Raw genomic sequence first — 236,046 nt, forward strand, 5'->3', positions numbered from 1 at the left:
CTCCTTAATTTCCAAGCCGATGATTTCTTTTGTTTTCTCTCATTTCCGTCCATCGCGCTTGCAAAATATATGCCCTGAGCCGCAGGCGTTGATTTTTTTTTGGGGGGGTTGTTTTATCCATTCCTAAAATAGAATCAGTTTTTGTCATATTTTATCGAAAAAAAAAGTGCAAAAAGAAAATCTGCGTATGTAGGTGCCCTCATATAATAAGTGTAAGGCCAGAATATCCGTCACTTTTTAATGTACCAGGCTGATCCTTGTTCGAATGTCCGTCCAATTTTTTTAAGACCGTTGATGAAGTTCCCATTTGTGGTAGATTTGTCACCTTATAAATATTTCTCTGTGGTCCGTGCCCTAAGTTTCCAAGTAGTTCTCCCCCTCCTCCAGACAACTTGTCTACAATTATACCACCGCAAGTTTGAGCACGGGTTTAGGTAGTTACCGTCCAGCCTGCTCTATATTATTACCCTCAGAATATTCAGTCTTCCTTCAGTTTACTTTTCCTCGTTAACTTCATCAGCATCACACTTTCAATGATATTAATCCGCCGACGTGTTTCTTAATAAAGCACTCATTCCTACTACCGTTGTGACGGTGTCTTTTCTTCCTCTCTGTTTGGCCTCGCGCTTAATTTCTCATCAGATCCGCATGTTACATTTTTTGCAAGCACGTAATAATGATTGATGTATTGTATCTTAGAATGGATTCACAATAATTCTTAGAAAAATCACAATTAGATCAGGAAAAGCTAAAACATTGTTGTGGCTGACGTTAATGCTATATATTTCCTGAAGACAATGCTGATTAGTCGCGAAGCTATTTCTGATTACATTTGATTTTTAAAAAAAGGAAAAGAGTTTTCTTCAACAACCCAATCTTAATGAAAACACAAAGAAAGAATCCACGAAAAAGGACAACAGAATCAAGGCCTGGTACCTATGGCATATACTGTGCAAGCACGGGCCGGGGGAAGGAAACGAAAGAAAACAGTAAAGGCGCCCTCTATAAACATCATGAAGTAAAGGGCTACAGCACACGACGCGTCGCGTCGTGCGTTGTGTCTTGCGTCGCGTCGTGCTTCAGGCGACGCGATGCACGACACGACGTACGACGCGACGCACGACGCGACGGGCCGACGGGAGGGGCGACGTTAATTTAGGCAGAGAAAAATGCAACAAGGAAAGGACCTAAGACAGCAGGATGCGACGGGCGACGGCACGACACGACGCACAACGCGACGCATCGTGTGTGTACAAACGAAATGGCAAGAAGGCGACGGTTCGACCTGACGGCACGACTCAAGGGAGCCGTCGTGCCGTCGCGTCGTCTGGTTGCGTCGCCTGGAAGGAGGCTAAAGAGAGAGAAATGTTTGTCGTGAATAGTACACCATACGTGCGCGTTTATACTGACATTTTAGACCTTTTCCGCTATGTTTGACGCTGCTCTAGGATGACTGCTCCATGACTTAGACGCGTACAAATTCAACACAGGGCTTCTTTTTCACTTTTAACACTACCCTATTCTAGTATGGCGAACCAGTGATGTGTCGATGTCGAAACATGAGAGTACATGGCCATGGGATTCCTGATATTTCATTCAAAGCAATTTAAATTTTGGCTCCACAGAGTACGTGTCGGCTTCGACTTGCGATACCTGTGATGTACAGTTAACAACAAGCCCCAACCCCCTCCGTGCGTGCATAATTGGGGCGGCCCCTTAATTCAGTGATAACAGGGCATAACTGAGGGAGAAGATCATCAAACGTGTTACTTTCGATTTTTTTGACCATTGGATAAACTTATTTCCACTTTATCCAGGAAGCATATGATACACCTTTTTTCATTGGATTCCCCCCCCCCCATTTGGCATGCAGGAGTTCCTGATGTCGGTAACGAGAACCTTTTTACCAAGGACAATTTCCACCTCGTCTTCGGCATCAACTACTTTGGCCACTTTCTCCTCACCAACCTCCTCCTGGACCTGCTGAAGAAGAGCGCCCCCAGCAGGGTGATCACTGTGGCCTCTATCGCGCACAGCTGGGAGACTGTTCCCCTGGACTTGACCCGTGAGGACCTGTCCTACAAAGCGGGAGACACGACCGTGGACGTTGGGCGACGGCCCGGGGCAAGCCAAGACAGAGCCCGTGTCCTGTATCCGCACCTGCGCACCTACGGGCAGAGCAAGCTGGCCGGTATCCTCTTCAGTCGGGAGCTGGCCAGGCGTCTAGAATCCACTGGCGTCACCTCGGTCACTGTACACCCAGGGTTTGTCAACACCCCAATCTGGCAATACTTCAAATGCAACCTGTCCATGGCAGTGCTGTATTACACGATGTGGCCGATTATGTGGTGGGTAGATTCGGTAAATTAAAAAAAAATATTCCCGCCACAAATTGTTTTGCTTCGTGTATTAAGGGTCAGGGGCGGAGCGAGGGTTGGGGGAACTTTCATTGCAACACATTTATGCGACTATTTTATCAGTATATTTGCTTGTCTAAAGTATCTATTAGACGAAGGCGAGTTTTAAATGATGCACACTAGTTACATTGACATACATGTACATGTAAATCAACGCACATGGAATATCCTCGATTAACTTAAAGTATACCAACTTACTGTAAAAATCAACTGATTGAAAGTGGCAGGATAACCAGCATGTTCCAAACATTTGTACTTCACTTGGACTGAACATGTTTGATTGGAATTGCTAAGACCCCACCAATGCTTTGAAACTATTCCTTGTCGGTTAGGGGTCAGCAAGCACATCTACATGTACATAATCGTAACAATTATGAAAACAGCGCAAATGTTCAGATTGATCATGATATGGAAAAGGAGTGGTTGTTACAGTCAAAGTGTTTGAAAACTTGTAACCGCAACTGTGAAAGTCGTAGTCGTATTGTTTTCGATGCCATTGGCCAGCTTATTGATTCTCGGGGGTAGTTTTTCACTTAGTTACACAGACTGTTTTTTGTTTGTTGGACTCCCAGGTTTCTCATGATAGACGAGGAGGCGGGTGCCCAGACCACTCTCCACTGCGCCCTGGACGAGACGGTGGCTAAGCTGCCCGGCCGATTTTTCGCCAACTGCGCCGTCGCCCAGACGAGTGAGCTGGCCCGGGACGACGAGCAAGCGCAGCGACTCTGGGACATAAGCTGTCAGGCCACAGGGATCGAAGAAAGGTCAAACTGATTAAAGGTTACGGCCGAATCTGAAATATCCAGAGCTAGGATCGCAGACAAGTGTAAAACAGGCTAAAAAAATACCTCTGCTGGTTTCCCGAATCATAATTTGTAAGCTCTCAAATTCCCTGTTGTTCGAACGTTTTGTGGTCCATGAACCATGACTTTTTAACAAGGAAATGTGAAAGCCATCAGAAGGACTACCAGCTTGTATCGGTACAAAACTTATAAAATCAGACCGTAAAAAGTGCAATTATGTACAATCAGGACATGCATTGCTTTTCAAAATGACGATTGTCTGCACGATTAAGGGTTGACCATTTTTGGGGTAACTTGCCCAAGAAGCCATCGAATTATCTCTGAAAATGAACAGAAAATGAAAACCAGGAAATAGACCGTAACTCAATTTTGGTCGTAGACACCTTGGATATTTGTATCTTCCTGATTTTTGTTGAGTGAGTGCATCATCGTCGTCGAGCACGAGGTTCAATTTACCTCTCTACAACCCCACACGTCGCGGTCTCCGCCAGTTGAAAATGCAGTTCAAGATTAAGCTACAGGAGACGACTGAATAACTGAGATAGAGGTCCCCCGTGACTCGAGTAAGGTTGGAATATTTCTCAACACAGTTTATTGGTAGTGTTTGGGGGTTCCCATTGGATATTTGCAAAATAAGAACCCAGTTTTACCTACCTGAGATTTCCCGTTCAGTTTTAGTCATGTAAAGCATCATTCCAGAGATTTGTTCTTTAGATATTGCACTGTTTATTGGTGCATATTCTGCCGCCGGATTATGAAGACGGGAGGTCATGTCGCAAGTAGCAGTGCGTGCCTTCTCAGAAATATGAAATGGCAAAAGATAATGGATAGTCATAAACAGACGCTCACATTTTTTGTCAGATGAAAAAATCTTGCATATGGTACACAATGAGTTTGGTGTGTTGTAATAAAAACAAAAACCCGAATTTAGTTTCCTTCCAAATCTCTGCTTGCCATGAATGTTCTTCAGTTCCTTCGTACAGTGCACAGCAATTCGTATTCAGTTCATTAAGTTTATAAAGTGACTTTACAGAATTCAGGGTCTATTTTCATTGTATTATCATGCCACGTCAAGTTAGTTCGTGATGAAAAAATTCAAGAGAACGAAGGGGAGCGTGTCAGCTTTACTGCCAGAAAGTCGACACAATTTCGTTGACCGCTCACGAAGTAGACACCCCTGCCCGTCTGAACGGACCGTTCGTGGAATCTTGTCGATGTCTTTAACCGAACGTGGCCTTGATGAGATGATTCATTTGTCACCTGTTTTCCAATAAATGTTGGGGAAAATCTTGGCTAACATCCAGATGGAGATATCCTATCAGCCCTATGAAAAGGCCCTTCTCACACTAAAGACGCCAAGTCACCATACTATAAGTACATTGGAAATTATTGCCTCCATCCCCCGTTTAGGATCGGTCGAGTCACCTCCAACTTCAAGGGAGTAGCGTAAATCACGTGAATGGGGTAAATCTTTTGGAGGGGCCAAACTGAAGGATTTCTTTATTGGCTTTATCCGAGGTGAGGCTAAGTTTCGGGGCTTTTTGCACGCTCTTGGGATGGGGAGAAATAACATCCCGTCCCCAACATTGCACCTTTCATTATAACTATTAAGCCTAATGGGTCCCAGACACCCCCTTCAAAAATGGCTCATTGTTTTACATGGTGACCCACCCACCTCCTGGATAAGAGAGCAAGCACATAATGATACTAACAGAACTTCAATATCTCAAGCCGGTCTGTGCTCCGATTGCAGATTCACATGATCCGACTGTGAATTCCCCGGAAGTCTAGCAGGAAATCCTGGCAGTTTCCCCCGAAAAGGAAGCCGCAGCTGCTGCCCTTTTTGACGGGTCGCCAAAACGACAACTAAAATACATGATTGATAATGCAGGTTGTGATATCAGTCGTAACAGGACAGAAGGGAATGCGGAAAATGATTTCCCACCCCCCAAATCCCTCTGGATGGCTCTCGTATTTATATCTTGATTTTCTTCTCCACCCGAGGGTCAGTTCGTCTTGGATTTCCCGTCAGTTCACCCCTTGATGGTCCCTGTGGTGTCAAATTCCTGGATTTTAGATCAGTGATTTGAAAGCAACACGCACGGCCACCTCCCCTTGAAGTGCCGGCGGACAACGCACTTGGATGCATGCGGCATCGGTTGGGCACACGAGTGCGTGACGGTTCCATCCCGTAAACGCACAAAATGTGGGTCTTTTTCATCCCTCGCATTAAAACCTAACCAGTTTAGTTTGGCCCGGTGCTCGAGCGGGAAAGTTCAGCATGGAGCTTTCGATGTCTTATTTAGTTCTCCTATGTTTCGCCATCCTGGCGGCTCTGTATGTCCTGCACTATTGGAAAAACATCGCCTGCCGGAGGTCATGCAAGAGCGAGGTCAATCTGACGGGGAAAACGGTCATTGTGACAGGTAGGACAGTTTCTCCTCTTCGCGGTTACCTGCTGTATCACTTCAAAGTTTGTACTGGGTGTCCTATGACAGACTATACAGCTAAATTGATTGGCAAGAAGCTCCGACAGGCTGGCTGCATGGCTGGTTTGCCGGGTAACGCGTCGGGTGGCTCCAGGCAGGGGCGTATCAAGGGTCCAACTTGTGGGGAGGGGGTGGAATTTTTAAGAGGGGGACTTGCAGGCGTTTGGTTATTGTTTCAATCAGTCCAAAGCTTTGCTCTCTCCTGCAGTGGGGTTCGGGTATGAACAACAGAGGGTTCTCCGGTACCTAGCAACGACTTCCCGTCAGGCTAACACCGCAGTTCATAGTTGGGGAGAGCCGTCACGGTGGTACGGTGTATATTCAGCAGTATAGGGGAGGCTGACCGCGGATTTTTTTTTTTTTTACGAAACGGTACTACCACCTGTCTTGGAAGGGGGTGGTCGTTAGGATTCTTTTAGGGAAGAAAAATCTGGATCGTCGTTTTTTGAAAAAAAAAATCCTTTTAACCTCCCCCCCTTACTCAAAACCTGGAAAAAAGTAAGGCCACATAAGGAAGAACAATACAGTACTTTTCCCAGGTCTTCGCTGTTGAAAATGATATCATATCCATACACACTGAGGACATCATTTCTAATCGTCTAATCGCATGAGCCTCTACACGGGTCTTTACCTGCTCAGCCAAACAGTCCTGCCAATCAAGGTCAAAAACAAGGCACTCTGAAAATAGTTTGGGTGGTATACAAAACAAGGCTTGTGCTTCAAGGACTTTAGCAGGTGACTAGCATGTTAACCAATCGCGAACAAACAAGTCTGCCTTTAATGGCGGGTGTGCCTCCCATCCGATGCTTGTGCCCCAGTTGCCCCGCCCCCTGATATACATGTATTCACCCCAGTTGCGTCATTGCATTGTGTTATTTAGCGTACAAATATTTAATAACATACGGGTGTTAAGCCACAAGTGACTCAGTAGCCCAACAAGAATAAGGAACAGTTCCAGACGGGGTGGCTGTTTTCATTAAACTCATACTACCTGCGGGAGCGTCATCCGTCACTCTGTCAGAGAATGATGTTCCCAGTCGGTGTTAGGCTCAGTTCATAATAACGAATGACAGGATCCAGACGGCGTGAACAACTCCCTATCGTAAGTTGTCAATGGTACATGATACATACAGTAGGCCTATACATCCAACGGTGTGTGCTGTCACCTAACCTCGGGTCCGTCGTCTGCTTATTCATCGCTAACTCATTTCGAAAACTTGCTACAGGCACTCAATCCATCCTTTCATCTCTGACAAATTTCGCGTTTACCTCAGGGGCCAACTCCGGCATCGGCAAAGTGACCGCCCAGGACTTGGCTCGGCGAGGCGCCCGGGTCATCCTGGCCTGTCGCAATCTCCGGAAGGCCCAGGATGCCGCTGAGGAGATCAAGGCGCGCACGGGCAACTCGGAGGTAGTGGTGGGCCACCTGGATCTAGCCAGCCTGCAGTCCGTCCGGGAATTCGCAAAAGAGATCATCGAAGGCGAAGACAGACTGGATATTCTAATCAACAATGCGGGTAGGTAAAGCCCAGGTCTGCTGTGCTGCTGTTTTTGTCACTCTGCGCCTTGTAATTTTTATCTGATACAATTTACACATGTATGAACTAACTTGCCACAATAGGTCAGCTATAATGGATTTAATCACTTTTATGTGGAAAACAGGTATAGCCGTTGTGTCTGGTGAGCCTCTAACGGAAGACGGTTTCCCCGCGTTGTTCGGTGTCAACCACTTCGGCCACTTCCTCCTCACCAACCTCCTCCTGGACCTGCTCAGGAAGAGCGCCCCCAGCAGGGTGGTCACTGTGTCGTCAAACTACCACCGAAGCGTTTGGAGTCCGCTAGACCTGACCCCGGCTGTGAACGACGGCGGCATCCCCGGTGGGAACGGGGACGGTGGGGCGCTGTACCCGCGCCTGAACGCTTACAATCACAGCAAGCTGGCTAACATCCTCTTCAGCCGCGAGCTGGCCCGCCGCCTGGCTTTAACCGGGGTCGTTTCCGTCTCCCTTCACCCGGGTGTCATTTTCACGCCGATCTGGAGGAACGTGTGGAGTCGAATCTGGATCCTGACCCCGCTGTACTACATCCTAGGCCCGCTGATGTGGTACGTTGAGTTTGCATGCATAAAATCCGGTAGACAATCATCATAACGGGGGATGAAGCCCCGAGAAAAGTAAGCTCTACCCACCAGCAAAATCCTCCAAAATCGTGATTCAGAAAAAAGCAGGATGGGCAAGCTTGCCCAGATAAGAGATACTGTGGCCGTTGTACGTCCAGACATATTTTATCAAATGGACCATACCATGCCATTCCTGATGAAACATCTTTTTGGTAGCTCAGTCCATCTTGTATGGTTCCTTGACTCCAATACACTCTTTTTTTTTCATCGACTCCCCTAAATTTCGTCACAGGCTGGTCTTGATTGACGAAGAGGCAGGTGCCCAGACCATTCTCCACTGCACCCTGGACGAGTCCATCGTTAACCTTTCGGGCCAGTATTTCAGCAACTGCGTGGTCAGTGAACCGTCCACGATGGCCCAGGATGATGAACTAGCTACGCGACTGTGGGCGGTCAGCTGCCAAGCCACAGGGCTCGCGGAAGAGTAAATGGAAGCTCAAAATCGTGTACAATTTGGACAGTAACTTAGTTCCAGAGTGATGTATATGATAGATTATAGTTCAAAGATGAGTACTCAAAACCGTTTAACAAATACTTTATTTTCAAATAGCTGAGAGCATGTGATCAATTCTTTAAAATACTTGATTGATAAGAATACGATTGCAGTGCAGACATCTTGAATTACTGTGGATAACAAGGCACTCTAAACAAATATTGATAACACTGATTACCAAACTTGTAAGTGTCGAGAAGAGGTTTCATTGTCTTTGCATTGAAAAACTTTTGTAAACGGCACTTCTAGTTTAAAAGAAAAAGCTCCCAGAAAAAAAAAACGTTTCACAGGAAGTGCGTGGTGTAATGATGAAGATTATATACAAATTAACAAATAATGCTCAGCATCTATGTGTATCATGAAACTTGCAACAGACTGCATTCGCGGCGTCCCAATTTCAGTCGTATTCCTGAACGTACAATAAAAGTTTTAAACACGTAATGGGATGGTACCAGGTGATTTGGGGGGTTGGAATGAAATCGTCATATGCAGCAAGGTATGAGACGGAGAGAACCCCCCCCTGCTTTGTGTTGGTCATTGTCTGGCAGGAATCTGGGGAATTCTTTTCAGACATCTTGGGGGATGTGTTAAGTAACAATAGTCTGGAATGTGTATAGGGATTGGACATGTTGGGGGGTACCCCTCGGTCTCATTTCTTGCTGGGTATAGAAATCGTAGAATATAGTCAGGTTCTTTGAGTTCAGCGTTTTCCAATAAATACACTACGCTGGGGAATATGACTGAAGTTGGGGACGCCGCGAATACGGTCTATTACATGTATAGAGGCTACTGAGGCAGCCCAGTGCATAAAAACTGTTCCCGATATCAGGGCTTCCAAATGAACAGTTGTAATGACTTGCTGTAAATAAAAATTGGTCATGAATTTCTGTAACTAACAAGATGTCATGACTTTCTGTAAATAACCCACTCCCTCTTTTTCAAATGCTGAAAGGAGCGATGTGGTTGGCCAAGATTACTGATGTGAATACCAATGGCTGGAAGTTTAGCTATATGGGAAGTTTTTTGTTCGTGTGAAACTTGGGACAAGCAGTCCCTCAGGCTGAGCTTGCTGCGGGTTGCTAGGAAGAGAATCCAGAGTGTTGTTACTTTTTCACGACAATATCTTCTACAATATTTAACCACAGCCAATTTTCTAAAAAATGGGACTTTTGATCTTATTCTAGGGAAAACTTTTGCATTATCGGGAGCAAGGAACTGGTAAGTATGTCAGGTAATTTCTATTCGATCATCCCCAAACTATGAAGCAGTATTAGCAATATCCCAGTCGTGTCATTGGCTGTTTCTATGGCAACTGAAATGTAGCGCTGACTAACAGGTACTAATCAATTAATAATGATTCTTGTTACCGCATCAAAATCCTTGTCTTTTAACCTAATATTCATGTGCAGGGCAGTTCACTGCACCATGCTTATTTTACACCCACTTCAATGTAATGACTTGATCACAAGTCCACGTCCTGCCAGATTTGGGACCAGCATTTTCCAACGCAACACCTTGGTAGACGCAATTGTAAAACAAATGGACCTGCAGTTGTCTTCAAATTCCGGAGTGGGGCCCCACGTGTTCCCAATTAGAGGAGTTAACATTCCCACTGAAAAAATCCCAGACTTCTGAAATTTCTAGCACTCCCTTACTTTGTACAACAAGGACCTGTTTCCACCTCAAGTTCACCAGAGAGTTTTCAGCAATACACTTTGAACGACCCTATAAAAGCAACCGAAGAAATAATTGGGCCAACAAACAAGCCCTTTGTAAAATCGGCTCGAGTAAACCTGACCCAACAAAAGTATCAGTAACATAACTTATCAAACATAAATAAACAAATTTTTACAAGTGGTACCACACAGTCCCAGGACTTGCTCCCTCGCTTACAGCACTTTGACCTGCCTGCAGTGGATTCCAATTACAACCATTCATTTTGTGTCATGCACGCTTTACGCCTGCCGTTGGCTTCTGCATTTTTTTTTAGCATCTTCCAAAGATGGATTATAAGGGGGTGACATATCACTGCAGTGACCACAGTTGGTTGGGAACCAGTCTATACGAAGTGGGCTTGGTTTACATTGGAAGGGTTACCAGACCAGATTTTAGGGAGCCGTGGTCACAGGCTAGAGAGGGCTGCAAGGATCTCCGCTGGGGGGGGTGGGGGCATGCCTTCCCCCCATAGCTGTGCCACTGCAGCCAAAGCTTTAAGGCTTAACAATTCTCAAACCATACAGACGTTTTTATAAGTGGGAGGGCTTAACAACCCAAATTTGGAATAGAAAAACACAAATTTGAAACCTTCCCAACGGCCTACCTCCAGAGATTGTCTTTCATTATGTATCTTGGAATGTGCTAGTTGTATGAGATGCACCTCAGCTGCTTGCATCGGAAAAGGTAGCCAAACACGTCGCGAGCTGTGAGTCAAGCAACGTTTTTTATCTTGGTAATCTCTGGCAAGCAGAACGATGACAATCATTGTGTTGATTAAAATTGAAAAAGGAAAATCAAGAAAAGTTCTTCTCTTTTTTTGTTCAAATAAGACACAACAAATGTTTTTATCTTGGCGACATCAAATGAATGACACCCGGTACATTATAAAACTGATTTGACATATTGGATTAGATTTGCTGATTATTTATGGAGAATGCCAAACTGCTCCTCCCCAAGTATGCATTATGCTAATGTAGCTAGCGCTGTTGCCCTTTAAGGTCCAAAAGTTCCGGCTAATATTCTGTGATCTCGATTTGAAGCAATTCGTTTTTGGTCTCACAGTTTGGCCCACGTTCAGTGTCTTTTTAAGAGGCCAGTTCATACTTCATGAGAACTAAATGTAAAATGCAAAGGAAGTGTTGCTCAATGGCTCCAAGACGCACCCGCAAGGATCATACTATTACTTACTTAAGCCCGTGCCAAGCATCTATTATGTGCCCTTCTCCTCTGGAGTCACCATGGTCAGGCATGCATCGGCAAACTCAACAAACAGTGGTTCCCGCATGTACTTGTCCACCACAGCAGCCTTGTTGTCCGTCCGGTCCACCTCCAACAGCAACTGCCGGAGATGTCTGTTGCGGAGCAGCGCTTTCAGATTGCTTGATTCAGCTGTATGGTGCAACACACAACCCTATAAAAAGTGAGGGGGGGTCACGAGTCCCTGTTTTCAGGGGGTGGCAGGTTGCCCTTTCAAAGTGGACCAATGTGCCTGTATCATCCCCCCCAAGTTAAAAGATGAACTTGGGGGGGATGGCATGTAGTCAGGGATGGGAGAGCACAGTTCTTATTCCACAATCTGCCTTGAGCACAAGCATCCCTCAAAAGAGCCATGTTGGTGACGGGTGTTTAATCTAGTGCCATAAAATAGCCCATTTTTATAACCGTTCATGAACCAGTGAAGTGCCGCCCCCATCAAAACAGCCGCTACCACTTGGAAAATTGCGCCCTCTCTTGGTCATACTTGGGAAGGATTAATATACGTGTACATGTAGAAGAATCCAGTGATATAGCCACAGAACATTCAGCATGGCCCCCATCCAATGGTGGAAAATACTGCACTGGGTATAGTTCCTTACGACTGTCACGGAACACCTGCTATGCCCAACAGTTATGGCATATGCATATTGCATATGGCATAACTATGGGTTTGTCCATTGTATTTGTGTGTGCACTAACAACAAATGTAAACGTACATGTACATGGGTCACTCAAGCTCACATCACTCCCTAATTCACAGCTGATTTGATACTGAACCGACATCATTGGGCAGAATGTAGTTTCCTTTCCATTCCCTCTTTCCAGGCTGACACTTTCTTTTCTATTTTCATTGGTTGATAAATTTGCCGTGTATTTTGATTTCTTACTGACATACATCTAATTATAAAGGCAGGGTTAAACCTCTTAGTTGAAGCTCTTTACATTAGAAACAAAAATATCTTCAAACAGACGATAATCTGAACATCTGTCCGTCATCTTGGATAAATCTGCTGTGGCTTTAAAAGAACAAGGGGCACTCCTCCATTAAAGAAAAAACCCCAAGAAAACACTGATTTTTTTTTAATTGGCCCTGTGGTGTTTAAAGGCACTTTTTCACATCCTGAAGTTATGCCACCATTCCTAGGTTTAGTGTCCTGCCTTCCCCTGACACCCCCCCCAAATTAACAGGCTTACCAAGTTTTTCTAAACAGTCCTGTGGGATTCTATCATCATCCTCGTCCACAGCCTGGAATCCATCCTTGCCGGATTTTGAATCCATCTAGCCTCTTCTGTACACTAAAAAGACCAAAGACAAAAAATATTCATTCAAAAAGTCAAAACCCAGAATATCTTTTGCAGAGGCAAACTACTGATTGACAAATGGTCACTGATCGGACTTGGTCGTACTTTACTAAGGGTCTTGTGATTGTGACTGCCGTGTTTGTGTACAGCCAAAAAGATTTTGTTTAGCACAGCAGGCAACATGAATCAAGTTATGGATCAAGAAAGGATTGCGAATGCAACCAGTCATGTTCATGTAGATCTTGAGACTGGTCTCGAGACCAATTTTTGAAGGTCTCGACAATTTCAAGGTCTTGACTCAGAGAGCTCAGTCTCAAAACAAGTCTCCAGATCTTTTGGCATCTCGAGTGTATGAGACCTTACTATTCTATTGGAAAAGAAGAACCAAATAAATTTTCATGATTTAAACTTTTGATAGTCTCAGTAAAGATATTATCAATTCTGATATTATTGATTCAATAAAATCAAATATTCTGATACCCACATGTCATTGCATTTAACGAAAACCCCTCTATGGTACTTGGGTACAATACACGTCACCACATGCGCTGCGTGCATCGAGACCTGTGCAGATATGCCGATTTTGCAAATGAGCAAACTCACAGAGAGGGCTGGCAATGGGACAAATGTCAATTTTGAATGAATTAGAGGTAAAATCGAAAGCCAACCAAAAAGGTGATACTTCTGCAAACTTTGGCTTTGTGCTTTGATACAATAACATCTGAGATCTAAAGAAAACATTTTTGGGTGTCTTCTAATTTCCTTTCAAACAGTCTGATAAACGGTTTAATTTAAAATTCAAAGTGGGCAATACAGTGACAGCATTTAAATTAATTCAGTATAAATTTATAAAAACCGTTTACATTATGCTGGGAGGGGGGGTTAAATGTACAGGTATATGTATTTCTCATTTTTATATACTACTTAGTTTAACTAAGACCTCTGTTTCAGTCTTGGTCTCACCCATGGTCTTGGTCTCAACTTTGCACCCTGTAGTTTCAGTCTACAGGTCTTGGTCTCGAGCTTTAAGGTCTTGACTACATCACTGAGTGCAACTGAACTGCCCGTTTAGTAGTTTGTCTTTGGCATGTAGTGAAGTCATAGCCAACATCAGGAGATTTACAAGCTTTTTGTCGATGCTTTATCATTTGGGGCATTTTGGGGGGGGGGCTGGGTGCAAGGTACATGTAAATAACATGGTCAAGGGAAGTCAATGCACCGGACAAGCCCTTCGCTTCTGAATTATGCATTACACAGCACCGAGTGCCTTGACTTCCCAAGTACAATGAGCCACCATTGTTGGGAGACATCAGGGCATTACTTTTAAAACAGCAACGTCCACGGCCAGCATACCTATGTGTACATCACAGGTCGGGTTTTCAAGATGCAATAACATGAGAAAATGTAGGGTTTGGGTGAGCTTACAGGTGATAGTATGAAAATCCAAACATGCCAAACTCTAGAGAATGTATCGGTGTGAGTAAAAGTGTGCTGTCGTTCATCTTCCTGAAGATATTTGGAGTCAAATTTGGGACAAATCTGCGTTAACGTCCTGCACTGAAGTAGGGCACTAGGGCTAGGATGGCAAAAGTATAAAGACAAAATTCCAAAGTGAGTCATTTACAGCCCTACGTACATGTGGGGCAGATGGAAACGGAGGAAAGGAGAACACATACAACGACATGCATCACATGCATAGGCCTCCTGCTCAGAAAGAGTACAGTACGTAATTTATGCATCCTGCGCATGATTAATAGTCACATGACGTAACTAATAATATCACTTTTATCATGTCCTCCTTTACCGTCTACCAACATGTGGGGCTAGTGTTAGCCCCACTAGTGTGGCACGGACTCTCACTTCCGATCCATAAGGATGGATCGGGAGTGAGAGTCCGTGCCACACTAGTGGGGCTAGGCTAGTGTCAGGTCATGCAGGTCAGTCATGACTGTCAGACCATGACCATGGAGGTGGTCAGACTGTCGTTGGCAGTTGGTCATGACCGGTGACAAACTGCTTGACGCAACTGAGCATGCTGAGAAACGTTAGTATTGCCATGCTGGGCCCGGGGTAATGGTAGCCTACTAAAATGGCTAATGATGATGGTTAGGTTGACGTAAACCTTGTTTTTTACATGTTTTAAACTTTCAAAAAGATTACTAACTTCCCAGGTAGGCCTAACTCCTCGCCGTTTTCCAGATACAGTGGCCAGATACCTATTTGAAATTCTAAAAAATCAGACTTTTTTTTCTCCGTTCCAAACTTACACACCGCGTCCAACTAGAACTCGCCTCATTCCTGCCATGTGGCTGTTACGAATAGAAGTGCGCCCTCCGGTGACACGATCAATTAAACAAGGTTGACGCACCCATCTCACGGTCTTCGTACCTCGTTTGTGAAGGCGGGTTGCTGGGTCAGAGATGAGCTAAAGGTGATGAAATAATTACCAGGTCAGAACGATTAAACATTCATAAACGAAACCTACCACATTTTTAAGCCTCTAGTCCCATTAAATATTTAAGCTAATTTTTTTTTGTAAAGCTTTTTATCAGAGATTAGTTTCAGTGTTATCTTCGGTTTGTGTGCCATGCAGCTGTCGCATTCCCGCGAGTTTTTACTGACCTGATATCAGTTTATCGTCTTTGGCTTTGTGGTGAAAAAGATGACAACCCCTTGCTAGTGGTAGAAAGGGAGAAATGATGAAGTTCTTACATCACAATTTCCCGTAAATATGATCAAATGGTTCAGGCTGTTATGTGTGTCTCGTGTTCAACTTGTCCAACTCTGGATGATACATGATATTATTCCGGAAAGACTACATTCGTGCTCTGTCAGTGACAGCTGTCATTTTCACTCTCGACCGATTAAACTGAAGAAAATTCTTGCCATTGTAGTCAGGGAGCAGGACCACGAAATTTCCTCAGACGCATGCCGATTACGTGAATACCCTGGTGTTTCATAGGTACCTGTTTGCTGGATGGTGGATTAAGTATACTTTCGAGGGCAGATCCAGAACCATATTTCTAGGGGAGGCCTCTTTTCCACAGAAGCCAAAATGGGACTTTCTTTGGCTAACTTTTCAGGGACTTTTAAGGACTGACGGTTGAGATGATAGTTTTGGAGCTTTTACTCTTTTGAAAGGGAAATGAAAGAAAGGTTCCGGCTTTTCTTTCGTTTAAAAACGGATCAAAAAGTTTTCTTTTGGGTGGGTATACGCCCCGCGTATCCAGTGTGACGGTAAGGAAATATATATCAAACTCACTTTGTTTTCGTAGACTGTTTTCCCCATCTGCATCATTTCAGGTTTTTCCATTACCAAATAACAGATAATTTACGCAACACTATAAATACACAGTCATAATGGTAATCTCTTTCGATAAGCTTCGTTTTGCAAAGTTGTTTGGAAAAAAAACAAAGCATAATACAAATTAATCAATTTCTATGAAGCGCAGTCCAGAGGTGATACATCAGTCAATTTCTGTAGAACAGAACCTTATTCCGCTAAGATCAATTAGCATCAGCCCTAACTATAGTCTTGGTTTCAAGACGTTAGTGCTTGATAGCGGACACTGTGCATAGTGCGCCCCAACGACTCTAAATTAGACGTGCGCCAGCTCGTGGGAGTAAGTAAAAACTAGTTGTGCGAGGGAGCTCTTTAACAGAAATAAAACAACATTCGATCACTGACGTCTTGGGCCAAGACTATCCTAACTACGACTTCTGTAATGGCTTTCTGTGATTGGTCAGTTGTGGAGAGCACATATCCTCACTAAGACTCAATTGGGCAGCAAAGGTCAACGGATGAGGTCGGGCGACGCCCATTTGTCAACCCCTGGCCAATTTTACCTGTTACTCGAATAAATGTTTCGTGCGCAGTTTCCAGCAAAAATCTACAAGCGGTAGACAAAATCACGGTTGTCACTGGATCTTCCACCTATATAATGAGCCCGCCGTGGGCCGCGACTCACAGTACGCGCATGTTGACAGAAAAGCCCAGTCGTGCCACCACACCGCGTAGCAATTCAACTGGGAGTCACGATGAGGGTTCTCTTTATTCTAGCGGTCGTCGTTGTTGTGACCGGGGTGAAAAGATACGATGGGTATGGTCGTATTTATTTGGTTTTAATTTATATAAAAAAGCGGAAACAAAAAGTATGAAAATCTTTGTCTAAGAAACAGGAATATTATGACTTAGATGAGTTTTGGGGATGCGGGCGAACAGCAAAGTGAATCTGACGGCATGGAATCTGCCCTGCATAGCCAAACTTGCTTGAGTTGAAAAGAGTTCAACTTTGGAGAACTCACAGCGCGAATATTTGAACCTGCAATACAAGAATGTCTTCGGCGTCGCTTTTGCACTAAGTCTGAACCAGCCTTTAAATTAAACAACATGGCCAACACAATGATCATTCCCCTGCACCCTGCTTGGTTAATTTGGTAAACAGGCTTGTAGATATTAAACACCCAGGCAGCTCCATTCAAAAGAAGATTATGCATGCTTTTTGATAGGAATTTGACAAAAAGTAAACAGTCTGCGAAAAGTCAAAGTTTCAGAATTAAAATTCATGTTTCAAATTTATGAGCGATCCCCAGCTTTGAGCTAAACCAATCTCTGCCAGGAAACCCACACGCCTATTATATTACGAGCTTTTGCCTCTTTTTCCCTTTTAGAAATGATCAACACCCACGAACGCCTTGTTTAAAACTTACGGTGCCACTGTTCTGCCAGTAAAATACCTGATTGAAAGTACGGTGGCCTTAGCCTTAAAATAGAAAATAACCCATCTGTGCACATTCCGAACACATTCTGACGACAGACGTAGCCGTAGCCCAAGAGGCCGTTTTGGAATAGTCAGAATATTTTAATATTGGAACTAGACTTGTAACAGAGAGTGGACTATCGTGTCTTCTTCCGTTAGGTTCAAGGTTCTGCGAGTCACACCGAAAGACGAATCCGATGTGGCATGGATACGAAAGCTTGAGCTTCAGTCCTTGGTAAGGGTAAAAACACAAAGGATGCAAAAGGGATTTTCAGGAAATAAACATTTGTTTTTGATTCCCTCTTTTTCCTCTCTTCGTCACTTCATTTTGAAACTGAGTGGAATAACTGGACTGATTTAATCGTCGAACAAAGCCACACAATGGCAACCCTTAAAAACAAGCATTACAAAACAATGCTTCGGGGTGAACAAAGGGAGTACTGTCCCACTCCGTCAACGCTCCGATGGCTTCCAGTTGTTACTTTTGCTGCAGCTGGCGCTATTGTTTGTGATTATTTTCGTTTCATTTGGAAAAATGTCACACCTCACAATCGACAACGCTTTCCCCTCTTTAAGGAGCGTCACTTTTTTTTTTTATCTTATCTGCAACCCAGTTAGACCCGAAACCGGCATAGGTGTCCTTTTTGAAAGTAACTTCTGTTCCGTTGGTGATCTTTACACCCGCCAGGTCGAGATATGGAACTCCCTGCGCAGGTCCAACCATCCCGTGGACGTCATGGTGACACCGGCCAACCAGGTGCAAGTCACCGGGTTGTTAGCAGACAGAGGCCTGGACTATACCCTCATGATCGCCGATGTCCAGGCTCAGCTTGATCGCCAGGCCGTGGCCCCCGATACACCCCCGGGCGCCTCAACTGCCGCCCTGGCGGACTTCCAGTATGACATATACCACACGCATGACCAGGTTTGTTGTAACCTCTCCGCACTTCTACAAAAAGTTTCACTTTCACTTACACATTAACTCACTGGTGAAGACAAGAACGAAAAAAAGAGAGATCAGAAGCCGTTTTTCAAACAAACTAATAACCAGATAGATACGCTTCATTCGTACAATATGGACAAAAATCCATTTGCATACATAGAAGGGAGTCCTGCTAATATTTTATTTATTTATTTATTTTACACCTTTAAACATAAATTACAGAGCGAATTAAAAATGGAAACCGGGGCTGTCAAGGTCAAACAAAAGTATAAAAACTGTCATCAGAAGATGTGTTAGACCAAACCCCGGTTCCAAAACACGAAAAAAGGAGGGAAATCCCGGGAATAGAGAAAATTAAACACCAGAGTTCCAGAACAAGGATACTGAATTAAAACGAAAAATATACAAGTATGAAACACAATACATAAAGAAACTGTATAAAAGAAAAATTAACCAAGCAGATTTTCGGAAAAAGAATTACCTGATGAGATAGGGCAGACCACAAAAAAGGTAAACATGCGGAAAGAACAACAGCCAGAATAAAAATTGAAAAGGGCCTTTAACAAGTCTAGATAAAATTCCAAAAATATAATGCTGAAATTATACATGAAGTTGATAAAAAAACGGGGATAAAAATCACAGTACAAAAATATTCTGTGTTAATTTAAAAAACAAACCAAGAAACATTTAGGATAGAATCATGAGGTGAGAATGAGGTGAAAATTCAACTGACATTGAGTAGATCCTCCCTTGAATGTGAACGAAACCTCCCCACGCCCTCTAAAATCAAACTGTTCCTGGTATCCATATCAGGTTCAGAAAAATCTTGGAAAAACGAACAATTGCACTATATTTGTAAGCATCAGTCCTTGGCTTTAAGTGAAGAAAAGTGAGTTTGTCATTGTGCCTTACATTAACCAGTAACAAGTTGAGAAAGTCAACCATAAAATTTACCCTCTGAGACATAAGAAGCTTGGCAAGAAAACTGGTTTTTAAGAAAATTCTTCTGTTAAAAGGGGTGATGAAACCGAGGGTGTGCAATCTGTCGTTGTAACTCTGCTTCGGATAGTTCTGTTGCTATATCATTCGACTTGCTCTGCGATGGACAGATTCAACTGAGTCGATGTGCTTTTTACCACGAATCCACCACACAGGTGAACAATAGTCTAATATCGGCAAGACGATGGTCTTGTAAAGATGTAGAGACTTACTGTAGTGACAGTTGCCCGATACCAGACGAATCGGGCCAATTAATCTGTTACACTTGGAGATAATATTGCTTTTGATCAGGCAACCAAGAAGCTTCAGGGAACTCACACACTCCAGTTCAGAAACTCCAAGGAAGTAAGTTGGTTTGGGGAGCTGGCGCCAAGTCAAACGCATCACTTCACATTTTTCAGCATTCACACGCAGGCAGTTGACATCAGCCCACTCCGATATAATATTCAGATCATTTTGAAGAATTTGATCGCGATGGTCACTATGAACATTTCTAAATACAAATGTGTCATCCGCATATTGAACAATATTAGACGAGATGTGAAGTTGTAAATCGTTGGCGTGAAGAACATACAACCAAGGCCCAAGCACCGAGCCTTGTGGAACTCCTGACGAAACTGGCAACCAGTCAGATGTAACGCCTTTGTATACGACTCGCTGCCTACGACTTGTAAGGAAAGACTCAATCCAGTCTCTGTCGATCTCGTGCGCTCGTGACAAACGGAATTATTGAAATCTTTATTTTGTACCCAAAATGGGCTTTATTATGAAAGTTATGATGATTTTAGATATTTTTCGAAGAAAAAAAATCTACCAAAATCTGAGGGAAAATATTGAATTGCCTTCTTCTCTCCACCCCCTGTGATTGAATAAAGCGTTATTTGTACACTCAAAACCGCTTCTTTGAATTAAATCTATTTTAGATTCAGCAGTGGGTTAGTGACATGGCTACCGAGCACAGCATCGTGTCAAAGTTCACCTTGACGCAGTCTTACGAAGGTCGCGATATCAACGGTATCAAGGTAATTACGAGACCAGTTTCTTGTTTACTGTCACATAATGTTATTTCTTTTAATTAAGTGTTACTGACACTGTTATGTTACTGACAGTGAAACTCTCAATGCTGCAGAAGCGCTTCTCCCGCTTAGAGTGGCAGAACCATCCACTTTGTTCAATTTCATTCAGTGAGATTTCACATAACCGTGATTACAACAGCAACTTAAAAATCAGTATTGTGAATGCAAATGTGTGAGGATATAAGAAGATATATTGAGCAAGGAAACATTTTCTTGACATAAAACATTACCCATTCAGTCAAATAGCGCTGTAAAGTTCCGTCGTCCCTAACTACTTTTTTAGATTTCGACGGGTGTTGGCGATCCAAATAAACCCATCGTTTGGTTTGAGGGTGGCATCCACGCACGTGAATGGATATCACCAGCTACGGTCATGTTCATTTCCAAATCGGTAAGCCTCTTAAAGTATGGGATAGGCCTATGATTAATATCTGAAAATTGTATGAATTGTCATAATAGGAAAGGTATCAACTTACAACTTTCCCTATTTTTTAAACTCTGGATCTGCTTAGAAAAGGGAACTCCGTCGTGGCTTTCTCTATCGAAACGTTTCTTTAGGAAAGATGTAGAGCGCAATAAAGACAAATAGCAAACGTCTTGGTGAAAATATTGGCAGAAATTGTCTTGCATGTATACGGAAGGTGTCAACTGGTCACTGATCTTACAGAAGTGTTTCCTTAATTTTAAGAATATAAAAATCAACTCTTAGTTAATAAGCCAATTGAGCCTGGTTTTCGCTGGAATATTTCTGTTGCATGTGTTTGAAGTGTTTATCAGTCAGTCAGTTCGGGGAAGCTTAATATCGAGACTCCAAATAACTCACTTTGATTCATATACTTTCGCAGCAAAAATTCTTTGGATCAATAGCATTACTATCCCTGTGGGTGCAGTCAAATAAAAGTTCGTACCTTTAGGGCATGGTGATCAATGCTAATTGCGACAGTCTTAACATTGGCGTCTATTCAAGAGTGCAGTATTTCTCCATACGAACTGGCACTCAGTGGTGGAATTCCGCGCGATACAAATATCACGCGTGATAATTTCCTGCTGGATCGTTCCCATGATAGCGGGCAAACCGCGTTGCAAGACGATAAATCACTGCGTTTAGAAACCCTTCTTAAGGGATTGCGCATACACACGCCAATCGGCGTTTTCATTTTTAATGACGTCATGGGCATTGCCACGAAACTGTTTGAGTGACAGTGATAGTGGGCATAATTCGTTGTGTTGTTTCGATTTTTCCTTTGATCTGTCATTTGCGGAGGGTCACACATTCCACAAAAACCTGTCCAAAAATGACAGGTTTCCGCCTTGTGTCCAAATGTAAAATACCAAGCGACATACAGTTTCCGAGGACCTTTCATGTTTATGTTTATGATTTATGGTTTTGTTTCAAACCACACAATCTTTGCGTCAGCTGGTGGAAGACTACTATAACGGGGTCACCAACGTGGTCAACATTTTGGACGGGTTTGATATCCACATCGTTCCTTCCCTGAACGTCGATGGCTATGTGTACTCGCACACGGATGTAAGTATACGCCGGACGGTATAACAGGGCTCTGTGTGAAAATGCCTTCACCCATGTGCAGTGGTCAAAAAGTCGAGTTATCAACCGGCCCATTAAGTGGTGCAGAACCCAGATCGCTTAAATTAAAAGTATACCGTACCAAGTCCAGCAACAAGAATTCTGGTCTGAATCTGGGCAGCGAGCTATTCCAATGAACTGCAATAAAAGCATCCTTTACCATTTGACTTCTGTAAATCATTGTAGTCTGTTATTTTTCACTGGTTTTGTGTCTGGTCTTGTGATGGTCTCGACCATAGAGCTTCAGATAACCAGTCAACTAAGCCCCACGAGGAAGTGCATGCCTAGTCTAGGTGCTAGACGTTATCGTTTGGATGCGCGATAATCCCTGCACACGATCCGCTAACCGCCTAGCCACGCACGCACGCACGCAGGTACCCACGCACACACGCACGACTTGACTTCGTCGATAACAACGTCTAGGTTATCTCCGAAGGGGGGGGGGAATTAGTGCACGTGCGCGACAAAATGTTTTTCACGCACGCGCACACACGCCACGAAATTGTACAATAGCCTGGTAGCTGCCTAGTCACGCTACTGGCTGGAAGTTTCAGACTAGTTTATACACTCTAGCACTGTTGCAATTTTGCGCAAAATAATGCTGGTGGAGCAGCTATAGTAGGCACGGCGGGCGGTGCAGTACATGTACTGTACATGTTTATACGGTGAGGCTCGACTTCGTCGGCAAACCACTAGCATGACGACTGACTTCATCGTTACTGCCACGAGTGTCACCATTCTTTTTTGGCATTCAGGAAATCTACGATTATAGGTGTTGCTTGGAAGATAATGCTCTTCCCAAACCTAGTTGACAGGTTGACGAAAACGTCGTGGCCTCCAACTATCTGACGAAGAGCGGCTATTTGGTGATCTCTCAGTTTTGCTAAACCCAACGTTTTTTGCTGCGAATTTGACAGCCTCATAGAAAGATGACTGTTCGGCCATTTCCATGACTGTAATGTACAATGTAAATGTACATGTACACAATACTGTACCATGCAGTGCTGTGATTCAACATCTGTGTACTGTACGTGCATGTCATGCAGCGCGGTAAGTCCGGGGATCAGACATATGAATATGCAAAGTTTGAATAATTATGCAAGATATACGCGCATTCAGCATTATATTAGGCAGAGTAGGTGCGTGCGCATAAGGGAAATATTCGGAGATCTCTTAGGGGTGCAGACCACTAATTCAAGTGAGAATTTCTGACCAGCTCATTAGCATTAAAAGTGCCCCCTTCCACAGTATCTTTTGAAAAAGGAGATTGTTTGGCCCCCAAAATGGTGAGATTGTGTAAATCGTTGCCAGGATCAACTTCCTGGGTCTTTGAGCTTTCATATGAGGGCAGAAGGGCTGAAAACTACGGTTGAAAAATGGTCCTAAGTGTCCGAGAAAGTTGAGGGTTGCCACTTGAAAAATGGCTGCGATCAGACTTCGGAAAAATCACTTTTTGGGGGGTGATTTTGTTTTGTGGGAATAATTAAAAATGTAATTGGTTAACCCACAAAAAATTGAAAAGAAATTGAAAGATAAGTGACCAGAAAAGAATTTCATTTGTGTTTCAGAAATCTCAGGGATGTCGGCGTGCATGCTATTGGGCCCTGAACGGTGCTGATTTTACACTGTTTTCAATGGGGCTTGAATTAGTGGACTGGACCCTTAGACGTTGTTATCGAAGTCAAGTCCGACGTGCATGCGTACGCGGGCGTGGTTTGCGGATCGTGTGTAGGGATTATCGCGCATCAAACGTCTAGCACCTAGACTAGTGCATGCCAAACCTATGGGTTGGGTAAAGTGTTCCATGGGACGTCAGACCCTGTAGCCTGGTACCAGAGTGCCATCCTATGAGCACCAGCGCCAACTTCCTAACAATGTCATTGTATAGCATTGGAGCCTCGCATTTCATGCTGATGCTAAGCTGTACTATTGGAAGTTTTTCACGTGACGCAACATGACGGGCATGAAGCGTACCAAATTCGTGCATTTTCAATACTGCAGTGTATTTCTATTGGCAGTTTCATGCACGCCAAAATGTTGAAAGACTTCGAAGGCACCCACGTTTCCGTGCACATCTGTGTAATTTGAACGCTGACCGTCAAAAATCACGTGACTAAAAATCCTGTATAAGCTACGTACTTGCTAGTTTTAAATTTTTCCACAGAGTGACGTGGTATTTCGTAGGCCCTCAGATTTTTTGTGTAGGTCCCAAAATTTTCGTATACGTACGATGCTTTTTGCGCCCGTTGGAAAAACTGGCCTTAATGGTAAAATCTAAGTGTCCATAGCTAACAAGCAAACTCCTGTCAATCCCTTGTAACTTGTGTACACTGCCATACAAAAAAGTAAGCAGAAAAAGTCATCCTGTACATTTGAGAAGATCCATGTCTCTCACAGGGTCTCTATCGCTGCAAGTGACGAAATTTGACCAAGTCGACAGACGCGCACGCAGACGCAATTAATGGTGTCCTTTTGCAGGATCGTTTGTGGAGAAAGACCCGCAGTGATCTACTGCCAGAGTTTGGGTGCATCGGAGCAGATCCAAACAGGAACTGGCCCTACGAATGGGGAGGTGAGTTACTCTTATCAAACCGACTTAGTATTTTGCAATAACCACACGTATATCTTTCTCTGTCTTATTGATTTCTTAATTTAAAGCATTGTCATCTGCATGTTATCGGCGAAATTGCTCGCCAAATAATTTGCCAGTAAATTTTACCTATCACTTTTTCTTGTTCCACAGTTGATAAATTTAGGATACAATTTTCGTAATGGTTTTGCAGTTTAGCATTGAGTGGATCTGATATACGGTATCCGTTTGACCAACAAAAGGGAAATTCGACGTGGCTTTCACGCCAGAGTTTCTTTGCTTTGTATATACGTGTACAGGCAGAGGTGCGACCCCTTGGCCCTGTTCACTTACTTTCCGGGGCCGTGAGCCTCTGTCTGAGGTCGAGATCAGAGCGGTTGTGGATTACCTCACGGCGCTGAGAGACTCGGGACGTGAAATCAAAATGTTCATCGACTGGCACAGCTACTCGCAACTATGGATGGCTCCCTGGTCGTATTCTGCCGAAGCTCCTCTACCTCCAGACGCCGATGATCAGGTACGGTTTCTTTCTAAGTCAGCAAAGTTCAAATCATGGACGTAAATCCCGAAGGAATGGGGCATAATATCCCCCCCCCAATTTCTGAGGTGGGATGGGCTATTAAATCATCCCCAAACTTTTTTCGGGTGAGCAAAATTTAAAGCGGACTGTAAAGAATTTTTCAGAATTCCCAAAATTAAAATGTATTCAATATCACTAAAAAAGAAAAAAAGAATTTAAAAAGCTTTAAATATTTGTTTCTGGATACATATTACAAATGTACATAAATATCATGAACATCAACCTCTAAATAGAGTCATATAGTGTCCCCCCCCTTTTCAAATTTTCACGTCAAGGCAAGTCACTTTCCCCCAACTTCCCGTATCCAGCCAATTTCCTATACACATTTACGCCACTGATTCAAATGCAATGTAGGAGCTCGCGGATGCGCCACGCAGAGAGCTTTACCTTTTTTAACAGAAAGATGCATAGTGTTTAAAAGGCCCTGCAGAGTCAGAACTCGACGTTTCGACCAGGATGCTTGGTCGTCTTCAAGAGAGTGGTGCTGGACGGGCACAGATGGCTGTCTTATAAACTGTTTGGAGATGGTCGATGTGTGGCATCTAGGATGCGGAAGGCGGGTCGCTGGAGCGTGGAAGCCGGGATGCATGCATAAGACTAGGCCCACTAGTGTGAAAGAGTGGATACCATATACCGGTTGCAGAAGAGTGCATGGAGAACAGGACTTCCGGGTTTTGCTTGATGTAAGCTTTACAGGAATGGCGCCCAATGTCACTGAGCTGGAACCCGGTGTCTTGGGGAGCAGTTTCATGTCAGTAGATCTAGATGGCTTCCTAGATCCTTCTTGCCGGGAAGCCAGTTCTTATGGCCGATGAGGAAATTACGATAAGTCTGGCATTGTCAAACATACCCCACACCACGGACAACCTCATCAGTTGGGATTCTGCCAAAGTCATTGCCACCGTCAGGAACTGTTCTTTTAAGAGCCACACCTCTTTTAAAATGAGATGATTTCGCATACACTTTCCACCCTTAAGCCTCCTACAGTTGAGCCACCGCCGTGCTAGGCTTCAAATCTTACTGCAGGTTTGAATTCCAGTGCCCCTAAGCAAGACAACTTACGAAACTATGATTATGTTTGGCCTGGAAAGATGAACTGTTTTCCATGGAACCGTCAAGTTACACAATGTGACGATTACTTGAGAACAAAAAAAGATTTCACGGTACACATCATGAGACGCAATTGACGAAATTTTATAGTATGCCGATTAGGGGTAAAATAGAACACTCTGGTCCCATGAAAACAATGCCTTTCTCACATGCATCGGCTAAGTTTCACAAGAGGTCCAACAGCTGATTTTGCCAACGTATCTGTATGAAACACGAGTCTACATCGCGATTAGGTTGAGGACAATGACGCTAACGCTTTTCCAACTTGTTACTGTTACAGGACTTACTTGCTGGTGCAGCCATTACCGCTCTAGAGAGCAAGCACGGAACAAAATATGACAAAGGAGGATCGGCTCGACTTCTGTGTAAGTGGTGGAAGCTTTCTTTCGGCGATTCTTGATAGCAATTGTTGGTATTGGGCCAAGGGGTGGAAGAAAATATCAGCAACTGCAACCAATTCTCCTTTTTCTCGCACTCATGGTGATGCTCGTTTCGACTTCATGTAACAAATTATTTTCTTCAGTGGGAGATTATGAGACGCTGCTGTAAGGCAGCAGGCACACCGATCCTTTTCATAGTATTGCACACGCTCAGAACCGTGCGCGCACGCTCATAACAACGTGCGCATGCTCAGAACTGGTAAAAAGGACAGGTATGTTAGCCGCTATACCAGTCGTCTCAAAGTACCCCATTGCGCATTTGTCCGAGAGGGCAAGTCTGGATGCCAGCGGTTGCCAGACGATTGTGAAAAACGTAAACAGCAAACGTTCACTCATGGCAGGTTAACGAAATCATAACGCATTTGAACTCGGTTCAAATATTTGGCCACCGCATTAATCGTGACGCAAGAACTGGTTTTGATAAGGGCGGATCTGGTATTTTTTCGGGGGGGGGTGTTAATCCATTATATTGTCATCGGTGTACAATTAGTAATAAATGTTGTTGGATGTGTTGTCTTTGCTTTTACCACTGCTGCAGCAATCTTTGTTGCATTATCTATTCTTCGTATGCGTGCGTCAGTGCGGGGGGGGGTTGACCCCCATCATCTGCTTCCTTGCCCGCTTTGCGCTTACATTTCGTAAAGAACTGACCACCTTCGTCTCATTGAAAAATTACACGGGACACCCTTTATCTGCTGAAGTCTGCATGGATTATGTCTTCCGCTTTTTGGATCCAACCAATTTGGTCCTCTTTTTTTTTCTTTTTTTTTTTGCTATACCCATTCGATTACAGATGAAGCGGCTGGGGCGAGCTGCGACTGGGCCTACGCCACGCTGGGAGCCAAATACTCCTACGTGGTGGAGCTGAGGGACACCGGGAAGTTTGGCTTCGTATTACCCCCCGAACAAATCCTGCCCACCGGGGAGGAATCCTACGCGGGGATCGTAGCCGGATTGGAGTATGCCTTGACACATTAACAAAATATTATGGCGCAGTGGCACAACAGTGGGGATCAAACTCAACAGTTTTCTTTTTTTAAATTCCCGGATTTTGATGGTGCTGAACAACTGTAGCCCTGTAGACGAATCCACTGACATTTTAGTGGACATTCCTGGTGGCATTTTGAATGGCGGTAAGCAATGGCTCCTGTACATTACATTTCACAATGCTTATCGCCATTAATGGGGGCCACTCCAAATAACCAGCGAAGACCATGGTGACATGCAAGTCACCAAAAATGTGTGTACTAAAGAAAGGGCATGGCCCTGCTCCAATTCTAACGCCACTGCAACGACAATGAACATAAATAAAAGTGAACTTGATAGTTACGGGTAAAGGAGGGATAAGGTTGACAATCATGAAGATTTGTTCGAGATGATAAACAATTAATGGAGAGCAGATAACTGATGAAGATGATACCGAACTTGACAAGGCTGAGGAAATACGATGAGGGTCCATGGATATATGCAAGCCTTATGACGATAATGGCACTTTTCAGATTTCAAACATCTTGGTTTGTGACGAGTTTGTTACCATGACGATGATTACATTGGAAATTGGATTACATTAGATTTAGGTGTAAAATGGATGTTGCTGACACATGGTGTTGGCAAAAGGGATGGAGGGTGTAAAAGTTTTTTTAATGTGACATTTGGTGGCCTTTCTTTGGGGACGGAAAAAAATTTACTTGCTTTTGAAAGAAAGAGAAATGGATTTGACAAAGAAACGCCTTTCTCTCGTTATTTAAAACAAATTGGCCCCTTTTGAGCAGCGGGGACCATAGTTCCCGTTGGACCCATGGATTTGCCCTGTCAAGCGGTGCATAGACACTAGTATACATTTAACATCTTTGTAATGATTCTCGGACGGATTCATTATAGCAGTACACTTGTGCTCCATTAATTTCATTCTTATCTATTCAAAATCAGAAATAACAATAGAACACACACTGAAAAATAGTCTTGTAAACAGTTTAAGATCATGTGAACGTTTATGTAGATTTTCCTAATGCACAAATTTTGTTTTCTGTTTTTGATGTTCTTTAAAGTATAGTTCTCACTATCTTTCGATCTATTTCTCTCCTTAGACCCGAAAGCAGATTTCTTCAAATGCATCAGAAGCCTCCTCCAAATATAATTAGGTTATATATCTCAATAACATGCATTTTTAAACATCCACTGCTTTTCCATGAACTATCTTTGTAACGTCAAACCTAGCAAATAGTGCAGGAGAATGTAGATCTAATGTGAGAGTCATGGACGTAAAAAAAAGAAAGCGAATTGTGAAGAATGTTTGACACTTCCCAACGACTTAAATACTTTCAATATTACTCAAAAACGACTAAAAGCCATGAATAGTCGTAGATATCCATTCTGATGTAAGATTCGGCATGGGTGTATGTATCGCCCAAATATCAGGTATAATGGTGTCTCCCGCTTTTCAAACTTCCATGGCCGGGTGGTCATCCCCCCCCACCTTTCCACATCCCGTATCCCCCAATTTCTGGCACAAACTTACGCCAAACGGCTTAGGTATACCTCCTGGTCAAAGAAAGCTGCATACTTGCAATATCTTTCGAAAATAATGGGGGATGCAATAGAAATGCATTCAATCCAAATTTTACGAGGATTACTTTCCTGAGATCATGCCTGTAGACTTCTTTGAGAAAACAATAGCATTTCAACTATTCTTAGGCAAACTTTGGAAGGTCACCATGGGTCAGTGCCTGATCTGGAAAACAACGAGATACTTTGGTGACACTTCGATAGGGCATATAGTTGACGCCCGTGGTATGCACACCTTTGGTGTGTAGGGGGCGTTGGGTGCGAGAAATGAACTGGTGAAATGGCTGCTTCATGAAAACAGCAAAACATCCTCGAACAAAGCCTGTATTCAAGCGTCCATTAAGGGCGCTGCATTGAAAATAACGTATTCCTAAGCTTTCCATCACAGATTAGTTTCAGTGTTATCTTCGGTTTGTGTGCCATGCAGCTGTCGCATTCCCGCAAGTTTTACTGGCCTGATATCAGTTTATCGTCTTTGGCTTTGTGGTGAAAAAGATGACAACCCCTTGCTAGTGGTATAAAGGGAGAAATGATGAAGTTCTTACATCACAATTTCCAGTAAATGTGGTCAAATGGTTCAGGCTGTCATGCGTGTCTCTTGTGTAGCGTCCTCTGGTTTAAATGTACGAGCTTAATCCCAAGGTGCAATAATATTATGTGCTATTGTTCCATGAAATGTTCGCTCTTGCTTAAGTTGACCGCATGGAGTTGTCGGGGTGAAGTGAATGCCGTGTGTTTAAAGTTATAATTGCAATGGAATTTTTTTTAATACAATCCTCCAAAATGCACCTTTGTGTATCAGTTAACATGACTTTTAATCTTTGTTTTTCTATTTCCAAGAGCTTGTTGCTGCCTTTGGGGTTTTCATTCTAATTAGTAATTTCCATAGTCACGAGCAAAACTGTGAGGTCATGCCAGGAAACTTTAATGTTATATTAGTTTGTGCACAAAAATCTTCCGCAGGTTTTAAAGATGTTGCTGGTCTAAATTAACTCTTCTTCAGGGATTTGTTGTGTAAGCAAGCAATCACTCCTTCTTCATATATGTGGATTAATTATAGGTTCACAATTTAAACAGAAAATCCTGTTCCTACCCAGATGACATTGCAGCTACAGCGGCATTAGAAAGTATGGATAATTGTAAATGCTAAAAAGTGCATAATTTTTTCAATGCATTTAACCTAAAATTTGTAATTTTGCAGAACAATTGTGTCTAAGCGAAATTCGTTGCAGCTACATTTTAAAGAGTAGGATTGTATAATTATAGACACAAGATATTATTTTCCACAGTTATTTACTGCTGGGTTATAGCAGAAATTGCGTGGATATACGGTGTTTAAGAAAGTACATGTTCGTTGGCCTAGTAATCGAAATCGTAGATTATCACACATTCGAGAGCGGATCTAGAATTAAATTTACAGCTGGGGGGATTTTTTCTGAGAAGCCATAACCAATGGAATTTTGTTAAAGATACCTCTTATGTTCATGAATACAGTATGCAACTTAGTAAGGATATTGTTATTGGACCCCACATTTTTCAAAGAGCCCTCTTTCCCCAAATAATTATGGTGGATCAATTTCAGGTTTTGTTTTATGTTTTGTCCCCTTTTGTAACAGACAGCTGTACACATCACTGTAAAGTGAACTTACAATCATAATTAGTATCCCTTTCGATAAGTAACAATTTGCAATATGACCACCCAGTCAAGACGTGATAGTTCAATTAGTCATTGTAATTCATAATAAATATTAATTGTAAAGAACACGGTCCGCCCAATCAGGATCAGCCGTGATTATGACGTTGTGAAATTACTTTCTTTGACTGGTCAGTTGTGAAAAATACCAACAGCAACTGGTGGCAAGGGCAAGCGATGATCATTTATCAACCGCTGGTTGATTTTTTGCCTGGTAGTCAGGATCCATATTTTGTACACACGTTACCAGGGAAAATCGACGAGTGCTCGAAAAAAAAGGTAATTCCTTCATCTTGAACTTCTATAATGCGCTTACCCGACGCTTCAGAGCTCACAGTCCGTGGTGAGGGGATGCTCTAGTGGGGTCGGTTCACCATTCTTCGGACCAATTGAATTGGAAGTTCGCAACAAGTCACGATGAGGGTTCTTCTTCTTCTGGCTGTTGTCGCCGCTGTGACCGCGATGAAGAGATACGATGGGTGAGATTATGTTTTTTGCATACCGGTATACTGTCAAGCACAAACAATCACGTTAAAACTTGGCTCACAAAAGAATATGCAAAGGCGTCTTTTGGACATACAAAGGGAAGCGAATTTTACCGCGAAACCTTTCCAGCGAACTCGCTTGGTTTGAAACTTGTGTTCCATTTCGACGGGTTCGCGGTGCAAATATGAATCTGTGATACAACAACGCGTTCGTCCTATGCGAAAAGGATACTGGCGTTGGGGCGGCAGCGCCCGCTGGAATCTAAACCGGGGAAACCCTGGTCCGAGAAGGCCAAATCAACAGGCAGTGCTGGACTGCGTCGTGCGAAGGCGATGGTCAATATACCGGTTGGATCGCTCCTCCGGGCCACCCAGGGCCCTTGAATGTGAAGCGGGTCGAGACGTACCGGGCCCATTTATAACGCTTTCTAATGAGAACATTTCGACATTAACCCCCACTTCCTGGTTTGCTTATATATGGGGGGGGTATGTCTCTGAAGGATCCTCGGACGCATTACGGAAAAAATATAGCGTTGGCAAAATTCCCCCAACCTGGGGTAGCAGGGCCCCACTGCCCACCCACGGGGGACGAGAGCTGTGGTGCGACTCGGGCGCGGCTAGGGCTCGGGCATCCGTGAGACAAGCGAAGGGTGTGGCAGAGAGCGTCCGCCTGACCCGGGCGGGGCGCTGGAAACGGTGAGCCAAGCGGGCCTTGGCCAAAGAGAAAGTGGTAAGCCTGCGCCATCTTTGAACCAGCCTTTTTAATTAAACAACACGACCAACATAAATGCCACGTCCTTACCGGCACGCTGATTAACAAATTTGGTAAACAAGTCTCGGCTAAATAAGCGCTAGGGAGAGAATTCCATACAGGGCCTACAGACGCCACTTTACACCCTGTGCACACACAATGCTAGAGTGGTTTGAAAAAACTCAAGTGTTTTTTTTAAGTAAACACCTCAAAATTTTCACTCCTCAATTTGGCAGAAAGTGCACCTGCCTTGACTCTACAATTTTCCCAGGGCTGACGGTAATTTTGATAAGCTGACATGAAAGATATAGATTCTACGAAGCTGTGCGTTATCGTCGTTGATACCGTTTGTAGAGCTTTGTTTGCCCCACAAAAGTGATAAGGTGACACGGAAAGTTTGGCCGTACCTTCCTTTGATGGTTCTGCAAGGACATGATTTTTTATTCATTTTTGACTGGGTAGCTCAACCCTTTCTTCAAATACATTGTGTGAAAATACCATGACGAAAAAGTCACTTTATGAGGTGTGCATGTCCCCTCAGAGGCACCGTAGCCACTACAAGAACGCAGCAGATTTTTAGATAGGCTCATTCTGCCTTGGCCTGTCACATTTATGAATATTATGAAATAATACTAGAGTTTTATACATTTACGGGAAATACATTTGGTATCTTTGTGCTCAGAATGGTGATTGAAGAATCCTATATACCTCAAAAAGATTTGGTTCATTAAATTAACTATTATGAAGCGCAAATTAGCTGCTTAGAAAACGCCTGTTTTAGGTTCCAAGGCGGGCAAAGCCCTGAATTTCTTACCGCTCATAGACGTAATTCAATGCTGAGGCGTCTTGCATGCCATTCACTGCGTCGCCACTAGTCTTGGGTTCTTTTGCTCCCTCCTTCAGAATTTACCATGGTGAGAACTGAACCAGTACTTCGCCTCGAACACAGTTCATGTGATAGTGCACGTGTGAGTGTAGTGCAATCAAGGTCCCCAGCGCTATGCAAAACAAACTGAGTACTGTTGTGAGATAAAAGGAAGCGGCGAAAGGGTGACTTAAATATTTTGAAACAAAAAAACAAGGTTAACGAAAATATCTGAATCTGGTGTCCATCGTTGAATGTAGAATTTGTTATATATTGCAAAACGGGCATGGGCATATAAAGAGACGTTGACAGAGCTACAGAAGTCCGTTTAGTCTTGTCAAAAACAGTCTAAATACCTTGATGGGTAGTCAGGTTGGCGTATTGGTTCTTTCCTCGTCTCCACCTCTGCGGTCGGGGATCGATTCCCAGCTCGGTGCGCATGTGGATGTGGTTTTCAGTCTCATACCTGATTTCGAGGGTTTTACCGAGAATATCCCTCTGGGGTTTTCCTCCCACCTCTTAAACTGGAACTTCTCACTGTCTCCTCTCTCTCTACAAGCTTCTTCAGGCTTGCGAGCTACAATGCAATACATAGGTCACTTTTGAGAAATCCTTGGTGTCATTACCAGACATAATTAAACATAGTGATATTTATGATCTTAGAGGCCTAACAAGCAAAGACTCTATAGATATTCGTTGTTGATCTCTCTTGCATTAGGTTCAAGGTTCTGCGGGTCATACCGAAGGACGAATCCGATGTGGCATGGATACAAAATCTGGAGCTTCATTCCTTGGTAAGGCTTGAAAACACAAAGGGTGAATTGAGCAGATTTTCAAGAAATACATGCATTCGTTTTGTTTCCTTTGTTTTCTTTCCCTTTTTCTGTCCGTCGTTTCATTTTAAAAGCTAAGTATAGGATAAAACTCAATGAACTTACGCATACTTCATCAAATAAGCCTCCCCATTTTGGAATGGCAATCCTTACAAGTTGTATAACACATAAAACAACGCCTGTGATCACTTTTTTGTTAGGCCTATTGTTTTCGTTTCGGCTAACAAAAAGTCAGTAGCCCACTATTGATACTATATAGTTCAAAGAGTATTTCCCCCTTTTAAAGGCGATGTCAGTTTCTTACAAAATATATTCACACGTTTTTCACACCCAGTTAGATCCGAAACCTACATGAGCGTCCCTTTATGGAAGTAACGCTGTAGTTCTGTTGGTCGTTTCTACACTCGCTAGGTCGAGATATGGAACTCCCTGCACAGGTCCAACCATCCCGTGGACGTCATGGTGACACCGGCCAACGAGGTGCAAGTCACCGGGTTGTTAGCAGACAGAGGCCTGGACTATACCGTCATGATCGCCGATGTCCAGGCTCAGCTTGATAGCCAGGCCGTGGCCTCTGATACACCCCCGGGCGCATCAACTGCCGCCTTGGCGGACTTCCAGTATGACATATACCACACATATGACCAGGTTTGTTGTAACCGCACCGCCTTTCAATAAGACAGCCACGCGCAGAAAACAAAAACAAAAACAAGATAGACCGCAAAGAGGAAGCCTTTTCAAATGAGATCGACACACTGCATGCACTGCTCATAATATATAATTATGTATGAATGGCACAAACAATTTGAATAATTGAATAATTATAATAGGCAAGGTTGGCGGTGCATTTCAAAATGCCCATTTCCCTGTTCCATTTCAAACGACCACCCGTCATTGTCATTGGTCCCTTTCTACTTCAACCTCATTCATTTTTCTCCCTGGCATTTACGATTAACAAGCCTTCCTTATTATTATTTATTTTTGAAACTGAGGTTGCGGCGTCTTGCATAAAGCTTTCGTGCTTGCTTGCCCGTCAATCTGTGTCTATTCGAAAACCCTCCTTCCACCTGGGACCATAGCATTTTAACTGCCCTCTTTCTGTCAACCCTGTGAGTAATAAAGCGTTTTTACAACTAAATAATTATCTTTAGATTCAGCAGTGGGTTAGTGACATGGCTACCGAGCACAACAGCATCGTGTCAAAGTTCAACTTGGCGAAGTCTTACGAAGGTCGCGATATCAACGGTATCAAGGTATAATTTTTATACGAAACGATTTTTTAAGAGGTTACCATTGCTTCATGATGGAGTTGACGTAAGTGTCACTGATACCGTTTTGTTCTTGAAAAGCTAAACTCAGGCATCTTACATCAACATTTCTCCAGTTAGGAGGGATCGAGCAATCCACATTCTACAATTTCGTTCGAGGAGATATCATTTCTTTTGTTTTTTAAAACAGAAATTTAAAATTCAGTATTATAAATGCAACCGAGTAAAGAAGAAGATATTTTTAATACATAGAACATTCCCATCCAGTTTTATAAAAACTTTGTATGAATGTTTACCCCCCCAAAAAAATCCTAATTTTTGCTCTTTGTCTATGTCTCATCCGTAAACAATGCAAAACGTTTTATTACAATTATGAAGATTATTTGGTGGTGATGGCATTCACGTGATGAAGTTCTCTCGTCTCCAACTACTTTTTTTAGATTTCGACGGGTGTTGGCGATCCAAATAAACCCATCGTGTGGTTTGAGGGTGGCATCCACGCACGCGAATGGATATCACCAGCTACGGTCATGTTCATTTCCAAATCGGTAAGACACGGATGTTGTCAACGAAGAGCGTTGTATAACATCAGCTATTATATTTCAATATTTTTAGGCATTTGGTTTGTATACAAATAGGGAAAGTATCGACTCCAACTTTAAACAGATGCCAGGTATTCACTCAGTGTTGGAACTCCGATTTTATTTCTCTAGAGGGAATCGTTGGCTATAATAATTCATTGCAAGGTTTGTTTACGAAAAGATGTAAAAGCTTGACAACACAACTGGCAAACGTCTTTGCAAAATTATTTGCGATAATTATATTCCGCTTGTACAAGATGTAGGCTGGTCACTAATTTATGAAACGTTAGCAAGATCGCACTTAATTGTTTTCAATGGCTTTTGCCATTTAAAAAAAATTACTGAGTACTTTTTTAATTGGGCAAAAAGTTTCGCTTCGATAGTTTCAACAATTTTCTACGTCTATTCGATAGTGCAATCCCACTTTCCACGAACGGGTAGCGGAATTCCCTGTGATAAACAATATCGATCACAGTGGTGACACTAACATCCGATAAATATAGCGTCACAGGGCGATAAACCGCTGCATTTCCAAAGCCTTTTAAAGGAACCAGGTTGAGACTGCGCATTAGTACTAAGCCAATCAGCGATCTTGTGTGATACCAGGGATTGACCTGGCAGAAGACTCTTGTCTGATCTTCCTATGGGCCGATATTGCCGTTGTGGAAGGTTGTGTGTAAATTGTGCAAAACCACTGCTTTCCGACAACGCTCTCCTGTGTGAAAAGGCTCCAAAGTTGTGAGTCGAAGACAAAGGTTTCTTTGCTCAAAACTGCAAATCTTTATCTCTACCTCTAGCTGGTGGAAGACTACAATAACGGGGTCACCAACGTGGTCAACATTTTGGACGGGTTTGATTTCCACATCATTCCTTCCCTGAACGTCGATGGTTTTGTGTACACACACACGAATGTAAGTACATGGGCAACAGTTAGCAGCACTCAGTTTGGAAAACAACCACGCCCACTTTGCAGTGGTTCAAACTGTGAGTTATCAACCGGCTTGCCCACAGACTGGCAACTGTCAGCATTATTTTTAGTGACGTGTAGTTGAGATCTCTTAAGCTCAGTAGTAACCAGGACCAGGACTGGAGTAAGTGGTTCGTAGCCTCTTTGGGCATCACAATATACCTGTCCTCTAATACGCAGCGGTTTTAACTTCTTAGTCATGGTACAACGAGCCTTGCATATCACATCGATGTCAAGCTGTACTCATAAGCTATAGCGAGTTTTAAACTTGTCGAAGATTCGGAAGAACGAAGCGCACCATGGGATATTCGTTGGCCCACAGAATTCTCCCTTGGCTACCGATTTTTTCGAAGGCTCCGATGAGCAAAGTGCATATACTCTGCCTGGTTTCAAATCCAGCCGTGGTGGTACATACATTGATTTCAAGTATCCACGTCTACCATGCAAACTCCTGCAGAATCCTTACTCGCTCCACGTGGCCGCAGACGTGTGCAGATAAAACCCCATCCCATCCCGTGACAAATCTCTGTGTCTACCTCAGTGGTGTTGACCACCGCAAGTGACGAAAATGACCACAGAGAGAGAGAGCAATAATGTTCAGACGCAATTAATAAATGTCCTTTATGGCAGGACCGTTTGTGGAGAAAGACCCGCAGTGATCTACTGCCAGAGTTTGGGTGCATCGGAGCAGATCCAAACAGGAACTGGCCCTACGAATGGGGAGGTGAGTTACTTCTTATCAAAGCTACACGTAGGCCTACTTATTTTACAATTTCTACCTTCCTCTGTCTTGACGAATTGATTTACATGCAACATCAGTGACATTGTTTATGAAATCAATGTTAATTCTTCTACAAATGGGGTGTGATTTCTTTTAAATCTCCGGTATTGTTATTGTTTCAGTTAAGCAGACGTCTGATCTGAGCCCCATTTTGGTTCACAGTGGGTAATTCGATACGTTTTACGGTAGTGCTGACTTTGTTCTCGTATTTCTAGGCAGCGGTTCGAGCCCATGGCCCTGTACAAACATTTTCCGGGGCCGTGAGCCTCTGTCTGAGGTCGAGATCAGAGCGGTTGTGGATTACCTCACGGCGCTGAGAGACTCGGGACGTGAAATCAAAATGTTCATTGACTGGCACAGCTACTCGCAACTATGGATGGCTCCCTGGTCGTTTTCTTCTGCGGAACCTCTACCGCCAGATGCCGATGACCAGGTAAAGTTTCTTTCCAAGTCAGCAAAGGTCAAATGCCTGTGTCTCTAAGCAAGGCAGGTTTACGAAAATATATTCATACTTACTCTGGAAAGGTTAATTTCTTCCACGGGGCTGGCATGTTATTTAAAAAAAAACATAGTACATATCATTCTTCACATCATTTAAATGTACAACAGTTTCAGATGAACCATTGGTGTGCAGGTAAGCTCTGAAGTAGATTACTTTTATTCTACGAAAGATGTATTAATTTACATCGACAAAGCTTCACAAGAAATCCAGCAAAGCTGATTTTGCCAAAGTGGGCGTGAGCATAACACGCCTTTACAACGTGATTGAGTTCAGGATAATGAATTTAATAGGGCAGTTTCCGCTCATTGCCAACACAGGACAATCTGGGCGCTGCCGCCGTTGCTGCAATAGAGAAAAAGCACGGAACAAAATATGTCCATGGAGCATCGGCCAGACTCCTCTGTAAGTATAATCGAGAGCTTTCAGCAATGTTTTCCCCTGGTATTCAACTCCTAGCCTGAAGGCGGCAGGCCTATTTTAGAGGAATAAAAGGACTGCTGACGTTGCACGGGGAGTTGTGTACTGTGTGGCCCACATTTAGGGCTGCGGCTGTCCAGTAACACGTGAACCCATATAAAAACGCTTGCTAGCGACTGCGACTGTTGGAGTGCTGTATAGCTTCTCCGAGACGCACCTCAGACGCATCGGCTTCTATTCGCCCTTTTTCTCGCACTCTTTTCGATTATCAAATCCATGACTTTGGAATATACTCGAGCAATCATGACTTGATGCAATTGCGATTATGTAACTTGTAAACGACAAAAATGTTGAATTCACAGCAGGTTAACAAAATCATGACGTCAAAATCGCACACTGGACATGACGCCCTTTATGCAGCTATGCAATACTGCGTGAAGTTCACGAACACCGTCTTCCACTTTTTGGATCCAACTATTGTGGCTTCTTTTTTGCTATACCCATTCGATTACAGATGAAGCGGCTGGGGCGAGCTGCGACTGGGCCTACGCCACGCTGGGAGCCAAATACTCCTACGTGGTGGAGCTGAGGGACACCGGGAAGTTTGGCTTCGTATTACCCCCCGAACAAATCCTGCCCACCGCGGAGGAATCCTACGCGGGGATCGTAGCCGGGTTGGAGTATGCCTTGACACATTAAAAAAATAATGGTGCAGTGTCGCGTGTATGGTATGCGCCCTGGGAGAAATGGACCTATAGAGCACAGGGGGGATGTGATCCTGCTCCCACCCCTTCTTTCTCCACTGCAGCACCGGTGGAAATAAGCAAGGGTGATTCGTGAACGTTTCGTTTGTAGTTAGCGGGTGGGGTGGTGGGATAAGGTTGGCAGACACGGGGATGACTTGTTTATGATAAAAAGACAGAAGCAATCGTTCAAAGTGAATATTAGACAAATGGCTAATGATGATGACACCGTGAAACTCGACAACGGACCGCGACATAGAAGCATGGACGTGCATTATACGACCATTATAAAGATAATAACATTTTGCTGAATGAAAACCTTGATTTGTGACGAGTTTGTTACCGTGACGATGAATGACTACTTTGGGGCCATTATATTGGTGTTAAATGGATGTTGGGGCACATGCTGGTGGCAAAAGGGATGGAGGTTGTAGTAGGTGGTTACCATAGTCGTAGATTAATTGTAACTGGTGTGGTTAAAGGCGGCTTACACAATTCGTCCATGCGTTTCACTTTCGCAGACACAAAAATCGACCCATTAACATAACACACGTGTGCGTTGTGTTTGGCCGTTGAAATCGCTCCCGTCGTCCGTGAAAGTGAAACGCGTGAACGCACGGTGTTCGCAACGCACCATTGGCCCCTACGTCATGCGCCATTCTGTGTGAAAAAGATTGCGCCGGAACTAGCGCATGTTGGCTTTATACACATAATAACTGTGCTCGTAGGATATTCACTTCGGCATTACTTGCACACTTAAATTACAGTTCGCGTCACTGGCGAATTGAAGGGTAGGAGCCTAGGCCAAAGGGGGTTGAATATAGGCCCTAATACTTGTAATGACATATCTGGGGGGAGGAGTCTGTGATACGTAATCTACATGTACCTGGAAATGTAAGAAACTGAAGATCGATTTGGACATGATTTTTTAACATATTTCCGACTTCACGCGCCCTTTTCTCAGAACATAGTTGGGGAATCATTCCTCATTTAGCCTAGGTGTATAGATTTCATATTCTAGTCGTAGTATACCCGTAGATTAGTGATTAGGCCTAAACTATAGAATTCTTCCTACGACGAACCCCATAGATTTACGGGTAATTCTGTAGAAAAAAAAGTTTTGATTTGGTGGTGTGCATGGTGTAACAATTTTACTTACGTTTTCTGTTTAAGTTATTTTCTGATCCTGGTGAGGGATTCTGTCTATTTTCTTCTGCAGGATTAATTGTTTTGGCACTGGTAAATGTTGAATCTTTTCAAATCAGCTTTTCTCTTTGTCATCGCTCATGTCGCCTAAAACTCAGTGACATGCAGTCAACCTGGGACTTCAAGTAATAAAACATAGTATTTTCGTAGTTTTAGTAGTATTAGTGAAATGTGGTGCGTATAGTGGTTTTGCTTGTGAAAAGGGTTCAAGTTACGTTTAGTTAAAGATTTTGGAATTTAAAAATGTCTCTTCATAAATGATTAAAGACTGACGAATCAACGGTTGTGAGTTAAGTCTTGCTTCATTCTGAGTGGTATAGTCCTGAATGTGGCACGTTCTTGTTTCAAACACATTTAAATATGAACCTTGAAAAGCTGTTTCTGGTTGAAATTGAACAGAGTTGACAAATTCTCAGTGGAAACGTTCTCAACAGAACACCTGTGATCTCCGCAGGTTAACAGGCTCGAAATTGGCGCACTCCGAGTCGGGGCGTTGGTCTATCAATAGGTCAAAGAATGGAAGAAGGATATGGTCGAAGTTATCTCTCTGAGCAATTTTAGAGGAATGACGTATGGTGCCTTCTCTATCAGATTGAGTGTTGCCGCACGAAAGCTTTACATCTTCAATAAATGAAGTACTTTCGAACTTCGTTGTAAAGAGATATATTTTCCAAAGCTTAATTCTGTGACATCTCTTTATTGAAACATTTGAAAATATGAAATATATTTGATAATTTGTTTTTTGACAACTTTATCTTGAAAAAGAAAATTATTTAAATTATTCCCAGCTACATTTTCTTCAAGAGTTAATTTGAATTGACGGCTTTCACTGTGAGTGTAAGTGTGGCAGGCAAAGATTCCCCCCCCCATTTAGTTTATACAGTGGTAGGCTCTTTAGTTTCCCTCAAATATAAACATTGCCAGGTACTCTGGCAGTTGAGCCTAAGGGCATTGCATAGCCGCTGGCTGAAACAAAGCTAGTCTTATCAGTTTGCCCACAGCCTGTGTACAAAATTGCAGACGGGCATCCATCAGTGCAGACTGCACTAACTTTCTCTCCGTATAATGTGCTAGCCCAGAAAAGTTTGTCTGCCCCACTATATTGGATGCTACCATGCTAGTCAGATTGCGCTCTAGGTGATCCTCTTTTGGTGCTGTGTTGGGTTTCTTTTCTTGTTTTTTTTTTGTCCTTTTTGGTTTTTGATTTGTATGCTTTTTCGTTGCTTTCTTGGTTTTTCTCCGATTGATCAATGTCCTTTTCTCATTTTTTTTTTGCTCGTCAATTTCAATTAGCAGTCTCAAGTTTGGTGAATGATCTGAGGTTCCCAGAATTTAGTCTGCGTTTTCGTTCTCTGTTAATCCATTTTCTTACATTCTTGGGAATCGAAATAAAAACTTATAGTTCGCGACTTGTCTTTAAATCCGGTGTGCCTTGGTTTTTTTGCTGATTCTTACTTGTGCCAAATTTCCAGGTAACATAAGGCCAGCAGGTGAGTCGTTTATACGACGAGACGGAGGGATCTTAAAAATCTCACAAAACAAGTTTTTGGAAAATAAATCTCGTAAACATGAACTTGAAAATGTGATTTTGTGAAAATGAACTTTTCGAAATCTATATGGGAAAAAACAAGCTTGGGGACACATCTTATAAAATGAACCGTTCTAGAAAACTCACTTTTTTATAGATAAATGTATAGGCCTATTGTGTCACTGCTCTGACGGCTGCCGTGGTTTTCGTAGTGTCGCAAACAGCTTCCTCAGTGGAAATGTGTTTTTGTTACACGTGCCTTATGCCGCCAATACGAAAATGGGAGAATTAATTAATTAACACCTGTTTAAACTTAGAGATATAATTCAACGTCTATCTCCTCCCCATGATATAGTCGGCTTACAGTAGAAGCCAAAAAAGAAGAAGCCACCCCCCCCCGAAATCCTGATTGGAACATGGGGTTACATCAGGGTGACATTCAGTTTAAAGGGATTAAAGCATCTCGTTATTGTAACGCTGGACACTTTCCTGTCTCCGGGTCCGAACCTGCCATCAAACGGTGTGGTACTCCCAGCCGCTCAGTTCAGCTGAGACTGATTTGCTGAGTTCCTGAGTGGGCTCAGTGTTCGCAATTTCCAACTGATTTTCGCCCTTTCTTTTCATTGCTCTATAGTTGAAGTGAATACAGGCTGCATCCTAATTTGTTGTCTAGAACTGGGTTTGGCCTGAGGTTTTCACACAGAGACGAGCAGAAAATAGACCTCATAGTGACCCAGCCGTAGCTCTAGGAGCCTGTTTCAGACACTGAAGGACCCGACAACACATTTTTTTTGGGGGGGGAGGTTTGTTCGTTTGTTTGTTTTTGTTAAGGCCTCAGGGATTCGGTTGCCCGCACTGGGGTCCGAATCTTTTTGATTTTAAACTCTTTTCAATGAGGCTAGTGAATAAGTGCAGTGAATTACCCATCATCGATCCTGCGCAGGCACGTACCGCGCGGGCCGGCCGCGCCGTGACCGCTCACTGCACTCATGGCAATCAATTTGGGAAACCCGCCTCGCGCCTGCGCATTCAGTACTTCTTGGTCTTATAACGGACTCTTGTGTATGTAACGAAATGATGTGCCTTTTGAATGCATTCAGGAACGTGAACCAGACTGAGGTTGAGCTTGGCGTACTCAGTGAAGATGTCGTCCAACGTTGATTCACGTGAGTATTTTATGTTCCGATATTTATCGTCATACAATGTTTGGGGACCTGCAATGTCTCCCAAAGTCATGTATAATCTTTATGGAAGTTTCTGGTGTAAAACACCCTCTAAGAATTATCATATCTACTGATTTTGGAAAAGGTAAAAAATTGTCACGTTAGCGTCCCGAAACGGATTCGCGTGACTGGTACTATGCACGTACGTATTGTGTAAGCAGAGAGTATGAGTGGGACCAGCTCGGTTGTGGCGTGCTCATTGATAAAGACTGGATATTAGCACATCGTGCTTTGTTAGTGCACAAAATGCGCGGCCCGTTTCAGGAGGGTAATGTAATGCTGCACGCTGTCAATGTCGTATGTACTAGCTGTGCATTAAGTCAAAATTGATTAGGCCTATGGAGAAAACCTTTTTCTTATGGGACTGTGGCTAAGCCCTCAGCCTCCCTCTGGAAAACAAGAAAATAATAAACAAAATTCAAGAATATCATTTCCATAACTGGCCTAACCCCACTACTGTGGCACGGATTCTCACTCTCGATCCATCCTTAGCCACACATCCATATACGCAATTTCGTGTCGGCATATTGAACATTTCCGCGTACCCACTTGTCATTGTGGGCGCAATTTCTTTTGCACGCAGAGATGATCCTTAGCATCCCCGCTTTCTTAGCGCCATTTATTGAATGATTCACTCCCGCGTTCTGGTATTTTCCAGTTTTTTTGCCTTCACCCATTCAATCTCACGGGCTCGCTCTCACAGTCGCCATCTTTAAAATAAGGTCGTTGAACATTATGTCAATTGACCGTTCATCGTCTTGACGGCTGTTTCAAGTCCAGACATCTAATCTGCTGCCCAAGTCTTGGAAAAGCCCATTGGTACATGTAGTATCTTATCACTGTATTAGATATTCTAAACAGAGTTTGTTTCATTGCTTGGACTTTGAATTTTCTTGTTGTTTACTTCATTCAACGGAAACGTCAGCTCTCAGCCTCTCACTTTGGTTTCATCTCTTCCCTGAAGAAGAATTCTGTCACTCATATTACATCATCTGTCATGTGATTTTGGTTCAATGCGTCTGCAGATCTCACAGCCACAAATTATGGCTTTCGTGGATATTTTTTCAATAAAATCTGGGGAAATAAACGACAAATCAATCCATCAGCCTTTTTGAAACCACTTTTGCCTATATGTAATATTTCAGACGGTCCCACATCCAAACAGCCCCCTCACTCATTAATGCACGCCCTATAGTTTGAGTAACTTGCACTCTTAGTGGGCCTATGATATGCCTTTTTTATCATTTGGATTTGGTCGGCGATAGTAGAGTCCAAATAACATTCATAGGTTTTCCGTTCCCATTAATTCATTTCACTATAAATAGCTTATACCCAGAGTCAGAATCCTTAGAATTCACCTCCCTCCCTACCAGTCTTGAGACTGTCTAATGCGCCCACTTCAGAATTCAGTGGGAATCAAAGATTCCGATAGACTGGTGGTAAGGTTTACTCGTATATGGGATGAAAAGAGAAATTTTTCGTTGAAATTGGAAATGCTCATCAGCCGAGCTTTAAGTTGCAATCTTCGTTTAGCAATTCAAATTGTATGTGAACATACCTTGAGACGACATCATGATGCGCCAGCCATGAGGCGGACCATTCTTAATAAGCATACAGTGTCTACACGTGCAAGCCAACAACTATTTCCTGAGTGACACATTGGCCGGCATACAACTAGATGTGGTCACAGCTACCATGAGTACCAGTTCATAATTCAAAGTGCTCTACCTTGACATTTAGATGAATGGGGCTTGTATTGACATTCCATTTGACAAATCTAAATTTCTCAACTAAATATGAATGTTTTCCTTTCCACCTCACAGAATACGGTGCTTATGGCACTCAGCAGGCCCAAGGGTGAGCTCTCGTTACTTTGCTGTTGATTTCAAATTTAAATTCCACGCTTGGCATCCACTTGATCCTGAAATGACTTAACGCCCACACATGCCAAAGAATTATGCTAACTAAAATTGTGCTGAAAGTCTTTCCCTAGTTGTGCTTTTTACTCGGTTTCCCCTATAGGTATAGCTATGGCAGTAGCCAGGGCTATCAACAACCAGCAGCAGGTACAGCACCTCCGGCCCAGCAGTCCACAGCTAGCTATGGCCAGGCCCAGCAGGGAGCGTATGGCCAGGTAACACCTACATGTACATGTAGTACACTCATTGGCTTCGCTCAGAGGCCCTCTTTGTGATTTGTTTGACAGGACAGCCGAAATGGCAAACTGAGTCACCAGAGATGCCAACTTGTACGTGTACGATTTAGATTTAGACAATTTAAATTTAGACGATTTAGACAATGGATGCTCCTTGTTAGTGCACTGTGTTTCTTTTGTTAGATGTTCGTAGTGTCATTGCATTGAGCATTGCACAAGTCTTTTCCACCACTGCGATAGCGAAATGCAAAGGGAACTTCATAAAAATGGAAGTTTCTTTTTAAAAGTTGTGGATGTAAGCAGGAAAACATTTCCATACATGTGTTTTGACGTGTAAAGAAGTTGCTGAGAGGCGTCTTGTGAAGAAAGACAAGATAACGGGATATTTTCTGATAGGCCTATTTTTTCTTTTTTTTTTTAACTTGCCCAAAAAATTGTAAGGGCCGTATAATTAGGGTTAGTTAGGAAACCGGAAGTAGAACTATTTTCGGGGGCCTTGGCTATCATTACTATTGCATTAAACTTCAACTCGAAGGGTTTGAATGTGTTTCTTTTGAGAAGTACATGTATAATAGGTCGTGTGATAGGATTACACTTTGCATTTTGAAAAGTTGGCATCTCTGTGTCTCTGTTTGTAAACCTGCCAGTATGTTTGAAAATAATGACTGAGGCCTCTTCTTTGGATGAGTAAAGGAAGACTTTTGGCTAGGCTACATCTCAATCCTTCAAAATCTCCCAATTGCCACCATGAAAAATTTGGATACAGCCTCAGTCCTCCAAAATCTAGCAATATTTCTTGCATATGTTTTGGGGAGGGGTGCCCACTACCTCTATCTTTCAAAATCCTGGAGCAGTATGGAGGATTTCACAGAACATGCGGGCAGGAAGTTATGCATGGCTAAACATAACACAAGGTCCAACCCACAACCTTGTGACAATGCATCCTTCGCAATCAGCAGTGCAATTTTGCCATGCAGCCTCAATCCCCCAAAGATTTTGAAAGACTGATGGTTAAGGTTGAAGTTTCCTTGCGCGGTAATGTGAGCTTGCATTCTTGTCTTACAGTATGTTAAAAGTAAAAGCATGAATGGGTACTTGAGCCGTTGTGTGCAAGAGTTGGGCAAAACTACTCCACAGTTGCATATTGAATACTTCATAACAATGCAATACTGTTTGAATTCATCAAAGACGCAGACAGGCTACGGTGCACAGCCGGCGGCTACTGGCTATGACTACAGCCAACAGTCACAGCAAGGCGGGTATGCTCAGCCCACAGCCGGAACGGCGGCAAGCGGCTACCAGCAGAGTACTGGATCTTACACCACGCCGGTATCCACATACGGGCAGTCACAACCCACTTATGGCCAGTCTGGTAGGTGAAGTGTAGTCCCTAGTCCCTCCAAATGGCCACTATGAGCCATTTATGCAGATCTTGTCTAATTACATGTAGCCTGGAACATAATTGTATTATTGTTTTGAACCCTTGCTGAAAAAATTCACCCAAAACAATGCGGCCACAAATTCAAAGAATGTCTTACTAATTTGCCGGTAAGAAAATTGCATCCTTAAACGCTCTCTGAATATGCATCAACGAGACATTTTATTAGACCTAATAGAAGATGGTCTTGGAATATCCAACACAGTGGTCATAGAAATGTTGTGTTTTAGCTCAGATATATTGAATGTTGCAGCCTCAGACTGTGTTTGGTACTTTGCTTATGGTAGCAGGCCAGACGGGCTATCCCAGCCAGAGCACAGCAGGCACCACACCCGCTGTGACGGGCTACAGCCAGACCTCAGCCCAGGGAGGGTACGCCCAGTCTACCCCCCAGGGGGGTTACAGCCAGCCTAGCACGGTTGGCTACTCAAGTGGCACCAGCACGGGGAGTGGAGGCGGAGGTGGGGGCCAGTCCTACCAGCAGAGTGTGCCTCAGTCACAGAGTAGCGGGTACAGCCACCAGGGTGGCCAGGGGTCCTACAGTGCCCCAGAACCGCCCAAGCCAAGTAAGATTTGTTTTCATTGTCAGTCTTTGTATTTTTCATGTACGTTTTCAGTAGTTTTTGGATTTTAAAAAGCAAGCTTGACTGTCATTGACGAACATGGTATTCAAGTTGTAATTTTATGCATTTTGCATTCATTCGTAACTGTGTCCCCAAAATGGCCAACAAAGTAGACGACATACCCAGATACCTCTCTATCTGAAACCTTCAAATTGAGTGCTTGGTCATACTACCCAAAGTTGGCCTGTGTACAGATGGAGGAGTTTAAGTAAGGAAGTTCAAAAGAAACAGTTTAGTTGAGTTAAAGTTCCTCATGTGATACAATGTTGGGGTGACAGACCCTCCAATGTGACAGAGTACTCCTGGCCAGTGTCGCTTTGGCCCTCTGTAACCATTCTGTCTTTGCTAATGGTCGGCCAGCTGACTAGTGTTCATGTTTCTGTGGTGCAGGTGGTGGATATGGCCAACAGTCAACAGGTTCTTCCGGGGGGTACGGTGGAGGGCAAGGTACGTCAGTGGTTCTGTGCTTGGATGCTTTGACTGACTGTGATGGTCCAGGAATGATATTGACTTCTTGATTGTGGCACATGGCATGTGATTAGAACTTTGAGCTGGTCAGAAAGAAGTGATTGTTGCATGAGAAAACAGAAAGGAAACCATGTAGAGGTTGTCTCCATCGTGTTTCAGAGGCTGTTTTGTTATTTTGCTTTAGTTCGAAGGAATGCACAAAAGGTTTAGTTGAACATATCCCAGTGTTTCACACTCTTTGCCCTCTGAGGACGCGTGAACACATAGTCTCTATTGGAGTATCGCAGCTTTGATCACTCACCCATTTCGCCAGCAGCCAACCAAATCAACAATACCAGGTTTGCAAGAGTGCTGGCATTTACGCTGTCAAACAGAAAAGATCAAGTCCCAGTGGAAATTGGCTCCTGTTCCGTGGGGAGGGATACCTTATATGAACGGTTGTGTGTGGTTATTTCAACACCCCTTCCATTGCCTTCCCAGCAGGTGGACCTCCTAGTGGGGGAGGTGGCAGCTACGGAGGGGACTCAGGTGGTGGATATCGCGGTAGCCGCGGCGCTGGAGGTGGTGGTGGTGGAGGATACGGGTAAGTTGCAGTCCAGATAGACGGTTTAGACATTAGTTTCGGCCATAAGGGTCTGGAGGTTTTTTTTAGTGTCGCCTTTTAAGCCAGACGGTCTGCATTCCTGCAATCCACAAAAGCTGCGTTTCGGGGTTTTTTTGTAGACATAGGTGGGTTACTTAGTGAGAAGTGCCTAACTTATTGGGCGCATGTACCCGTTTCAGCTAGTTGTGGATTGTTCACAGCTGTGTGGTACTGGTGTTGTGATACAAATTGCTCATGATGTTTTTCCATGCGTTGGTGGGTTATTTGTTATGGAAATGTAAAACTGGTCAAGATTGTGCATAAAATGCACCACAATTTATTGGGGAATAGTTGTTGGTGTTTTTTTTTTTGTTTTTGTTTTTTCTTTTTCATTTTACCCCGTCCTGTGCTGCATAGAAAAATACTAGACTTGGGGGAATTTTTTTTAATGAAACAATTCACAATGACACTTCTTCAACATGCTCTTGAAATGTGTCGTGTGATTGTCTGTTTTTTGTTAACCAGCATCTAGGTGCTGTTACTCTCTCCGCAGATCCGAAACTTCCACAGGTTTTGTTCAATGAAACCTATTACATGACAAATAAAGAAGTTTCCTTTGTTAGTATTGATAATTTTGTAACATGTTCACATGAACAAATAACGTCTTTAAGAGCGTAATGTGTTTTCGTGTAAAATGTTTCGGTAAATCAGCTTATTGCAGTATATACTGACATTTGGGTAGTAGTATTGTTTTTTCTTTAAAAAGTATTACATAGAAGAAATTGTATTGAGACATTTTGTTAAGTGGTGTTAACAGTATTGAAACGGTGTAACGTATGTCTTACGGGTGTTTGAATTTTGTACTTCTGGTGTACAAAATGTCATGTAATATATGTATGGCATCGTGTAAGAAAATCCAGTTTCATGCAGCAAGTGGTAAATATGTTCAATAGTTTTAAGTGGGAAAATGAAATTGTATGTTAATTTTTTTCGTCACATTTGGCAAACTAATTCACAGGATATATAATTTTTGTAACTAGCGTCCGTATCAGTCATGTCCCATTTTTGTTACCCATTTTTATGATTTAAATTGTGGTTAATATTTAATATTTAAATTAGAACTAGTCATTTCAATCTCTTGTATGCCTCCACTCCTTGCATGTTTGTTGATCCCAAGCTCACAGCAGGTACATACAAATGCAAATTTGCTAGAAATGCGCTGTCACACTTGAGCAGTGATGACACAGATTGGGTATCAGAGTTTTCATACCAATTTTTCAAGTATTACCGAGTGTACATTTTGGAGAGACTTTCCATGTACAGTTCGTGCAGCAAGTGGATTTGGCGTACAAAAAAACTTTTTGAAGCTTGAGACTTGTACTTTATACTTGAATATTTTCTTTTCAAATTATGTGTCCTGTAGATTAATTTCTTTCTCATGTCCATGGAAAAATAATGAGGAACAGGTCCTGAGGTTTGAAGAAAGGTTGAACGATTTCAGCAGCAGAAAAAGATCGCAGCCACTGCCAGTACGGGAATGTCACACTGCGTTTTCATTCAGCACACCTGATGCCCATTCTCCGTCCTCCAATTTACTCCAATTTGAAGTTTGTATGAATGCTTCTAAACACTGAAGGAAACTGTCACCACTTGAGTAGTTTTGTCCCTGTCTCCAGAGTGTGGCATCACCCACATTTATCGAGACAGACAGTTTTAGTTGTTTTTTTTAACTCGGCTGCAAAACTTTGACCCCTTTCCCTAAACCAGGAATGTTGAGATTACTTTGTTTGTGCACAAGATATGTGTATACCAATATGGTGGCTTGTTTGTCGAGTGAAACAAACTGAATCCAGTAGAGCTAAGTGCACTTCATTGGCTGCCGTGATTCTACAACATCCGTTTACTGGTCAAAGCAGATATCAGTGTTGCAGCTTTATGTACATGCATCCGTGTTGATTGCTGGCTGTCTGTGGTCCGTGATGTCAAATGGTACAGCTAAAGTCCATCATTTTTTACTAATTAGCAATATTTCACATCAGTAACTCTGCCACTGTTCTAGTTGGAATTCATACTGTGAAATTCACACTTGCCCCGGCCTCATGATATCGTCAATGTGGTAGACATGGAGTGTGTTTCTTGACAAGAGAACTGCTGTTCGTGGATGTACTGAAAATTCTGTGAATGTGCAATTATTCAGGCATATCTGGCTTCTGTGTGAGTAGAAATATGCAAAAGATAGTCTGCTCTTTGCTTCGATGTCACAAGTGGCAAACGCGTGATGAAGACTGCGGAATGAGAGCTCGGCATGTAAAAAGCTGACACGAGATATTTTCTCCACACCATAGACTTCCCTTCATTAGAATCAGGAATTCCAAAACCAAGACTGAAAACAGAATGCAAGTGTCCAAGGACTGGAAAATTTCAAGGTTGGAGCACTTCCATCACCGGTAAGGAGTCATGCCACTGAAGAATGGATGTGCAACTGCAGAAAAATGCCTCCTTAACATTTTTCACAGGTGCCTGCAAGCCCATCAAAGCCGCAGCTGCAATCGTGCCACTGAATTTGAGGAGTGTGATTTCTTTGGTTTTCCCCAGATTTCAGGATTGTTGGAAGCTAAATAATAATTTTTGGGGGCTATGATTCTTTGTTCTTTGTACAAAACTCAAGTGCTATTTTCACATGGAATCCTCGTCTTGAACTCATATCCTGTAAGCTATCAACAGCCTTGAAAAACTGGTATGTTAAAGAAAATGCCAGTGCTCGACAGTTTTGCTCATCCCACAGTGTCTACCCCTGGTCAGTTGACTGGAGTTGAGTCTGGTTTTCTTACCGTTTGAAGGATTTTCTTCAGAGCTTCACATGAGAACCGATCAAAGATAACCAGAGGGAGACGTTTAATGCTGCTGGACCTAGTTGCGCAAGGAGCATGCACTCAAGCCATTGGGATAGTGTTGAACAGACAGAAATATTGAAGGATGTTCCATCCCTAGCAAGATTGGCACTTGTATCTGCCATGTGCATGTATCTCTCAACTTCCAATTTTCATTCCAGAATACATGTGAGTGAAGGTTGAGTGGGTAAGTATGCAGCATCAAGCCCTTCATCAAGAACACAGTGAAAATGATTTGTCAGAATTTTGATAATATATGATACAGACCTAGGCTCATGGACCTTGGATCAGTGGAGTCCATTTTACTTGAATGTCGACAATTCTCTTACAGGTGGGGAAAACAATGTTCAAATAAGTACATTGGTGTATGGCAACATACATGTAAATGCTTTTTTTAGGTGTAATATGAAAGGTAGTCTGAACGTGTGTTAAAGTAACTTGGCCCTTGGTGTTAACTCCAAAATATCTTTCTTGTTGTATGGTAGTTATTTATGACAGCATGTTTGGTGATTTGTAATATTTGGAAGTGTGCATTTGTAATGTTCAGTTGATTATTGCAAACCAGAGTTAATGTAATCAGTAATTTCTCGTCGTTAAAGAAATTCTGAAATATTGTATGTTTTTGTATTTATTGAGATACATGTATGTAGATTGATCTGAGGCAACCAAATTTTTAGTCCCAATGAAGATTGCGTCCTATGTTGGAACTCAGTTCAGAGTTGTCTTTTTTTAGAGCATGAGCCATTTCTTTCTCCAAAAATCCTTGGTTTTTCAAATTGCATTTGTGATCACGTGACTGGGGTAAGTCACGTGATTGGTTGCCTGTGTCAGGATCAGTCTATTTTAGTGTGTATTGATTTGTCAGTAGCGTTTGCTCAAAATGACACAGTCATGTGACTCAGAGAAATCACGTGATTGGTCACTAGTAGTCCGTGATGGAGGATTGGTCTGTTGCAATTGTTGTAGAAATTCATGGGATAGATGCAATAGTTGAGTAGATTCTGTAAGATAAATGTAAATGTATGGAAAATGCAAAACCAATCTTCCTTTAAAGTGAACCTGATCATTCAACCCTGGAGCTTACAGTGATCCAGGGGACTTCGGAGACTTGGGGTAGAACCTGGGTCTGGTCCCCTGCCTCCTAAGCATTAACAAACCCTACCATGTATCTCCTGCAAATTCCTTCTCAGTGGTGACCGAAGCGGCGGAGGCGCCAGCCGAGGGGGATTCAATAAGTTTGGTGGTAAGTTGGGTGTTGATTTTGTGCCTCTTTGTTAATTTTTTGGGGGGTTGGTTTTTCATCAGTGTTGGTAATACATGAAAACTGAGGCACTGGAAATACATGTAATTTATGGTAAACAAGTTTTTTTTTGGGGGGGGGATTTTTGTTTTTTCTTTCTCAATATTGGAGATGGAAAAAGTACAATCATTGTGTCAAAAAGATGTTTTTTTTACAATGTGCAAGCAAACATTGTAGATAGATGGTCTCATGACATCCTCAAGAATTTTTACATTGAATGATTGTTTTCATGAATTGTTCAAGCACCGCAAGTTTTCAGCATAGCCGGTGAGTGGTACTTTTTCAAAGTGCATGAAAATGCAAAAAGTTAATTTGTGGAGAACTTGTAACCATTTGTCCAACACTTGACATTTGTTTGCTCCTTTGGTAACGAATTGAACAAAAGAGGAATCAGTTTAGTGAAGAGGGGTCTAGAAATGAAATTGGTGTTTCACTGCCTTATCCAGGGGTGTGAAGTCTCTGCTTTTTACTAGACTTCCGCTTTTTGTTGAGTGTGCCGAATTTCATTTTCCACTTTTTTGCCATATTTTTTTCTTTGCGCAAGCGCCAATTTTTCCATTTTTCTTTTTCTACGGACGTGACGCGACAGTCGGACCAAACTTTGCACGTCCTCCTTCCGACACAGAGCAGTACTGTTACACTGTAATGCATGTGACTTACTCTTCTGTATATGTACATTTACGGACATACAGTGTATAGCGCAAGTCTTGCGTGTTAACAGCATACTGGGACCATCTGGTCATTGTGTTGTGATTGGCTGCAATTGAAATATCAATATTCATATAGTGTCAGTGGGACTCGCAGTAGCACACATTTCACTGGAAATTTGTGGCTGGAAATTTGTGACAACTGCTTCGTAACAACTGGCGCAGGTAGCGCCAAGGTTTTGTGTCATGCATTATGGCACGGTTCTTGCGTGCTCTGTGTGCATCGTTTTGTACGAGCTTTATTTTTGGACATAAACTCATTGTAATATCAGTGTAACACAAAATGTATAATAATCCAAAGAGGCTCTGACTTGGATACAACCTTTGACAAGACTGATCTTCAAGCTACAAAGCTGGGAAAATGGACGTGGATGGAATACACTGTAGTAGATGGACAGGCAAACACAGTCTGTGCCTGCTAAATCCAAAAGCCTGCGGTGTGCATTCTGTGTAACAAAGAATTGAAATCTTGAAAATTGAGTCGGATCAGGTGTGAAAAAGGGCCAACTCACTCTACAAACCTCAATCTTCACAACTTTGGTACGTGTATACCTGTTCATACTGGTTCATTTTAACCTTCAGGAATTTCAGACGGATACGAAGACAAAGTTAAATAAAAATATGCGTAGCCTAAATTGCAACAAACAATTCAGTGGGTGCACTAGGAGGCTGTAAAATGCACCACAGAACATCTACACGTAAAGACTGTCCTTGCCGTATATGCTTTGCACTTCCAATTTCAGGTACCTTCAGCTAATTTTGGTAGTGGTCCACTCGAACCCTTGCTTATCAGACACATTTCTGTACTTGGTACATAAAGAGTGTTATCATTGTTGGTTTCCAGTTTAATCAAAGGAAAGCAAGAGGTGATTGATGGATTTAACGGAAGTCTGAAACTCTAAATAATTGCAACATAGACTTGAGAATTTGGTCAGTAAGATTTGTTCCCATCGCTATTTTGAGACAGGTATTTTCTTTTGGATGGGGGGGTCACTTCTGGTGAAACTAAAATACAAATGGTCTAGATTGATAGGACTCTGGCCTAAAACATGTCTGCTTGAATATTAGCTTTCAAGCATCAGGTGTAGCTTTATGATTCCCAGAGTAAGAGTTTTGGAAGGTGGAAGAACTTGATCAGGGGAATTCTAGTAGCAAAAGATATTTCCAAGAGTAAGTTTGGGTGAGTTGGTATCGTTATGTATCGGTCAAGATCAAGAAACTACATTTGACAAAGGGATTGTAATGCAGCTGATATAAATGTACATGGACATGTATTTGACAACCACCCTCCTCTTTCTCATGGATGTATATGGACTCTGTAGGATATCTTGCCACTGTTGGAACGATATCAAGAGAAGAGATTGGAACATTGAGCAGAAGTGTATACAACACATGCAGGGGTGAACGTGTATATACGGAAAAAAATATGCATGTGACTTCACATGAATATGTGCTCACATGCTCCTGTGCACCAAAGAAAGCTGGACGTGTGATTTGCATAGAACAGAATATAAGAGTTTCCTGTGCAAATGAAATGCAATGACAGGCTTGTTTTCAGCCAAAGTAACTGGCACATTTTTGTGTTGGGTACTGTCTCCTAAAATGCGAGCTTAAGGTTATATGGAGGAGAAAATAATATTTTAATATTTTCTAGAAAAACTGTAGGTATGTTTGTGCTCAGCTCCAGTTAGCTGGTATGTGTTTCCCGATTAAAAACATGGGTGGCAGTCTCCCCGAGTGCTAACCCTAGTCCAAGAGAACAGACGAATCATTACAATTTTTTCCATGGGAGTAGTGTAGAGAACATGTTAGAGAACACGGTTAGTTTTTTTTTTCCCATTGTTGACTTGAGTTCAGTGGAAACTGAAGCAGTTGGGAATGTGTTGTACATGTACACCTGATGTACGTGTGTCTGATAATTTGTTAATGTGACTGGGTCTGAAGCACTTCCCGTCAAGAAATGCTTAATCCTTGGTCTTAATCGGGTGTGTGTGTGTTTGTTTTTCCCATGAGGCCAGGTATTGGCTTATTCAGTAAAGGTCTTTTTATTTTATGGATTTTTTTTATTTCTGAGAATTTGTTATGAAGCTTTGGCATCAAAACAGGTATCAATGAATTGTTCGGGTTGTGATTTTTTTTTTCCTTTTTGAATTAAGTACGTAGAAATGAAAAAGTGTTCAGTGTCGGGAGTAAATTTTGGGTAGCAAAGCAGTTTGCTAATTACTTAAGCAGCAGTGTGCGTATGCTCACTGCATTTGCTGTCGTAGTTTTTAATATAGACTGTGCTGTAAAGAATGACTAAATAAGGTGTTCCTATTTTTGAAAAAAAAAATTATTTAAACTTTGGTTTTGTTTCATCTTTGGTGATGCAAATTGAAATATAAAAAACCTTAACCTGGGATGTTTGGGCTAATGTTGGAGTGTTGTGTAATTCAAGCGACCCAGCAGCGCACTGCATCCAACTTGTCAAACATTCCTCACTGGGAACATGGTTTAATAACCTAATGTGATGGATAGACAGCATGCAACTACAGGTTTAATGCCCAGTTCGGTTTTTCAGGTTTCGCAACGCATAATAGCCATCTATAAAAAAATTTTTTCAACATGTGTGAAGAGTTAACGCATGCAAAGCGGTACATTCTTCTGTAAGTTTGGCCTGAGAAGTACACTGAGATGCTGTAAGTAAAAGTGTGCCTTGGAAATCACACACCGACAGGTGTAATTTGTCGGCTCATTGAACCCAGTGTGAAAGGACCCAATCAACACGAAGGTTGAAATGCTCCTTCCGTTCACTAGATTTCGCTTAGTCAAAGTGCCGATTTTGTAAAATTGTTTTGCGTCATACAGAGTAACTCTTACGGAGCGGGACATCCTCTTGAGGACAAGTTTGTCCTGGGAAAATCCAGAAAGGAGTAAACTAAGATGCTTTTCAGTTTTGCTTTTAGAAGAGGGTGATACCAGATATCAGCCTTTGCTGTTCAAGAAATCGTATATCAGCCCCAATTAATTCACATTCTGTTATTTTCTGGAGGGGAGGGGGTGTTAACAAGGTATTATCAGTAGCGTTCACTTTTCAATGTGTCTCATGACTTACTTGATACTGGAAATGATTGCAGCCTACACAGTGTACATGGAGATCATAAAATAACCTAAACTGTAAAGTAGAGATCTGATTACAAGAGCTAGGGAATTTTTCAAACTCCACGTGTAAGTACATTGAAGCCATCGGGTCAAAGTGAAACTATGACAAGGTAAAAATTGACCTGTTCTGCATTGCAAGTTGTAAATGCTATGCCATGGGTTCGATCAGGGTATCCTTTGCCCAAAGTACTGTTGAAGAGGAAACAGTGTTGCTGTTTGTGTGCTGTCCATGAGTTATAAACAAAGTCCACTGACTTTCTCGAGACAGAAGGCGGACAGAATGCCCCAGAAAACTAAGGACAGCACAGAATTCTGTCTTGTTTGCCAAAATGATGCCTTTTGGGAAATTTTCTGTAGAATATTAATGTTACATATGTAAAAGGGAGCAACAGGTCTCATAACACTTTCATTTTTCTTATCACCAAGCGTACACATTGTCTTGTACCTGATGCAATCGCTGGCCAAATGCCTGTAGATATAGCTGTAATAGCAGCATCTCTAGTGACCCAGCAACACTGCAGGGGTTTATTTTTCATCTGGACACGGACCCAGAGTTTGTGTCAAAATATAGACCATGTAGACTGCTGCCGAGGGCTCGTCCATTCGATTTCAAGATGCCAACGTAATGTGAAGTGCAAAATGAGTCCGGGTAGCCTGCATTGCAATGAGTGGATGGATTGTTGCGCAGGCAAGCCATTTGTCAGGAGTAACGCGTCGTGGTAAAAAGAAAACCTTTTAGTTTGAAGAGAACAAAATTGTGATTTCAGAAAAAAACTGGAAATTGTAAGGCATTAGATAAACAGTGGTGGCATCTGTTGCGTTAGCCTTACACCTGTTACACAAGGTCCCTGCCTACCAGTACATTGCAGTGTAATGAAAATAATCTTAAGGTGATGGCAGACCATGTAAAGGAGGTGCTCATTTTCTTCTATTATTTTTCAATTTATTTTATTTTGCTTCGGTCCCATTTCACACCCAACTCATCGGTAAACAGAAACAAAGGTGAATGAGTAGGCCCCGGCCAAGGTTTGTGTATTCATGTTTGGTGAACGGTAAATCTATGGCTGCATCCGAATCTGTTGTCTGGAGCTAGGTCTAGGTCTTCACTCCATTGGAAATGCATGGAGACGCATAGACATTAGACCTAGCCGTAGCTCTGGAAGCCCGTTTCGGACACGGCCTTATCCTGTGGTACCTGGTTTTCATGGTAGCTGTATATCAGCTTGCCCATGCCCTGTGTGTACCTTGTAGTTCCAACTCCAAATACCAAGATACATGCTGAAGCCTGTGAGGAAAGATGTGGAGGTTCATAGGGAGGCTCATTTCAATTGATAAAAGACAGGTGTAAAGCTTCTACCAAGTGGTTGTGAACTTGAATTTGAGTTCACTTTCCATAAGCACACTTAGCATGTGTTCTAGTGGCTCATTACAGGTGTAGTACATTGGATTTGTATGCTTGAAGGGTGGAGTTTCAAGGAGTGTTAAAAATTAATACATGTAGGTTCTGAGGAGATACCAGAAACCAGTCCTTCGCAAGCTACAGAGAGTGTAATGCATGATTTTTATTACAAAGTGATATGCTGCAGATTTTTTTTCTCATCCAAACGTAACGTTTCTTCAAAAGCAATGGGGTAAACATTGCAACAGATTGGGATGTTTTGGGTAGTTGACTCCAGGATACATGTATTCATAAATGGCCTCAAGGCACCAATGGGGAAATACCTATCGCAATGAATTTTAGAGATTGATTCCAGCAGAAGACTGTGCCAAGGTTGACTGTTATTAATCAGATAACTGTCTACTCAGATCATATGTTCAAATGCGAGCTGCGCTTGTCAACTTACACGTTTGGCACGTGTGTGTCAGTTCCAATCAACCAGCTGGTGATACTCTTGAATATATTTTCAGTCATGGATAGGAAAGGGCACAGCATAAACATGCTAAGTTCTGTGAGTGAAGTGCAAGAAAAAACATTAGAACATGAAGTTAGCTGCTTCCAAAAGGTTGACGTTTGTACCTGCAGACTTGGTTGGTAGTAAGCTTTAATTCCATGTGGTGACATGGATAAACAGAGTAAATATGCATTGGTATTTTGGAACCAGCTTTTTTCCCTCCTATAGATGGGGTTAAGATCCAGGTGTGTGTGTGCCATCAGCAAACTTGCTTTCTCTCATTTTCTTTTTTTTTCTTTTGTTTGGTTTTTCAAGAGAGTGCCTATTTTTGATGGGGAAAATTTACTAGATTCAATGAAATTTCTTCAGAAATGCATCTTTATATCCGTTGTCGCTTTGGGATCTTTTCCCATTTGATGTTGCATCCAGAGTTGAGATTTTTTTCCTGATTTCCGGATATTTTATCAGGGTTTTCCAGACCTCGGGGTTTTTCAAACAGTCTCTTTTAAAATCTAGAAAACCTGAGTTTACCGTTATTATGTTTGTATGTATAACAGTTGATATAGAACACAATAGATTGGTACTTGAAGGGGTGCCTATAGGCAAACGCAGATGTATATGTATACATAGACCTGACACTTCTGTGGGCCCCTCAAATCCTCTGGTGATTATTTCCTGGATTTTTCAATTTCCTCCGACACTCCTGTGCATCATCTCGGGTTTTTTTTGTTTTGTTTTTTAGCCCAGCCTTATGTGGTCAACCATTCTTGGTTGGCCAGTTTCACTGGTTTACTCTGAATTAAGGAGAAATTGTAGTCACATTGTTTTTAATACACGATTGACAAGAACTGAATTGCATGGTATCTTGTATGGACTCGTTGCTACTTGGTAGATTAAATCTTTTCTAGGCAGCCATGGGCATGTTGTCTAACATGCAAGGGTATGTCAGACTAAAGCTCTGTGGGATTTTCCTTCATCATATGTCCATAGCTTTGACCAAACATGGATGTTATTAACATGCTACTATTGTACACTCACTAGAAGTGTACTTGTTTAGTGGATTGTATGGGCTGTAAATACCAAATTCAATGTGTCACCAAGGTGCTTAAGGAACTATATGAATGTGGCATTTTCACTTGAAAGCGTTCTGCACTTGTCACCTGTGTTGTTGAGATTGGCATTCCATGGAATATGCGCGCACCCACGTGTGCACTGGTGCGACTTGTACAATCCTTAGTGTCGGTATGATTCACGAGGGAGCAGGAGTTGGCTGTTTTCGTAAGGATCGTAACACGGTTTATGAAATGAGCTGAGACTATGTAGGGCGTATTTGTGCCCAAGTGTAAACCCGTCGGGTCGTCGTAAGCTTGTTAACTTACAGGTGGGTTTTGTTTTCCTATTGTGACAGATTCTGGCCGTGGTGGTGGTGGCGGCGGTGCTGGAGGGGGCAGTGGCGGCTTTGGTGGGGGCAGTTCCTATGGTGGGGGTAAGTTGCTTGGTATTCTCTCTTCAGATCTTTGACATTTTAGTTTCCTGTGGGGCATTGGATTTTGCTACTCGTTAAGCAGCTTCATCGACCACGCAGAATAAAGTGCGCTACGTTGAGGATACCATAGGCCAAAGCTAAGTCGCTTGAAGTGCATAGCCTCAAACACTGTTGCTCTGTTGCATATGGTCCAACAGGTGAGCCCAGGAATGACCTTTCTACGGATACGGTCTTTATTAGTGGACTTGGCGAGACCACAGAAGACAAGATAGCGGACTACTTCGGCAAGATCGGTGTCATCAAGGTACGCTAGACAGCAAACAAGGTGTTTTCTTAACACGGCCTAGCTTTGTGGACTTTTTTATTTGACGAATTCTGAAGTGGAAATGCTTGAGGGGATAAACTGGTTGCCTTGGGAAAATGTAAATTCCCTGGAAGATGTTGGGTTTTTAAAGAGAATCCTTGAACTAAAAAGAAGGGCTTGTTTCAGGGAGAGGGAGATTGTAAATTGTGAAAACCTCACAAGAAAATTCTGGGCTGATGGTCCCTGGTTCAGAGGGAATTTTGCTTTGTGTCAGTACAGGCAACTGCATTTTTTTAATAGTGCAACATGTCTCTTAGTGGGGTAAACTCAGAATGGTGATCAAAGTCTTAATATAAGTTGGCCCGGTCATGAGTTAAAACAAACCTGCAAAAGGTCCAAGGCTTTCTTGAGGTGATTTTTCGTGGATATTTTTGGCTCAAACCCAGATTGACAAGAAGCTGGGCAAACCCAAGGTGTGGATCTACAGGAACAAGCAGACCCAACGGCCGACTGGGGAGGCTACGGTGACGTACGATGACCCTCCCTCTGCCAAGGCAGCAATTGATTGGTTCAACGGTAAGTCGCTGAAGAAAATACCCTTTGGCTTGCAGCGTAGTAGGCCGAGTCACCAAAGAGCTGGCAAGCCAACAATTAGCTTAGCTCCCACTCCAGTATTGAAGTTTGAGATAGGTCGAGGGTTTTGCCATGTGCACGTGACAAAATTTTGCAATCCCACCTGCCCCCGTTGTTTTGTCTGCTTTGACCGAAAAATTCTTTTGCGGTCCTCCAGGCAAAGACTTCTACGGTAATACCATCAAGGTCGAGTTTGCCACATCTCGCCCCAGCTTTGGGGGCAACTTCAGAGGCCGAGGCGGCGGAGGATTTGGTAAGAGAGAGGGTTATTCGTTCTTCTTGAAATGCAGTGGCCTTGCCGCCAATCCACTGGATGAAGCCGTCAATTTATGGATACTCTTTGTGCCTCACGGCCAGCAGGATTTTGAATGTTTAAATGGAGATTCCTACAGAACTTGTGTAAGGTTGAGAAGGGAACATTTCACAGCATAGATATGGGTATTTTTTTGAAATCATTCTGTGTCACTGTACATGTATAAGTATTACCAAGAAGGTGAAGGATAAACAGATGCTGGAATTTCAAACTGAAGGGCTAAAGACATGCAACACTTTGCCAGAAGCCCAAAACTAATACCCCCCTTTAGGCTTCAGCGTAGGAAAATTTGGTTCCAATCATTTCCCAAGTTCTCCAAGCAAATTTTCCCCCCTCCCTTCAAAAGGTGGCGGTGGTTTCCGTGGTCGTGGTGGAGGCCGTGATGGTGATGGCGGCGGCTTCCGTGGAGGTCGGGGTGGTGACCGGGGTCCCGGCGGCGGCGGTGGTGGCATGGGCGGTGGAGCCCGTCAGGGAGATTGGATCTGCACTGAGAAGTAAGTCCCCATACATTCCTCTCTCTGCCAGTGCCTGGTATCCTTCAGAAATGGCATTTTATTAACTTGTGGGGATTTCATGATTTTTGACCCCCAAATTCTGGTGGTGATTTTGTTGTGTTTGTGAGTTTGTCTCTGAATTCAGTTGGGGACCCTGAATAATAGAGGACAATAAGGTCCCCGATTGACAGAGGGTCCCCGATTGACAACTGTGTACAAAACATATGGGTGGTCTCGTAAAAAAGTTAAAGTACAAACAAAAGAGGAACAATAGGGGGTCCCCAGTTGCAGGCAAATACACACTTGTGTGTGTGTGTCGAGGTAAAACGAGCCATAATCCTGGACAAATCTCGTGAGGCTTCCACCCCCCCCACCCCCTTTCAGTGTATGGTTTATGCGTGCGGTCTGCGCTCTGGCTGAACATGACTTGAACGTTATTTTCTACTTGTACAGGAAAACGCACAACTTGCCAAGCCATTTGGACAGCAAAGTTAGGCCTAGCTAAAGAGCTCCCAAAAGCCCTGTCAAGTCAATACTTTATTGTCACCCATTGTTACAGGGCCTGTTTCATATTTCCTTTTTACAACCCCCTTCTCTTGTGGATTTCACTGTATCCCCACCTATCTCGCCCCAGAAACCCTGAGAAACGTGGGGATTTGTCGGTTTTCTCCCCTGAATTTTTCAAGCGATAAATGGGGATCAAATTACAACAGGTATACCAATGTAGACAGAGAAAAGATACAAGGTCACCGTGTATTTTAGTACTCAGATTCAGTGCTCGTAATTACTGTTACATTGAGCTGGTGGAAACGACGGATGATGTTTCATTTGCTGTATTCCTTTGTTTTCATTTTCAGTGGTTGCAATAATCATAATTTTGCCCGTCGTGAGAAGTGCAACATGTGTGGAGCTCCCAGACCTGCTGATGGTAAGCTACTTAAACAATGTTGATTTTTTAGACTCTTTGTTGAGTCTATCAACTCTCAAGTCTCCAGATTCTCAATCTACAAAATCAACCACCAAGTAGAATTGTTTCCTGAATGATGTTTTGGTCAGCACTTCCTGGAGCATTCACCTTTCCCTTGTGTATTTCCAAGCAAGAGTTTATGCGGATTGGAAGGTCCCGTATCAGGGGACAAATTTCTCAGGATGTTTCTGTATTCCTGAAGGTTTTATAGTCCTTCGGGTTTTGTTTATACTTTTAGGAATGTATAAAAAATAACTTTCCAAGACTGATAAAATACTAGACTTTTCAGAGAAAACTTGTGCCTAGTATTAGCTAGAAAAAGGGAGGAGAATCTCAGTATTTTATTACGATATGTACAACTCTTTATGTTTAATGTTTTGTAGATTTTCCTTCATCCCTGTATGCTCTTTCCTTTGGCTTCCAGTTGCACATCGATCCTGTCAGTCTCCCAGAAATCTACAGGAAGACCGCATTGTTGACTGGTTTTCTTCCAATTGCTTTCATTCCACAGGTGGCATGCCTGCCCCGAGTGGCGGTCCGGGCTTCGGTGATCGTGGTGGACGTGGTGGCGGCGGTGGTGGTTTCCGTGGGCGTGGTGGGATGGACCGGGGGCGCGGTGGTGGCTCCGGCTTTGGTGACCGCGGCGGTCGGGGAGGTGGCGGCGGTGGTGGCTTTTCGCCCCGTGGGCGAGGTGGGGCAGACAGAGGAGGGCGTGGTGGCTTTGGCCCCCGCGGTAGGGGTGGTCCCCCAGACAGTCGCCGGGGAGGGGAGAGGTTCCGTCCGTACTAAAAGTGACGAGGCAAGAAACTGGTGAAGTTCTCTTTTTTTCTGTGTACGAAGTATCAGTCCAGTTTCTTATGCTGTAGTTAAGTATTTCTAAAAAGATCTGTACATATTAGGTAGGGCGGCAGAGGTTTAAAACTGCACTCCACCAAAATTGGGTCAAGCTTCACAAACGTAATTCTTTATAAAAAAGAAATCGCCGAGTTCATCTGAACAGAACTTAATGGACTTTACTGTATTCAGAATGTCAGTCCCGTTGTTTTGTCTTGCCAAGTTTTGAAAGTGTGCACTGTACTGCGTGTTGGGCAATGTAGGCACAGCAGATAAGACATCGGTTAGTCTGGTTCAAGGACAGGTGTGTCAGACCAGTGATAGTGCCAGCACCAGATGGAGGACTTAAACTTTGTTTTGTTATTTGGATGTAAATTTGGGGATGTCAAGTTGACGTGAATAGGTTTGATGAGGTGGAAGAAACTCTGGAAGCAGCTGGAGTGAGAAAGAGACACGTCATTTTTTACACAAATTTGAAAGAGGCGGACTTTGATGGCTTATTCATGTACATCACAAGTTGGTAATGTAGAAGCGATTTTTTTCATGCTCAGTGAATTAATCTTGCTGTTTGAAAAGACCCTCCACTCGTGACGGAGGTTTTGTAACTTAATGAAAATAACTATTTTTAAGTGACTGACGTTCCTTTTTGGTTTTGTCGTTACTTTTGTCAATTGTAATTTTTAGAGAAATATTCCACTCTGCATCACACCCACTGGCATTTTAATATTAATGTCATTTGTTAAAACAATTAGTACTTGCTATTTAGTTTTCATTAAGACTTGGCAGTAAACTTTAATGACACTGTCATTTCATTGATGTTTATTTCACATAAAAAACTGTTCCATGTAGTGCTACACATCCTAAAATACATTTTAAAAGGCTCTGTAACTACTGAGATTTTTTTGTGAAGTATGGCAGACACAATGATAGGGCGCTATTTGAAGTGGTTAAATTTGGAGTTGAACACAAAGGATTTGACCCAAACCAAATAGCGCCCTCCTATTGTGTCCACCATACCTCATAATAGGCTAATCCGTTTGTTGGCTGCATATGCCTTTTCCATTTCAGTTGAAGACTATGAGGGAAACTGGTTTTTAAAAAACAGGTTTTTTAGATACAAGGTCTCAGTGTTCCTGTGTTAATAAATTGTCTTTTTGTGCTTGTAGAACTCAGGAATGTGTCTTCGGTGATTTTTTTCTTCATAGGGAGTTTTCATGAAAGGTGTGCAAGAATAGACGAAAGTGTCTCAACAGACCTTTTTACTAATAAATTCATAATTATGCGCGCATGTGCACAAATGGTCTTGGTGGTAAGCAGTATGAGCAGGCCATTGAAAATGTACAGGGGTGCGATTGGATCTTTTTCTCTCAGGTTTTCTGTCTTTGCTCAGTTTTTTTCTTCAGAAAAGGTTTTTCTTCAGGATTGCTAAAGAGGTTCAACTGAACTGGCCCAAGGCTTCCTAGTTTGGGCCACCTGTAGCAACTTGCATGCGAGACGGTCTTGGCATCAAATGCACTGAAGTTTTGGTTACTCAATTTTAGTACATGTACAATACATGCATATGTGCTCGACATGCATCAAATCTTGCAATTCGGTGTCGTCGATTTGCCGAGAGCATTTTGCACACGGCTCCATGACCAGATAGGTCGACAAGCTCGCCTGCAGGGATATTTGCAACTCCCAGGAAACTGTGCTTTCAACTGACCTGTTGCAGTAGCATCACGTCAATACACCTTGTGAAATATTGTCCAATTTTTTGCATGCAGGATGTGCAAAATCTGTGACAAAAATCAGTTTAAAATGTTCCAAGGGGTTGTTTGAAGGGCTTGGCTACATGTATTAACTTTACATAGTGACAAGTCCCTGGCTTTCTTTTTTTAATACAGGCATTTGAGAAATCATACCATCAACTTAATAAAAACCTTGCTGGCTAAGCAAGAGAACTGCACTTAAAGCCATCTTAGTCGTGGGTCTGAACGTATGCCTATGCCAGCCAGAGTAGTGATAAGGTGGCCTCACTGTAAGCAGCGTTGGCTACCTGCGCATGATGCGTAGGGATAGGTAAACGTCACACTGGAAGGCACTCATCATGTCCTGCTCAGCCTCCCGCGCTATCTTGCCAATGTTTCTTTTTAAAAGTTTCTGTAAAAAATTAAAATCCATTTCAGTTGACATTGAAAAGATTTTACCAGAAATTGATGCAATGCAAAACTGTATGAAGTAGTGTCTGGAAAACAGGCTGTGTGTGTCCACTAGTTATCGACCATCACCATTGTGCAAACCACTGCAAATGGGTTTGAAAAAAAAACTTGAACAAAACTTGGAATTGGCTAACGTCATGAGACCGTTACAGCTTCCAGACCTATAGAGTCTCTCAATTAGTTGGAATCTTTAGGTCTAGTAACCAGACTGGCCATACTCACCACGTGTGACTTCTTGTGGCAGATTATCATCTGTACAATCCGTAATCTCCCACTCTCCTCTGTGGCCCAAAGCTCATTTTTCTACCATTAAAAAAAAGAAACGAACAGCAGAAAAAATTGAATTTATAAACAATCTAATTGCTATCTTTTCCAAGGCCACTGCTTTGCCTGAGGCTAATTATCTCATATCTGCCAAAATCCCCTTTCGCACAATTTTGAGGGCATTTGTGCAATGGGGCAGAGCCAACAATTTAAAATAAGACACATGATGTCTTCATTTATAAAATTCCTTGTACGCAAAGAATGTGCCACTGGTAGACTGATTCCGTAGAAAATCCTTACCCCTATCCCCTACCTTTCAAAATTTGGAAAATGGGCAACAAATGTTAACTTGATACTTCCATTAAACGCGATGATCACTTACTACCAGGGGAAAGCAACCCAGATTACACATTTCTGGAGTGATGTTGAAAAATTATGATAGCCCATGTCATTACAAAAACTAAAAAGGCAAATTCAGAACCTGCCTAATTTTACAAGGCCTGTGGGGAGTCTCACCTGTGAGATGTTGTACGGCACTTCTTGAGGGAGGTACTCCAAGAGCTTCTCCCGGACAGCTTCCTGGACGATCTCGTCTGGTGACAGGTTGGTGACGACATTCCGATGATACTCCCAGTTGCCGGGTGATGCCTTGCTCAGCAAGTATTCCTATTAGGTCGCAGACAAACACTATGCATCACAATACTGATTATTGAAGCCAAAACCACTTGGGACTCGGTCATTCTGACGAAAGGGGCTCACATACTAGTGCATGTGCAAAAGACTTGAAGGACAAGAACACAGCTGCAGCCAGACTCTACTGCCGTACCCAGGCCAGGCTTCTGTAGTCCAGGGTCCGGCTTCTGTGCTTCTTCAAGCACAGGTGTGGGGGGCTAAGCTACATGAATTTTAAAACATCAAGTTACATGTACGTGATGCATCTGACATTTGGACTAACTGATGTGAAGGAAAGATGCATATTTTGACTGAACAGGTACGTGTAAGCAATACTCTGGGGATAGAGCTTTGACATTGCTTGGCAATTGATGGACATATATATATACACCTCACAGTCACTAGAAGCATTTTCATTCCTACAGAACCAGACACAACCAATCATTCAATGACAGGACTCACCTTCAAATCTCCCAGACCTTCCCCATCCAAGGCCGAAATCATGAACACAGCTCCGAATCCATCCCATCCACTACGCTTGTCTACTTCCTGTAACAATTTCCTGTATTTGGCTCTCTCAGTGTTCTTGGCCTCGTCTGCTTCCACAGTCTCAACTGGCGGGTGAGTCCCTTTATCAAAGTCGTCACTCTTTGATGAGAAGTGCTCCAGGGTCCTGACATATTCTCTCAGTGTTGGAGGGAGTTCTGAATTATTAAATCCAAGATTGACGTGACTTTCCGGGGAAGCCTCTGTACCACTTTCATCACAGTCTCTGTGTTCAGCATCAAATGCTTCAACTTCATGAAGCTCTTCGCAAGACAAATTGTTCCAATCTTGGTGGGTACCTGTGGAAGTTTCATCATCAGATTTCTCGACATGATCCACGGTAACTCTGTCCACTGGCTCTCCTCTCTCTTTTTCTTCCACCAAAACCCCAGTTTCTCCATCTTCCAATGGCCTGGGTTTATACTTGTGGGAAAGCAAGGGGCGAGTGTCCACTTTGCCGAGGTGTTGTGCTGTTTGGTCATCCAGGGCAAATGTCCGCCCCTCGATGATGCCCTCCGTTAACTGGGCGGTCAGCTCAAACAGCTCTTTCTTGGTGTTGATTAGATCCACCTGTGGAGGTTCATGTGCAGAAAATTGCCACAAACAAGTTCTTCACCAGGAGAAACGCAAATCCTTCAAGAGATTACGCCTACTATTCTTTCTCCACTAAGTTTGGGCAAGTCTGTCCCAGATTTAAACGAAGTTGATTTCACCCTTTCAGATCAAACTCTTTACTATAAGAACTGGGTAGAATCGGAATTGCAATTCACTTATTCTTGTTTCAAGACGGTTGATTCTGGGTGTGCCTAATAATTCTGAAGAATGATTAACTCCAACTTGAGTTCAAAGATTTGGCAAGTTCTGAAAAGTCTGGAAGCTTCAACACACAGCAATCTTTTTGTCTTCACTCTAGTTTTAAAACCAAGAAGGGATCACTTTAATGAAAATGGAACTCTCACAATTTCCCTGAGAGCTTCAAGGTTGGTAAATGCCCTTTCTTTCAGGCGCATTTAATCAAAGCGATACTGCAAATTGAATTTTTTGCTGGTATTTTACCAATTTAATATTCCAACTCCACCCCCATTTCCATTCATCTATTTCATGCTAAGGCCTACAGGTTTCGGGCGTGATCAAGCGATTGCACCTTGCTACATAGCAATGATGTTCCTGGCAGCTATTAACACACCATAGGAATTAATTTGTTTGTGCCAATACATCACAATGTAATTAGTAATTTTTATCTACATTTACCAAGCATAAATCCTGCACCAAAGTTTTTCGGGGGGTCAAACTTGTTTTCAGAGAACCAAAACTAAAGACAAGAACATTTTTTCATAACAATAGTCTTTCATGGCCTTTTTTGAGTGGTCAGGCTATATTAAGGGCTTTTTATGGAGGGAAGGAAATGAAATCAACCAAAAATTACCTTTCTCGCATTATTTTAAAAAATGTAGTTCATTTTTGAGAGGAGCATGGCCCTCTTACCCCCCCCCACCCTTGAAAATTACACCAAGTGGAATGGTGCTCAAGTACTGGGTCTGACTTTCTCATTGTCGCATGAAGTGGCTACTTATAAAATACAGTCATGTCTGAACCCATCAAGATTGTGCCAGATTGTTGTCAGTGAAACCTACAGTGCAGAATCACACCTGAAAATATGGCCTCTGTCTGAAGTAGGGCTTATGGTTGGCCTCGGCTAACCCGGCCGAGGCAGACAGCAGCAGTGTGGCTATCACCCCGTGACTGCTGCACCCTAGCGCTCGTCCACAGGAGCTGGAGGTTACCACAGCCCTCCAATAGTTTCAGAGCGTCACTACCATTGAAAGAGAAAGGGGGCTCTTTCCAACTCACAAGCAAACTTTATCAACAAGTGTCATTCTGAGGGGGCGGGGCTTTATTTCAGGATTTGGACAAGATTTTCTACCTTATTCAGCACCAGGATGGATACCGCCTTGGGATGTAGGTGCAGAGACATCAGAATCTCGTTGGATATCTTCTGCCTTGTCCACTTATTGGATGCATCCACTAACACCAATGCTGTGAATTAAAGAGATGAGCTGTTCAGAAAATGGTATATAGTGCTATCATGAGAATTGATATCTTTATTTGCATTTGGGTTGGCTAATGCATAATTACTACCATTTATATCAACCTGTCCTTCGTTATGTGGATATTTAAGAATCAGTTAACCACTTGCGGCTGGGTGTAATTTGAAGTTGCATGACATAAAACCAGGGGATTTTAAAGATTTTTTGCTTTCAAAAATTCTTTAAAAAATCATAGCTTCCTTTACTGGACGTTTACACCCACATGAATGACTGTTTGGTGGCTACTCTAATCTGACAGGCAACATCTATTGACACCCGAATATTTCAGCCAAGCCAGCGGCCTTGTAAAAAGAGCCCAGCCCAAAACAATGACGGATTTCCTCCGCTATTGACAACTGAAAAAATGTTGGCAATTCCCAGCAGCTTGGTCTTTCGCTCCGAGTACGGTCTTTTGTTACAAGGCCCAGCTCTTTTGTCCAATTTTGGGCTCCCCAACTGTGTGTATAAAGAACCCGTACCCGAAACCTGGCTCCCCAGCAGCATATGGTTAAACACAAAAAGTACAAAAAGTTTTAAAAGCAAAGTTGCTTTGAAACAGCAATAACAAATAATCGCTTTTAATTTTTTTTTTTATTGGGGAGAGGTGTTCCTGATAAAATTATTTTTAAAAAAAGAGAGCATATGTATGAAGGATTTCCTCATGAAAAATGTACAAACACCCAAGCACTGGCACAAAGGTAGAGTGTACTATTTCGTCGACTTGTTTGTATTTCCCCTCAGATCTTGATGGATGGGCACTGCCGGACTGCAAGAACACCACGGGCGTTTTAAACACTCAATCCATCTCTGCAGCCATTTGATTGATAAGCAGTTACATCTGTACATGGTTTGATATGTATTACCAATCAGGTTAACAAATGCAATTTGTCAGTCGGACAACATTTTTGTCACTAATTAAAGGAGTCTGTTACCTTAATGTAGGACTTGTGACCCACCCCACACCCCCCAATATAAAGGAGTCTATCTAATTAAAGGAGTCTGTTACCTTAATGTAGGACTTGTGACCCACCCCCATCCCCACCCCCATATAAAGGAGTCCGTCTAATTAAAGGAGTCTGTTACCTTAATGTAGGACTTGTGACCCACCCCCATCCCCACCCCCATATAAAGGAGTCCGTCTAATTAAAGGAGTCTGTTACCTTAATGTAGGACTTGTGACCCACCCCCATCCCCACCCCCATATAAAGGAGTCCGTCTAATTAAAGGAGTCTGTTACCTTAATGTAGGACTTGTGACCCGCCCCACACCCCCCAATATAAAGGAGTCCGTCTAATTAAAGGAGTCTGTTACCTTAATGTAGGACTTGTGACCCCCTCCCCACCCCACACCCCAATATAAAGGAGTCTATCTAATTAAAGGAGTCTGTTACCTTAATGTAGGACTTGTGACCCACCCCACACCCCCCAATATAAAGGAGTCTATCTAATTAAAGGAGTCTGTTACCTTAATGTAGGACTTGTGACCCACCCCACACCCCCAATATAAAGGAGTCTATCTAATTAAAGGAGTCTGTTACCTTAATGTAGGACTTGTGACCCACCCCACACCCCCAATATAAAGGAGTCTGTCTAATTAAAAGAGTCTGTTACCTTTATGTAGGGCTTGTGACCCCCTCCCCCCAAAATAAAGAGAAAGAGACAAGACAAATTGGAGAGTCAGAACTGAATATGAATTGGCATATCGCATGGACTCCCTCAAATAATCCAATAGTGGAAAATGTGAGTTTCATTGGATTCACTGAGCTCAGCAGTGAGAGTGAGAAATATTCTTTCTCGGCAGTTTACATTTTGAAGAGTCAGCAGATCGTCTAGTGAGATCTTTATTGGCCCTCAACGATGGGAAGGGGCAAGTCACTTTTGAAATACAGGCATGTAGGTGAATGAGGTACTATTTCTGTTCTGCAATGCCTCTGTGTACAGAAGTCTCCCTAATTATGGAGGTATGTAAGAGCTTGCACGTTCCGTTTCCATTTTTTCTTCTTTTCTTACTTCTGGCAAAATCACAGTGTACCAGCTTTATTACACAAGTATAAAGACTGTCATTATTCTGAACAGCAGCTTGCGCGACAATTCAGCCATAACCGGGGGCTGCCTGAGCAGACAGTGAATTTTGTGCTGATAACGACCTATAAATATGACTCCATCTTACCAAGATCTGCCTCGTGTAGACTGTTCTTGGGATCAACCAACAAGGAGCGGGCCAAGTGATGCCTACAAAGGTGAAAAGGAAAGTCCCACATAAATATCGTCGAGAAAAAAGATAATCTATTGCTTATAAACTTAGTTGTATTAATATTGATGTGCATTTTGACCTAATTCAATCCATTTTTTTTTCTCCCATCAAGAAAGCTACAAACCCCAAAATTTAGTACAATGCCACAGAGATGGTGGCGTATCCAGTGAGGGCAGGCGGGGTGGGGTGGTGGGGGGTCTGAAGAGATGTTACCCACTTTATTCTTTTGCTAATTGAAATCACCAACACTCTAGAAAATAAAACTTTCATCTTTCTTGGGAAGGGGTGAGGATTCTTTGATGGATGAAAAAGAAATATTGGGCCGTCATGTAAAACAAAAATCCTGGAATATGGAAAAGGGAGAGTCTGGTGCAAGATTTCTGTCACACTGCTGGCTTTGACAGACCAAGTCTCGAGGTGACTCAAGCAGTAATACTGCAAAGCAAAACTTTTTAGCTATTTCACTTGGGGCCCACCCGATGACTAGAAATTACTGTCCCTTTTTCCAAGCAAGAGAAAAATTCATGCTCACTTTCTGCCATGTTTGTAGTTGACCATGCCCGGTGTGTCCAGCAAGACCTGATGACCACACAAAAAAAGCAAAATATCAAAACCTAGGAAGTAAAAATTCATTCAAGAAATATGGAATTAACCTATTCCATCCAATGGAGTAGAACCCGGAACAGTCTTTCCCATTAGAGTGTTTGCGATTAGAACCGCACCAGGACACTATGTACAAGAGTATGGGGAGAAAATATCCCATACAGGCTTACACCATAACACACTCTAAGCAGATTTTTACCAACCCCTCTCCCCAGTATTTCAAAGAATTCCCGAGATTCTGAAACACTGTGGACACCACTGAGAGATAAAGGGAGTGGATCCTTCAGCCGTATCTTGCACCAAATGGTGACACGCACACTGTGAGAAGATAGCAACCCTGAGATTGCTCCAAATGTGTTAAATGCCAAACACGTGCAGGTGTAAATGTCAGGTTTTAAGTGCTATTTTAAATAAAGATAGGGCCTGCAGATATTTCTATCTAAGTTCAAAAGGGCATGAATCTCAGTTGGTAGAGGACTGACAAAGTATTCCTTGGCTTTCCAGGCTCAATACTCCATTCAAATTTCTTTGTCCATCTTTAACATCTTCTCCACAACCCTCCAGATGTGGTTTACATCACATTAGAATAAATAGGCTTGGTTTATAGCAAGCATCTAGTCAGTCTCCCTGCATGGTGTATTGGATGAGTTGACGGTAGTCACAGGTGAACTTGAGGGGCATATGGAATCCCATTAATTAATGGAGTGGAGCGACTGCATCAGGTGCAAGTGATGAAATTGCCCACACACCAGTAAACGACACTTTTAGGCTGAGTGTCCTAAGTCCTTGGCACCTCTTGCAGGAATGAAAAGAGGCCTTTCAAAATTCAGAATAACGATGAGGATCTGCTTGTCATTAGATTCGCTGTGTATCAATTGCCATATGTGGCAAGAGACTATTTGCTTAATGCCTATGTGAGTTTGGGAATGTGGATTTGGCTTTCAGACATCTATCCATTTAATGCCCGTCCCATTCTGAATAGACCAAAAACTAATGAGGAATTTTATGGTTCCATGTTTATTGGTAAGAGCAGCAGGGAGTCGATAATGTTGAGAGTTTTTCACTCACGATCTGTGTACTGTCCATGGTGAGAACAGCAAGGGCATTCGACTGCGTGGTGTGGACTTTGCTGGAGACAGAACAGACCTGGCAAGCAGAAAAAAATACAAATGAAGTGAAGGAAAACGTGATGACACAATAACGTCACAATCAGGTATAAACCGCAAACTATCCACAAAGTTAACAAAGTTCTGTGGCTGGGTGACTAAACTATTAAAAATGACCAACTGACGCTCAGGATCAATTTTCAAGGCTTGAGTTTGTCTATGGTGACAAAAAAAATAAAACTCAAGATAAGAAAACACAGCTTTGTATACCTATAAGAAGTTTTAATTTAATAATCAAACTTTATTCAAGCATTCTGTCAATTGATTTCTGCTTCTTTCACAATATCTTACTCCTGCATGTCCTTGCAAACTTCAATCCTCCAATTATAGCCAACACTGGGCTTAAAGTGACACGTAAGACCACTTTAAGTTTTGTCACGTTTTGCAAAAGTGTTGAGGTCATGTTTATCTTTGGACAAAGCTTACACGACAATTGCAAGGCTACCCCTGATTAACTGATAATTATTTACAGCAGAAAGGTTGTAAAGTAAAAGATTAGGGTGGAGACTTCTCACTTAACCCATGAGGAGGAGTTACATTAGCAAAGATTTACAAGTTCTCACAAACATGCATCAGGTGCCAAATATTTTTATGGAAACTCCACTCTGTTCCTTACCCTTTGACCCATGAGTCTATTGATGAGCGTGGATTTGCCCGCATTGGGGGAGCCTATGATGGCTACCTTCAGGATGCGAGCGTCCGGCGGCTGATCAGGCTGCTGGAGTAACAGCATAGCTTGCTGAGCTGTCAAAAGCAATTTTAACAGAAAAGGTTTGGAGGTCACTGGAAAGGTTCCTTAGACGGTTAATGCCTGTTGCTATGCTCCCGAGTAACACCCAGATGGCCCAAATCAGTCCCCCCCAAAAAAGAAATGCAGTAGAATATAGGGTTGAGTCTGTCGAGGGGTGGAGGTGGTGCTGATGTGACATCTTTTTGTGCAATACTGTCTTCTCCATAAATATACACATATTTTTCTGATCTGTGTAGTTTTACATAGACAGAGTAGCTCCCAAAAATCCAGGCCAAGAGTAAAAGGGCATGAGATCAATCACAATACACTCACTGGAATCATTGGCATTGTGATGCAAGGGCGGATGGGGTTGCCTGATGGAAATGGGGGAAATTAGGGGAAAGTGGGGAGGGGATGAAAACTGAGTGAAACTAGCCCCCCCCACACACTATTTATGGTCTACCAGTCTGCTACCGTTGAAAGCACCCCCCACACTATTTATGGTCTGCCAGTCTGCTACCGTTGAAAGCACCCCCCCCCCCACTATTTATGGTCTACCAGTCTGCTACCGTTGAAAGCACCCCCCCCCACTATTTATGGTCTACCAGTCTGCTACCGTTGAAAGCACCCCCCCCACTATTTATGGTCTACCAGTCTGCTACCGTTGAAAGCACCCCCCCCACTATTTATGGTCTACCAGTCTGCTACCGTTGAAAGCACCCCCACCACTATTTATGGTCTGCCAGTCTGCTACCGTTGAAAGCACCCCCCCCCCACTATTTATGGTCTACCAGTCTGCTACCGTTGAAAGCACCCCCCCCCACTATTTATGGTCTACCAGTCTGCTACCGTTGAAAGCACCCCCCCCACTATTTATGGTCTACCAGTCTGCTACCGTTGAAAGCACCCCCCCCACTATTTATGGTCTACCAGTCTGCTACCGTTGAAAGCACCCCCCCCACTATTTATGGTCTACCAGTCTGCTACCGTTGAAAGCACCCCCCACACTATTTATGGTCTGCCAGTCTGCTACCGTTGAAAGCACCCCCCCCCCCCACTATTTATGGTCTACCAGTCTGCTACCGTTGAAAGCACCCCCCCCCACTATTTATGGTCTACCAGTCTGCTACCGTTGAAAGCACCCCCCCCCCAAAAAAAAAATAGGAGGAAGAGCTATACTCAATTCCTGGCGGCACCCATGATATGCACACCTGTCAAGGCAGTAGCACTGTACATGTACCAGCTATTCCACAAACTGCCCAATGACAGTTATCCAGAATAACAGCCGACACCAATCCTTCCATCCATGGATGGATATCTCTCCCTCGACCATACAGTCGTGCCATTTCAGACAAGCCTATACATGTCATGATAGCATACCTCCGTGGAAGATTTCAAAATATTTCCATGGAGGGTGGTATGTCCCTGGTTAGCATAAAGATGACCAACAAACGTTATGTCACTTCAGTCCGTGGGGAAATCAAAATCAATTCAAAGTATGAAAGAGGTCTTTTACTCTTCTGATCAATGGGGGAGGCTTGCCTCCTCTCTTTCTGATTGAATGTGATTTGTCAAAAACTATCAGGGTATCAAAACAATCACAGACAGAAATGTCTCCCAAAGAGAGCACGGTTAAGTCTACCACACTGATTCTTGATACAATCTTGCAAAACACGAGCCTATTTCAAGGATGGATTTGCGCCGGGGAGATGTAAATTAATTTTAGATTTTTGCCCTGCCCGACGTATATTTTAACACTGTATACTCAGTGTATGCCCCGAGCGCTCGTGAAAAAATGTTAAACCATACGTCGGGCGGGGCAAAAGTCCAAAATAAATTTAAAATAAAAACACGAGCCTGCCCAGCAAGGAGGGGCCAGAACTCAATATGGGGCTAACCATCACAGGAGGGAGTACATGTTCTTGCTCCCAAGACAGCTGAATTTGTCAGGTTATGGGAGCAAGTAGCTTCCATACGCCATGTGTGTTTCAGAAAATTAAACAACTTAAGGCCAAAGAAAATAATAGTTGTTTCCTATTACCATGATTACATTGAAAAAAATAGAATGGGGTAGGTGAGTGGTACCGTTTTTTTCTTCTTCTGGAGTTTCTGGGTAAACAAATTAAGGGTGGGGAATTGTTTTTTCACTAAAAAGTGATTTTGATGGTCGACAGTGTATTTGATGCATTCTTTTTCCATGGATTCATAACTTGAGTATCGATTTTGTCAAAGATTGTATCCAGGCCAGAGTTGGTCTTGTGTGAGCCTGCCGTGCTGGCGCTCGGTGACATCATAAAAATTGTACTTACGTTGTGATTCCACAACAGGGGTGACCTGAAGTAAAAAAGTTCAGGTATTTTTCATGGCAAGAAAAGAAACCAGCGGGCATTAGTATTTGCACCTGTCTTTATAATTTAGGGGTGCATTTATGAGACAAGTGGGTGTTTTGTAGCTACCTGCGCCCACAAATTTAGAGCCCTGGGGACTGACCTCTCTCGTGGCAAATTGGCATGCCCCTGGCTGCTTGCTGTAATTCGGAGTTCTCTGCAGTTCTCGCTGTCCCTGTCATCGCTTGATTGTCTTCTTCTTCAGCCGTTGCTTCTTCTCCTATTGACTTATTCTGCTTATCAGCGATGCCATCTAAAGGAGCACTCACTGAAGACTGAGGCGTGACCCCTGAGGATATCAGCCTGATCGGTGATTTATGCTCTGTCAAATGAAGTGAAAGAATTTTAAACATGCCAACTTTTCTTTTTACATTTTTGGGGGCCGCTTAATTATCTGCTCATCGAACTTTATAAAGAACATTAATTAAACAATAGTGAACTTGGGATCGAGTGGGAAATTATTGCCACACAGCGAAATGCACGTCAATACAAACACGATAAATACACATTGGCCATGACAGCTGATTGATTTGAAGTAAATACATACAATCCCCACGTATATCTGCAGAGAATACCATGGTTTCATCACACATGTCCAGTTGCTTGAAACAAACATGACAAAGTCTAGATTGAGATCTACGAGTTTATTGCTGTCTGATTTCCCAGACTAAACAGATCCCAATTGCATTTACAATGTATAAGGTCAGGCACCAACACGATCAAGGCTTGATCTAGCAACACTTTGCCATCGCTTGATGGAGCAAATGAGATTTCAAAATTCTAAAAGGTCTGAATTCCGCCAAAAATACTTCGCAGATGGTCCAAGAAACCATCGTGACTACGTAGTAATGTGGTATTATTTAGTGTGGATAGCTTTTGGGGATAAGATTTGATTGAAAAAGCGCAGGTTTTTAGACAGAGTAACTGTAAGTCCTGAGCAGTAAGGCAGTACTCCGTAGGCCGTACTGATTCCTGATGTTTGAGGGTTCTGTACACAATGGAATTTGAAAAGTGCTCTGAAGTCGTATCAGAGAAAACCTCCGTTGGGGCTTTCTTGATCAAATCTTCCCCTAAAAAGTCCATAATAATATTGTACACGACAGGTACTGTAACTTACATGAAACTACTGGGCACGTGTGTATTTTGCAGAGTGTAACCTACACTATTGGCAAAAAATGAGGTTTTTCCTACCATTTGCCTGACCTATAAATCACGCAACGTCAGTAAGATAGGAGGCTCATTAATTTTCAGCTATTTTTTCTATTTTCTTTTTTGACTTGATCCTGGAGAGGATGTCATAAGAAACATTTTGATATAAGTCTGGATTCAAAGCAAAGAAATACTGATTTAAAGAAGGGGTATTTTGAGATTTTGAGGGACATTTTGTGTAATTCAGTGCAAACTGATTTTAATGTACATGAAAATGAATGTTGATTTTGACTGAAAAGCTTAAAATCCATATTTTCATCAAATCTTTGTTCTCATTCGTGCCTTATTTCAATGAACAAAATATTGGCTTCACTTGAAATTTCAAAAAATTGAAATTGCACACGAAGAAGAGGAGCAAGAACGTGCGGAAAAAGACAAATTTCAATCACAGTTTCCTATTTCAGAAAATGAGTTCCCAAATGAACAGCGCCCTCATTCATTTATGCATGTCCCAAAGTAAGGCTTGCGGAGTAGTGCCATTCTGTTCAGGAAGTTGAGTAAACGGGTGCATTCAGAATCCCATAGCGTTAGCCTACACTGCAATGAAAAGTTGCAACTACACTGTACTAGTACTGTACTTCTATTATTATTATTAATGGTTTATTAATATCGCTTCATCGCTGCTCGAGGCAGAATTGTGAATTCGATTTACATGAAATAAAAAATTACATAAGTTACAAATCGTGTTTAAAAATGTCAAATAATATACGTATCAAAATAACATCATTCTACACACATCAAAAAGTTAAGAAGCGCAGAAAAAAAATTAAATAGAAACCTGTACTCAGTGCACATACAAAACCAAACATGAATTTGACACAATGAAAAACCAAGCACCCCAGCCATCTATCAACCAGCCAACCGACAAACCAACCAACCAAATAACCAAACAACCAACAGACCGACAGACCAACTGACCGACCTACCAACAATCAACCAACCACCAAACCAACCAACCGACCAACACATCAGAACAACCTGATGCCCCACCCGCCAAAAAAAGAAGAATGTTGTCACTGTGGTAGATAAACTAATATGAACAAAAACTATTTCTTATTCAGAATCAAAGTTAAAAAAGGATTGAACTACACTTGTTACGGTTGGTCCTGCAACTACGTACACGGTTATGGAGTGCCTTACAATCAAAATTCTGGGAGTGGAAGTAGGCCTAGGGCCTACATGTATACTGGGCTAGGTCATGTGACATGAGTCACAAGAACTCTACCAAAAAATAAACTTACCTGCACAATCACTCAGTCCGCGAGACTTCACCTGTATATTAGATATGTGTTGAAATGGAACAGCCGTCTGCTGCCAGGGTCAAGTGACGTATAAAGTTCTACAGACTCATTTTATTTTAATGATGGCGTGAGAGAGTGAGACTGTGAGATTGAATGGGTAAAGGCAAAAAGACTGGACAATACTAGCCCCACTAGTGTGGCATGGACTCTCACTCCCGATCCATCCTTAGCCACACATCCGTCTGCACAATTTTGTGTCGGCGTACTGAACATTTTTGGCACACCCACTTATCATCGTGGGCACAATTTCTTTTGCACACGAACATGATTCATGACCTTTCCGCTTTCTAAAAATTATTTAGTGAATGATTTCACTCACATTATTGAGGTATTTTCCAGTCTTTTTGCCTTTATCCATTCAATCTAACAGGCTCACTCTCAGAGTCGCCATCTTTAAAATAAGGTCGTTGAGCATTACGTCACTTGACCCCTCATCGTCTCAACGGCTGTTCCATGTCAAGACATCTAAACTGCTGCCAAAGTTTTGGAAGAGCCAATTGGTACATGTAGTATCTTATCACTCACTCCATTTATTACATATGTCTTGACATGGAACAGCCGTCGAGACCATAAGGGGTCAAGTGATGTATTGTTCAACGATCTTATTTTAAAGATGGTGACTGAGAGAGCGAGTCCATTAGATTGAATGGATGAAGGCAAAAAGACTGGAAAATACCTCAATAACGTGAGTGAAATCATTCAATAAATGGTTTTTAGAAAGCGGAAAGGTCAAGAATCATGTTAGTGTGCAAAAGAAATTGCGCCCACGATGATAAGTGGGTGCGCCAAAATGTTCAATACGCCAACACGAAATTGCATATACGGATGTGTGGCTAAGGATGGATCGGGAGTGAGAGTCCGTGCCACACTGGTGGGGCTAGGACAATACCAGACATGCCAGAATAGCGTGAGTGAAATCATTCAATAAATGGTCATTAGAACCTGTAGAAGGCGGAGAGACTTAGGATCATTTGTGTGAGCAAAAAAAATTTGCACCTACAATTATAAGACGGTGCGCCGAAGATTTCACCACGCTGACACGAAATTGCGTATTCATACGGATGTGTGGGTAAGGTAAGGACGGAGCGGTATACGGTAGCGAGGGTCCGTGCATGCCGCCAGTGGCATGGGGCTAACATTAACAGTAACAATGAGTGTGAAGCCTAGCCTACATAATGTTGCAGAAATTTCACCTTATTATTTAAACAGCTTAAGGCATATCTTACCATTTGACAGCTTAAAACGTGAAGTAAATGATCTACGACAGGGAGCCGTACAAAGCTGTGAAAATTGTCTTAGCATGCAGAGCTTTTTAACAGCCATGGGGGCCGCCATATTGTTCGATGACGTATGTGTAGAGTTGTTCAAGTCTTTCACGAGGTTTGGCACAAATCAGTTCCATGACATAGAGGGCGCTATTTACGTAAGACAGGAACCCCCATGCTTCCGTAACTGCGAGAAAATGGTTCGTCTTCAAATAGGCCTACATTTTTTTGTAAGGTCACTTTCCCTGACAAAAATTCTAGCATTCGATTAAATGAACACGACTTATTTCCAGTGCTGTAGCCTGTAAAGTTTCTATAGGGTGGCGGCTGCATCCAGTTTGTTAAATAAGAGGAACGATCGAGATGTATCAACGAATATAGCAAAGTGTGCCGGAAGCTGTTGCTCTAGAGTATTATGTAGGGAGAGTAGCGCCAACTTCACGCTTTCGAGCCGAAATGGCTGTTTATTACGTGATCATTACACGGACGTATATAAAAAAAACCTGGACTTGCAACGCCTTTGTGTGAAAAAGAAGCCAACCAGCGGCCATTTTACCGAGCCGAATACAAAGGCGTGGGTTGGCTCCCTACTATTGTCGTCAGGAAGAACAAAGGCGGGCATTACCAGGAAAGCTTTGTATTCGGCTCGGTAAAATGGCTGCGAGTGGATTCAATGACTCTATAAGCTGATTAAGGGCATTGCGAGTCCAGATTTTATTATACACGTCCGTGGATCATTACAGCATGCAGCTTCTGTGTGCTAATTGTCCATGTGCACTGGCGCATAAGCCACCATGTTGGTCCCATTAATTGAGACACTCCTGGCGTAATACCTTAACAGTTTTGCGTTACTCCGTAGCAAAACGCCCCCTCTCGTTCACCCACACGGCACAGTACAGCAACGCATACAGATGGATCCAGTTACCACAAAAACTCGATTATTGGTCACATGCGGGTGGACCCCACCAATGGCGCTTGTGGCAATCATTGTGATATGACACTGTTTCATGACACTCGCGCCGTACAAAACCCAACCCTGCTTACCGCCACCAACGGGGGGCATCGGGAATGCCCAGTAAAAATGTCAGTTAACTCGTCTGTACGCATGCAGCAACTCACAACCTCTAGCCATAAAGAGCCCCAAAAATCTTTTAAAGGCAGATTCAATGCCAGTTTTACGCATTCAGATCAATGCTCAGTGAAACATTTTGCAAATCCATTTATCAGCACATTCCCCGATCCATTACATTTGCCAAATCAAAACACACAGATAAGAAACTCTAAAACAACCACTCGCTGTGACCGTCCTTCGGGTGTATATCTACAATCTCAACGTTTTAATTGACTCGTCCTCACTAAAGAAAGCGTATGTACACGCGGTTGATAAAGAAATCTCCTTGATTCATTACAATCAAAATAGGCAAATAAGTTACGAACGAATGATTACATTCTATAAAAAATCGACAATCTATTATTAGTGTCCGAAAACAAGAAACCAAGATGTATACTCAGTCATCAAAAACGACAGATGAAAACTTTTTTTCAATAAAATTGCACAAGATTTGTATCACCCTCAATAACATACTACACTTTAACGGGTTAGTTGAAGTTTTAAGCATTAATTAGGGCGAGTCAGCAGTAATAGGTGGTACCAAGTGTCGTCGGTACTGGTTTTTGTGAGCGTAAAGCCTGGTTCCCATATCGACGTAGGAACTGCAAAGAGCAACGCAAACTGTAACGCGAACATAATGGAAACATGACAAATGGAGGTGTCGCCGGCGATGCAGACAAACGCAAACCAGTCTGCGAACGATTGGCAAAGCTGAACCAGGTTAAACTTTGCCGACTGTTTGCGTTGAGTATTGCCATACGTGGTATCCCCGTGCAAACATGCTTGCTGGCATGACCGGCATACAACGATGTCCCTCTCGCTTAGTTCCACAAATTTTGCCCACTTTCTCCCTAATGCTCTATTACATTCTTATGATCAACTAAATAGCTGACCATCAATGAAATGTACGAAACTGGAGTACAAGTGTGCCATTGTGAGGTGGTACTGGCAATCTAAAAGGCTATTTTCCGCAGTTTGCCATTTTGTTCGTATTTTTTGGGTGGACCGGAGCGACGTCATGCACCGTCTGTTCCGTTCGTGTCTGCGTCCTCACGTCTTGTGGACTGTCTGCGTTTACAAACGGCCATATGGAAACCAGGCTTAAGAGACACACCCAGTGTAGTCGAGTACTTTTCCCGTACCAACGTCTGTGCTACATAATGAACTGTTTAGGAGGGACCAAAGCTACGAAAATATTGGACATTTGATGGTAAATGCCCAAAGGCAAGATTACAAAGTGAATGACATAAAACACTCCCTGTTTTGTAAAATTAATTTTAAGGAGAAAAGTACTCGAAAAGTTCTCGGCCGAGCACTTTCCTCCCACTTGCTGTAAAACTTAGGTGGTCTCTGAAGTCATCATTTTATTTTGTGATTTTGGCTTTATGCATTTAACATCCAAATTGAATATTCATGTTTTTGTTCCCTCCAGTTCAGTATTGGACATGCAGCTGCAATTATAAATCTCCAAGCAACAGCCGTGCAGTGGCTTTCTCAATCGACACCGACGTGCAATTTCCTTACTTTTTTATTTATGTCAATTTGGTTAAATAGGGTTTTTATGAGTTGTATTTTGCTTTCTTTTGTACAATGGATAAGATTTGCTCCCAAACCTGAAGTCCAACGTGGCTTTTTTTTTTTATAAATAAAATACAGTTCCCAAAAGCAATTCTAGTTTCTCAAATACCGTACTGACCAATACTGTGATCTTTTTTTTCCGGCACAAAGGTGTTTGCCTTTCCGGTATTCAAGTAGTCTTGTTTGAACATGAAACAACGTTTCTCAGCATTAATTTGAAGCATCCAAGTTATGGTCACGCTTTAGAAACCTGGCGTTGGCCTTGGCGCATCTCGTCAAACATAGTCACGTGAACAGCTGTCATCAAATCACAACTTCGAAAGGGGCCGTCAAAACAACGACAACTTGTTTTGATCGAAACAGAAGAGGTGTTATGCAAATTATGTCTTCTGTATGTAGTTTTCTTGGGCGTCGATCGTTCCTCGACAGTTACCGTCTGCGATTTTAGGCCATTGCCAAACAGTTCAACACTACAAGATTGCCAGAATGACACACGAACAGAACAGAACAGTAAGTATAATTACAATGTACATGCAGCAATAAGGTGTCCGGATAGGTCGACTGGAACCCTTCACAGGGATGGTCTCAATCGCCTTAATTAAACTGTCATAATAATAGCAATCATAAGTCTTGTTTTACTCTAATGATGTTACATACATACAACCCTTATGTCAAAATGATCACAGAATAGCCAGCCAAAATATACAAATCTCAAATGCACGAATATGTACTGAGCCAGGAACAATATATCAACAGGAAAAAACAGACTTTTCAAATAAGAGAAAAAGCTTGCTACAATGCAAATTCTTACAATATAAAAGTAAAATGGAACTGCACCAATTTAATATGAAATTGGATAAAATAGTGAATATATTTGTTATAAAGTAAATGGAATGAACTGTTTATAGCTAGTCGAATAGCCCCGCTGTGCAGTTATGTTTGGCAGAAAGACAGTTTTCCATTTATCAACATTGTGCCAAAATTCAAGGTAACAAATGTATCATCTCAAAAAATGACGTCAACATTATTTTACTCCATTCACTGCCGTTTAAAACAGTGTTTTAAATTCATGCAAAATATGTGGAATAGGAGAGGCCTACTTCTACAAAGTTTAATGTCTTAGCCTTGCCCCATTCCATCTTAAATAAGGAGTTTCATTTCGTTCCATTATAACCAGATTCTGCAGATGAACGATTTTGACGGGTTTGCTCGTTTTGTTTAATAAATCAATTCGCACCTCGTTGGGATTCAAAACCATGACCAAACCCCGACTTCACCATGACCCGGAACAGCCTTGGGGTCCAGAAATAATTGACAATAAACTGGTGCCTTAAATAATTGGTTCTAATTTTGAACAGATTTGTTCCAGCAAAACCCGTCCTTCGTTGGCATCATTGCAGGGGATAATTGGGAAAACAAGGAATTCAAGTAGTGCACCCACATGATTTCCACGCACAAAAGAATGTGGCTATTTTCAACTGAGTTTAATTTTGGGCTTAAGTTTAAGTGAAGTTTAAGAAAAGCGACCGGGAAAGAAATGTGAAAGCTTAGAGTTTAGCAGAGAAAAATTGCAATAAATAAGTTGGCAGTGGATCAGTATACTAAATCAGTGCTTTGATAATATTCGTGCTAAGGAGAAAAAAATCCAAATCCGTTTTTTTTTTCTTTTTAATTTTCACATTGTGAAGCAATGTTGGAGTACAAAATATTTCAATATGACGCCGGCCGAGTACCAGGTAGGACGCTTTGTGTTTAGGCCGTTACAGGCTTTGTGACGCCACCTCAATCTGGTGCCCAGGCCATAGAGGTGTTTGTGGCAGTAAAATCAGTAATGTCACATAGGGAACTTGACTGAGTGGTTGGAGAAATGGTTGTACACATTAGAATTAAGTCCCATGGCGTCAGAAGAGGTGCTAGTGTGACCCCCGTGGAGGAACTGTGAGGGCCCATGGAGTGACGTCATGCCGTTACACGCAGAGATGTTCTGTTGGGCGGCGAGGTGCCTGACCGCATGGGCCTGGGCTTGATGGGCGTGGAGGTGCGCCATGCTGGAGGACATGGTGGTGGGGTGATGGTACCCACTCGAATTATACATGTGCGGTTCGCAGCTCTGCATGTACATGTTGGACGTGCTCTGCAGAGGGTGAACACTCTGTCCCATGCACTGATTTTGGTTCGACACGGAGAACATGGAGAGCGACCGGTAGTCCTGGCCGTGCATGCTGTCCTTAGCCAGCTGAGCCACGGCCAGGGCCGTGGCCGGCTGCGCCGAGGTCATGCCTTGGTCGTCGGTCATGACGCCGTGGTCCTGCGAGTAGCACGGCGACAGCTGATCAACCACGCCGCTGGAAGTCGTGCCCGTGTAATCCGACAAGCGCGCCTCGTTGCAGCCGGCGTCGGCGTCGACGCCGAGGGCGCTCGTCCCGCCGCCCATGCCCGTCCTGGACGTCTTGGTGTGCAAGGTATGGCCCATGGGGGCGCTGGATTTGGCCAGCCCTCCCTTGTGGCAGTGCGAGGTGCCCGGCTCATCCACCCGTGCCAAATCGCCCTCACCAGCTCCTAGGGGGTCGCAGCCGAACAGCCCGTCGTCCATGCCGCGACCGGCCGTGTCTCGGGGCTGGTGATTGGACGAGGGGCCCCCAGTGTCCAGGTCGCAGCCAATGGGGGAGGAGTTGCTTTCGTGCTTTTCCTTCTTCGGGACAGCGTGGTCAGATGTCTTCGAGTTGTCAGAGTCTGCTCAAAATACAAAATAAAGGAAAACGGAAATTGTTAAAAAAAAAAATTGTCTCATCATCGGAAAGGGCAGGCAGCATCTTGGATATCATTCATGCCCATAGGACAAAGCACTCATCGTCTCCGAGCTGATGAACTATGAACAGTGGGAGTGGGCCAATTGTAGGCTTCTTTTGCCAAGCAGTTTGTGAATTTTCATCCACCTGCAATCTCTTTTTCTTTGCTTTTGCGCTTTTCCTTTTTGTCTTCTAACTTTGTACATTTGTGTTAGATATAGTTTTATCAGGAGAGCTTGTGCTATTCTGTTTCTTGGTTTGAAGGAGCAAGCGCAAAGGATGTGACTTCAGTTGTCTGTGCTGACTGTTGAGACTTTTGCAATGTACCAAAACGGGTGCAGGACTGTAACGAAAACAAGTTTGGAATACTGCGTCGACGTTCATTCATGTTTCGTTCCCCTCGCTCTGAGTGGCCTCGTGGAAAATCACAATAGAGTGACGTAGCTCGGATGAAATAAACGCAATTAGGAAAGAAGCTGTTTTCAGTCAAAATGAGCTTCTTCTTGCATGAAGGCTATAGCTGCAAAGCTTAATCAACGATATATATGGGCCTATCTCGCCTTGTTATGGCGAATTGGGAAGGGAAGACCTTAAGCCAAATGTGGACTGAAGATGAGCTCAGTTCAATCGTTTCCTCGTAAGCAATTATCGTGGCTGATGAGCAAAGACAGGAAACTGTGAAAATGACTCTACGAGACCAGGGCCAGGGTGTCAGATCTGCCACCTGCCGGTGCTCGGAGCTTTCGTTGCGTAACCCCCCGTAGCCTCCCCCGGCCCGCACCCGCTCGCTTCACCGGTGATTGGTCCCTGGCTCCGCCACACCGTTGCCTGCCCGCACCGTACACTAGTGCAGCACAACATGCGAAATGGCAACTCGGGGCGCGTCAGAATTGGAGCCTGCCGTTTGGCGAAACATGTTTTTCTTCGCCCGCCAGTTAATAGAGGGGCTTCGCTTGTTCTTTGCACCCCAGCGCTCGGTGTTTGTCGCCCAAGCGTCCCCACAAGAAAAAAAAAGGAGTAGGAGTAGAAGAAAAGAAAGAAGAGGCTAACTGATGAAATTACGACGGCGACGAATGGGAACACCTGACGCTGATAAAATTTTGATATCTCATTTAATATTCTATGAAATTTAGATGCGGGGGAGCATCGAGCGAGGCGACTCGGCCGAGTCTGAAGAGGGAGATATGATAGAGAGGAACTCCGTTCTGAGGCACAAACACGTGAAATATCGCTCAGCCTGCAAACTCTCAACATGCTCGTAGATTATATTTTTGCCGCATGAGTTGCTTCTCCTGCGCGGCATCGGCTGCGCCCTGGCCCCTCTAACCCATCTTTTAAGGGCGACAGCGGATTCCTATAAGGCCTTGCACGGCCATTAATGCAGGTCTATCAGCGTCGGAGGAGCTGCTGAATTTCTGATGCCGTAATTAAGACGGGAACTGTTCGGGCGACGGCGGTCTTCCTCTCGCCGTTAGCTCCTCATCAGCAGAACATTTGTGATCCATTACACCTCAAATTACACCCCCTGCTTTATCTCAACACAATGATTTATGTGCAAGTTATGAATTCTCAATTTCATTGGATGATACTGTAACCGTCGGGTTCCACCAGGTTTCCCTCGAATTGTTGGCATGAGTTAAATGAAAACACTTGAGGGAGATCTCGGTTATTGTGTTGCAAAGACGAACTGAATGAATTTGGTTCCTCGTCAGTATTTATTTCAAATAAAATGTAAAACGTTTCTAGGTAATCAGAACAAAAAACTTAATTGCTTTTGAAGCTGATCCCAAATAGCCGTAATGTAATTTTAATTATGTTCAGAAATGAAACTCATGAGCTGAAGACATGTTCCTTGGTCTACAAAGTTATACTACATGATTTTTCACAAAAACCCTCATATTTAGTTATTTCCCAACAGAAGGTGTTTTTCCTTACCTCTTTTATCGTCCAGGTCTTCTATTTTGGTGGCTGTAGTTCGCTTTAGTGCTAACCTGGAACCCCTGTGAAACAGAACGATAAAAGCAAACGTGAAAAACGGCCGGATGCTATGCACCGGCCAAGTCCAGCACAGGTTGCAACAACATTTACAATATAACCTTGGCAGCCATTTCAGGCGTTTTGAGGGGCAGAAGGACTGGATGTGGACAGATGTGAATATCGAACTACATGTATCAAGTTTGATTTGAATGTGCCCATGTAGGTTGCTCACCGTGTAGAGAGTAGGATTAGTAGCCAGTGGCACACCGGGGAGGGGCCCTGGGTGCTTGCCCTCCAAAAACCTGAAGCCTCAATGTACATGTCCATCTACAGCTTAAACTACTCGCCCCAACGCAGCCCTAAATCCCATTATCCTATGGCCGCAACCGGTGCAGGGGCTTGAGCATCATGAGCTATTTCGGAGGGAGGTAAATGCCGGTCCACCCCCCAAAAAAATCCTAGGTGCGCAACTGATAAGAAGCATATTGGAAGACAAGTAAGACGGAAGACAGTAAAGTTCCCTCACCACTCGATATGTATATCTAAATCTAGTCTGTACCTCCATGATCTATTTTATTAATCTAGTCAGCTATGAGAGAAATGATACTTGGCTATGAACTAACCGTTGATTGGATATGTTCATACAGTGTGACCATATCCCACGTGTAGTGTGAAAATCGGACCCTGTGAAAAACGGACTCACTGACCGTAATGCGCATGACTAAATGCACAGAACAATCGCAACTCGCGAACGTCAGGTCAGTGAGAGATCATAATTGTCACGGGGGGGTCCTATTTTGGTGAAACATCGAGTCGCTGAAAGTGCAGAGAGAGGGATAGAGAGAGCGCGCCTCTATGGTTTCACGGCGCTGTGGCCATCATACTGTCTCATTAACAATCAGTCAGGCATAAAATGATGAGTATATAAGTATACACAAACACAGATACCTACTTGCGTGCCATGCCGTTGTCCCGAAAACCCTTGGCGAATGGGTTGTGATCAATCTTGAGCTGAGTGATCTGTAAATTAACAGAACCAATAGAGGGAGAAGAAAAGGGAAGAGTCCATTACGGTGTGCAGCGAAGCAGAAATAAGAGGAGACGAGGAAACATTTGGCCCTCCCTCCTGACATTCTGGACAAAGATAATAGCTGTCCCAATATTATAGGGCAAGTTCGATCAGCAGCAAGTGTTAACCACTGGTCGGTTTTCCCTGATGCCCAATATCTATTTAATGCATAGGTTACCAGTCAAAATCGACCATTGGTTGACTATTTGTTGCTGATAGAACTTGCCCATACTTGACTCTGGCTTCACATAATTTTTCCATAGCGCACAAGTTTCCCCATGGGGCTATTTGCATGATGTAGGCACGTATGACAGTACAACATGGATAATATAACTCTGTATTATCGATGGAGGGACTGTTGCCAGCTACGCTCAGAAAGCCGTCAAAGGCCGGTTTCCTTCCAGCAGTACACGGCCATGTGGCCAAATATAACGTATTGCGACATGAGTGTCCCAAATTTTGGAACCAAAATGGTGGATTATGCGTCACTGCACATGGACAATTAGCACACAATAGCTGCATGCCGTACTGCACACAATAGTAACAGCAATTGTGATTCCAAAGTCTGATGTTGGCACTTCTCTGGACTAGTCCTATAGGGACTGGAAGCTAGCTACTGTTTAACGTGAGCGATTGGTCCTGTCAATTTGGATGCGTGAATATTTTGTCAGGCCAATAACAATGCTTAACAAGAAACACGTTTCAGCGTGGAGGCGAATGAAATACAAGTTCCTCTCCTTACCAAGCCTCTGTTGATCACAGCGTGGTAATTTATTTTTCAATGGTTATCATTGATAAATCATTTTTGCAATTTCTTTCAAATCAGTGATTACTGTGTTAAATTTCAGATAAATGTACCATATAGTGAAGTTGTCTTCGGTAATGAAGAAGAAAAAGCGAAATATGCTATCAGCTCCTGCTCGATGCGTGCATTGAGCGGGGACCGTTTCCTCATTTACATACACCCGGCAGGATTCTGCCAGATTCATTACCCACTACTGGTCACTACATACGGAGGACTTCTGTAAGACGTCTGGAGACTACGTACGGGACGGTAACTAGTCTGTCGCTACTCTCTCAATGTACAGTTCTGATCTGCGACCATGGAGGCCGCCACCCAGTGGCACCATGATGCATTTTTCAATAGATAGTTGTGCTATCATCCAGCTGAAGCCAAGTTATAATTAGACACGGCCTAGCTTGTACAATGCTCTCGCCGTTACTATAAGGGGTCTACCTAATGGCAGTGATCACGTGACAGGTTTTACCCCGGACACTTGCCGCTCAACGATTGCTTTCAGTGGCACGGCAATCGCAAGTCCGGCCAGTGTCGTTGTTTTCCTGTGATGGAGATGAGTCTATCGCTAGCCTTTTTCACAAGTCCTTTTTATGAGGCAAGTCATAAGTAACTGGGTATTGTCGCTGTTCATTGTTTTGAATAGTTTGTAACTTGGCTTGCAACTGGATAGCTTTAGATAGATCTGTGATAGACTTCCATGGACTTGTAATAGACTCGACTACAAAAATGTTGTTTTCCATTCCAGATCTTTACATTGCTTCATTAATTAATGGGAGACTTTGAGACGCTTGGTGGCGGCAAACATATCGGTCCGTTTTAACAATTCTGAGCATGCGCGCGTTGTTTTGAGCGTGCTCGCATATTGTTCTGAGCAAGCGCAGTACTTTCCCTTTTCATATATGAAAAGGGACCAGTATGTCTGCTGCCACCAACGTCTGAAAGTCTCTCACTGGAACGAGCAGCGAAATACAAACAGTTAAATTATTACAAGATTCGCGCTGTATGGATTTTGCACGTAAAACAATGGATTTGTGCCCAACAGTGTATTTTCGTCAAAGTCCAGAGGGCGCTTCAAAAGTGACAAAGCTCACGCATGTGACGCGATTTGCAAAATGATGCGCGCTATATTATAACGACGCTTTTCTCATCGATATTCTAGGCGGTATTAATATTAAACGAAGGTTATTCAATTCATTTAATTTACAGACCGTACACCCACTCCAGTCGCCAGAAGCTGGGAAACTATTTCATGGCAGTGGATTTAAAACGCTTGTCTCCTTCTTTTTGGTTCGTCTTCAAAATATAGTTGCACTGCGACTACGTACGTATCTCTATTGGGTAAAGGTGAGGGATAATCCTCATTATGATATAGCCTTTTCTCTGTATACAGCACATTCGTAGTTTTTGCCAACCAGCAGGTGGCTAACTACGGTTGACCGTCAGTGCGAAAACAATTCGCAAAAACATCTGACGCAGATATGGAAACACTAAAATTAATGATAAATACTACTACTAAATACTAAATGAAAATGCCTCCATTTTTCACACTAATAGCGCACTTTGCATTTTAAGGCAACAAACATCACAAACCACGGGTGAAATTTTCCGTCAACTCAAGTCGCTCAGGCCAGGCAATCACAGAAATTTGCAATCGTGCGCTGTGTCAGATTCTATAGGTTACAAACCACATGCTTATTCAGAATTTGTCAAAAAAGACTCAAGATAATCGAATTGAAAAATAAGTCGGGTTTTCGGTCTGGCGTATCCTTCCGCTCAATTAAAATATCAAGAGTGTGTTAATATTTAATCACTTGACTATTTAGCTATGGGGGTACCGGTATTTTAGGCCGAGCGGATTCTTCACTGCAACTGTGCCATAGTTCCTTCCCGAGGATTTACGCAAGCGGAACGCATGGAAACTAACTCCGCGCATGGCCTAAACTGATCGTACCCCCCCCCCAAAAAAAGTATATCATACAAGAACTTAATTGTTTGAACAAACTCAGGGTTATACAAAAAAATCCACAGGAGCTTCAGCAAATATTATTCCCCGCTAGTGATAGTCGCAGAGCAGCACGAAGAATTATTCCGAGCGGGCCGTGTGGGACCGCTGGCGGACGGGCCAGCCGAGTCGAGACTCTCTGCCGGGATTATCAGATCTCAATTAACGTTTATCAATATTCATAACTTGGCCAAGACGCGGCCGATCGGGCGTGACGAGCTTAGGAAGGAGATACGGGTTGTATGGGGGGATGGGGGAAATGGATGACGGGAGGTTGTGGTGAAAGGAGAGGACGGAATAATGCAAGAGAAATGGAGACGGATGGAGGTCGCGGCAAGTTTAGACAGGAGGTGAGAGGCAAAAGGATACCTGGGTCAAGGGCTTGATACTAGCAAGAGAGAACGAAGAAGTTCCGAAGGGGATGGTTGATGTGGTAGAAATGGCTGGCTCTAATGCCAGGGTGCCAAGAGATACGGGATGCTCAAAGAATAACAAACGTACGCCTTAAGTCAAAATACAGAAGAATAAAAGAGAGTAGGTGTGTTGGGGAAAAAAAAAGAAACGCAGAGGTGAAGAAATTGCTGAGAATAATTTTTACCCGAAGACTAACAGGCCAAACAGATATCTTTAACAAATTATGCTTCGTGGCTCAACAAAGTGATACCTTGCACATACAGCTGAACTCGCACTTTTTTCGGCTATTCAGTGTGTGTGTTTTTTCTTCAAAAGGGAACAGTGTGGCCGAGATCGGACATTTGTGCACAAGCAAAGACTTTAAAGCAATGGCAGTCAGTTGAAAAAATGGTTATAAATAGAAAGGCATACGATAGTGAGATGAAAGCGCAGACGTATGAACGCATGGACCGCCATGCCAATCTTGCGTGTAAAACAGTGATTTCCGAAAGGTTCGGGTTAAAACCGTGGACGGCAGCGTATGTTGGACACCACGCAGATCTCGAAATTTGCAAGAAGTCTGGAATTCGAACTGTAAGTCTAAGTGTCTATCGATATCGTGTGTCTGTGGATGAAAGGGTCCATTCACCAGGAGTTAAAGTGCACCCTGACTGACAAAAGATAGACAGACTCAGCCTGGTGGGAAGATTTTCAACCGGGCTTGTGCACGCGCCCGGCGAACACGCGATGGCAATGCGCCTTAGGTAGAAGCACTTCTTCATCGGTTGAAAAGAGCCGTGTTGGTGGGAGTGCTCATTTTGTTGGTAGCGACGCGACCGTATAAAGCGTGCATTTCATAGTCTTCCGTGAACCAGCGAAGTTCAGTTCCCGCCAAAGGAGCATCCGTTTCTAGAAAACTGCTGCCATCTCTTGGTGAAGTCGCGGATCATACTTTCAAACAGAAATTGGTGGCGCGAGCATGCTCAGCGTGTCTTCGCTCGTACCCCAGCGCCCGAATAGGGCGCTGAAGGGTTGATGGCCTTGCATAGAATTTAGTGAAGGAAATACGTCACACGGGGTCACAGCTGACGGCGCGCAGAGCATTGTTGGTAAATTTCAGCCAGGCGTGCGAGCTCACTCGATGTGGTGGTTATCAATTCGATATTTTGTCTTAATCTTCTTCATTGCTGAAAATGTTCTCGCAACACTTTATTATTTCATCCAAAATTGATCAAAGAACCAGTGTTCGGGCTCTGCGCGACGAGCGAACAGCGCGTCCTATACCAACCGCCAAACGTGCACCGTCTTCTTGTGACCAACATGGCGTGCTGTTTCCCTTCAGCATTAATTTTGCCATTTCACAAAGGGTGAAATTATACTAAATTCCAAAAATCTTAATGACCATTTTTAAAGATAAAATTTGATTTGAAACACTTTCTCGAGTTTATCTGAAAGAGCGCTCAGCCCCGTTTCCAAAACCTTTTAAAAATACGCAAGGTAGTATTTTAACAAACGTGAATTAGAGGCCATGAATAAAGAACAGTAGCGAATGATCTTATAACTTCAGAACGAAAATCGCACATTATCCTGAGTATTTTTCTGAATGTTTTCTTGAAGGTGTGCGACACATACGGAAGACAGTGGAAGTGTTCAAATCTTCAATTTATGGAAAGAACAACTTTACTTTTGAAAGATATCGAAACAAAACCACAATTGTGCAGCATGTTGTCAACGCTTCACATTATTTTCAAACCACAGTCCCTGCGTTATCACCCGAAATTTCAACTCGGTATCACTCGCTGTTCCCTAGACTTCTGCACACGGTTGAACTACTTTCACCCATAGACATGTTTAGTCGGGCTCTGTCAAAATTACAGTATCCAGGCATTGATTTCTGTAGGCATGCTGCTGGTCTGTAGGTATTTTAGGTCGATGGTCTATGCTACGTAAAAACGCACTCTCTTGTTCCCACTCGCAGCGGATGGAGGAGAAACTTGGAAGTGAAAATCACGATGGGACTTAATGTAGGTTACGGCACGCTGGTCTCACTCGAATAAAACGAACTTGAGGCTTCATTAAACAATAATTGGGAAATGGATCCACGCTTTCCGTGACTCGCTTCTCTTCTATATCAATTTGGAAGATTTACGGGAAAGTTAGCATCAGATTTCGCTAACGTAGCTTGTCCGCGAGGTATAACGTGACCACCCTTGGGAGCCCCCGATCGACTATGGAGAGTTTCCGTCCGGGAGTCTCAGTGCACGCCCGCCGGAGTTTGCTCATTTGCACGAGCGCTGACCGCGAACCAAAGAGCCAGCGTGCCGTGAACTTGGGACATGTCGCGACCACCGTGTGCCGGCCCGGCCCTCCTCCAGGCAAGTAACCGATGCGATGTCCCCTGACGCGGCGGGCCCGGTCAGGAAAGTAGCCAGCCAGCCCACGGGAATTACCAGAGGAAAGAGAGGGAGAGAGGGGGGGGGGATTTACCAAACAAAGATCGGCGGACGAAAGGGCGAAACCGCCATGCCAGCAACAACTTCAGGGAAATCCAATTTAGCTGGGAATAATCTGGACATCATGAAGGATAGAGTTAGTCGGGGGAGTGGGCGGTGGTAATTCCCCTGGCTGTTTAAACGGCGATCGTCACGGGTGTAACCCCGCGTGTCTATATGTAATGTATGAGGTAATGGGATGTTGCTTGCGGGTACAAACACGATGAACTGTACCGTAGTCGAGATCCATTCGACTTGCGTTTCGCTTCAGTTACTGTCACTCTGTATTTACTCGATGCAAAGATGGCATTTTGAGCATGCATTTACATGTTAATTACTCAGTTCAGGATGAATTGATTCCCATCAGTTTTGGCTTATGACCCTAAATAAATAACATGAACATTAAGCAATCATTGAAAAGTTAAACCAAAAGGAGAATGAAATGCACATTTTGAGCATACGGCCTACGTGACAGCCGAAAAATTAAAACATTGCGTGAAATATAGACCAAATTTAAGATCAAAATATAAATGCTGTAAGAAAAATTTCGTGTACATGTATCTCTTTCAGTTATTTACAATGAAACCACATGGTGTTTCGGGATTCGTGATTTCCATTAGTTTTCTTTCTTTTAATTGGCTTTCCCCGTCAGTCTAATGGCAAATATTTTCCGGTCTTAGTTCAGAAACACGCTGCATTTGCGAGGTTGTAGAGTTACGACAACGATCGCGTTTGCCAACGTTGACCGTACCACTGACGCTGCCCGAGCCGGGTCGGAAACAGAAAACGTTCGGCCCCTCCGTCCACGGCGGGCCCCCGCCCGATGACAGCTTGTGAACGCGGTCTACTCGGGGACCGCCGAAGTCGCCAGGGGGAGGGGCCCACATGATCGGAAAACGCAACAGAAGCATTTGCCTCGCATGGCTGCACTGCCGTGACTCCTGGACCGAGAAAAGCAATCACGAGCCCGTGATAGCTATCGAATGGAGCTCGAATTCGATGGCTCGGGGATAGAAAAAACTATCAGACGAGAGTAAACCAGAGAGACGGGGGGGGGGAAGCTGGAAAGCTGCAAAAATAAGGTCTTCCCCTCCCCTCGATTGTCGTGATCAGTTGTTACAACATCGGGTGTAGAGTCTGACTGAGAGACTGGATAGAGAGATGGGGAAACTGCGGAGCAGAACAAAGCCCAGGGTAGAGAGAACTCAAGGACTACCCGGCGTATGCACGCATACCGAAAAAAAAAGACCCACCACGGGCATACGGGGTGCAAATATCTCTACAAGACAAAATCGCTGCGGCAGGTCGGGACGGACGAGATTTCCCGCGTCAAAAAAAGTCGCTGCTTTAATTGAGTGCCTGCTCGGCACCATCTACAGCTGGACTGCGAACACAATGGCGTCCCATGTAGAAGCGCGGACTGACACGGATTTCAGGAAAAGATTGGCAAAATGAAATTACTCCCGTGGTGGAAAACTAACATTCTTTGTCCTTGGAGGAGAACTAACAGGGTGTGAAAGTTTTTCTTGGCTGAACCAATAAAAATGTCGCTACGAACTAGTTCAGGTGGAATCGTGCGGTTTTTTTTTCCTCAAGTGTATTCATGCCTCTCTTTGGGACAGTCTGTGTTGTACTAACCGAATGATACTGCGTTATGAGAACGTCATCAGCCAAGCAGAAAGCGCTATGAGAAACCGACCCACAACCAGAGAGTGAACACAAGACACAAACGGAGCATGGTAAATGTAGAATGAGGAGAAATACAGCGAGTGTCCTAGACTCAGACTCACAGACGGAGAAATGGAACAATAGAGGACATATACTGGTAGTCGTTCAGGAAAGCAAGCAGATAGAACAAAATGGACAGAATGTAACATGAAAGAGGTCCATAGAGACAGTGGCATCACATCATACACCACTCTCTTTTTGCCTAAAACTTGTATGGACGGCCAAAGTGTGCAGAGATATGACCTTTTGATTGGTTTTTGATTTCACCACAAATTTGTTCAAAATGGACATTTGTCCAATTAGTTTTTAAATAGGCTTGTGTTTTCATTTAGTATTTAGTAGATCTTGTATTATTATGTGGTGTGCTGATACCTGCGTGGGACCTTCGTGAATTGTTCTTTTACTTGGCTTGTTCTGTACTGACAGCTGGCCATATTTATTTTTAGCAGTTACTTGTTTAAAAAAAAACTGTGACGGCAAAAGAGCACAAGGTAGAAACATTTGCTTAAAATTTTGATAGTGCTGCAGGTCATTTTTGAAAACAGAAGTTCCAAGTACATAATATTGTAGCAAAACAGTTAAATTACAGACTATTTGTCCTTAACATGGGACCGATGAATTCCTGTCCATATAGTTTAAAGGAGAACCGTATACCTTTTCATTCTGGTAAGCAGTGACGGCGATGAACGTTGTTTCCGGGAAAGCGAAGGTGACGAAGGAGTTCCAGCGAAGACTGAACACGTCGTTGGCCTGCACGATGTGAAAGCGCGGTTGGTACTTATGCATCGAGTTCAAGATAATCTGCTGGTGAAAACACAGTAAACAAAGGGGGAAGGCCGTCAGACGTGTTAGCAATGCTGTGCGGTGATGTGTATATCTTCCGTTTCGTGATGATTGGAGCTGATTCTGGAGAACACCGACCTTTCCACATGTCTTTTCTAGCATTTTACAAAATGATTGTGTGTGGACATTTTTTGGTCATTCGATATGTCAACCACAGGGGTAACTAATAATTAAATGTTCATGGGACTGTGTGACATTTTCATTGAATAATGTCGATTCAGAAATCAGGTCAATATCTTGTCAAAGCATTACTTCAAGTATAGCTGCCAAAAATAATCCGGAAATGTGGTAAAAATCCCCTTTCCAAGTTAGCTGCAAAACTAGGTATAATCTCTTAATCTGTAATGAAATAAATAAGTATATTGTCCACTGAAACGATCAAATGTAATCATGCATGAAGTATCAACTGAAAAATACAATGAGAAATTACGTTCAACGGTTTTAATATCAAAGCGACATAAATGCACAGTGCAAAGACTCATGATTCCTCAATAAGGTGAAAACGTCGATTTTTCATGAGACGATTCCCATTTCAAACAAAGACATTTGCCACAGGTCGATGAAAGATAGTTAACAGATGTCCAAAAACAATAAAACAAAAACCCAAATCCATATGGATTAGGAATCCAAGCCCGGCTGTTACACTGTCAGACACGCAACTAGACAGAGTGCGAGCAAGCCGTCTTTATCGTGCCAGCTCGGCGGTGCAGTTGGCGCGCTCGTCCATTTTGCAGTTACATCTGATCCGGCGTTGATGAACGACGTGGCGGTTTTGGCGGGGTCGGAGGGCCTTTTCTCGCCATCCGTGATGCCATAGCGTTTGGCTAGCGACCAGTAGCTGGCGAATTTCTCTCGCTGCCAGTGAAGCGGGCCCTGACATAGTACTTTTAGAAGCCAGGTCGACAGTGTTAGCCGACTTTTCGTTTTGATTTGTAACTCTTAATTTGGAATAGAATTTCGTGCCATATGATATGTCAAAGAATTTTGAATTTTTACTTTGAAATTTCAAATAAAGTGTTTATTTACACTCCCCAAACCATGGATAACGATTAGCGTTTGTAATACCTAAAAGTCATTTGTAACATATGAATTTCCATTTCAAGTGACAAGAATAAGCAGAAACAACCCAGCGAAGTAACTGAATTATTCACTTAAATCCAAGTTTCCTTCTCATGTTCAATCACAGAAAAATGTTTACTGATTTTTGGTTTTTTTTCGCATGGTCATTTACATTCAATAATTGATGGATCTTATCGAATATTCACTGAGGTCGAGAAAAATATCGCACGTCCACTGATAGGTACACCAAAGTATTGCAAATGCGAAGAAATAAGTTTTCGTTGAATCCATCTTTAATATTCACTCCCATGTTGGGTCTGTCATTAGGGAAGTAGGCATGGTACAAAGTCGTTGCTGCCCAACTATGGTTTCGTTTCCCATGCCATTTTCGCGCACACAGTTTACCCATGTCCCCAATTTACCCTCTAATGTAATTATCACGCCGGTTTCTCACAAGTCATATTTCGTGACGAATCTGGAGTTGGGGCTGCGCCGATCCCACGAGTTGTTGGTTTCGCAGCATGTGTGCCGGCGCGTGCGCCTATTGTTGGCCGAGAGATAGCCCCGGCTCTTCTGCTTAATGTTCGCTCCGTCCGATGGATTCTCGTTTGTTTCGAACCTTCCCCACCCGTGCTCCGATGCTATTGTCTTTGGCCCATCATGAACTTCAGTCTGCTCTCTCGCCTTTGATTTTTTTCCCGTCTGGAGCAGTTGGAAGTTGGCTGTCTAGACGTGTACTAAGGCTGACGTTGTGATTTGGAACCATTTTCAGCACTCGCGCGGAGTGAGGGTCCTTGAAGGGAACCCGAAGAACGGATACCAGAGAGGATCTTAGGTTTGCCATCTTATACATTTTTTAAAGCGAATTCGTGTTGTAGAGCACATCGGACTGGGAATACGGGCTCTGCTAGGAGGGACAGTGACTGAAACATCATTGTTGAGGAAGAAACTGTCATGGCTGTGTCAAAGAAACAATGACAGTGTCATTTTGTTTCCACCCCCACCCTCACTGGTCATCCTACAAACCCAACCCCACCCCCACTCGCCAGTACAGATTTACAAAGATTTCTGCAAAGAAAAACATTGAGACGGGCGGGCTTTGAGTCCCACCTGCAGTGAAAATTGGAAGATTTTATTCACAGGTTCACTGAGAATTTCCTCGTGTGTGACGTTTTTTTGTTGGCTGCTTATGAATAAGGCAATCGTTTGTTTTGGGGTTGCTACGCATATCTTTACTCTATACTTACGGAGTTTAAAGCCAAGTGTGTATAAATAACGAGGGATGATCAGTTTGTGGACATTGTCAGTGATCTTTCTCCCTGAAACAGAAGGGTATAACTTCAGAATTACACATAATTGTACACGTGATGGTCCTACTGAATTGCTTCGTGATAATCGAAATTTCTAATTGTGCCTGACTGATGCAATCAATCACTACAGACCCTGTGCAGCATCATGCATGGCGAAGAAAAAAATATCGCTGGGGAAAAACCTTCTGCCGGTGGAAGTCGAACTAGCCGGAAATGACCGCCCTTCTATATCGAATGGTTTACAACGACACGGGTATCTCCCCTTTTTTTTCTTCTTGTTCGTCCAGGAACATGCAGGACTTTACCATTGTTAGCAAGGCCTCCTTTTTTTTTACATAAATAAAGACAGATGCGGCTCAAGGATATGAAAAATTGATGTCAGTCAAAAGAAAGAATGGAGGAAATTCGAACGCAACGGGTACGGGAAACATCGCACAATGGAAAACAAAACATGATCGCATCTGCCTCTTGTTATTGCGCTGAAATTACAACGATATGATAACCATGGAGATCATTATCGGACGGGTAAACACAATTAATGTTTGCTGTGATTGGAAGGGCTGGGCTGGGCTGGGCTGGGCGGGATAATGACGAGAGGCGACCGAGGGACTGGGGCCGTAGGCACGGTCAATGACGGGCGCTATTGTTCTTGGCGGAATCGAGAGGCGATTCCAAGGAGAATATTCGTTCATGTACAGTATATTCAAAAGGGACTGGGAGGGGGGGGTTAGTGGTGGTTGCTGGCGCCATCAGAAGAGGTTTCGTCGTCGGTCCAAGTCTCTGCTTGAAGAAGTCAGAATGTTAAAGTTTATTACGTGTATTGACACGGTGCCAAATGGGGAAATTCCCGAACGGGCACTTCAATAGACCTTATTCACGGGGCAGCCATTTTATCTCGTTCCCTGAATCTGTGAGCGTTTTCGAAACGAGTAGATTCGACTTAGACTATGGTTTCGCTGGTTCTAGCCATTTTGCAGTAGCGTTTGAAATCACACAAGCTCAGACTGGAACCAGCGAAACTTATGTCTAAGCCGAATCAAACTCGTTTCAAAAAACGCTCTATCACATTCAATGAAATCTGTTAAATAGGGTGGTGCAAGACTTTTGGGGATTCCACGCCTCACTTTCATTTTTCAAAGGTGGCTCAGAATATTCAGACAAAATGTATCACAAGCTTTAAATTATCCTCCACAAAAACTGGCGCGAACTTGCATTGAACTTTTATTTTGTCGCTGTTGTTTGTACTCTCACACGCCTCCCCAAATGAAAACCTTAACCTCAATTTCAGTTCAAAATGGCCCTCACATGAAGACAGTCTATTATTACCATAACAGAAATTGCATCTGCTGTCAGTGTATAAGTATCCAATCCTATCATTTCCTTCGTGTCGATCACACAGCATGGCAATTCCACATAAGGTTGTACCTTCCAATGACGAATCTTTGAAAATCCTTAACCTAAGCCTGAATCACAAAGTCGAGTCCCGGAATTATTGTTCTCGTTTATTACGCGTGTATTTGGGCCACATAACGAGCAATACGTACATGTGCAGTATTCGTTAGGGGTCATTTCAACATAAAAGAACTGAGGGCGCTCTGCTGGAAGAGTCCGTGCCGTTGTTGCGAACCAACAGGAGGTCAACCAGGCTGCAAGGAGTACACTTGCTCACATTGATTTTGCCAGGAACTACCCACAATCCTTTGCGCTCCTGCGCATTTACAGCGGAGTAAAGCCGCGTCCACCTCTCGTGTCTAGAGTGCGTCCAGGTCTTCGCTGGTTGCAAATACGTCACAGGTACGTGCTAGACAACAGACGTAGTCGTAGGTACGTGCTAGACAACAGACGTAGCATTAGGTTCGTGTTAGACAACAGACGTAGCCGTAGCTCTGCAAACCCTTTTGGGTGCGTCCTACACAAGCCTGTTTGAATTCATCGTGAAATGGGATACGCTAGATCAACTATGAAAAATGATTGCTAAATTTTGTGACGGTGGAGAAAAATCAAAATAAGATTCTTTTCTTTTGTCAAATATTATTTTAGGTATCAAAAAGGCAACAGATCGGCATGTGTGAATCCATGAAATCAAAGGGAAAAACACATGTCCTGTTAGAATCATGTGAAGCAAGCGTCGATATTCGAGGTTCACATGGGAAGCAGAATGAATTAAAGTGAGTATTAAGGATGATGAATTTGGTGGGGCAAAAAAACGACCAACCAACAGCAAAAAAGTATTAATTCTTGACTTTCTCCGAGAAGAGTGATCTCGGAGGAATATGCAGCGAGTCGGCAATCCATCACTGCCGTTGTCGCGCCGGGGGTAGAGAGTTATAGCACGGGGGAACGGCGTCCGTGTGCACGCTAAAATAGAACCATGTCAAAATAGCCCCGGGTATTATGGCGAAAAACATTCCCCCCAAATATCGAGGAACAAGAAATGGAAATGTAAATGGATGACGGTTGCCATCCCGCACGGAAGTGGCAAGGGCACGGTAATTCTTAAAGTCAGGGGAACAGGATTTCGAGAAAGGTGTATAAGTGGACGGGAAGGGTTTTGTAGCCAAAAAGCAGAGACCAGTGCACGTTTATGGGATTAGGGATGATATTAACTGCGAGGTGGCGAGTGGGTGCGGCGATGTTTGCCTGGTCTGCGTGTGAGGTTGCCTGAGGGCACTTTTATACTCTCAACAGCCACCGGGACTTGGAATTTTTACCGATCTGCTTAGCGGCGAATGTATTATGCTCAGAAAATTCTACAACTTAAAAAAACTCAGCTAAGAGTTGGCCGAAAGCGGCACATATCACGTGTATATAGTTGGCTGGACATTGGTTGGTTGTTTGCCTATTGTTGGTGAGGTTTGGTGCCGCTGTATTTCGTAGAGTTTGTATGATCATCGGGACTTTCAGTAATCGCGGCCCACTTACTTCCTCTTTCGGAACTGTTGAACTTTTTTTTAATGATGAAAAGTTGGTTGTTTTTACATTTGATATTCACGTGAAATGGTGCTATTGTCTTTATTTGCCTTTCTGCCATGCTCCATTAAGTTGAGTTATCATTAGTCCCGTCATGCATTGGCATAAGCGATTCTTAGTGAAAAAAACGAAATAAGTAACTTTATTTTTTCAATACGATACTATTTTTTTAGTCCTCGTGCAGGGGACTCGGAAATTTAGACACTTAGTAACCTAGGTTAAATTTTCAGGCATTTAAACAATACTGCAATATGGAGGGGAAATTAGCTTCATCTTTCTTTCTGGAAGTAATTATCTCAGCCCAGTGTGTTCTTAAGCTACTTCATGAATTGGACCCTATCGATGGGAAGGCATTGCCTCAAACTATGATCAACTTACCGAGGCTAGTGGGAACCAGTTCATTTCAGCTGTCATGGACCCCACACGTACTAAACTTCTTTAGGCACAGTACCAGTGTGGTCTATGTTGGTGGTCACTTATTGTGGCATTTGATCATGCTCAGGGACACAAATACTGCAATTCCTATGCTCAGGCTCAATGTCAGTTCGAGAGCTTGGCTGTCCCATGAATATGACATCGCAAGCGACAGATGCAAAGACAAGTTAGAATTCAAAATAATCGTTATCAAGTTAACAATTGCAGTGTCATTTGGGGTTGTCTGTGGCTAGGTGGGCGTCGACACAGAAAGCTCCGTCTTGTCTCAGTCACTGACGCGCCTTCTCTTTCACGTGGATGCACTGTTCCAGCAACGGTACGTGCGCTTTAACCAGTTGCATTCCAATTCCACCGAGATATTTAAGATCTGATAATAGACGTGCTCGCATCGCCAAACTTCCGTCAGACGTCGAATCGATATATTCATATCTTTACTCATCCCTACGTATGCCTGACTCCCAACACCGCATCTAAATATCAATTAACTTGTGTACAAGTAAATTGCCTTGGGATGATTCCTCGCGACTCTGTGTTATATTCGTTGTAAAGCAGCTTGTTGGGGCCCAAGAGCAATATGTCTGCCAGGCTCGCCTGGCCGGCGGAATCCGCCGATACCGACCTTGGTTCCTCCCGCGGTGTCAAAATCTCGACGTGTCGGCGTGAAAGCTTATTAAGTTGGCGGGCGGACGAGCTCCGAAACTTTCATCAAGACGGCGCAGCCCGAGAAACCAGCTGCCCGCCTGCGACACCCCCGGACCCTCGGTTCGATCCTGACTCCAGTGCGCCGTGTGCTCCGGGAAAGGGGGGGGGTTATAAACCGGCAACTTGGGAGGTTTGACACCCCCCAATCGGCCGGGCCCTGCAAGAACCCCGCGAGACGGGGGGAAAAACTCACCAAATCAATGGCACCTGGCAGCTGGAAGTGGAGACTCTGAATAAGGGAGGTGTTGGCAATTGGCAAACGACCGGCTAACGCAAAATAAAAAACTGGGAACTGCAGTTATTAGTTGGAAGATCAGGAGATATGTATCATGATAAAGGAAAGGGTTGAAGAAAAAAAAAACGTAGTTCATTGGCCGTCAAAACCTGATCGGTATCTCATGTGATTATTTGCGTAATCAAACGGATATGAATGCAGCAGACTAGCGGAAGTTCATGAGAAAAATCTGTGATGCTAACTGGTCGTTCGTTCACCTGCTCGCTAACGGTCTGCAAAGTTTCTTGCCTCCAAGTGTTTCATCGGTTCGGTCAGTGGCTTCAGCGGAGTGTCTCTGTTTGCAAACCACTCTAAACACAGCGTGACAACGGGAGGGTGAAGGGCACAAGGGTAATGGCTTTCGAGTGTAGAGAAAGTAAGACGATTTTAGGCATACTCGCCTCCCCTCAGGTGCACGCAAGCTTCCCGACCTTTCTTTTCGGGAAATATCTCTCCCGAGTAGCATTCTTTCATGACAACAACTTTCATTTAATATCAATTAATGATTGAAAGAGATTCTTACTGAATTCCCTTTCGTCCATTCATTTTTCATTACGTTTCCAGAATCAGTTGAGCGCAAATCTATTGAACTGAAATGTGTGAAAATAACAGAGTTATTCTCATACATAAGACAAAAAAGGCACATTGAATCCTTTTCATTTTTTGACAAAAAGTACATGGCTCCGAAGTCTAGGGCCTATAGAACTCACTCCTTCTAAGTTCCTGAAACTAACCAACATGACAGCGCCCTTCGTCGTGGGTAATTCCGCCCTTGCCTGCTGCAGCACTCTGTCGCGTTTACGCCTATTAGCGTTCCCATACACGAGCAGACCGCCGGGCCGTCGTCCACCTTGGCCCGTCAAGGTGGGTCCGGGCGCCCGGCACGCACCGCGCCATTCTTCGGCTCAGCGCTGCGCCGTCCGGCCAGGTGCTCCCCCGGTCGCCTCGCTCGCGGTGGCATGTGAATTTCGGTTCCCTTTCGCACGGTGTGTGCTTGCGTGCTGTGCTGTCTTCTTATTTACACACATGCAGGGACTGAGCTTGCCGCATTTGAAATGGATGAGTGGTGGAAAAGAGAAAAGAAGACGTGCAAGAAGATATTGGTACCTCGATAACCTTCTCTCGATGCTTTTAGTTTGAGACCGGTAGAATGACAAGGAGAAAGATATAACATTGTTCGGAGTTTAGTGTTTGTGCGTTAAGGTGGTGAGAATTGGTGAATGTGGAGCAATACTATCATTATGGTTTCCAGAATTTCATAATGCAAGAAAAATGCTGAGCTATAATGCCACCTTCAAGACGTGAATTAGAATGGACAAAGCAGCAAATTGAAGTTTCCAACCTCAAATGTAATCGCTAACAAAACTGCACAACTTGTCAAGTTATCAGTGACTATTAAGATCCCTTTTCATTGGGCCAAGGATACAAGAATTCCCCATCTTTCCATCAACCCTGACATCGGCAACAAGCCAACAACAGCTGATCTTCACAAGAGATTACCTTTCAAATTTATTAAACTGAACCTGGCATTTTTTTATTTATGTTTTTGGAGAAACTTAAGAGGAGGCCTTAATCGCCTTACGGTTTAAGGGCTCTCACGCTTGAACGAGCTTTCGATCTCTGTCGCCAAGTGAATTTTTCTCCCAAAGCTGTTCGGAGTAGGGGGCCAGAGGATGGATTCACTTCTTCTCCTCCAGAACACGGGGAGTAATGAAAGGGGGAGAGCTTGAGGTGTAATCAGCAAGTGGGCAAGACCAATGTAGTTAACACGGGGAAATCTTGTGGCTAGTTTGATTTGTGGAATCCTGTTTGCGAGGCCCGGGCGTGCATCATGCGGCTGGGCCTGTTGAATGGGCGACTCCATGCATCGACTGTCTTCGGGGCATACACTGAGCACTCGCTCTTCGTTATAGGATTTCGTCGCGGCTTCGCTTCCAGCATTATCCCCCCCCCCTTCGTACCGTGCCATCGAAAGAGCACCGTCTGACTGTTGCCTCTTAGACTGTTTTTGTATCGTAAAAAAAAAGTAATTTTATAAAGCCCTGGCGGTTCGGGGCTTTTGAAAACGCCAAAATCAGAGATGAGTGTAGATGGCAATTCTGACTCGGGAATTATAGACTAATCCGAACTATCCAGAAAAAGTAGCACCAACTTCGGACTTGGAACCAACATGACTGTTCATCATGTGTGCAGTACAGCATGCGGCTGCTGCGTGCTAATTGTCCATGTGCACTGACACATAAGCCACCATTTTTGGATCGTTTGCATAACCCCTTACCTCAAATGATGACCTTAAAGAGCGGACATCTACGAACTTGTTTTATTCATTGTTTTATGTCTTTTGACTTCTTCATGTGCTTGTCAAACTTTGTGTACTCTGTTGCTATTTCCCAAATGCACGAAAAGGAAAAAGAATGTTTTTTTTTCCAAGCCTCCTTTTCATAACCAGCATAGCGACGCGTCCATATCCAGTGATGCGACTCCCAAAGGTGACGTCAGGAGGTCAGTGCATATGAGCATGACGTCATTACCCTTTTTCATTTTTTTTTTCAACTCAGCGCGGGGGTTTGAGAGTTCTTTCAGACAGCTTTTTCTCTTTTGCCTTGCGATATTTGAGAAAATCTTCATATATTTTATTGAAAACATATATCAGGTGCTTTATTCAGTCGTTATAAGCGTCCCACGTAAGGAATTTCTACAGCTAAGATTATTGTCTGAGACGGGACTTGAACCTTAGACCTGAGTCTAGGAGTAATTAGCTAAAAATTCTGGCAGGCATCAGGGGCGTGGCCACGGTGGGGGGGACACTTGCTCCCTCCCAAAAAAAACCACCACTGAAAGCTGGTTCCCCCATAAGATGCTGGTGCCCCCTTGTGCCCCCCCCCGTAAAATCCCAGCTACGGCATTGGCAGGCATGCACTTTTCGTTTTGTTCAGTACCAATAGGCAAAACCTCGACTGTACTGAGCAACAATAATTAGAGGTCACATGACACGTCACAAGGATCCCCAAACTATGTAAACGATGTATTCAGCGACAGCTTGAGAAAAGACTACAGGAATCAGGGGAAAAGCAAAATCGCTAGACAATTTCGGGTTATATTTATTGAGGTAACTTCATATTGTGAGTTACTCGAAGATACGGTGAACAGAGAAAGAGCAATGTTAGTAGATGATTGATTGTTTACTGGTGATCAGGTCATGAATTATTCACAGATGGGCACACAACCCGACTTACGAACGGACTGACAGACAAAACTTACGTGGCCGTGCTGGTCCAGGTTGTTGTTGGTCAGCTTGAGTTTGTTGAAGGTGACCACCTGCTTCATCCAGACAGCCCCAGTGGCCGGCGAGTCCGGGTGGATATAGAGCCGGCTGGGCATGTGCGGCTCGGCCTTTCCCGACACCACCCACTCCGAGTTGTGGTACTTGTAGCGAGTGTCATCTACGGGCACGATGTCCATCAACAGGATGTACTTGGCGTTGGAATCTAACCCAGTCATGGTCACGCGGAAGGTGGGGAACATACGCCTGAGAGAGACACACAGCAGAAAAAAAAGGGAAAGAGAGGGAGAAATAACATAACAGTAGTGTGCATGAGAATGTCCACTGAATGTTTTCTTTAACCTCAGGGTGCGGGCTTACAAGAATATAAAGGGGTACCTCTTGAATTTCCAGTGTTCTTACTGTGATTTTAAAAGCCATCGTAGACTTGTTTCCTGTCCATCTAGTTGTTTTTCACATTTTGTGCTGTACTTCGGCCCACGCAATAAACATTCTGTTGCAAGTTTCGAAATAATAGATTTGTTCTGTTATCGCAATACAAATTTATTCAACTAAAGTAACGTGCACGGTCTCAGGACCTTAATTAAGTCATGCAAAATTAATACTTGTGACATTTTGACATGAAAGCAACAGCGTAAATGAAGTCGCCGATGTATTTGTCTTCGTCACGGTCGTTTGAAACACTATTATTTCCATAATTGGCCAGACAATTTTCACTCTTTCCTGTAGAGATGTTTTGATCCATGAGTTGTTTTATTTTTTTTGGGGGGGTCGTTTTTTTATTGTTTGGCCATCTATATTTTGGAAAGGTGCATTTGACAAGGTCTTTGCAACTCTGAAATCCCACTTTTTCTCTGTAAATCGATTTCACGCGAATATCCAGCTCTCCCCTAAAATAGATCGCTCCTTTCAGGCATTTTGTGGAGAGCCTCTGGGACCCCAGTTTTGGGGGTTGAACGGGAAGAGGGATTACACGACCCATGCCGGTGTTTTATCCCGTTACTCGGCCAGTGTGCTGCTCCGTGCTCACTCAACCGCTCGCCATGCCACGAACACCGCGGTGCACAAACTGTCCTTTCGCACACACTTTGCGAGCTTGCGTGCGTCGCCGTACGAGGGCCACGGATCCGCGGGGGAATTGTCGCTCAGTTTGGTGTGAGGATATGTGATTTGAAGGTAATATAGCCGGGCATATGGCCGCACGATGGCAACAGATGGCAAGCCAAAGTGTACATCGGATGACACTTTGTTTTACAACCTCTTTAGTTAATGCCATAGGTAGTGCTTTATACCCCATGCCGGTAACCGTGTATATAGCTCCACTTGGTTCATGTAGATAATCTGGCCAAAGTTAGCCAAGTCTTGCCGTATTGGTTTCAGGGTGGAGATGCATAAAATGACACAGGGCGGTTTCTTCTTTCATCGTCCACGCCTGAAGACGATCTGAGAGGATCGCGTTACGCCAAGATGTCCTTGATAGTGCCGTTAATCATGTTCGACTGAGTTTTGAAGGATTCCCCCCCCCCTCCCAAATCGCCGAGTTCTTGGTGAAACTACAAATTTGACGGCTCACCGAACATTGAAAAACCTTTGTATCAAGATACACCCTTCAGAGGTTTCTCGAAAAGTGGGAAAGACAGTCGAATACATTAAACTCATTTGTTTGGCCAAAGTTTTTTAAACTAAGCATCGCCAAATTACGGGGGGGGGCTTTGAGCAGAATACCAATCTGTTGCCCTTTTTATAGCGGAATCAAGATTTTTTTATATTGTATAAAGCTTCAGTGTGTGTCTCAGGTGGAATTATTTCTTATTTATCCTAATTAGGAAAAAAAGTTGACTCAGCATCTCTAGTTTTTTAGTCATATACAAAAAGAAAGTGCACTGGTGAACGTCAATACGCAAGCACTGACCGTCGACGTCTGGGGGGTTAAAAAGTGCAGATCACGGGTATACCTTTTGTATGATTGCCTTTTAATTACACGCCATTCCCAGAACCAGTTTCTGGCGCGGAATAGTGGCCGTGATTTTCAGAGGATATACCGTTAATCGGTTTTTTTTATGGGCGTGATGTGTCAAATAAGTGCACGCTGATGATGCAACAATGTAACGTGGGCGCGGGAACGGGTTGGCAGGAGTTGGTCGGGTCCTCCGGGAGGACTCCGAGACGCGTGCGCGCATCTCTGTGGCGTGTTACCGACCTTTTCCCTGGGTGGGACGGTAGAAGTGTGGCCACAATATTCCCAACGACCATGGCACCCTGGACTTGCATTTGGTTACGATTCGTCGCAAATAAATTGGTTATTTTAAGATCCCTGAGACGGAACAGGGTTTGTGTGAAAAAAAGGTGTCCCCTGACGCGATTTATATCTCGTCAACGAAGAGCCCTGGATAACAGGGCTGATGTGAACCCCTTGGAGGGTTAGTTGCAAGACAGCAATCTCCGCAGTGTGGTCGACGCGCTAAGCGGGGTTCTCCCTTGCCCCCACGATGGGTGCGAAAGGCCCATTTCCTCCCCTCCACCGACTTTGGTGACTGCGGTTTTTCTCTCTCATGACTTTGGGATCGCTTTCGTGAGTTTTGGCGGGGAGGGTGCTACCCGTAATCACGGGAGCGAGATCATGGCGTAGATCGCATGACCACCTCCGGTGGCGGAAGCGGCCGGGCGGGCGAAGCGGTGTGCAGGGGGTTACCCCGTAATAAACTCGGCCGCGGTATACGTACAAATCACGGTCTTTGTTTCCTTCTTTTATTTTTCATGGAGTCCAAGGGCCGTGATTGAAAGAAGAAGAGGGGGTCGAATCTCACACCGTGCCCAGGGAGCATCAGCTGGCGTCTGAGCCTCAGATGCACCTCGGCCCGTCGTGGCCTTCTCTTCACATATGGCATCGCACACCAACTGTGGCGGAATGAAAATACACTTGTGTCGAAATCAAAGACTTCCTGACGACGAGGATGAGGGGAAAAAAGAAGTGAAGCTCATTTAGTTTGGCGGTGCTGGGCCGCGGCAACGGGTGTTTCCGAACCGAGAAAACTTTCGGTTCCGACCGCCGTGTGCCTTCTGGCCGACCCGAACGAGAAAATGGCGAGGCGTCAACGCGACGAAATATTAAGTGGACTTAACACATAAATAAATTGAGAAAATTAATAGCCTATTAGAAAGGAAATATCGCCACCGATATTGGCTTTTGGCTGGGGTTGGCTTAGCACACACGCTTCGATACTCCAGACGAAATCCACGTGAAAGAAAAGTGTCAGCACGCAATATGAGAAAAGACCTCACGCAAACATTATTAAACAGACGCGCCAATATCGATGAGAAACTGAGTCCCGACCGCGAGTAAAATAGGGGAGGCCGTATTTTAGTTTTTTTTTTTTAGGCTTTGGATAAAAAACTTTGCGTTGTTAAATTATTTTTTCAGGACACAGGGTTTACCAACAATTTTCTGGCCAAGACATTCGAATCAGTAAACAAACAGGAGGAAGGCGAGGGTTCGTCTGCCCAGAGACAACCCCCAAAAAAGATTGAGGCTAGAAACTCTTTCACTAAATACCTTGACAGACTGTGCCCTTATAACCACACACGCTATTTGTTCTGCTTTCCCTCTTTTTTGAATACACCAGACTTTAATTATATAGACGCATGATTGAGTTCCAGTCCTATAATATAGGCCGAGCGCTAATAGCGGGTATACAGTGAGCGCACGCACACTTGCGGAGATCTGACCGTAACGATCGGTGCACACAACCAGCGCACCTGCTTCCTCACGACCAGGGTACCCTCCAACCATCGCAATCTCGGTCTTTTATCTACCGATTCAAAACTCTCCAATGATTTTTGCCACTTTTTTGCTTTAGGCCAAACTTCCCTATCAGAGAGAAAGAGAAGGAGAGACAGGAACAGCTGGACGACTCTAGTGGTCCCTACCGCTCTCCATCCGTTGGAGTCAGGTGTGAAAATACCGATCCGCAGACCCAGGGTTGTACGCCGGTGCGGCTGGCTTCATCGATAGACGGGCCTGGAGTTTGTTGAAATCCCGGACAAACCGCGTGGATGTGTTTGGGATTTTATTGTATGTTCGCTCTGGTTTTCTTTGTGTATCCACATGCGGCTTATATTTACAAACGTATGCTTTCTGACGCCGAATTTAAAATAAACATAGTGGTTTGTAAAGGGAGGGGTAAAACGAACCAAAGATTATGCATTTCAAGTCAACTTTAGTGCGATTCATGAAAAATATGCAGCATTCGTGATGTGACTTTGAAAACCATTAATCTTTAAATTCTTAAAGGGGCTTAAAGCCATGTTAAACCAGAAGGGACAGAGTTTACGAATACAGATAGACAAATTCTAACTTTTCTGAATACCAAAACATCCAGACAAAGAAACGGTTCCGACAACCCTCGCGTTGCCAACATCTGTTCCGATGGCTCCCTACAGAGGGCCAGACCAATAGTGGGCTGCCATCACACTCAGAAAAACAGTAAAGACAAAAAAGTTCAGCCTTTTCGATCCATCGGCGGGCTGTGCACAGAGGCAAACTCCGTCTTGCGCCGCCCGTCCCAAGGCCCGCAACGAAGTCGAGTCGCGCTCGACCTTGCCGTACACTTACGAGTGTTCCGTTTGACTCAATTAGCGGGCGCAATTACCTGGTTAATACACGGTCCACGGGCCTGCCTACAGTGGTGTCCATTTCTAGCGCATTCGGTCCTTGCCGGGGAAAATCAACTTATCTCCCACAACACGCCTTGGCCTCCATATGGGCTCAAAACTGCATTATGGAAAGACACCCCGCTCTCTGTACCACTCGAAATCAACGTCTAGACATTACATGCAGAGAAGCACAGTGCTGTCTCTTGCCAGCCTCTTGTTTAGGCCCTAAATTTTTTAAGGCCAGTTTCACGAGAAGAAACAGACAACGTAGGTCGATGAGCCAAGTGCTCCAGATGCAGTAATGTCATTGAACAATCCAAACGATCTAATTGTTCATCTTTGGTTAGGGCAAAAATGGGGCCATTTGTGAACTGATTCGACTTGGGCTCTCCCTCCCTGAAGAATCTTCTTTTTTCGTTTCCCATTGCAGGCCTCGTCATTGGATTTACGACCTTCAACGTGCGTCACCTTCCACGCATCGGTTACCATGATGATGTCGGGGGCTACTGATAAATAAATAAATCTCAGCTGAACAGAGAATTTATTGTGGGCAATAAAACACATGACTGATTTTAAGTTTCCATTCAGATGCTCTTGTGTCCTGCTTGAACAGCCAAATCAAAGCGGTCCGCTCGAGACGATTTAATATTGAGATCATTTCCACAGACACCCTCTATTGCTTGTCCACCTTGAACAAACAGTGGAGATCGCATTACCTTAGATTGCTCATAGAGGAAGGACACAGAAGAAGTTTGAATTGCCCGGGCTGTAGCATCCGGCCAATTACCGCTTTCTGGCATGCCTGGTATGTCCATAGAGAGTAGCGAACGCTTGCAACGCACCATCTGTGTCACAACCACGAAATCCCTTTGTACCCTATGATCGCCGCCGCAATTTCTCGATGGTAATCTGCATCCGTAAAACTTCGTGTACTGAGGTACAGGAAATTGAATATTCATGCTTTTGTTGGTGCTTGGTGTGATCTCATGACAACATCAAATTCAATGCTTGCAAAGTTGCTTGCATTATGCTATGTGCCCTAAATCTATATGTGTAGTCATTGCCCTTAATGAGCTCTTTCTTCTGGAGTTATTTTGGGAATAAATAGCCACATTGTTCACAATATTATGTGCTTTGGTTGAATCATTTTTATTATAGTATTTGTACAAAAGCGTATTTTATGAGATTTCACAATCACTCCCTGTGATGAAATGGTGCATTTTGTTCCTAATGAACTAAGCTTTATAGTAGTGAACATTTTGTTGGCCGGTCTTAGTCAAATTCGTACCGTGTATTGAACACTGATGTATTGGACAGAGGAGAATAAAATCAAATACTTTGCATGGATAATGGAACAGTGTATCAAAATTTAAGAAGTTTATTTACAATGGCAAAAGTAGGTCTAATATCAGGGATTTTTCTCTCTCTATTTCCTAGTCGCAGCGATAATTTGTGTTTAATTGCAAAAGTTATATGTATTGCTAGGATATTACTGGCCCCGCTTGTCCGGCTAAGATGCAGGCAGCAATAAGGCATTTTTGGAATGTTTTCTATTATTCGTCTGACTCAGCGGTGACCATCATTAAACACTTTGAAGTGCCTGAGTTGCAACTCTTTCCGTGTCCTTCCTCTATGGATAACCTTAGGCTGGATTCGAACCTACGACCTCCTGTCAGTTTTAAAGTCCACACTTCCGAAAAAAGAAAACAAAAATCCAGCAAGATTTGGACTCATGCCAACGCAAAACGCAACGTCCAGTCTACACTTACATTACATACTCCAAATGGAAAACATTTGATTTTTTTTATAACTTGCCTCTCTTAACTGACAGGGTGACTCCGCCGGTCAAAGAGTGGAAAGGAGATGTACCAAATAAACGACATGACCTAATTTCCCTCGCAATTTCGAGTTCAATTTTCCCAAATTGTTCGTTCTTTATCCTAGCTTTTCCTTTTCCTTGATCCCAGACTTTCATACATATATTAATTGAAATCGTTTATGATCAGACCACAACCGGTTCTACACGTGAGAAATAATGGTCAGGGGCCCCACTTTGCAACAGAGCGACAATAATGTAATTTTATCGAGTACATTTTGTGGGAGGCAGAGAGAGAGAGAGAGAGAGATGGAGAAGAGGACGGCTCTAGACAATATTAACTATCTTGCTCGTCCTTAACAAGCTTGGCCAACTTGTTGGAAGGGTACACGGATATCCGGCTAATGAGATCAGGCTTGTCGAGCCGGGCGTGTATGCTGCCCCGCTCGATTTGCCCCGGAAAAACAAGCGATGAGTACCGCCGATAACGCGGCTCGGCCACGGGCAAGCTTCCCGGGCCCCGGGAGAGAGTGAGAGAGGGGCAAAGGGAAAAAAAGGTGGGGGGAAGGAAGGATCGCCCATTAGAAATAAGTGGTTGATCTACAGTGAGCGGGACAGGATTAGATATATTGGATGAAAACCCGTTGCCGTCTGGTGGTGGCGCATGCTTTGTGTTTGTCCAATCGTAGGGGCGGTCGTCCGCCGCTTTTGTATGCCTAAAATTGGTCTGCCCCCCCATGCCCAATAATGTGCAAGAGAAATTTGGTTGGAACATCTGGGCGTGTCACAATAAAAATGTGATGTGATCTGCGAACACCCTTCCTCCAACGATTTTGTTATTCTTGTGTAGTCTACCGACGAGCTTATTGATGCCAGTGCAATACAACTTTTTCTCAACTCGGTACTTTATTAATAATGTCCGAAGAATGAGGCTTTCTACTTGATTGAATACATTCAAAAAAGGACTTAAAATAATTTTCCAGCAGTCCAGAAATGTTATTTAAAATTGATTTTTCTCAGAAATAAATGAACAACGAGCACCACACGGACTTCCACTCTGCAACAAAATGTTTCCAAAGGGTCCAAATTACTTGGGTTAATTGCCACGTGTTCTGATAACCAATGGGAAATGATATCAAATATATAACTGGTATTCGTATAGGCTCCCCCACAAAGTACTGTCGTAATAGACAGAAATCTTAGCCAAAGTTGTCGGCTGAATGGTGACAAATTTGATCCTCATTGACAATGAGATGTAACGGGTTTTTAAACGTAAAATACCCGTTTTCATATGTCTAATTTCCAAGCGTCTGGAAACACAGCTATAGGCGGTCTCATAACACAATTTGAGTCTGAAGACAAATGGAGATGTTGTGATTTGCACTTTGTAAAAATGCCTCTTTCAATTTTTTGCTTATATTCACAATTAACAGGCTTTGAGTGTCCGAGTGCAAGTACACCACTAATTATCAGTTTTCATCGAAGAATAGACTGGAAATATGGCCAAAAAGGTACCGGTACATAGTAAGAAAACAGCAGTTTTTCATATGGACGGAGTATTGGTTGGCCCATTTCTACAGGAAGATCGACTTATTCATATTATTGATATTGCGGGATGTATAATGGCACTCATTAAACGTAATTCAATTTCTTCATGGGCTTCTCCAACAGTTAGCACGATGATGAACGAAGCTTTGGCATGACAGCAGATTGAACCAACCCCCTACCACTATCCTCAATGGCAAGCCAGACCAATAAATACTTAATGCATAAACGGGTGCATGCGTATAATGTACGCGGAGTGGGCCTAACAGTTACACGCGAAACGAGCCGCCGGTCTTTAAATTGCGCCAAATTCAATTAGCCACATCCATTTCACAAAAATTCGCGGGTGCAGTAACTTGGTTAGGGGCCCACTCTTGCATTGTGGTGACGGGCAAGCAATGCCGGTTTGATTGGGTTAAGACTCGCGCAATTGCTCCTCTAGTATCCTTCATCGAAGTAATGGAAACCCCTTGCTCTGGTCCATCGACTAAACTCCTGCCCCCTTTGGTGCACCGCCCTGTATGCCAGCGTCAGTATACACAGACCTATCATAAATACGCGGACAGACAAGAAATAATCGTTCAAAAATTGAAAGAACAACACACACACAAAAAAAAGATGCAAGGAGAAAGGAAAGTCCTTGTGCGCCTAAGCAATTTTTTTAATTGGGTTATCTCAAAAGATGCTTAGTGCAACCATATCAAAGGAGGGGGATAGGGGGCCTGTTTTGGTGTTTTCAAAGGGAGACCTTTGCTATTGAAGGTTTTTTTATCCCGAAATTATTCGCCCTTGCTTCTACTTTTGTTATCCACCCTGGTCACTTCGAGATTTGCTGTGTGAAAAAAATGAAGGCCCGCAATCAGAAATAATTGCTTCGGGATTTAAACGCTTTCGGGTGCGTTCCAGTCAAGACATGAATGGACAGCGGTCTGCGGGCACACCATTCCATCTTGTGCTTGCCCACAGACAAACTTGGCAAGAATGATGAGTCTTTTGTGTATAAAAAGGGAAGAATATCCAACATCTGCTAAAGTCATTGTAAGATACAACTTGATATATGAATGACTTTATTCACACGAAACATGCACCACCAACAGGGAACGGACGATCGAAAACACGTGCACAACACGAGCTTTTGGATTTCACGTCAAGGGGTAATTACTCAAAATATTTGGATGAAGCTATTCTCTGACATTCGTATTTTATATTTTTTTCTTTTGTAAAACACTAGCAGTTTCTGGAAATTGGCTGAGGGCGTACTTCGCACTCGAGCGTAACAGTTGACGAGAGGGTTGTCATTTCATGTCTCGCGTATTAAATCAACTTGTCTGTCAACTTGTTACCAATTTACCGAATAACATTTTTTTCCATCTTCCCCCTTTTTGTACCCTTCCGCCGACGCGGATTACGCACGCTAGAGCGGCTTACATGGCCAACATGGCACGGCAAAGCTTGCGCACGTTATTCTATTTGGGCAAGTTGGATTTTTTAATGTTTTTTTCGCGCCGAGCAACACACTGCCACCCCAGTGATTTGATCAAGTGATTTCGGCATATTAGGTGCGTCTCAATATCCAAGGTGAGGACGACGGGGGATCTAGACTTGCACATAATACACACCCGACTCGAAGTAATGGCCTGTTCGTTTGGAACAGTTCCAGGACAAATTCGGGGCCTTTTTAGCCGAGCATCGTTGGGATATTAACAGATTAATTTGGGACGGGTCCTCTTTTTTTTTATTCCACGCGCAAAGTGAGTCAAGCTGAGGCGGTAGGGGGTCGGGGTAGCCGGAGAAAGGGACACAGAACGATTGCCAATCCATTTACACCCAGGAAGCTTGCTCACTTAGATGGAGTCGATGTCCTGGTTAGCCAACCTACAGGTATACCCATGTGCTTATTTCTGGCATAAAATTTTGGGGGAAAAGCATTGACGACGAAAATAGCAACCGCAGCCACGACAGTCACCACGTTTACCGTCACTTTTATTCTCAGCAGCAACAACAAAACCAAGTAACAAAAAAAGAACATAAATAGTTATCGTCCTCTACGGGTGAGCTTTCGAAAATGTTCATAAAAATCAGACCGCCCGAACAAATAAAATTTGATAAAATTGACATAAAATAACTTTGGGAGTTTTGCCCCTTCATTATAAACACCAGGCCCTTTGCATATTCCTGTCCATCGCAACGTCGCTTGTACACTGTGACCACTTCAGCATATGGCACTCCTCATTCGTCCCACGGAAACCATCGATTCGCGGTCCCCCCCCCCTCAAGCATGTATTGCACGCGGCCGGATATGCGCAAAGCGCGAAGAGTAAGTTTGCCTTTGCGCCAGGTTGAAATGTCATTTACAGAAGCCACTTCAGGCTGAGGCATACACAACTGCTTGGTATCTATGTCAAGTAGTCTGCCGGTCGCATTAGAACTCGGGAAAGTTGGTCCGTTTGTTTGTTTATTCCTTGCTTTGACTGACAGTTGTTTTCGGCTGTGTTTGCCGTTGACGTGCTCCGGGGTGAAAAGGGTTGCTTGCTAAGCGGAGCGCTGATGCGTGTTTTGTGTGATATAGGCCGTGTTTTTCTTACTTGGATGCATGTTGCTAAGTTAGCCCATGCAACTTATCTCGTCATTTTTTTTTATTTGGCATGAGTAGTCAACGTGAAACCTTTCTATCTTCTTCGTAAAGAAGTTATGACAAGGCCGAGAGAAAAGACCGAACTTCAGCACCATTTTACAACCAAAAATACCTTTATTACATGTCTTAAAACGTCTTGCACCTTCCCACTGTGCACATTGTCTTTAAACTTACACGTAGATTTAATAGATGCCGATTTCGCATGCGGATTGGGCGTGGTTTTCTGCGAAAGGAAGACATCACCAAAACGAAGAGGATAAGAGAAGAACTTTTTTACGTGGGGCTTACTGTTGGTGGCATCGAAAACATTCAAAGTTCAGTTTGAACAGTTGCGTCTCTCGTTTCAGTCCATCTGGGCGGATCCTTTCATTCGAGCACGTTGTGCGTCCATGTTGACTATTATATTAAAGCAAGTCACAACTGGTGTGTGCATATTAAAAGAAAAGAGTAAACTAGAGGGGGAAAAGACCCTGCGTTTGCTGTGTAACATGAGCCGGGCAGCCCAAGACAACATATGGCAAAGTCAATGAGGAGAACAGCATTGAAATCAAAGAAAACTTCGGGCTGGAATTTATTGGCTTTGTGGAGAGTTTTGCCCATTCTGTTGACAGTTGGGTATCGGATGGACATGATGAACTGTCAGTCGAGTCTTGATGTGACGACAGACCCTGTTCCGGAGTAGACTTAACACCACCAGCCCGGGTGTATGCGCGTGTGTGTGCTCTGTCGACGTGGGTGTGGGGACCATGTCCAAATGTTCCAAAAGTACACAGAGAAATTGTTAAAACCAACACGTCGCGGTGGCGAATTGTCACGACATTTCAAAACTGAAGCGGCGGTGTTTTTTTCTCTCTTTCACACTTTGCAAAACACGCTGTGGTTTTCAATAGGCTACTGGTGCTGATGATAGGAGGAACGTAAAATCTTATTCATACTGAGGCATCAAGATCTTACGAAATACAAAAATATCAAAAGTGTCAAAATGTTATTCAGACAAATACCTTTGCATTTTTATCTTGAAAAGAAAAGAATGTGTTTTACATTTTGTTACTAATATTGTAAATGTATTATCATCATTTCTAATAATTATAAAAATGAAACGCTCTTTAAGATAAAATTTATTCTGGAATTCTGGAATTATTCAAAATATACAGACGTCTGCCATTTTTAGATCTGGTGCAGAAACAGACAAAATATACTGCGCCAAAAGTCTCACAAACTTTGAAATTCCCAGCGTGAGAAACTCCACATCAAGTCGGCAGATCGATGCCTGCCAAGGACTTCCCATTCAGGACCCGTCAAATAATTCTTGTTTTCATTTCTTTACTACTTTGATTCCCTTTTTCCCCCTATTTTTTATTTATTGAGAAGGGCAACAACTAGGCCAAGTGTGCTCGCATAATGTCTAGCCTTGGTCTGCATGCACCGCCCGGGCTGTTCTCGATGCGGGTCGTGTCTCTGCGCGTTCGCCAGCGTCACCCCCGCGGCTGCCCGGGGCCAGGGTGGCCTCTAACTCCCTCCAAGTGAAAAATTCCCCAACAATTGCCTGGCGTCGAGCGGGTGGAGTGGAGGGGCAGATTTATCCCCGATGCTTTCAGTGGAAGGGTTACGGCTGTCCTCCATTCAAACCCAGTAACTCGAGTAAAATGTAGGATACAGTTATAACATACGCTTGGTTCTCAACAGCGGGGTATCCGCTGGAATGTTATTGTTGCGAGTCTGTATTTGTGCACGCCCCTGCCATCCCCCTAAAAAAAATCCCCTCTTATTTACTGAGAAAAAAACAAAAAGCTTTAGATTCTGGCCCGAAAATGAAAAAAGAAAAAGAAAAACAGAGTTGGCCCGCTATTGTTCGGCGTCTGTGCTCTCCAGACCCAGTCGACCACAAAACCTTGATTTACATTGCTCATTTTGTTATTGTTTCCTTTTTATCCAACCCTAAAGGCCACTTCTGTTGAGAGACTGTGATTTTTGCAAAGGTCTCTGCGGTTTGCATGATATATAATAGAATGGATAAAAATATCTATATATATAGCAGTTAATGAAGCGTGATGCTGCTCTTAAGTGTTTTCCCAGATTGGAGCCATGGTCTAGTTTCCGCCTCAAACCTCGACCCCCAACTTGTGGAACTGGGACGCTTTTTTTCTATAATTTTCGACGTCTCTTTGTTTAGATGGCGGCTGGTCTTATGGTTTTCATTCACGGAGATATTATTATTATTGCAGATACTGAAACCGTAATATTGGGGCCGTGAATAATAATACTAAAGTAGTTCATGGTTGCTAAATGCCAAATGTGCCATGTCATGATCTGGAAATAAGACTAATGCCGGAGTGCGGTGCTGCGTCATATTCTGAAGCCCGAGAGCCAAGAGTGACCCACTTCTAACCTCTTTGCAGTCGTTGTTTAATGAGGATGAATCATTCGCCTTCGCAAATATCTGTCAAATGGAGCAATTGGCTATTCAAATACAACAGTAACTGACAACAGTGCCAGTTTTTTCTCTCAAAAATTGACCTTCAGGAAATATGTCGGACGCACTGTATAGTTATACGATGCTTAATAGGCCTGTACAATAAAATCGCATAGGCCTAGATGTCGCGTGCTTAGGCCTATCCTACAACATAAACCTTTGTCGTTAAAATGCTGTCATTTTTGTCTTGCCGCTGTTTACCAAATGACAAAAGTAATGAAAATTACCCATTGAGAAAAGGAAACAGACTAGTTTTTTTTCTAGCCTGTGTTCTGGTTACATTGCTTCTAATGGTAGAAAACAAGGCGGCTGTCCAACGATTAAGCTCTTTTCCAGTATGCTGAGCTTCATTTAAGAAAAATATAAACTTCCAACTTAGTCGGGTAATTTTCCTTTGTGAAACTTATTATTTTATAACCACACTGAGCCGTCAGTGCTTATTGTTGTGTCCAGATTCCCAGAGGGAAGATTGAAGTCGAAGTTTCACCTTTTTAGGACAAGTCCGGTACAGTTCCCGAACAGGCGAACCTCAGACGGATTTCAAGTGTAACGTAGGTTCACACCGGACACTGGTTTCAAATGTGATCTGGCTGATCACAATGCTACCTCCCTCGTTGTCAACAACTTAACCCTCTTTCAGACAGTAATTTCGTACGATAATAGACCTCTCCCGCCGTGTAAATAGCCATTATTCTGCCCTTGTCCAGCCGTGAAGAAAATTACGGGATCTCCCTCGGACCCTCAATGTAAATACATGCCCCGCCGGCCGACAAGGGGGCCGGGCAAGAATGACGCCTCCCGAACAAAGGTAGCCCGAGACGGGTCCACGCAGAGGCCGGCCCGTCAATGCGCTAGTGGTTTTATTGCACCGCCGGCGTTAGGCCTACTGTTGGCCAAGCACAACACGGTTTTTCATTCCTTGGCCTCCCCCCGACCAGGCCACCCTCCTTCCAAATTATCACGGGGAGGCTTGCAAAAAGGCCCAAACGGGCCCACGGGGTGCCCGGCTTTGTCCACTGATTATTTTTGTCCGGTTCACTTTTGGAGCGTCTATCAAAATGAGAATGGTGGTTGGGCAATACCGCAAGAACCGCTTTTGCAATGACACAACTAACGTTGCGTGCACATGTATTTGTGTGACAACTCCCCGCTGTTTGCTTTGACCTGAATGAGAGACACGGTACAGAAGCCAAGCCGTGGGTCATACACGTCTCCCTTGGAATCTATTTAAAGTACTCTGCACAGCTAAACACGAACGAAAATGTCACTCTAAAAGAACATCGCCGATTTAATGCGTCCTCAGTCTTGCTTACATGATACCACACTGAAGACGAACAACGGATGTGGTCCATCACCATTTGCGTGAAAAAATCAAAGGTCGTACTAAAATAAGGAAGGATATGAACCTGTGTAGCGTTCATGCGTGAACATAGAGTTTTTATGAAATCATCAATATTTGAATTAACACATACATTTATACACGAGAACAATCATGCATGGCAATTTAAAATTTGTCCACTATGCAAGCTCTACAAAATTAATAGTTTTAAAGTATAGATCATCCAATTTCGTCTTTCTGGTTTGCGTTTTCTATCTTTAAACATTTGTTAGCGGGTTGCTGTTATATGTATTTCTCCACTTAGCATTCAAGGACTTTAACTATTAAATAAGCAATCGAAGCTGGTTTTGAAGGTGAGGGCGACTTCTTTCTAATCTCCGTTTCAGCATGTACTGCAGCCATCCGCCGTGGTTTGGGAATTCCTGCGGTGTCGGACATTACTTGGAGCGCCTCCTCCGTTTCGATTTCTCTCGATGCGTTATTTATGTACAACGATGCTCAGTTATTTCTCGCTGGGCGGCTAAAATTCGACAGTATTTCCATCGTTACGACTGGATTTCTCTTTTGTGAGAGGGGCCAATCGTTCCTGTATACATGTATTCCCAGGCTGTAATAAAACCCATTACACCGTGACCTAGCCGCGACCATTTATCACTGATAATGGCGCTCCAGGATTCGTATAAATCGACCGTCTTATAAAACATCCTTTTCTCCTTCTTTCTTTCTCTCTTCTTTCCCTTTCCTCGCTTGGTTCCACCTCATGACCCCGATGGACATGCTGCCGACCGGTCCCCTTTGTCACTTTGAGGATTCTCCAAGTGAATGATCATTAAGAAAGAAAGCCAGCCCCCCCCAATGCCGTTCAATGGACCTGTTTGCATCAAAACGCGCATACCGCGAGGAGGGGGGGGGCAGCCCTTACCGCCGGATAGGGTATGAGTCTCCCTCGAGACTGACGGTACAAAGAGACAGGGGTCGTCACTCAATGATAAACGCCAAGACGGCAGCAAAGAAGAGGACTGGAATTATAGATGACTTTATGATCCTTGGTTGGACCTCTAATGACCGCTATAAAGAAGTCTAAGCAGAAAATGGTTTCCTGAGACATTGGCTGTAACACTGGCTTCCCACGAAGACCCTTCGCCCCCCGCCCCCCCCCCAAATAAGTACATATGGACACAATGAATTGAGAGGAAGAACCGTCTCAACATATTCACGCAGGTTAACATTCAAGAACAATTTCGACAAAAAGTTCTGAATGTTTACATTCATAACATTAACCTGTATCACGATCAAAGCATTTAATGCAGTTGGTGCAATACACGGACATCTTGTAATGAGCATATCTGACTGAAATTTCAACATCAGTTCTGAGATGATTTGCAAATAAAGCGACATTTCAGCTACAACATGCTAGAGAATACCGTCCTTTGTATTCAACTTCAGAATATCGTTACACTACTCCGGTGCACTGTACATTTATAGCTAATGTATACCTAAGTGGTTATACAGGCCGCTACAGTAAAACAATATCGATCAAGTAAATGAGTTACTTATCTCGATAGGAGTATATCTCATGTTAATCGATGTATACGTGCATTTCAATTCGCTGATACTGATTTTAAAGTAAGTAGTCCCTCCATGAACCCGGCACGTGAATTTCCGATGAGTAATTCCTGCTGCTGAGGAAAAAACCCTCCTTCAAACTCTTCTGATGCAAACACAATATTTAATTGTGCCCCAAATGCGATGAATAATTGAATAGTTCAATTTCATCGAGGCACATTGCGTAAAGTCCGTGCACTCAACAGAATAACCCACTTGGGACCGGCGCGATACAGGCGAAACGTCGGTGAAGCATTCATGGCAGTACAATAGTGCCCAGTCCACACGCACGAAACCGATAAAATTTTCTCAAATTTTCTGAATGTACTGCTTGGCCATGTACGGTTCACACATCAAAAGCACTTCATGTACCACATTTGTGATCATTTGTTTTTGACAGTGGGGATTGTAAGATTTGATTGATGCTAAAATTATCATTTTATAATATAGGCAAGAAGCTGAATACGGTTTAAACCCATTCCTAGATGTATCAACTGATGTAATTTGTTTAGAATTAATTTCATTGGTAGATCATTCCCGACTGAAAATGGGTTTCAAAGGGGAATATTTCCGATGACACCCAAATAGCAACTGAACTGGTGCAGAAAAGACTGCACCGCGAAATGTCTTCGATTGCACACTTTCTGGCTATTAGTTTGAAATTAAAATTATTGTAGTATATTAAGAATACAAATAAAAGTAAGTAGGGTATTTAGCCAATCATTTATATCGTGTTGAAAGTTAGCTTTTATTTTTTGGCCCACCGTTAGTTTGAAAAAATAACGCAAGTGGTATTTTTAGTGTTTATTTTCAGCTTTAAAAATGGTTTCTTTAATTTAAGTCTCTTCGGCATGAAATTGACACGGTGAAATAACGTGTGTTTCTGGTAATGGGCATTATATAGGCTCATGTCCTCTATTTTGAAGAGAATATTATATAATTCCGAACTACAAATTAAAATCCACTCAATGTCGGGACCGTAAGCCAAGACTTAAAACCTTTCGGTTAGTCGTCAAGCTAGCTTTCTGGGTAAATCTCTGAGTATAATGCTTTTTTCATTAAGCGTCTGGTAATTACATGTAATCCTAAATTGCCTGGTCTTAAGAACACACTAAAAAGATAAATCATCTTAGGTCATTTCCCGCCGGACTCGCCGTCCAGCTCTTTAGACGATAACCCCCTCAAATCCCATCGACAAAAGAAAACAATTTTCAAATCATCAGAAGGGCTTAAATAACAGCCCTGTCGGGCGATCGGCCAGCTGATACCCTACGGACCCCGGCACACGCGCCGCGGGCCGGCCATCGCGCGCGCCACCCCCCCCCGAAAAAACACAGACACGACGATGTACGGCAAAGCCTAGCATAATCGCCCTTCGAGGTGACTTCCTAATTACTATGCAAATACAATGACAGTTGTAATTAGCTGGGTATATAGATGTTACTATTATTAACACCTTTTGGTCGAGCAGAGAAAATGACCGAGTAGGATCACCCTGCACGGCCGATTACCGCTTCTTTTCTGGTCAAACTTAACGTGGTAAGTCTTTTAACGGACATCGGAAATGAGGTTCAGTTAATAAGGAAACCAGACTGACTTATGATTGCCTATTGTTGTCGAGTACATTGCGTAAAGATCGTTGACCCATTTTTCTGAAGAGTCAACTTTTGACAGCTAACTTCTCCAAAGTGAAGTCACGTTTGTAATGCGACTAATCAAACAGAGGACGAGCCACCGTTCCACATATGCCAACTGCTACTTGAATCCTGTCCATGTTGAAAAAGAAAAAAATATGTGGAGATTTCTTTTCGGACTTCAAGTACTACACGTGTGAATATCGATGGACAGATGCTTGTGTTGAATCAACAACAGCAGAGTAAGTAAGCCCAAGGCGCGTGTGAAGTATGTCAGACGGCGCCATTTTGCTTACGAATTTTCATGGCAAAAATAATCACCCAAACTAACACACTGATCCTTTTTGGTGACAGAAACTTCAATATTGCTGTAAAATGTGGTGGTTTTCAAGCTCCACCTCGCACCACACCAGTGGGTCTTGTGTTTGATTGTTTGTCCCCGATCAAGGAATTCAATAAGCGCTTCTGTAATGCACCGCGTCGTGGTCTGTGGCAAAAACGGTGCTCACCCGCAATGGTCGTGTGCACGATGTGGGCATATGCATATTTACCGTCCAGTTCCCCTAAATGTTCTGACCAAGATGATTTAACCAGTTGTTGAACCTAGCTAACACTATCGGGGACAAGTTTCACCGAGTTGTCTTGAAAACACATGCGTAACTAATAACAAAATTATACATTTTCCTTCCTTAATACTGACGGCTCCAACTTTTAACACGATGGTTAGCAAATTCTCCTTACCAGAAATAGTGTTGTCGTCGGTTCATCAAATTTTAAGGGAAGTTTGAGCTAAATTACATTTGTAATGAGATAGTCTAATGGAGATTTTATGCGAAAGTAGCTCCAAATGTGGACAAAATGGTTTGTATTTTTAACCATTTGAGCAACGCATGTAAGTCCAAACATTAAAATCGCGTTTCCCAAATTCTTGGGCCCAAAAATCTAGGTTCTAATGAGGGAAACCAGTACAGCCTTGATTTGTACATGTCTGGGATGGTTTCTCTGGCTCCAAAACCACGCTATTTCAATTGTGAATAGCTTTTGCTTCGAAGCTTGAATTTAGGCCTACTTTGACAAAAACACACAATAGAGACTAGCCAGAGGAAGGAGGTTTTAGACAAAACCATACCTGTCACCCCTGAGCCCAGCAAAATACCGAACATCATTCTTCCACTCACCTGCCGGCTTTGGTGATGATCATCTCCGTGCCGATCTCGTAGAATTTCTGCCAGAGTTCGCGGCCCTCCAGCGTGACCTTGATGTCCTTGGCAGGGGAGTTGGACACGGAAAGGTCCGGCTGGCGCATGACGGCGGCTGCCGCCATCATCTGCTGGGTAGCCGCGGCCGCGGCCGCCGACTTATGGTCGTTAGCCCCCGGGAGAGGGGTGAAGTCCCCAAAATGGGAGCTCCTTTCTGTGGAAGATGGGGGAGGGGAATTCATTATCGCATCAGAAAATTATGGCTGTGAAATAAACCTTGTGAACCGACCCCAACGCAATGCATAGTCTGAGACCTTTCCAAAAGTAACTCAATTTTAGTTTGCATTAGAGCTTTCTGAGCTCTTTGTTTTAATTTATCGCTCTGATAAACATTCTGGATAAAAATGGACAGTGAGCAGGTAGACGCTGTTGCGGGATCCTATAATTAACATCATACTATAGATTCTCTTTAAGTCCTTCGTGTAGGGTCACAATTAAGAAGGGACAAGCTTTGGCCTTTCATTATGAAATACGTAGGCCCTATCTCAGTGTTACGGTAATGCAGGACCACACAGTAGGACAACGGACCTGTGTTAGTCCTCGCCAAAGAACGACATGCAGGTATAGGTGCCTTTTTCAAACTCTTCTATTGGCTTAAGGGTAGTTGTTCAAATCTATGTTTTTTTTGTCTAATATTTTTCCAGGGGATTTCTGTTTTGAATCTTATTTCACTACTTCTATACCCTTTTCCCTTACTGGTAAATGCACGTTGAAAAAAATTCTGATGTGCGTTATCCCCGATAAAAATAAGAGTGACTCTCCCGAAAGGTAAGACAAACTTACGTTAAATGTCATTAGAATTTCAAGACATGAACTAGCTTTGCCGGCAGTACTGCGTATGAAAACAAAGAGATTTGCCAAGTTCAATTTCAGAGTTTTCAAACCCAAACTGCGCAGTGTAATTAGCCCTTTGGGCTTAGGAGGAAAGGCATACGGTACAAAAGTCATGTTCTGTCGGGAAGAAACATGTAAAGTCCAGTGAGGACCGAGCGAGTGGCTTAGAGGTTCTGTTACGGTAATGCAGTCATCAGTCATAGGATATGCATAGCCACTGAGCGATTGGCCTATGGCTTGGGCTCAGCGTGGCTCTTGCCACGTTCACCGTGCACACTTCATTAACCTAATTACTATGCGGTAACAATTAAGAGTAGAGCTGTGCCTGACAAATTCGGTGAATTTATCTGTTTGAAATTGTAACGAGTGAGAGGTCATCAAAATGTCAAATAAAGATGATATCATTCGTGTATTAAAAATTAAGTTATCGCACTAAGTTATTGTGCTTAGACGATTTGTGAGACTGGCTCTAGCTACAGTGGGTTTGCATTGCCGGCCACCACATTACATTACAGATTGAAGGCATTAGCCGTGTATAAAAGGACGACTGGATTCCAGATTGCGAGTACTCGGTTTCCCACTTACCTTGACCTTTCATGCAAACAGTAACTTACCTGATTTGGAAGGAACGGCCAAAATGAAAATTGCTTTTGTGTGTTTATTAGTTAGCTAGTTTTTGCTTGTTTTCAGAGGGTTATAATTATAATAAAGCATTATAAATACTGGACTTTCTTATAACATGCCAGTTCTCGTGACAGATAAATGACGAGTGAATTGATCCACCTGCCTTATTGTTTTGCTAAGATTAAGGGTTACCATTATTATACAAGACTTTGGTTACCTGCAACACTGAAGAGGGAAATAAATTTAAATTCTAAGCATCCCGGAACTTTGATGACTTTTTTAACAATTTTTCTTCTTCATTAGTGTTATGCGGCTGATCGTTAATTTCTTCCATTTGATAATCATATGAAAACGTATGGTAACAGATAAAAAGACATTTTGGTGAATATTTAAAACACTAACAAAAGGTCGGTGTCCGTTTGCTGCGTAAAAATTAAAAAACAGACTGACTGCGCATAAATCTGAGATATTAAAATTGCGAATAATCTTCTTGGAATTTCATTCATATCAATACTCAATTCACTTTTGTGAAAAACAGTACTTATGATTCAGCGTTAACCCACTAGATGCAAGCCTTATACACTAAACTTTAAGAATTTACATACAAAAAACTGTTCAGAAGTCAAATTTTCAAAGGGTAAACGGGCAAATATTTCATTTCAATAAAAAGAAGTCAAATCAATGTGCTCAAATGGAATTTGGTTCATGCACAGTAATTGAACCCATTTTTCTGGAATTGCTTCAAATTGGCCATAGCGTAAACCGTAATATTGGACACCGCAGACTGGCAATCAACCCAGATAGGTTTCAAGCTTCAAGCCATTGCCGTTTGTCCCTCTTCTCCTTTTTTCCCTTTGACATCCCGAACCACCAAAGAACCACGAAAATTAATTTCATAGCACGTGCCCCATGTAAGCCAATTACGACATGTCGGGATTGGTTAATGCCGCGGCGAGTTAAAAAAAAAGTCCCCGGGACGGACTGCCGCAGGCAGCGCACGCCGCGGCTGCCCCGTACGGAGAAGACGGCCGGGTCTACGGCGGGGAAGTTTGCATTTTCCGGTCAGCCATCAGCGATAGAAGTAGGTCAAAGAGAAAAACGAACGTACTTTTGAAAAGCATGTGTATAAGAGTGTGACTCCAGAAGCTTGAGGAAAACGCACATCGGGGCAATAATTCTCCCCAACGGTTTGGCTTTTCAACTTATTCCTAAATGGAGATTTTTTCACATAATATAGCTATTTATTTCAGAATATAAAAAAGGCCAAAAATTCTATTTGGCGTACACAAAACGAAAAGTTAACGATGTTGAACTCCTCATGAGCAAACAATGTTAAACATCGTTCAATGGAAAAAAAGATGACACCTACAAACAACAACCATGGTCAGCTGAATATTTATAGTTTAATCTACATTTTAAACTTCGTGCTTTGTACAATTTTACGCCCATAAAATTAGTATAATAAACGATTTCATTCGTTAAAATAATATTTTCAATAGATGGATCGTCATGATGTAAATGATAAGCTACCGTACATCACTGGACGTAGTTTGCGAATTTATAGATATGGGCTAGGCATAAACGAGCTCACGAATGGATGGGGATGTTATTCTATCATTTTGAAAAAAAAAGTCCAAAAAGAAGAAATTGTCAGTTTTCATTGAGCCCGATGAATTACCGCTTCCGAAATTCACTTGTACCGTCCAATGGATAATCTTCACATAGAGTTATCCGGATAACTTTGTTTGGAATTTAGTTTGGTCAGGAAACTTCTGCTCTGCGACATCGTTATTCTAGACTAGAAGAGCTGCACAAGGGGGAGAGAGCCTTCTTCTATTGTATCACAATTCATGAAATCTCTCTGGCCACCGCTGATGTTTTTTTAATCTATAGATAACCCAACGTGCACAACGAGACTGACAATTCTGTTTGGGGACTCAAAAGTGTTTGGACTCTGTAAAAATCAAAAGGGCGTGAAGGTTTGCCGAGTGTTAAAGTGACGGTAAGCAGAGTGGGAGCTAAGACTAGACACAGAAGAGACAAACAAAACACGTTGCCAAAAGGCTGAAGCGACATACCTGAGAAGGACAGGCCGTTGTGGTTAGGCGGCTGCATTGGCAGTCCAGGGTACGGAAAACTCCGAGGTGGCGGCGGCACAATGCTGTTAAGGGCAAAGGCGTGTGCCCTAGCCCGCTGGCTGATGTAGTCTTCACTTCCTTCGTACATCATACCTGCGACAAGCCCGAGCCAGGCGACAAAATCGAAGGGCTGGCGACGAAACTAGCGAGTGGTCTGAAAAGCCGGGCCTCCGCGTACGGGTAAAAAAACACGCCTATTCAGTTCCCGACTAGCCCGAGCTGTTGTGTGGTCCGCAGTGGCTGATGCGCCGGAGATATAAAGTCCGTGCCAAAGCGTTGATGGGTCTGGTGGACACCAATTAAAGACTTATTATTTGGCGAGTATTTCCTGGGACTGTGCTCACACGCGCACGGGCAGGCCCTTCCCCCTCTCGGCGAATCGGCCGCTCTGCGTCATGGGCAGGCCGGCCGCTGATTGGCCGGTCGGCCTGCCAATCAGCGGGCCCCGCGCGGCCCGTCGTCCCGGGCACGGGGGGCGCCGCCCCCCGTATTTACTCAAGGTGTTCGCCGGGTGTTGGGAGCAGAAACTGCGCGCACAAAAGCGACAATTTTCGCAAGGGGGGCTCTTTGTTGGTCGCGCTTACCTCTTTCTTGTTTGTTTGAGTCGGATTTTCCGGTATAACACGCGCATTTAGAAGCTGAGTAAACCCCTGTCTTGGTTTTGCATGGGGTTCAACCTGAACGTCTCCCTGATAGGACCCTGTGATAACATTCTCCCGGAGAAGAATATTTCCAGAACTCTGATAGCTGCCGCCGTGTAATCGTCACGCGTATCGGCGCACGCCCACTTGTTTGTTCAACATTTAGCACACAGACAAAAAAGTAGGCCAAGAATCTTCAAGTAACTCGATCAATACATGACTTGGGTGCACCGTGAAAATGACAAGCTCCGTCAAGACCAAGATGAACTTCAAACCACACTGATGAATGTTTGTGGTCGCTTACAATATATCCATGTCATCAAAACTCATGTACCCGGCCGCAAAACACGTAACGATTCATTTTGCAATTTTTCTCTGACCAATATTCATTCTTTCAGAAAATATTCAATATGGTGTAGCGATTGTCTTTTTTTTTGGGGGGGGTGTTTGTTTGGGTTTCGATTTTGGTTTTGCAAATTCAAAAAATAACGCCACAAGCAAAGTGTTTACTGTCTTCTCTTCATTTGAATATTTCGGTGCTGTGGTGAAATAGTTGAACACTTTTTTTTCCTACGGTAAACCTGCTTAATCCACCTGGTTAAAAATGGACATGTTGTTATCTAATCAGAGAGAAATACACCTGGTTAGACGGTTGCAAAATAAGCAAAAGCCAGACTTCATTTCCTTTCCACATTAGTTCCACAAAAAAGAATAATTTAGAGGTGCTTGGTCTTTATTTAATTCTCATGACCATTGGATTTACGAAGCCCAAATTGTGAAATAATGTTCACGGGGGGGGGGTTTCTATGCATTCCATTCGAGCCGCCAGAACAGACCATGAATAATGTATCGGGGCAAGTCATGGTTTCCCATTGCCAATCAATTTGTCCTGGGTCCACATGTAGAACGACAAGTAGGCCTATACTTGCTGTTGTTCAGGCTGTTGTTTTAAAGGGCAGATTTTGGCCGCTCCGTCGTGCATCATTTGCTAGTCATGGAGAGACGAGCCCGGGTTATCATCGACACGCTCCACTGGCCAGGGCCTGATCGGCAAGACCGCAAAAAGCGCCGCGTTGCCGGCGTGGACTCGCGGAGTCCCGCGCGGTGGTGCCGACAGAGAAGGCTCAAGTGCGGGCCGCTGTCATTCGAGTAGCGCTCACGAATAATGCATGCAGCTATGATTTTCGCTTACTGTTGCAGTTTCTGGAGACGTGAAAATGAGTCACGATTGTGCTTTTTAAAGTGGATATATGTATGTTCAAAATTTAATGTGAAATTGCCTAGACGGAAAGACACTTTTACACTTAATTAGCAATAAGGTAAAATTATTTCAATGTGTGAATATGATTCGCATTGTGCTCGTTTCTTTGCCCGATCCTTCAAGCATGTCAGAAGCTTGACGCAATTGACACTTACAGGACAAGCAGCCTCGTGATTTGAACTTTGGGAAAACCGAGATGTGCACATTTATTTCATGTTGAAAGGTGGCGCCAGAAAAATCCTGGCCATCGTTTACAGCAATAAAAGAAATTTTAAAGGGTATTAAAAAGTTTTATTCAAACGTCACAATGTTTAAAACAGAACCACAAAGAAAAGGCAAGACAAAGAGTTCTACTGTGCTGTCGTATTCTGAGTGTAATATGGGCACAGATTATGGAGTACGGCAAAAGGTACCAGACTCTTTCCTTGCACGCTACTGACGTTGATCTAGTCATTCTGAGGAGACTCGGGTGAAAGAGCCAAAACGGTTGAGCTATGGCTATGGCTTTCTTTGATGTTATGACAGTAGTCGCTTCGAAAATCGGGCTCCGGCAAATTGAGCCGTAGTCTCCTAACCAGTCGGTATTCAACTACGATGCTGCGAGCGGCCTGAATCCAGGAGGAAAAGGGAAATATGAGCATTTGAACAGGCTAAGTAAAAAGACTATCAATGAACTAAGAACTGCTTCATTAGTCACCAAAATGCTTCCCTTTCGTCAAGAGGTCGGGATCACTGAACCCCCTCCCATCGACGGTGTTGGCGGTTTTCATCATTCAAACATCGGTGACGTTGGAGCTTGTCTGTGAACCGATACATGCTCTTCAGGCTCAGTGTCAACAGCTTCTCCATGAAGAAGCATAATGTGCGTGTATATAGGTGACATCCTACGTCTTGCCAGCGGCCCGCCAGTAATGATAACCCGGAGCCATTCACGCCTTGCCTTGTCCGGTTGTGGTGGTGGCTCCACTTCAACAGATTGCCCGTACTGCGTCCCAAGCTTTTTTCATCCGTCCTTCTTACTCGCTGTCTATTCCCCCAGCCGCTCCGGCCAGTATAAGGTTATTAAATCACAGCTTCACCAGGATAATTCTATTTCAAGCAGAGTGATAAAGTCGCCCCCGCCTTGCGAGATGGCTGCTGTTTCAGTAGCCAAGTGCGGGGGGGGTTAGAAATAATGCACCAGCGTCATAGACGAGTTGGTTAGTGTCTTACTATATACTGGGGATATCGAGACTCCTCCAGAGAGCATGCGAACCGCTACCGTGTAGCAGAACAAAATGCCGGGAGTGTATTGGCGCTCACGAACGTTGCTCTCCGCTGCCCGTTCTTCAGTTGCGCCTCATCATGACAGAGGTGCCGGCGGCGCATGGTGAAACCTGCGGGGAAAGGAACGCAGTGAAGATACCAACACCGAACCTCATACGCGGCTGTGCCTGTGTTGCATGTATTCCCGCGGGCACGGTGGCTCGACATTGAGCATGCGGTGTACGTGAGCGCAGTGGTGACGCCAGACTATGTGCGTCGCACGAGGTCTGCGGAACTTGATTGCTGGGTCTGACTTGTAAAGAATTCCCGTCTGCCTTAGAGTCGTGAGAAAAAAATATGGAGTGAAAGAAGGGGGAGAGTAGACCACTGATGCGTACTGAATGCTGTAGACTACATTGTGTAGGCTCAATTGGTTTCTTAGAGTGAAAAAAAATGTTTTTTTTTATTTATATTTTTTATACCGAGACTGTTATTTGCGATCAAGATCTAAAACAAACATGCTTCACCGTTTATACGAGCACTAGTCCTGAACTAAACACGGTGTGTGCTTGGCCGACAATGCCTTCACGCAAGCGTGGGCCGGCCGTAAAGTCTCAAGCCAGTCTCTCTTGTATTACCGCGAGATGGTAACCGGGAAGAGAGTCTGGAAGGAGAAGAATAGCCTGACTACCCGATTTCTCTTTACAATAACCGTGTAAATAAACACTGAGAATCAAAGAATTAACCGAGGAAGGGCCACGGGCACGCCCCCCGTGAGCCTGCAATTGTTATGGAGGACGGGCCTGAGCTTCGTGTTGAGCCGAAGCCCAGCCAGTGCGGCGCCTGTCCCCCGTAGTCAGGCCAAACAACAGTTTACCTGCTCGAAAGGTGGGGGACATTACAAAGGCAACGATAGATTCTACCCGTCCTTGCTCTGCAGGTTTTGACTCTCGGTTCAAAATTTTTTATTTGTTTTTTTTTCCTGCCAAAGAGTTTCTGCAGACGTCACCAGCGCACCTTCGCCGCATGCACAGACAACGGACATGTATATCATATCACATGTGGTTTCGAAGATTTTTGGTGACGGATTTCAAGGGTAGCTGCAATCACAAACCGTCAAAATGAAGCTTTGTGTGTCAGTTAAACTTATTTTCATCCTTTGTTTCATAATTTCAAAGGCAGTTTTATTATCTTGTCTGTTTTATGCTAATGATATTTGCATATTCATATGCAAAACTGTGATGTCATCCCAGGAAGAACGTTGCATTGGTTTGTACACAAAAATGTCCTGCAGTTTTGTAGATTTTTCTGGATTAACTTTTCTCATCTGGCTGGATTCATTGTTGTTTGTGTGCAATACGTAAGCATCAATCCCTTTCTCGGAAATGTTTTCAAGAAATATATTTTGGGTTCACAATTTGAACAGAATAACCTATGCATTGAACTTTGTCTTCCCTGTATGACATCACTACAACAGCGCCCTCGGCAGAGCGTGGATAATTTTAATTTAAGTGTTTGAAAAGGTGCACTTTTCAATGTATTTAACCAAAAGGGAATAATACATTCATACTTTGAAGCAGAAAAATTGTATAAGAAAAATCAATTGCATCTATACTTAAACGTTGCCTGCAACTCATGCCAAAGGATACGGTGACGCTATCCTTGCCTTGTTTGAAATGCCAGTGTGCGGCGTTGATCAAAGTTGTTGCCAGAAGTCTTCAACACTTATTTAGTGGAAGATGAAAGTGCGTGTCATTTTCGGGCAAAATTTCAAATAAAATTGCGTCTCAAATATACTTAATTGGACCCACGTCAATAAACTACGCCCCACGATGAATAAATTGCCCTGTGTGGAAATATGCCGTCTTTCGTGTAGGTATCACGGTGTGTATTGAATTAGTGGTTTTTCATGATCAGATGATGGGTCATTCCTTAACTGCTCTGACCCTTGTTTGTGTGATCCGTCTAAGGAAGAATACAAGAGACTGTGAATCAGAGGTAAGTTCCAGCCCCGTTCAGCCTCTTCTAACAATGGGGTCCGCGAGGGCCGTGTCGCCGTTCGAAGGTTAACGCGCTCGTTGCCGGGCTTTGGGCATTCATGAGACAAAGTACTCCCTGCCTGAACGCTGTTTATACCCATTCACCGCCCCGAAGAAATCGGTACCGACAACTGAAGGGGGAGGGCTTCTCTGTCGTCAAGTCTTGAAAGCGGCTCAGTATCGATTTAATTGAGTTCGGGTATTAGGAGGCAAGGAAAAGAAGAAACGGCGTATTTTCTCTGAGCGCTGGCTGGATAAGACAGAGGAGTAGATAGGAGGATGGATGTAGGAGCTTCGAGACGGGCAGGTCAAGAGACGAGAAGCCAGGGAAAAACTACTAACTGGCAATAGAAATCCGCGCAAGGTTTGTCGCCCCGGCCGCGCCCGGGCCTCTAAACCCGCCACCCTGTTAGTGCCTGGCCCTCCAAATTTGCCACACGGCCCGGGTGCAGGTACGTGGTCACACCATAGGCTGGGCTTTTGACACCGCCGGCTCTGTGCCGCGTCTTGTTATGGGCTGCGCATGGATGCCGTTTCGCCTCGTTTGGGTCGCCCCCTGATGCAGGCATGAAAATTTAATGGGCAAAGCTACCCGGTCCCGAACGCGAAAGACGTGGCGTTCACACCTCGCCACGCAGAACCGACTCTGTCGGGCATTCCCAACTGTCCCCCTCTCCTTCTTGCCTTTCTTTTCTCTTCTTCCTCAGAGTGATACACTAGATATTTCGGTCTTGTATCTGATGTTTTAAACATCGCTATACTCCTCGGCTCTATGATTATGGAAAGGTCGTGGAGTATATATTGACTGCGCTGGCTAAGGGGTCGTACCGCATGTCATCCGATATGCAGAGGTGCCATGTTTGTTAATGATTGACTGGATGAATAAGGGATTGAAGGCTGGCATAGAGAAGAGAATTCTAAAATAATGGGGGGGGGGTAAAACTCCCAACAAATAAATTAAAAATATCTGAAATAAAAAAATCAAAGAAAGTTGTATATTAAATTTTAAGTTTTGTCTTGCCTATCAAAGATGACTTTACAAGCACTGTGCGCCTACTCTGTGCAATAGCTTGATAGCAAGTGAAGTCCTTGTTCGATCTTCAACCCAACTAGGAACTCTTTGCCTTCCATTCACAGTAAACGCACTCATAGTGTTGTGCTTCTTTTTTCAAGCCCGGCGTATATTTTGAAAGTTTTAACAGTTTTATCACTCAGCTCTGATCTATGGCTCCAGTGCAAATACTGAAGAATTTAAACCGAGCATTGAAAGCGAGACAATGATGACAGTGGCGATTAGAGGGACCCTTCAAAAATATGTCGATGAAAAAGTCTGCACAATTTAAATTATTTCAGACCATAGTGGGCCTCCAAAATCAGACGACATTAATCCCTTGAAACCATTTATAGATACCCATGACGTCAAATGGTTCAAGTTTTATTTACCGCCCCCCCCCTTGAAATGGCTGGGCTGTGTGGACAAATTCACATGATTTCAAGAGCTCTTCAGGAGCAAGTCTTGAATAAAATACTCTTGCAGTGATGTGTAGGGCTAAGCCGTTTGATTGTTGTTATAGCCCGGGGATTAGAGAAGTTGCACATGTGTTCTGCACCAGCCGGGTTTGATTTGTCCAACTGTGTATTTTGTTAATTGATTTTTAAGTGCGAGCGGTCCTTTTTAAAGATCCGCCGTCCGCATGTAGATTTTGTACACAGCCGAGGAAGGTAGGAGTTAACATAAAGAGGATTCTCTTTCTTTTTTTCGGTAAGCTTGGTCCACGGAACTCTTTCATCTCTGTCTCTTTGCCTGCATGCCTGATGACATCGGGTTCTTGGCCCTAATCACTCCATCAATACATCCATTAGTGGCCTTTGTGTTGGCTCTTTGGCTCACCTCCTTCCCACCTTTGATCCCGTCTCATCCCATCATCTTTTGCTCTTTTTAAGTCTGATCAATTGTAATCCCCCCCCTCTTCCTTTCTGAGTCGCCGGCTGAAGGACCGGCACTAGCGTGTGAGGCTGGCTCTCTTAGGGGGCTGCCCAATTTTGACAAACACCCATCGATCGGGGGCCCCGGCATACAACGGACCGAAAACGCGTTAAGTACCGCGTTAATCCTGTTAAAATAACACCGAGGCAGTAGGGACGGAACGCACCCTGCCAATAACCCGGGTGTGTGAGGCAGTCTTGACAGGCTGAGTGTGGGGGAGTGTGGACCCAATTTGTCCCGTTGAAAAAGAAGTGTTCGTTTTTGGTGTCTTGTTTTACACGCCCGAGAGGCTATTAAGTGAGAGGCTATTTTCGCTATCAAGCACAACGAGGCAGTGACAGATCGGGGAAAGGGAACAGGGACGCCCTCCAGAGGTTATACCGTTTTATTTGAGAGGCCTGAGTGCGGTTTCTCAGCCAAGACACGTAGACAATTTAGATAGCAGTATCCCAGATTTTTTTTTCACTTAATTTAGCACAAACAATTTGTTCAGAGGCAATTTGGTCAATCTATTATGCTGTTAATTTCCGTTCCACGAGTTTCTGAGCGTTGTACATCAAAAACGAAGCATTTTTCTTATGGTATTTTCAATGGATTGATCAATGTCCAAAGTCAATTCGATACATGGTATTCGATCAAGACAGATCTCCTTGTTACTGTGTTTTATGGTAAAAAGAGAACCGCGTTGAGCTTGGTTCGTTGGTCGTATTTCAGTATTAGGAAGATTTCAAATAGGCCAGTTCCGATTGTCATCAAGAAGATAGACTGCAAGGAGATTTTGAAAGATATAGGAAACGAATTACTCCGCAAGGCTGGATTATTTCAAGATAATGAAGGGGTGGTTTGTGCATACACCTAGTGAACTGTACTTAGCAGTGAAATTCCCCTTTGTCGAAAGTTATGAGGCGAAAAGGGCGATTTGTAAGGCAAGGACTGTAGAGGGCGCTGAAAGCAAATAAATGAATGAAGTGAGCTGAACCAAATCCAGAGATGCGTATGAGTGATTCCAATCGACCCATGAGAATCAGGATTCAGTCTCTGCATTATGTCGTCACCGTTTTCATGAAGAGCCACGCACGCCCTTCTGTGCAATGTATTTCTCCACTGGGAAGGAGCACACGTGTTCACGCGCGCGCCACTGTAAATGTAACAAAGACGTGCGACTCTTCGTGAAAACGAAAATCTTACCTGACCTACTTTTCGGCCTTTCCAGTCAATAGGTTTTTTACCTGTACGAAGGACTGCAAGGTTAGTGTCTCTTCGTGAAAATGCAAAATGCACTTATCGACATTTTGGCCCCAAACAACATGAATGTAATGGAAATCGAAAAAGTGATATACTGTCAACACTATGTGGCTCCTCTTGAAAACGCTGACGATGTGATACCAGTCGGATCTGTGGCATCCTTTATAATGGTAAATTGCAGGCAGGGGCAAACAAATGTTATCGTCGCCTTTGCCCACGCGAAAAAAATCGTCTCAAGAAAGCAGCCAAAAGGAAAACAAAAATAAATGCGGGTTGCCTGAACGTTATGTTTGTATGGGGGATTTGCTGACCAATCAGTTTATGAACAGCCGGTAGACTCCTTTTCTTCCTGTCCCCTTTTTACACATCTGATTTTTATCTCCCTACAAAACAGTCCTGACAGCGAAGAGTCCATTCCAACCCGTTCTTCCTATTTTCTCTCCACCAGCAGCTAGTCCCGGAGCTATCCGCTCTCCCGTCCTGCATGGCCCTTGGCCGGTATACTCTTAACCCTGATAACTCGTGGGTCTCTTGGACGAAAGGGGGGCCCTGATCTGATTAGGCGGCCGCGGGTTAGTGGTGTCCCACTTATTTTTGGCGTGGTCTCAATGCCAGCGAACATCTCTTCCCCCCCATCCTTTATTTGCTCAGTGATATTAATTGTTGCCAAGGGCAACCGTTGTTAAGTGAATCGCCATTTTGATTATTGGCGGGGAAGGCGGGCAGCGGGTATAACGAAATTAAAGGCGCGACCATAATCCGCCTATGTCATGTTTGTTGTCTTTAGGGCCGAAAGATTTTAGGATTTTTTTTTTACCACTGCGCAAATGGCGTGGCATTAGTTAGGCCATGTCTGAGTTCTTATCAGCTGATGGTTTTAAAGATATTTTGTGGCAGATAACTTTTTTCTGCCTAGTTGACAGATTCTGAAACGAGTACACCCGGAATTATTAATTGATGGCACTCGAAAATGACCTCTGTCAATAGGTCTACTGAAACAATTTTCGGATGCCCTTTGGTCAAAAGGCTAAATTTGCCGGGCAATACATTTTCTGAAATATTTCGGGTAAAAGGAGACAGGATGACAAATTGGCTAAATTCTGTATCAGCGAACCATTATTTATCAACGGAGGAATAGTCTCTTTTTTATTGTTTGAGTGACAGGCACTTTTCGCTTCAATTTCAATACATTTTGTTGCTTAGTTTATTCATAGCATTGTACTTATAAAGGATAGCCTCCCTCAATCCGTGTTCTCTTTATTCACCAGGTTTGGTGATAGTTTATAAATACACAAATTATACAAGAATGGGCAAATATGGTACAGCCAAAATAATGCGGCTGCATTTGCTCAGTTCCTTATTAAGCGGGGAAAAAAATCGGTGGCACAAGAATTTTATAGTAGGGCCTACATATTCTTTTCACGAGACATTTTAGGGCATGTGAATTTTTTTTTTACATCTTTGACCTTCAGTTAGTGTTGTATACGAGTCCATCACAAGTCATAGTCTTAAGCCATTTCACAAGCTATTGAAATGGGACAAGAGCATTCTTTTGTCATTGTTTACCCTGTTACTTATGACTGGCCTTGTGAAGGGGCTTGTGACTGGCCCTGTGACTGTCCTTGTGACTGGCCTTGTGTCTGTCCTTGTGACTGGCCTTGTAACTGTCCTTGCGACTGGACTTGCAAAAGGACTTGTGATAGACTCAATACAACACTGCCTTCAGTTTGGCTGGAGAAACATGGGCCACTGCGTGCATGAATTCAAACTGCGTCTGGCTGGGATGAAGATGCCAAATAACAAAGCACATGGTTTGATTAGTTGATTACTTCTAAACTAATTGACCTAGGATTTTAATAAAATCAAACACAGATTCAATATAAGTACACCTCAATCAAATTAGACTAGAACCAAGACGGTCTTGACTAACCTTAATATGAAAACTCCAACTGTCGTTGACGAAAGTAGACCGACGCGTTTGGCACTTTTCTTCATTTTCGACCACTTAAAATGGTTTAATTACAGACCCGCAAAACTAGTCTCTCCTATCCCCAAGTTTTGGTGAAATTCATAGGCACTGTTGTTCCCATTATTATTAGTAGTCCCTCTCATTAAACCGAACCAGAGATTAACCAGACATGTTTTGTAAGCATGTTAATAAGCTTGCAAGGGGCTGATGTTCCGACTTGCACACGATCCGGGAGCGTGAAAATAAAAGCGCCAGCGCCGGGGCCTTGGGCCAGGGGTCCACCCCGGGGCAACTGTTCACACATCGTACCGGTTGCGTTTAGTCTCGTTGTTTGAATCCGCCAGAGCCACACGTGCGCCCCATTGCTCCGATCCCTGGTGAACATCTCACCAGAGCGTGCCGGGAGTGTATACGAAATTTCCTCGTTCTTCAAACTCCACTTGCGAAAACAAGTGACTTTGTTCAGGAAACAGCTTCGATATAAACTACGCCGGCCGATAGGTAGGCCCTATTAAATCATTTATCTTTTCCGGTGATATCCGGTAAAAAAAAAAAAAAGGACTTTTTGTGTTTCTAGTTTTTATCAACGTGGCAGCTGACTATCAATTTTTACTAAGAAGCAAAACTGAGTATTACAAAGTGCATGGTATAATGTGTTTAGCCATTGAACGCAATCTTTCTATCCCGTAGTAAGCATGTTTAGAAGCCAGACAATGCGTTTTCTAAACACATCCACAACAATTGTCAGTGGTTAAAAACCTGATTACAAACCGCTGGCGAGAAAACGTTTACAAGTTGGGTGTTCTCTAAACAGGGTTTTTTTTTGGACAAAAATTTCGCAATTAAAACTGAAAATGGGAGAGTGCTTCGTTGTCATCGTCACTTTTTAATTAACTTCATTATCACCGTTGTTCAAATATCATAGCATTAAGAATATTCCATCAAAGTTTGCTTCAGAATCCCATTTACTTCATAATCATCGCCATTATGACCTTGAAAATGCAGATCACGTCTTGTATCGCTGCTACCCCCCTCATTTATGACAGATCAACACAGCTGACTTTAATTACAATCATCTCAGTTGTTATTCTCTTCCTCGCACCATGTACGGTGTCTTATGTATTCTTACAAATGGGTCATTAGGGAGACATTTTGGGGTAAATTTTTCAACCTTAGGGAGGCATTGGTCATTAGGGAGACATTTCAGCGTCTCCCTAATGCTCCAACTACCAGAAGGAGGCCGAATTTTGCTGTCCAAATGTTGGGAGATGATAGATTAGGGTCTAAATTGAAAACATTCAAAGTTTGGTTCAGATCAGATTAGGGAATATTTAATTATGGGACAGTAAAGTTTGTGCACGTTCCTATGGGAATGTCTCCCAAGTGACCTATTTTCAGTAACTTCACCACCACTGCCACCATCGTCGCCTCAACCTCAGTCACCACCAATATGGCGACCAGTACCGTCACCACCACCATCACATTACTCTTCCCTCCTCTCACCACATCGTAGTATGACAAGAAGGATGCAGACGCCCATCACCATCCTCACTATCATCTTCTTTCTGGCTGTCTTCGCTAAACCTCTAATTTGTTGCCAGGCCAACGGCGGGGGCCAATTTCTGCCCGCATCAGGGGGAATGTTGTATCATGCACATCACGCTCAGGCATAAAACAGCAGCAATCCGATATAGACAGCCCTGCGGACTCACTGACACCCAATAGGTCATTGTACTACGTATGTACTGCTGACGGAGCAGTCGCTGTTTTATGCCTGCATCCGTGACATGAAATATTTCATCAGAAAGCTTGTGTTCCTCATGACAGCTGATAGGACGCTCACTTTGGACGAGGTCCTACTAATAAGTAAGTGTAAACATCACGAAAATCTTGGTTGTTCATTATTTTAAGAGGAAATAAGAGAGACAAGCAAATTACAAACAGTCGCTACATTATTGACCTAAATTTGCATTTAATAACAAGAAAGAATCGACAAAGCAAACGTTGATTAAAAGAATGTTTCATTACCTTCACATACCAACTCAACAGTTCAATATTTGATGACTTAATGAGTCGTTGGTCCTTTTCTCGATACCACAGTGTGTCAAACAACGTGACTTCAGTAATAGTTTTTGAAGTCTTTGATTTTTAACACGGAAGCAATCTATAACATACGGGGCACGAATCAAGAGCAGACTTAAATCTCCAGCTGAGAAGATGGAAGTCAAAATTGTGTGCGCTTCAGTCTACAGTCGGGATTTATTTCGATGCATGACTTTCAATTTCTGCTTGGTATAACACATTCAAAATGTGCACACATCAAGGTTGGGGAGTTGAGGATTGGTCATCGCTCTGTACACGAAACAGCCGCCGACTAAGGTAGAAAAACATATATATTGCTAAGGCACCAAAACACCCCAGGCCACACGGAGGTGGCAAATGGTAATGCTATCTCATGGTCCCTTGTTGCACCCTGCATCTCCACAAACATTGCTCCTCCTTCTCCATATCATCTTCGGGCTGCAAATGCATCTTTTACCGTTTTAGAGAAGAGAGGAAGTCTCGGTTGGTCCAGGCAAAATATTTTGTCAGGCCAGGCGGTCCATCAATATCGGAGGAAGTTCTCAGAGATTTATGTTGATATTCTGTCCGAGCGACGATGAAGCTGATGTTTTGGCAAGCTTGCGGACTGGGAGTGGACCTCAGCTTTCCGGCGCTTTTCGGCTCTGGAAGGAAGAATGCGCACTGCAAGCACTGCTAACAGCACTACTTACTTGGTATCTTAGATTGTCCTATTAAAAGGGCAGAGTAGTAATTAACTGGGCTTAGCGTGAAACATGTTCATGCTGACTATAAGCAGCTATTTAGAGCAGGTGGACAGGTCATTTGATGGAACGGAGCGCGACAAATCTGCTCAAGTGTTGGAGGTCAACCCTCAGGGCTGTTCAGCGCCCAGGTTATGCTGACGGCAAAAATGTGCAAACAGGGTTAACATGGCGCCTAAAATGGCGGAACGGAACTCGTCCTCATGAAAGAGTGCTCTGCCGTTTTTACAGGACAACAGCATGTTGTCTGTCTTGTTAGGACTCAAGGCGAGAAACCGTGTGGTCAAGAGCAACCGGCCACTTCATTTAGCGCCGGCCTGTAGAAAAACTGTTCGTGTAGCAAAGTTCTGTCTAATCTTTTACCTTCTAAGAATTTCATTATTTTCTAACTGAGAAAGTCTGCTTTCATTGAAGTAGGATGACTCGTAGAGTCATTTTCACTGATATAACCAACCCCCATGGTTTGTATCCTACACTTCCACATCTGTATTTCACATTCAATGCAGTGTGCGACAGAAGGAAACTTATAATTTGTGCATTTTTATCAATCAAAACAAAACAGAAATAAAGACCTTTGTAACTGTTTGTTTGACAGAGTCGCAGGAACTTTTGCCAGGGAGCATGGATTTGTGAATGGGGAACAGTTTTGAACTCCATTAATTTCGAATACCAAAAGTTGTCCCTTTTTGCACGAGATCGAGGCCATGAGATCAGCTAAAACAACAAACTAGTGTTCAATTAACTGAAATGTTTGTCAACTACAGGCGCGTCCAAAACTTAATGATGTTCAAAGCTCATTTATCACATGTGGTGCAAGAGGCAGAAACCAAATTCGTATAGCCTCAACACAAGATTTGGGCTTAGCCTCACGCCAAGCGCTAGCGAAGTAAGGCTATGCTGGATAAGACACATGCCTATGGGAGCCGCCAGCCAGCGGCTTCATGCAGTTTCCGCTGAAACATATTATCTCCACCCGCTGCAGGTAATTCGGACGGACAGTGCAGGGATGAGTTTGGTCACGTGAGAAATCGCACTGAGTAATTTTAGAAGAGCTCTTATGGCAGCTGACAGAGTAGCGGTTGCGATGATACCACGAAAATGGGTTTCTCTTTGAGCCCCGAGCTGGACCAAGAGAGGGCGCAATTTTCCTAGCAGCAGGGGCTCCTTTGGTTTGAACTGCACATAAACGACTATTAAATGCACGCGTTATGGTTGCGTGGCTGTACCAGCAAAATGAACACTCCCGACCAACAACCGATAAGGGGGTGCTTCTACTCAAGGAAGATTGCCCTGTTGTTCAAATTGCGCGCCTCGAGGCTTCCAAAACAGCGAAACACAATGACGATGCGCCGAACAAGTGTCAGGGATACACTGAGACGAAGTTCCTCTTGTTTAGCAGATCGGCGACGCAAGAAGTCCCAGCAACGTTCAAGGGGAATAGATATGATCCTGCATTAATTGTGGTAAAAATGCTAAAGCTGAAGTGTAGCATCCAGCCTTCGACAACAGTGTCCGGGCAGGCAGGTTGAAGGGTACCTGAAGCATCATAATGTCCTTGCCAATCGTACAGATGATCTCAAGTGTCCCAAAATAAAGCCTCAGCACTATCTTCCCGCGCTTTGTCAAAACCAGACAAATAGAGCATCCTACAAAAACAAGTGCTCTGCCACAACGGCGATATTCAGACCACGTCGACCATATGCATAGGGACCATAGCATATCCGCGCAGGTTTTAAGCATTCAGACGGTGCGAACTCTCCACGGGCATGGCAATTTCATGAATTTGATCGGGACGAATGCCAAAAAAATATCCTCCCGACTTTCGGGAATCGCGCTCAGGCCAGTGCAGGCCCTTAAGTAACTGCAAGGGAGATGATAATGACGGTTAGTGGTATTCCGGACCCGTACTGGGAGCCGGGCATGGCTGCACGGGGGGAAGGTTATACGCATGGGGACAGGAGAGCGGAGAGCCGAGGTGGCAAGCGGGTGTGAAACGCAGCGGAGCGGGCTTAGTCTAGTCGCCGAGGCGCTTGTCAAAAGGTGATGTATGCCGCAGCTTTAGGGGCCACAACTGCCTGCGTATTAGACATCCCCAATTATACAAAGAATTATTTAAGATTCAGGACCTGAACAATGTCATTAAAATAGTTCCACAATTAGCTGGTACAAGGAATTTAGGGAATTGGGGTGAATAGAGTTAGGCCCCCACCTCAATGCGTCACACAGGCCCTAAGAGGTATGGCCACCCTACCCAACCCTGATATCAGAATTTGCATTTCGGTCAACAAAAATAAGGGTGTATTCACAAGCAATGACGCAAATTCATTTATGCAGGAATGTTTTATTTACAGCAAGTGAGTAGAATTAAAACAGAAAGACGGGTCAGTGATTCAACTGTCTGTTCAATTTTACAGTGTGAAAGGCCCTTGCTTACACAACACATATAGCCCGTGCAGTGGATTTTATAATTTTGTTTTCTTCTCGACTGCCCCGCAGTATGTAAGATGACTAGTTCTGTAAGTGCTACCCGGCCCTCATTTCTAGTGACACCTATCGGCCATGCGTGTGTTAATCTTACACGCGATGCCCGCCATGACTCGCGCGGTGCACGGGAAGATCGAGCAATGCACACACCACGTCGGCTGCGTACAATATACATGTACTTCACGACACAACCCTGCACGGAGACACAAGAGGTTAGGCAGGGCACGTTTCTGTTTTATGGCACGATACGGAGCGCAAACGCCGGGGCTTCGTCCCGTGGGGTTCAGAATTCAATTTCGATCGAATTGAAGTGGCATATCAACGAGAGACACCTGACTGCGAAAAACTCCAAACATCCAAAAAGAAACGACTTTATAAAAAATTCATGCATAATTAAAAATCGACCACACACACAGATCGTTTAGAGGCACTTAATAAAATTCAAAGTACTGAAAAGTGTTGGGATGAAAAGAAATCCTTCCTTTTTATCCGTTCAAAAAGTAGGCACTTTTGGATTAGAAAGATCCACATAATGTTTATTCTCAATCTCGCATAGTACCGAAGAACACTACTTGTGTAGGAACTGTACATTATCATGGGCGTTACCAGGATTTTTTTTTCGTTAGAGAATTTTCGAAAGGAGGGGGGGCAAAGCACTCAGCAGCTACGAAATGGTGAAATGTTGGCAGTTAGAAGGGCCACTTTCGTGAGTTTATATTAACAAATTGGTGGTTTCCATCCCCTTTCATTTTTTTACATTTCTTTAGCTTATTTTCCTGTTTTGTTTTTAATTTTTTCTGAGGAGCGACCAGCTCCCTCCCCCTGATGCATATGTACAAAAATATCACATACACAGCTAGGGGTCCATATAGTTCCTGGTGTTTGCCCTTTGCCGTGGATTGCTGCATGTGGTACACAAATTTCGAAACAACTGTATACGTCACGGATGTCAATAGCCAGCTTCCGTTCACTGAAGGAAAACAAGGATTACTTTTATGGAGACATGTTGACACGTCATCAACTAGAGTTCGTTGTGTCAAAGTTTACTATGTGACATCTCATTTCTTCAAATTGAAAAGTGCACGTTTTAAACTTTTGAGAATTTCCCGCGCCTTTCCCGACAAATGAGGATACTGATGTTGTTGTGAGGATAATGCTCGTGTTAGGAATTTACTGTTCAAATTGGGAACTGCAAATATGCTCATTTAAACTATTTGTGATGAATTTGTCATCTGTCGTGAATTGGAAACAACAAAGGATGACCAAAGTGAACAGGATTTAGGCCTACGATAGAAACATTTTTACCTTTTGCAAATTGTGGAACAGAAACATTCATCGAGAACATAACATTGAGCATTCTGCCTTAGATGACATCACTTTTTTCTCATGAATATGCACATTGGAAATTGGCACAAGGCCTGCTGGAAATCAGCATGGACATTTGAACGGGACAAGGGAATAGTTACTGGAACTGATTAGAAAATAACTGCATAGAAGGACCCTTTATTAACCTTGGCTACAATGTCTAAAAGTAAATTGATTTATGCCAGACTTTATCTCAGTCTGCCACTTTTGGATGCGCCCTCTATTTTCATAACTTGGTCAACTCCAGCTGTTATCACAGATAACATTTGAATGCATGACTTAGAATAAGGCCAACAGACTGATGTCGTTGCGCACGCTGATACACTGAAATGCAATGCCCTCTGGCAAAGGTTAACTTCCGGACACGTACTTACAGGCATCAAGGGGTTAAAAAATGAGTCGCTTTTTCCTTTAAGTGAAACTTACTATTACCCACAGTGTGACGAGTACACGTGTACTTCCATACGACCTTCCATTCCTTAAAGTTTCCTCAACCGATTGTAATTATGAATTGTAAATGTTTCCTCAACCGATTGTAAATATGAATCATTGAATAACTGTTTAAACTGTTTGCAAGTAACTTTGTCTGCTCAATAGGACCATAAAAAGACCTTTCCTGCGACTAAGGAACTGTTTTGACATTGAAAAAATGAATGGGCAGCGTCGTAATTTGTTTTTGTTTCCTCAGGTGAACAACACAGAGTGGTTTTCTGAAAGAAAAGGAAACCTAGAACACATCAAGCATTCGAATTGTGAAGGTTTGCATTTTGTGGTACGAACGAATACCAAAAAGTCTCTTTTGGTCATTGGATGATATACATTAAGAGACGTTCCTATGTACGCCGAACAGCGTGCACGCAGCACCATCTAACAGTCGCACTGTATCGGGTACATGTAAAGAGCCCATGTCACAAGACACTGAAAGAACCCAAGAAAAAAATCTCACAATTTCGAGAGGCTTCGCCCGAATGTTTTTGGCTGTTACGGATGGAGATAACACGTGCGCCAAAACGCGAACCACTGGCAAGCAGCCGAATCCAGGCCCCACAGGCCGGTGAGTTAATGCAAGCCACAGCCAAATAAGACACTTTGGACGATGTCCTAAAAGTTGAAGTTCTGAATTTAGGTTCCCGCCATCTGCAACATATCTAAATAAGTGCCGCAGAGAGAAACTACTGACATTAAATAAGTCCATACGAGCTAAAAGTTACTCGAGGTCTTAATTCACAAGTAAGGCATGAACTTAACTGCGTTAATGCGCCATTTCACCAACTGTGACTAACATGTTCCCGATCAACCCTGCACCGCGTCCACACATTCGCAAAGGACATACGACCCCACCGGCCACGTGCCAGCAATCTTCACCCGCGGGTTAACCAAATAGCCCCAAAGTAGCCCCCCTTTCTGTGTCGTACTCTCCCCCTGTGAGGAAGCGTGCGGCCTGGCGTCCCTCGGGACAGCTCAAGAACAAAGAGGAGGCGTGAGGGCATCATGGGATTACAAATAAACCAAAACAAACTTGTGATGGATGTAAAGAAAAAATTAAAGCTTCAAATTTGTAAGCAAGGAGAGGAGGTGTTATGGAAACAGCGAAGTCAACAATGCCGACGTGTTGCCAACAAGGGGACCCGAAGTTGCTTAAGAGGGTGCCTCCCGTGTGATGTAAGCCGCCCCATGTCGGCCGGACTCAAAATGACCGGTCAACGGTTGACTTGTCTACGGAAGAGAGCCCGGGCAAATGAGCCGTGGTGCGGGGCTGGTCGGCCCGCCGTGCCCGCCCGGCTGCCGTGGTGGTGGCTCCGTCATCGCAGCTGCAATCGCGGATGCCGGGCTCTGCTATTGCGTACACCGCCCAGCGCACCCGTGTCTGCCCCGCGCACGATCAATATCGCACTACACGCACATCGTTTGATTTAGGTCTGTTTTTTGTCTCTCCATCTTCCAATCTCTCTGTCCCTTTCAGCGGTGCCGACTTTGGGCTTTTACAAGACAGTTTCAGACTAATTTTCCTGTCGGTCATTTGTTGATGATTTCATACGCTCGGCTGGAGCTCCTAATTATCCGGAAGGAATTTGTGAAAAATCGTAAAGTCTGCGGTTTGTGTATGGGATATTTTTCTTGTGGTCAGATAGGGACGTGGCGGAAATCAGTCGTCTGGCTGGAGTCATGCGTTGACTACACGTTCCCTCCTTAGAAAAGTCAAGGTTAAGTCTTTTATATTTTGGCGTATTGTACGCGGTGACCGGTCTCATATCAATCGATGTTTATTGTATGATACGAGGGCCTCAAAAGCCGGGTTGCCATCTTTCAAATTAAAGCTGCCGCAGGAAGTTGGCATTGTTTAATTCGGCCTCAAGATGGCGCCAAACACACTGCCTATGGCATTTTACCATTGTTCTTCATCTGCAAAGTTGCACAAAATTAACTGCTAAGAAGGCGTCACTGCTGACTATAAAAGAAATAAGTACAGATATATCATCTTTCACATTCTGCTCAGTTTTAATCAAGTGGCCCTTTGCAAATCTTCACGCAGAGAATGATGTTCTTCCCCGCAAAATCATTCCACATGGCCATCAACCTGTTTGTGAATGAAGCGCAGTTTAATCGTGTTGGCTGAACAGACGGTAAATCGAGCTGCTCTATATTTATCGAAAGGGAAATTGGTTAATAGGACACTCCAATGCACACAGATAGAGGAAACAGCTCAAGGGGCAGGCAGTGTCAGACCGGTCCTCATATTGTGACTGAAAACCTGCCAGATTTTCCTCCTACTACTGAGTCCGTTTTTGAGCAAACGTCCCAGTTATCCTTTTGCCGGGAATTTAATGCTCACCACAGCATTGCAGTATCCATTTGAATATTAAATGTTGGAATACGTAGGCGTGTGACATGCACAAATAGCAGCAAGAAGTGTACTCTTGACTTGTACATGTACAGAATAATTTTTGCCGATGAACGACACTCTCGAGAAAAAATCCACTCAAAGCAAACCATTCCACACGGAAGATCATTACCTTCTTCGTAGCGGTAAATGCTTAAAGTATGCGTCGGGGATCGATTGCATCAAGCACGCTAAAATGTGTATCGTCTTCTGATGGCACTTTCTACCACTTATTGCATTGTCTATTCAGACGGCGGCAAATGAACGAAGAACGAAGCACCAAAAACAAAATCACTTTTCTATAGAACCAGAGGTCTTGCACCTGTCTCATCATGGTAATACGGCAACATGAAACGCTGTAGTGTTCCCCACAGCTGCCATAAGGATGCGTTTATAGACAAAAACACAGTTCGGCTGAACACCTTGTAGTCTGACCAGTGTGCGCAACTACTTCCGGTTAGGGCTCTTAATACGGGAAACGATCGTTCACGCTGCATTTGTGCCACGGGGAGGGTGGGACCAAATTGCAGTAAGGGCATTCAACTCGGCACACAGATAACCGATACTATCTTGCCCCTTTTGCCTTATATCATTTTTGCCAGTGTCGTGGAGTCGGCGACATTCTCTCACTTTTTCGTCTGGTTAGTTTATTTGTGGCATCAACATCTGACAGCACAGGTGAGCTAACAAAGCAAGCCGGGTGAGGGATGCAAAACGTACAGCTAGGCTGACGGAAGACTAGATGAGAGAGACACAATAAACACTAATGATGTGCATGTTTCGGGTAGCACAGAATTCACATACGCAGAAGCTAAACATGGCTACCTAGTTACTTGTAAAAGTAATTTCTTACACAAGTACAAAGAGAAACAAACATACATACACCCGACAGACAAACAAAAAGAAAACAAAAGTCAACGTTTAACTACATCCGAATGGCCAGTTCTGCCCCATTCAAATCGTTAATCAAGTCGGACAACTTTTGTACAAACTTTGCAGTTTGCTTCACCATAGCATTCAATGTAGCCTAGTTTACATGCGAACATTGCCTAGCGCTGTTTTCGGGGAGTCACGCTTGAGGTTTTCGGCTCGTGCGAGTTATTAAACCTGTTTGCCATCCTCTCGTGTGAAAAATCGAATCGAGTGTGCATTCATTACCGAACTAAATACATGTTTCGTTTCGTCAAAAGACTTGTTTCTGTGTTGTAAGTACGTGTTTTCTTCCCTTTTTGTGCCAAAAAGTCAATTTCGTTTCGAGGGCTCCGGGCGTTATTTACTCATTTTCCCGCGACAATAGACTCATTTTCATGTTTGTCAACGTGTACTTGCCTTCTGCGGCTTCTCACGAAGGATTGCCAATTCTTTACCAGAGGGGGCAGTCAAACTATTTAAGTAAAATTTCTCAGGAGCGAAACGGTGAAAACAAAAGTCGAAGAAAGAAAAACCTCAGTTAACATGGAAAAAACTGTTGACAAAACAAAATAAGAAATTGTGCACAGTCAATGGAAAACAAACAACAAATCCTGCATGATTATGGTTTTGAAAATCCCTTTCGGAAAAGTCGTTGTCTCCAGCTGGAAAGAAAGGAGTGTAGCTTTCGAGTTTCTGGGATTCGGATTCAGTAGGTTCGTGTCGATACTTGAGATTCACCCTTTGCGCGAGGGAGCTGACTAAATACTGCGCGCTGCCTGTTTAACAAACCCACCGCCGGGCGAGGAGTGTATGAAAAGCGGGCAGCGCTGGCTCGGTGCTGTGGACTCGACTCGTGCATCGTACAAGGGCCACGCTGGGATAAGCTGGCCGGCGATGCCCTGGTTTGAAGGGTAGCTAGAGTGGACTTTTAAAAATACAGACCTTCAAAATGTACCTATGTGCCTCACTTAACCTTACCTTATTTTGAATTTACTCGTCACTAATTAAAAGGGTGTTTTACTGCTTTAGAGGTTTTTATCCCTATGAATGTTTTTACATTCATGAGCAAAACTGTGTTTTTTCCAAGGACGGAAGCCTAAAGTTACATTGGTATGTGGAAGGTCATGAAACTCCTGTATTTTTAAGGCTTTGCTGGCGTTAGTTTTCTCTTCTTCGTTGATTCATTGCTTTGTACGTACGTGGCAATAAACTAGTAATCTTTCCTCTCTCCGACATTTTTCAGTGATTAAATTCATAGGTTCACGATTAAAACAGAATAACGTATGTACTTGACCATGTTTTCCCGGGATGACATCACAGCAATAGCGCTCTTGGTAGTCTGGGAAAGCATGGATTAAAAAGTACATATTTCAATGCATTTAATCCAATAGAGGGAAGTCAAATCAATTGTTCACGCACTGAAGAAGAGTTTAAAGTTGCGGAAAAATAGTGTCTAACAAAATTCATTTTCATCGACACTTTAATACCCTGTAGTTCCTTTCACAAACCCTGGAAAAGTGTCTGCCATTACCCACTTTTGTACATTGTAGTGTTGTTATAGTTCGGCGAACTATGCTGGGAGTAAGGGTCAAGAGTGAAACGCCCCTGAGCAATGAGGAACCTCTGCTGGGGAAAAAGATCGAGGAAAACCATATGTTGAAGTTCTATTTCGCCAAGTCCTCCCCAGAGTTCTCAAGAAAAAACACTAAAATGTGGAAAATATTTAATCAGATGAATGGCTCGGTGAATTTAATAATTTACAACCAGTTCATTTTGGGGATTTTGTTTTAAATCAAGTCCACCAGGCCACGGCCGAATCCGAGAACAAGATCTTGATCTCAGCCTGTTGCAAATACGTAGGCAACAAACAACAGAGACCCGTTTTGGGGCAGAGTTTGTTATGCACCTGTCATGTCTTCTAAGACGTATCCTGATTTTAGGGTACTAACGCATAAAAAGAATGCTAATCCTTGAAAGGTGGAAGTACCGTTTAAAAAGTATAAGCTTTGTTGGTTAACAAATATGCACTTGTCCCCCACTGGATGGAGGCGCCACTGACTGGGGGCTGTACACCTACATTGCATGAGGGCGCCATCAACCGAAGCATCGTCAAGCAACCCAGGTAGTACAGAATTTTTGATCGAAATTTACACGCAACTGTGATGGCGCCCTCTATTCAGCAAAGTAAGAGAAGTTTATGAAGAGCTTTATTCCATGTTGACGTAGGCCGTGTTCGAATCTCTGGGCCCAGTTTCACGTAGCCACTACAGCATATTATTTGCAAACCATAAGCACTATTTCATGGCGGTGCTTGGCGTGGTTGGGCCAACTGATTGCACGCTCACAGAGATATCCACTATTACTACACTGGCCTATGCCAGGACGATTGCACGTATTACTGAATAGTTGTTGGAGCGCAGAGAATCGGTTATTACCGAATAACTGCAGCCCAGCCAATGAAATGATGCCAAACAGCTGAATGATAAAATTGTCTCGTTGAACAGTGAAGTGCGAGGTAGAAGGGTACAGTTGTCGAGTAGAATAATGAATTTGCCAAATGAAATTATGAAATTGCTAAAAAACGAACGATCTATAACCACCGAAGACAGCAATGGCCTTCCATGCTGCTGCCGTATCGAACACAATTATTTTCAACTCGAAGCTGGTCTTCAACATGGGTCACAAGATGAAGTCAACGGTGGCCTGTGAAATTCGACATGTTTTCAAGAACCTTTTGTCCAAATAGGTTCCAAAATGGAATGCCGGCACCATCTTCCATTATTACTATCGATATATCAGCAGGATCCAGGAACCGTAAGGTTCTCGTCGGTCCTTGACAACAAAAGGACTACAATCAGTCGCTCAGGGAATAAAGTACTTGACTGAGTAGTACCTGCTGAAGGAAAAGTCGTTTTCTTCGTGCAACCATGACTTGAACAAGAACCCAAAATATCTTGTTATTGTGCATGTTCCCAAGTTGGATTTATGTAAGGTAGACTGGGTATTTGTAAAGCTGCAGCAAGCTTGTGGGACGGACAATCCCCAGACAAGTTCTTTACAGAGGGCCAAGTAGTTTGAAATGGTCCAGCGGTCACTTTAAACAGCACGAGCTTTCATGCCGCAGGGTATAAAATTGCTTGAAAACTTCAATTGAAAGTGGAGGTCCTGGACTTTTATCAGTCTGCAAACTATTGACGTTTGGGTTCCGTGTCTATCAATCGTCGTCCCCGACAGGTCCATGCGGGTGCGCAACGACCAAGTATATAGGTCGTGCAGAAGTCGTGGGAAAGCAGATTGTGGGTTAAGCTGGTGTGGTGATCGACGTTCAGTTAGAACCGTCACTGCTCAGTGCAGTCCTGGTTGCATTATATCATTGAATCCACAGAGATTTTTTAAAATGGATATCCGCATCTATTCTTACGTTGCTACCCTTCTCTGTCTGTATTGCATAGCAGCCGCTGGTGATGAACTTGCACCGCCGGGCCTGAAATTGGACTTGAGAAGAATCGGTCGTCATGTGCGCGGTACTGTTACTTCTTTGACTTGACCAGAAATCAAACCAGCCCATTGTACCCAGGCATAGTAGTCTGTGTTCTGTTTTATGCACCTACAATAAAAGCATCTGTACGTAAGCCCAATCGCACCACCGAAGAAATCTCAGCGGGAAATTAATTTGTTTTTTCGAATTACTATCCGTTGCTTCAATTATTTATTCGTTAGTTCTTATTACTAATTTATTACCATGCATTAAGGATTAGTAACTAGTTATTTTCAATAAGTAATTTGAAATAACGAAAACATAATTCGTAATAACAAATTGGTTTCTCAGTGAAAGTTGTATTTTTGTGGCTTGATTTGGCTTTCGTTCATCTGTCTGAATACTACGAGGCCGTTTGGCAGTGCTCTTGGGAAAGCAGGCGGACAGTTGAGATTCTTGATCCACTCCGTCATGAAGCGTCACTGATCAGTCATTGCACTGATTAATAATGTCATTGCATCCAAACAGGTAACAAGCAAGTGGAACTTCATACCTGCTCTAATGTCTCAATGTTTTTTTCTTCTCTGAACTGTGCAGCAACTGCTGACGAACATGGAAGATCATCGAAGGGCCTGACTGGATCTGATGGGAAAAGAATCGGCCGTTATGCCCGCGGTATGGATACCCGTTTACTTGGCCAGGAATTAAATAATCATTCTAACCTATTCTAAAGCATACCGGTACTATGCCACAAGACGAGTTATCAGATTGGTCTAGATTGTCGAGAATAAGCTTAGCCTCAGTAATAAAAATTGCGAATTTGAAGCGACTGTTTGTAGAGCGTGATGGGGCCTACTGAACACTAAATCCCGCCTGGCACGGAACACAAGATAAAACGTTACCCTACTATACGTTTTCCCGGGCAATTTCAGCAAAAAAATCCGCTCATTTTCGCCAACACGCATTCACATTCGCACAGATGCTACAGTTCGGCTTGTTTGGGGGTTTCTTTTTCCCTAATCTAGCATTCACATTCGTTTTGGTGCACACAATTTTTGTTAGCTTGGCCGTTCAGTTTCGTTTCCGTCATTTATTTTCGTGTATGGGCTTCCGAGACTACATATCAAACTTCTCAAGTCTAATCAGTGCTCCCTTTATCCAGAACCTCCAGTCAAATTAGAAATCATTGAGGCGGACAGGATATTTTACCTGCCAGTGATTTTCATTTCTGTTCACAGTAAATCTATTCTGGGTGTTTAATTTAGGAGTATTCGAGAAGTTAATGCCGTCGGCCTTTCATTGTTAATCGTCATGTTTGATATAATTCCGGTTCTTTAATAAATGTGTTGGTAATTGTGAATAATTCTTTGGTATCCTATTTTGTGTCTAAGCCTATTTCCTGAGTCAAATCAAAACTTTTTGTTTGCTCTTAGTTGTTTGTACCAACGCTGATCATTTTGTGTTTCATACCTGATTCTTTTCAAAATATATTTACACGTAAAAGTTAACAAAAGCTCAGGGAAACAAAACCATGGTTAGCATTAACATATAAACAGCTAATAACTTGAATCAAAACTTGTTCACAGGTCTTTCTATGGAAAGCGTTAAACATCTTTTCCGTATCCTCTACATATGCTCATTTTTCTGTCAGAATCCGGCCGCAACAACTTTTGTGCGAAGTTACGTTGACAAGAAGCTGTCTCGAGATCCACCGTTAAACCTTTTGTCTCGGAAAATCAGATTTTATATAGGATCAAGAAAGCGCCTATCGCTGGAACGAAAATAATTTCCCACAAGTGAAACGAGATTGCGTGTTGACTAACTTGAATGTGCATGAACGAAGCGACTTTTGGAATTTGAATGAAGTCAAGTAGGCCCTATTCTCCGAAAAAAAATGCCCAATAACGAAATCAAATGCCTACTTTTGATTTTCGAATGTTCGTGGGCACAATCGTGCTTTTTGTAACAAATTTGAATGAGCCTTGTGTTAATTGAACGACATTTTGCCGAAATTGGCCAGGAAAACCTGTATCAAACTGAAATGGAAAAAGTGTTCAAAATGTAGACTCTAAAAACTCCCAGGTCAGGTTGACCCAGAATTGAGTCCCATTCGGCGTGACCTGTTTTTGGGTTCAAAAAATGACCCCCTTTCAGATCGTATTTTACCCTTTCTGGGTCATAATTTGACCCAGAAAAGGGTCACGCCGAATAGGACCCAATTCTGGGTTAATCTGATCTTGGAGGTTTTAGAGTGAAGTCTTGAATGCCCACGAAGTAGAATGACTATAAAACGAACCGGAATTGAAGAGCCAAAATCGTGTGTGCACGAAAACGAACTGAATTCGATAAAATCGAAAATGCGACGCCATAATGCACAGTGTTGACCTTCCTGCATGAATGAGAATGCCTGTTCACGAAACTGAATGTCATTTTTGGCATGGAAAACCCATTGCCAAGTAAGCTTGCACATTTGTGTAGCAGCAATTTTGTGGGTGTCAATCGACTAGACAAGCTCTTTTATGATTATTTGAAACGCTTTTAACAGTAGGAGCCCTTATCCCCGCATGAGCTCGAAAAATTTCATTGAAATTGGAAGGCCAGATATTTTTGCTCGTGAATGTATTAGGCCCTATTAACTGTTTTGTTTGGTCTTTATCAATTGTCCTCCCTGAGAGGTCGCAAAAGGTAAACTTTGCATGGCAAAAAACCAGGCAGTTCAGGCAGAATTCGTGCGAAAGTAGAGGGACAGTTCCCTTAATTTTCCTTTTTATTAGTTAACTACTGAATAGTGCAATGGCTGTTTCTGGCTAAGAATGTCATGGTGCCGTACATTTCAATTGGCGCAGATGAAATAAAGTCTTCACAGTAAAAAAAAATAAGAATAGGCCAAAGATAAAATGAGTTTGAAAGTTCTAAGACGATAAGGTTTTCTGTTTGTTAATGTTGCCCGGTTAAGATCTACCTTTCAGAAGCTTATTTTTTGGGGGGGTGGAGGGGTGGGGGTCAATGCCCTATAGACCAGTTCTTTAAAGATGGGCCACGTTATTCAAATCTGGTCAGTGGCTACCCTTGTGGATCGCAGCAAGTATTGGTCGTAGAAAACAAACCAAATCAGTTACCTACTCAGCATCAAGTCCACAACTGACTCCCTTGGCGTGGCAAACTATAGAAATTGCTTTGAGCATAACTCATGTGCAGCCGACTCGGTACAGAAGTAAAAAAATCGTGGGTTAAGCGCATGCGGCTAGGCCTACCGCAAACAGACGGTCGCTCGTTGCGTGTACATTGATAAAATTGCCAGTAACGACGTTTTACAAGGAAATGTGCAAAGAAATACTTTGAAATCCCTCTGTTTTTCAAGGAAGGCGAAAATGAGACCTATGGAAATGAAATAAATGAGATAAAAGTTGGGTTTTTGAAAGACGAATCGAAAAACAGGAATGTCCGTGTTCAAAAACCTGGATCTTCCCTCAGCTGTTATTATGCAATGACTATAACCGTGCAAAAACATTCACAACCGTCTGAAATAATACGGGCGATTCACAATAGCGCGCCACCAAGAGTTTGCAACACGTTGGCCAATCATAACGCACGAAATTTGTCGATCCTTTTGCAGACGCGCATTGGGTCGACAAATTTCGCGCACTGTGATTGGCCAACGCGTTGCAAACTCTTGGTGGCGCACTATTGTGAAACGGCCGTATTCCAAAACGATTACCGGTATATATGTATCATGTTTATTGGGCCGCACGCTGCTTAGCCTTATCCCCAAGACGCCATTGTACCTCCTAACGACTCACAAAATAGGCCAGCTCACTTGATCGCATTAGTCTTGAAAATCTTTCAGTCTTGGCTTTCAGAGGGAACGAGTCGCCATTGCGAAAGCGTTCACTATAAGTCATGCGACGGTTGTAAACACAGTCACTATTTAATCCTAGGAGTCTATGTCGTTATATCCACATACATTACAAAATGGATCTTCATATCTGTTCTTATGTTGCAATCTTTGCCTCTCTGTTCTATATAGCAACTGCTGACGAATTCGGAGACCCGCCGGGCCGGGAAGGATTACACGGGGATACAATCAAATTTGAAAAAAAAATATGAAAAATAGGACAAGTGTATCGGTCTGCGTCATGAAATTCTTTATGAAATGTAAAGCATGGTTGCAGCTCTCTACCGTCAGAGCAGAGAAATAATTGTGACTAAAACTTTACTGTTTGGGTACCAGTGTGCCATTTAGATTACTTGCATAAAGACACTGAGCAGTCAAATAATATCCATCCGCCCATTCAACAGTACACAATACACGCATGAGTCGTTCACACATACACATTATTTGAAACCCTGTAATTGTCGTTCTCAGCTTAGCGACGATCCTTTCTCATCACGAAAAGTTTTTAAAGTTGAAACGCAGGAAAGAAACATTAACTCAGGAATTCTGCACTATTAAAACGAAGAAATCTTTCATTAAAAGATAGCACGTAGAAAAAATGGAAAAGATGTATCTATTGAAAACAAACTTGGAAAAAATAGACTTCACTTTTTCAAAATTATACTTGATGGCACTCCAGGGCTTTTGAACTTTTTTTGGGGGGGGGGGTAATAAATGGCACTCGTAAATAAGAATTTAGCTTCGTGTTAATTTCACTTTCAAAGAACAGTTGATCAGGCGATATCACGCCATGTTGACCAATATCGCCAAGAAACCCCGTCTGCATACACTGGAACAGGAGGAAAATACATTGGCAATAAAGAAAACTCACCGAAAGCCGCCACGCGTCATTACATGCAGAGACGGATAAACCTCATTGTTGGCCTTCGCACGCAATGTCTTGTCTGTCCTGTTGTACGAATGAATGGACCATAAAGCAAATGGACCCCCTGCTCGAACCTGGGAAATGAATGATTTTATTTTGAGTTTAACTTCTACAAAAAACCCACGCCAATTTTTTTGGCCCTAGCTTGACAGCTAGATGGATGCCATATTCACAAAGGATCTACTATATCATGCGCGAAATATGGTCACCTCTTACTCGACTTTGTTTTGAAGTACATCGTTCCAAGAGGTTTTAGAGTTATCAGTTTGTGTAGCTTGCGGGGTGCAAAATATGGATCCAGAACCAAATTTTCGAGGGGGACAATTTTTTTTGTTGATAAGGGACGACAATTTGGAAATGTTTTCATGTAATCTTAATGTCCCCTTCTGAGGGATTAGCCTTCATTTAGGGGCTTTTTACACGCGTTTAAGGGAAGGGAGATAAAACATAGCTAAAAACTCGTCTTTACGTCATTTTACAAAAAAAAATGGTTTGCCCCGTTCTATCCCCTCGCACTTGACTAGTACGAGACATTGCCTTTACCCATGGGTAGAGAATTCTTCTCACAGGGGGGGGGGGTGATTTCTGAAAGCACAGCACGGCCTCCATCCCAGGTGAGATAGTGACGCCAGCAAGTGCGCAGGCTAAGAGTATGTACAGTCAGGGATTTGAAAAGTAGGGGAAGATTATATTGCTAATCCCACAGGTCAAAACGTGGGGGGTATATCCGCGAGGTGATATACAAAAAAGAAATCTTTGCCTATCAAGCTAAAATGAAAGAAGCGCATCAGTTCCCTCGGTCAGACAAAATACATGTATAATCGTTAAATTGGACATAGTCTAAATGTACTGTATGTTATCAGTTTTCGAAATGTTTCATTTTAGGTAAGGTTGAAATTCATTTCACTTAACCAAACCAAGAAATGCAAGTACTGTATCAAACATAGAATTTTTTCCGACTGACATTGTAATAATGTGAGAATGCAAGTTCTTTGTCGTAGAACTTCAGTCGAAATGTACTGTTGCGGCTGTAGTATGATTTGGTAACATAATGAAACCCGAGCTGGACCAAACGAGGGAGCAATTTTCCTTGCAACGAAGGCTCCTTTTGTTGAACTGAACTTCGCTGGTTCACGTACAACTATAAAATGCACACGTTACGGTCGCGTTGCTACCAGCAAAATGAAAACTCCCCACCAACATGGCTCTTTTCAACCAACCCACGAGGGGATTCTTCTACTCAAGGCGCATTAATCGAATTTCAACTTACCTGACGACCGAGGTGTGCGCGGCAGGGAAACTTTCTAAACTTGATTAGGCATTAAACGAGTCCAACTTGTCTTATTGTGGTGTTATGTATGAGTACGAGTACGGGAAAATGTTCATTAGAGTGCCATTATACGAATACATTTCCATGCATACGTTTACAGGGTAAAGTACTGAAGAACGAGTACGAGTACTAAAACGTCGTCATCATGCCTACAAAACGGATCTTCATATCTGATGTTATGCTGCAATCTTTTCTTGTCTGTTCTATATAGCAGCTGCTGACGAATTCAGCGGGCCACCGAGCCGCAAAGGATTAAACGGGAATACAATCGACCGTCATGTGCGCGGTAAGGGGACTTTTTAAAACCTCATTAGGAATAACACAATCATTTCTTATTGTTTTTGCTGGGTTTTTGTACCTGGCATAGAAGTCAAGTATCTTTCCACAAACATTAGTAATTTTTTCCGCACGAGTACGGGAAAATGTTCTTGAGGGTTCGATTATACGAATACATTTTCATGTGTACCAGTACAGAGTAAAATATAGGTACTGAAGCACGAGTTCCAGTAATAACCCCCAGTCAGAATGCCTACAAAATGGATCTTTATATCTGCTCTGACGTTGCAATCTTTTCTTGTATGTTCTATACAGCTGCTGACGAATTCAGAGGGCCGCCGCCGGGCTGGAGAGGATTAAACGGGGATACAATCGGCCGTCAAGTGCGCGGTATGGTGACATTTTTAAACCTCTTTAGGAATAACACAATAATTCATTATTGTTTTTTGCTCGGTTTTTTGTTCCCGGGGATAGTGGTCGGGTACCTTTCCACAAACAAAAATACTAGTACCTTTTCCATTTCTGTAAGAGTATGAGTACGGGAAAATGTTCATGAGAGTGCGATTATACGAGTACATTTTCATGCGTACGAGTAGCCTACAGTGTAAAGTACTCGAGCACGAGAACTAAAACCCAGTCATCATGCCTACAAAACAGATCCTCATACCTGATCTTATGTTGCAATATTTTCTTCTCTGTTCTACATAACAGCTGCTGACGAATTGGGATTGCCGCCGGGCCGGAAAGGATTTAACGGGGATACAATCGACCGTCATGTGCGCGGTATGGTGACATTTTTTAAACCTCATTAGAAATAACACAATCATTCCTTATTGTTTTTTGCTCGGTTTTTGTATCCGGGCATAGTAGTCGAGTACCTTTCCACAAACACAAATACTAGTACCTTTTCCATTTCTGTAAGAGTGCGAGTACGGGAAAATGTTCTTGAGAGTGCGATTATACGAATACATTTTCATGCTTACGAGTACAGAGTAAAATGTACTCGAGCACGAGTTCCTGTACTAAAACCCAGTCAGAATGCCTACAAAATGGATCTGTATATCTGATCTGATGTTGCAATCTTTTCTTGTCTGTTCTATATAGCAGCTGCTGACGAATTCAGAGGGCCGCCGCCTGGCCGCAAAGGATTAAACGGGAATACAATCGACCGTCATGTGCGCGGTATGGTGACATTTTTAAAACCTCTTTAGGAATATCATGATTATTCTTTAATGTTTTGTGCTCGGTTTTTGCACCCTGGCATAGTACTCGAGTACCCTTCCACGAACACAAATACTAGTACCTTTTCCATTTCTGTAAGAGTATGAGTACGGGAAAATGTTCATGAGAGTGTGATTATACGAATACATTTTCATGCATACGTTTACAGGGTAAAGTACTCGAGTACGAGTACTAAAACATCGCCATCATGCCTACAAAACGGATCTTCATATCTGATGTTATGTTGCAATCTTTTCTTGTCTGTTCTACATAACAGCTGCTGACGAATTGGGATTGCCGCCGTCGGGTTGGAAAGGATTAAACGGGAATACAATCGACCGTCATGTGCGCGGTATGGGGACTTTTTAAAACCTCATTAGGAATAACACAATCATTCCTTATTGTTTTGTGCTCGCGCATAGTAATCGAGTAGCCTTCCATGCACGAACACCAATACTAGTACCTTTTCCATTTCTGTAAGAGTACGAGTACAGGAAAATGTTCATGAGAGTGCGATTATACGAATACATTTTCATGCTTACGAGTACAGAGTAAAATGTACTCGAGCACGAGTTCCTGTACTAAAACCCAGTCAGAATGCCTACAAAATGGATCTGTATATCTGATCTGATGTTGCCATCTTTTCTTGTCTGTTCTATATAGCAGCTGCTGACGAATTCAGCGGGCCGCCGCCGGGCTGGAAAGGATTAAACGGGAATACAATCGACCGTCATATGCGCGGTATGGGGACTTTTTAAAACCTCATTAGGAATAACACAATCATTCCTTATTGTTTTTGCTGGGTTTTTGTACCTGGCATAGTAGTCAAGTATCTTTCCACAAACATTAGTAATTTTTTCCACACGAGTACGGGAAAATGTTCTTGAGGGTTCGATTATACGAATACATTTTCATGCATACGTTTACAGGGTAAATTACTCGAGTACGAGTACTAAAACATCGCCATCATGCCTACAAAACGGATCTTCATATCTGATGTTATGCTGCAATCTTTTCTTGTCTGTTCTATATAGCAGCTGCTGACGAATTCAGAGGGCCGCCTGGCCGCAAAAGATTAAACGGGAATGCAATCGACCGTCATGTGCGCGGTATGGTGACATTTTTAAAACCTCTTTAGGAATATCATGATTATTCCTTATTGTTTTGTGCTCGGTTTTTGCACCCGGGCATAGTAGTCGAGTACCCTTCCACGAACACAAATACTAGTACCTTTTCCATTTCTGTAAGAGTATGAGTACGGGAAAATGTTCATGAGAGTGTGATTATACGAATACATTTTCATGCATACGTTTACAGGGTAAAGTACTCGAGTACGAGTACTAAAACATCGCCATCATGCCTACAAAACGGATCTTCATATCTGATCTTATGTTGCAATATTTTCTTCTCTGTTCTACATAACAGCTGCTGACGAATTGGGATTGCCGCCGTCGGGTTGGAAAGGATTCAACGGGAATACAATCGACCGTCATGTGCGCGGTATGGGGACTTTTTAAAACCTCATTAGGAATAACACAATCATTCCTCGTTGTTTTGTGCTCGGATTTTGTACCGGGCATAGTAGTCAAATACCTTTGGACGAACACAAAACCCTACTACTTTTTCCATTTTTCCCGTACGAGTACGGGAAATGTTCTTGAGAGTGAGATTTGGCCTATACGTATATATTTTCATGCGTACGAGTACAGAGTAAAGTACTCCAACACGAGTACGAGTACATGTACTAAAACACAGTCAGCATGCCCATTCAAGTGCTTTATGTAGTTGGACGTTGTTTTTCCTGTAAGAAGGGAAGCAACTTCTTTCCTCATCATGAATACCATTCCATGATCACATTCTCCCCAGCAATTCTGGTTCGGCAATTCATAATCATATTATTTCTCTCCTTCTTCCTACTAATTTTTCCCGCCAGTCAAGTAGCAAAGTGATCGACGTGTTTCATCAATTGGCAGCGTGTGTGGCGTGGAATCTGTTTCCTTCGTCATCTTACCACACTGGGCAGAGTAAACCTGGCCTGGTGATGCGCCCATACGCCGAAGTTGGCCTCGCTTTCAAACGTTACGCAGTTGGTTATCCGCTAGATAAACTCATATTTAGACAATTTTTACGATGATGATCTTTTATTTAGCTGTTACTTTAGGTTATTTTAAACTAGACAGCAAAAGAAACTTGCCACTTCTGTCGAAGACCACGCATAAAAATTTACTCCATAACCAAGTTGCTGTGCATGTGAATTTCTTCCTTGTTATATAGATAATTACTTGCTTTTGGGGCATGTAATTAGTAAGGGGTATTGCAGCATGCCTGTGTACAAAACTTGTTTATCTCTATGGAGTGAATTTTTATGTGTTGCCTTTGACAGAAGTGGCAAGTTTCTTTTGCTGTCCAGTGTAGATTTGTTCACTATATCCAATATCGTTAGACTATTAGAAATTTGCTTTCAGCTGTATAAAATCCTCTCCTATTTCTGAAACATGATTTCTTGTTTCTTTGGGTTTTTCCTTCTTGAACATGAGGGAGGGTGGATGAACAATCACACATAGGTAGCAGAAATAATTAGTCACTATAGCACATTTTATTTTTTGTAGCGAGTTTGGAAGATTTGTACAAGTTAAAACCATTTTTTCTTCTTCTTTTACGAAACAACTGACCATAATTGAACATGTTTTTGTGTGAATGGTAAAAGTTACAGGAAACTCACGGTAAGCGACCCAAATAACGCAGATAGATAAACGTTATCGTTTCACTACTCGACGAGACCAAAATCTTAAATCAACATTACGGCCGTGTTTGTTTTACTTGGAAATTAATACCATTTTTCATGCAGCTAAGACACCAATGGTTGCAGTGTTTAATCAAATGACTCCTGGGGAGAGCGGCCACAGGCAGTATAGACGGAGGGCACCTTTTCAAAGACAGTTTTATATATAGGAGGTCCATCGAAGCCGACATTCAGACCTTGTTTCTAATACTCTGTGCCAATTTCAAAGCTGATTGCATCCTAGTTGATGCCTTGGCTGTCACTGCCAGGATATCGGCCGTTGGAAATTAAGCCACGCAGCTTGTACCAGACTTTCTGACCGTTTCCTCGTTCCTATTCATTCCTAAGTCAACTTGTACCATGATTTTTCACCCTACACCTCATTTCTATTCATTTCAAAATGATCATATGATTATGCTTATGCATATTCATGTGACCTTTTCACATTTCTATTCCAAAGGTCAAATTGTACCAGACAGGCCCCCTCCACTACGATGGTTTCACTTCCGATTAATCCACAGAATACTGGGTACTAATTCTTTCTTATTTAATTAAAGTAAATAAGTTGGATTCTAACGTTTATAACTTCTACAAAGATGAAGAGCCAATCCTTATTCACCTTTTCAGTAATTGCCAGGATGCTATTTCTTTTTTGAAATTCATTAGTAGATTGGACAAAACTAAGATTCAGCTTGTAATATACAATCAGCTATGACTGTTCAGTGTTACTAACACTAGATTTAAATGCCTTAATTCTCTTGATTTCTAGATTTTACATCTATACAATGAAAATGAACGGTAAACGCCCTTCAGTAGAACTTTTGAAGAACGATATCCACAGGCATTATAACGTATGAAAAATACTTGTTGTCAACGGTACTTTTCAGAAATTTCGGTTGAAATGGGAAAATTACTTTGCACTTTGTCCATACAACTACTAGTAATTTGGCACAAAAATAAGGTATTAATAAGACATTAATATTTCATCATTATATTGAATTTCCGTGGATATGAGAGAAATAAAATCGTACTTCAGGAAAAAAATCGTGTAATGATGTACAATTTCGTTTTCACGTAAGCACGGGTAGTGAAAACAAACGGGCGTGAACAAGGAGACCTCAGTACAAGGCCGTCAGAAGTGGAAGGTCGTTAAATGAAATTCGTTTTTTAATCCATCTCTAGGTGATTTTTCCTAAACATCACTTGAGGAAAAAAGGTAGAATTCAAAGATGAGTGTTTCATGGGGTGGTTTCAGTTAGGAATCATTCTTTTAAGATCATTGAACGTGATAGGACAGTTACGTTCCATGTAAAACCCCATAGGCGGACCACGCAAGGGTTCCGGAAGCGCGCTCGAGCTGGCGATCACGGATATGCTTAACACGCTGAACATGATCTGTCCACAAAAAGTACACAAATTGGATTAACAGTTACAAATTAACAACATGATCAACAACGGCAATTTGTTTATCCAATTAATATTAAGCAATCGTAACTAATCACAGAATAACAGACAATTAACAGGATGGATTATAATAACCTTGTGTATAGGTGTACATGTGCGTGACGCCCGACTATATGCAATAAACCCTATACCTGGACATGTGCTTACAGTTGTAACTTTGTACGTTGTCTCTGCTTTTGTTGTATTTTCTACCCCATTAAATACTCAAACCTATCCCGAAATGCCTATAGAAAACCATTAGAGCCAATAAAGTAAATTTAAATAATGCAATAAATGAATCCCACTTACGACTTCGGGATGACGTGTGTCCTGATACCAAATTACATGGCGACTCATGAAGTTAGCTGAAATGTCTAGATAGTGTGCCGCTTAACAGCGCCCTCTATTGACAAATGGCAACAAACAAATTAATACATCGATAAAAGAGCATTCTGACTTAACACAGTCACAGATCGGTGTTTGCCTACACACCACGAATTTGTGTACAGTGTATGTGAAAATATGGCAAGTGTATTGGTCTGCGAAGTGAAGCATGCTTTTAACTCTCTTGTAAGCTTAGTTGGGGCTTTTGTGCCACTATGATTACTTGCAGAAAACAAGTGGACAAATACATTTACATATAGTCATCCGCCTATTAAAGTACACGTGCAGGCACGCATCTTGTGTACAGCATTAGTTGTACCCCTGTGAATATCGTTGTAAGGACTGTGCCGATCTTCTCTTGTGATTTGAAAGTTTCCAAAGCTGTAGCACGGGAAAGAAGACGTGAACTCAGGAAATCTGTACCTTAAAAACGGAGACTGCTTTAAAATATCTTTTGATAAATACCAACCACTGTCGCCAGGAATTTGGCTTCGTGTCTACTTCATTCACAAACGCAAGTTGATGGTGCAATATATCACTTTCAGTTGATAAATGCCAAAAACGACCGTCTCCACACAATGGAACTGGAGGGTTTGTCGAAAAGTGCACTGACAATGAAGTAGCTGGCTCAAAGCCGGCACACTTCCTTTCATGTCCAGATGGACTGACAAACCTCATTGTTGGCCTTCGCATGCAATGTGTTGTGCTGCAATACTTATCGGTATAAAATAAACAGATCCTACGCCCAATGGCGGCCTTGTAATCTCTGTAAAAGGGAAAGGTTATTATGTAGTCGTCCTTTTCGGGTTTAATTTCAACGCAACGCGGATGCCATTTTGAGGCCTTAGATTAGCACAGCTGTTTGAGTTTTATTCACAGAGCGGATCTGCTGAATCATATGCAAAGTATGGGTATACCCTTTTACTTGACCAGGAATTAAATTAGCATCCTAACCTGTTCTGAAACCACAACTTTGGGCCAACCATCAAACGCTGAGATAGGACAGCAAGTTTTCAGAGCTACCAGTTTGTATGGCTCGTTAAGTACAAGCTTAGCCTCAACATCCTCGTTGTCTGATGACACTTTCTACGACTTATTGTACTTTATTCAGACATCGGCAAATGAACGGCAAATGAAGCACGAAAAACAGTATCACTTCTCTTAAGAAAAAAAAGGTCTTGCACCTGTCTCAATAACGCTTGTGTGATGAATCATAGAACGACAGAAGTGCAAACTGTAGTTGCACGTCGATGTCGCCAACAACAGCCCTAGGCATCATGTACATAATGTACATGTACTTGTGCACGTACATGTACATGTACATGGCAAAAAGAAATGCACACGATTCCCTTTATAACAAGGGGGGCTACAGCAGGGCTCAGTTCTCTTTCCACAGAATTCTTTATTTCAAGTGGGCTACGTGTGTGTTAAAAAAATGAAAATTGTTGGCCTGCGTAGTTTATGTTAAAGTGGACTACCCAAGTTTAAGATGAAGCTAATTTTAGCCGTTTTGCCAGTGTCGTGGAGTCGGCGACATTCTCTCATTTTTTTCTTCTGGTTAGTTTATTTGTGGCATCAACATCTGACAGCACAGGTGAGCTAATAAAGCAAGCCGGGTGATGGATACAAAACGCACAGCTAGGCTGACGGAAGACTAGATGAGAGAGGCATAATAAACACTAATGATGTGCATGTTTGGGTAGCACAGAATTCACATACGCAGAAGCTAAACATGGCTACCTAGTTACTTGTAAAAGAAATCTCTCACACAAGAGCAAAAAGAAACAAACATTCACCCGACAGACAAAAAAGTGAACATTAAACTACATCCGAATTGCCAATTCTCTCCCATTTAAATCGTTAATCAAGTTGGACAACTTTCGGACATAATTTGCAGTCCACTTCACCATGAGATTCCACATAGCCTGGTTTTCATGCGAACTTTTCCTAGAGCTGTTTTCGGGGAGTCACGCCTGAGGTTTTCTGTTTGTGCTTGTTAACCTGTTTGCCAACCACTCATGTGAAAAATCGAATCGAGTGTGCATTCATTACCGAACTAAATACATGTTTCGTTTCGTCAAAAGACATGTTTCTATATTGTAAGTACGTGTTTTCTTTCGTGCCAAAGGCAATTTCGTTTCGAGGGCTCCGGGCGTTATTTACTCATTTTCCCGCGACAATAGACTCATTTTCATGTTTGTCAACGTTTACGTGCCCGCCTTCTGCGGCTTCTCACGAAAGATTGCCATTTCTTTACCAGAGGGGGCAGTCAAACTGTTTACTAAGTAAAATTTCTCAGGAGCGAAACGGTGAAGACAAAAGTCGAAGAAAGAAAAACCTCAGTTACCTTGGAAAAAACTGTTGACAAAACAAAACAAGAAATTGTGCACAATCAATGGAAAACAAACAACAAATTATGGTTTTGAAAATCCCTTTCGGAAAAGTCGTTGTCTCCAGCTGGAAAAAAGGAGTGTAGCTTTCGAGTTTCTGGGATTCGGATTCAGTAGGTTCGTGTCGATACTTCAGATTCACCCTTTGCGCAAGGGAGCTGACTAAATACTGCGCGCTGCCTGTTTAACAAACCCACCGTCGGGCGAGGAGTGTATGAAAAGTGGGCAGCGCTGCCTTGCTGATTTGGACTCAACTCCTGCATCGTACAAGGGCTACGCTGGGATAAGCTGGCCGGCGATGCCCTGGTTTGAAGGGTAGCTAGAGTGGACTTTTAAAAATACAGACCTTCAAAATGTACCTATGTATCTCACTTAACCTTATTGATGTCACTATTTCAAAGGCTGTTTTACTATTGGGGGGTATTCATATCAATTTTTTTACATTCACAAGCAAAATTGTGAGGTCAGCCCAGGACAGAAGCCTAAACTTTACGTTGGTTTGTGTATGCACATAAAACTCCTGCTTTGTAATTTATAGCAATAAAAAGTCATCTTTCCTCGATCGGAAATGTTTTAGTGATTAATATAATGGGTTCATAAATTTTACAGAAAAACATTCGCAATGAATCATGTCTTCCTAGAGTGACATAACAGTAGTAGCACTCTGGTCAGTCTCGGAAAGCATCGATGAAAAGTGCCTTTTCAATTCATTTAACGTAACTGGGATGTTAAATTGAACAAGACTTTATAGTTGCAGAAAAACTGTGTCAAACAAATATTCACTTCGTTTCTTTTGTTTTGAAAGAAATTCAACTCACCGAATAATTTAACCCTCGAAATTAAAGAAGAGTAAAGTTTATCATTCTGTGACACACGATGCTGAGATTTTATAGCTACCAGATTCTTCTGGCCGCTTGAATCGTCCCAATTAAACTCTGCCTTCCAAGTATAGGGAAACATAACGAGTTTGAAAGTGAAACTATCATCACTGGCTGCTCCCATTGGGTTTTTTTTTTTTGTTTTTTTTTTGGCCGGGGGCATGCCCCTGATTTTTTGTAGGTCCTATGATTGGATGGGGCTTAATGGATCTGCCCATTAATGGCTGATGCCTCATGGTTCACAACTCCTCCCCCCTTTACAAGTTATTGCTCCGTCACCGTTGACTGCAATATTTGATGACCTTTCCATGTAATGATATTGCTCGATGAGGTTTATACCTTTTGGTCCGTTTCAAAAGTCGTACCTACACCGTGTCGAAAACAAGTCAAGTTGAATGTTTTTATTCCACACGGTACAAGCACGAGGCTTGAAACAAGTTTGACTCGACAAGCCATTCTCGGCTGGGAGAAGACTTTAGCTCGACAGGGTCTGCTGTGCTGATTTAACATGGCAGCATCAAATACTAAAATGTCGTACTGCTGCCGTGTCGAACATAATTTCGATTCGAAATTAGTCTCCACCATCGAAAATAAGATGAAGTCAACGGTGGCTTTTGAAATTTGAAATTTCAAAAAAGGTTTCCAAAAAGAAATTGCACCATCTGCTGATACTATGAACATATCGGCAGGATCCAGAAACCGTAAAGACTCTCATCGGTCCTTGACAACAAAAGGGCTACAATCAGTCACACAGTTTATACCGGGAATAAATTACTTGATTGAATGTAGTACCGCTTTCCTTATGGCAACCCCGACTTGAATAAGAACCCCAAGTATCTTGTTATTTTTGTGCGTGTCAGCCAATTTGGATTTATGTAGGGTAGACTGGGTATTTGTAAAGCTGCAGCGAGCTTGTGGGACGGAAAACCACAGACAAGCTATTTACAGACGGGCCACATAGTTCAAACTTGTCGAGCGGTTACGTTCAACAGCACTAGTTTTCACCCCGTAGGATAAAAAAAATGCTTGAAAAGTTCTATTGAATTGAAGGTTCGGGAAATTTTTTTGGCCTTTTGTTCCATGTTTATCAATCGTCGTCCCTGAAAGGTCATACGTCACGTACATTTATGTCGTGCAGAATTCGTGGGAAAGCCGAAAGAGGGACAAGCTGGTTTGGTGATCGACGTCCCGTCATAAATCGTCTGTGTCCGGTTCAGTCCTGTCTGGTTTTATCGCTGCATCCACACAGAGATTTTTAAAATGGATCCCCGCATCTGTTGTTACGTTGCTATCCTTGTCTGTCTGCACTGCATAGCAGCTGATGACGAACTTGGAAGACCACTGATGGGCTTGACCGGATCTGACTTGAAAAGAATCGGCCGTCACGTCCGCGGTAATGTTACTTCTTTGACTTAACCAGAAGTCACACCAACCAATTTTAATCTGTGTTTGATTTTATGCACCTACAATGTAAAGCATCTGTACGAAAACTCAATCGTGCTTCTGATGAAATTTAAGTGGGCAACTAATTTGTTATTTCGAATTACCAATTTGTTGCCATAAAGAAAATTAAGGACTAGTAATTACTTATTTCCAAGTTAATTGAAATAACGAATTTATAATTCGTAAAAACGAATTGGTTTCCCACTGAATTTTTTTATTTTGGTGGCTTGATTGGGCTTTCGTACATTTATCTGAATAACATGAGGGCGTTTGGCGGTGCTCGTGGGAAAACAGACGGACTGTTGAGATTCTTGATCCACTCCGTCGCGAAGCGTCCCTGTTCAATCATTGTGCTGATTAAGTGGGAAGAGGGAGTGGCCTCTCCTGGTGAGTCCATTGGAGCTAATTAGCATTTATTTATTTTTAAAGTCCAAATTCCATGTCTTGTCATATCCTACCCCTGAACATGCTGAAAAGCCTGGTTTAGTCATTTTACAGCTAGGGCCTCCCCTAGCCAGAATAAATGCAAAAAAAACAGACGGCCTTGAGCCGGCCTCCAAGCAGTTCCCATGGGACCGTGTACTAATTGGTCCCTTGTGCACAACCTAATGGGCTGTTTACAAAACGGTGCCTGGGGCAGGCAGTAGAATGTTCTTTATCAGTGACAGCTGTCTGGAACTTGTCAGAGGCCTCTGTCGGCTGTCTTTGAAGTGTTATTTTTGTTGGGGGGGTGTCGTGATGGTGGTATGGCTTGCCTGGAGCGTGGCGAGGGCCCCCCCCCTTCAAATCCGGATAGCCTGGGAAAACGGCCCCCACGGTACTGTGATGTACTTTTGGTGGGTTTTGGTGGTTTTTAAGATCTGTAGAGGTTATGGGACAACCTCTGAAACATTAATACACCTTCAGGACAGACTCAGGGCTCTGCAAACCTGAAGCATGCAACGGACTCAACGGAATAGTCCGTCCCCGTAACCGTGAGAGTTTAAATTGGGAACGCGTCCCAGGGGACGTCATTGCATCCAATCTGCAGGTATTAAACAACTGGACTTTCATACCTGCTCTAATGTCACATTCCTTTTATCTGTGTACTACATAGCATCTGCTGACGAACTGGGAAAACTACCCAAGGGCCTGGCCGAATCTAATGAGAAAAGAATCGGCCGTGATGTGGGCGGTATGGGTTTTTACTTAACAACAGGAATCAAATAGTTTGTTGGGAAAAAGCTGGGACTCAGTGGCCAAAAATGCTAATTTGAAGCGATTGCCTAGAGAGCGTAATAGTTCCTACTGAATACTACATCCCGCCTGGTATGGAACACTGCCTCGACATGTCACATGTACAACAAGATTCAAACATTGCCTACTTTAAGTTTTCCCGGTCAATTTCAGCAAAAATCCGCTAAGTTTCGTCAACACGCATTCACATTCGCAGAGATGCTACAGTTCGGCTTGTTTGGGGGTTTCTTTTTCCCTAATCTAACATTCACATTCGTTTCGGTGCACACAATTTTTTGTTAGCTTGGCCGTTCAGTTTCGTTTCCGTCATTTCTTTTCGTGTATGGGCATTCAAGACTATATATCACCATTCTTAAGTGTAATCAGTGCTCCCTTTATCCAGAACCTGCAGTCAAATTAGAAATCATTGAGGCGGACAGGATATTTTACCTGCACGTGGTTTTCATTCCTGTTTACAGTAAATCTATTCTGAGTGTTTAATTTAGGAGTACGTGCATTCCAAAATTTGCCATAGGTCCTTTCTTGTCATTTGCGTGGACCAATGCAACTTATATGCACATATGAAAGTTAAAAGTTCAGAGACACCAATTCAGGGTTACCGTTCAAATATGAAAAGAGAAGTTTGTGGGAAAAAAATGAGTTTACAATCCTCTCTTTGCGTTATTGCCTAAGAAAGTGTTATTATCTGTTTGGGTGTAATGACATTATTAATCAGTAAGGACTGAACAGTGGTGACGCTTTGCTACGGAGATCACGAAAATCAACAGGTTCAAACAATATGGCCCGCGTGTAAAAAAAACTTGGGTATCAACGTACCCCCCACACACACACTGCACACCCGTACACAGTTTCTACTTCTGAAAGGTATACACGCTCACAGAACAACATTAACGAAAAGAAACCTCATCGTGTTAAAACTTTCAACTTGACTCATTTAGCTTTGGCTTATATTGTTTTTCTTTACTGAGAAGACTTATTTCATATGCGACAATTGAGATGTAAGGCCCGATCGCATTCTTAGGCAGAAACAGCCATTGTATCATTGATACATGCATTTGTTATTTCTATTTCATCTGTCTACTAAGTGAAATGAATTGATACGTCAGTATACGAAATGGATTTCAATCTTTACCAAATAGATGAAATCATTTAGTAAACAACATTTTACTGTCAAATGTGCGCTTAATGATTTGAACAATAATTGTACTCGTTCGCCCAATTTAGGCAAAACGCATCTACGCCGCAAACGCTTATTGTAGAACAGGAAAGAAAACGTGTACTCAGGAATTCTGTACCTTGAAAACTGAGAATTATTTCCCCTTTTTTTGATAAAACCAACCACTGTCGCCAGGGATTTGGCTTAGTGTTTATTTCACTCACAAACGCCCAATTTTGGCAAAACGCATCTACGCCGCAAACGCTTATGCACAAACATTTGGCGTTATAACGGGCTAGCTCGGTGTTATGTGGCGAGGCAAAACGATCAATCGTTTGGGGTCCCAACAAATTGTCCACGACTAGCCTGAAAGATTCCTAACAGCTTAGTCGTCGTAGTCTCGAAATTTACTTATTTTGCCTGCGAGTTTATTCTGGTTCCTAGGGAGCCATTCGAGTAAAACAATACGGCCTTGCTCATAGGTCAAATTTAACATAAATATTGCGAGCTCTTGCAATTGGGGCTCGGCACTGTCAGGTGCTGTGATTTTTGAACGCTGGAGCTGTCTGTATACCACCTTATGAGTTTATCGGAAACCGTTCTGCAAGGACGAGATATACAGCGGTTCGCTCTCGCCGGGTTGAGCTGTCACTTTGCTCGGACACGCGATCCAGTTGCTGTGAAATTTGAGCGACGGGCGATTTTCGACGGGTGCCCCGTAACCGAAAGCACTGGCATCTGAATCTACTGTGATTGAAGGTGCCAGCCGAAACCGAATCGTGAAGCCGTTCGAAGGCACAATGTGCGTTACCCAAGATTGTTGATCGGCAAGGGAACCTTGGCTCAGGCGCATCTCATCATTTCAAACGATACGCCTGCGCAATCCACATTAATGCACAGGCGCAGTCGCCGCAGCAGGCACAACGCTATTGGAACTATTTCGGTTTTTTTGGAAATACTACTTTTTCACTTTTCAGCAAAAAAATACAAAATAATTGACTAAACTAATGTGGTTTATCAGGTAAACCTCGCATTGAGGATTGTTGTACCGAGGATTCTGATAACTGACGTTTAAAAATTGCAATTTCAGAAATACGTGTGTTATTGTATCTGCTCAAAAAGTTTACGCGAGAATTTCCTAAAGAAGTTAAAGATAATTTTATACAGCAAATACTGAAAAGCTATATATTGATCAAACTAAAATGGAGTTTTCTCAATTAAACAATCAATACGTATTTCCGAAGACAATATTGCCTGCTTTTAAAGGCCCAAAGTGTAAAAGCACGTTAACAAGTAAAAAAACCTTTAAAAAAGAAGCAATTTATGAGAAATCTTCCCTTTTTCTTAGCAGTTGTTTTATTTTGTACAAATACTGAAATCCCCATTGCTCACAATAAATTCAATCTCAATGAAAGGTTTTCAAGATACAATATTGGTAATTTAGTAAATTTATACATCCAACAATAAAAATCACAGAAACACACCGATCTACATGTAAGTAACCGAGGGAATATATGTAGAAATAGAACATAAAATACTGATAGGCTCAAAACGAAATGGGAGAGCATGAATGAGATCTTAGTTCGGGTCCTTCACATTTCAAAAAGAAAGGATCAGTACGTGAGCGATATACTAAAACAGACACTCCCCTACTGAAACCAAAATGACCACGTTGTATCATCATTGCCGTGTGGTACTCCCCAGTTCGGTACGCCAATTGGCGTACTGTACTGACACTACCTTGCCGATATTGTATCATCAATGCCGTGTGGTACTCCCCAGGTCGGTACGCCAATTGGCGTACCCTACTGACACTATATTGCCGATATTGTATCATCAATACCGTGTGGTACTCCCCAGGTGGGTACGCCAATTGGCGTACCCTACTGCCACTACATTGCCGATATTGTATCATCAATGCCGTGTTGTACTACCCAGTTCGGTACGCCAATTGGCGTACCCTACTGACACTATATTGCCGATATTGTATCATCAATGCCGTGTGGTACTCCCCAGTTCGGTACGCCAATTGGCGTACCCTACTGACACTACCTTGCCGATATTGTATCATCAATGCCGTGTGGTACTCCCCAGGTCGGTACGCCAATTGGCGTACCCTACTGCCACTACCTTGCCGATATTGTACCATCAATGCCGTGTGGTACTCCCCAGTTCGGTACGCCAATTGGCGTACCCTACTGACCCTACCTGGACCATGTTGTATCATCAATGCCGTGTGGTACTCCCCAGGTCGGTACGCCAATTGGCGTACCCTACTGCCACTACATTGCCGATATTGTATCATCAATGCCGTGTTGTACTACCCAGTTCGGTACGCCAATTGGCGTACCTTACTGACACTATATTGCCGATATTGTATCATAAATGCCGTGTTGTACTACCCAGTTCGGTACGCCAATTGGCGTACCCTACTGACACTATATTGCCGATATTGTATCATCAATGCCGTGTGGTACTCCCCAGGTCGGTACGCCAATTGGCGTACCCTACTGACACTACATTGCCGATATTGTATCATGAATGCCGTGTGGTACTCCCCACTTCGGTACGCCAATTGGCGTACCCTACTGACACTACATTGCCGATATTGTATCATGAATGCCGTGTGGTACTCCCCAGTTCGGTACAATTGGCGTACCTTACAGACCCTAGTTGGACTATGTTGTATCATCAATGCCGTGTGGTACTCCCCAGTTTGGTACACACATTGTTTGACAACAAACTTTGTCCTTAATGCCTCCAACATCATACTTTAAGAACTAATCGCAAGCACATGCAGTGTCCAAACTTTTTTCAATTTTTACGATGAAATCTCTGTATATTGTATTCCCTCTCCACTTTAGTCATTTCACCATGTTTGAAATTACTCGTCTCCAACCACAAAAACCTCCACAGATTTTGGCACCTTCATCAACAGATAGGTTTCTATATTGGTCAATTACAGTATGTGATATTCCATTATGCCAATTTATTGAAAGATTATCCTGGGGAAACATCCCAAAAATCAACCGATTTTTCTGTTGACAGCTACATGAAATTGCACGTACACAATTAAAAATTGCATCCATGTCTTGCTGCAACAACACGTGCCAAACACATGGCATGTATTGCTGGTTTGTTTCACACGTACAGTGTATATGTAAATGCAGAACCCACTGTACACATTCCCCAATATGAGTGTGAGTACCCCATTCTACCTCAGTATTTCAAAGGGAATAACATACATGTAGGTTTGTGTATTTCCTGATCGCCTGTACAAGACTTTACGAAATCGTTGGTGAATATTGTTTTTTTCAAATAATTCTACTAAACGTTTTAAACGACACAAATCCATAAAACCAACATTAGATTTCGGAAAAATTTGGAAACCCATGACAATCCGGAGGATTGATTGGGTTGACCTGACACCAAGGAATTATTAACATTTGAAACTGCTATTGTGAAAAACCTTTGTAATTAATACTTGGAACTTATATTTACATCGATGCTGTATTAGTGCATGTGCTTTTCATCTAATTCAGCATACTTGGCACGAAGTTCTGTCCTTGTTGCACTATTCAGGCAACTCCTTGTTGTCAAGGAAAAACCCCAGAGAATGACAGACTCAACTGGAAGTTTATCTGTGTACGGACGTCTGTTTTTTCCAACTCCTAGGTTAATCTCTGCCCATGGCTTCAACCAGGAGCCTTTAAACCACTGGACTTCAATTGTTTCGCCATTGATTTTCATAACCTTACCAATGTAAGGCCGTTTGGCTCTGTCATCTAAGTGGAGAGCCACAAGTTGACCTTCCTCAATGGAAGACCTTGTAGCTTCCAGCGTCACATTTCTCTCTCTAACTTTTCCTTGGTGTCCTATTGTGACCTGCAGAAAATTTTTTAAAGAAGCGCCAGAATAGAAATGTTTAAGAAACATTCACACGCAATGTAAATTGCTTGGTGGAACAAAAATACCATGTACACTGTATCTCCCCATAAAGTGAACATAATTTTACAAACTCAGTATAGACTGTTTGAGTGAATGAAGGTAAAGTCATAGGATACATTGCCAAAACAGAATGATTAAATACTTTAAAACTTCAGGATTCACTGAAGTTCTCAGTCGCGTTAACTGGTGCCAAAATACAAATACCATTTAAATTGGCTTGCTTGTCCGTTTGCTTCACTGAAGCATCCAATGGAATAATGAAAACTGAGACAAGGTATTACCATAATAAAATAACCCATCCCTCCACTGAGAGTTTGACACGAAAGGAGAACCTTTCACACCGACATTAAAAGTCAGATAGTATTATTGTAACATTCTGTCCAACTTACCTTTGGATACTCTTTTGCCATTGCAGTTTGCATTTCCTCTAAATCTAACGGCACAGGTTGGTGGATATGAGAACAAGATCCCTTAAGCTGTACAACAGGCCATGTAGTTGGGCTAACTGGTACCTTTGAAATTCACATACATGTATATGTAAAAAAATTATTGCAATCATGTTGAAACAATGTGCATGCAAATTACTTACATTAACAAGAAGGTGAAATACCAAGAAAAATGATTGACATGGCATTATCTGCAAAGTGGTTTTTCAACTTTATAACCTGCTGTATCTTAAAAAGTATTTATTCTATGTATCAACCCAACACTGCAATGCGTGTCCATCGAGCACAATCAACCTCCATGAAAACTTGTATATCCAAACAACACTCTATTTGCATTTACGCATGTCAAGATTCAACTGATTTTGAGAATGGACTTGAGATATTTTTCTGTTAAACCTTAAACTCCATCATTGTTTTGTTGCCATTTTGCCTTTGGGGTATGTAATTTTGAGAACATCACACGACAGAAATGCTTGTCAGCGGCAACAATAAAAATGGTCGAATCATAATCCGTTTTTGTTCTAACCTTTTCCAAATCCTTCATCTTTGCAAGGAACTTCTCCCACCAAGATCTGGCACAGTCAGGCAGTCTCAGTTTGTACCCCTCACTTTGTAGGATGTCTTTTGTCAGTGCTGACAAGTTTACCTTTTCCAGGCAAGGTTGAACCCAAGATGGTGGAGAGTTCAAATCTGGAATACTCTGATGGATGATTAAAGGGTATTGTTCAGTTACAAATATAAAATATACACAGCCCCTTTTTCACACAAATTGTGCTGTGTAAGCACATTTAGTTCTTAATGTAGTAGCATTCCCACAGCCTCGAACAGGTTAAACCTATTATTCATTATGTTGTATAAAGAATGTTTTTGGAAATAAAAATGGTAATATTACAAACATCCAAGTGAGTTAAAAGCTGTTTTTGCATACTTCAACGATTTTGTACCAACTGCCATGATGAAATCTTCACAATGTTTTCTAGATTAATTTTATGTTTATCTTGTTTCTGCAGAAAAAGTATTTTATTCGATACCTCTTCATTCCCAATATTATCATTGCAATATCACCCAAAGGATCTTTGCTGGGATCATCCAAAGTTAGTTAATAGACAGCAAAAGGAATGTGTCACTGTATTTTCCACAGGTCCACGGGAAGTGCTTCGGCCAAGCATACAATGTGTCCTCCTATTTGTACTTCACAGATTTTACCTTTATGTGAGTGGTACTAGGACATGAACAATGATTTGACTCCTGCTCACTGAAAATCTGTTTGATCCTGGCAGACAAATTAGGCACAAATGCATGCAAATGTGCCGAGAGGCTTTTCCCCCAATTATAATCCTACTTACGTGTAGACAGCGCAGCCCTTTATGGAAGTCCATCTCGTCATTGTCTGAATCAGGTTCCTGTTGGGGCTCCCAAGGGGTTGTGACCCATATCCTCCAGTGCATTCTACAGACTCCATCCACTTTAGAGAACTTGAACCAATGAGGATGACTATGATGGTGGTAATCCCCAAATAAATGAGGTTCCAGCCACGTCTTCACATCAAGGAGTGGAGTTGCAGGGCAAAGAGTAATGATGGGCGTGTAACTGTCCCGTACTGTTTTTTCCAAATCTGTAATTAAGTTAAATAAACAATAATATACATGTATCTCAATTTTTACAGTACCTACCTATAGGGTGTTTTTGAATTTGGTTTATAGTGCAAATTTTGTCCAAGTCTATCTCATTTAAGTTGTGAAACATAACATTTAGTGTACTTCAGCTTGAGTTTCATACCAAAACAAAATTGGATGGACTGTGTGATACAGAAAATGAGGAAAGAATAAAATTTCACTGTCATGGATTGTCCAATTTAATTAAAGATTCAAGTCTGCTTACATGGCACATACATCCACAAATGAACATGCAGAATAGATATATACATGCAAGTGAGCTTTTCAGGGAAACAATTACAACTCTTATGCGTAGCTGTCATCATGGAAAATGGAAAGTGTATGTATGTACATGTACAAACCAGATCCATTTTAAAACTAAAAAACACATCGGGGGCGAAAAACATACCATCCAGAGTATAGATGTTTGTCCTTTGTATCTTACTTGAAATACAAGAGAAGAGCTGATCAACATCTTCATGAGTGTGACCAACAGGAAGAAAGTGCATAGTGACCTGCGAACAGACAGGCAATGTTAAGTGACCCTTTTACAAATAGATAATGTCAAAATGTTGGTCAGCATTGGTAGTGGTAGTAATAGCATGGTTAAAGCATACAAGGTATGGTTACTATTCAAAATTTACATGTAGCACACACTATTTTAAAAAGTCTACCAGAAAACTTTTCATCCTGTCTAATGTTGGGAAAAATATTTGAAAATGCAAATATCCCGGACTCCTAACAATGCTTAAGCTTAAGACATCACATGCATTGGCTGGAAATCACACATTTGTGTTGCAACAGTACCAATGAAAGGACATGTGAGTTGAAAAACCTCTCACTGCCTTTGTACATGTATGCCGCACATACCCACACATATCTGTAGTCATGATATGGGTTCAAAGAAAATACAAACATGCATACATGTACATGAAATACTGGCTCTACATATAGGATGTTAACATGTAAATAAGTCTGCTGGCTTACCTCTTCAAATATATCTAATTCAACCAGAAGTGCTGCAAAACCAATGACGTATCGGTTTTTGTTTTCTCGGAAACAATTATCGAGCTGCAGAAACAGTGTTTTTCCCAATTTCTCTTGATGCCTCATCAGCGTTTGAAGAAGACAGTGAAGTGTTAAATTACTGTCATGGGGCACTTCCTTATGATCAAGATAGACTAAAGGGATCCTCCCCTCTGCAGTAGCTGTGTGCATTAATACACCTGTAATTGGAAAAGAATGTAATATTCCATGATATACAACTTAAGCATGACCAATGTATTTTATGAAGGGAAAAACAAAACCAGATGTGTGATATGGCTGTTTATGGGGAGCTGGTGACAAATGATATGACTTTGTACCTGTAATATGCACAGGGAGTCTACTGAGGTGTACAGTTGCCTTGTCCCGTCTGATGAGGTGGGGCACATCAGTTTTTGACTGATCCATACCATCAATAATGATTGTGGTCTGGTCAGTGGGATGACACCTAGCCCTTTCCCGTGCAGTATGATATGCTCTCCGTTCATGCCTGAAATGATTAAAACAGTACATCAAGACAGTGTTATCATCAATACCCAAAGTACCAAAAATCAAGGAGGTCTTTACTCCAATGTTCTAGTGGTTGGTCTTCTTTGAACACTTAATTTTTTTCAAATTAAATTTTTTTCCAAATTAAAATTTTGGCCACACCTGGCACTCAGTCAAGAGAACTGTAAATTAAATCAAATACCTTTAAATACATGTAAATGTAGGGTGTAAGGGATATGAACATGTAGTTACAATACAGTTACCCAGTATACATTGTGCAGCACTGTAAAAAAGAGTTTTCTAGGTTCAACACATACTACATGTACTACATGTATACACATGTATATACAAAAGTCCAAAAGCAAAGTAGTACCGACATGGAAAAAACTTTGTACTCTGTAATGTGAAGTAAATTTCAATGAGTGTGCAGTCTATTTCATATTTTGGTGTGGATATGCAACACTTACACACTAAATCACACAGACGTGAAAAATCCCCAGAAATATCAATGTGCACATGTGCATTGGTTTTAATACAGTAGCTCTTCCAAAAAAGTCATTACTTAGTACCAAATGATTTTTTTGCAGAAACCAGACTGTTTTCTGCAACGCATTTGGTCTCTGTTCAGCACATGTGTTGATACATGTACATATATCAATCATTGCTGGGAGCTACAAAAAGATGCACCCTCTTTTACTGCATCACCTCACATTTTGAAAGGGCAATCAGGCCTTTTCCTCGGCCTCAGTCATAGTATGATATACATGTACTGTTTGTCCAGACAACAGAGATGTTTAACAGATCATGAGATGGAGAATAATGAAGTTGGAGAGAAATTTAATGTGAAGAAAGCGAGGTACGGTATAGTGCACCACTTTTGAATACATGACTGATACATGCCATTTTTGTAGACTACATTTTCTAGAAACATGTAAATTGTTTTCTGGAATAAAATCTTTTCAATTTTTTTTGTAAATTACATACATGTACATGTAGCCCTAATCTCAGTCCCCAACCACCTCATGCTATATCCCAACATGTCAATTAATGTACATATACATTAGAACTTACTCAACAGTGGACGCATGTTGCTTCATTAAGTCTGTTACAAGTTTCTGCTCTACATCTGTAAGGGCTCTTCCTCTTCTCTCTTTCAAGGTTGTGCATGTTGTACATTCTGTAAACTCTGAACGCTGTGGTCAAATAAAACAATATGGGTAATAATCTCTTACACTGTGGCGAAATCATCAGAATTTATGACAACTGAAATGTACAAATTTCATCTACGGGAATTCAATGCTAATGTGATGTTTGAAATGTTGATCTCTGACAACACAATTTTGATTTTGATATGCAAAGTACAAAATCTTTAATGCACTAGCTACATGTGTACACCCTAACTTTAAATTGTACACACCTGTATTTTATTGGGCTACTATGATCAATCAACTACATGATAGACTACAGTGTATGATCAACAAACCATTATAGAACTTTCAAAGCAATGCAAAACCAAATATATTTGAGTACATATGTAATAATTATACGTAAATGAGAATGAGATGTGCTCGAAAATACAGTACAACATATACACTGTACGTTACCTTTGCAATGACAAAGTTTGCCAGATGATCAGCCCAGATAGTAGTGAAATACTCATAGGAGATGATGTTTACTTGTTGGACACCTCTTTCACAAAATTCTTCTACCATGCGGTTGTACAGGGACTTCTTTGTGTAGGATGGTGGCAGATGCACAGCTGATTTGTGTGGTAGCCAATCCCCGATGCGTCCAAACAAGAATTTCATCCAGCCTAGTGCTTGTGTAGTTTTTTCATTCATTCGTTGTCTGTTGCTGTTTCCATGAATGACTTGCTTAATGCCTTCCTCCACCATCTTCACGCACTTCAGGTATCTTCTATATGTGAAGCCATATGCCAAACACCAAGCTTTTTCACACACTGGCTTGCCATGAACAAGAAACCGGCTTTTAACAAGCCTTTTCCCATCTTGATTTTGTAGAAACTGACATTTGTCTCTAATATTGTCCACAATAAATTGCCTCTGCTGGGTGCTTCCTAAGTCCTGAACTTCCAGCAGGCAAAGTTCTACATCTAGCAATGACAGTGTTTTCAAGCATTTATTCTCACAGCACTTATCAAGCAAGATCTCAATAGGCTCTCTCTGGCACCTCTTACTCCCCGGAAGAAAATGACTGCCAACAGGAGATACCTGAAGCTCTAGGACAGCATTGCTAGAACTTGGCTTTGATGGTGTTGATGAGTTCAGCTCAGAAAATGATCCCTCTGATGAGAAAGAGTCTTCGGACCCCGACCAAAAGACCGGTTCAGTGTCCGTCACACTGCTGAATTTGGACACTTCCAAAGGATCACAGTCTGTCACATTGCAATTACTCTCTGTCTCAGTGTCTGAGAGATTACTGCAGTTCAGTGGTTCTGTGTCTGTGAGATTCAGTTGGTGTACACTTGAGGTTGATGTGCCCGCAAAGCCACTCACATCCATGGTCCAATCTTTCATGTTTTCCTGTAAAACAGAAAACAAACATACAACAGATGTTAAACTGAACATGCAGGACACAAGTTTTTATGGAGAAGGCTAGAGTTAATTTCTTTATTTCTCAAGCTGTATGAGCTGTGGTATGGAGTCAATGTTACTCTCTCGAAGCATGAAGTCAGAATGACTCAGAGAACCATTTACAACTTGTAGCATTTACCAAGTATTCTAAAAACATAAATTATTCTTTACCAAGCACAATGTCTTACTGAATTGAAAATTTAATCGTCAGACTCATTCAATCCTTGCATATCAAACAGTGGCAATAAATGATGGAACACTTCACAAAAACCCTAGAATCGATTCCAGTGTCGACAAAAAGAATATCGACTCCTTAAGACATCAGTCACAATCATTGAGGATCGATTCTCGATGCAGTCTATCTATGAGTATGAGTCACTCAACGGCCTTCATGCATGAGTGGTTTGCACATGATCTTCTCCAAGTGCATGCCACTACAGGAAATGCCTGTCTTTACACCAGCTGATAATGCTCATCAAAGTGCTATATACAGTGCAGTTCACTTGCTGGTGACTTTCACAAAAGTACATGTATAAACTAGAAAATAGAATAGGAATGATCCTTAGTATTCACGAAATGCATATTGAATACAAGATCCTAATTAAAATAATTGGCAAAATTATGACAATACACTTTCCTATTCGTCAATGCCAATATCAACACGGAGATCCGAGAAATGCGAGTACTGTGCGGCACAGACATTTCTACTCAATATACTGTATAAGACCCCAAGACCATGGTCATCGTATGTTTAACCTACAAATATACATGGCCCTGGCACAACTTCATGCAATATGAAGACTCAACAACCACATACAATTGTAGAGCAAATCAAAATCATGGGCTGCATACTTCTTAAGTATTAGAATCGCAGAAATCATTCCCAAAATTATTACTCAACAATGGCTGGATATTGTGAACATCCAGAAGCACATTAGCATGCAGCAAGTTCAAAAGGAATCAAGTGACAAAAAGACACATTCTGTTAAATACAGAATGGTCATGGAAAAATAAAGAGTTCAGCTGCTCTTGACTAAATCCTGATTCAACGTTGGCAATACAGTGTATTACAATGTGCATGTACATGTATACAAGCATCTACCACTTTGAGAGGATCAAATCATTTGTCCTCCGGCATGTTCTGCCTGTGTACATGGACTTTGTTGCAAACAAAGAGCCCAAAGTTATGGTACTGAATAAGTAAAGAAATAATGCTAAAAACCTCAAGGAAAGTCCTTTCTGTCATTCATCCAAGTAAATGAAACACAACATACATGTAACTGTGATAAAACAGATCAGGCAAACACTGCATGAGAGTCTATATTATTCTCTAAAAGCATGAAGTCAAACCATGGTGAGACTGACCCGGAGAACAAAGGCTCCCATCCCACCATACAGCCACAGTGTTCTGCCTGCACAGGAAGTGTTATGTAACCCACTAGCTGGAACCTCTCTGAGTGTTTCCTGTGGGGGGGGGCCCTTAGGCACTAGCAGTGCCCTTAGTACCTGCACAGGAAGTGTTATGTAACCCATTAGCTGGAACCTCTCTGTTTCCTGTCGCCCCCCCCTCCCCCTTAGGCGCCAAACAGCAGGAGACAGTACATGTACTTACATTAAAGAAATTTGGGGGCCAGGAATAAACAAAGCAAAACTCTGGTGAACCCTAACCATCTGTCCATGGCCTCTACATAAGTGTTACATTCTCGTTGAATTACATGTATACGTATTTGTTCCTTACATCAGTGTGATCTTGCTTGATTTCGCTGTTGCATCAGAGAAAATCCAAGCTTCAGAATAACTAAATCATTTGAAGCTTTCTGATTGTACAACTATGTTACTCAGTTACACCCCTGTGAATAAACTGTAACTTGGAAGATGCCTTTGCAAAGAATTTCATAGGAGGCATCCCAAGATAATTTGTACTGTAACAGAAACAAGTTACCTAAATCTGGTCCCTGAAGGGCTAAAGTGAATGAATGGAATGTGGGATGGATGACCCACCCTGAGTGTATTGCTAAATGCTATTGCCAACTATTTACAAGGGTTTGTTTCTTTTTCTGGCTGAAAAAAGTACTTTTTAAAAGCTTGAGCTGTTATCGCCGTAGGTCTGATGTCTCCCCTTTGAAATATTCAGAGTAAAATCAGTACCTTTGGTAACATTTCTCATTAATACTTATATTTACTAAGGCACATGTACAGGACCACTATTTTGATATGACCAATGTACATGTATTGTGTATTACATTGACGCTTCATGTGGCTGGATTAAAAGTTTAATCACACATTATGTTTCAAAGTGAACAGGTCACTAAAATGTATGTAGGCCTACATACATATTACTTGGATACACATGATATACTCAAGACAACTTTTATTGTCATACTGTACATCTACATAGAAAGCATGTACAACAGAACAAGTAGTGGAAACATGTACGAACCCAGCATGCATTTTCATTTACATGTACTTGTAGGCTATTTCCTTCCCACACCCATCAGTCATTGTCCAAGTAATAAGTTGGGCCTACTGTAGTATTGCATTCAGTAGCTGAAGACTCCAGCAGGCCTATCACTGCCTATAGGATTCCTGGAATGGGAATGTGGTTGCAACTTGGCATGGATGGATTACAATACATGTACATGTACATGTATCTGTAGCCATGCATGCAGGCACAGGTATGTCTTGTACTTACCTTGTCATACTTGTACAAGAAGTAATTAAGACATGTCATTGAATGTTGAATTGGCTGATACCGGCATCCCGAACGGGCATGTACTGTGCATGTTTGCAGACATGTACAGTAGGCCAACCGGTAGTTCTGGCACTGCGCAGTTCCCTTTTGGTTTTGCTATAATAACACATAAAATACCATTAATGAGAAGCTTGGTATTTGTAAATGAACAGGTAGGGCATGTAAAGTTTTCTTTAGAGGTACAAGTACCTTGAATTTTCGATTACACTTGATATCAGAACTTTTTTGAGCAACTTCATACTCTCAGGAAAAAAATGAGACCATATACATGTAACTCGTTTTACCTATTCATTGTAAAAGGCTTTATACTCAGGGAAGGGCTATTTGATCAATGTCTGGCCAGCTGTTCAGTGATGGCCTGGTCAAGGAGACAATGTGTCTAGAATTGGGGGGGGGCTAACCAAGCAGGAATTAGGGTTCAGGAATACCAATGCAGCATCAGCAGCATCATAAATCTTTCTAATAGATGAGCCATGTGGGAACCCTTTGTCTCTTCAACTTTTAAAGCATACTTGAAGCTTATTTTGAGTCTGGGAGTAAGCCAGTGATGGCCTTCAACTGTGCAAAAACAACAGGCAATGCTGGTTCATATGTGCCATAAAGGAATAATACAGTACATGTACATGTATGTACAATGTACATGTACGTGAACATGTGAATGTGCAAATTTTGAAGAACACCCAAATTATCCAAATTATGACCCCTTAAACTGTCACAGTGACTAAGAGTTACATGTATGTATTATGAGTGATCAAGCACCAAATAATTAAAGAAATTCCGATCAATGACTTTCTTAAAAATTATTATGACAGAATTATTGAAATGTTGGTCATGCACATACACTGAAGGCCTGGTTCAAAACCCTTATTTTGTATTCGTTAGAAGTGCTTGCAACTATCTGAATACATGTAGGGAAGACTTAGAAATGACATTCAACTAATATTACATTTACGTGTACACATTACTGCACAAGCATGAAGTAATTCACATAATGAGCATGTTATACCATGGTAACACTGAATAGCTACATGTACATGAGTTCCACAAACCTTGTTTTGGCATTTTTATGTATATTTTGCATTTGCAAATGCCTCCAAACAATTTTCGAAAACTGAAAGAAGCTTTGGTACATGTACAAGTAAATTAAATTTGTTTGGATGGAGCATATCACCTGCCATTCAATGAACGATGAAGACCAAATAGGGGTGTAAATATTGCAGGGAATTTGGGAATGTCTAATTATATTAAACTGGACAGCAAACGAAAATTGCCACTTCTGTCAAAGGCCACACTAAAAATTCACCCCATAGAAATAAATAATTTTTGTACACAGGTGTGCTGCAATACCCCTTACTAATCACATGCCCAAAAGCAAGTGTCCAATGTCCATCACCTACACACATGTAGTGTGACGCCCATTCATAAGACAAAATAAGAGTTCACTTAGATAGACGCACTGTTTGCCCATTTACCTGTACATTCCCCAGGAATTCCAAGAAGACGCTTGATGCTAATTACGAAGTGCAGCACAAGTTGAACTACAAAGGGCCTGCAAGAACTACAGTACCAGTAGTAGGCCTGCAAGATGTCATTATCAGATCTTTTACTCTATCATCCATAGGCCTATATACTCACCAGATTTGCTTTCTTCGTTGCAAAGAAGGACCGCAACTTGTACATGTACTTGTAGTTCCGCCGGTGGCCACGCGGCGAAATAGCGACTGCGGCCAACATCTGCACACTTCTATAACTAGTCCACTGAGAAGGCCTGCAAGCCAGGCCCGAGTCTACCAGCTCACGCACGTGCATGTTTGTACATGTACAGTACATGTACTTTATACAGTACATGCACAGTACATTATTTGTAAACGTACATGTACATGTTACCGGTGCATGCGCGCCCCAGGCCTAGCCTTTGGCATCGATTGTGTCCGTAGCAGTCTTTCCAAGAATTCGATTAATAATGCAAAATCTGTGAAATGATTGACTTATTTATAGCTTTCCTGTTATTGGGGAAACAAAGACAAATCATAATTTAGAGCTGCCACTATTCCATTAATTTTCTCAGTGCATAACAGATATTTATAGTGAGTGCTACAGGGTTTTTCAAAACTACGAAAAGTTTGTACAGATGAAAACATTTTTATTTAGAAATTTGCAAGTGAAAAAAGTTATTTTAAATTATAAGAAAAAGCTCAATTTTACTTTCTGTGCGCACTTTTGCATATGCAGAAATGTCAGTCCCGTGCCTTCAATGAAATGATCAATGCAAATACCAACAGATATTCGTGGAGTACACGATACCGTACTTGAATCTTCAAAAACGCTATGGTGAAAAAACTGCATAACGGAAATAGTATCACTGATAGTGTGGACATGTAATCCATGAAATTTTCGTAAAAGTAAAATTTGTTTTCACGTACATAGCTGCTTTCTCTTTCAAATTTAATCACAGTTAGCAGCAGGATGGCAGGTTACAACCCAAGTTTGTTTGAGCTGTTATTTTTGGCCCCGGTGCAGACGGTTGGTACTTGAAGCGTAGTCAGCAAATGTACGGCATTCAAAAATACATTTGAGTCAACTCGTACGTTGGACAACACGCACCTCGAGTCAAGACCACTCGTACCTGCTGTCCATAATTCAGTAGTAACTTTCTTGCTTTCCTTTCAGCACCTTTAAGATCGAATTTCAAAGAAAAATCTTCAGAAATATCCCGGACAGATCTCGAGCGCCAGCATGGTTTTCTGCATGGAGGCAATGCCACTGGCGTTTGCGCCAACGATTTACGTGACACTTGGGTCCAACGCCCAGTACGGTTTACCAATTTGACTTAAGGCAACTCGACCATGCAGCATACGCACAGCGCACCATTCACAGTAATCAGACCTGTTCAATAGTTTCACCCCAATCTTGATGTGTGATGTACATGAGTGATTTCAAGCTGGAAAAAAAAGGAAAATCATCTCGGTGCCTTGTATTATTGACAAAACCAAAGTAATTTTGTTTGCCCTAAAACTGCAGGAAACGACCTTCAACCCAAAACTTGATGTGTGATACTGGACACTGATTTAAGGGCACTCCTAAAAAAAAGTTTTACACATGTAGTAACATACTGAAAAATCATCTCACTGCATACTACTATATGCCCAACCCCAAATACACCCTTTTCACCTTAAAATCAGAACCGCATTAGTGACCCCAAACAGTGACACATGATGTCAGAGACTGGTTTCAGGTCATTCATGAAAAATTCAACACAAATGATTAATTCTTACAGATCCAAGTAAAGGAAAATGATAGGAAATCGTCTAACTGCATCATAGTACAACAGCGAAACCTTAAATTCACCTTTTTCTCCCTAAAAAGAGAGCCATACAATCTTTTCACCCCAAATTTATGCATGATGTCGCAGACTGATTTCAGGTCATTCTGGAAAATTTTACCACAAATGATCAATTTTTACGCTTTCAAATAAAGAAATCATCTGACTGCATTGTACTAGGGCAAAACCTTAAAATCACCTTTTTCAACCTAAAAAGAGAACCGTTCAATCTTTTGATTCCAAACTTGACGCATGATGTAGCAGACTGATTTCATGTCACTCCTGAACATTTCTATACAAAAAATTAATTTGAACGAACTTCAATGGATGAATATGATTCAAAATCATCTGCAGTTGCTTTGTATGGAGCTCCCTAAGTGACATCTGACTTTTTAACATCCTTACTTTTGGGTTGGGATGACCTCATAGTACAGACAAGATGTAAACATACAGAGACTAAGATAAGTTATCACATGATAAAAACACCCAGAAACATTTAATCATGGGATTGCGATATCGTAAAAGTGAAAAAATTACATTATCTGTCAATGGGATGGCAACGATTAAGATGGCACTCCTAGAGCTCCATGAAATGATCATCCTGACTTAACCTCAAAAACTGAACAGTTGAATCTTTTGACCCCAAACTTCACATGTGATATCGAAGACTGATTTCAGGCTAGTTTTGATAATTTGCAAACTTCACATGTGATATCAAAGACTGTTTTCAGGCTAGTTCTGATAATTTCAACACTAATGGTCAATGTTTACAGATCTAGGTATAGGCAAATGATGGGAAATCATCTAACTGCATAGTAGTATGGCGAAACCCTATATTCATGTTATTCACCCTAAAAAGAGAACCGTTCAATTGTTTGACCCCAAACTTGACGCGTGATGTCAGAGACTGATTTCAGGTCAGTTCTGAAAATTTGAACACAAGTGGTCATTTTTTACACCTCCCTGGAAAAGAAAATGATAGGAAATCATCCGACTGCATAGTACAACGGCGCAACCCTCAATTCATCTAGTTTTCCTTAAAAAGACACCCGTCCAATTGTTTGACCCCAAACTTATTACATGATGTCGCTGACTGATTTTAGATTATTCCTGAAATTTTCAACACGAATGATCAATTTTTCCACCTCCAAGTAAAGAAAAATGATAGGAAATCATCTAACTGCCTAGAACTATGGCGAAACCCTAGATTCACCTTTTTCACCCTAAAAAGAGAACCGTTCAATCTTTTAACCCCAAACTTAACACATAATACTGGAGACTGATTTCAGGTCATTCCTGAAAATTTGAACACAAGTGATCACTTCTTACACATCCCACAAAAGGAAAATGATAGGAAATCATCTAACTGCATACAACAGCGAAACCTTAAATTCACCTTTTTCTCCCTAAAAAGAGAGCCATACAATCTTTTCACCCCAAATTTATGCTGATGTCGCAGACTGATTTCAGGTCATTCTGGAAAATTTTACCACAAATGATCAATTTTTACGCTTTCAAATAAAGAAATCATCTGACTGCATTGTACTAGGGCAAAACCTTAAAATCACCTTTTTCAACCTAAAAAGAGAACCGTTCAATCTTTTGATTCCAAACTTGACGCACGATGTAGCAGACTGATTTCATGTCACTCCTGAACATTTCTATACAAAAAATTAATTTGAACGAACTTCAATGGATGAAAATGATTCAAAATCATCTGCAGTTGCTTTGTATGGAGCTCCCTAAGTGACATCTGACTTTTTAACATCCTTACTTTTGGGTTGGGATGACCTCATAGTACAGACAAGATGTAAACATACAGAGACTAAGATAAGTTATCACATGATAAAAACACCCAGAAACATTTAATCATGGGATTGCGATATCGTAAAAGTGAAAAAATTACATTATCTGTCAATGGGATGGCAACGATTAAGATGGCACTCCTAGAGCTCCATGAAATGATCATCCTGACTTAACCTCAAAAACTGAACAGTTGAATCTTTTGACCCCAAACTTCACATGTGATATCGAAAACTGATTTCAGGCTAGTTTTGATAATTTGCAAACTTCACATGTGATATCAAAGACTGTTTTCAGGCTAGTTCTGATAATTTCAACACTAATGGTCAATGTTTACAGATCTAGGTATAGGCAAATGATGGGAAATCATCTAACTGCATAGTAGTATGGCGAAACCCTATATTCATGTTATTCACCCTAAAAAGAGAACCGTTCAATTGTTTGACCCCAAACTTGACGCGTGATGTCAGAGACTGATTTCAGGTCAGTTCTGAAAATTTGAACACAAGTGGTCATTTTTTACACCTCCCTGGAAAAGAAAATGATAGGAAATCATCCGACTGCATAGTACAACGGCGCAACCCTCAATTCACCTAGTTTTCCTTAAAAAGACACCCGTCCAATTGTTTGACCCCAAACTTATTGCATGATGTCGCTGACTGATTTTAGATTATTCCTGAAATTTTCAACACGAATGATCAATTTTTCCACTTCCAAGTAAAGAAAAATGATAGGAAATCATCTAGAACTATGGCGAAACCCTAGATTCACCTTTTTCACCCTAAAAAGAGAACCGTTCAATCTTTTAACCCCAAACTTAACACATAATACTGGAGACTGATTTCAGGTCATTCCTGAAAATTTGAACACAAGTGATCACTTTTTACACATTCCACAAAAGGAAAATGATAGGAAATCATCTAACTGCATACAACAGCGAAACCTTAAATTCACCTTTTTCTCCCTAAAAAGAGAGCCATACAATCTTTTCACCCCAAATTTATGCATGATGTCGCAGACTGATTTCAGGTCATTCTGGAAAATTTTTCCACAAATGATCAATTTTTACGCTTTCAAATAAAGAAATCATCTGACTGCATTGTACTAGGGCAAAACCTTAAAATCACCTTTTTCAACCTAAAAAGAGAACCGTTCAATCTTTTGATTCCAAACTTGACGCATGATGTAGCAGACTGATTTCATGTCACTCCTGAACATTTCTATACAAAAAATTAATTTGAACGAACTTCAATGGATGAAAATGATTCAAAATCATCTGCAGTTGCATTGTATGGAGCTCCCTAAGTGACATCTGACTTTTTAACATCCTTACTTTTGGGTTGGGATGACCTCATAGTACAGACAAGATGTAAACATACAGAGACTAAGATAAGTTATCACATGATAAAAACACCCAGAAACATTTAATCATGGGATTGCGATATCGTAAAAGTGAAAAAATTACATTATCTGTCAATGGGATGGCAACGATTAAGATGGCACTCCTAGAGCTCCATGAAATGATCATCCTGACTTAACCTCAAAAACTGAACAGTTGAATCTTTTGACCCCAAACTTCACATGTGATATCAAAGACTGTTTTCAGGCTAGTTCTGATAATTTCAACACTAATGGTCAATGTTTACAGATCTAGGTATAGGCAAATGACGGGAAATCATCTAACTGCATAGTAGTATGGCGAAACCCTATATTCATGTTATTCACCCTAAAAAGAGAACCGTTCAATTGTTTGACCCCAAACTTGACGCGTGATGTCAGAGACTGATTTCAGGTCAGTTCTGAAAATTTGAACACAAGTGATCATTTTTTACACCTCCCAGGAAAAGAAAATGATAGGAAATCATCCGACTGCATAGTACAACGGCGCAACCCTCAATTCACCTAGTTTTCCTTAAAAAGACACCCGTCCAATTGTTTGACCCCAAACTAATTGCATGATGTCGCTGACTGATTTTAGATTATTCCTGAAATTTTCAACACGAATGATCAATTTTTCCACTTCCAAGTAAAGAAAAATGATAGGAAATCATCTAACTGCCTAGAACTATGGCGAAACCCTAGATTCACCTTTTTCACCCTAAAAAGAGAACCGTTCAATCTTTTAACCCCAAACTTAACACATAATACTGGAGACTGATTTCAGGTCATTCCTGAAAATTTGAACACAAGTGATCACTTCTTACACATCCCACAAAAGGAAAATGATAGGAAATCATCTAACTGCATACAACAGCGAAACCTTAAATTCACCTTTTTCTCCCTAAAAAGAGAGCCATACAATCTTTTCACCCCAAATTTATGCATGATGTCGCAGACTGATTTCAGGTCATTCTGGAAAATTTTACCACAAATGATCAATTTTTACGCTTTCAAATAAAGAAATCATCTGACTGCATTGTACTAGGGCAAAACCTTAAAAATCACCTTTTTCAACCTTAAAAGAGAACCGTTCAATCTTTTGATTCCAAACTTGACGCATGATGTAGCAGACTGATTTCATGTCACTCCTGAACATTTCTATACAAAAAATTAATTTGAACGAACTTCAATGGACGAAAATGATTCAAAATCATCTGCAGTTGCTTTGTATGGAGCTCCCTAAGTGACATCTGACTTTTTAAAATCCTTACTTTTTGGTTGGGATGACCTCATAACACAGACAAGATGTAAACATACAGAGACTAAGATAAGTTATCACATGATAAAAACACCCAGAAACATTTAATCATGGGATTGCGATATCGTAAAAGTGAAAAAATTACATTATCTGTCAATGGGATGGCAACGATTAAGATGGCACTCCTAGAGCTCCATGAAATGATCATCCTGACTTAACCTAAAAAACTGAACAGTTGAATCTTTTGACCCCAAACTTCACATGTGATATCAAAGACTGTTTTCGGGCTAGTTTTGATAATTTCCACACAAATGGTCAATGTTTACAGATCTAGGTATAGGACAATGATACAAAATCATCTAGGCTAATTGCATTGTACTAGGGGAACAGCCTAAATTAACCATTTTCACCCTGAAAAGAGAACCGTTCAATCTTTGTAATACCCCAAACATCACGCATGATGTCGGAGGACTGAGTTCAGGCTATTATATAAAATTTGAACACATGATCAATTATGTTAAATTCTTATCGCCAACGGGCGTCCAACGCCGAACGTTGTCCAGTTTTCTTCTACGTGACGTTCCCACTATACTACAGCACAGACCCATTATTAATCATGCGGTATAATCTTACGATCGACCACAAACTGTACATGTACGGCATGAGCACACGCACGTTTAGGTTTAGGTGTAGTCGACTGGTTTGTGGTCGTACACGTACACTAGTGCTGGGCGGCTGAGTAAGACGCTTCGCGCGTGCACTATTGCCGGTGCAATACATTCATTTGGATTCAATCGGACGCTGGGTGTCGAGCAAACGATATGAACAGTTTGAATATTAATATTATGTACAGTGTACATGTACAGTAGTGTGTTGACTGCGTGTGGATGAGAGTGTAAACGCCTTCAGTCGTTGACCTATAACAATAGACACTCATAGAGGACAAATAGGGTCCCCGGTTGGAAAACGTGTACAAAACATATGGGAGGTCTTCCGATAAAGTAAAAGAGGAGGTGCTCGATTAAAGGCGTTTACACACTTGTGTCTGTGTGAGTTGGGGGGGGGGGCTGAAGTTTGTTAAAGCCACCGGATGACCTCGAGTTTTCAGCTGGGCCATACGATGATGTACCCAGTGGGCACGAGACGTCGTTATGACGTCTTAAAGACGTCTAATATTGACGTCTTATTTATGTCTTTTTTGAGTCGTATATGCAAAGCCAAAAGACGTCAGCATCCTGACAAGTAAACGACGTCAGTTGTCCGACTAGAAAAAGACGTCAGCGTTATGACGAGTAAAAGACGTCAACATCGCGACTAACAAAAGACGTCAACATCGAGACTAATAAAAGACGTCAACATTGAGACTAATAAAAGACGTCAACATTGAGACCGGTAAAAGACGTCAACATTGCGACTAATAAAAGACGTCAACATTGCGACTAATAAAAGACGTCAGCATATTGAGCAGTAAAAGACGTCAGCATTAAGACGTCTTTTATCCATCAAATATCAAGGAAAAAAGACATCTGCATTGAACGAGTCATTTTTTTTTACTTTTTTATGATAAAAAGAAGTTCACATGCCTTAACACGCTGCCTGGCTATAAAATAAATTTTGACTGAAGCGACTGTTTACAACTAAACAATTTTTTTTATTTAACTCTGATTCTTCATATTATAATAACCTGTTAGCACACTTTGCTGAAAATGATGGTCTACACAAATATTATGTACCAATAATATTTCTGGTAAATTCAATGGCTTTGGACGGACCATTACAATTGCACCCAGCACGATCAAAGTGACGATGAAACAAGGTACACTTGTGTTTACACTTCCTGGATAAAAGCAGTTAAAAGGTTTTACTTTTACGGACAAGGCAAGAATGGGAAACATTAAGCACACAGTACATGTACATGTAGTGTAAGCCATGTAACTGAATATTTGGCAGAACAAAACATTTCCAACCAGGCAAGACTTAGTAAAATACGTTTTAGATGTACATGTAATGGCATTTATGAGAGGTAGAAAAACAGACATCAGTTGATGAAAAGATGTATGCTTGTACTAATAAGACAATTCAAATCGAGTTGGCTTAGAATTTAAAAAAATGGAAATATTGAACACTTTTTGGACAAAATTTTGTCTCATGCAGTGGTTTGTCAAATTTTTAGAAAACAGACTATCCTGGAACAGGATGATCTCGTCAGTTACAATTTAAATTACTGTACGTGTTTTAATCCTGCAAACAATTTTACCCATGCCCCCCCCCCAAAAAAAACCGATCAGACGTGTAATTTTGTTATAACCGTACTTTAAACAGCCTTCATTGCTTTAACCTGAGGAAATAAACCTGAAGAAACAATGTTCATATTTTACTTGAACAACAAAAGGTTTAAAGTTTCAAATAAGACCAATACAAAAATAGGCTTTATGCTCATTAGTTAAATATCACCGAAATATATGAAACAGCCAGGAAACAGGTCATCTGATGCACTAGACTGGTCGCACAGTTATCCGGTGGGCATGCCTGCTGAATTACTCATGGCTCTTGGTTTGTCTCTGGTAGGAATACTAAGCTTTAAGTACTTCGCTATTCGTTGTCTTACTGCAGACACTGTTGTGCCGCGTGATGCAACACTTCCTGCAAATGTTAGACAAATAAGACAATTTATTTTTGTAAAAACTTTAAGGACTTTGGTGGCAGTAAATAAACCGGTCCTCTACCATAGTTTACTCCACGTCTGAGCTGAAGTGCGCATGTTCATTGTGATTGAGAATGAAAAAGAATTTTTCTGCCACCAACTGTCTCGAGCATGTCTACATCGAGTGGCCAATATTGTACATTGCATCACATAAATGTACTGCCATTACATTTTCACAGTTTAGTCTCACCAATACAATGGTATAACATTTAATCTTAAAAGGGTAAATTAGACTTATTGACACTGTTAGTATTTGCCATATTTGATGACGCTGAAGTATGGGCACTGTGGCAAGCCCAGATGCTCCTTACTGCACTACGACTGCGAGTCTACGTACGACTACGAATAAACACTGTCTGTGGTCCACCCATGGAGGTAGGAAACAACCGTGGCCAACCCGGTTGACTGTTGAGGATTAAAATTATTGCGTTTAAGCCTGACCTCTGCTTCACCAACAATGCCCATACGTAACAGAATTACAGTTTATAAGCACTTACCTTTTAAGGAAGGGCCTAACCTGCCTTTCTCTTCTTTAAACGGACAAGCTGCTTGCAGCGATACTCGTACATGTACATGTACTCGAGCTCTCTTAATTCAAAATTATGAAGTAGTCTGGTTCCCTGACCTGAAGATCTTTATTCCATTTGAAATACGTGTAGACGCCAAAGTCAATAGACCTAACCGTAGTTCTGGAAGCCCGTTTTGACTTTTGGACATGACCTCAGTCTTTGCCATCGCTGGTTCCAGTCGGCATGCTCAGAGTCTCCTCGGAAGGCTGGAACCAGCTAAGACTAAGCCAGAGCCACTATAGTTGGGCGGTGCACACGCTCGAAGCCAGTCGTTGCTTGCGAGCAAGCAGGCAATGAAAGAAAATAGCCTCATCCATTCTAAATGTAGGGGTATTTTAATGTCGTGTTATTTTAAATCAGACGAGGGGGTTGAGGGTCAGTTCCACTGCAAATAATAATAAATCACAAGCAGGTGTACTAAACCACACTCGCAATTCCTCTAGTGTGAAAATTTCCCTGTAAGGACGTTCGCACTATTGCTATCCCACACATCCCTCTTCACGAATAGATGAGAACAGTCAAACAGAACAGTCACCTGCGGCCGCAGGCGGGATTTCGCAATACACTGTATGCCATTGCTCTGTCGGACCTTCCGCAGTGAAACCGAGTGAGAACCGGCAAAATCCGAGACAAACCAAAAGTCACCGTGCAAAATCTTCATAAAGTTATCTAAATCTTTTTCTGTTGTATGTTGACGATTTGATAACGACTGTAAAATGACGTCGTAAAGACGTCGTGTGTTTCATGTATTGCTTGTTGAAGAAAACAATTCAAACAGAGAGAAAAAAAGACGTCGTTAAGACGTCGTTTTCTCCTTTCACTGTATGTGTGGTACCGATGATTTGATAACGACTGCAAAACGACGTCTTAAAGACGTCATGTTTTTTTGTGGTCATGGTTGCTGAAGCAATGTTTCTAACCGAGGATGAAAGACGTCTTTAAGACGTCGTTTTTTTGTCACGACCACTTTACGACACACGACCACATAACGACCACAAAAAGACGTCTTTCACGCGTCGTGTGCCCACTGGGTATTTCAATGAAATGTGTCAGTGTCATAGAGGCATACATACTAATCGTCTGTATGAAATTATATGTAAATTGATTGAGGTTTTGCATAAATATGACTCATTAATTATTCACGATATGCCCTTTGTACGATGTGGGTTCAAAGTCAATGGGTGTGTACAAAGTCAATGTTCACCCTGCCTCCTGAGTACACGTCAAATTTTCATAAATTTGGGGTCAAAATGAGGCTAATACATTGGAAAAAATATCCTAAACTATTAGCACGCAGAAATTAATCTTGGAGATGCTATCAGCAAATATAAAAAGTGGGGGGTGGGTGGATTCTATCCCTGGCTTTCTGAGGGTTAAGACGCGCAAATATAAATAACTACAAATAAATTTTTAGACTGAATATGATGCATTAGTACCATTGTCAATGAATGAAACAAAACAAAACAACCCACAAAGTTAAACGAAATTTTGGAAAGGCTTTTTATTAAAGTTTGTGCAGTTTGGCAGGTTCGGTTGCTTATGAGATGATTGGAGGTAACTGGACTTAAAAAATAAAATAAAACATCGTGGGAATAAGATGCCTCAATGATTGGCTCTGTGTCCTTCCATTTAATCATGTTTTGGTTCTTAAATCTATTCTCATGAAAATCCTGTCAATAAATACACCGTGCCCCCACACCAGGTTTATCCTTGCAAATAATCCAGACAAATTTTGATTTCCAATGTTTCATACACCATCCTAATTAACAAGAAAGTACCCGGTGCATGGATCAATTGCGCCGGCTAGTAATTTCGGCCGCGATTCCGATATTGCGGAAACGTAGTAAACGACCCAAAGGTTTCCCATCCAGTTACCGGGGGGGGGTGTAGTAAACGCTGTAAAAGAGGGGTGCATTTAAGTACCCAGGAAACGGGCATGGAAGCGGCCAGCGGAAACGGGGAGGGTGCACGCTGGAAACTGCCAGGTTTTGTGGTGGGTTTTAAAATACCCCCCATTGGACGGTTGAAAAACCTAACAATCTTGATACAAGGCCCATTTGTTCGTAACCGGCATGTGGAAGACCAAGGAATTTCCTTGATCGAAAATTTTTGCAGAAAATCAATGATTATAGAGGGGAATTTTAATGTTGGCCTATAGCTTTAAGAAATCCGTTTTGTTTCCATTTCTGTCAACTTCTGTACCGAAGTAACAGATGATTATTGCATACTACTGTAATGAGTAACGTATCCAAACTAATTTTTTTTAAATAGAAATTATGTGGTTAAAGGTTAAAGTGTATTTGTATAAACATAAGGCAACTTGAAGTAACTTCATTACGCGAAACAAAAATTAATAACTACAACTGCAAGTGCAGATCATGAAGGAGTACATGTACTGAACGGACGCACGATGGACAGAGGTGGGAATGCAAACATGAAGAGGAAGCGCTAATTTACAACTTGCATACCAAATTGCGTAACAGTGGGTGCCAAATTACAACTTGCTGCTGTAAAAAAAGGAAGTGCCACGTCTACACTTAAAAGCAGTCAGCCTCAGTTCACTCTCTCATTTTAACTGCCTGCCACGGCTAAAGTTTGTCGAAAGTATTTGCTATAAACGAGGAGTTTGTTCATTGTCAACTGTACAAGAGGGGAAAAGGATGCCTCGCCAGAAACAGTGGTGGTTCGAAATGAAGAATGGCAGAGCATTCGTAATGTGCTCTAACTCCAGATTGGGAGAGGATGCAAAACCCATCCTTCAGAGCAACAAGATGCCGTACGGAGCTGTGAAAAAGTTAGAAGTCTACAAGCCATCTTCATCGCCGGCTGACTCTGGCCAGTCGGGCAAGTCCGAGCAAAACGAAGACATGATCAAGGTAAGTCCAATCATTTGTGAAGTTCGGGCAAAATCTTCTTTTGTAGGCCTACCTCCGGTCATCATGCTCATTAAGTTATAATTGCCGTTATTGTATTACCATGGTGGTCAAATGGTAAGACATGTAAGAAGTAGCATAAAATCGTCGCATAATCAGGTAACACTAACAGCCTGCTATGCAAATCTCATATTTAGTTAGACTTGGAATTTCATTTTCCTTCAAACAGTTCATTTCGCAGTAAAAGGATGCGGGGACTCTTTACTGTGTAACTCCATTGTCAGCTGCAAAATGTTTTCACTCTACAGAAGTTTCTGCAAGTTGATTAACGGGCTCCTTGTCATGTCACATGCAATGGTGTGCGCTATGGCCTATAAAGTCCATAGTTTTTAGGGGAATGGTTAACCCCAGAACGTGGGAGCGAGGCGGGCGTCGAACCCCCACTGTAAATTGTGAATTGAACGGTAACCCCCCCCCCACACCTTTTTTTTGGGGGGGGTGCTATTAAATTATTCCCTGGTAGGCATACTGGTCCTGGAGATCCATGAACATCGTGAAAACGTACTGTACTTACAATCAATCATTTCCAAACTATTTTCCACGTAGCGATTCGCAAGGCACTACCTATCTGGTCGCTAAAATCTGCGAAACGCTATAGCTTTTCATTACCGCGAAGCATGTTTCCGATCGCTGTGATCAGCGAAACCTTCGAACATTGCAAAATGATATTGCTACAGCTCAAGCTTATTTCAGGTCTGCTTTTGGTTCTATTAAATGAACATGATGAAAATATTTACAAGACATTCATTGTTGTTTTGTCTCCGGTCGTTGAGACCCGATTTTCAAAACATCGACTGCTGCTTCTCGGCATTTCTCGTGCCACAGAAGTTGAAACTTCATCACTAAGGCCTATCCACACAACTGTTACTATGAGGTAAACTTTGCTTAATTTTCAGCAGAATTTATCCAAATAGCTGTCATGGGTGACAAATCTGTAAAACCGCAAATTTCACCAAAATTTGTGAATTTATGTTAAAAAGCAGGGTATATGTAGTAGGCCTAATAATTAGTATTACGTGTAGCAGCAATATCGTAATGTAATGTACCCGGGGAAAATGTAATTGTTCTTCGTCTGTTAAAGACCGTTTCCCGACAAGATTCGGATGAGCACCATTTCGAATGTTTGTGTTTGTAAGTAATTTTTCTCCGGGTGGGTAAATCGGTTTCTATTATAAGCCCAGGCCCTGTAACACGTGTACAAAATGCATATATATCCTCCTAACGCCCATTTATGACAGCTGTCGAATACCCTACCCATAGGAACGGGGTATTTTTGTCATCTCGCGAGGTGGCAAGAATTCTGGAAGACTGGATATTGTTAGAAATCCGGCATTCTACGAACAGAACCTCGTCACGTACAAACCAGGGATGTTGGATCACTTAACGCGACCTGCATGAGGTTGGCCATCAATGATTAATGGCCCGACAGGGCCCGCTCGACCTTGTTCTGCCGGAAGGCGCGGGTTACCTGACTCTTGGAAATACTACTGACCAGAATAAAGTAGTTTGAGGCTATAATACGGATGTGGTTTCCGAGAGCAGAGGATACACATGTAATTACTGCTTTCAAATTGTTTTTTTTTTTTTTTTGAGGGGGGAAGGGGGTATGCTAAGATTCCTATCCATTACGAAGACAATAGTTGAAATCAGCTAGGGGTAAATTTTGCAGCCACATCTAGCGAAGTCAACTCGATTAGCAATGTTTTCGAAAAGCGAACAAAGACTGACTAGTTGCCGTCACTCGTTGTTTGGACTTGAATGAATATCATTCGTCGAAAGACTAGATTAAACTGGCAGAGAAGTACCGAGAATCTACTCAGATCCTAAATTAAGCAAAGAACTGTAACTGTCACACCACTGTCAGACCGTACTGGCCGACGATGGTTCTACCTTTATTGGCGGTGGGCCTAAGGCCTGTATCAGTTAACAAGGGACCACACGGGGGCCGTTGGAAAGGAGTGTTTCTTCTTGACCCCAAATTCGCAACCGTCTTGAGGGGAATAAGTTCTTTGAAGCCCTCCAAAAGGAATTTAAAGGGTATGTTTCCAAATAGTGCATTTGCAACCAATCCGTCACTGACAGTTTTCCTTCTTGTACTAAAGCAAAACCAATATTTGTTTTGTTCGCCCATAACAGATTATATTCTACGAGGGGAATCCAAAGGTCCTACCTACAAGAAATTTCCTCTGGCAGATTAATGACTTTTGTCGAAATCTGAGGCCATCGAGGGAATCACTATATCCAACCCTCGATATTGTTGAGAGGTTTAATAGTAATATCCCAGGCCCGTCAACTGAGATAGATGATGACGACAGCTCGCCAACAGGAGACGATTCGGCCACAATGTCATCAAGCCTTGACGACGAGGATCTACATACTGTCACGCAGGACAGGTACGTACAGCTTTACAAGACAGAAGTCCAGTTGTGGTCTTGTCCGTTTGGTTGATATTATTCACATTTTCTGCTTTGACTTTTAGAAAATTTGTATACTTTTTATACATTTTTATGACCACGGGATGATGTAACATTATCATGGTCAAATCTTGTTGAAAGGTTTGTGAGTGAAAACGACAATACAATTATTACTTAAACAAGAAACTTCGATAGAGAAGTGAATTAATGTTTCTTTAGACTTAAGAATAGAACAATTTCAGAAGCTGAGACGTTTGCGCCCACTTTTTATTTAAGTATTATGATAACGACGGATGCAATTTCAAATTTACAGAATTGATGTCACGTGTTGACACTAGCTTGGTATCGTTTTGTTCGGTAAAAGAAATCCCATTAATGTTTAATGAATGATGTTCAATGTAAGAAACATCTGAGACATGATCTCACTAACGCTCAAGACGCCGGGTCAAAATCTGCCCCGACGTATTTTCCGATAACATCGCAGTGTACTTTTTAATGCGCTGTGCTGAGCCCTTTTGGAGTTTTAGAGAAACGCTTTGAGTTCATTTTGACACCAACAAAGTAATTTTACGAGCAGGGAATAATACAAGAAACCTGGTCAATATACGCAATCCAAAAATCGTTATGGACGGCTTAACAACATGAATATGAAATAATGTTTTATTCAATGCCAGTCAAATCGAATCTCCATAACAGAGTAATTAGTTTGCCTAAAGGTATACACGTACATATCATTTATGTGACTAATCTTCATTTCATCGAGTTGACATTGTCAAAACATGAAGAAGTTTGTTACATCATCGGCCTATTCACCTTGCATTATATTTTGCTAACTACTTTTAAAACTGGATAATCCGATTAACGACACTAGTAATGTTTGTCCCTTACTGTTGTTCCAATTTGCACCCTAGTATTGGTGATGTACAAACGGACGATTCTGCTATTTCAAAGAAGAGAAGGAAACTAGACAACACAATCAACGTCCCACCTCTGCTGAATAGAAACTACTCCACATCAGCACAGGCAGCTGTACCCCCTTCGCTTTCCATCCAGTACAAACAAGAAGTACAAAATGCACATCTTGGTGAGTGTTAATTGTGTTTGAAGTACCAATGCAGTTTAAATGCCGATTCCAGGAACAGACACATGGAAATATTCACTAGTTGAAAATACAACATTCATGTTAAAATAATTATAGCTAATTATTGTAAGAAACTATTTATTTTGTTATAGTTTTAAAGTTTTTGTAAAAGTTTAATTTCCGGCATATACACCACCTCCAAGTTTCCAGTTTAGAATGAATTCAGGAAATTAACAGCCGTGTGTAGAGCTTTATAATTCAAATAACTACGGAACCCGACCTGGCAAATTAGGAAGAAGAGATCCCTCCGTTTTCCAATGAGGATAAGACGCACAAATGTTGTTTCAGTCTGGAAGGTTGGGCTGTAAGTCACTTTAATAAATGTAATTGGAATAATGTACGTTGAACAATTGACTGGTTACCCACACTTCGGTATATTGTCATTTACCGAATTTCGTCTTTTTAAAACTTATTCATAGGTCATGTGAAGATCTACTTGAAAAACCTCGAGCTGGGAAAGCAAATCCGTCCCGTTGACAAAGAGTTCGTAGCTGGGCTCCAAACACAGATGGAAAAGTTTCCTCTTGATTCAACATATCAACCACTATGTGTCGTTACCAAGACACTCCCGAGTCCTGACATGTTTAAGGAGGAAAATGTAAGCTTACAACAGTTTTTTTTCCAACCACCGTATACGTTCTGAGAATAATTTAAATGCCTCTCTACCCCAAAAGGAAAACTGGATTAAACACACAATTTGTAAGTTTGAAATTATTTGCAAGTACATCTTCGCAAGATTGGCACTCACTAAGTATAAATTACACAATGACATAAATCGTCGATATGTTACAGCCTAAGACATCCAGTTGCAGTTATTTGGAACTTAAAGGAAAGAGTATTGGTTACAAACCTTATAAAGCCAAATCCTACATAAAAGACCTATATGCGGAAGGTGAAAAAAGAACAGTACAAAACTGACTAGAGCTGGACCAAGAATTGGGTCATACGCGATAAAGAAAACAAAGAATCTACATGCCATGCTTGTTGTTTTCATCTGTTTCGGCTGTCTCTTGCTATAAGTAGAGACTAAAAATTACACAAACAAATACATCGCACGTAGTTAAGAATTTTTGAAAACCAGCATAAAACAGTCTCATGAAAATCGAATCAATGCAAATGCCGGGAAGTCCATCCGATGTGGGTTTGACTGGCACTTTATAAAAATAACGGAAGATTTTTGAATGTTGGAATTTCGTTCAACAATGTCCATCACTATTTGATGGGATAATAACTTATTCCTGTATGGCCAAGTGGAGCTTAATTAAAATGGATAAGAGCAGAGGTTTGGAAAAACGGCGTAAACCCTGAAATAATCTGTTAATGTTTGTGTTACGTTTACTTCTCAGGCGAATGGCTTCAAGTACGGGGTCATTGGTGGGCAGCACAATTTTCTCGCTACTAAAGCACTGCATGACTTGTATCCAGAGAGGGAGCTGTATAAAAGCAGATGGTGCTCCGTTTATTATGGGGCCATATCGAACGAAGCCCTTTTGTATTTGGCGAATACCCACAATGTAATTGGAAGGTATCGCCATGAAATGACCTTCAAGGACAAGGTAATTTCTCACTTTTCAACTTCTGCTTTGAGTAGAAGCACCCATTCATTTGTTTTGAAGAGCCATGTGAGTTCAGAGTGCATTTTCGTTAATAGCAACGCAACCGAAATTATTATGTTTCATTTTTCTTCATTCCGGTTGTAAAACAGTTTTCAAAAATCGATTTCATTACGAACTGGAGCGATAATTACACATACTGTCAAAATCTGAAAAGAAAAACAATTTCTCTGCATGATGAGCGGGGCCCTCATTGTGATGCCAGTAAATTTCCACATACATTTTATCCAGCTATAAAGATTAAATATTGTTACTGAATTTTAATTGCATGCACTTAAAAATTTCCTCTAGCTTCAGATGTGCAGGTTAATGATGCAGGAGCAGACAACAAGCAAGGACAATGCATGGAAACGAAAATGTTCGGCCATTCTGCATGAGGTAGCCTATTACATGTTTTAATGCCATTAAAATGCAATTCCTGTAAATAATTTTCTTACGAAGTATAAGGTGCTACGATTGTCCATATACCCCAAAAAGAATGACCCTTGGGATGAGGCTGTTAATATTATCAACAATCAACATCCATGGCACAGAATGACCGAGGTGGTAATTACATGTATTTTTTTATTTTTGTACGATGAACATAACAGGATATGAGTGGACATTTCATGCGTGTCCTGATTCACATGGCTGCTCAGGAAGAGACCCTCTACCAAAGCCTAATGCGAGTGTTAAGCAAGTACGAGAAAGGAGAATTGAAAGGTAGATTAAAATTACGTTTTATTTATAGAATCACAATCGAAACGGGTGTAGATGTCACAAAATTATCAATTTAAAGCATATTATCAAGGTTTTATTTCCAAGGATGACAGGGAACAGTAAAAAGTGTTAATACAGGTAGGGTCTTGTTCATACATTTTGCTGTCAAATATTGTTAGTAATTACACCCAGAGTGCAAGCCGACTAAACGAGGCAAAGTTGAAAACTATCAAAGGTGCTATTTCTGCACCAACGTTGGCCGAGTATACCGTAAAAGTGATCAGAAAAACGTCATTTTTACAGTTAAAAAGGAAAACAGACGAGGTCTTATAATTTGAAATGATAGTAACCTCACAACCTATATGTCAAGATATGTCTGCAATGCTGATTTTTAAAACATCTCTTTTATAAAGACCAGGCCTTGCGGAAGAAGGAGAGAGCAACAGGCGAGCTGGACATCAAGCCTTATGTGTTTCGCCCTTTCCTGTCCCTTCCTGCGTCTGCTCTCTCCACCCTTCTTACACAACTGGAGAAGAAGGAAATCAACCTGGGCACACTTCAGCGAGAAGGAGTGATCCTTCAGAAGCTGCAGCGTGTCCAGCGACAGATGATATTTCTTCTAGATGCAAGATCCTGGGAGGAGCTGGAGACAAAATTCCCAGAGCACACCACTCGGGAAGTCTTGTTCCAATACACCAAAGGTCTTAAGGGGAAGGAAGTGAGCGATAGTCTGCGCCAGTTCTGCCGGGGGCTCAGCAAGAAGGCCAAGTTGTCAACAGAAGAGGGCACCTTTTTAACGGAGGCGCCTTTCCAGGGTGTCAACAGAGTTGTTGGCTTCCATTTGACAATGGACGTCAGCAACATAAAAGCCAACTCCATTACAGAACTCTGTGGAGATTTTCCAGGTTTCCAGTTGACAGTGCTTGACTTGCCAAAGGTAAATGAAAGATATTAATACACCAATACAGTACTATTTCAATAGGGCTAACTAATGGAAAGACCTCCCAAATCGCATACGTGTACACATGCACTGTTCTCTTCACGAACGATTGAAGTGCAGAGATACTGGATAAAAGTTAAGTTTCCAAAACGAAATTACCAGCTGGAGACGAAATTACCGACTCTGTGGACTTCCGAATTTCACCTCCAGCTAGTTTAGCTGTGTTTATGCAGGACAAAACAACTGCGAATCAGAGTAGTACAAAATAACCCGGATGGAGGCGTTAAATATTCAATAACTGGAAATATGGCTTATTATTGTAATGGTATTTATCTCATTATTGACTGAAATTCTTAAAATCCATTTATGCCCTTTGGTCTCAATTATACGCTTGACTTGAGTAAAACAAAAAAACTATAGCTAGTGTATGGATATTTTAAGTAACGGCGATCTCTTGCACAACCACTCAGATTGGCACAAATCACATGATATTTTACGTAAGTACAGGATGATTGTTGGAGAGACATTAGGCCTTTTGGTTTCCGTTTTCAAGTATTATTACAAAAACTGATCAGGAATAAGCCGCCTTTATTAGAGAAGGGGGTCACCTAGCTCATCTAAGGTAAACATTTATTGAGATAACTTGAAAAAAACAGATATTGTTTTAAATACATCTACAATCTCTCCACAGAGCTGGGACGAGGTTTCTCAGGATGGTTTCTGGGCAACTGTAATTGATATCAATACAAAACTGGAGTTACCCAGCTTTACAGTAGCAGTACTGTGCAAAGTAGCACAGCAAGAAAATGTAAAGAAACACCTTATGAGGACCGATCAGTTCCAGGAAGTGGAAACTTGCTACTACCATGTGGCCGACACCAAACCAGGTATCAAGTGGTTTAAAGGTTTAATTTTAGTTTAAATCGGCAAGGTAACCTTTTGTCACAATGTGTTCTTAAAAATATTAAATTTATTATTCTTTGACTCACATGTACCTTGCACTGTGTTTAAATCCCCCTCTTTAGCAATGAGGTTGACCCAGGGAGTATCTGAGTTTATCTTTCACATGGAAATCAGCATTAGGCAAATTAGGTTTTGCTTCAGTGATTTTGTTTAACACTGAGATGCCATGTGCATCCCCCAAGTCACTGCCTTACTAGCTTGCACTGTGAGCAGTCACCTCCTGTGTGGAGTGTACTTTACATTGGTACTGTGTGTACCAGGGAGTGGCCCATGATTTAAGCCAGTATACCATAACTGTAAGTGGTTTCTTTTCTCTTTTAGTGGAAGAACATATTCCAAGATAAGGATTTTGGGATGAATTTTACAGGCGTGGGGTTATTTTCTCTTCATACTGGTTACTTAAATTATTGGATGTTTCTTAAAATTATAATTGAGAGAGTAGGTTTGATTCAGGGTAATTTTCATGCCAAGGAAATTATGGATTGATTATCATATCCAGGTTAAACTTGACGGTGAATTTTGAGATTATTCAAGTGTTAACTAAAAGCTAGAATTTTTTTGAATACTGTCAGTATCCACAATATTTGATCTTTTTCTAAAGGGCTTTCCCCCCCGTGGGTACTACATGAGGCTGGGTTGTTTGTCCTTAGTGGACCGCCATTTAAAGCTTAAAATAATCCTGAGTGGATTTGGTGTGAGGTGGACGACGAGTCTACTCCTGAGTAGGGAGAGTCCGCCGTGTACAGTTGTACACAAAGCTGAGTCCTGTGTGGACTGATGAGTTGGGGCCCGCTGCCTACGAGTACCTACCAGCCGTGTACCTACCTCAGGCGTGTCAGGCCGACGGTAGCTGGGGAGACCAGAGAGACTACTTACCGGGGAATCTGCTGCAGAGCCAGGCCATATCTTCCCTACAGTAGTGGCCGTGGAACAACCGCCAAGTCCCTGTTGAACTCGGACACTTGTCTGCTGCTGAGCATATTCCTATGCAGTGGTGGGCTAATCCCTGAAACCTGGTACCGGTACCGTAGAATTACAATATCTTGGCCCCTTTAGACAGCAGTTGTATATATATATATATATTTATTTATTCTCTTGTTTATCTTACTTTTGGGGATAAGATAGATTTGGTACTTAATTAAATTAAGAGTTTATTTTCTGAACACAATTTTCGCCCTCCTGAGTTTTTCCTTACTAAGTGCACGCGTCTCTCAACTTTTACCGCTGCAGTCCTCCATGGGAAAGACGGACCCATGTTGTGACAAATGGGGGCCCGTCCGGGAAGCGAAAATTTCTTTTGATGTAGTGGATTTGTTGATTGATGTAAGTGGACGGTAAGGTTTAACCAGGTTAATACACTTGTAAATTGCGTAGGTTCAAGTTGAGTTTAGAGACTCTTTGCATGGGTTATTGAAAGGGTCTGTCTCTAATAGAAACCTATGTCCCTCCCCCTTTGCTTCCCTTACATAGTGTGATTGCGCGAAATTGTTGAATTATTCAAGCAAAAGGACAGTTGTTCCTGTTGTCAGAAGTGACTTTTTTACCATTGACATTCTCACTCTAAATTGCTGTTCGGTGCCGGTGTTGCATTGCAGATCTCTGCGATAAGGTCGATTCGCGATTGCTGCTTCATCGCTGTAAAGTTGCATGCGTCAAAGTACATGTGCTTATATATTGTGTCCAATGTTGAATAACTTGTGTATTGTTGTACTTTTAATCACTCAGTTGACCATTAACATGGAGTTTGAGGATTTTTTGAAATTAGGACAGGAGATAGGTCTGGAAGGGTTAGAGCTGATTGAGTTTGCTCGTGAGCGAGAGCAATTGCTTGAAAAGAAACAGCAGGATCACTACGACAGGGAAGAACGCAGAATTGAACGTGAGGAGAAACAAAAGGTAAGAGACCACGAACGTGAAATGAAGGCGTATGAACTGCGGATTGCGCAGGAACATGTACCTCCTGTTAACCCTGCTCCTGGAGCCTCGAGTACATTGATGTACACTCGGAGCTCGGCGAAACCCCCCAAACTTCCTTGTTTTAATGATCAGACAGATGACATAGATGCCTACCTCAGACGATATGAACAGTTTGCGGAACTGAACGGTTGGCCTGAAGATGAGTGGAGCCTGTCTCTTAGTGCCCTTCTTAAAGGCAAAGCTTTAGAAGTATTTTCACGATTACCAGCAGAAAAGGCTAAGGACTTCTCTGAAGTAAAAACCGCACTTCTTAATCGTTTCAGACTTACAGAGGAAGGCTTCCGGCTGAAATTTAGAACGTCAAAACGGGAAGTGGGTGAGCGATATGCTCAATTCGCAGATCGGTTGAAAGGATATGTGGAAAGGTGGGTTGAATTAGGGAAGACAGAAAAATCGTATAATAAAGTTGTAGATCTTTTTGTTTCTGAGCAGGTCCTCGAAGTAGCGGACAAAGACCTCGCACTCTACGTGAAAGAACGAAAGCCGAAGGACCTTGCTGAATTGACGAGTATCGCTGATCACTACCTAGAGGCACATGATTGGTTACAGAGAAAACCTGACATGAGAGCAAAGCCATACACCCCTAAGGGTCAAACCCAGACGGGAGGTAGGTACTCGGGTCATAAGAGTCAAACCAATCCACATGACAACCCACACTCTAGTAGACGATGTTACAAATGTAATAAAATGGGCCATATTGCTCAGCACTGTAAGTCAAATCCAAATAATTCCCAACAGTCGAACAAGTCCAATAAGGTTGCAGGTCTGAAGGTAGATACAGAGGCCAAGGAATCAACCCAGACTGGAGCAGCCTGTCTGAACGCGACGGCAAGTCAGTCAGAGGAGATTGAGAAGATAGAAGTTCTACAGACTAACGGCAAGGCGTTTCCATTTATCAGTGCTGCGTGCACCATTGAGCCTTCTATGCCGGTGAGGAAAGGGCTTGTTGGTGAGTTACCTGTAACAGTCCTCAGGGATACAGGGTGTAGTACTGTTGTTGTCCGCCGAGATGTAGTACGAGATGACAACTTGACAGGGCGCATTCAACCGTGTATCCTTTTAGATGGAACAGTCCGGCGAGTGCCAGTTGCCCAAATAGATGTGAACTCTCCTTTTTTCAGTGGTCATGTTGAGGCCTTATGCATGGATAATCCTTTATATGATTTGATTATTGGAAATGTCACAGGAGCTAGAGATCCGCAGAATCCAGATGAGTCATGGCAACCTCCTCCAGCACAGACAGTGACCGCGGAGACACCGCTGACCGAGACCGTTGAGACTCCAGGTGGAGCAGTAGAAACCCGTGGGATGAAGGTTCGGAAAGACAGGGCTTTTCAACCACTACTCGTTAAGGAGACCGATGGAGAAACAGTGTCCAAGGAGGAGATTTTGAGGGCACAACAACAGGACCCTACTTTGGCAAAGTTGTGGAAACATGTTGCTGACCAAGATCCACCACGTGTGACGGGTAAGGCTAATGTTTCGAAATATGTCAAGTATCGAGGTCTGTTGTTCAGAGAGTTTCAGTCCCCCAAAGTGGACAAAGGCAGAATTATTAAACAGCTGGTGGTCCCTCAGAAGTATAGGGATGAGGTGTTGAAGCTTGCTCATGACTCTCCACTGGCTGGTCATCTAGGTGTAAAGAAGACAACTGACAAACTATGCCTCAGTTTCTATTGGCCAGGTGTTTCTGGAGATGTGCAGAGGTACTGCAGGTCCTGCGACATTTGTCAGCGGACGGTGTCCAAGGGAAGGGTTGGTAGAGTGTCATTGGGGGAGATGCCACTAATCGATACACCCTTCAAGCGTATTGCTGTTGATTTGGTGGGCCCCATCCATCCCATAACCGACCGGGGTAACAGATACATCTTGGTAGTTGTCGACTACGCAACGCGCTACCCTGAGGCTGTGGCTCTTCCTCGGATAGAGGCGGAGAGAGTTGCTGAAGCTTTGCTTGAAGTCTACTCGCGGTTAGGGATTCCTCAAGAAGTGCTGACAGATATGGGAACCCAGTTTACATCTGAGGTAATGAGAGAAGTTGGAAGACTACTGATGATTAGACAGCTTACTACGACCCCCTACCATCCCATTTGCAATGGCTTAGTGGAGCGATTCAATGCTACCTTGAAAAAGATGCTGCGCAGAATGTGCGCTGAAAGACCTAAAGATTGGGACAGGTTTCTTCCAGCACTCTTGTTTGCCTACCGTGAGGCTCCTCAGGAGAGCTTGGGATTTTCTCCGTTCGAGCTGATGTATGGTAGGCCAGTGAAGGGACCTCTCTCCATCCTTCAAGATATCTGGTCAGAGGACACAGTTGACGAGGATGTCAAAACCACCTACCAGTATGTTGTTGATCTGCGTGAAAGGTTGCAGTCCACTTGTGAGCTAGCACGAGATGAGTTGGCGAAAGCATCTAAACGATACCAAAAATACTACAATGCCAAGGCCAGTGATAGGAGATTTCGAGTAGGAAACAAGGTTTTAATTCTTAGACCAACTGATCACAATAAGCTCTTGATGCAGTGGACAGGTCCTTATCCTGTGATGAGACAAGTTGCAAAGCACGACTACGTGATTCAGGTAGGAGAGAAAGAACGAACCTATCATGCTAACCTGCTAAAGCTGTATGTAGAACGAGGTAGGCCTGAGGAAGTCTGTCCAGCAGAGGCATTGGGTATGACAGGAGTTGGGTTTGTTGTTGAAGATCCGGATGATGACGATGGGTTGGATGAAGTTGTTCTCCCACCAGTGGAGGCAAAAGAAAACATCACAGATGTTCATCTTGGAGACAACTTGGATGATGCTCAGAGGGCAGAGGTTGGTAGAATTCTGGAGCAGTATTCAAATGTTCTTACTGATATGCCAGGCAAAACTGATATTATCGAACATACAATTCATCTCACAACTGACATTCCTATTAGGTCAAGACCCTATCCAACACCACAGGCTACACGTGAAGTCATCAGGAAAGAGGTAGACTCGATGCTGAAATTAGGTGTCATAGAACACTCCGAGTCGCCCTACGCATCCCCTATAGTCCTAGTAAGGAAGCCTGATGGCACTAACCGTTTCTGTATTGATTACAGGAAAATAAACAGCATCACGGTTTTCGATCCGGAGCCCATCCCAAATGCAGATGACTTGATGGCGAGACTGGGAAAAGGAAAATTCTTTTCTAAATTAGATTTGTCCAAAGGATATTGGCAGGTACCTATTGCGGAAGATGACAAAAAGAAGACTGCGTTTGTAACGGCCGAGGGCTTATACCAGTTTCGAGTGTTGCCATTCGGCATGATAAATGCTCCAGCACTTTTCTCCAGAATGATGAGGAAGTTATTACAGGGACAAGAACATGTAATTAACTACATTGATGATGTGTTGATTTATACAGATTCATGGGTTGGACATCTACAGGTGCTGAGGGAAGTTCTCCAAAGATTACAGGACGCCGGATTAACAGCACGACCCACAAAGTGTTACTTTGGTTGTAAAACTCTCGAGTTTCTAGGTCATGTTGTTGGAGATGGAGTCCTCAAACCACGGCCAGGCAAGGTGGAACAGATAGTTCATGCTGAAAGACCGGTGAGTAAGAAAGAGGTACGATCATTCATTGGACTGTTGAGCTATTATCGAAGATTTGTACCTAATTTTGCAGCCATTGCTGCCCCATTGACTGACTTGACTAGGAAAGGCGCACCCAATCTTGTACTATGGGGTGCTGCACAGGAGCAGTCCTTCAGGACTCTGAAGGCACGTCTTGAGTCGGAACCTATCTTGAGTCTTCCAGATCCTGATAAGCCTTATATTCTGGCAGCAGACGCCTCAGATGTAGGTATAGGTGCAGTTCTAATGCAAGAGCGCGATGGTACAAAACACCCAGTGAGCTATGCCAGTAGGAAGCTGCTGCAGCGCGAGCGCGCGTACTCGGCAATAGAACGAGAATGTCTTGCGCTTGTTTGGGCGGTCTCCAAATTTCACATCTACTTATATGGTAGAGAATTCATATTGGAGACAGATCATCACCCTTTGACGTTTCTCACAAAAGCCAAGGTAAACAATAATCGTGTGATGAGGTGGGCTCTTAGCCTACAACCATACCGGTTTGTCATCAGAGCGATAAAAGGTTCTCAAAATGTAGGACCAGACTTCCTGAGTAGATGTACGATGTGAATAAGTACTAGCATGTGTGTCAAATTTGTACTAAATTACTGATTTTCAGAGATGATTAAAAAACAAGTTTTAATCTTAAATAGGGGGCTGTTGTCACAATGTGTTCTTAAAAATATTAAATTTATTATTCTTTGACTCACATGTACCTTGCACTGTGTTTAAATCCCCCTCTTTAGCAATGAGGTTGACCCAGGGAGTATCTGAGTTTATCTTTCACATGGAAATCAGCATTAGGCAAATTAGGTTTTGCTTCAGTGATTTTGTTTAACACTGAGATGCCATGTGCATCCCCCAAGTCACTGCCTTACTAGCTTGCACTGTGAGCAGTCACCTCCTGTGTGGAGTGTACTTTACATTGGTACTGTGTGTACCAGGGAGTGGCCCATGATTTAAGCCAGTATACCATAACTGTAAGTGGTTTCTTTTCTCTTTTAGTGGAAGAACATATTCCAAGATAAGGATTTTGGGATGAATTTTACAGGCGTGGGGTTATTTTCTCTTCATACTGGTTACTTAAATTATTGGATGTTTCTTAAAATTATAATTGAGAGAGTAGGTTTGATTCAGGGTAATTTTCATGCCAAGGAAATTATGGATTGATTATCATATCCAGGTTAAACTTGACGGTGAATTTTGAGATTATTCAAGTGTTAACTAAAAGCTAGAATTTTTTTGAATACTGTCAGTATCCACAATATTTGATCTTTTTCTAAAGGGCTTTCCCCCCCGTGGGTACTACATGAGGCTGGGTTGTTTGTCCTTAGTGGACCGCCATTTAAAGCTTAAAATAATCCTGAGTGGATTTGGTGTGAGGTGGACGACGAGTCTACTCCTGAGTAGGGAGAGTCCGCCGTGTACAGTTGTACACAAAGCTGAGTCCTGTGTGGACTGATGAGTTGGGGCCCGCTGCCTACGAGTACCTACCAGCCGTGTACCTACCTCAGGCGTGTCAGGCCGACGGTAGCTGGGGAGACCAGAGAGACTACTTACCGGGGAATCTGCTGCAGAGCCAGGCCATATCTTCCCTACAGTAGTGGCCGTGGAACAACCGCCAAGTCCCTGTTGAACTCGGACACTTGTCTGCTGCTGAGCATATTCCTATGCAGTGGTGGGCTAATCCCTGAAACCTGGTACCGGTACCGTAGAATTACAATATCTTGGCCCCTTTAGACAGCAGTTGTATATATATATATATATTTATTTATTCTCTTGTTTATCTTACTTTTGGGGATAAGATAGATTTGGTACTTAATTAAATTAAGAGTTTATTTTCTGAACACAATTTTCGCCCTCCTGAGTTTTTCCTTACTAAGTGCACGCGTCTCTCAACTTTTACCGCTGCAGTCCTCCATGGGAAAGACGGACCCATGTTGTGACACCTTTCCTTCTCCATTTATGGTCAGAAAAATGGTAAAAATGGTCTTCAGCGAGACCCCTTTTCGCCGATTTCAGAAACACTCATTGTATGTTACTGATACGCAAGTGATCCAAAAAAGTTCATCTTTATACACAATTTTTGTATTAGACGCTTACTCAAAATGCAGTATTTTTGCATAGGTATTGTGCACTACATCGATTGTTCTGTCCATCTAGTACACGTACATGATTTCTTTTGTTTTCATGAAATGAAACACAACTCGGTCTTGTGCAGTTGGTCGGTGTAGACAGAAATCTGCCTCACAGAGATCAGTGTTCCCATGCAGAATTGGCAAGTTAGTTGTAAAAGAAAACTTCCTGTTCTTTTTCTCTTGTTGATTTTGGGCAGATAAATTAATTGCAGGAGAAGAGCAGTGCAACACTAGTTTGATATGCCCGTGTTACTTTCTTTTGTCTCATGAACAGAGGTTGGTAAACTAACGGAATCAGTGTTTGGCATCGTTATTGGTCACCATGGCAAGACAGCTGTGGATAGGTGGGCGTCATGCCAAAAACGGTGTAACCTGATTCTGGTGAACAGAGGGAAAACCTACAAAACAGAGGATGGGGCGGAGATTGACCCTGGGCAGAAAGCTATGGCTCTGTACCAGGAACTCATCCGAACATACTCTGCCCAGCAACAGTGGGTCCTGAATGCATGCAGTCGCACAGGTATATGATCACTTTAGTTTTACTGGCGTTCTTGTTGAATTTGTAGTAGTGATATGAATGTAAATATGCTTATCTTCTTAATTTCAATTAGGTACTGGCTTACTGGCATGCATGGCAGAGTCTAGAAACTGTGTCTCGGTTGACAGAAGGGCGGACTCAAAAGAACACCTACAAACAAGGTACAATGCACTGGGTGTACTGTCCAAGGCGAAGAAGGCAATTCAACAGCCACAACCCCAGCCATCAGTGTCGGAATCAGAGGATGTCTGGAGTTTTGACTCTACATTCACAGATGACGAACTTCTGAGTTTGTCAAACTAGTTTAGATTTGAACCCCCTGTAATTTTTAGTACTTCAGGTAAACCACCCCGAGTATAATGACAGACTTCCTCTTTATGTTCAAGTAAAGTTGTGTGGAAAGGTCATCTGCAATTGGTGAACTGAAAGGTGTTACTAAAAGGAATGGAAAATGATTGGCCTGCCTCTTTTCAAAGCGATTTACCTTTTTTTCCCCTATATACGTATACCCCAAGGAACATACACGTTGTGCATGATTTGTTTTTTAAAACTTCTGATCACTTTAAGAATCAAGGGTTCGGTATCACCCATTGTCTACGTGACCAAGACTAGAGAGATTCCTCCAGTTCTTCGGAAATAGTCCCAATATTATGAAGTCCTCCTGTCTATATTCGGCATGTTCACATAGTACCGTTGATGTTCGGTTATTCCTGGCTGGGCAGATAGGCTAACTGTTGAACATAAAGTCCCATGTCCTGAAGGATGGAATATAACTTTCTTCGACCGACGCAGGCTTTGTGCGTAAGACAGGCTTTCAGTGGGATACACTTGCAGTATTGCCCAATGGATATGGAAGAAGCCTCATTAAGGTTTATTGAGATGCTTCCAATGATGAATTTAAAAAATACCTGGGCTCTCATCTTTTGACCCCAGACCCTTGCGTCATATCTATTTATATCTATGGGTGATGCCTGACTTAATATTTTTTAACAAGAGTCGTCAGGGAATCTTTGGGTAGAGAACCAGACTACATGCTCACATTATCAAACTGCAAGTGATCGATATTTATTTGCTAATTCTTTTTACAATGTAAAAACTTGGTTATCTTAGGTTTTACATGAAAATAGAAATGATGTAATGAGGACCCAACACTTTATTTTTTATTAAACATTTGAGTTGTGTTGATGGTATTATAACAATATCCAATGTTTGTTATCCAATAAGAGAGATTATCAAATCGTCTTGAAACCTTTTCACAAACTTGAAACGTTCTGCATTGGAAAGAATCAAATAACGTCACAATACTATTTCTTGTTTTGAGTCTATGCTATTACTTTACTGTAGTATTTGTTGGCAATTTTCACAAGTCAAATTATTTAAATTTGTTTTTAAAACATCCACTGAAAGGACATTACGATGATGTCACCAAGTGAATTAACAGGGTTTTTAAACAATCGCTGAACTGTTTTCCCAAAGACGTTGAACGCGTTCCGGTTTGTTCTTCCGTTCCGCCATACATTTACATTCCGAGACCTTTGTGATCCTTGGTCCCTGAAAAATATCTAAATGTCTATCTCAATATCTAGATAAGCCTTCTATAGAATGGCGCGACTAAATTTGTTAATATTCTGTGGAACTACTACAGGTACTAGCCTTTGTTTTCAACCTCTCTAATGATCTAATGACATATGGTTAAATCAAATCAAAATTGAAGTAATCACATTTTAAATTTGTAGGTACCATACTATCGTACCTTATACCATTTTCAAAGGGACTTGCAGGCACGCTAGTGTACGCAGTGTGCCTCATCTAAGAAGGAAGCCACTATCGGTACGTCAACTGGCCTACCGTTCACCGTGTTTGGCAGAACCATGTAGTATGATAATTGCCATACCAATCACCATGTTGGAAAGGTTACGGTTCAATTACTTTACCAATTCCGGTATCGAAAACAAGTTTGGACGTATGCTAATCGGCGTACCGATCACTGCCATCGAATGAAGCATGTGGGGACGCCAATTGGCCACCACTCACCAACTTAGAAGGAAACTTGTAGGTACGCCAATTGGCGTACCGCTCACCATCTTGGAAGGAAACTTGTAGGTACGCCAATTGGCGTACCACTCACCATCTTAGAAGGAAACTTGTAGGTACGCCAATTGGCGTACCGCTCACCATCTTAGAAGGAAACTTGTAGGTACGCCAATTGGCGTACCACTCTCCAACTTAGAAGGAAACTTGTAGGTACGCCAATTGGCGTACCGCTCTCCAACTTGGAAGGAAACTTGTAGGTACGCCAATTGGCGTACCGCTCTCCAACTTAGAAGGAAACTTGTAGGTACGCCAATTGGCGTACCGCTCTTCATCTTAGAAGGAAACTTGTAGGTACGCCAATTGGCGTACCGCTCTTCATCTTAGAAGGAAACTTGTAGGTACGCCAATTGGCGTACCGCTCACCATCTTGGAAGGAAACTTGTAGGTACGCCAATTGGCGTACCGCTCACCATCTTAGAAGGAAACTTGTAGGTACGCCAATTGGCGTACCGCTCTCCAACTTGGAAGGAAACTTGTAGGTACGCCAATTGGCGTACCGCTCTTCAACTTGGAAGGAAACTTGTAGGTACGCCAATTGGCGTACCGCTCACCATCTTAGAAGGAAACTTGTAGGTACGCCAATTGGCGTACCGCTCACCATCTTAGAAGGAAACTTGTAGGTACGCCAATTGGCGTACCACTCTCCAACTTGGAAGGAAACTTGTAGGTACGCCAATTGGCGTACCGCTCACCATCTTAGAAGGAAACTTGTAGGTACGCCAATTGGCGTACCGATCACCATCTTAGAAGGAAACTTGTAGGTACGCCAATTGGCGTACCATTCACCATCTTAGAAGGAAACTTGTAGGTACGCCAATTGGCGTACCGCTCACCATCTTAGAAGGAAACTTGTAGGTACGCCAATTGGCGTACCGCTCTCCAACTTGGAAGGAAACTTGTAGGTACGCCAATTGGCGTACCGCTCTCCAACTTAGAAGGAAACTTGTAGGTACGCCAATTGGCGTACCGCTCTCCAACTTGGAAGGAAACATGTAGGTACGCCAATTGGCGTACCGATCACCATTTTGGAAAGAAGCTTATGGTTCAATAATTCTACCATTTCCAGTTTTGAAGACAGATTTACAAACAGTGTATTGCTCACCATGTTGGAAGGAAACGTGTTGGTACGCCAAGGGGCCTACCGCTCAACATTTAAAATGTACACCACTATGAGCATAGAAGTAATATTTGTAGTACTGATCGTTCTATTTACAATTTTATGAAATGTTTTTTCAGTTTTCCTGTTTTAGCATAAAGACATATGTTTCTGAGAAATAGAGTTGTTTGTGTTTACACTGGGACAAGCTTTGTTGAAATGCTGCAAGTAGCGAGTATTGTTGGGTTTTTTGCAGTACGTAATGCTCTTTCACTACATTAAACTCAATTTCTTGGTATTGTGTTCCGAAGAGCAGGTTTTACATTTGTTTGAATGAATTCCACAGTGTTTTGTCATTTTACCTCTGAAAAATGAAATCTTTGAAGAAGGACTTCTAAGTGCCTAATATTTTTGTATTGAATAATGAGCTATAGACATTTCCAATAAAACCAAATTAGTTCCAATCGTGTTGCACGTACACCTGGTGCACCTGCGCCTAAGCACAGCCGTGAACAGCGCAGGCCTAACGCTTGCTAAAATGGCGCCCATGGTAATTACACCTTTTGGGCAGAGTTATGCATCTCGCGCCTTTGGCGCTATACGATTTTTGGAAACAACGTCGAGAATACTTTACATTTAAAGTGGAATTCGGAAATGTGTTACGTAATAAGATGCGCTCTGAAGAGCGCAATCCACCTGTTACCTGTGGCCTAATCAGACATCAAACCAGCCCCTTCTAACCATATTTTTTTATTATAAAAGCATCTGTCTAAATATCAAGAGGGCTGTTTTCGTGGGAAAGCAGACGGACTGTTGAGCGTCGGGATCTATTCCCTCAAGAGCATCGCTGTTCAGTCATTGTGCTGATGGGGGGAGCGGGTTAGCGTAGCGGTTCTTTCCTCACTTTGGTGCTTTTGCACCAATGAGGCCCGGGTTCGAGTCCCAACTTGGACCAGGCTTAAAGTGCATTTGGTTTCCAGTCCATACTCGCTCTCGCAGGTTTTCTCCGGGTACTCCGGTTTCCTTCTGCCTCTAAAATAGGACCTTCTTCCTAACTCCGTCATGTGATGCTGATTAATAAAGTGTATGAATAAACGTATAGTTATTGGCGTAAATAGCCTGAGTTGCTGAAAGCGCCATTAAAACAAAACAACAACAACAACATTGTGCTGATTAATGTGTCATTGCAGCCAAACAGATATTGAAAACCGGACCTTCATACCTGCCCTAATATCATCATGTTTTTTTCTCTCTCTATACTGCAAAGCTGCTGCTGACAAACTGGGAACGCCACCAATACCACCACCACAGGGCCTGACCGGATCTAATGAGAAAAGAATCGGCCGTCGTGTACGGGGTATGGGAACTGTTTTAACTCGGATTAACTGTGATTAAAAGTTTCCAAAGTTGTAGAACAGGAAAGAAAACGTGTACTCAGGAATTCTGAACCTTGGAAACTGAGAATTATTTCACATGTCTTTTGATAAAACCAACCACTGTCTCCAGGAATTTGGCTTAGTGTTTATTTCACTCACAAACGCCGGGGTTCGAGTCCGACTTGGCCAAGGCTTAAAGCGCATTTGGTTTCCAGTCCATACTCGCTCTCGCAGGTTTTCTCCGGGTACTCCGGTTTCCTTCTGCCTCTAAAATAGGACCTTCTTCCTAACTCTGTCATGTGATGCTGATTAATAAAGTGTATGAATAAACGTATAGTTATTGGCGTAAATAGCCTGAGTTGCTGAAAGCGCCATTAAAACAAAACAACAACAACAACAACATTGTGCTGATTAATGTGTCATTGCAGCCAAACAGATATTGAAAACTGGACCTTCATACTTGCCCTAATGTCACCATGTTTTTTTCTCTCTCTATACTGCAAAGCTGCTGCTGACAAACTGGGAACGCCACCAATACCACCACCACAGGGCCTGACCGGATCTAATGAGAAAAGAATCGGCCGTCGTGTACGGGGTATGGGAACTGTTTTAACTCGGATTAACTGTGATTAAAAGTTTCCAAAGTTGTAGAACAGGAAAGAAAACGTGTACTCAGGAATTCTGTACCTTGAAACTGAGAATTATTTCACACATCTTTTGATAAAACCAACCACTGTCTCCAGGAATTTGGCTTAGTGTTTATTTCACTCACAAACGCCGGGGTTCGAGTCCGACTTGGCCAAGGCTTAAAGCGCATTTGGTTTCCAGTCCATACTCGCTCTCGCAGGTTTTCTCCGGGTACTCCGGTTTCCTTCTGCCTCTAAAATTGGACCTTCTTCCTAACTCCGTAATGTGATGCTGATTAATAAAGTGTATGAATAAACGTACAGTTATTGGCGTAAATAGCCCGAGTTGCTGAAAGCGCCATTAAAACAAAACAACAACAACAACATTGTGCTGATTAATGTGTCACTGCAGCCAAACAGATATTGAAAACCGGACCTTCATACCTGCCCTAATATCATCATGTTTTTTTCTCTCTCTATACTGCAAAGCTGCTGCTGACAAACTGGGAACGCCACCAATACCACCACCACAGGGCCTGACCGGATCTAATGAGAGAAGAATCGAACGTCGTGTACGGGGTATGGGAACTGTTTTAACTCGGATTAACTGTGATTAAAAGTTTCCAAAGTTGTAGAACAGGAAAGAAAACGTGTACTCAAGAATTCTGTACCTTGAAACTGAGAATTATTTCACATATCTTTTGATAAAACCAACCACTGTCTCCAGGGATTTGGCTTAGTGTTTATTTCACTCACAAACGCCGGGGTTCGAGTCCGACTTGGCCCAGGCTTAAAGCGCATTTGGTTTCCAGTCCATACTCGCTCTCGCAGGTTTTCTCCGGGTACTCCGGTTTCCTTCTGCCTCTAAAATTGGACCTTCTTCCTAACTCTGTAATGTGATGCTGATTAATAAAGTGTATGAATAAACGTACAGTTATTGGCGTAAATAGCCCGAGTTGCTGAAAGTGCCATTAAAACAAAACAACAACAACAACATTGTGCTGATTAATGTGTCATTGCAGCCAAACAGATATTGAAAACTGGACCTTCATACCTGCCCGAATGTCATCATGTTTTTTTCTCTCTATATACTGCAAAGCTGCTGCTGACAAACTGGGAACGCCACCAATACCACCACCACAGGGCCTGACCGGATCTAATGAGAAAAGAATCGGCCGTCGTGTACGGGGTATGGGAACTGTTTTAACTCGGATTAACTGTGATTAAAAGTTTCCAAAGTTGTAGAACAGGAAAGAAAACGTGTACTCAGGAATTCTGTACCTTGAAAACTGAGAATTATTTCCCCTTTTTTTGATAAAACCAACCACTGTCGCCAGGGATTTGGCTTAGTGTTTATTTCACTCACAAACGCCAATTTTGGCAAAACGCATCTACGCCGCAAACGCTTATGCACAAACATTTGGCGTTATAACGGGCTAGCTCGGTGTTATGTGGCGAGGCAAAACGATCAATCGTTTGGGGTCCCAACAGATTGCCCACGACTAGCCTGAAAGATTCCTAACAGCTTAGTCGTCGTAGTCTCGAAATTTACTTATTTTGCCTGCGAGTTTATTCTAGTTCCTAGGGAGCCATTCGAGTAAAACAATACGGCCTTGCTCATAGGTCAAATTTAACATAAATATTGCAAGCTCTTGCAATTGGGGCTCGGCACTGTCAGGTGCTGTGATTTTTGAACGCTGGAGCTGTCTGTATGCCACCTTATGAGTTTATCGGAAACACTTCTGCAAGGACGAGATAAACAGCGGCTCGCTCTCGCCGGGTTGAGCTGTCACTTTGCTTGGACGCACGATCCAGTTGCTGTGAAATTTGAGCGACGGGCGATTTTTAGACGGGTGCCCCGTAACCGAAAGCACTGGCATCTGAATCTACTGTGATTGAAGGTGCCGGCCGAAACGGAATCGTGAAACCGTTCAAAGGAACAATGTGCGTTACCCAAAATTGTAGATCGGCAAGGGAACCTTGGCTCAGGCGCATCTCATCATTTCAAACGATACGCCTGCGCAATGCACATTAATGCACAGGCGCAGTCGCCGCAGCAGGCACGTACACCTGGTGCACCTGCGCCTAAGCATAGCCGTGAACCGCGCAGGCCTATCGCTTGCTCAAATGGCGCCCATGGTAATTACACCTTTTGGGCAGATTTATCCACCTCGCGCCTTTGGCGCTATACGATTTTTGGAAACAACGTCGAGAATGCCTTGCATTTGAAGTGGAATTTGGGAATGTGTTACGTAATAAGATGCGCTCTGAAGAGCACAATCCACCTGTTACCTGTGGCCTAATCAGACATCAAACCAGCCCCTTCTAACCATATTTTTTATTATAAAAGCATCTGTCTCAATATCACGAGGGCTGTTTTCGTGGGAAAGCAGACGGACTGTTGAGCGTCGGGATCTATTCCCTCAAGAGCATCGCTGTTCAGTCATTGTGCTGATGGGGGGGGGAGCGGGTTAGCGTTGCGGTTCTTTCCTTGCTTTGATGCTTTTGCACTAATGAGGCCCGGGTTCGAGTCCCGGCTTCGCCCAGGCTTAAAGTGCATTTGGTTTCCAGTCCATACTCGCTCTCGAAGGTTTTCTCGGGGTACTCCGGTTTCCTTCTGCCTCTAAAATTGGACCTTCTTCCTTACTCTGTCATGTGATGCTGATTAATAAGGTATATGAATAAACGTACAGTGATTGGCGCAAATAGCGTAAGTTGCTGAAAGCGCCATTAAAACAAAACAACAACAACATTGTGCTGATTAATGTGTCATTGCAGCCAAACAGATATTGAAAACCGGACCTTCATACCTGCCCTAATATCATCATGTTTTTTTCTCTCTCTATACTGCAAAGCTGCTGCTGACAAACTGGGAACGCCACCAATACCACCACCACAGGGCCTGACCGGATCTAATGAGAAAAGAATCGAACGTCGTGTACGGGGTATGGGAACTGTTTTAACTCGGATTAACTGTGATTAAAAGTTTCCAAAGTTGTAGAACAGGAAAGAAAACGTGTACTCAGGAATTCTGTACCTTGAAACTGAGAATTATTTCACACATCTTTTGATAAAACCAACCACTGTCTCCAGGAATTTGGCTTAGTGTTTATTTCACTCACAAACGCCGGGGTTCGAGTCCGACTTGGTCCAGGCTTAAAGCGCATTTGGTTTCCAGTCCATACTCGCTCTCGCAGGTTTTCTCCGGGTACTCCGGTTTCCTTCTGCCTCTAAAATTGGACCTTCTTCCTAACTCCGTAATGTGATGCTGATTAATAAAGTGTATGAATAAACGTACAGTTATTGGCGTAAATAGCCTGAGTTGCTGAAAGCGCCATTAAAACAAAACAACAACAACAACAACATTGTGCTGATTAATGTGTCATTGCAGCCAAACAGATATTGAAAACTGGACCTTCATACCTGCCCTAATGTCACCATGTTTTTTTCTCTCTCTATACTGCAAAGCTGCTGCTGACAAACTGGGAACGCCACCAATACCACCACCACAGGGCCTGACCGGATCTAATGAGAAAAGAATCGAACGTCGTGTACGGGGTATGGGAACTGTTTTAACTCGGATTAACTGTGATTAAAAGTTTCCAAAGTTGTAGAACAGGAAAGAAAACGTGTACTCAGGAATTCTGTACCTTGGAAACTGAGAATTATTTCACATGTCTTTTGATAAAACCAACCACTGTCTCCAGGAATTTGGCTTAGTGTTTATTTCACTCACAAACGCCGGGGTTCGAGTCCGACTTGGCCCAGGCTTAAAGCGCATTTGGTTTCCAGTCCATACTCGCTCTCGCAGGTTTTCTCCGGGTACTCCGGTTTCCTTCTGCCTCTAAAATTGGACCTTCTTCCTAACTCCGTCATGTGATGCTGATTAATAAAGTGTATGAATAAACGTACAGTTATTGGCGTAAATAGCCCGAGTTGCTGAAAGCGCCATTAAAACAAAACAACAACAACATTGTGCTGATTAATGTGTCATTGCAGCCAAACAGATATTAAAAACTGGACCTTCATACCTGCCCTAATGTCACCATGTTTTTTCTCTCTCTATACTGCAAAGCTGCTGCTGACAAACTGGGAACGCCACCAATACCACCACCACAGGGCCTGACCGGATCTAATGAGAAAAGAATCGAACGTCGTGTACGGGGTATGGGAACTGTTTTAACTCGGATTAACTGTGATTAAAAGTTTCCAAAGTTGTAGAACAGAAAAGAAAACGTGTACTCAGGAATTCTGTACCTTGAAAACTGAGAATTATTTCCCCTTTTTTGATAAAACCAACCACTGTCGCCAGGGATTTGGCTTAGTGTTTATTTCACTCACAAACGCCCAATTTTGGCAAAACGCATCTACGCCGCAAACGCTTATGCACAAACATTTGGCGTTATAACGGGCTAGCTCGGTGTTATGTGGCGAGGCAAAACGATCAATCGTTTGGGGTCCCAACAAATTGTCCACGACTAGCCTGAAAGATTCCTAACAGCTTAGTCGTCGTAGTCTCGAAATTTACTTATTTTGCCTGCGAGTTTATTCTGGTTCCTAGGGAGCCATTCGAGTAAAACAATACGGCCTTGCTCATAGGTCAAATTTAACATAAATATTGCGAGCTCTTGCAATTGGGGCTCGGCACTGTCAGGTGCTGTGATTTTTGAACGCTGGAGCTGTCTGTATGCCACCTTATGAGTTTATCGGAAACACTTCTGCAAGGACGAGATAAACAGCGGCTCGCTCTCGCCGGGTTGAGCTGTCACTTTGCTTGGACGCACGATCCAGTTGCTGTGAAATTTGAGCGACGGGCGATTTTTAGACGGGTGCCCCGTAACCGAAAGCACTGGCATCTGAATCTACTGTGATTGAAGGTGCCGGCCGAAACGGAATCGTGAAACCGTTCAAAGGAACAATGTGCGTTACCCAAAATTGTAGATCGGCAAGGGAACCTTGGCTCAGGCGCATCTCATCATTTCAAACGATACGCCTGCGCAATGCACATTAATGCACAGGCGCAGTCGCCGCATCAGGCACGTACACCTGGTGCACCTGCGCCTAAGCATAGCCGTGAACCGCGCAGGCCTATCGCTTGCTCAAATGGCGCCCATGGTAATTACACCTTTTGGGCAGATTTATCCACCTCGCGCCTTTGGCGCTATACGATTTTTGGAAACAACGTCGAGAATGCCTTGCATTTGAAGTGGAATTCGGGAATGTGTTACGTAATAAGATGCGCTCTGAAGAGCACAATCCACCTGTTACCTGTGGCCTAATCAGACATCAAACCAGCCCCTTCTAACCATATTTTTTATTATAAAAGCATCTGTCTCAATATCACGAGGGCTGTTTTCGTGGGAAAGCAGACGGACTGTTGAGCGTCGGGATCTATTCCCTAAAGAGCATCGCTGTTCAGTCATTGTGCTGATGGGGGGGGGGAGCGGGTTAGCGTTGCGGTTCTTTCCTTGCTTTGATGCTTTTGCACTAATGAGGCCCGGGTTCGAGTCCCGGCTTCGCCCAGGCTTAAAGTGCATTTGGTTTCCAGTCCATACTCGCTCTCGAAGGTTTTCTCGGGGTACTCCGGTTTCCTTCTGCCTCTAAAATTGGACCTTCTTCCTTACTCTGTCATGTGATGCTGATTAATAAGGTATATGAATAAACGTACAGTGATTGGCGCAAATAGCCTAAGTTGCTGAAAGCGCCATTAAAACAAAACAACAACAACATTGTGCTGATTAATGTGTCATTGCAGCCAAACAGATATTAAAAACTGGACCTTCATACCTGCCCTAATGTCACCATGTTTTTTCTCTCTCTATACTGCAAAGCTGCTGCTGACAAACTGGGAACGCCACCAATACCACCACCACAGGGCCTGACCGGATCTAGTGAGAAAAGAATCGGCCGTCGTGTACGGGGTATGGGAACTGTTTTAACTCGGATTAACTGTGATTAAAAGTTTCCAAAGTTGTAGAACAGGAAAGAAAACGTGTACTCAGGAATTCTGTACATTGGAAACTGAGAATCTTTTCACATATCTTTTGATAAGACCAACCACTGTCTCCAGGAATTTGGCTTAGTGTTTAGTTCACTCACAAACGCAAGTTGATGGCGTGATATATCACTTCCAGTTGATAAATGGGTCACGCCATCATGACCGTGATCGCCAAAAACGACCGTCTCCACACAATGGAACAGGAGGGTTTTTCGAAAAGTACACTGACAATGAAGTAGCTGGCTCAAAGCCGCCACGCTTCCTTACATGTATAAATGGACTGATCAACCTCATGTTGGCCTTCGCACGAAATGTGTTGTGCTGCTATACTTGTCGGTATGAAATAAACAGATCCTACGCCCAATGGCGGCCTTGCAATCTTTGTAAAAGGAAAAGATTATTATGTAGTCATCCTTTTCGGATTTAATTTCAACACAACGTGGACGCCATTTTTAAACCTTACCTTAAATTAACACAGCTGTTTGAGTTTTATTCACAGAGCAGATCTGCTGAATCATGTGCGAAGTATGGGTATACCCTTTTACTTGACCAGGAATTGAATTAGCATTCTAATCTGTTCTGAAACCACAACATTAAGAAGTTTTCAGAGCTACCAGTTTGTATGGCTCGTTGAGTACAAGCTAAGCCTCAACACCTGAAATGCAATAGCATTCAGTACGTAGCAGGTGCTACGGAAACCTAAAGGCCAAGTCATACTCAACTCCCTCGAGAAATCTTGACAGGTAGTGGAAAAAACATTTAGCAAAATGCAACTAAGGCGCCACATCATTTTGAAACTTGCCAGGTCTTGACTTCACTTTCTATTCAGGAGGACCTTATACCCACAGGATGCTCGAAATATTCTATTGAAATTCAGCCCCAGGGTTGGTTGCTTAGTGCACACTTTCGCCTTTTTTATTAGCAATAGACCAATTGCACGTACTAAAAGTCACGTGACATAGAGTGGCTATTAGACGTAGCAAACATAGCGCCCTCCCATAGCAATGTATGTTGTAAGTGTTGTTTGCCAAAAATAAAGCCGACGGTGTGTTCAGCGCTGAGACTACTGATGTGCTGAGTGCTTTACCACACAATGGGCTTTATTTTTGGTAAACATCACATGTGACACATTTTGCTGTGGGAGAAGGTCATGCTTGTTGATATTTGATAATATTGGCTACGTGACCCACCGGGCGTAACCGATCTTTGGTCCTCAAGACCCCAAGAGGCAACAAAAATGCACAGGAGCACAATCTGGGCGCGTAAGTAGTTCGGGCAGAATTCATTGGAAATCGCAGGCGTAGTTTAATGTCGTGATTCGTTCAGTCACAAACCATCCCGACTCAGTCCTAGATGAGTGCATCGTTGCTTCTGCACAGATATTACGAGATGGAGCTCCATACCTTTACTTACGTTGCTATCCTTGTCTCCCTGTACTGCTTAGCAACTGCTGACGAACTTGGACATCCGCCTCCTTCCGGATTAGATGCAAAAGGAATCAGCCGTCAAAAACGCGGTAGGGGAACTTTTTAAAGATTTGATAAGTAATTGTTCAGACATTCTAACTTGCCGGTTTTTGTGTTTGGTTTTATGCGCTCGCAATGTAACACTCTCTATCTCAGTCTATCCGTTTGTTGCAGTTAATCTCATTTTAAGGTTGTGTCTTGCAATTCTAACCCATATTTTGATGTTTTTTTTTGATGCTGAATTGCATATTTTATGCTGAAATTTTATGCTGAATTGCATATTCATGAGCAGAATTGCGATTCATCTAAGGCACTGAATCTCAGTGTCGCACTGATTTGTGTACAGAAAAATTTCTAGATTTTTTTAACCACTGCTATGGCAGATTTCATTTTCTTTGGCAATTTATTGCTGTGTTAGTATCAAAGTTCAGAGACACCAATTTAGGCAAACGCTTATGCACAAACATTTGGCGTTATAACGGGCTAGCTCGGTGTTATGTGGCGAGGCAAAACGATCAATCCTTTGGGGTCCCAACAAATTGTCTACAAACCGGAAAGATTCCTAACAGCTCAGTCGTCGTAGTCTCGAAATTTACTTATTTTGCCTGCGAGTTTATTGTGGTTCCTATGGAGCCTTTCGAGTAAAACAATACGGCCTTGCTCATAGGTCAAATTTAACATAAATATTGCGAGCTCTTGCAATTGGGGCTCGGCACTGTCAGGTGCTGTGATTTTTGAACGCTGGAGCTGTCTGTATACCACCTTATAAGTTTATAGGAAACAGTTCTGCAAGGATGAGATAAACAGCGGCTCGCTCTCGCCGGGTTGAGCTGTCACTTTGCTAAGACGGTGTGTTCAGCACTGAGACTACTGATGTGCTGAGTGCTTTACCACACAATGGGCTTTATTTTTGGTAAACATCACATGTGACACATTTTGCTGTGGGAGAAGGTCATGCTTGTTGATATTTGATAATATTGGCTACGTGACCCACCGGGCGTAACCGATCTTTGGTCCTCAAGACCCCAAGAGGCAACAAAAATGCACAGGAGCACAATCTGGGCGCGTAAGTAGTTCGGGCAGAATTCATTGGAAATCGCAGGCGTAGTTTAATGTCGTGATTCGTTCAGTCACAAACCATCACGACTCAGTCTCAGATGAGTGCATCGTTGCTTCTGCACAGATATTACGAGATGGAGCTCCATACCTTTACTTACATTGCTATCCTTGTCTCCCTGTACTGCTTAGCAACTGCTGACGAACTTCGAAAACCGCCTCCGACCGGATTAGATGCAAAAGGAATCAGCCGTCAAAAACGCGGTAGGGGAACTTTTTAAAGATTTGATAAGTAATTGTTCAGACATTCTAACTCACCGGTTTTTGTGATTGGTTTTATGCGCTCGCAATGTAACACTCTCTATCTCAGTCTATCCGTTTGTACTGAATAGCAGCTGCTGACGAATTTGGATATCTACCGCAGGGCCCGTCCGCATTAAAGTGGAAACGAATCCGCCGTCAAGTACGAGGTCCGTCTGGTCTTGTGTTTGGTTTTATGCGCGCACAGTCTTAAAACCATCTATCTCAATACTAAGTGGACTGAGAAATATGGTGCAGTTCTTATAAAAACTTACGGACGGTTTAGTTTAGTGGTCCAACCTTTCGCGAACAGTTATTTTTCAGCCCTATAGTTATCTACGTCGTTGCATGCACACAAATATATTTTAAAAAAATGGACCTTCACATTTGTTCTTCTTTCGTTTGTTTTTCATAGGAGCTGCTAAAGAATTTGGAGGTCTACCGCTAGGCCGTCTTGTGCGCGGTATGGGAACCTTTTTCACTTGATTATGAAAGGAACCAGGAAATACAAATATTGTTATAAATTTAAAAAAAATAACTTGAAATTGCGTCTTTGGGTTGCAGTTAATCTCATTTTAAGGTTTTGTCCTGCAATTCTAACTCATATTTTGATGTTTTTTGTTTTATGCTGAATTGCATATTCATGAGCAGAATTGTGATGTCATCTAAGGCACTGAATCTCAATGTCGCACTGATTTGTGTACAGAAAAAATTCTAGATTTTTTAACCACTGCTATGGCAGATTTCATTTTCTTTGGCAATTTATTGCTGTGTTAGTATCTGGCAATAATCCAGCAAAAATCCTTTTTGCAGAAATGTTCCCAGATAGCAAATTTGGGGTTCACATAAAAACATGTAACCTGAACCATCTCCTCCTGGATTTACATCAAAGCACTTGTCACTTGTCCAGAAAGCTGCCGACAAACTCGGAGACCAACCACCGGTCCCATCTGGATTGCATGGGGATACAATTGGCCGTCATGTGCATGGTGTGGGGAATGTTTCAACTTGCAATTGCTAAGGGATTTTACATTCGTCCCTACCTGTCTTGTGTTTGGTTTTATACGCCAGTGATGTGAAAGTATTTATCTCTAGCATGTCATTCTGCTCTTACCTAGGCCTACGTGTACTAGCTGTCCATGTCGAGGTATCCACACAAATATTACAAAATGGACCGCTAATGTGTTCTTACGTTGCTATCCTCGTCTCTCTGTATATTGCATAGCAGCGCTGAACTTCAAAAACCATCAAAGGGCCTGACCCGATCTAATGAAACAAGAATCGGCCGTGGTGTTCACGGTATGGGTACTCTACCTGCACTGTAAAATGCAGGGCAATTTTTGCCCAATTAACGTCGGGTACCAGTTGAATCGCCTAACTGCTGGGCAAACAGATTACCCAACCCCGTTGATTCTCTCCTAAAATATGGGCAAACCTGTCTCATTTTACCCAACGGTTGTAGAAAATGTCATTGTACTACCACTCATTTTACCCAGCGTTTTGATCTTTTTATCCAACACTTATGCGATTCACCTGGTACCCAGCGTTCGGCCAAAAATTGCCTAGCGTTTTTACAGTGTGTCGTTAAGTCTCATGGGCAAAGAATGTAAAATCTTTAGACATTAAAGACATCTTTGGACAGGTAAAGTGCGAGTTACCTACAGGTGTATCATTACAATAAAACTTTTTGGTCATTTTTCGGTACAGTTTATGAAACACTTTCAACGGCTGTTTTTAATAGAAATTTTTAAGGGCGTAGATATTATTCAGACGCAGTAGATGCCGACAATTTTTGGTATACTGCCCAGACACAGATAGTTACCATTAAGGCATTTTTTCACGGTTGTGTTACGTACAAATAGGCCTTATCTACTTTACTGTAGGTAACCAAACGCTCATCTCATAGTCAAAATGTAACATGAGGTTTGAGAGGAAAGAGAAATCAGACGGTTCCCCAGAATCAGTCTCAAAAATTGGAGCAATACATCCCATTCGACACTGATGTTAAGCACCTTCGCCGTTAGGTACCTATGAGATTGACCTAGAACTGTGGTGCGGCTCCGTTATATCTAGGGAGGTCAATTTATGTTAAAGAAGGGAAGCCACTGTTCTCCATATCATTAATATTATTCCATGAACACATTCCCCCAACAATTCTATTTATGCATATCATAATCATATTAGTTCTCTTCCTTCTCAATTTCTCCCGCCAGCCAAGTAGCAAAGTGCTCGGTGTTCTTCAGCAGTTGATGGCGTGTGTGGCGTGGAACCTGTCCCCTTCGTTCATTTTTAAGTGGACTCCGCCCCGGGCAGAGCTACACAACTTGCCCTAGTGATACGCTCATATGCCGAAGCTGCGTGATGGCCTCGATTTTTAAACATTACGTACGCAACGTCGGTTGTCTGCTTATGAAACCCATAATTATTTAGACAACTATTACGGCAGTGTTTTAGCAATAGATTTCTGCTATATCCAGTGTCATCAGCCATAGAAATTTGCTTTCTTTTGTCAAATTATCGCTGATATTTTTCAATCTAACTTTGTAATGGTGCTTTCTTTCTTTCCTGCTTGAATATGAGGGAGAGTAGATTTAAAATTCAAAACCTGGTAATTAAAGCAGCAGAAACGTTCATAGTCTCTATGTTGGTAACATGATTGGGAAATGTACAAGTTACGACCTTTTTTATCCATTGTTTCAGAAACAACTAGGCAAAATGTGTGAAGTGTTTAAAATTTTAAAAAGTTCTGGTGAAAAACCAGAAATATGCAGATGCATACTTTTGAGGGAACCAGATAAAGACGACAGAGGAAAGCTCCATAGGAAAGCGGACATGTAAACAAAGCGTGATGTCAATGGTATATTCACACATTTCTAACCCATCAACGCATGGGGAAAAACTCTTTTTTAAATACAAGTTGAACAATGTAATATTGAAGTTATACAAGCTGCTTCTTATAGGCTTTGAAAGTACACTGACTCTTGATTTTAAGTGTCCAGTAAAACAGTCATACGTGCATAAAGAAGCATCTATGCGAACGCTCAGTGTTTTCTTCAAAGATTTAGTACATGACCGCCGATAATTTCTAATAGAAAAAGGGACATCTGAACAGGCAGGGTAGTCTTTGCCATGAATCACACGCTCCGAAGGTGGAAGCCATGTGCTATACCCAAGCTTTAATTTTGTACATTTTTGCACTCCATAGTTAGTGCTATTCCCAGGCGCGCCATATCAAGGTGGCAGCGCAATATCTATGTCAGTTCTTTACATGAGATTCTGATTGTGTCATAGAAAACCTGGAAGCCCACAAGTCTGCAAGTTTATTAATATTAACGTCATGTACATGTACATGTGGGTGACTGAATGCACACCATGCGATCCCTTTATCACTTTGCAGTGTATACAAATCAATCTTGGGACTTTATAGTGGATTATTGTAATGGTATATATCTGGATGTACACAACATTATTATTTCCCTTTGACAGAGTCATTTCACTAGTGTGTTTTTGGCATGTGAAGAGGAAACTGGTGACAGTTTGATTTAGGGTTGTTTAATTGTGTATTGACATAGTCAAGAAGTTTTGTACGATTGTTGGGGCTGGTTTTCATAATTTCTTTCATAATAAAATCAATTATTTTGGCAACTTAATATTCAACATCTATATCATTAATGTAGACATGGTGGATGGAAATTCTGCATCTATGAAGTATAATACATGGGCTATAAGTGTAATCAGAGTTGGTTTAATTTGATTTGAGGGGAAAATAAACAGTCTTGGTCCATAAATGGAAATGAATTTTAACTTGTTATGGCCACAACTTCCATAGCCTGCCTGTTGCCTATACTGATTTGTGGGAATGGTCTGTCCCTTGAGATGGGTAAATAATATTATTTTATCTGTATTTACGCGCAGAAGTGTGAGCTACAAATTCCCCAGTAAGGAGTAATTGAGCAGGAAGGCAAATAGCGCACGTGACAGGACTTTATGTGTCTTTTATCTCTGATTTGTTATCAGTACCCACATTCGGAAACTGGCACTGAATCCTTGTTAATGGTATTTTACAAAACTTTGTTTATAATCCAATTTTCGAGCAAATGTCATATCAGAATTTCAGGTGATGTTGAGTTTTTCATTATAAAGTGAATTCGGAATCGGACACAGTATTCTGGATGCCATCAACATATTAGCCCAATGAATAGGTTATTCCCCAAAGTTTCAACCATTGATTTAATTTGTATAAATTTTCCCGATTGTCCAACTTGATTACTGAGGGTTGTATATCCCATTTATTCAATTTGGAGCCTCCAGACTATATTGGAGGAAAAGTTACATAATTCAGGGGAAAACTTTACAAGAAGTTCTGATGAGAGACCGAGAATTGATGTTTTTTTGTTACCTTACCGTAAACAGTCAGGAGGTTATGGGTTTCAAATACTGACCTTCTGAGCTTGTATTGGGACGTTTGATAAACGTTGAAATGGGTGATAGAAAATGTGTGGTTTTTATACTGAAATTATATCACAAGAAAAAGTTCCAAAATATCGCCAAACTTCAAGGGATGCTATATGCGAAAATTTCGATATTTTGCACTCCATCTCTACTAATCTCTTTCTTGCCTGAGAAGGTTTGGACTCAGAGGAAATGGTTTTATTTAGTGTTCAAATTAAATAAAAAACTTCCGTTGGCCACTCAACAGCTGTTCCTCTACAGCATGGAGTTACGTTTTGATAGAATGCTGGTCAACTGGCACGCGTGGCAACTCGTGCTAACCAACTCATATGTCGACCAACTCAACACCGACCAAATCGCACGCTGAATTGCAGTATGACAAATGCGGGCTGGTGCCAATACGTGTAAAATTCCATCTAGTATTGATGGTTTTGAAGACTCTATTTTAACTAATATTTGGGACAATTCAGTCGGTAACTGATTTATTCTTGAGACAGTTCCTTCAAAACGGTGTACTTCTATGGATAATTTTATAGATAAGTGCAAATTCAAGTTTCTTTTTATGTAGGATTTCTGGCTCTGAAAAGAGCTGATATCTAATGTAATTTATGTCAGTGAACAAATTGCTGAATGTACAAATTGTTAGGCATACGAACTGGTTGGCGTATGAGTAACGCATGGAGTATACAGCTAGGAAGGGAGCTCTCCCCATCTTCGTACCAAATGTCAACTGCCATATGAATGAAACGAGCATGTATTTTGTTCGAGCATTTTGATGATTCCATTTACACTGTGGTCACTTTATAAGTGTGGTAGGCCTATTATGTCGTAATTACGCGGTAACACAAATACAAAATTTCTAGATAACTGTCCTTTGTAAGACGAAATTCAATAGATGATTTACAACAACGTGTCAAGCCAGTAGAAGCATCAATGCATCATTAATTGTTCCCTTAAAACGCCAGTAGACATTAAGGCGCCTCACACCAACCAATTTTTCACCATTTTCGTCCCACCTTCGTTAACAACCAGTGGCGAACCCAGGATTTGTCGTTGAGAGCAGGCTCAAGCCCGTCCCTCCTCGGTCACGACAAAGGGGACGAGGATTTACGGCTAAAATAGTGCTTATAGTTTAAGGTGTAGATATACATTGTACCTGCGTTTCTTTGAAGAGAAAAGACACATCTCGGGGCTCAAGCCCTCCAAGCCTACCATGCAGTACTGCTGACAAATAATTGCTGCTTTCATCAACACCGCTTAAGGCCTGCAGTCTTCATGTATAACAGCGGTGAGGACTTGCAATATAACGAGGTAAAAGCATGACATATAGGAAACATTGTATAGTGAAAGATTAAGGTGCAAAGCAAAGGTAAAGTTGATGACTGCAAACCATGGGTGAAGAAAACGACCGTTTAAATTTAATATTTCTTGAAATTTGACCAAGCAATAGATAATGCATATATTTTCTTACATCTAATTAATAGATGTAAATTATCTCTGAATAGGAGAAGTTGTCAAAATGTAAAATAAGTTAAGTTC

General features: G+C 42.5%; 13 protein-coding genes and 1 long non-coding RNA gene across 77 annotated transcripts; 9 read left to right on the forward strand and 5 right to left on the reverse strand.

The window, feature by feature from the left end:
• Nucleotides 1–1,261: 1,261 nt before the first annotated feature.
• LOC110982244 (retinol dehydrogenase 11-like) lies at nucleotides 1,262–4,163 on the forward strand. The gene is made up of 3 exons (XM_087141192.1): nucleotides 1,262–1,322; nucleotides 1,874–2,348; nucleotides 2,990–4,163. Exons 1-3 carry the CDS (start codon nucleotides 1,262–1,264, stop codon nucleotides 3,189–3,191), a joined length of 738 nt encoding a protein of 245 aa, XP_086997318.1. The 3' UTR covers nucleotides 3,192–4,163.
• Nucleotides 4,164–5,371: 1,208 nt separating this feature from the next.
• On the forward strand, nucleotides 5,372–9,280 carry LOC110982277 (retinol dehydrogenase 12-like). The gene is made up of 4 exons (XM_022240580.2): nucleotides 5,372–5,646; nucleotides 6,984–7,226; nucleotides 7,372–7,813; nucleotides 8,121–9,280. The coding sequence occupies exons 1-4, from the start codon at nucleotides 5,502–5,504 to the stop codon at nucleotides 8,314–8,316; spliced, it is 1,026 nt and encodes a 341-aa protein (XP_022096272.1). The 5' UTR covers nucleotides 5,372–5,501; the 3' UTR covers nucleotides 8,317–9,280.
• On the reverse strand, nucleotides 8,408–15,047 carry LOC147798152 (zinc finger HIT domain-containing protein 3-like). Of its 3 annotated transcripts, none has more exons than XM_087140958.1 (4): nucleotides 14,924–15,047; nucleotides 12,549–12,650; nucleotides 11,286–11,486; nucleotides 8,408–10,801 (listed from the first exon to the last, which is right to left on the reverse strand). In XM_087140958.1, the coding sequence occupies exons 2-3, from the start codon at nucleotides 12,631–12,633 to the stop codon at nucleotides 11,308–11,310; spliced, it is 264 nt and encodes an 87-aa protein (XP_086997084.1). In that variant the 5' UTR covers nucleotides 12,634–12,650; nucleotides 14,924–15,047; the 3' UTR covers nucleotides 8,408–10,801; nucleotides 11,286–11,307. The 3 variants fall into 3 exon arrangements, with proteins under 3 accessions (XP_086997084.1, XP_086997082.1, XP_086997083.1); XM_087140956.1 differs by having other exon boundaries at nucleotides 14,821–14,980; XM_087140957.1 differs by having other exon boundaries at nucleotides 8,408–10,837; nucleotides 14,821–14,980.
• Nucleotides 15,048–16,528: 1,481 nt separating this feature from the next.
• LOC110982245 (carboxypeptidase B-like) lies at nucleotides 16,529–31,069 on the forward strand. Its single transcript, XM_022240540.2, has 10 exons — nucleotides 16,529–16,756; nucleotides 17,576–17,651; nucleotides 18,105–18,341; nucleotides 20,282–20,380; nucleotides 20,718–20,825; nucleotides 21,852–21,965; nucleotides 24,501–24,594; nucleotides 24,912–25,129; nucleotides 26,583–26,667; nucleotides 27,536–31,069. The coding sequence occupies exons 1-10, from the start codon at nucleotides 16,695–16,697 to the stop codon at nucleotides 27,718–27,720; spliced, it is 1,278 nt and encodes a 425-aa protein (XP_022096232.2). The 5' UTR covers nucleotides 16,529–16,694; the 3' UTR covers nucleotides 27,721–31,069.
• A 144-nt stretch (nucleotides 31,070–31,213) lies between these two features.
• Nucleotides 31,214–40,679, forward strand: LOC110982246 (carboxypeptidase B-like). Its single transcript, XM_087141344.1, has 10 exons — nucleotides 31,214–31,479; nucleotides 33,820–33,895; nucleotides 34,346–34,582; nucleotides 35,086–35,187; nucleotides 35,643–35,750; nucleotides 36,581–36,694; nucleotides 37,381–37,474; nucleotides 37,747–37,964; nucleotides 38,351–38,435; nucleotides 38,965–40,679. The coding sequence occupies exons 1-10, from the start codon at nucleotides 31,418–31,420 to the stop codon at nucleotides 39,147–39,149; spliced, it is 1,281 nt and encodes a 426-aa protein (XP_086997470.1). The 5' UTR covers nucleotides 31,214–31,417; the 3' UTR covers nucleotides 39,150–40,679.
• Nucleotides 40,680–42,987: 2,308 nt separating this feature from the next.
• On the forward strand, nucleotides 42,988–64,551 carry LOC110982217 (uncharacterized). 3 transcript variants are annotated; one of them, XM_022240486.2, is made up of 15 exons: nucleotides 42,988–43,093; nucleotides 44,974–45,007; nucleotides 45,173–45,284; nucleotides 46,494–46,677; nucleotides 47,031–47,309; nucleotides 47,757–47,813; nucleotides 48,315–48,417; nucleotides 52,499–52,551; nucleotides 59,757–59,834; nucleotides 60,032–60,138; nucleotides 60,585–60,714; nucleotides 60,929–61,024; nucleotides 61,431–61,578; nucleotides 62,436–62,506; nucleotides 63,057–64,551. In XM_022240486.2, exons 1-15 carry the CDS (start codon nucleotides 43,072–43,074, stop codon nucleotides 63,332–63,334), a joined length of 1,752 nt encoding a protein of 583 aa, XP_022096178.1. In that variant the 5' UTR covers nucleotides 42,988–43,071; the 3' UTR covers nucleotides 63,335–64,551. The 3 variants fall into 3 exon arrangements, with proteins under 3 accessions (XP_022096178.1, XP_022096179.1, XP_022096180.1); XM_022240487.2 differs by having other exon boundaries at nucleotides 48,318–48,417; XM_022240488.2 differs by having other exon boundaries at nucleotides 47,034–47,309.
• On the reverse strand, nucleotides 64,434–80,169 carry LOC110982218 (GTPase Era, mitochondrial-like). Its single transcript, XM_022240490.2, has 11 exons — nucleotides 80,025–80,169; nucleotides 76,392–76,610; nucleotides 73,788–73,915; nucleotides 73,074–73,151; nucleotides 71,935–71,981; nucleotides 71,319–71,380; nucleotides 68,987–69,099; nucleotides 66,979–67,632; nucleotides 66,361–66,510; nucleotides 65,803–65,883; nucleotides 64,434–65,521 (listed from the first exon to the last, which is right to left on the reverse strand). The coding sequence occupies exons 1-11, from the start codon at nucleotides 80,131–80,133 to the stop codon at nucleotides 65,414–65,416; spliced, it is 1,749 nt and encodes a 582-aa protein (XP_022096182.2). The 5' UTR covers nucleotides 80,134–80,169; the 3' UTR covers nucleotides 64,434–65,413.
• Nucleotides 80,170–81,371: 1,202 nt separating this feature from the next.
• LOC110982267 (uncharacterized) lies at nucleotides 81,372–129,756 on the reverse strand. Of its 2 annotated transcripts, none has more exons than XM_022240566.2 (7): nucleotides 129,373–129,756; nucleotides 125,756–125,990; nucleotides 106,856–107,123; nucleotides 96,656–96,802; nucleotides 88,471–88,538; nucleotides 87,477–87,541; nucleotides 81,372–85,485 (listed from the first exon to the last, which is right to left on the reverse strand). In XM_022240566.2, exons 1-7 carry the CDS (start codon nucleotides 129,521–129,523, stop codon nucleotides 84,587–84,589), a joined length of 1,833 nt encoding a protein of 610 aa, XP_022096258.2. In that variant the 5' UTR covers nucleotides 129,524–129,756; the 3' UTR covers nucleotides 81,372–84,586. The 2 variants fall into 2 exon arrangements, with proteins under 2 accessions (XP_022096258.2, XP_022096257.2); XM_022240565.2 differs by having other exon boundaries at nucleotides 96,656–96,805.
• Nucleotides 129,757–153,500: 23,744 nt separating this feature from the next.
• Nucleotides 153,501–165,306, forward strand: LOC147798153 (uncharacterized). 40 transcript variants are annotated; one of them, XM_087141638.1, is made up of 11 exons: nucleotides 153,502–153,810; nucleotides 154,362–154,439; nucleotides 160,126–160,200; nucleotides 160,506–160,580; nucleotides 160,902–160,973; nucleotides 161,295–161,372; nucleotides 161,686–161,763; nucleotides 162,078–162,152; nucleotides 162,449–162,520; nucleotides 162,834–162,911; nucleotides 163,345–165,305. In XM_087141638.1, exons 1-11 carry the CDS (start codon nucleotides 153,525–153,527, stop codon nucleotides 163,350–163,352), a joined length of 975 nt encoding a protein of 324 aa, XP_086997764.1. In that variant the 5' UTR covers nucleotides 153,502–153,524; the 3' UTR covers nucleotides 163,353–165,305. The 40 variants fall into 40 exon arrangements, with proteins under 40 accessions (XP_086997765.1, XP_086997770.1, XP_086997771.1 ...); XM_087141631.1 differs by having other exon boundaries at nucleotides 153,503–153,810; nucleotides 162,075–162,152; XM_087141632.1 differs by having other exon boundaries at nucleotides 153,503–153,810; nucleotides 162,446–162,520.
• Nucleotides 165,307–170,306: 5,000 nt separating this feature from the next.
• LOC147798154 (uncharacterized) lies at nucleotides 170,307–233,853 on the forward strand. Of its 13 annotated transcripts, XM_087140623.1 has the most exons (13): nucleotides 170,341–170,681; nucleotides 220,501–220,590; nucleotides 221,115–221,204; nucleotides 221,725–221,814; nucleotides 222,335–222,424; nucleotides 224,091–224,180; nucleotides 224,704–224,793; nucleotides 225,311–225,400; nucleotides 227,067–227,156; nucleotides 228,678–228,749; nucleotides 229,948–230,019; nucleotides 230,471–230,518; nucleotides 232,269–233,853. In XM_087140623.1, the coding sequence occupies exons 1-13, from the start codon at nucleotides 170,549–170,551 to the stop codon at nucleotides 232,274–232,276; spliced, it is 1,053 nt and encodes a 350-aa protein (XP_086996749.1). In that variant the 5' UTR covers nucleotides 170,341–170,548; the 3' UTR covers nucleotides 232,277–233,853. The 13 variants fall into 13 exon arrangements, with proteins under 13 accessions (XP_086996757.1, XP_086996756.1, XP_086996753.1 ...); XM_087140622.1 differs by lacking the exons at nucleotides 230,471–230,518; nucleotides 232,269–233,853 and adding an exon at nucleotides 230,151–230,284 and having other exon boundaries at nucleotides 170,318–170,681; XM_087140621.1 differs by lacking the exons at nucleotides 230,471–230,518; nucleotides 232,269–233,853 and adding an exon at nucleotides 230,148–230,284 and having other exon boundaries at nucleotides 170,319–170,681.
• On the reverse strand, nucleotides 174,457–189,508 carry LOC110984676 (uncharacterized). Of its 7 annotated transcripts, none has more exons than XM_022245077.2 (11): nucleotides 187,687–189,508; nucleotides 185,992–186,147; nucleotides 182,310–183,248; nucleotides 181,777–181,898; nucleotides 180,537–180,706; nucleotides 180,160–180,398; nucleotides 179,618–179,687; nucleotides 178,864–179,132; nucleotides 178,044–178,217; nucleotides 177,461–177,583; nucleotides 174,457–177,008 (listed from the first exon to the last, which is right to left on the reverse strand). In XM_022245077.2, exons 1-11 carry the CDS (start codon nucleotides 187,897–187,899, stop codon nucleotides 176,637–176,639), a joined length of 2,847 nt encoding a protein of 948 aa, XP_022100769.1. In that variant the 5' UTR covers nucleotides 187,900–189,508; the 3' UTR covers nucleotides 174,457–176,636. The 7 variants fall into 7 exon arrangements, with proteins under 7 accessions (XP_022100769.1, XP_022100768.1, XP_022100771.1 ...); XM_022245076.2 differs by having other exon boundaries at nucleotides 179,582–179,687; nucleotides 187,687–189,507; XM_022245079.2 differs by lacking the exon at nucleotides 187,687–189,508 and adding an exon at nucleotides 187,524–187,678 and having other exon boundaries at nucleotides 179,582–179,687.
• On the reverse strand, nucleotides 195,445–197,538 carry LOC147798155 (uncharacterized). Its single transcript, XR_015426293.1, has 2 exons — nucleotides 197,016–197,538; nucleotides 195,445–196,457 (listed from the first exon to the last, which is right to left on the reverse strand). It is a non-coding gene; the product is annotated as an uncharacterized LOC147798155 (long non-coding RNA).
• Nucleotides 199,274–216,502, forward strand: LOC110984678 (uncharacterized). The gene is made up of 10 exons (XM_087141134.1): nucleotides 199,274–199,963; nucleotides 202,157–202,413; nucleotides 203,346–203,518; nucleotides 203,995–204,173; nucleotides 204,922–205,131; nucleotides 205,480–205,566; nucleotides 205,779–205,890; nucleotides 206,301–206,672; nucleotides 215,780–216,025; nucleotides 216,117–216,502. The coding sequence occupies exons 1-10, from the start codon at nucleotides 199,748–199,750 to the stop codon at nucleotides 216,344–216,346; spliced, it is 2,082 nt and encodes a 693-aa protein (XP_086997260.1). The 5' UTR covers nucleotides 199,274–199,747; the 3' UTR covers nucleotides 216,347–216,502.
• On the forward strand, nucleotides 209,046–215,262 carry LOC147798156 (uncharacterized). Of its 2 annotated transcripts, none has more exons than XR_015426291.1 (2): nucleotides 209,046–214,347; nucleotides 214,653–215,262. XR_015426291.1 is itself a non-coding variant. In XM_087140620.1 (2 exons), the coding sequence occupies exons 1-2, from the start codon at nucleotides 209,438–209,440 to the stop codon at nucleotides 213,935–213,937; spliced, it is 3,987 nt and encodes a 1,328-aa protein (XP_086996746.1). In that variant the 5' UTR covers nucleotides 209,046–209,437; the 3' UTR covers nucleotides 213,938–215,262. The 2 variants fall into 2 exon arrangements, 1 of the variants encoding a protein (XP_086996746.1); XM_087140620.1 differs by having other exon boundaries at nucleotides 209,046–209,686; nucleotides 210,200–215,262.
• Nucleotides 233,854–236,046: the final 2,193 nt, after the last annotated feature.

Source organism: Acanthaster planci, linkage group LG09 (assembly GCF_054643075.1).
Source record: "Acanthaster planci isolate LZ-2023a linkage group LG09, COTS_SCS, whole genome shotgun sequence".
Classification (NCBI taxonomy): domain Eukaryota; kingdom Metazoa; phylum Echinodermata; class Asteroidea; order Valvatida; family Acanthasteridae; genus Acanthaster; species Acanthaster planci.

Coding starts and splice junctions, on each gene's coding strand:
- LOC110984676 (XM_022245076.2), bottom strand. CDS start 187,899: ATGTACTGTATAAAGTACATGTACTGTACATGTACAAACATGCACGTG. Junction 180,399..180,536: donor ACTCCCTGTGCATATTACAG/GTACAAAGTCAT, acceptor TTCCAATTACAG/GTGTATTAATGCACACAGCT. Junction 179,133..179,581: donor AAACATCTATACTCTGGATG/GTATGTTTTTCG, acceptor ACTTAATTACAG/ATTTGGAAAAAACAGTACGG.
- LOC110982217 (XM_022240486.2), top strand. CDS start 43,072: ATGTCGTCCAACGTTGATTCAC. Junction 47,814..48,314: donor GGGGTACGGTGGAGGGCAAG/GTACGTCAGTGG, acceptor TTGCCTTCCCAG/CAGGTGGACCTCCTAGTGGG. Junction 60,139..60,584: donor GCAAGATCGGTGTCATCAAG/GTACGCTAGACA, acceptor GCTCAAACCCAG/ATTGACAAGAAGCTGGGCAA.
- LOC110984678 (XM_087141134.1), top strand. CDS start 199,748: ATGCCTCGCCAGAAACAGTGGTGGTTCGAAATGAAGAATGGCAGAGCA. Junction 205,567..205,778: donor GTTCGGCCATTCTGCATGAG/GTAGCCTATTAC, acceptor TGAACATAACAG/GATATGAGTGGACATTTCAT. Junction 205,891..206,300: donor CGAGAAAGGAGAATTGAAAG/GTAGATTAAAAT, acceptor TCTTTTATAAAG/ACCAGGCCTTGCGGAAGAAG.
- LOC147798152 (XM_087140958.1), bottom strand. CDS start 12,633: ATGGATTCAAAATCCGGCAAGGATGGATTCCAGGCTGTGGACGAGGAT. Junction 11,487..12,548: donor GGACTGTTTAGAAAAACTTG/GTAAGCCTGTTA, acceptor TGCACCATACAG/CTGAATCAAGCAATCTGAAA.
- LOC147798156 (XM_087140620.1), top strand. CDS start 209,438: ATGCGTCAAAGTACATGTGCTTATATATTGTGTCCAATGTTGAATAAC. Junction 209,687..210,199: donor AACGTGAGGAGAAACAAAAG/GTAAGAGACCAC, acceptor GTTTCTGAGCAG/GTCCTCGAAGTAGCGGACAA.
- LOC110982218 (XM_022240490.2), bottom strand. CDS start 80,133: ATGGCGGCCCCCATGGCTGTTAAAAAGCTCTGCATGCTAAGACAATTT. Junction 66,511..66,978: donor AAGGTCTGGGAGATTTGAAG/GTGAGTCCTGTC, acceptor GCGACCTAATAG/GAATACTTGCTGAGCAAGGC. Junction 65,884..66,360: donor TGCCGTACAACATCTCACAG/GTGAGACTCCCC, acceptor TTTTAATGGTAG/AAAAATGAGCTTTGGGCCAC.
- LOC110982246 (XM_087141344.1), top strand. CDS start 31,418: ATGAGGGTTCTTCTTCTTCTGGCTGTTGTCGCCGCTGTGACCGCGATG. Junction 36,695..37,380: donor TTGTGTACACACACACGAAT/GTAAGTACATGG, acceptor CCTTTATGGCAG/GACCGTTTGTGGAGAAAGAC. Junction 37,965..38,350: donor CGCCAGATGCCGATGACCAG/GTAAAGTTTCTT, acceptor TTGCCAACACAG/GACAATCTGGGCGCTGCCGC.
- LOC147798153 (XM_087141628.1), top strand. CDS start 153,525: ATGCGGGTGCGCAACGACCAAGTATATAGGTCGTGCAGAAGTCGTGGG. Junction 161,373..161,685: donor AATCGACCGTCATGTGCGCG/GTATGGTGACAT, acceptor TGTTCTACATAA/CAGCTGCTGACGAATTGGGA. Junction 161,764..162,074: donor AATCGACCGTCATGTGCGCG/GTATGGGGACTT, acceptor TGTTCTATATAG/CAGCTGCTGACGAATTCAGC.
- LOC110982277 (XM_022240580.2), top strand. CDS start 5,502: ATGGAGCTTTCGATGTCTTATTTAGTTCTCCTATGTTTCGCCATCCTG. Junction 7,227..7,371: donor TATTCTAATCAACAATGCGG/GTAGGTAAAGCC, acceptor TGTGGAAAACAG/GTATAGCCGTTGTGTCTGGT. Junction 7,814..8,120: donor ATCCTAGGCCCGCTGATGTG/GTACGTTGAGTT, acceptor ATTTCGTCACAG/GCTGGTCTTGATTGACGAAG.
- LOC110982267 (XM_022240565.2), bottom strand. CDS start 129,523: ATGATGTACGAAGGAAGTGAAGACTACATCAGCCAGCGGGCTAGGGCA. Junction 88,539..96,655: donor CTGCTTACCAGAATGAAAAG/GTATACGGTTCT, acceptor GTTAATTTACAG/ATCACTCAGCTCAAGATTGA. Junction 87,542..88,470: donor GACAACGGCATGGCACGCAA/GTAGGTATCTGT, acceptor TCTGTTTCACAG/GGGTTCCAGGTTAGCACTAA.
- LOC147798154 (XM_087140621.1), top strand. CDS start 170,549: ATGGATCCCCGCATCTGTTGTTACGTTGCTATCCTTGTCTGTCTGCAC. Junction 227,157..228,677: donor AATCGGCCGTCGTGTACGGG/GTATGGGAACTG, acceptor TGTACTGCTTAG/CAACTGCTGACGAACTTGGA. Junction 230,020..230,147: donor AATCAGCCGTCAAAAACGCG/GTAGGGGAACTT, acceptor TGTACTGAATAG/CAGCTGCTGACGAATTTGGA.
- LOC110982245 (XM_022240540.2), top strand. CDS start 16,695: ATGAGGGTTCTCTTTATTCTAGCGGTCGTCGTTGTTGTGACCGGGGTG. Junction 20,826..21,851: donor TCATGTTCATTTCCAAATCG/GTAAGCCTCTTA, acceptor TCTTTGCGTCAG/CTGGTGGAAGACTACTATAA. Junction 25,130..26,582: donor CTCCAGACGCCGATGATCAG/GTACGGTTTCTT, acceptor TTACTGTTACAG/GACTTACTTGCTGGTGCAGC.
- LOC110982244 (XM_087141192.1), top strand. CDS start 1,262: ATGGCAAGAAGGCGACGGTTCGACCTGACGGCACGACTCAAGGGAGCC. Junction 1,323..1,873: donor GGGAGCCGTCGTGCCGTCGC/GTCGTCTGGTTG, acceptor TTTGGCATGCAG/GAGTTCCTGATGTCGGTAAC. Junction 2,349..2,989: donor ACGATGTGGCCGATTATGTG/GTGGGTAGATTC, acceptor TTGGACTCCCAG/GTTTCTCATGATAGACGAGG.